At 39.4% G+C, this 226,027-nt stretch overlaps 6 protein-coding genes across 9 annotated transcripts; 1 reads left to right on the top strand and 5 right to left on the bottom strand.

The window, feature by feature from the left end:
* Positions 1 to 693: 693 nt before the first annotated feature.
* Positions 694 to 4,742, bottom strand: rasl11a (RAS-like, family 11, member A). Of its 2 annotated transcripts, none has more exons than XM_036596354.1 (4): positions 4,154 to 4,742; positions 3,685 to 3,741; positions 2,704 to 2,837; positions 694 to 1,528 (listed from the first exon to the last, which is right to left on the bottom strand). In XM_036596354.1, the coding sequence occupies exons 1-4, from the start codon at positions 4,299 to 4,301 to the stop codon at positions 1,058 to 1,060; spliced, it is 810 nt and encodes a 269-aa protein (XP_036452247.1). In that variant the 5' UTR covers positions 4,302 to 4,742; the 3' UTR covers positions 694 to 1,057. The 2 variants fall into 2 exon arrangements, with proteins under 2 accessions (XP_036452247.1, XP_036452248.1); XM_036596355.1 differs by lacking the exon at positions 2,704 to 2,837 and adding an exon at positions 2,904 to 2,986.
* Positions 4,743 to 5,510: 768 nt separating this feature from the next.
* Positions 5,511 to 19,414, top strand: usp12b (ubiquitin specific peptidase 12b). Its single transcript, XM_036596353.1, has 9 exons — positions 5,511 to 5,689; positions 7,244 to 7,324; positions 7,719 to 7,932; positions 8,399 to 8,670; positions 10,133 to 10,209; positions 11,534 to 11,617; positions 11,811 to 12,008; positions 12,238 to 12,316; positions 15,601 to 19,414. The coding sequence occupies exons 1-9, from the start codon at positions 5,642 to 5,644 to the stop codon at positions 15,700 to 15,702; spliced, it is 1,155 nt and encodes a 384-aa protein (XP_036452246.1). The 5' UTR covers positions 5,511 to 5,641; the 3' UTR covers positions 15,703 to 19,414.
* A 2,114-nt stretch (positions 19,415 to 21,528) lies between these two features.
* arhgap36 (Rho GTPase activating protein 36) lies at positions 21,529 to 87,597 on the bottom strand. Of its 3 annotated transcripts, XM_036597168.1 has the most exons (13): positions 87,099 to 87,597; positions 54,888 to 55,044; positions 45,371 to 45,439; positions 37,537 to 37,802; positions 31,738 to 31,939; positions 30,466 to 30,521; positions 29,412 to 29,562; positions 28,596 to 28,744; positions 27,541 to 27,717; positions 26,363 to 26,451; positions 25,910 to 26,106; positions 24,879 to 25,177; positions 21,529 to 21,650 (listed from the first exon to the last, which is right to left on the bottom strand). In XM_036597168.1, the coding sequence occupies exons 1-13, from the start codon at positions 87,189 to 87,191 to the stop codon at positions 21,579 to 21,581; spliced, it is 1,977 nt and encodes a 658-aa protein (XP_036453061.1). In that variant the 5' UTR covers positions 87,192 to 87,597; the 3' UTR covers positions 21,529 to 21,578. The 3 variants fall into 3 exon arrangements, with proteins under 3 accessions (XP_036453061.1, XP_036453059.1, XP_036453060.1); XM_036597166.1 differs by lacking the exon at positions 21,529 to 21,650 and having other exon boundaries at positions 22,749 to 25,177; positions 87,099 to 87,594; XM_036597167.1 differs by lacking the exons at positions 21,529 to 21,650; positions 87,099 to 87,597 and adding an exon at positions 66,686 to 66,995 and having other exon boundaries at positions 22,749 to 25,177.
* A 2,224-nt stretch (positions 87,598 to 89,821) lies between these two features.
* Positions 89,822 to 201,699, bottom strand: nhsl2 (NHS-like 2). Its single transcript, XM_036596106.1, is given in 9 exon segments — positions 89,822 to 93,325; positions 93,471 to 93,603; positions 94,393 to 96,879; positions 97,135 to 97,263; positions 101,005 to 101,197; positions 102,388 to 102,530; positions 111,686 to 111,838; positions 201,163 to 201,265; positions 201,267 to 201,699. Coding segments are annotated over 9 exon segments (3,837 nt in total). The 5' UTR covers positions 201,441 to 201,699; the 3' UTR covers positions 89,822 to 93,003.
* A 7,305-nt stretch (positions 201,700 to 209,004) lies between these two features.
* On the bottom strand, positions 209,005 to 214,031 carry rps4x (ribosomal protein S4 X-linked). The gene is made up of 7 exons (XM_036596644.1): positions 213,961 to 214,031; positions 213,352 to 213,429; positions 213,003 to 213,183; positions 211,386 to 211,483; positions 210,371 to 210,542; positions 209,677 to 209,834; positions 209,005 to 209,168 (listed from the first exon to the last, which is right to left on the bottom strand). The coding sequence occupies exons 1-7, from the start codon at positions 213,961 to 213,963 to the stop codon at positions 209,067 to 209,069; spliced, it is 792 nt and encodes a 263-aa protein (XP_036452537.1). The 5' UTR covers positions 213,964 to 214,031; the 3' UTR covers positions 209,005 to 209,066.
* Positions 214,032 to 217,585: 3,554 nt separating this feature from the next.
* Positions 217,586 to 220,715, bottom strand: cited1 (Cbp/p300-interacting transactivator, with Glu/Asp-rich carboxy-terminal domain, 1). The gene is made up of 2 exons (XM_036597703.1): positions 220,481 to 220,715; positions 217,586 to 218,208 (listed from the first exon to the last, which is right to left on the bottom strand). Exon 2 carries the CDS (start codon positions 218,193 to 218,195, stop codon positions 217,728 to 217,730), a length of 468 nt encoding a protein of 155 aa, XP_036453596.1. The 5' UTR covers positions 218,196 to 218,208; positions 220,481 to 220,715; the 3' UTR covers positions 217,586 to 217,727.
* Positions 220,716 to 226,027: the final 5,312 nt, after the last annotated feature.

Genomic DNA, 226,027 nt, shown 5'->3' on the forward strand with positions numbered 1-226,027 from the left:
GAAAAACTGCATATCGCGATCTTAAAGAAATGTTTACAATGCATAATACACATCACGATACAGACAAAATAGGCTAAAAGTGTCACATTTAAAAACTGCTATCAAAACCTAAGAATACATTGATTTTTTGCATCATTTCACATGGTGAACTGCATTAAAAACAATTACAATTTCGTTGTAGTGAAACATGCAGGTGTTTAGTGCTCTTTAAGTCCTGAGGATATCCACAGTATGCTCAGGAAAGCATAATGTACATCACATTTACTGCGAAAATTTTGCACAATAACAATAAAATATCGCCGTATTGCCCACCCCTACATCCATGTCCTGCTCATATAACCAAAGGACACGACAAACTACTAATTTCACCTCTACTTCAAATAACTTCATCCAACATTATCACTATAATAGTGATAAACATAAACATCAGAATAACTCAATAAATTAGAAGCTGGAATCGTCAAACAAGGCATTAGGGCTGCACTTATATTTTGTGTGTTAACCATTATCATCACAATACTGGTCTTTGTGAAAGTAAACAAAGAAAAAAGAAATAAACATGCAAATTAGCCCACTAAGCAAAAAAAGTTTTTTTTTATTCTGTGCTGTGAGTATTCCAAACAATATCAGATAAGCCAGACAACTGTTTTGATGAATCAAGGCATTTGCATGATCCAACAAACAAGCAGGTCACTAAAGTTAATATGTAGTATTTCAATATTCCTTTTTTTTACCATTTTGTGCAGGCCTACATTATTCTTATTAATTATTAAAAATAGCATTATTTATAACATTATTATGAACAATGCTTTTAATCCCATTATGTGGCCATCCAAGGAAAGAGTGTCTTGGATGAAAGTTAGCAACACATTCCAAACAGTATATGTATGCCACTACTGCAATGTACTGCTATAAGTAAAATGATCCAACTTTGACCTTTTGACTCCTCAGCCAAATACTGTACAGACGATGGCAGTAATATCTGAACAGGCCTCTGAATCAGCTCCCTGATGCAGTCTATGGCTTTTCATCACCATAATCACCGTCTTCATCTTCATCAGAGCGCTGTGGCTGACTTCACTTTAGAAGACAGCACTTGCCGGAACCTTCTTTTCAGCTCCTGCATGTTAGGGCTCTTAGGTCGAGCGAGGTGTAGTCCTCCTCTCCTCTTCTCCCCGTTCCCTCCTCCCAGTGCACGACTCACCTCCTGGCATAAGTGCAGAAAAGCTGCATGCACACCCTCATGGTTCTCCCGGGCTGAAGCCTCAAAGTAAGGTCCCCCCAGTTCAGCGGCCAGCGCCTCACCCTCATGGGCCGGCACCTGCCTCGCCCGCAGCAGGTCACTCTTGTTGCCCACCAGAATTATGGGGATGTTGCCGCTGGGGTGGATGCGGCGCACATGTTGATACAGAGGCTGGATGGTTCTATAGCTGTGCAGGTCAGTGATAGAGAAGACTAGGACGTAGCCATCGGCCCAGTAGATGGAGCGGTTGATCTGCTCCTGGCAGTACAGACCCTCCGCATCATCCTGGGTCAGGCAGAATCAGAATCATAATCAGAAACTTTTTTATTCACTAAATATAAATATTACAACAGTGTTCGTGGTGAAAACGTCAACATAAATTAAAAAAATAATAAATAAATAAACAAATAAAAAAACATAGGTCAGTCCATGCCACCTCACCATTAGTTCAAAATGACTTCTTACCAAAAAACTAGAGGCCTTTTAGGTCCTATACTTTCTGAAAGATTTTAGATTAAAGATTAAATATGAACCAGTAAATAACCACAACATATATAAATGCACATAGCACAAATCATAATATTCCACTTTAAATAAACTAGTTTTGTTAAATTCTCAAAACAGGATTACTGGAATGTGTACTGTGGGGTGCAGTGGATATACAGTATTATGTACGTTTATGAAATGTGCATTAAAATGCATGCAGTTGTATGCAAAAGTTTGTGGGCCTCTGGTCAAATGACATGTTTTTTTAGGTTTAAGTTAAAACATCCTCTACAGAGAAAAAACTTAGGCACAACTATTGTGTATCTGCTAAATTTAACAGCTTGGGAAAAAAATATATAACATAAAATATACAACACAAAGTGTGGCTTGCACAGTGATTATGGTGCATTTTATATTTTATGTTTTCTTTATTCCTAATATATTAAACTCAGTAAAAAATATAAAGCATGCACCAAAGAAAGAAAGAAAGAAAGAAAACAAGAAAGAAAACGTGTATGAGAAAGATACTGATACTAAGCTGTAGTGGATAAACAAAGTGACTACAGAGGACACCCTGTTTTCCTCATTTCAGCAGATCGATTTTCAGCTTGATTTTCAGTTTAACATTGTGTTTGTGTAACAGCTCTACAACCAAACTTAGCAAGGCAAAAACACAGAACGTACGCCAAGACAAGCAAAACAAAATGAGCTAAGGGTGAAGACTTTTACTGCTGGAGCCATAAGAGGCCATGTCCAATGTCAAGAGCGACATGTCGTTCCCTAAGTCTGTTTCCTGGCCATAGATTAACTCTGGTACTGAATAATCAAGCATTATCAGCAGGGAATAACCATTAACAGGGTCTGTTTGACCAGGAAAGGTTTAATCCATGTCTGGAAAATGAGCCCCTGCAGTTAGAACCCTCTCTGTGCTACTTTACCTCCTCTCAGTTTAATGAGCTTATGACTGAACACACCCTCTTTATCTCCACTCCTGCATTCTTGGTTTGAAGTCCAAATGTTTGAACCAAGATTCTCCAAAGTCCATCAGAGGCCTGCAGATGCCCCAGTGGTAATGCGTGATTGATCTCCCCAGCACTTAGAGAACTCACTTTAGATGGAAACAGAGACAGAAAAGGAAATGGAATTAAGTGTTTGTGATGTGGGACTGAAATACCTGGAGTGATACACAGGGAGTGTCTTGCACTTGTAAGGAAACCTGCTCTCCGTCTAGACTGATCTTCCTTGAGTACAAGGCCCCTGTGGAAAGGAACAAGCAGACTCTAATGCTGGGTGGTATTGATAAAATTCAATATCACAATATTTTCCAAATATATCACAACATGATGGTAGAGATGATAGTCTATTTGCTTTAGTACAGTTAATGAACCCACGCTACTCTGCTGAAAAATGGCTTACGAATTTGACATCGATTTGCCTGGACCGTTTTGTTCTCTTAAAATGACACTGCAGGTTTGAAAATGTTAACCAAACAGAAAATACATTTCCAGAAAGACAACAAATTTAGCATTTTTATCTGTTTTTATCTATCGATAACACTAAAACTAAAAATCAGTATTGCTGTGTGACACCAATACTAGTACACCAATATATCGTCCAACACTAGCTTACTTATATGTTAGCACAGTGTATGTGAGTAATTGTGAGTGTGAGTAGGTTTGGGTGAGTTCTGATAAATCTCCTTTTCCCACCAGTTTTTTTTTATAGCATACAAGAAAGTGTTTCACTTTCTAAGTCACAGTATCATATGGGTTCAATTAACTACACATTGTTGGGTTCCTATTCGAATTTTCCGTTCCACCTTAAATGGTGCAGCGGTTACACTCTAGTACCGCCGCCAGAATGTACTTCTGCACCATTTAAGGTGGAACGGAAAATTCAAACTGGAATCCAACAGTTTCGTTTCCCATCTTTGCACCAATAAGAGTGGAAATTACCTGTGTTTGCTTCATAATCTCCAATGAATCTCTTGGTCAGGAATCTTACAATCAAGGCTGGAAATGTTAATCAAAGGCAGTTAGTTTTTATGTTCATCACCATCAAAATCAACCAGAAAAGCCACAGAGCACATGCAGCACTGCTGGATTCAGACAAGGCATCTGTATGTCGCCCCCAGGCGAACACTGCTCATACCTGCCTGCCATTCCAGACCCTCCAGCTTTCATTCCAGACCACATCTGCATTACTTTACACTTATGTTTTGTATGTGGGACGAATGACATACCTACAACACGAGCTCACCGTTCAAAGAGGTGTTTCTAACACGAAACTAAAAGAGAAACTGGATCCACAATCCACTTATGAGATCTCACTATTGCGTAATGTAAATATGAGAACTTCCACAGCCTGTGCGGATTTCTCCTAACTTTGTTTAAAATATCATAACAAAAAAAACTTCATTACTACCTGTTTTGCCGACGTTACTCGCTCCGAGAACGACTATTTTGACGTTTTTATTAGGTACACAGTCTAGAACAGGGTACTCCGGTATTGGGACTAGCAGAAAGTTGCTAGAGCCACTGCTCATTGTTCCCGGCTGGTCGATAAGGCGCATTGAGAAAAGCTGCGGAGTGAACAGCTCTTGTGTCTGTCAGTTTTCCTCCAGCACTTCGACGGCTTTTCTCTCTCTCTCCGCTGAGTTCTCTCTACGACTCGCTCATCATGCACGAGTCGTCTAGTGGATGGTTATGTCCGCTTGAAACCATGTCTTCGCAAACTCCTTTGGATCAAAAACCATGTCCCCTAAACTAACGCACTCCAGTGCCGAGGCTGGCTGTCCGCTGGTGCTCCTCGTGATGCTTTCTGTCCGTGGATTTCTCAAAAGAAACGCACACAGATGTAGAGTAAAGAGTCCGGACAACCAGGAGGACAGGTCACGCTAGGCTACGGTATGACCGGATATAGGCTGAGAGAGGAGGATACCGCCGGCTACTCTGAGCGAGAGTAAAGACAGGCAACTCAGCAGAGTCCTGCTCCGACTCCTGTTCCTGCTCCGGCTCCGGCACGCCGAGGGGCGGAGGACATGCGACCCCAAAGCACAGCCTAATGCTAGACCAAAGCATCCAGATTTTGTGGTTAAGCAAAACTTGTCAAGATGTGCTTTTAATGAGTAATGCAATGGTGAAATGTTTGAATTCTTTATTAATGCTGCGCATTGGCCCATTGAAGACTGTTTATTATTATATATAAACTATATTATTATTATTATTATTATTATTATTGTTATTATTATTATTACTTAAATTGTTTAAATTATTATTATTATTTGATTATTAGACAATGTGAGATTTTTGTGCCATTTCCCCCTTTATCAATAGTAACTTAATTAAAACAAATTCTAAAATAAACAAGTTACTGTACGATAAATGTGTACGTTCACATGGGTTAATATTTATTGAATTACACCGTGTTTTAATTCATTTTGAGTAAAAATAAATATTTTTTTCCGAAGTAGCCACGAGGGTGAGAGCGTCTTCCGAGCTGGTCCGAAAAAAGCCGAGTCTGAGAAAGTGGCCTATGAAATGCTGCGTATATTGCGTCGATACCGAAACGGAACAAGTGACACTGCATTAGGTTTTTAATCCACCCGTTTTGAGACCAATCCCGCCTCCCTGCGCTCCGATTGGCGAGTACCTTCCGGCAATCTGCACCATCATTGGCTAATACCTCACGCTCACAAGCAGCTGACCAATCGGTGAGCACAAACGACTAGCCAGTTATGGCTCAGCAAGGCGGGTCTCGTCGGAATACGGGTGGGATTAAAAATAACGCAGTGACACTCCCTCATTTGGTTTCCAGCCGCTGGACGGGCGAAAGGTTTCCCCGGAACTTCAGCCGCTTTAACGGCTGTCACCGTTTTTAAATTGGGGTTTGGTCCAATATGGCGGCAGACGGATGGAAATACTGATGACAGTCCGAAAGATCGCCTCGATTTGTACGATGGTAAGTCTGATCGGCCCGTCCTCTGCACCTCCGTTTACCCGCGGAGTGCTGCTGCTGAAGCTGAAGCGGCGCTGCTGTCCGGTCCATTGCGCTGTGGCTAGCAGGCAGACAGCTAGCAGGCAAAGGACCGTGTCATGTAGGTTAAGAGTAGCAGAAAGTTTACAAACCAGCGAGTCCGAAACTTACTAGTGACACAGGATGAGAAGTTATAAAAGAGATATAAACTATAATGTCTTTAATGTATTTTATTAGTCTTTTCGAAGGTTGAATAAAGATAACTACCACAAATGCTTAGCAAGCTAACTAGCAACTACGCTAAGCTAGCTAAGCTGTTAGCTTTGCTGTACACAGTCTGTGTCCAGGGCGGCTCCAGGACAGACTCTCCGTGGAGCTAACCCTACCTGGACTGGGCTGGTTTCACGCTCGTAGCTGTTTGTCAGATTATAGAAAGGCTATACGAGCAAATAAACCAGTTTCTTAAAGTGTCAGACGGACAGGAGTACGTAGGTTAACTTACTTGTAGCTTTTAAGAAGGCGACTCCTGGTGCTCTGTTTGTTTTGCTAGCTAACTTTGCTGAAGTGTGCAACTTCCACGCATCCAAAAGCACGAGTTATCTAACAGCCAGGAGCAGAATGTAGTCGACAGTAAGTATGTATGCCATAGGTAAGGAAGTTAAAGAGACAGCTAGCTAGCAAACATAGGCGAGGAAGTTAAAGAGTCAGCTAGCTAACAACTCTGCAAGGCTAAGTAGCTAGCTTATCCGGTGGGTGTACCAGTGCAGTCTGTGCACATAGCCATGGTTGTTTTGATGTTCTGTTTTGAATGGTCCATAGCGAGTCTGTGGCGTTTTCTTTGATGTGCCGAATCACTGTGGGTAACCTTGTGGCGTTGTTGGTGTCAAAAACAATCGTGTTTACTCCAACTGAGCCGACAGATTCTCTCTTTACATATGTTTAGATACTGACATATTTGACGGTGCAAGCTCATGCTAACAAAAGGTCATTCTGACATCTGCCATCCTTTAGACAAAGTGTTTCATCCAGCAGATGAACTTGTTCGAGTTAACCAGTTCCTTTGCTTTAACCCTTTCCTGGGTCACAGTCTCATCCACAGCCAGCCTGTACGATGTCACATGGGCCTTTTTTATTTTTGAATACAAACGTGTTGTGCTTAAGCTGCGCAGCGCTGAGTCCCCAGAATTCAGAGCTTTTACTCTATGGCCATCTAGTCAAGCCACTATTTCTGGCTTTTAGGCATACAGGAATGAGTTTTAAATAATGCTCAGTGATACATAAACCCACCGGACTAATGAAGTACTGGTTGGTGGTGTTTTATTAGCATTCTGGAAGTTAGAAGATAAGATAATCCTTTATTAGTCCCACCACAGGGGAAATTTACAGAAATGTTTGTTAACATCCTGTTAAAGCCAAGCCTCCCATCTCACTCTGCAAACAGGATGTTCCTGGTATGCTTAAAAAGACTCACTAGTGTTGGAATTCACTCAGGGCTGTCACAAAAAAGCCCAAGGTAACCTTCATAAATGTCTTTTACAGGGCGCCAATGCCTCTGCCTTGGAGAAGGAGATTGGACCGGAACAGTTCCCCGTAAATGAACACTACTTTGGGCTGGTCAATGTAAGTTAAGTCCTTTGTGCATCATTTCAGTAGCTGAGCTTTGCTAAATATACTACTGAAATATGCAAATCAGGTGTTGGTCTGTGACATCAGGCCATATGAGTCACTTCCAGAAATAATAATAAAAAAAAACAAAAAAAAAAACCTGACCTTTTTTGCCCACACCCTTAGAAGCTTATCTTGTCTGAGATAAGCATGTTTCAGAGCCACCTGCTCTAAAAATGATGACAGGTTAGAATTAGTCTTTACTTCCTGAAAGGAAATACCTCTCCATAATCAGAGCCATGACCTTGCATGTAGGTAACAGGTCTTTATCAGACACTGTAATGTATATCGCTCCTTCGTCTCCTTTATTTATCCTGTTTTCTACCTCCCGAATCTTCTCCCTTTTCAGTTCGGCAACACCTGCTATTGTAACTCAGTGCTGCAGGCCCTGTACTTTTGCCGGCCCTTCCGAGAGAAAGTGCTGGCCTATAAGGTCCAGCCACGGCGCAAAGAGAGCCTGCTGACCTGTCTGGCAGACCTCTTTAACAGCATCGCCACGCAAAAGAAGAAGGTGGGAGTCATTCCCCCTAAGAAGTTCATCTCGCGGCTGAGAAAGGAAAATGGTAAGACCAAAGTCTCAGCACAGGGAGGGACACTGAACGGGTGAAGAAGGTAGAGATAAAGAAATTGGAGAGGCCAATCACTGGCACATCACTATTTTACAGAATAGACTGTTATCACTAATATTATACTTGTTATCCAGCAATGCTGCTTAATCGGCAATCAGTATTGTGATGGGTTTAGGCCACATAATGCCCAGCACTAGTTAAACTGTTTAAACTTTTGGCTTATTATTAAGCACCTGTTATGAAACTTATAAGTTAGTATGTGAGTGAGAGAAGGTTTAAGGGGTAAAATGCTTGTTTCAAGTGATTTTGGTAAGTACACCATCGATTCAGCCATGATATACTTGAAGTTGATGTAGTGGAGGGGTGGGGTGGGGCAAAGTAGATTTAAAACTGGTAATGGACTTAAAGCTTATCGGCTCCATTAGTCTACATCTCCTCTATTTCCTCTTTCCTCTATTAGAGCTGTTTGACAACTACATGCAGCAAGACGCACATGAGTTTCTCAACTACCTGCTCAACACAATCGCGGACCTGCTGCAGGAGGAGAAGAGCCAGGAGCGGCAGCAGAATGGCAAGCTGGTGCAGAACGGAGGAGGAGGAGGGGGGGGAGGAGGAGGCAGCGGGAGCAGCACGGGGGAGGCGGAATCAGACGAGAAGACTCAGCAGACCTGGGTGCACGAGATTTTCCAGGGCACGCTGACCAATGAGACACGCTGCCTCAACTGTGAAGCGGTGAGCTGGAGAGATGGAACATACTGGGGAAGGGAATCATGTGTTTCTAATGAGACATGTAGATAGTGGAAAATCAGGCAAATGGGTGTGGAAGAAATCAGGCGGAAGCTGTCCTCATTGCTAAGCAAGTTTCAGCTTTGACTCATTTAGAATGGACTAGCTCTTTGGTTTTGATGTGTAGTGGTCGGCAGCATGATGATACTGATGATTGTTATTGTGATAAATAGCAGTGTTTCCCACACATAGACTGTGCTTGGGTGTGCCCCCTATAGAATACTGACAATAGCAAGTATTTTTTGTTCCATTTTAACAATTTCCAAAGGCCATTTTGTCTCATTTTAATACATTGTAAAATATTTTATATTGTTACATATAAACAAGGGCAAATGTCATGTAAAATGAGACACTATATCAGCTTCTTGTGTGTCTTATTTGAAAACCTGAGTAAGTAAAAAGAATACTGAGAAGAGTATGGATATCTGTATATATTACAGTACCTGCTCAACGCACCCCATCCAACATAATGCTCCCCTCAAGTTTCTTTCAGACCTGTGGGAAACAGTGAAAAATATTTTTCTCTGAGAATATTGTAGATAATCATCAGTACTTAAACGACACAACGACATTTTGCATGTTTCATTAAACAGAGAACATAATTAGATTTGTTTAAGTTTGAGCATATAAAATGTTGAGTAACTTCATATTGGTAGTTTTTGATAGCAGTGTTTTGTAATTGTGGCGCTACTAAAGTACTGTGTCAAAATGTTTGATACGTATTGTGTGTCAGTAAAATGTCTAAGTGTCATGAAATTATTTTTTTTGTATTGCCCAACCCTGTTCTGATAACAGTAGATACAGACTTATCACAATACGTCAGACAGCGCACCTCAGTTACCCTTTGCCTCCTGAAGCATTTCAAGGGCAGCAATAATCAGTTGGTTAGAATATATTTATTCATTTAGGAAGGATTGTGTACTGTATTTGCACAAAGTATTAGAATATGTTTTAATAGTTAATGCTTAAAACAATGTGTAGTTTCATAAGTGAGGATATTAGTTACTCTGTTGCTTGGGGCTACATCTAATCAGTTTGCGTACACTCCTGTAGAAAGGTATTGTGCTGCAAGCATTTTTGCACTGTTACTGTTATTCATGATTTTAGAGTGAGTTATCAACTGTATGTTTATGAAAACATAGATGCATGAAATACATTTTTGTTACCTGGAGCAAGATAAGGTTTTGGCATGAGATGTGGAACATTTTCAGTGGGGTTAAGGTCTGCTGCATTCTACAGTCTACATTAAATGCAGTAAATGTTGTAGGCATGCAATATTTTTTCATAGGAGTGTATGTTATTATCATACACCAAAGTGTAAGCACATATGGACAGAAATGTTTAAGTAGAGTTTTATCTTTGAAAGGTGCAATATGATGATGGCAATTACTCTATCCTTCACTCCCAGGTGAGCAGTAAAGATGAGGACTTTTTAGACCTCTCAGTGGATGTGGAGCAGAACACCTCCATTACGCACTGTCTCAGGTAAAATCATATGCCTGGCGTGCAAAGACAAACCTCTTGTCACACACTGTTTCCTATCTGAGATATACTACCATTCAAAAGTTTTCAACAATAAATTTGCTTTTTTCAGAAGTACTAGAAAACTGAGAATAAAAATGTATAAATTTGAGATGTTTTCAGAATGATGAACGGAGACAGACATGATCCTTAAATGACTGAAAAACCTTCAAGAATGTTGTAATAAAATTAATAACCAAAATTTATTATATTTCAAAAACAGAGATCAAATCTCGAGGCAGAAAACTCAACAAATTTAGTGAAAATAATAATTATAAAATATATAATTTTATTCACTTCTTCTTCACAGAATTTTGACGTGTTAATAAAACATCCAAAAATAATCTTTTGTAAATAGTTTGTGATGTTTAAATCCACAAAGCACCTGCATACTGCCATGCTGCTATAACACATGCAGAATGTGTCTTGGCTTTGTCATGTTAAAATAAGCATTGTTGTCTCTGAAAAAGATGTCATCTAGAAGGCAGCATATTGCTCTAAAACCTGTGTTTATTTTCTGGGTTAATGGTGCCTTTGCAGATGATCAAGTTACCCACTAGTAAACCTGTATACCATAACACACCTTAGCTTTTTTGTAACTTTATACTGGCAACATTCTGGATGGTCCAGTTTTTTCTTTGGTCTGGAGAACACGGCGTCCGTTATTTTCATAAACATAAAATCTGAAAAGTTGACTTGCTTGTCAGACCACTAAACATGTTTCCACTGTGAATCAGTCCACTTTAGATGAGCTCAAGCTAGTGTGTGGCGTTCTAAGCATTGTGGGCGTATGGCTTTTGCTTTGCACATTTTTAACTTGCATTTGTGAAGGCACTGAAGAATGGTGTTTATTAACAATAGCTTGTCAAAGTTTTCTCAATCCCATGAATTGATGTCCATCACAGAAGCATTTGCTTGTTTTTAATGCATTGCCATCAGAGGTCATTCAGTTGTGGAATCTTTTGATGATATTCTGCACTGTAGAGGGTGAAATACCCAAAATTCTTGAAATCACTAATTGAGGAATATTGTTCTTGGCTATTGAATTTTTTGCCAGAGCCTTTTTTGGTAAAGTGGCAAGTCTCGATCCATCCTTGCTAAAGGACTAAGCCTTTCCTGAATTAATTCCCAAGCATGATGGCGTCACCTGTTTAAGATGTTTTTGTTGTTGTTTTTTTTTTTTTAAATACATTTTACAACATTCCTTGTCTTAAATTACCTCTGTTCACCCTGCCGTTGGTGTTATGTGTATGACTGTATGTTTTTGTCTTTCTCTCTCTGTGTACAGGGGCTTCAGTAACACAGAGACCTTATGTAGTGAATACAAGTACTACTGTGAGCAGTGTCGGAGTAAGCAGGAGGCACAGAAAAGGTACGCCAGTCCTTTTCTATCTGTAGACAGCAAAGTCCGACACAGATGAAGTCTTCTTAACTCTGCAGTTCCTTGACAGCTGTTTCCAGGGCAACCATTTAAATCTCATTTGGTTTACAGGTGTTGTGCCTCATGCTTCACCACTAATCAAATAACCAATTTGGTGGTCCTGTCGCGTTGTCTTTCTCTTTAGGATGCGGGTGAAGAAATTACCTATGATCCTCGCCCTGCACCTAAAGCGCTTTAAGTACATGGACCAGCTGCATCGCTACACCAAGCTGTCCTACCGCGTGGTCTTCCCTCTGGAGCTGAGGCTCTTTAACACCTCTGGAGATGCCACCAACCCTGACCGCATGTATGACCTTGTGGCTGTGGTAGTGCACTGTGGGAGGTAGGGATCCAAGCACCACATCCACCAGGACATTCATCATTTTCTCTTACACTGATGAATGTTATTCCTAAAATGAAATAGTTTTATTAATTTCATTGTTTATTGTTTTGCCTGCAGAAAGAGTAAATAATGGTTTAGTGGTTTATGTGAATGCTGATTCTTACATATTTACATATATGTTGATCTGACTGCATGGCTGAAATCTGTTTATGTCCACTTTCCCTTCCAGTGGTCCTAATCGTGGCCATTACATCACTATAGTGAAGAGTCACGGCTTCTGGCTACTGTTTGATGATGACATTGTAGAGGTAACACAGAATGCCTGTACTTTCTCTCTTTCACTCTGTTTCTGTTTTCTCTAATTATACTTTTCTCAGAATTGAGAAGAGGAAGTGGAAGTTTAGCATACATTGGAAAAAATGGACATGATGTTGCCTGTTCGGCACATTTAGCCAGTGAATTGTGTAAACTTTATTCAGTTGCAGAAATTCTGCCACTACCACTTTCGGTGTAACAGCGAGCAGAGCCAAAGGGAATGCACTTGTGTAACTGTTCCTAGAAGGCAGTCAGATTTGAACAGTGGAATAATTTTAGTATCATATGGTAAGGAATGTCTGTTTTTTTGTTTTGCACTGATCTAGGCTCCTCTCTTATTGACCTAAATACTTTGAATCACTGTGAATAATGTGGAATTCAGGAATGAAGGATTTTTGAAACGTTATATAATGTCTTTTAGTTATATAATGTCTTTTAGCAGGATGGAAAAAATGTGTACTGAGATAGAAGTGCGCATCTTGTGAACCGTGAAGGTCAATGGTACCCGTTTCATGGTTTGATGTCTTTTGTTGGTGCTGTCCTTTCAATTGCCAAAATGGACGTGATGATGGTAAAACCTGGTAGATAGTTGATAAAGTTGTGAAAACAAGTGGAGCTGGGCCTGAATTGTGGATTTGAACAACAAAACTTTTAGTGTTGTAAAAAGATTAAGATGGCAGAAGCTTGCTTTTGTGTCATCTGCCATAAGAAACTGATATGTGGAGCGGTGGAAAGTCTTGTTCTTTTGTCCATCATTAATTATTCAGGATTATTGCCAAGCATTGTTCTTGTTCTTGTTTAATTTCTGCTCTTACGGCACCATCACCTCCCTAAATTGTCACAAAATTTGTGACACAGCTCTTAAATAGCTCTTAAAAGTAGTCTTGAAGGTATCTAATTACAATTATTAAGACCACAGTTGTGATTGTGTTTTGTTTGTGATTACTTCCTATTAAATAAGGTCTATTTTTGGCCAAGAAGACCAGCATAAACACTTTTGCTGGCTTCAGGCTCGAACGCTAATCTCAGGAAGCCAGATAGCCACTTTGCTGTGGTTGCGTTGTCATGTATGCATCATGTCTGTGTTTATTTGCTTCTGATCGATCTAACACATTTATAGGCAGTTCACAAGCTCTGTGCAAAAGAAAAAGAAATCTGTGGCTAAAATTTGCAGGCTATAATAAGAATTGCAGCTCCTGCGATTTGAAAATTGCACTGTTTTAAACTGCGGTTACTATACTAAAACAATTCATCTTTCAGCCCTTCTCAAAACCCTAATATTTTCAAGATGGTGACCCCTAGGCTCTGCTTTTCTTTTCCAATCATGAATATTTTTCTTGCTCTAACCCTGGATATTGTAGAAACAGCATCTCTTCACTGGGTTGTTGTGACCACTGTGCACATTAATTGTTTAGTCTCGCATTTTAGAAAACCCACTGGCCTAACAGCAAGACAGAACAAACAACAGATTGGGTCAGGATTTCCTACGGCAAACAATGCTTAATGTACCAAGTTGTTTTGTCTTGGAAAGAATGTAATGGCTAACTCGCATGTTGAGACTAATGGGCAACTATAAGAACCCAAATGGTTTAGTGTAAAGCCAAATTATACTTCTGTGTCTGCAAATCTGCAAAAATTTGTAGGGTGTCTTAAAACATACTTGCACATAATATGAACATGTGCACTAGTGGGCAGCGTTTAAACCAGAAAGAACAGAAACAAAAAATGTTTTGTAATATTTTGAAGATGGGTTGTATAAATGTTAGTGTTGTTTGATCGGTATTTCCAACCGATTTTCAAACTGCTCCATTTTAATGTTGCACTAGTTCTGGTTCAGGTTGAGTATTGTTTGGATCTCTACCCACCCCCAGTGCTACCAGATAGCAAATCAGCGTTTGCTTGATAGAAGTATAAATCAGCCTTATGTTCTAACATAAGCTGTTTTAAAACATTTAGAAAAGCTCAGGAACAGTCTGCTGTGATTTTGAGGTGCAAAAATATTGTGTGGTGGGGGGTAAGAAGCATTTGGCTGTTAAACAAAATTTTAACATCTGTTGAGAAAGTCTATTGAGATTTTAATGGAGTAGTGAGGTTCCTTTAAGTCCTGGCTTCTGCTACGCCAGGATATGCATTAGGGAAAAGCACAGATTAGATTTTCCACTGCGGAGCATCTTCCCAGCAGCACATCTGGTCAGGAAAAGAGAGGGAGAGTTGGCTGGGAATGAAGTTTCCACAGTGTAAGTGTTCATACCGCTAGTCTACTGGGATTCCTGCAGGTCCTCTTGATTTCATTTAGGCCTAGCCTCATAGTGGCAGACATCTGAGCATGGATGTCACTCAGCCTGACTGTTCTTTTACTCATCTAACCTGCCGCAAACATGCTTCACTCCCTTTCAGGCCTACTAATGATGTGTTTGAACAGTTCTTGTGAACTCTTAAGTTCAAGAATTTCTGAGTTTACCACATACACATGGTGAAATTGTGGTCACTTGTAACTTTAACTGGCAAGTACATTTGTCATGCCATGTGAATGTAGTAAACCAAACTGGCAGACAATATACCAATGGTAAATACAGCACCAAACTTTAATTTATATATGACTATGTTTTTAAATAATTGTAATTATACCTGTCATGATCATGGAATTTTTGCTGGTGATAAATTGCCAAATAATGGAATACCTGCACTTAACAATTGAATTGTCTTTTTGTTAATTATATCCATAATAATAATATTAAAGCCTAAAATGACCTGATTGGCTGTCTTGCTTTCTAGCTGTCAGTGCTTAGTAGTTTCCAATTGACGTCAGACACAGCTCAAATAAATAAACATTTCTCACTGCTGCCCTCTAAACGTGTTATAGCAATGATCAAAAGTTAGAACTTTTGTCACTTTGGGCTCATGATGTGTCTCAATGTTTTTTGCTTTCTTTTATTTACATTTATTTGCCTCAACCCAACTGATGAAAGTGCACCCAATTCACATTCTGTTTGTTGCGATGTAAACATATTTATAAACAAAAATTGTAATCAGATTATTATGTATTAACAGTGACAGGCCCAATTGTAACATTACTCATATGAGTTGACCAGGCAGTCCATGTCTGGAAGAAAGCCATTAAAAAACAATGTCATTGGTCTTGTGAACTCTTCCTCCTACTTGCCAGTTTAAGTCAGAAATGTTTAAATTTCGGACTCAGATTCTCACGTACAAGCAGATTTTTTTTATTCGAGTAACATGATCAAATGGAAAATTAAACCTCTCTCTTTCTTTGCAGAAAATAGATGCCCAGGCAATAGAGGAGTTCTATGGGCTGACATCTGACATTTCCAAAAACTCAGAGTCAGGGTACATCCTCTTCTACCAGTCCAGAGACTAAGCCAACGGGAGTGAGAGAATGTGGCTTTGTGAAAGTCAGGGTTAGGGAGAAGGCGGGCTTGAGCTACTTAGGCATGCTCTGCCCCCCCACTTCAGACCCTCTCAGTCGAGTCCCCGAGTCATCCAGGTCCATCAGCGAGGCTTTGCACCGGAGCATCAAGCAGACAGGAGCAGTTGATGCCAGAGCGACCTGGACACGGCACAACCATCTCCAAACAGAAGCAATGGCAGTCTGGAGGCTATTCATCGCCACACTCCCCTGCTTTGTGTTGTTGAGTTCCATGCACACATCCTCCATCAGTCACAGCCGAGGAGACGCAGAGAACCTTGGACGACATAAAGATGGACAACACAGTCACTTATTTTAACAAGTTGACCTGCTTGAGAAAGGTGGTGAAGGGAGGTCTGATGTTATGGGATTCATTTTTTGCTGCATGACACTTTGAATTAAGTTCTGTCATGGCAGATTGACCTACTGTAAAAGGTGAGATTTTTGGCACAGCATCATGTTTGATGAAGAGATTCCACACCTGTACATGTCTGGTGATCAGTGTAAAACGAATTCTGTTTGCTTAGCAATCAGCCAGCTATTTATGATTGCCTGATGTCTCTAGAATAGGTCCTTTAGTTATCATATTAAATGTGGCAATAATACAGTGCATTTCTGCTCCATCTCAGCAAATGGGTTTGGCTGGTTTTAATTACAGTGATGTGGACGAGGGTTTTTTTTTTTGTTTGTTTTCTTTGAGTAGGCACAAGTGATCATTCACAGAAATGTTCTTTTGGAAGGAAGCCTGTGGGTTGGCAGTGAGTGAAGTGACATCTGCTTTGTGAAGCAGAGAGGATTTTGGGTACTGGTGTGGTGCCTGTGCGGCAGTTTAGTTGTAAATGAGGCTGAGTTGGCTTTTTGGGATTCTGGTTGAGTATTAAAATGAATGTAAAGCAGTCTGACTATTGGAAGGGCGCAGTGTGCAGGTGCAGTGCTTTGATTGCGTCATGGAGTGCACACTTCAGGGAGCGCACACTATGGCCTGTAGTGTGCACTCTGTAGATTGTAAAGAGAAATTCAGATATAGCAATGCCAGTCATAACATAAAAGACGTCCGTTTTGCAGCATTTATGCACACGGTATTGGATATAGTGGCATTGCTAAATTATTGATGCTATTGCTAATTGAATTTAGCGTTTTTTTTTCAGTTAATAGAAGGTTCGTTTTACAACAAAACTTCATTTATGGTTTTGAATGTGTAGCGACTCATGTTTTCTCCTTGTCTTTATATTCAGTGTCTGTTTGTTTTTAACTTGATGCAGTAGGAGAATGGAAGGAGAAGAAGTGAAGCACAGCATTGCGGACCGTTTGCTTTCGCGTGGTCAGGAACCTGTTCACAAATATCAAGTTGTTCTGAACTTTCAGCTCAACTGCACAACAGAGGATTGACTTACTTTATGGGTCATTAGAACAGCTCAGTGATTCCCTCAAACTGGCCATGTTCAAATTTCACAAACTCATTGTAGCACAAAGAACATCATCATGTGAACTATTTTTCTAAAATCATCACAGCCATTCATGCCCACCTTGAATTGCAATTATCATAGGTAGAAATCAGTGTAGCGTAGATTCATTTGGGAAACATGACATAATTGGTATTCCTTTTTGTTTTCTTGGAGCGAGTCCGAGTCAGTGATCCGTTGGCTGCAGCATCACTGGTGAACATGCCCACTCTCTGGTAGAGTGAGGGCATTCGCACTCTGCTGCCTCACTGCTGCTAAAGAAACTCCACAGGAACATAAATGGTCTTGAGTTCTTGAAGTCTTGAGGTCTTGAATTCTTCCACAAAATTAAGAAAGGCACAAATGCCTTAATGACAGCCTGATGTCATAATTGTACATAAAGTTTCAGTGTACTTTATTGGTCCCTGGATGCTTATCCAGACCTCTTCTCTCTGCATTAAAATGAGCTCATCTTGTGTTTCCACCTGAATGTAGCCACCAGGAGGACTTAAATGAATGCGTTTGTTTCTCATTGTGCAGTTCGTCATGTAAATTGCACGTTGGTTTTATTTGACTCCTTTCTTCTTGAATACACACGTGAGGATTCTAAACTGACTTTGCTGCATTAAACTTCACAAGTTCTGTAAAACAACTTGTGCATGGTATTACAACTGTTATGAAGCTGGTGTAAATGTTATAAATGGGTAGCAGCCGTTGCAGATATAATGATTGTGTTAAATGGGAATTCCACCAGTTTTTCTAAATATGTGCATAACTCAATTGTTAAGATGTAAACAAAGTGAATTCAGAGTGGTTTGATGTAAAATGGTGTATTGTAGAGAAACTTACAGACTCAGATTTCAGTACAGTTTGTGGTGATACGAACCAGGGAAGTGTACAATGCAAATATAGCCAGTGAACCTAGATGTCTTTTGATTTTTATACTTAATGTTGATATTGGTAAAATGGTGGGAAATCCAACAAAGAAGTGACTATTTTGCTTTAGAGCTCCCTGCATTTACCTCTCTGCTATGAATAAATACATTTTTTTGATAGTTTTGAGAGGTCAAAACCTCTCAAAACTATCATAAAATAATGTCCCAGGCACCAAGTAGCAAATTGTATAGCGTATACTGCGACGTAGCTTTTAGAGGTATTAAACTCTTCAGATGTCTGGTTCCTGTCATCACCACTGTGAACAATTCTGACTCGCTAAGTTTCTCTAGAACGAATTATTTCACATCAAACCACTCCGAATGACTTTGTTCACATCTTACTGATTAAATTCTGCATACATTTTCAAAAATCAGTGTGAATCCCCTTTAAGACAACCTAGTTCTGATGTGTACCAGCATAAGGAATGTGCAGGTACAACAAAACATATGGTGTGATGCCATGTTTATAACACTTTATACTTCTTTTATAACAGTCTGAAATGGAACGGTCATTATCAACATGCGTTAAAACTGCTAGTGTGCATTAACTGGACATTTTATGTTTTAGATTTGACTAGTAAGCAGACGAAGGAAAGGAGGGAGAGGGTGCTGAAAGTCTTTGTTTTTTCATTCTACTTCATAATTTATGTAAAATTCTAACTTATTTTTTCATAGATGTTCATTGTTTTATATATATATATATATTTGCTAATTGATCATTCATTTGGGCATGCCACTGGTGTGGTGGGATTTTATTTGGGCAAATTGTGGCTACAGAATTGTATGATTTGGTAATGGGGTTTGGTTTTTGATTGGTATAATAAGAAAGATGTGCACAGTTGGAGCCAAGTAGGCTAAGAGAATGCTGTAGCACTCAGCCTATTCAGATATGCAGTAGGCTACATCACAAGGGTCATTTCTAGTCATTGACACACATTTATGCACTGATCATAATAATTACAGAATTAAATTTAGCATTAGCAAGCTAGCTTGCTACTGCAAACGTTAAGTGCAATGCTGCCTCAAGTTATCTCATGCTAACATTCAGAGTACCACAGTGTGCAAAGCTATGTGATTTTTGTGATCTCCTCACTCCCCACAACCACTGCCTGTTGCGCACAGTGGCAACATTTGATTCAATACTGGTTTAAAAAAAGTGCACTTTTTGACAAACAATGTACAGATTGTAAAAAAGAGGGCTTGGGATGAAGTGTATGGAAAGAATGAAAGATGGGACTGGTCCAACCTGTCTCCAATAAAAAGAAAAACAAAAAAAAAAGACATCAACTGCTTTGTGGTCTGTGTGTTTCTTTGTCAGGAGGACGGCCCTCGAGAACAGCAACAGTGAGGTCCACTTATGATTAGTTCTTCTGAAAGGTCCATTAGTGATCTTCATTGCTTTGGCTACGTTGCACACAATGGCTCAATATTAAGTATCCTTAAAGGGGTAGTTCCCTGATTTTACATATCAAAATGCACCTCCTTTTCACCAGGAGAATGTTTCTGACAAATTATGGCACCAAGAATCTAAAGATCCCATGGTAATAATGGCAGGCATTTGATTTCTTGTGTAGTTTCCAATCAGACACGGCACAAAAGGTTGCATTGCTTTCGTGAATAGTGCATAGTTATCAGCGACAAACTCAAAACAAACTTGCACATCTCCTTTTCAAGTTCATGCTCACAGGGAAACACAGAAAATTATTATTTTTTCATTAAAACACAGAAAAGTTTCGGTAATGACAAGCCCTAAGCTTACACACTGATTTTCAGACTTTGGGACACATTTACTTCAAAACTGGGATCTAACTGTGCACGATGTGGCCATGAGGGACAGAGATGGAGCCTAAAATGCAGGTGTAGCTAAAATAAGACTCCACCTACAGACTATGTTTTTGTAGTGACATGAAAATGTGGGACAGCTGGAGTGATGGCTTCAGTAAAAACTCCAGCAGCACTGCTGTGTCTGATCCACTCACACAAGCACAGACTAACACACCACCACTACGTCAGCATCACTGCAGTGCTGAGAATGATCCACCACCCAAATAATACCTGGTCTGTGGTGGTCCTGTGGGGGTCCTGACCATTAAAGAACAGGGTAAAAGGGGGCTAACAAAGTATGCAGAGAAACAGATGGTCTACAGTCTGTAACTGTAGAACTACAAAGTGCACCTATATAGTAAGTGGAGCTGATATAATGGACGAATGTAAAAACAAGAAGACCTAGTGAGTAACTGGCTGCATTGCACTGAGTTTCTCAGACCACAGTGGGTCAATCTGAACAATTTCTGCACAATTCATTTTCAGAGATCCTATATATTTGGAGTCTATTGGTAAAAACAGCAGTAAATCATCCCTTTAATACAGACAAAATGCATCACGTTTCACAGTAATGTTTTTATTCAAAGCTCATGGTGTTGTATAGATATGGACAAAGTGCTCAGAGGGTTATGCAGTATGAATAGCTTCTCATATATACAATTTTCACAAAGGTTCAGCAGTCCTCGTCTCCTGTGGCTGTGACAGTTTACCTGCTAAATCAAGTGGTGCATATTCCAATTAGTCTTCTTTCCTCAGAGTTAAAAGAAGGATGCCTTCAACGTCTGGATTCTAACATAGCCTCTTAGATGCTGATAGTATGACTTCTTCTGATTTTTCTAAACTTCTGCATAATTTTATTGTTAGCATGTAAACAAATCATTCAGTGGTTTGATGTGAAATATTGCATTACTGACTTAGATTGGTGGTCAATATAGACATTTTATTTGCTTTTCAAAATGATGGGTGAATCTACACGTGTCTTCTGAGTATTTATATGTAACGTTGATAATGGTAAAGTAGTAAAAAGTGGTAGTAGTAAAAAAGTAGTAAAAATGCTATGAATGAATTTAGAAAAAAGCTCTAGGCCAAAACTTCATCATAAAACTATTATAAAACAGCTTTTCAGGCATTAGGTAGTGTATTTGTGAACATTTTGTGTAGTAACTTTTTGTGCTGCATGTATGCTTTTGAGGCATTAAACTCTTCAGACGTCTGGTTCCTATCACCACCACTGTGAACAATTCTGAGTCTGTAAGTTTCTCTAGAAGAGAGCATTTCACACCAAACCACTCTGAATGATTTTTTTCATCTCAAATATTTAATTAGGTAGAACTTCTGAAAAATCGGTGGCATTCCCCTTTAAAGGAATGCTAGACTAGCTTGGAGCCACCTTCATATTAGTGGAGATGGGTCAGTGTAGGTTTCAGAGAAATATTGCTCCCTTGTGGTTCATCACTGCATCACATCTTCAGCATTCTGCTTTGAGACAGTGCTGCTCCGGTTTTCCACAAAAGAGCTCTCCCAAAGTACAAAAAAAACAAAAAAAAACACCAAAAAAAAACACTGTAGATGGTAGAAAAATGTCCTTGTGCTTTCCAAAAACGTTCACCTTACCGTTCCTTCCTATTCAACTTTTCTCTAACTGAGAGTGGTCGATGAAGAAGTTTTGGAGAGATGGACTTCTTCTGATCATGGTTATCTGTAAGAAAATAGTCATAGCAGAGTTTAAGCAAGAGCAAGAGCCTCTTTTCCAAGATCTGAATCAAATAAACACTCACTGCTAGACAAAACATTGAGATTATACTTTTATTTGGAAGTGTAGATACTGGTGCCCATGTCTCTGAAGGGTATGAAATATTGAAGACCAAGCTTCAAGCAGCTGCCTCGGCCAGAAGACCGGAGTCTTTGAAATGTTGATGAAACTAAAATTGCATTTAAATACAGGTGTCTAATTACATCCACAGGGACGACTGGTAAAGTCAGGAGAAAAAAGGAAATGGCTACTGCAAAGCAGGCTTGGGCTCGATCCCGTTTTGGCTCCTCCAATTATGATGAGCTAATAAACGTACATTCCAAATTCACTCATATATTATTATGCATGTTCAATATGTAAATTATTTTCTTGATGTGGATGAATTCATTAATCAACTGCCTTTGAAATGGAATTCTCCACAGCTTTACTATTTAAATGATTTCTCAAGGCCTTATCACACTGAGTTTCACCATCATTTCTAGCCCCTTGTGTCAGGAGGATTCAGAGGAATATAACATCGCTGTCATATTTTAGCACAGCAGTTGAGCTTTATAATGTGTTGGCATTTCATGAAAAATGAACCTATAAAAATGATCCAAAATTTCTGGCTGCATTACTTTTCTTTCTTCTGTAAAGTTGCCAGTTTGGAGATACAAGGTTTAACTATCATAGTGATGATAAGTTCACTCCTAAAAAAGGTTCTTCAAGGGTTCTTTAGTAAGGAAAATGGTTCTATATACAACCGTATACACGTAAATGGTTCTTTGCATCATGAAAGGGTTCTTCAGCTTGATGGAGAATGTGCTGTACATAGTGCTACATAGAACCTTTTTGAAAAGGGTTCTATATAGCACCCAAAATGGTTCTTCTATTGTTACAAGCTAGACATATTTACAGTAAAACAAACTTTTTGAGTGCTATATAGAACCCGTTTTAAAAAGATTTTATAGAGAACCATCTACAACACATTGTCCATCAATCTGAGGAACCCTTTCATGATGCAAAGAACCCTTTAATCATATAAAGAGTTCTTTGGGTGTTCATTGCTCTATATAGAACCATTTTGTTTACTTAAGAACCCTTGAAGAACCATCTTTTTTAACAGTGTAGGGCTGTTCTATTAAGCAACAAACACTAAACAGTAGGGATGCACAATGATTTTGGAATCATATTGGTATCAGCAGGTAATTGCTTAAAAAATATCATCAGACAGGTGTTTAGATTTGACTGATATTTCAAAACAATGTTCAGTGATGTATTTATTGCACTTTAGAAGAGCAGAGGGTTTAGGTGATGGTGGGCTATGGTGATCAAATAATTGCATTTGATTCATTTTACTGCATTTGCAACCCTCTAATTTTAGTGCACAATTTCTATTTATTTGCTGAGTTTAACATATTAGTAAAATATAACATTTAAAATCTGCCGTAACTTTTACATTTGACACATTTTGTTTGTTTATTTTTCAGTTAAATGAATAAATACAGCAAATAAACAGTAATTATGCACTGAGGTGTGCAGAAGTGAGTTCTCTGTATAGGATTAACTTATTTCACTTGAAAAATCAACAAAACGTGTCATTTGATCAGGGGAGCTTAAACTTCTTGTATACAACTCTAAATGTTTATGTATCGCCATCAGCAGATATTTACATGAAAAATATCAGCCAACAATTCCCATATCAGTGCATCCCGACTGAACTGTACAAACGTTGTAGAACAGAGGTTCACAATCTGAGTCACGTTTTGATTGTGTTTTCCCAAATCTAACACACTTTACTCATCAGCTAATTTTAAGCCACTAATTAAAAAGGTTATGCAATTAAGGCAACCTGGAGCAGGGAAGATACAGGCAAAACATGCAGGAACAGGAGTTTCCTGGACTGGAAATTGGGAACCACAATTCTAGATCATTGCAGCAAGTGGTGAGGATGGGAACCTGTAGGTAGTCTACAGCATAAAGGGCTAGTGAGAAACACCTCTTTATGAACAATTTTAGGCTCCTTAGAGAAACCAGCTCTAAGGGAGTCATTTCAAAACAATCTTTTATTTTTTCAGTTTTGTGATAAAAAAAGAAAAATCCCACAGAAGGGAAGGCATGTTTGAAGCCATGTATATAAAAGCTGCTCTCTGTGTGAGTACAGTAACTGCTTATGACATATTTACACTAAACAGCATCTTCATGGTGGCCAAGATTTATGGCCCATGTATATCAAATACCTCAGAGAGAAATTTCCATTTTAAAAGAATATCCTCATATGAAAGGGGAATCCCACAGATTTTCCCACATTTCTGCATAATTCAATTGTTGAGATATGAACAAAGATAGTGGTGTGATGTGAAATGGTTCACTGTAGAGAACCCAAATGGAAACCTGATCATGATGCCTACAACCGAAATATAGCCATTTTTTTTACTATTCACAATGACCAGTGAACATGCGCATGTCTTTTGAGTTTTTATATGCAATGTTGATAATAGTAAAATAGTGGTAAATCGGAAAAGGTTTTCTTTGGGGACTGATTTTCTTGTAAAGCCTTATATGTTCCACTGCACAAGAATGGATTTTAAAAATATGTTTTAAGTTAAAACTTTCTCAAAACTTTTGTAAAAACAATGTCTCAGACATCTAATTCATAACCACTTCATGCAATAAGTTTCTGTGAGGGAGATTTTAGGAGCGTTGAATTTCTTCAGACGTCTGGTTCCTATCACCATCACTGTGAACAACTCTGAGTTTCTCTAGAACAGAGCATTTCACACCAAATCAACTTTGTTTACATCTTAATGATGAGTTATGCATAAATATTGAAAAGTTAGTAAAATTCCCCTTTAACACTTAACACTGATTATGGTTGTTACGTATCACTTGGCTCCTCTGGGTTTACCATTCGTCCAATGGACAATACAGTCATTCTCTGCTGGTGTTTGTAATGTAGCCACATATGATCATGCACTGTATGGCACTTCAGAACAAAAGGAGTAGGAGGGTTAACTAACATCTCAAGAAAGCACACAATATCCACAACACAGTATTTTGTTGTGAGGTGTGGGTTTGTTAAAGAGAGAGTATTACAGTCTCTATGAAGCAGGTGAATAATTCTACAGTCCACACTTGCTATGCAAACTACTCTAGCTGGTCTAGAGGTCATACTATGGTCTCAGAGCCTGACACCTTGCCAGTGAAAAAGTCCCAGAAGTTGCTTGGCTGCTTGCTGTCTTCTGAGGTGGTGGAGGAGGCGTTGGAGCCCTGCCGCACCCACACACTCCGCTCTTTAGGGCTCTGGGGCTGGGAGCCACTGTCACGCTGGCCCTCTCCTGGACAAGGTTGCCCCATGAAGCCACCTTCCCGCTCCTGCTCCTCTCGTTCATCGACCAGGAGGTGGCTGGAAGGCTGAGTGAGGCTCATTAGGTTGTGATGGGAGTGGAACTGCCGCATCTGGGCTATAGACTTTGTTGGAGTCTCTGAAGAACCTAAACAACCACACACACAAGTGCATAATAACTATAGAGACATCTTGGAGAAAAATAACACAATACAAGCCAACCAGGTCAATGCTAGTGCATGGATGTGATGTCGCAACCATTTAAGACATCTACATTTGACCACCCATTCAGCCTACAACAGTTTATTTTGGCAATTAGAAGGGATTGTATGACTGGAAGAGGGAAGAGAATTCTGAGAACTCTGTTTTGGGTGGTTGTACTCTAGGATAGAAGGCTGGACCCTCGTACTTGATGATTAGAAATAGGACTGAGGAACAGGGAGGAGATGAGCATGTGGTGGGGTATGAAAACTTTGTCTCAGGAAATGGAAAATAGGAAATAGCAGGTGTTTCAGACATGGTCCTCTTTACAAACTTTATTTCATAACTACCTATTACTGCAAATAGTATCCAGAAGAGTTACTGGAATGGAAGATGTTGGGAAAACAATGTAAAGGGCAGCTGTGTTTAAATGATGTAGAAAAGTAAAAATCAGAAAAAATGGAGATGCATGTTTTGAACAGAAATGCAATACTGCATAGCTTTCCAAAAGGCACTGTTTATTTCACTCCAAGTGCTAAAGACAGGTTGGAAAATAGTCACGTAAAAAATGTGTTATGACTGTTTTTAGGAAATAAAACCACACAAATGTTATAGGTGGAAAGAAAATAAAATACAAGAATGTGGCCTCTTGAACTCCAGAAACAGCAGTAAGACTCACGTTTTCTGTTGGTGTTGAGGCGCAGCACGTTAAAGAAAACCTCACTGCTCAGACTGCCTCTACTGGCCGAGTCCCCAAACAGAGGGGAGATGGGCTCTACTGGGGACAGGTCATCACTGGACTGACCCACTGAGTCTAGAGATGTCTGAGTGTCCCTGCGGGCCCCAACATCCGGCTCCACCGTCACACTACTGCCACTGTCACAGGCCACAGAAGGAAAGGTTCATTAATATTATACTGATAAAATCTGCCACTGTCCAGAGATAATCTGTGAATACATGCTTTTAACATACACACACACACACACACACACACACACACACACATTATCTAAGCCGCTTATCCTTCTGGGTCGCGGGGGGAGCTGGAGCCTATCCCAGCGGTCATTGGGCAGAAGGCAGGAAACCACGCTTTTAACAGCAAAAAATAAACTGAAAGACTCCTTTAACTGACCTGAGTTTCCTGCGCAGTAGGTAGTCTATGACATCTGGGTCAGTCTGAATTAGACTCATAAGCACCTCCTGCTGGAGCTCTGCAGACACCTGCATATGAGCAGACACATGGAGTTATAAAGAATAGGAATGCTGATCCTTGATGAATTTATTTTTCTCATAATATCATAATACCACAAACGGAATCTATTTTCACCAACAACAAAATATACCATGAATTTTTCTTGGTGTAATATAAATTAAAATCAAGTATATATGTAAAAAACGCAGAGTTGCACAACATGGACAAATTAGCCTACTAGTACTAAAATTATATTGCCACATAGTAGGACTGCAAAATCTCATATGATATAATAAAATACACTGGTGAGTCAATAAAGTGGTATAAAAAGTAAAGTAGCCATTAATCAATTTCATCTACACAATCAAATTCACATCTGGTAGTAGTGTAATAGTTTAGCAACCTGAAAAAATGCTTGATTTGTGGTTAACTACCCAAAACTTTTAGCAGTATCACCTATAATACCAATGATAAGAATAAAACAAGATGACAGTAATACTAATGTGTGAACATGGCAACAAGTACAAAAGTGGATGTTTTGCATGTATAAATATTTTTTTTGTTCCATTTAACAACATTTCACACTGTGCTTTTGTTTTATACTATTGTCAAATGATTTGTAAATGATTTGTAAATGAGGTACTGGTAGGCTGGTGCTTAATTTCATGCGCTGAAGCTAGTTTAACATTTGCGTTCAAATATCTGCTCGTTTCCACATCATATTAAAGTTTCATTAAAGGCAGTCAAATTTGCACTCTTTTTTCAGCAACTTGGATGAATAAGGGATATTGTGATTGGCTAGAGGGCTCATTTGCATACTGCATCCTGTACACGTAGAGGTAGTGCAAAAGGCAACATTGTGATAAGAATTAAGAAAAAATGTATTATGTCACCCCAAAATAAACAATTTAAATTTAAAAATAACATACAAAAGTACAACATGTACGATGCACAGTTCGCCCTCCAGCTCCAAGTAATCCAATCTGGTTGAGTTTAACCAGAAAAACAAACATTAAAATGCCATTGGTGTCTCTTGGGAAAGATTTCTGTGAGTGCAGGCTTGAACACATTATCTATCCTGTCCTTTCCTTCTCCCTCCCTCTCCAGCCCTCTCTCACCGTGAAGAGGCGCTTGTAGTGCTGGATGAGCAGTAGGGTGACGGAGATGATGGCAGCGCTGTCCTCTATGCCCATGGCCTGTGGGCTCAGGTCCTTATCTGCTCCTCTCTCCTTCTGCAGAAGATTTGGCCCAAAGATCACAGCCAAGTTCGCTGCCGTCATCTTATTACCTGGTACCTGAACAGGCCACAGGCAAAGGGAATACATAGAGATGGAGGCAAAAAGGAGAGTTACTACACAACTGTAACACAGCATAGACAAATAACACAGTGTGAAAAAATTAATTGAAACAAAAAGCAAACAAAAATACACCTTTGTGCAAAGGTTTGGGCATCCCTGGACAAATTGCACAGAGAAAGCACTTTTGCACATTTTACTGCACAATTACTGTTTACTGTTTGACTAAATTTAACATATTAGAAAACAAAGTAAAACGTGTGGCCTGTGCAAAAGTTACGGCTCATTTTATATTATACTTTTCCAGCTTGTTAAACTCAGCAAATACCTAGGAATTGCACACTAAAATTTGCAGAAAAAGGCCACGTGAACATTTCTCATTTCTCTTCTGAGTTTTATATGCAAAGTTCTAATGTTGATTTGGTTACTTCTTTGCTTTACAACTGTGCTAAAGTACCTCCTTCTCATAAATGTATTTAAAAATAGGTTTCTGGCTAAAAGCTTATCTCAGTACTATTGTAAAAACAATGTTTCAGGAATCAGGCACTGATAACCAATATATGATAACTTTCTGTGAGGGAGTATTTTGAGGCGTTTAATGGTTCAGGCATCTGGTTCCTACCATGACCACTGTGACCAATTCTGGTGAGTTTCTCTAGAACAGATCAATTCAAGTTAAACCAATCTGAATGACTTTGTTGATATCGTAACCATTTAGTTATGCAGAAATTTTGGTGGAATTCCCCTTTAATAATAAATACGGGTTGTTGTGGACGTGTATTGGCAGAGGCAAATGTAGTAAACTGGCCGAGTTTTAAAGAGCAGGTTGAGCATGAGGCAGTGCCAGAGTGAGGAGAGTGTAGGTCAGGGTGAGTTACCTCCTGCTGGTCAGGGCCACTGGAGTCGTGAGCGTGCTCCTGGACTGTGTGCAGTAAACTCAGCAGTCTGAACAGTGTGTCGCAGTTACATGGAGGCAACAGATACAACAACTGCTGCAGATACGTCAGCTGATCAGCTCCCCGCAAATCTGTAACACACACACACACGGTGGGTTTATACCTAAGATTGACACACTACCCTTCAAGTATTGAATCACTGTTCTCAAAAATATAAAACCAATTTGTTAGCAGATACATCTTTTAAATGATTCTAATATGCTAGTCCTGTGCTACATCACTGATTTCAAATAATCAGTAAGAAGCGATAAAAACATTCAGAGATCCAGACCAATGAACAGAGCTGTAGGTGATTCTAAAATGATAGAGAAAGCATAAATTTACATTAAATATTAACATCTAGAATGCCTCATATTTGAAAAATGATGCACAAATGTCAATGCAGAGAGATAATTACATTAATTTAAATTAATATTTGAATTTTATTTATTTTTCTTCTTGTTGTTTCCCAAAACTTAATGCTAAAATGCTTTGCATAGGCAACATTTTATGTTTTTTTTTTTGCTAATGCTAAATTCAGCAAATCAACAGTAATTGTGCATTAAAATGTGCAGAAGTGTGTTCTCTGTAGAGTAAAATCAATAAATCATGTAATTTGACCAGGGGGTCCAAATTGTATATTATATAAGCCAATAATATATATATATATATATATATATATATATATAAGCATTGTTTTGCATCTGAATGTGCTTGAACGTGGCTGTGTGTGTATCTGTAATATGTGTGTGTTTGTACGGTTAGCATGCAGGAAGGCGCAGTAGAGTTCTCGGGGAAGCAGGGGATCAGGCATGTCCCTCAGGAACTCCTTCAGCAGAGCCGCCACGTCATGAACACTGTGCTCCTCGTCCAGCAAAACATCTGTCCCACTGTTAAAGTCCTCACGCAGCTGACCCACACACGACAGATGTGACATATATTTAAACAAACAGACACATTCACACATATGAACACATCAACAATCTTTCATCACAGGTGCAGGTAGACACTGACATACAGTACTGTAAAAACAGGAGAGACAACCCTGTATTTCAAAAAGCTGTTCCTGAGGAAAGGAAATAGACAAAAAAGAAGAAAATCTGCAACTCAAATAAAGAAGCTGCTGTAGAACAATGGACTGACCACCCCAAAGTCCAGACCTAAACATCACTGAGTGTGTGTTGGGATTATTTGGATTGTAAGAAGAAGAAGAACATACAACCAACTTCTATGACTGAACTTTGGAGGTCTGGAAAAATAACCCTGCAGTTTTCTTAAAAAATCTGAAAGCAGGTGTCCTGAAAAGAATGGAGGCTGGAAATTTGACTTGAATTTGAATTTAATTTCTGAGGCTTCTGCGTAATTTTCTGAAAATGTATGCTTTCTGCTTTTTCCTGACACTGAAAATGAATAACTTGTACTGTTTTGACTGGAAATTAAATAAATGAAGGGGGGGTTTGCAAAGTGCTGTACTCACATACAATTAGTACTCTACTTCTGAACAAACACCCCATCTCTTATGAGCACATGTGGTCAAGCAAGGGTCAGTTTCCCACACACATACACATCAGTGCCATTCAGTGACAACAGGAAACTGCACACAAGCACTAAGGTCAACATCTTAGGAAATGCACTTAGCAAACTAAAAGGTTTTAACCAAACTAAATACAAACAGTACCAACACAAACCCAGATATCTGTGTCAAGGGGACAGAGAGTACTGGAGATGTCAGAGACAAAAAAACAGATCTGTTACAGAAAACAAGTGCTTTAGCATGAGCTGACAAGAGAGGGCAGTGTAAGATCACACTCACTTGGCGCACTCTCTTTTTGGAGCTACCCACTCGGAAAATCCCCACCGTCTGCAGCCCTGGAGAACGAAGGCAAAGAGGAAGAAATGCGTTTTCAGAATCTGCTGATGCTCGCCTCAGGTTTCGTTTTGTCCTCACTCAGGCTTTAAGTACAGAGTCATTACATTACTGCTCACATTACATACTGCACACTCATACTACAGCACCTCTACTGATATACAGACTTCTGTAACTTGCATTCAGAGGGATTTGAGCCCTGAGCTTGTGCACTGCAACAATGTCTCTATTAAACCTTTTCATGTAACATTGTAATATACTATATGGACCATATTAAGTAGACCTTAGATATTAACAAGGATTGTGCTATGATCTATTTAAACCCAAGGCATTATTAAGATTTTTTTAAAGATTTTTTTAAAGATCTTTTTGATTTCTTTTAAATTTAGAATTATTCTAATGATAAATAATAATAATAATAATAATAATAGTAATAATAACAATAATAATAATAACAACAACAACAACAATAATAATAATAATAATAATAATAATAATAATTATTATTATTATTATATTGTAAGATTTATTATAGATTTATTATATATTAATATATTTATTATATAATGATTTTATAAAATGCTATCCCACATTTTCATGTCTGAAACACAGAGTTTTAGTTCATGGCGGAGACTTATTTTAGCCACACCCCTGCATTTTAGAACAGGAAGTGAGACTGCATCCCTGTTCCTCAGAGCCACATGGTAAACAGTTAGATTTCATTTTTTTAAAATAAATGTGTCCCAAAGTCTGAAAATCAGTGTGTAATATCAAGACTTGTCACTACTGAAACATGTTTTTCACTTCAAAGTGGTGTTCACTTGTCATGTACTGGCTAGCATTTTTGAGTTACGCTCAAAATGAGCTAAAATTGTCACGACAGAAAAGTCACTTTTTTCATTTGTTTGGAAGTTTCTGCAGTGTTATAATTGTTTTGTTTGCAACAAAATGGAATTTTCAATCCTTTATGTTAATAAAATGAACATAATTAAATTATAGGGTCATTTAAAGCATCAAATAGAATTAAGTCTAAAGTCCAAGTAAGTTAAAAGTGTTTTGAACTCTTTGAACCAGTTCAGCAGGATGATCCATACAGAACTTGTGGTTACATAAAACATGTCCTCATTTTTCCAGTTCTAAAACTTTTAAATCACTGAAATTTAATCACATGAATTTAAAAGCTTCTCCTTGTCTGTGCGAGTTTGCAGCAGAGCTGACCGTAGGTGAGGATGTGTTGGCAGCAGCGCTCCATGACTCGGGGCACCTGTCTGTAGATGGGGTTCAGACTCAATTTGCCCTGCGTCCGGCCTGTCGATGTCTTCTTGATGTCCAGCTCATTAGGATGAGAGAGCTGCAGAGCCTCCAGCAGCCTGGACTGACTCTCCACCAAGTCAGAGATAGAGTCCACTGACATGCCACCCTAGAGAGAGAGAGAGAGAGAGTGTGTGTGAGAGAGAGAGAGAGAGAGAGAGAGAGAGAGATTTGCATTTTCATGGTGAGGATCATCGTAGAGTTTTGAGCCCTGGATTGTTCCACTGCAGAAAATAATATCTTGACAAGTGAAATCTAGATAATATTGAAATAATATTATTTTGAGAAATAATGTTTCACACAAGCTAAAGTTGTCTGCCAATGGAAATTTCCTAATGAAAATATATAAAAAATTATACAAAATGGTTGAATAATATTTTATTGTTTTATTGTTGTAGTGCTCAAGACCGATTTCAGTACTGAGTCCGGTCTTTAGACTGTAAAATGAACGGTCTTGATCTTGTCCCTGTTTCGGGGTAAGGCAGACTCTGAAACTGTTCTGGAGATCAGCTGAGTATGATACCTCCATCTGAGGCAATTACAAATTGAACCTTTTTTCTATCATCATTAAATATAAAAAAGTAAGCACAATAAAACAGTCCTTTCTCTCTACATGTTTGAATAAAATCTGCTCGTTGTCAACTGAGGATCTACTTGATCCTTTCCATGATAGCGTAACTGAGTATTATTTGTTTATTGATGTTCGTTGGTTCCAAAATCGAAACATCTTCTGATAGAAAATCAGAATTACTATGTTTTCATTTAATAATAAAAATAGATGTATGCTGTTTGGTTTATGTTCATTTGACTTTAGGTGGTGATACTGAATAAGTTTTAGAGAAGAAGGGACAGAAAATAACCTCACCACCATTTACTTCCAAAAGTTACAGTGCAAAGTTGGAAAAAGACTATAATACAATAATAATGAATAATATATTTAGGCTATATATTATTTACTGTTATATGTTACAAAATATAATATATAATACTATTTATTAATATATATCATGTATGATGAATGATAATACAAATTGATTTTGACTCGAACTCTCCTCTATTAATCATGACTACAACACTAGATCCTTCTGTCTTTCTCATGCTCAACTTAAAGTGTCTACAGAGCTAATTCATTTCTGCTTGTGGTTGCGAGACCCTCATTTTGTCCAGTGAGAGCCAGTAATTCCTTCTAGTTTAGCACTACGAATCACAGATTTGACCCCATAAGTGGCCGGCTGAGTGAAAGGCAATGGAAAATACATCAGCATGCAATTACAGTAAATCCTTTTATAGTCACACAAATGTTCATACGCCAGAATGTAAACACGTTTTCATTAGAGCTCTTCAGCTGTCGTCAGCCATCCAGTGAGTCAGTATTTCTACGGTCTGTCCTTTCTCTTCTCTCTTGTTCACAGGCCTAGGTTTGGACAGAGTGATTTCGCTGGCAGGATGGGCGTTTATGGATACCTCCTCGCTGGGCAGCAGCCACCCAGGGAGAAGTAGTCTCCAGTCATGCTGAGCTGGGGCAACACAGTAACCTGAGCTGTTTGATCCACACAGGACCCACCGCTGCCACCCTCTAGTCTGGTCAGCACTCTTTCCTATACTTTTATCACACTGATTAGGTGTCTAGAAAAACTGATACTGAAAAGTCAAGTGGACAGAAGTAATTTACATCTATACCATATCCTTAACTGTAAGACTTTCTCATTTTTATTACACAAATTCTTGAAGTTGCAGTACTATGCAAATATCAGAGACCACCACTTGTTTAATGTCCAGTCAAAACAGCCAAAAACAGCCTGAACAGCTAAATATAATATTATTTTTTAGTATTTATTTTGTCCATCCTTGTATTACAGCTTCCATTTCTAACAGGAAACTTTCGCTCAGTTCTTCAAAAACTGCAGAAAAAGGATTTTATACCTCCAAAGTTCAGTCTTAGAAGTTGGTTACATTTCCTCACAATCAAAGTAATCCCAAACGCATTCAGTGAGGTCTGGACTCTGGGGTGGTTAGTCTATTGTTCCGACAGCACCAGCAGCTTCTTTGTTTGGTTTGCAAATGTTCTTATTTTTTGTCTATTTTCTTGTTTCAGTAAGGGCTTCTTGACAGCTACACATCTTTTCAGAGTCACAGTGTTGAGTTGTCTTCTCACATTGGAAGGATGGACAGAAACACCTGTGGATTTTTTCAGATCTGAAGCTTGATTTTCTCGTCTCGCTCAAAGATGAAAGCTTCAAGCGCTGCTTATCTGTTGACAGTTTTGGTGATCTACCAGGTCTTGCATGCTTGTCCTATTTTCTCTGTATCTTTTAATCATGTTTTTGAACTCCAGTTTTGGAAGCGACTGTTTCCCTGTGACTGTCCCCTTTCTTAAGCATTGGGGTAGTTTATTATCTAATCAGAAAGATCTACCAAAACAAATAACTTGTATTTAATGGCAATTTTTGACTGGAAATTAAAGAAATGAAAAGTGGTCTTTGACTTTTGCACAGTACTGTAGATGTTCTGATTTATTAATGAAAGGTATGCAAATTCATCTTAACATTAACTTACTAAAACAAGCCCAAAGTGGAGTGTAGCATGTTCTGTTTTTGCATTTTCTTCAAGTATGAAGGTCATTAACATGGCTTTAAGAGTAAGAGCCCATGTGCGTTGGTTGTCACATGTGACTAGTTCCACCACATAGACAGGAACATACACACTGCCAGGAATGCTTCCGTCTGGTTTGTCTGACTGGGGTCCTTCCTCAACTGTAGAGCCCAGAAGACATCAGTACCTTCACTGTAAAAACTGAGCACACCAGGATTGCACCAGCCCTATGCTATGTGGACTGCTCAGTGGAATCCCCCAATGAATTTCACTGAGCAAGTGGGATGTTTTATGTTTGCATAAAGACTGATATTTATTTTTCTTATGTTATCATCCTAAAAAAATAATAGGGCAAACCTAATCCTGGACCAAATAACATGGTGACTGTAGTTTTTGTTCTTTTGTGTTGGTTTCATGTGGCCTGAGGCACTAGAGAGAATGTGGAAGGTTAAATCTCGGTTAACTAAGCGGAATAGTCGTACCACAGATTCCAGGAAAGACAACATCAATTTCCAGAACAGTGTAATGCTAGGAACAGCAAATATTCTGTGCCACACAAATTATCAAGATCCTACAGGGAAAGAAACATGGTCCTAACAGGAAAAAAGGGTGAGACGATTATTTATAAGTAATAAGGAATCAAACAAAGGAAAATTTGCACAATTTTTCCGTACATTCTAAAAAATTTATTTAAAAAATTAAAGTTGTTCTTGTCTTGGTTGAGTTTGAACATACAGTTGTAGGAAAGAACCACAATACATAAAGTGGAGGTTATTAAAACTTCAAGAAGGTTCTACACTCAAATCCATTCATAAAATGATTCTTTAAAGAGCCACCTTATTTAGGGAACCAAAGGTGGTTCTTCTACAGCAAATTTTAGAGTTTCTACTGCTCCCAACTAACCTGATGCAAGAAAATGGAGTAAAGAAATAACTGAAGTTCGAGAGAAGGACACCTGAATTCCTCCTCCTTCCTATCAAAATCCTAAAAATTTCCATCTCTACATTCTGTTTCTGTCACTCATCCTCCCTATTCTTATGTATTACCTTTGTTCATCAAGGAGCATCCAGCCCTAGCTTAAAGCAGAAGCTGTCCAGATCTCCAGCCTATGTTGAAGACATGGTCTGAACTCACAAATGACTTGAGGTGAATGAGGTGAGTTAGAGCAGGATAAACTCTAGAACCAGCGTTACTGCAGGACCAGGACAGAGAAAAACTGTTCTACCGCATTGCTCCAAAGAACCTTTTTTGGACCTTTATCTCACGTTACAAACACAATAACATCGGTATTATCTTACCCAACTCTCTGTCTAACTCGTTTATATGTAATAATATGAATATTATATATTATGTTCCTGTTCCTGAGTGTAACTGAGTGTCATTCTGCTTTAAATATATTTCTGCAGTTATTGTTTGTACCTACAGGCGGGCTGGATCAGCTTTCTGCTTTGCTGCATGGGAAGGAGAAGCTCTCTACCATTTTAAATAATCAAGTCTAGACTTAATAAAACAAACACAGATAAGAGAAAACCCTGGTCCTACGCTACCAGCTTAACCCCTGTGTCTTAAACAGTGCTACACACAACATTACCACCCACAACAGCCTTTCCAAAAACAAACGCACATGCACACGCACACATCAACAAGTTTACACACAAGCTTATGTCCACAGTCAAAAACTCATCTCAAACAAATACAAACGCTGTCACTCACACACTAAACTTGCATGCACCCCTGTAAAATTCTTGTCAGCTAGATTCTACCCTCCTACATCTCTGTGTATTCTGAAAGCTTTGTGTTTAGATCTTCAACATTCCAGGGAATGAAAGGGATTATGGCTTAAAACCTTCACCTTTCACAGCAGAACTGTCTGTGCTAGTGTCAAAGAGCTCTGTTACTTAGCTGTAATCTCTTTCTCTGTATGTTGTAAGCTTTTTGGTTTAGTCCAGTGTTCTGTGCTTTTCCTGTCACAGTCCACCTGAATAAACTCATCAGCTGATATCAATGTGCTCAAACAACAGGCACACAAAACCTGTGCAGTTGCTGTGGTCCTTTAAGACAGTAACTGAGAAACCAGTCAACACACTTACAGCACATATCATTCTGGAGTACGGACTGTGGAACATATTTTTAGGGATGTGGCCAGGCATCAGCACCTATGAGTTAAGCGTCTCCATTTACATTCAACTCAACGGCTACAATAATAAATATACTGCGCAAAAGTTTTAGGCAGCCAAGAAAAACATATTGATCTCAGCTGTATGTCTGTTTTTGCTTGTAAAAAAAAACACATAATGTTAGAATAAATAAATAAATACAGAAAATCATAACAAAGTTACTGATATCATGTTTATATGAATATAGTTAGAACAACACATTTTGGATCCTGACTTCTCTGTGCACTCAGTCGCCACATGGATTTGTTAAATTCCATCACTTGATTTAATTTTGTGAAGACCTGATCAGCTAAAGCAGGTATCACGTGTTAACTATAAATCATGGGTATCCTCAAGAAGAGATTTAGAAATGGTTATGCTAACACACTGACAGATATTAAATCAGTATGCACCGTTATTTGCTTATGCATACAAATAAATATGTTTCCTGTACAGATTTGATAATATTGTATAACGTTTAAGTGGAAAATAAGGAGGAATGCTGGGAAGCTTCACCCCCTCACTACAATATTCAGAGACAGGCTGCTCAAGACTGAACAAAGTACTGAGCACTTTCCTAATATGCTTTGCAAATAACATCTAATAACTGTTCAATAACATCTGAACTGTTTTTCCTAGAATGCACCATTTGGGGGATTTTATTCAATGATTTGCTAGCGAAAATTCTTTAGCCTACATTAACCCCTTAAACCCTAAAGGTCTGTATATGAGCCCACACTTTAATTCTTCACTCTCATATCTACATGCCATACATATTAGTTTCATAGCCGTTACTGAATAATGAGTCTTAAGACTAATATCTGAATAATAAGTCTGCAATTTAAATGATTAATAAAAAACAGTTTGTATTTTGCATCAGACCAAGCAAATCATATCGCTGTCGAGTTGCTGTAGCTCTCCAAGCAGCGAAGAGCAGAACAGTGGTCTAGGCTCTTACCCGTCTGTGACTGCGCGAGCTGTTGTCCAGGAATGTCGGGGAGAGGGGCTTGTTGTGGAGCTCCAGTACTGATGAGGATGAGGCTCCAGGAGCCATGGCTGTGCTGCCATTCTGCTGACATTTCTCTGCCCTGAAGCGCATAACACTGGCTTCCAGCTCCAGACAGTCCCTGCGGCTCTCCTTCAGAGCGTCCTGCCGCTGCTTATAGGCGCGGTCGTTGGCGATCACCTGGGACAGAGGGATCCCAAATGCCTTGGGGGCTGTTTCTATAGACAGGAAAGAAGAGAGACAATTATGTCATAGTGTAGCAGACACATTTAATCTTTTAATAACATTGGATTATGCTCTGATCCAGCTTTATTATGCTTTGTTATCTACATATTATTGATGTTACAATGTTTTATTATCAACATTACTGTATCAGAGAAGTTCCCTTTACGGGTAATCAACTGCATCACAGCATCTGAGTGATGCTTTAATTGCAGTGTTGTAAAACAATTTATTTATATTCTGTGCTTGGCAACTCCAGTAAGTTAATTTGGGATCATCTCAGTGTTGTAGTCTGAGAAGGATCAAATGCTACTGTGAGGTTTCAGTCTAAATCAGGCTCTCCTCCCAGAAGGGAACATTTGACACACATCAGGAACCAACACAAACAAATTTTGGGACAGAAAAAACAGCTACTGGCAGCGCTGAACTATGTAAATATATAAATAATTGCTCTCTCGCAATGAATCATGAATTTATGGTCCCCGTACATGGTGCACATATTTGCACTCATATTTATAGCAGTCTTGGTGAGTGTGGTCTCACTGACTGATATGAACAAGTGCATTTATCTTTCAGGCTCATTCTGCAGGAAGGGAGTATATGAAACGAGTCAGTCAAACACAAGTCATTTACACGCCAACATGACATTCACAGCAGCATTTTTACCAGCTCATCCCAAAATGCTGTTCACATACAATAATTCACCATATACAGTACTGTGACAAAGTCAGAGACCCCCTTTCTTTTATTTTATTTCAGCTTCAGAAAAAAGCAGAAAACATATATTTACAGAAAATTACACAAAAGCCTCCAACACTGAATATAATATTAAATCAATCAGTATTTAATTTGTCCACTCTTTTGTGCACTACACTGCCCTTTTGAGCACTATACTGCCCTTTTGTGCACTATACTGCCCTTCCATCCTTGCTTTCTTAAAACCAACCAGTTACAGCTGTGTCCTCCCAACAAAAGCTGCCTTCACCTTCAAACAGACACTAACATTCACACAAGCAACTAAACAAGCTCACCTCAGCTGCCTTGCACATTTCTTTCTCATGTGCATCTACAATGGCTACAGGAAATATTTCTTAGGAGATTAAATAGAAGATAATCCACTTGCATAAAGAAGAGAAAAGTCAAAGGGAAATTAGTCACACGTTTTCCAGAACTGGACTTTTCTAAACCATTAAAACCTGATCTGTTATCCCACCAAAGATTAAAAGACCTGTTAGCCCACCAAAGCTGTCTCCGTTAGATAAAAAGTACTCCAAGCTTTCATCTTTGAGAGAGGAGGAAAACAATATTTGATCAGTCAAAGCTCAACTCTTGCTTCAGATCTGAAATTCACAGGTGTTTCTGTCCGTCCTTCAAGTGTGAGAAAACTCAACACTATGGGTCTGAAAGGATGTGTAGCTGTCAAGAAGCTGTTGAGAAAATTGAGAAAAGGAAACAGACACAAAAGACAAAAACTTGCACTAGAATACTGAAACTGGATATTTGAGATGTGGAGTAAGGTTTTCTGTACTGACGTCTCTAAATCTGAGGTCTATGTAAAGGGGACAGAAAACAGTATTTACTCTGCAGAATCAACAAAAGACTCTCAAACCATGTCTACAGCAATTAGTCAAGCATGGTGGAGGACCACTGTGAGTTTTGGTTTGCACCTGCATGAATAACATACATCATGCAAAAAAAACTGATAAAGAAGAAATTCATTCTAGACCAAGATAACAACCCCAAGCAGACTGTTGAGAAGATCAGGATGTACTTATCAAACAAAGGTGCTGCTGGTGTTTTCAGAACAAAGGACTGACCACCTCAGAGTCCAGACTTCAACATTATTAATGTGTTTGGATCATGAGAAGAGAAAATGCAACCAAGACCGAAATTTGGAGGTGTTTACACAAAACATGGAAAAACATTCCTAAAGATTTCTTTGAAAAGCCAAAAGCAGTACTTAATGGCCGTTAGTATGGAAATGAAATAAACAAACAGGCTTTGTATTTTTTTCATGTGGAAAATGTGGCACACATCTAAACCAAGTAGATGCAACTACTTTTACTTTACTTTTTTAGTTTTACATTACTTTTCAGTGCAAGATCCCATTCATAATACAGTCATATGCAAAAGTGTGGGCACTCTGGTAATGTTTTGTTGATTTTCTATGTGAAAATAAGTTAACACATCCTCTACTGAGGACACACTTCTGTACATTTAAATGTATAGATACTGTTTACTGGGAAAACAAAACAAAACAAAATGTGGCCTGTGCAAACAATATGGAATATTTTATACTTTATGTTTGTTTCCAATATGTTAAACTCAGCAAATAAACTGTGCACTAAAATTTAAGTAGAGAATGTGTTAACTTATTTTCACTGACTGAAAATCAACAAAACATGGTAATTGACCATAAGTGTGAACACTTTTGTATACACCTGTATTCATATACAGCTCATGTATACTGAGGTGTGTCCTGTTTTTAACTTTTTAATGCCACATAAACTGCATTAGGTCCCGAGCCACAGCAACGCTGATATCCAACTCCTGTATCCCACGTGACGCTACGGAGACTCATCTCTTCTGCACTCATTTCCTCGGCCAAACAGGAAAGTGTTTCATCTTTCTCAGTGTATGGAACAAGAGATACCACTAGTCTTTACACAACCGCTTTGGTCCACCCAATACCCACAATGACCTTACTAAGTTCAGCAAAGGACATGCTGCATGCGCTTTCTGTTTTCTTACTAACCCTTTAACATCTGCCTCAAACCGGCTTACAGCATGGCTGCATCTGCCTCACACAGTGCATTCTTAACAAAACACTGTTTTGGGTTACCATCAAAGGCCTAGTTCAGCTAATCAACACTTCATTTAGTAATCAGGTGTGCTGGTGTTGGAATTAAATAAATCTAATGGAATGTAGCATCTATCTCAGAAGACATCAACCACTTCAAAAAGAAACTTACTTTTCAATGTAATAATGTTACTTTGGATTACTTCAAATTTTATATACTCTTTTTACAAAACCAAAACTACCTAGATAGTTTTAAAGGGCCCATATCCTACTTTTTTCTTTTATCCCTGGTACCTACTTATGACATCTGAGTGTGGGTTTATGTACCAAAAGCCAGTCATAATTCATTTTTTATGTGACCATTATCTAACATCTCTTTACCCTTTAGAACTAAACAGGCTATTTTTGTTACACTCCTTATAATTTCAAAATGAATAGCTGGAGCTAAACTGCTGCAGGCTGAACAGATAAATTATGTAAATGGACTGGTTTTCATCACATTACAAAGGAAATTAATTCAAAATGGGCTGATTTGGCAGCTTAAACACCATATATGGACTGTTTGGACTAGGGATGTTTGTTATAGTTTCAAAACCTTTTGGCTTTTGAACCCTCCTCACATTATTACATAGGGAGGGAGGCAGGTTCAAAACCTAATTGTATTACTTGGCCCAACTCAGATGTTCCAAACCTAGCAGCCCTGTCAAGACAACATGCGGCACCTTTAGCACTAGGCTCATGGAAACTGCCATCGTAAGTGCAGCAGTCCTGCGTCAGTGTTTAACTGTGTTTGTTCTTCTCTAGGTAAGCCTCTTAAAGTTCAGAGTAATTCGGAGTAAACTTCGCTTTAATCCTACACTCTCAGACATTTTTGTAACAGAAAACTGGCCAACACTATTTGAGACATGATTGACATCTCATATATTTAGCACCAGTGTATTACATTTTAAATGATTATAGACTTTTGTGTGCCTTGTCCTTATGTGTCTTCATTACTGAAACAGTGGTCTAAATTTCTTAGTACAGTGGTCACAGACACTCCTCCTGGAGACCTACTTTCCTGCAGAGTTAGCTCCAACCAACACCCCCCCCCCTTACCTAACACTATTGCACCTGATCAAGCCAATGAAGGACTTCTGTAGAAGTAAATTAGCTGATGTAGGTGTTGTAGATTGTTGTTGGAACTAGATTCAACAGGAAAGTAGATCTCCAGGACCAGGGTTGGTGACCAATGGCTTAGTATATTGCAGACTGCAGTATATTGCAGATTGCAGACTTAAATAAAGAAAGAAATAAGGCTGTAATTTTGATATGAAATTAAAAAAACAAAAACCTGAAAATGCAAAATAGTGAATTAAATTAAAACCTGTATTGCCAATTCGACCCTCTGTCTTTTCTGGGGGTCTCTTATTTACTATCTTTCATGAAATCCATGGTGAATATTACAATCATTTTCAATATCAGCTGTGGAACATCAGCTTGATGTCTGATGCAAATGACCAAGGTAATTTTTCTTGCTAATGTCTTGCCCCTCAACAACAAACTGGTGTGTTTTCACCAGTTATCACCTACTACAACACACATCTATGCTCAATAAAATGTTGAAAATCAAATAGGATCAAATCAAGTCTTTGTTTCTAGGGCTGAAGGATTAATCGCAATTTGAAAGTGCACTTTTCAACTCAAATCAGCTGCAATTTTTAATTATAGTATATTTATTATTTACAAAGTTTTCAAAAATGTGGTGGCAATGTTGTGGTAAGTTTCAGGTGGGGAAATTTAACCTCTATAAATTGTAAATTTGTAAATTGTAATTTGCCAGTATTTAGACTAGTGGTTCCCAACTAAGTCTTCAGGGCCCCCCATTTTTCCTTCATCTCTATGTGTTGATCTCGGGGGGGCTGTGAGGACCGGGCTGGGAACCACTGAGTTAGAACAATCAGAGGCAACGCCCATGTGCTGTGTACATGACTACACAACATAATGACTAAATTGTCAGTCTGGCACAGTATATTCAAAAAGCAGATATTCTGCTCTTCTTGGCCAAAAAAGAAATTACATTTGCAATTTAATGCAATTTCAAACAATCAAAATACAGGTTGCAAATATTGCAATTAGACATTTGCCCCCAAAATTGTTCCACCCTACTGGTATCATATCAAATCACATCAAACCTAAAAAATATGTGTACTCTTACATTCCTGAAAATATAACAAAATTGAATTCACTCAATGGAATTTACTCCCTGAATGAGTTTCTCCTGGAGGCGTCAGCTTTGCCTCATGGGGAGGTGACTGTAAATAAACCAAGCTCACATTTTAAGGATTCTGCCATTGAAAGATCAGCAGGGCTAAACTAGGGCAGGATTAAACAGTACCTGTGGCTGGCATGCCTCCTACAGCACGCCTACAGCACAGATCCTCTACTCCCTCCTTCCCTCCCTCCCTCTCTATATCTCTTTTCTCTCTGTCCATCTAAAGTAGTCTCGTGGGGTTAAAGGCTCTCCGGCAGGTCATGCTAGTCTGGCTCACTGGCTGTGGGCCTACCAATAATCTGGAAGGATAGGGGGATTAAGTCTTCTTTAGACGCATTCTGTCTTTCTTCCTCCATCCAAGAGTCCTTCTATCCCTCCATCCGGCTCTCCCCCACCCATCCTCCTCCAGTGTTGGGATCCAAGGCTGGTAGCACGTGCAGGGCCCAGCTGCCAGACTCAGGTGGCAGGTTACAGGCGACTGGAGCGAAGCCAGAGACCTGCACTGGCACTGATCTAACTGTTTTAAGGCAGGTGTAGGATCAGTTACAGTCTATTATGCTTTGAAAAGTTAAAAAACTCTGCTGCTAATATCAGCATTAGTAAAATTGGCAAAAATAGCCCTGTAGTTAAACCATGGATGAGTAATTTAATCATTACGACAAACATTTACACAGAAAGAGTATTACATTGAATTTGCTTGATTCAAATGTGCACATAATTTCCAAAAATGCCAAAAATATCACTACATAAATTTGCCTTTCGGTTTACTTACTTTTGGCAATAACTGCATTGATGTAATATATGTTACATCAATATATAAATGGAAATAATGTACACATTTGAACCAAGTACATTCAGTGCATGACTCTATATAGTTCAGATTTACAGATGTACATACAGTATGATCATACTAATTAATATGGCAGAACTGCAATGAGATATGAATGCAAACAGACCTAGTTTTTAAGTAGAGCTTGCATTGTTGTCATTTTGGAGAATGAAAAGACCAATCTGGAAGCAGCTAAAAACATGGATAACATAATTGGCTCAGCACATATCAGTTATGCAGGAGGGACACCAAGGCTGTGAAAGGACCCCATCTAAAGCAAGCCTAAAGATAGTCTAAGGAGAAACTCTTGACACTTCATTACGAGGTTATCATTGTACTCATCTAATTTTAGACAAGCTAAATTACTAATAAAAAAAACTCAGACATCTTTAATACAGTGGTAAGGCTGAATGATGATCAAATGTGCAAGAGATCCAGCTCTTACAGAGAAACTGAGATCTTCTGTGGATCTAATAACTTTGAGTTATTTGCACCTCATAAACTGGACAAATAATGGAACCAAAATTGCAGACAACAAAGCTGATGGAAACTCACAGTATACAGATGAGATGGACACATCCAAAACACACGGCTGCACAGACTGCAGCCGGTAAACCCAGAGTGGCACAGAAAGCCATGCCAAAACTCAATGTTCTGCTGGCCACTAAGACTGGCTAAGTAGCACGTCTTAAAGGCCTATTGGAGATTTCCCAGGAGCTGGACACACCTATAGCAACAGACTCAGCAACTGGGGTCAGAAGAGCTTGAGCAGGAACATCCTTTTACCACTCACTATATTAGAGTGAGAGAGAGAGAGAATGAGACAGAGAGAGAGAGAGAGAGAGAGTGAACAGAGAAAGAGAAGGAAAGTAAGACAGAGAGCGAGAGAGACAAAAAACAGAGAGAGAAAGGAAGAGAGAGAGCAGACAGAGAAAGATAGAGAATGAGAGAGGGAGAGAGATAAACAGACAGGGAGATAGAGAAGGAGACAGGGATAGAGGTAGAAAGAGAGAACGGAGAGAGAGCAGGAAAAAAGAGAGAATAGAGAGAGGGAGATAGTGAGACATTGAGAGAGAGGCACAAAGAGAGTGAAAGAGAGGGAGAGGGAGGGAGAGTGTGAGAAATAGAGAGAGACAGGGAGAGCGAACAGAGAGAAAGAGAAAGAGAACAGAGAACAAGAGGAGAGAGAGAGAGAGAAAGGGAGAAGCAGTGCCTTTGGCGAAAAGAGAATGGAATTTTACAGCCGGACTGGCAGTTTTGACGAAGATTACTCCACATCTGGATCAAATTTAAAGCCCATTCTATCAATCATTCTATCATTTGTTTGTGATTTTGAAGAGACCAGGGAGATTGTATGGGAGTGACCAGATGAAGATTGAATCTGTAGTGTGCTGGCAGGTTTTCAAAAGTGTTTGAGAGACCTAAAGCTCTGGTTCAGCTCACCAGAGGTGCACTTCAAAGCAATGTAATCATGCAGTCTGATAAGAGAGTGGATGTGGGTGTGAAAACACAAAAAACTGACAGATTAAGTCAAAATCATTTCAACAGACGCAAGCCTGATGAGGCAGAATAAAAGAGTCTTAACCTTCGCATCCACACGCACAAAAAAGAACAGCATGTCTGTGAATTTGAGATCAGAGACGTCTGTCATGGAAAGAAAAATGCAGGAATCTCTCCTTACCTCGCTCCTTCTTCTCCTTGGAAAATGAATCAAACTTTCTTCTGAGCGATTTCCTCCTCTTGCGAGTCTCTGGACAGAGAATAGAGAAGAGGGCTTTTGTAGATGGTATCACAAAAAGAGAAGAAAGTATGTCTTGATGAGACCACCAGAATACACAGCTAAGCCAATACACTGATCAGATGGAAGATTTGCATATAATTTAGTAAAGCACTCAATATAATGATCAAAACAGGAGTAACTGAGAAGCAGCACCTGAAACAGTTCAGATGCTGAGATTTGTCTGACATATTGAAAAGCAACCTTTATTATTAGAATTTGCATATTAAAAAGAGCTCATATAAATGCATGCTAATGTTATGTAACATACTAAATAAACCCTTTAGAATTACAGGGAAGATTTCTAGTTTTATGAAATGTAATCAATGCATCTCACTCTAAGTATATGCAAACGTTGCAAACATTTAAACACCCCTGGTCAAATTACACATTTTAATGATTTTCTAAGCAATAATAAGTGAACACATCCTCTACAGAGAACAAACTTAAACATGACATTTTCTATTTACATTCACATTTATGGCATTTGGCAGACACTCCTATCCAGAGCGACAATTTGATCATTGCACACCTACACAGGTAGGTGAAGGCAGCATTAGGAGCCCTGCAAAAGGACTCTTATTGGTATAGAATAGGGTGCTTGCCCAGGTGGAGAACTGAACCCCAGTCTGCAGTGTAGAAGCAGAGCAGAGCTATTACCCACTACACCATTCTTACCACATTTTATTTGCTGAGTTGGAAAAAAAAACAAACATAAAATATCACAATTAAAGGGAAAATTAAAGGAATATATTCAGCAAATAAACAGCATTTACCCATTAAAATGTGAATGTGCAGAGGTGTGTTCTCTGTAGCAGATGTGTTAACTTATTTTCACTTAGAACTTCTTTCACTTGAAAATCAAAAAAATATGTTAGTTTACTGGGTTGCCCAAACCTTTGCTTACAACTGTGATCTTTTGCAAAATAAATGATTGACACACTTCTCAGACACTCAGAATTGTCTCTAAACACTATTTCCTCCACAAGTGAAGGAAAACTACAACCAAACCCCTCACAACAAACCTGTAGTGAGAACAGTGGTGGCAGTAAATTAGTCAGAATTATTAGCCTAAGAACTCAGCAGGCATTACTGAGGAAGATTTCATTCAGACAAATGTTGTCCTGATTATCTGGAGGGTGCTGCTATTTCTGTTTCACTCCTAAAGCTGAGAAAGTTCTGGATTAGTCTATACAGAAACCACACTCACACAGCTCACTGTCAAATTACTAACAGGCAGACTTACACTGGCTCTAAGGTAAGCTAAACTTTATCTAAATGACTGTACCTGCTAACACTCATTTTATATGATGTCTTGTAAATATCGTTATAAAAAAATGTTAAGTTTAGTTAGCTGACTAAGTTAGCTTTATTTAAGTTAGTTCACAGTTAGCTTAAATTAAACAGGGCCATACAGTGCTAGCAATCGCACTTTTTGTGTTTTAACATTTTGTGTAAAGAAATTTGAATGCGCTCATAGTATGTAATCATTTCTACTGTTGTATTAAAGTTTGCTAAAAGACCTTGTGTAAAAAACAAGTCCACAGTTGCTCCAACTAGCTCCAGTGTTAGTACTAGCTTTAGCTTATCTGAAGGAGCAGCTTTCTTAGCTTAAACCTCCTCTTTGCTGGACAAAAAGACCTGCCACTTTAATGTCCAGTCGCTAAAATAAATTCCCTAATTTGATTAATGTAAACATGGTGGCTAGAATCCTTTTTGGCCTACATTCATATTTTGTCAGTTCTCAAACATGTACAGTGGGTTCCAAAAGTCTGAGACCATGTTGAAAATTTGGCATTTTTTCATTTAAACTTGGAAATAAATAAAATATATTTGTTAGATAAAAAAAAAATAAAACAAAGAAAAGATCTGAGAAATTATATAAGAAGAAAGATTCTGCACTTTTTCTAGATCACTACTGCAATTTAAGCAAATGTTGACATGTGTCATGTTAAGGCCTTTGCACAAAAAGGTAGTTTTTTTTGTGTTATCTCTTCTATTGAAGCTCATGTTCAGATGACTGTCAGGTGGATCAGATCTGCTCATCAGGGGCTTTTGTACAAACTTATGGAGTCCATGCCAGCTCAAGTGCATGCTGTTTAAAGCAAAAGAGGGACATACCAAATACCAAATTCTGAAGTTCATAAATAACGAATAAAATACCAAAAAATCTTCTTTTCACTCAAATTGTTATGCTGCTATTGTAATTTGTGAATTGCATTCATTTAGAAAAGAATGCAAAATACAAGCATTTTCAGTGATGAGAAAGTTCTGGATTCGTATCAGACTTTTGGAGCCCACCGTATGTCTGTACTGAAAACCTGATATGATATGAAAATCTATGAGTTTTTCCTTTAAAAACACATTTAAGCTGGATACCAATATAAGCTGAAATAAAATGCCCACTAAATATTTGATCATCTGATGAGGACTGTGTTTTAAAATGAGATGAGATATCTGTGAATATGGGGTCCTGCCAAAGCAAGCAGTCTGAAGAACTATTAAAGACTTCATGTTTTTAGGATTAGCTAGAGGAACATGCCCAGAACTATGCTTAGCACGACACTAACATAATAAAAACACTTCCTGGCTAGCTGTAATGGTCACTATTAGCCCTGAACGTTGCATGGGAAAGAACAGTCCTTCCTCAACTGGAGAGCACTAAAAATAAGTCACAAAACACAAAGCTCTTTGTTCACATGTTGTCGGGAGCTGGATTTTCTCCTCTGCACAGCCCACGCGAGGACAGTAAGCTAGCAACATGACATCAGGCTTTGTTTATTAACTTGTCCTGCAGTCTTAAACTCATCAGAGCCTGGCCTGATGACAGCTGTGAATGTTTGCATCATTCATGCAGTGTATGGTACAAGGTACTTTCATGTTATTTTTAAGATTGGTTCACTTAAAATTAAGGTGGAAAACAGGGTTGTTTGGAGCAACGCCATAAAAGAACCTCTTTTGGTTCCCTAAAAACATTTCAATTGATGTTTATTTTGATGGTCTGTTGTTCTGTAGATGCTCAGCTTATCTTTAACTAACATTCAACTAAGTATCCATTAAATGCAACTGAACTTTGAGTTAACTTTAAAGGTAAAGATTATACTCAATATAACTCTGAGCCTAAACCTGACTTTAACACAAGACCTGAAACTAATCTTACATTGAATTCTACCAGTGTTGATGACAAACTGAGTTTTCCCTGATAGTTTCACAATTTAGGCATCCGTAGATCTATAGTGAACTCTCAAAATAAAGTGTGATTTTTTTTAACTCAACTTCTCGAGTGCAAAGAACATGGTTTGTCTGTGGCATCCATTTTTTGCATTTTATTTCTTTAATTTTAAGACAAAATGGCCATTAAGTCTGTTAAGTAAGGACATTATTCTTTTCAGGTGATATTTTTGAGGAGATCAGATATATGACAATCCTTTCGCACAAGGAAAAGGAAAGTCAAAGGAAAACAAGTAAATAAAAATCCAAATCCAAAGAGTTTTTAGAATTGGAGTGTCTTTTAAAAAAATTGAAAGATATAAAGAGTATGGGACTTCTAACAACCATAAATAACCTTTTAGACCACAAAAACTGTCACCGTCAGAAAAACAATACTTAAAGCTTTCATCTTTGAGAGAGAGGAGAAAGTCAAGCTCCTCTCTTGCTTCAGATCTGAAAATAGACAACAAAACAAGAAAATTTGCAAACCAAGCTAAGAAGCTGCTGGTGTTCTCAGAACAATGGACTGACCACCCCAGACCTCAACATTACTGAATGTATCTGAGATTACGTGGATTGTGAGAAGCAGAAAATGCCAACAACTTCTAAGACTGAACTTTGGAAGTGTGGAAAAATTTCCCTGCAGATTTCTTTGAAAAAACTGAAAGTCTCCTGAAAAGAATGGAAGCTGTAATAAAAGGAAAGAGTGGACTAAATTCTTAAGAATGTGATATTACATTTAGTTGTTGAAGCTTCTGTGTAATTTTCTGTTAAATATATGTTTTCTGCTTTTTTATTATTGCTATAAAATTAATAACTTCTACGTCATGACTGTTATGACTTGAAATGGTTTTGGTCTCTGACTTTGAAGAGTCCTGTATACAGTATTATTACTGAAATACTGTATGTTTACTCATGTTTTCTCATCTTGCCTTCCAGATTTCATATGGCCATTTTCACACACACTGAAAGGCCATTCTAATCCCTGCAGACCAGCCAAAATAACTGTTGTTGGTTTTTACTGATATGAGTTCAAATATTGGATGAGACTGTGCTCCCGAGAGTGGAGTCCAGGCACTATGAGAGAGCTACTCTAGTGATGTGCCCGGAGAGATAAAGAGAGAGAGAGAGCAAGAGAAAGAGAGAGAGAGCGAGAGAGAGAGAGAGAGAGAGAGAGACAGTGAAAAAGAGAGAGAGGCTGTGACACCACACTAGGGCTTCAGGCACCATGTGAAGAAGCTTTGGGTGGGGTCATGTTCCCATGACTACAGGAAATGAGAATTTATTTCCACAGCCACTGGCCCTTCCCCCTCCCCACACGCCAAGGCATCATGAGCTAATCTCCCACCGACACCCTGGAAATGGGGGCAGCAAGAGAGAAAAAGTTCACTCCGAAGTAAATTAAGGAGAAAAAACAAAGTATGGAAGCAATTTTGACAAGCAGCAGTGAGAGAGACAAAAACAAAGTCATAAAAGGTATTCAAACAGAATCTGCATGCGCACCAGTCTTATGTAGGTGGACAATGGAAAGCAAACAAAAGCCACAATAAATCCCTAGAGTGTAATTTCAAAATAACTCATCCAACACTGCCAGGAAAAAAAGAAAGAAAAAAAGAAACATATCAGTTATGACAGGCTTTCAAATGACCAAAACTCCCTGGTGAACACTCCAGTAACGTTAATTTAAGTCCCGACAGTGACACTGGGCCAGATTTCCACGCAAAACATGTTCAGCACATGTCAGCACCGAATCCACAGAGGTGGCTGTTGGGACTGTGGTGGAGAGTCCGATGAATTTCTCCTTAGGGAAGAGAGTGTTCCGTAAATATTCCCACAAAGTCCACTGACCTCTTTCCTTAGGGGTCAGTTGAAGTGCTGGATTAAAGCTGATCGGCTAAAGCTTGGATTCACTAATCAGAGTTTTAGTTGACTTTCCACATCTTTGTCTTGTGAAACAGCTCAGAATTGCTTGGATTAGAGCTTCCAATGTAAAATGCATGATACTCTGCGAAAGAAAATCTAACACGTCCTCTAACTCCATTACTAAACACTCATGCTTTATAAACAAGAGCCTGGATACAAAGTGAATGGAGGCCACACAGGCATACAGAACTGTGGGAAATACGAGGAACAGCTCCACACTGTTGCTCACATATGAAAGCCTTGCCTCTATTTTTTTAGTTTGGCTGTTTTACTTTGTATGAATGTTTCATGATGAATGGAGTAGTAAGAACTGTCCGAAATGACTTATAGTACAATCTTATTACATTAACTTACAGTATGTTAAAATATGATATTGATGGGTATCTGATACTAATCCGATACCAACACCAAATACTGGATTAGACTATTTCTTTTTTTCCCTCATTTGATTTCCAATTCAACATTTCCTGCTGATATTGGACTGACATATATACCTATTGTTGCTGATATGTCATGTCTAATTTTAATGCACTGCAAGTTAACCCTGCATTGGACTGTAAGTTATTCCTATTACAATCCTGTAACAAATCTAGACTGAATTAGCAGATGCTTACATTGTGTGATGTGATGTTGTTCTCAGAGTACAGTGGGGCTTGAAACTTTGTGAACCCTTTAGAATTTTCTATATTTCAGCATAAATTTGACCTAAAACTTCATCAGATTTTCACACAAGACCTAATAGTAATTAAAAAGAACAAAATTGAATAAATGTGACAAAAATATTAGACTTGGTCATTCATTTATTGAGGAAAATGATTCAATATTACATATCTGTGAGTGGCAAAAGCATGTGAACCTTTGCTTTCAGTATCTGGTGTGACCCCCTTGTGCAGCAATAACTGCAACTTAACATTTCCGGTAACTGTTGATTAGTCCTGCATGTTGGCTTGGTGGAATTTTAGCCCATTCCTCCGAACAAAACAGCTCCAACTCTGCTATATTGGTGGGTTTCCTCCCATAACCTGCTTGCTTCAGGTCCTTCCACAACCTACTATAGGATTAAGGTGAGGACTTTGACTTGGCCATTCCAAAACATTAAATTTATTCTTCTTTAACCATTCTTTGGTAGAACGACTTGTGTGCTTAGGGTCGTTGTCTTGGTGCATGACCCATGTTCACTTGAGTTCACACAACAATGCTTCTCATTCAAACCAAAAAGATCTATTTTGGTCTCATCCATCCACAAAACATTGTTCCAGTATCTTGTCCAACCTTCTGGCTTGTCCATATGATCTTTAGCAAACTGCAGATGAGCAGCAATGTTCTTTTTGGAGAGCAGTGGCTTTCTCCTTGTAACCCTGCCATGCACACCATTGTTGTTCTGTGTTCTCCTGATGGTGAACTCATGAACATTAACAGTAGCCACTGTGAGACAGGTCTTTAATTGTTTAGAAGTTACCCTGGGTTCCTTTGTGACCTTGTGGACTATTACACACCTTGGTCTTGGTGTGATCTTTGTTGGTCGACCACTCCTGGGGAGCATAACAATGGTCTTGAATTTCTTCCATTTGTACACAATCTGTCTGACTGTGGATTGGTGGAGTACAATATGAAAAATTCTAAAGGGTTCACAAACTTTCAAGTACCACTGTAGAATTGGCGTGCCTATCGCAGCTCTTCGAGAGTTTGCCAGCACTTGGTTCTTCATGTTTGCCATCCTGTTTTTTCTTTGTAATGAGCTCTTAACAAGTTTTTCAGTGAACTGTCACTACCAAGCAAACATTGTTTGTACATCAGCATTTAAGGCTGAGCAGAAAGTGCAAATATGAAGCAAATTTGGAATGTCGCTAATTCCGTGTCCAACTCAACAGTACTAGAACATGGCAGCAGAGTTCGCTAACCAAATTCCACCATGTTTTCTTAGGCGAACAGATGAGGAGATAGAGAGTTATATGGTGTATAAGGAGTGTCTTATAAAATAACGGACAGGAGGTCAGAGTAAACACAGACAAGTCTTCACTCCACCCTGCAGTTTTCCAAATGGGATTTCTCAGGCACATAATACACTTCTGCTGATGCCATCGCTAAAACAATTATTATTTTTTTATCATGTTCTGCATATTTCCAGGTTATTTATACTATAAATAACATAAATAAATTGAATAATGCACCTGGAAGTGAAGTGCTTCTTTAAAAATAGCTCTTTTTAAAGTTAAGCAGTTTTTAAATGAAGAAGTAGTGGATCAGTATCAGCCGATACTCAAGGTTTCGATATCGGTATCAATATCAGAAAAGTGATATCGTGCTACCTCTAGTTAAAATTAAGAATGCTTTTTACAACATTATAGGTGAACCTTATAACGTTTTGGAGATTGCAACAGCAACAGTATACGTGTCCTTCTCAGTAGAGAAGGCTGAATAACATTTCCAAGGCTAAATGTGAGATGACATAAACAAACATGTAATGTGCTGGAGATAACCACTTCCCTGACATGATGTTTTAATAGCACAGTCTGTGAGGTTCCACATTCCAGCTATGCTGTACACTTACATAACAACATTTTTATGCACGCTTCTTTTGCTTTTTCCGTCTCTTTCTCTCTTCATCTCCCTCCCTCTCTCTCATATACACACACACTCTTTTTCCCCTCCAACACAGAATCCACTAGATTTACTGTCCCCTTGGAATTTGATGAATCCATAGTAGACAGGTCTTATGTGGGTTTACTGTGCTTTCAACAAGTTCCAGTCAGTTATTATCATCTTGGTAAACTTCCAGCAATTACTGCGCAGCATTTGAGTTTCAGTCCATGATGCTTATCTCGTTTCACGCGACAAAGAATCATCACAAGCTTAAATCTCTGGACAGAAATTTAGCTCCACAAATCTGGGCTGCATGCCAGCATTGTTTCCTTTGAAAATAAAGTACAAATGTTGCTCATGTGCACTGCCACAGAGATGTATGTGACATGCAGAATACTATATTGTAAACTAAATTTGATCTTTTTTTGAAAGAAAAAAGGAAAAAAACACTATATGCAATCTGTATCAAAGTACAACACTTGTATTTTCAAAATGCATTTTCATCCCAAATGGCCTCATCACAAAAATGCAAATTAAAAAGGCATTCTCAGTTTGCGCTATTATTGCCTCTTCTTGGAGAACATTTTGCAGCAGCACTGCCAGTAATTCACCCAGGCATGTCTGTGAGGAAATGGAAAGTAAGGTGGAATGTGATGGTCGACACTTTTCAGTCTAATGTTTTGCAAAAAAAGTACTTTTGTTAACAAAAGTGTTTAAAAGACTTTACATGGCCAGTAATGTTCCTCATTGCTCTTTTGCCACACTTTGTGCTAGCAAGCTTTCAGCTAATAAACAAAGCTCTGATCCTCTATATGAAGCTCTTGCCAGCTGTTCCATCTTTCTGGTCTATTTTACAACTGTCAGATCTTTTTCAGCTGATTACTGATCTCATGCTTTCCTGGAAGTGAACAGTATCGTTCAAAAGTAAGAAACCATTTGTCATATTAATCTTTGCTGCTATTTTATTCAATAATACCTTAAATGGTGAAGACTGAAATACTATAAGCTAGACACCAAAAGACAGTTAATCTAACATTTCTACTGAAAATTTCATGTTTTTTTGAGTACAGCAAGAAGTTAAAAGATAAACAACACACTGTAATTATTTATTTGTAGTAATTTCTTGATAAGCTGTGTGCCTCACGATTTGATCACCACTTTTCAAATACAAGGCCTTCTGCATATTAATTTTATTATATCTTCATTTTGGATGCTGAGCAACTTTCTCAGTAATTGTGATTTGGTTATGTTCCTAAAATTGTTCCTATATTGCAGCCACCAAGAGGGTGATTAAAATAATATAGATTTTTTAAAATATATAAATGTGAATTCCATGTGACTTATACACAAAATTCAGTAATCAAAAACACAGTTATGAACTGAAATCTGGGGGAAGACCACGCCTGAAAGCCCTCCCTCCTCCTTCCAATCTAACACCAAATAAATTCCCATCTCTACCTTCGGTTCCCTGTGACGAAGTTTTTGCTATTCCCAGCACCACCCCATCTTCTCCGTGTTCCTCAATCCTATGACAGTCCTAACACAGTTATAAAGGGGGTTCGGCCCTCTAGCTCCAATCAGAAACGACCCAGAACTCCAGCCCAGTTCAGTCCCTCCTCACTGAATACTACCACCACTGAAGGCACGGTCAGAACTTGCAACTTTCTGCCCAGCTCTGAGCTTTATTGTCGTAGTACATACATACCTCTGGGGATGCTGATTTTGAAGTCCAGGTCACGCTCCTCCAGGTGATAGAGAGCCACTTCCTGCAGACGCACTCGCTCCAGCTCCGACAGGTTCTGAATGGCCACCGGCTGCAGCTTCACACTCTGACCCAACATGGTGGCCCACGTGTGGTCACCCTGAGTGAGAGAGATATTCAAGTTAATGAGAATTTACTTTAATGATAAATGCTCTAGAAAGGAAAGCTGAGGTACCATGGAAAAACATTAACGGTAATTTCTGGCAAACCACTTTATTTCCTCTGATGTCATTTCAAACCAACCATCAAATGATAGGAGAAATAGCGTCACAGGCAGGAGGTACTGCGCACACTGGAGAAGGCTAAAATTCCAGCCAGTTTACTTTAAATGAAGGTAAAAATTCACGTCCGAAATGGTAATACTGTTCAGTCCAGACAGTTTCACATTCCCTAACAGAGTGTTCCTCTCCTTAGGAGAGAACGATATATCCATACAGCCAAGAAAGGGCTTTGTTTTGGCCAGTGAGTTCCACGGCCTGCAGCAAGACCGCAAAACATCTACAAACATCCCCAAACTGACAAGAGAATATTAATCCTCCCACATTCACTATTGAAATTAGCTACTGCATAGCTACTTTTAGTAATGACAGAACAGCCTTAAATAAACATACAGCTAGAGTGGACATGCTGTGACCACACACAGTCCCTCTGGCTGTATACATCCTGTGTAGTCATGCGAAGGCTATGCTAAGTGCTTTTATACAGCTCTGGGTATGTGGGACTCTTAGAGAAAACAAAAGAGCAGTCAGCAGCTGCCGTTTACATCAGTGCTTCTGTAACGTTCCCATGAATTTTAGCCTATGTAAACTACTTTGGAAGAAAGGATTATGGTTTGCATTTACTAATATTTGAGGTGAGACACTATTTTTTAAAACAGTAGATGTAATAATGAATCTTTGCCAGCTGATTGCTGACATTCGTGTAAGTATTTATTATATTGAAACCATTTGATATGCAAATTAGACATGTGCATGTGTCTAAAAAACTTTGGATGACGTTACAGTTAAACTGATGACACTAGTGAAATGATTTTAGTGCGCAGTTTACTGGAATTTCATTGTTTTATTGTTTAATCAAGAAAACACTGTGCACAATTTTGTACTACACATTAACATAAATCCAGATATGGGCAATTAAAAAGGCATTCTGTAATATGCTTTAAAATAGGGTTAAGAATGAACATGTAAAATTTGATGAATGCAGGTGTTTTAGACTCTAGCTTTTTGTTCTGAAAGTAGAGAAAAAGTAGATTTTAAGAAGAATGACTTCAGTAAAGGGCCTCAGAAGTGCATTTCCCAGTGATACCATAGAAAACATGCACCATTTGTGTGAATGTTGCTGTTAGCTAAAATGAAATATACAACTCTGCATAGATCTATACTGAACAAAAATATAAAACACCAATTCTTTTTACTGAAAAGATTTTACTGAAACCCCACAAAAACAGGGTGGGTCATGAAACAGAATACCCATGTTAGTATTTGGTCTGCTCACCATTTGCCTGTAGCAACGTGACATTTCTAGGATTCCTGGACTTGAAAAAAAAAAATGCTGCAAAATGGAAGCAAAACCAAGTGTTGCCTTATATTTTGTTCAGTATAACTGTCTAGTTAGATTCTACAGGCAACAAGCATTTCAGTGATGTATGCTAAGCCTTATTTTAAGCTGCTAAATTCTTGAAAGTGGAAGAGAATTGCCTAAATATGCTGAAATAAATGTTTTTCTGTTGAGATTTTACATTTTTATAATTACAGTTTTTACGAGAAGACGTAAATGCAATTTATCCAAAAATCTGTAAAACAACTGACAGGACCAAAATTGACATTTCTGCCCGTAGTGCTTTGCCTTAATGCTATAAAAATATTTGTGACAAAAAAAATGTGATATCACACATATTGACATATTGGAGTAGTTTTCTCAGTTTCATTAAAAACATGCCATAATATTCCTAAAAGAGAAACTCCCAAAAGTAGAGAAAGCCCCCTTTTTTCTTCTAACAAAATGACTTGTTTATGTGCAATGTGCTTTCTCCAGGTGCTGCAGTCTTGTTTGGCAGTTGAAATTCTTGCCATATCTTTTTTTCTTCTGTATCAAAAAATGTACTGTGTCATGGTACAAAAAGCAGACTACATGTCGTATCATGAAATTTGCACCCCTATAAGTGTAATATAACATCACAGTACCAGTAAAAGCACAGCTCAACACTCAAAGCACATACGGGAAACTGAAAAAGAAGCTTTAAATGTTTACATCACCTACTCAACCTGTGTTACTGGTTGTAAACATGGCCTGATTCTCAGGGTCGTCATTTCTAATGAGACAGAGCGCAATGAAAAAAAGGTGCCACTAGCTCGGCACAGTACATATGAATCATCTCAGCTAGATTAACCTGATCCAGCCCTGGGCCCTGCCCCCAGCCCTCAGGCCCCTGCCCCGGTGGTCCACTTTGATGCTGGATAGAAAGGGGGGCAACAGGCTATGGATAGAGGCACAAAGTACAAAGGGAAAGAGTGCAGAATCAAATCTGTGGGGACCAAAGCAATGACAAACACAGCACTGACCCTGAGGTGAGCATCCTGCACATCCCTCACTCTGTATGAGCTTCTTTCTACTGAGCCACATTTCACAGTCTGCTCTGGGCTATGCATTATAATGACAAAATGATCAAGCAAGGCTATGTTGCCTATTTCACTGTCTCTTTTTTTTATTATGTCTCCTGAAATTTTATTATTTTCCCAGTGTTGTTTTTGGTTCCCAACTGAGAGGCAGATTAGCTGTTGTTTTCATTTGTGAATCATGAAATCCTTGTTGCCCATAAAGGAATGCTGGGTAATGGAAAACTAACAGTTCCTCCGTCTGCACAGCGTATTACCATAGCTCCTCAGTGGGTATTGCTATAACTCTGCAGGAGATTAATAAGATAATGAAATAACAGTAACTCTGTCAGCAAACTCTGGTACTTTGCTAACTCTAAACATTGCACAGTATCATTTATAATAAAGTTTTATTTGGAATGCTCTATTAAACGTCTCACTGCCTAAAATAGACTCAGCTCACCTGATCCGTATAAAAGGCTGAATTAGTAACATGCAGAATAAACGTGCAACACATTTGGACAATTAGCAGTGTAAGTTAATAATAGTAATTCGGAAAACTGGTACTTTGTTACCTCTTAAAATTGCGCAGTATAATTTAAAGGTTTCACTTGGAAGAGTTGATTAAATATCTAATTTTCTAAAATTGACTCCGATAACCTCACTTGACCCTTTTAAAAGACTGGATTAGTAATGTTTTGCAAAACCGTCCAGCAAATTCCACTAAAACTGTTTTGGTTAAGGACGGTACATCTGATTAGATTGGCGTCTGCTGGGAGTCACACAACAAGCAGAACCATAAATGACCACAGCACTACTTTATCCATGTTAGGCCTTTTTCTCTCATCCACTGATGCTTACGTAAGCCTGACTGAGATAAATAGGATGTCCACTGCTGAGTACTGCCCACTCTATTTTGAAGCGTGGCGCGTCCGTTTCCTGGTGCCCACTCTGGGGTCACCTTCCGCTACAGTCATTGTCACACCACCTGCTGGGCAGCATGGGGTACAGGTCAAAGGTCAAATACTGTGTCCTTGCTGTGATCTGGAATAAGTGAATATGATCTGACCTACGGGTTTGCAACGTGATGATGAGTTTTGTAGGCAGTAACTAGCTACATGTACTCAAGTAAACTATTCATGGATTGGTGCTTTACTGAGTATAACACTTACTTCAATTCAAGCATGTTTGTGATGAAAGAAATCTAGTTTTTAGTCAATTACATTATAGTTATTAACAACTAGTCACTAACTCTTTTTCATGTTTCATTTCATTATATGTTGATTTGTGATTGGTCACACCTCTGACTTCTGAGGTTTATTGCTTTACTTTAGACCAAAGTTGCATAAAAACAGAAAAATAATGTCTAAATTGAGTTCCTATGCTGATAGAAGATGGATAACCTAAGAAGTTCTACTGCAGTTTGTCGATGTCAGAACAAATCCTTGTATCCTTGAAGAGAAGGAAAACATTCTTAAATTTGAACGAAAGTTAATGTGACAAGATTTTATTCTAAACAAATTGGACTATTTCTACTGGTCTGTTCATTAAGAAAGTGTCACACAGACTGGTATTTTTCAAATTATGCCAGTTTTGCCCTGCTACTTTTGTACTTCTACTCAAGTTGTATTGTTTATACTTTTACCTTTACATGAGCCATTATTTCACAAAAGCAAGAATACTTTTAAGGGTTTAGCTCTCTCTTTACCTCTGGTGATAAACTATATTATAATATGCTTTTTTGAGTATATCCTGGGTATCATCAGTACTTCTAGAACTCAGAGGAACTGCATGCACCATAAAAAAGACAGATTTAGACCAATTATAGAGAACCAGTAAACAACAACAGCAACAACAACAACAACAACCAGTAACTGCATAAACTGTGTCATAACAAGTAGCTGATTGCTACTTATGGCATTATCTTATTTTATTGTTTCCATCATTATTTATATTTCCTCCTGATCTTTCTTAAATAGTTCAGTTGTGCAAATGTTGAATTTTAAAAAAGCACTGTAATTTTTCATAACCTAATTTGGTCACTAAAGTTTTGCTGGCACACTTTGCCCATTCCAACTTGTTTGCAAACCTCAGAAAAACTGAACATTATATATCATATATCCTGAAAATTTATCATGAGAAACAAGTATCACAATGCTATAGATCCAGATAGAATGGACAATCTTCACCACAAAAATGTACACTATTCAGAAGTTAATACTGTATTCCAAGTTGTTAATCAATACTTATTAAAGTATTATTATTAAAGATAACCTATTAAAGATGAGTTGCATTATCCTTAAGGGAATGAATTACTGTTCACCATTAATAATAGCAGAAGAATCATATGGGAACGGGCCCTTCAGTTTATGTAACAGCTTGTTTCAGGCTTTCGTAGGCTTTCGCTGAGATACTGGCTGCAAGCTATGTGATAATTGTATGCCAGCCACACAGAGTAATGTGATGTATCTTGGCTGAGTAATCAAGGCTGCAATTAGCAAAATTGGCCCTTGTTAGAGTGGTGAGAAAAAAAACAGTCTCCACGCTGGTACAGTGCCTCTAAATCACTGCCAATCTACACAAATCCCTCTCTCTCTCTTGCGCACGCGCGCGCTCTCTCCCTCGCTCTCAATGTCAGGAAAAGGAGAAACCTAATACAAAACATATGAAGGATTGAATTACTCAAAAAGACCATTGAAAATTAGCATAATGACACACATCTGGTGTGTATTATTCTTCATATGTACAAAATTCTGAAGATGAAGAATGACAGTTTGGGGTTTTCTTTAAAATTAAACCCATGCAAAAACATATTTCCCATTAATATTAATATACATCTCTGGATGCGCAAAGTATTAAATCCTTAGGTACTGGTTAACCACTCGATTAACAACATGAAATGTTTCATTCTTCATGCCCCGATTTCAACTCGGTCCAAACAAACTCCAGGTCTTCATGAAAAATTCCACTTATTGTTGTGAACGTCAGCCGAGCCGAGCATGTATCCACCTCGTGCTATCACTTAGCACCCTCCACACACTGACAGCCAGCAGGGTGCTTTGAGAGGAACTAGATACAGCAAGCTGGGCCGCACGCTGACCGTGTGTTTCCAAAGAAAGCAGAACAATAGCACATAGCACACACACTCAGTAAAACTAATAGCCTAGAGCAGCTTATTACATGTTCCTTAGGATATCAGATTGCTCATAAGAACCCATTTGTCTGTCATGAACGAAGAGGTGAGTAAGTGATTCTAGGGCTCAAGAAGAAAAGCACACTGCTTTGAGCTTAAGGGTCATGAACCCTTCGTGGTTAAACTGCTTAAGCTCTGTAATGCTGCTACCACAACAGACCTACACCTACTGTAGGGTGAAGCGGTACACTGTTTCTACAGTCTCTGTTCTTCAGAGGTTCACTCTAATAATCAAAGCTCAACTTGCCATCAACAAAAAGACAAACATCCCTTCTGAAAAAATAATGCACTTTGGATTAATGTTATGTGATATCATTTAATATATATACATTATCAATATTTTAATTTCACCCAACGTTGGGATTTACACATCAAGTTGCCTTGTATATATTGTACGTTCTTGACACAGCAGCAAGTTACAATCTAGACAATGTAGACAATGAAGAAAAATGTACAGTTCAAACAGTCTAAGATGAGAGCTGTTTGAAAATTGTTTTTATCCTGCCCTAACACATAAAAACATTACATAGAGCTACAGTTCACGACCAATCAGCACCACCTCTCCAGTCATTAGAACTCATCATGCCTCTTGAACTGTTTTTACACTTTGACCAAAGCTAATGATGTTTTAGTTATGACTTGATTAGTAGGTACACAGTAAAATTTACAGGGTTTAAAGGGTGAGTTTCAAAATTTTGCACAGTTAAAACAGTAAGATGTAATCAAAATCATGGTTTCACATGAAATATTCCATTCTGGAGAATACCGAGTTAGATTTGTTTACAGTGGTGGTGACAGGAACCAGGTGTCTGAAGAGTTTAACACCTCTGAAAATTGCCACACATAACAATATTACAAGAAATGGTTAGAAACACAGTGGCTTATGCCTGAGACATTGTTTCATGCTAGTTTAAGAAAAGGTTTTGGCCTTATATATATAGTTTAAAATACATCCATGGCAGAGTGTTACATGCAGGGTACTGTAAGGCAATATAGTACCTATTATCATCATCATCACATGTAAAACTCAGAAGGCACATGCAGGTTCACTGGTTGTTTTGGATAATAATTAAAATGGCTATACATGTGTTGTAGACACATTGCAATCCCTGGTTCATATCACCACCACTGTAAAGAAATCGGTAAGTGTCTATACAATGAACCATTTCATATCAAATTACTCTTTATAACTTTGTTTACATTTCAACAATTATGTTAAAGAGGCCATATCCTATTTTTCTTGCATTGTATTGTTTTCTTGCACTGTATTGTTTTGTGTGGTTCTTATAATGTTATTTTGGTTTGATGTACCAAAAACAGTCAGGGTTCATTTTTGCATGAGCATTTTTCAACCTCGCTTAGAATTTAACAGTGGGCCATTAATACAAACATTTCAAACAGTCAGTAGAATTCCCCTCTAATTAACAGGGGAAAACGTTGTGGGCAGTGTGAGGCCTAATGAGTGCTAAAGGAGTTCATTCAGTACTTTGTAATTCAGTAAAAATCTCTATAAACAGTTTCCTACATTGTGTGCTTTTGCGATTGTTGTCTTGCCAAGTGCTGCTTCTGCACTGACTATATTTGTCCTGCTTCAGTGCCTTTTGAAACCTGGCATACACCTCCTTATGAGGTCTTTTGATATAAATACTTTTCTTTCGAGAAAAGCTGATAGCTAACAGATGCCTAGCAAAAATGAATCTCACGAGTTCGCGTAACATTTTGACAAGCTGAGTAAAGAAATCCCAGCAAAGTCACACTAATCTCAGACAAATACAGTACAGTTCAGCCACAATCAGAATCATCTGCACTCATCCCATTGTTTTACATTCAAGCGATTATCTGGAACAAATGTGTGTGAGTGTGCATGGTTAACAAAAGCCAGAAAGGCAAAATGAAATCAATTCTAGCCCTGCAAAACAATCTAAATAGTGACACTGAACTGCATAGCACATATTCAGCATTATGTTCAGTGATGTCTGCACAGACAAGGTGGGTATCAACAAAGCAGGAAGGATTCTCACTCAGTCCGACAAATTCAATAAATATGCACGTTTGTGTCTGCTGCGCTAGTCCAGTATTCATAAGGCGTCTCAGCTGGTTCATTGTAGATTAGTGAGCCTCTTCTCTGTAGAGGACGTGTTAACTTATTTCCACTTAGAAAATCAATAAAACATGTCATTTAACCAGGGTGCACAAAATAACAATAACACTTCCAATCTCTCTTTATAATCCTGTTTATTTGAATTTCATTGCCTGACAAGAGGTGTAACTCTCCGACCTCATAACCATTAGGATTTGATTCAGTTCATTGCAAAATTTTATTAAGATTCCACACAATTCATATTAAAAATAAAAGACAGTATAAATACGAAGACAAAACCTTTGAAAATAGCATTGAAATATTATCTGAGGAGTTTATTTTAGTATTCATTTTTTAATAAACTTATTTATTATTCATGCAGGCCCCCCCCCCTTATTATTATTATTTTTTTGCTCCTTTGTTTGTTGTCTTGGTTTTTTATTGTCTTGTACAATATTTCAATAATTTAAGTCACTGTCTGTTATTAGTATAAAAATGTAAAAAAGCAATAAAATACACCTTGCTTTCAAATATTATCTGGGGAGAAAAAAGGAGCACATATTGATTTTCTTTTCAGTTCTAATTGATTACAGTGTTTTCACTGTCTACACAGTTGAATCTTGCAATTTACTTTCCATCCTGAGGTCCACTTATAACATTTATGGGGGGTTATGAACAAGTCAGTTTCCAAAAAAGTTGGGACACTGTGTAAGATGTAAATGAAAACAGAATGGAATGATGTGCAAATTATTTAAACCCTATACGCCACTGAAAATAGCACAAAGACGATTGGGTATAAAAAGTGCATCCCCAAGAGGCTGAGTCTTTTAGAAGTAAAGATCGGGAGGGGTTAACCACTCTGTGAAAGACTGTGTAGCTAACCCTAGTGCAACAATTCAAGAATAACATTTCTTAATGTAAAATAACAAAGAACTTAAGGACCTAAGAATCTTCTACGGTACAGATTATCATTAAAAGATTCAGAGAATCTGGAGAAATCTCTGTATGCAACAAACAAAGCCAAAAAACAATATTGGCTGGCCATGATCTTCAGGCCGTCAGGTGGCACTACATTAAACACAGACACAATTCTGTAGTGGAAACATTGCATTAGTTCAGGAACACCTCTGAAAACCATTATCTGTGAACACAGTTCTTCGCTGCATCCACAAAGTTAAAACTCTTCCATGCAAAGAAGATCCAAATATCCAAATATAAGTAGGATGCAGAAACACTGCCACCTTCTCTGGGCCCAAGCTCATTTAAGATGGACTGAGGTGAAGAGTAAAAGTGTTCTGTGGTCTGACGATTCAAAATTTGAAATTCTTTTTTGGAAATGATAGACATCATGACCTCAGGGCTAAAGAGGAGAGGGAGCTTCCAGCTTGTTATCAGCACACAGTTCAAAAGCCAGCATCCGTTACAGAATGGGGATGCATTAGTGCACATGACATGGGTGACTTGCGCATCTGTTGATGATGAATGATATATACAGGTTTTAGAGCAACAAAGGCTGCCATCCAGACAATGGGCCTCATTCATCAAAATCTTCCTAAGTTTTTTGACAAAGGAGATCCCATTTAGCAGCTGAAATCCTATACCAAGCAAGAATGGCAAAACATTTCTCTTTAAAGCTACAGCAATTGGTCTCCTCAGTTCCCAAACACTTACAGAGTGTTGTTAAAAAACGAGGTGATGCAACACAGTGGTAAATATGTCCCCCATCCCAACTTTTTTGAAATGTGTTGCTGGCATCACATTCAAAATGGGCATATATTTTTCAAAAAACAACACAATTTTTCAATTTCAATATGTTGTCTTTGTACTATTTTCAATTAGTTCAAATGATTTGCACATCATTGCATTCTGATTTTATTTACATTTTGCACAACTTTTTTGAAAACAGGGTTGTACCATACATCACAATTCTTTGTAGACAAGCAATTCCAACCTGGCTGTTATTTGTTACTGTGCCTTTAAGACTCATATATGACCTCTTTTGAGACTGGATGCCCTGTATTTAGTCTCATTCAAAAAGCAGTCTGGGCTGAAACGCTCCTTATTTAGCATAAATGGGCAGAGCTAAACTGCTGTAGGCTGAATAGGCAGATATATGTAAATGTGTTGCTGTTCGTGACATCACAAAAACAGTGAATTCAAAATGTGCCATTTTTTCATCTTTCAGTACATATTGAAACATTAACAGTGTTTACGTATGACATCAACTGTTATATTTAAAAAAAGCCAAGAAAAGAATAGGTTCTCTATGATATATGCCCTTTAATGTTTCACTCACACAATTGCTAAGCCTGCATGAACTTCTCAACTACAAGAATTTCAATTACTACATCTCCTGGATGAACTGGCCAAGCTCAGACAGGATCAGCGTTAAAAGAGGTGGCAAGGCACAAGGGCTCAATTGAGTTCTTTCACTGAATTGGGCTGCCAGCACCTCCCAGATCCACCAGCCCTGTTTGGTATTCATTATAGTGATTAAACTATCAAAGGATGTCCAAAGATATTCCTAGAGCTTAAGGAGCAACAAACTAGTGCCTGTTTTGTGTGTAATGTGGTTAAGACATCCAATCAGTGAAGGCATTCAAGACATTTGAATGTGAATTAGGCAAATCTGCTGAGATCTAAAAGAGAAAAGAAATGTAATGACACTTTTAAGACTGCTTGCAGGTGGCAGAAGCACAGCTCTTCTTTAAGAAAGGAGTGTTAACAGAAATGCCACTGTTATGGCCACATCACTTGGTTAAGAGAGTTACAGTGAACAAAGCTGCACTCTTTTACGTGCTAAATGACCCATTTTAATCTGTCAGAAAAAACACAAAGAAACATAAAGGGCCCATTTCATGGAAAACCAAATTTCAGAAATTTCCTTCCTTTAAAATAAGAGTTTGAACTAGTATGTTCTGTTAAAGTTTTAAAATGTGGCTTTTACACCACAGTCACTACAGTCTACACATGGAAACTAAGCTGGAACAACAGCCTGTTCTGAATTGAATGGTTTTTGTGATGAAATGAAAACACCACATACATACATACATCTGCATATTCAGCATACATCAGTTTAGCTCCACCCATATAAGGAGTATTTTAGCCTGGGCTGCTTTCTGAATGAGGCACAATACATAGTAGCCAATCAGAACAAAGCTCATTTACATAGATCAGTCTTAAAGGAACAATAACAAAAACAGCTTGTTTAAGTCTAAGAGATAAAAAGAGGTTCAAAAATAGTAAGGTAAAAATGATTTATGGCTTGGTACATAAACCACACAAATTTTATAAGTGGACTTCATGGTAAAAAAAGAAAATGCAAGAAAAATATAAGATATGTAAACTCTAGACAAATTGTAGAATGAGAATGAGCTACACATAGATATAAATAAAGTCTTAAGTGTTAAAGATAAAAAAAAATTCTGAGAAATGCCAGACATTGTCTGACACACATGCATCTCATTATCACTATCATGGTTATCATGTGTGAGGTCAAAATAAGACATTTAAGTAGTCAGATTCGCACATACACACACACATTGAAAAAACGTAATATATTGAATTTACCTGATTCAATTTTGTATACTTCACCTTCACACTGTTTTAGTAGGTACACATATTAAGTAAATTCAATGCAATACTTTTTAGCAAAACCCCCCCGTACCCCCCCCAACCATACACTTAAACAGGAACATAACAAATGTATCTCGACATCACACAAGTTCACAAAGCAACAGGAAATGACACAGTAACTGATGTAAATTCAAATAAAACATGACTCACACACACACACTCACATCACAGTGACACAGACACATTCAACCATGCACATAAACTAACACACATATCCACACCCCAGCTTTAACTCTACCTGCGGTTCAGCAGCGAGACGGTGTGTGTGAGAGGCACTCAGACTGAAACACACAGAGAAAACACTCCAGCAGATTCTTCTTCAGGCACTGCTTACTGCCCAGACAGGTAACACCAGTCCAAATGGGGCGTGAGGGACCACAATCCACAAAGGAGACAGAGACAGCGAGCAAGGGATAAAGGGAGAGAGAGACACAGAGAGAGAGAGGTCTGCTCTCTCCATCTGCTGCCTTCTCAAGTAAATCAGCGCGGGGCCACAGGGCAGCCAAGAGCAAAACTCAAAGTAAACACTCGGAGAGCGTGCTGGAGGGAAGAGGGGAGGAGAGAGGAGGAGGAGAGAGGAGGAGGGGTGAAAGAAGCAGAGGAAAGAGGAGGGGCAGTGCAGCTCAAACAAGAGCTTCTCAAGTAAGCTGCTTCATTTGTGGCCTCAAGGTGGCAGAAGTCAACAAACCTGTGGTGTAGTCTGATCTGAAGCAGAGGATATTCTGTGAATATGACCTGATGAGAACCACAGAGAGCAAGACCAGCCTAGCTAGCACACAGCAATGTGACACTAAGAACCTAAACACTCCCTAGTAGTGTTCCATTGAATGTGTTATCTTACTTCAAATTTTTGTAAAAATGTGCTTAACTATTTTTCTGCATGCTAACTAGGTCTCTATCACAGAATGCCACCATGCAGGGAGGCCGAGGGCCAGCCAGGCCCCCCGCTAACCAATCTTCATGTCCCACTAAATCTACTATGCTTTATACATACACTGTATGAACAAAAGTATTGGGACACACCTCTTAATATTGAATTCAGGTGTTTCATTCAGCCCCATTGCCAGAAGTATAAAATCAAGCACCTAGCCATGCAGTCTGCCCTTACAAATATTTGTGAAAGAATGGGTCATTCTAAAAAGCTCACTGAATTTAAGAGTGGTACTATGATAGGATGCCACTGTTGCAACAAGTCAGCTCGCGAAATCTTTTCCCTCCTAGATATTCCATGATCAACTGTGAATGGCATTATTAAAAAGCGTTTAGGAACCACAGCAACTCAGCCACAAAGTGTCAGACCACATAAAGTTACAGAGCTGGGTCGCTGAGAGCTGATTTGCATTATGCATAAAAGTCTCCAAAGCTCTGCTGCCTCATTAACTGCAGAGTCCCAAACCTCCTCGGGCATTTACATCAGCATAAAAAGTGTGTGCCAGGAGCTTCATGGAATGGGTTGCCATATCTGAGCAGCTGCATGCAAGTCTTACATCACCAAGCACAATGCCAAGTGTTGGATGGACTTGTGTGAAGCACGCTGCCACTGGACTCTCAAGCAGTGGAAACGTATTCTGTGGAGTGGCGGATCACGCTTCTCTATCTGGCAGTCTGATGGACGAGTCTGGGTGTGGCGAATGCCAGGAAAACTTTACTTGCCTGACTGCATTGTGCCAAGTGTAAAGTTTGGTGGAGGAGGGATAATGCTATGGGGTTGTTTTTTAGGGGTTGGTCTAGGCCCCTTAGTTCCACTGAAGAGAAAAACTTAATGCTTCAGCAGACCAAGACATTTTGGACAATTGTATGTTCCATCGATAACCTAATACTGAGATTGTGAGGCAGGCCCTCTTGTCCACCATTGGTGCCTGACCTCACAAATGCTTTTCTGGATGAATGGGCAAAAATTTCCCACAGACACACTTCAAATTTTGTAGAAAACTTCCCAGAAAAGCAGAATCTGTTATAGCTGCAAAGGGGGGACCAACTCCATATTAATGCCTATGGATTTAGAATGGGATGTCATAAAAGCTCCTGTAGGTGTAATGTGTAGGTGTCCCAATACTTCTGTCCATATAGTGTACCTTTATATGGCAAAAACAAAGTAAAAGTAAATGTGCACACTGCTGCTGCTAGCTACGTGCGCCAGGTATAAAAGAATACATCAAAGGGTTTGCATGCATCACTTTGTATTGGCTGTATTTTAAGAGACATGCTGTAGGCCTATGTTGTGGGCAGACAACTTTCCTAAATAGGCAGAACTCTGGTGATTTGCTGTTCTTGTGTCTCTTCTGTTGATATTTCTCTGAATGTGTGACTCTTTGGACAGATGTACTGTGCATTTATCAGCCCATATTTTTATCATCCCATACGTGTGGGGACTCTACCTTGGCCCTCCTCTCCGTTGTTTTTGGATGCCCCACTCATGATAAGGTTCTGGCGCCAGGCCTGAGCACTTCCTCCAAGACACATAAACACAAAGACCATCACATCTTCTCAAACTGCCACTAACACAATGAGAGAGGGAGGATCACCCTTCCCATCCAGAGAGAGAGAGGCCAATCAAGCTCTCTTGGAGTCCCAGCTATAACCGGGGTAGTTGCAGTATTACCGAGTACTGATCTCTAGATGATGGGGCCAATGCTTACACGACTGCACCCGAATTTACTAATAAATTTCTATCAATATTTATTACGGAGCAAAGTTAGTTAGAAGCTACAAGGCTAGTTACGATAACAGTTTTTAGCAGTTAATATGAAGCATAACTCAACACAGGCCAAATTTCACATACAAAAGTAGTAATATGTCAAAATATGCAAATCTCTCAGGTATCACTGGGCATTTGTACATACTCTATTAAAAGTGGTTTCATAGTATAACATACTATAACTTTGAAAGTAAATAAGAGTATGTTGAAAGCAAAGCCATTTATAGAACCCAATCCAGGGAAAACAATAAGAAGCATTTCATGTTAACAATGCAATATAATGTTACCCAGAGAGAGTGAAGAAGAAGTGCTGCTAGAGAATTCCGGTGCAGGTTTCCTGTTCAGATATGAATGGAAATACGCTGTCAGCGTGCACACGCGCCCATACACACACACACACACACACACACACACACACATTAGAGACAGCAAACAAAAATGCCTTCCACACTTAACTTTTCCAGTGACATTTAATACTGCTACCATCACAAGACCAGGACTCCTCTGGGCTTTTGTTACAATGCACCACTCAGCCTTGGAGCAAACCACAGGATGCCCACTGCAGTGTGTGTGTGTGTGTGTAGGGGTTCCTGTCATTCAAGGCTTTTTTTGTCCCTGTCTGGCCTATATGATAATAATGCTCTCATAATGGCATTGTTGTACATGTTGACACCCAGCAAACTGTGTAAGGTATCAAAGACATTAACTATGCAAAATAACATGGTGCAGGCATGTACACAAATAGACTCCAAGAGCCCTTGCCCTTCTGCCCACAGACTGTACAAGTCCCCACTTGGTCAATGTGTATAATAATTGTATTTTAAATTGCCTCTGCCATTGTCTAAAATCCATTGCGGTGAGGCACAAATGGCTCGGCTTCGTCCTGTGATGAGAACTATCTGGCATAGGCTTGGCTACATAAGTGGCACAGGGTGGCTACTGCCACCCTTGAAATAAGCCTTGCCACCTCAACTCTGACCTCACAATAAATAATAATTCATTTTTTTGCAATAAAGTAATTATACAAATATTTTGGTTTAGGCATCTTCTCAAAGCAGATCTGACTAATATTTTTATGCATAGTGAGTGTGTGTCCAGATTAGATTGCTGTTGCTCTGATTGGCTCATGGACATGCAGTTAGTCAAGTTAAACACAGACTGACATGATTCATTATCTAAATGTTTGTGTCTGGACATAGGCAAGTAGTGCACAGCCGGGCAGGAGTTTATATAGTTTTTAGATTTTCATATCTATTTAAAAAATATATTTTTCATTGTCATAGAAAAGAGCATGGTCTATTTAACATTATAGCCCAGCTAACTCATAAAACATCCTTCATCTGTGTGAATAATGGCATTAGGTTATATGAGTATAATGATAACATAGTGACTGTTGTCATTCTTGCTCTCAGAGTGAACCAGCTGTTCATTATTAGTTACAGTATTAAGAACTATAGGGTCAATATGAGGCCTAAACAGTAATATTTAGAAATGTGTTGTGCAAAGCTATGAGCGAGAAAAGACATTTGTTGTCGTTTTTCTTGATGTTGTTGTTCATTAGTTTCAGATGTGTATGTACTGACTGCGTTTTATTGTGTTGGGCTTGGGTTTAGTAAGCATGGGTCGTGTGGCTCAGAGAGGAATTATATGGCTAGAAGTGACCCCACCATTCCAGCTGTTTTTCAGTGGCCATTTCTGCTTGTTCAAATAAAACAGATTTTTCAACAAATTCTCTTCGCAGAAATTATGGCACTCCCTGATTCTTCTCCATATCTCCATAATATCATTATGTAGCTATTCATTTTGCACCAAAATACAAATAAGCTTCTCTGCAAATGCAATTTTGTGCTACAGATATTGAGCTGGTGCCAGCCACCCCTTAGTGTGCTATTGCCCCTCTTGTGCCACCCCAAGTCTAAAACCCTGGGCTGTGTCTGACACCACGTACTACTATACTATGCGTGAGGAATGTGATGGTAATGGTTGTGTACTATTTTGACATACCGTTCAGTATGGAAGTATGCAGTTTTGGACACAGGCCTGGACTGCTACAGGGCTGGCCTGGGGTCACGCGCTTCATCACTCTTTGGCGCCCTGCTGGTGCAGAACCAGCTGGAGATTTTGCCTCGAGCTGCTTTAATACTGAATACGGAGAATTCACCGCTGCGCCTTCAGACAGGTTATTTTCAGCGGTATCCGCAGCGCAGACGCAGCTTTTCGCTGCGCCGAGCCAAAGACGTTCAAACGTTTTCAACTTTTATTATTCAAACGGAGCGCATCGCCCTCGGTTAGCCTCAGTGAGCTAATCGACTAGCCAGGCAAACTTTGCAAAGAAAAACTTTTTTTAACTAATGTTTTAGAATAATGTACACAACTTGTGTGAGTAATTAGTTTGTCTGGCTATTAACTATAAACTTGCAGTAGAGCTGTGCTGTGGTTCTGTTGCGTTTTTGTTCTTGTTAACCTTCAAAAGGCTAACGAGCCAGACAGGTTAGCGGAGGAAATGGATGAAATTGAATCAGACATGTAGAGCAAGGTGGAGTAGTCTGTATCTCTAAAAGGTAATGTAATGGTTTTGAAATGTTACGCAGTTCACGTTTTGTCCACCATTATTTTGTGGTTCGAAGATGGAAATGCGTCAGGCCGCAATGACTTCTGGGCAGGTTGTGCTGCTGAAGTCGGCAAAGGTGTTCGATTCCTCTCTGCTCTCAGAGGGCTCATCTAACACCCTTCACTTCAGCTAATACAGTCATGGAACAGCCCTTAAGGTGGCGCTGGGGATTCGCCCGAGGGGCATGTCGAGGCCGAATGGACGAGGCCTTGTTTACACCTGTAATGAACCTGAGAAATTCTGTGTGAGCCAATCTGTTTTAAAGACCGTTGTAGCGGGAGTGCTATTAGCGTGTATGCTAGCGGCAAAATAACGTTTTTAGTATTGTCGCCGGTGCCTGACAACACTGTAGTATTTACCTTTCAGCAGAAAACAAGCAACTTCAGCGTCACTCTAAAGTCCTGTGTCCTTTATGAAGGCTTTCCAACAGGAAAACGCGACGCCGAGGTTTAGTCTGCTTTGCTGACTCCGGTCTCCTAATTTTCTCCCTTTTTTGCGTTTATTTAGGCGGCCTAACTTCACTTGCTGGCGAATCCCCGTCGTATCTGCTTGTAAAGAGTAGTGATGATCCTCCATGGTCTTTTTCACCATTCAGTTTTCAGCAACAGGCAGCTCACCTGTCAGGTACAGCACTGAATAACCCGTGTGGAAGTGACTAGCTTAGCCTTAGCAGCTTTAACCAATTAGCACACAATTTTTTCCTCTAAGGCGAGTTTGCCCGCTGTCATGATCTAAACATGGCACTGTCTGTGCGGATCTGCTCATCATTATGATAAAATAGTTCATACAAGCCTGCGAAGAGATTTGAGTCTGTGTCTCAGGTGAGTCTACATTGTGAAAGAGACTTAAATACAAAGACAAATCACCTTGACCTTTTACTTTTTTTTTTGCTGTATGGTGGTGATTAGGGTTCAGTGCCCTGCTCTAGTTGAATTACAAGTTTTGGGCTGGTTTGGGAAAGACTGAAACATTATTCCTCTGAAACATCCATCTGGATAAAAGTCAACGTCACATGCTTTTAATAAAATTAAATGTTGTTGACATTCAGGTTGCCATTTTTTCCTCTTGAGCCCCGCCGCCAAATCGTCTGTGCACATGCGTGACATGATGCTGCAGTGTATTAGACAGAATGAAGATGATTCTGGGATGACAGTATCTACAGGAGTCTGTAGGAATTGGAATTGCTAAGATTTAATTGATACCAGTGCTATTACTCTGCTTGTTGGCCTGATTTTTTTTAATGATTATTGATTCTTAATCAGTTTTCTTTGTGGAAAAAAGTAGGCCTACACAGGTTTTCAGCATCAGCGCCACTGTTTTATTATTGCTGACACTTGTTAAAGTACATTACAATGTTGCTTTTCTTAAAGGATATAAAGGAAAACAAATATAAAACTGACTGATAAAATATTGGTACAGCATTTGTTTTTATTTATATTTTCTTAAAAGAAAAAAAGAAAAAATCTGCCAAGCCTGCCTGCATGGTGTTAATGTTATCATAACATAGGATATTTACCCTCAGTACTGGCATGCTCGGTTGGGAAGCAGTGGCATTTGTGCGTAGAATGTCAAATACATGGCATTCCTGGAATTTTAGCCCATGTTGAGTCAGAAGATTTCAACATGGATTTCAACTATTGCTGGTGCTTCCACCCTTACTTGAAATGATTTCACAGAATTACAAGTAGCACTGTTGTCATGTCCTCTTCATGAAATGAAGACACGCTTTGGACCGCTTCTTCCTCTCCACAAGTTTTCAGCAGTTTAGACACTGAATTTGACATCATGATGCATGAGCTGTCATGAAAAACATGCCCGCATTGATATAAGGAACTGATAACTTTGGCCGCATATGATTCTGATGCATTGGACTGTTTGGAACCGAGTCCTGATTCCTATCCCTAGTTGTATGTAGACAGTTTATAGAATATATACGTTTTAACACACCATCAGACACAAACACATACACGTGGGCCAGGAAGCATCACCCTTACAGGAAACTGTCCAGCCCAGTGTTCAATGAGAAGTGTGGGGTGTGAGGTATGCAGTGTGATATTTTTCAATCTGAAGGCTCATTTATCTCTGTCAGGGAGCTGAGCCTCAGACACAAGAAGGATCCTCTCCGACATCCACCATTCATCTATCCATCCGCAGGGAGGACCTTCTCAAAACATCCCGGCTGCCAGAAGAGCCTGCATCATTGCAGAAAGTGCTGACGTCTACACTTGACTACTTTCACTGACAGAATGTGGACCCAGTGCAATCTGTGAGTAATCTTTTTTCAGTAAAGTCAGTTACTCACAATTAACTCCCCAGTTTATCCCAAATCAAACTAAACCTGTTTCAAGCAGCGAAAGCCCTTTGAAATCTTTATCATACATTTCCTGCAAGGTTGTAATGAATATACTTTAGGGGCAGCCCTAAATAACAAGTGGCATCCTACTAGGGAACAAGATCGTTCATAACAAAAACATAAAAGATGACATCTGTCCTGGTGGATACGATCTGTAAATAATCTTTATGTCAGTTGAAGTGCCCACATCTTGAGTTTTTCTTGTATTTTGTTTTTCCCCTCAGGACGGCTTAATATTTTTGTATGAAAAATGGTCAGAATTCATTTTTGCATGACCATTTTCCAACCTCTCTTTGTCTCTTAACTTTAATTAGGCTGTTTTTGTAAATGTGCCTTTAAGACTGCTATATGGAAATGATCTCTGTTCTGACTGGCCCCTCCATTTAAAAAGCAGTCTAGATTGAAACACTCCTTATAACCTCAGCATAAAAGGGCAAGGTGAAACTGCTAAAGGCTGAATAGGTGGATTATTTAAATGCAGTAGTGGCACCTCACCTCCAAAAGTAGTGGTTCGAAAAATAAATAAATATAAAAATTGGGGTGACTTGGCTAAAGCATGATGGTGGAGCAGCAACAAGAGTGTCAGTCTCTCTTTTTTTTTTTTGTCTGACTGACAAAAGACAAGACTGTCTATAGTTATCATTAACTGACTAAAATTTATCTTAAGCACTATACATAGCCTAGGACATAGCTATAGTGTAGGAAATGTCACAACAAACCTTTTCATAAACAGTACTGGTGGTGTTTTGACCGTGCAGGGTTCACTGGGCTTTGCTCAGATAGCTACCTTTGCCAACTATCTTTAAAAACATGAAATCCTAGCTTAGCAGAGTACCAATAAGAAATATTGCAAGTAAAATGCAATAATTACACTGACTAAGCTCATGCAACCCGAAGTCATTTGGATTTCATTTTTTGGAATGTGTCCTGCCCTCAAGCTGAAGTGGAGACTTTAGTTGGTTCTGCCGCTGAGTTTGACTGCCCGTGCATGCCTGTAGGTCGGTGGTCCATGCAGTGAGGTAGAATGGAGTTTGAACTGATCTCAATCATTGACTTTCACCCTCGGAAGATGTTCATCAAGTTTTGGCTGCGTTCTCTTTGAATACTTTTTCTGCTCGCTCGCAATCAGATTGCAAGCAGATTCATCTGCTTGTGGAAGGAGTGTGAAGCACAACTGACATTACAAAATGTTCATCCGCACATTATATGCAATTACTCATTTCCACCAGAGACTAGACAGTGTAGCTCTAAAAACTGGTGCCTTAAGTGTTTACATTAAACTGCCTGATTTATGCAATATAAGACCAACGTATGTTCACCACTTTAAGCCATTTCAAAGTGGCATCCTACTTGGTAACAAGACCATTCATAACAAAAAACATTAACAGTGATGACCTGATGACTGTCCCAGTGGATAAAGACATTTCCATGAATGTGTGACTGTTCGTATCCGATCATAAAAAGAAGAAGTGTTACTCAGCTTCATGTGTTTGACCTTTGATTCAACATCCAGTTCCCCTTATCCTGTTTTGGCCATAAAGGAGGAGTATGAGGTAAATGTGTATTCTGTGTGGTCAAAATATATGGACAGATGACAGCATTGAGGCATAACATGCAGGTTTAAAACTGTTGTTTGTACAAGAATGGCAGTACACACGTTAGGACTGAGATAAAATCCTTTAATGGACAGTTAGTTTGACCGTCATGAGCTTTTGGTTCTGACACATGTAATGTACATGCTGGACTAAGCACATCAGTTAGAGATGTATCTGCTAATGTTTTGAGAATCAGTCAGATGTTCAAGGCCAGGTTGAATGATAACATGAAGCATAACAACTGTGTGAAAAGTGATGCATTAATTTTACTCGATTTGAATGTTCACATCAAAGCAGAAAACAAATATTAATCAGAAAATTACGCATACGCCTCAACAACTTAATATATTTTTTTCAATATTTATTGTGTCAGTGCTTTACCTTCACTATGGCTTCTGTTCTTTTCAGGAGATTTCCTTTCAGTTTTCCAAAGAAACTCACAGCAATAGTTCAATCTTAAAAGTTGCTTACATTTTCTGCTTCTCACAATTCAAGTAATCCCAAACACATTCTGTGATGTTGAGATCTGGACTCTGGGGTGGTCAGTCCATTGTTTTGAGAACGTCAGCAGCTTCTTTGTTTGATTTGAAAGTTTTCTTCTTTTTTGGCTATTTTCTTTTCTCAGTAACAGCTTCTTCACGGCTACACATCCTTCACAGCTTACAGTGGAAGGATGGACAGAAACACGTGGATTTTTTCAGTGGAGCTTGATTTTCTCCTCTCTCAAAGATAAAAGCCTTAAGTACTGTTTCGCAGGGGGCAGTTTTGGTGGTCTACCTGATCTTGCATGATTGTTAGGAGTCCCATTTTCTCTGTATCTTTTGATTTAAATCTGGTCTTGGAAACTCGGTCTTGGGTTTTTTTTTCACTTTATTTTACTGTCACATAGACATGTAGGTCTTTTATGTATTTCATGGAACAGCCCTTCATGGTATTCTCTCACTGTGAATCCATTAAAGCTGGAGTACATTAGAGATCGGAGTCTAATGCAGGGTCTTTCAGTCTCTTTTATCAGATCACATCATTCTTAAGCAAGGCCAGTAAGAGCAAGAAGAGCGCCATAGGGAGCTGGGTTCAAACCTGGACTGTCATAACTTTTAAACAGTTAGACATAGACTAATGGCATGTTCCAGAAAGGGAGAGAATCTTTATGCCTGTGGATTCTGGGCCACACATCTTTGCGTCAGTAGAAGCTTTTGATGGCTTGGATGGAGGCACAGGGCCTGGATTAGATTAGTGGGAGTAAATCTACGTCGGCTCCCACTGAGCCGTCGGACTGCTGCTGTTACACAGGATAAACCCCCTATAGGCATACCTTTTTCTAATCTTAACCACAGCACAAACACACCACAAACAAAGCCTTCAGCTGGACACAAGTCTTCCCTGAAAAGCCATAGACTGTACTGCCCTCTTCAGGCTAATATGGGCAAGTGACCAAGGAACCAGTTTGTGTACTGATTACCCATGTAAGCTGCCTTTGAAGAGCTGGTTTCTCTGTAGTGCATTTTTGACCAGGAATACTATAGAAAGCAATATAATGTTACAGCCAGCTCCATAGTTATATGCACCCTTGGTAAAGATGGCTAAAAAAAATCATGAAAAAATGTCTGTATGGTTAATTAGCTACGTTACACTGAAGTAGAACAACACAAAAGTGAAATCAGTTTAGTCTTACAAAACAGAAACCTTTATCATTTGTTTTAACAAAACCATGTGTCATAGTTATTGATACCCCTTTATTTAGTACTTTGTGCAACCTATCTTTGCCTACATAACAGCAGTGAGTCTTCTCCAATAATGCTTAATGATATCAAGAATACGGAGCAAGGAACCAAATAGAGGTAGAACTCAGCTCAGTCAATCTGGAATGCAAGCAAGCTGTCCAGTTTTTTTGTTAAATGAACATCTGCGCCGTGACTCAAAACACAGGGCCACCTCAGCACACCCCTTGAACAGTCAGTCCTATGGCATTAGCTCGTGTTGGCAACAATACAAGAGTAGACTTATGTTGGAATAAGCAGGACATGTAACTGAGAAAAACTGACAAAAATCACTCATACGGGTCATGACCTGTGCAATAAGACTTTTATATATAGTGTTTAATGTTTAATATTTTAGGATAGTGTATAATATTTCTACATTTTACTAAAGTACTGTTTTTTTAGTAACCTGTCATAAACCACTGTAATTTGCCAAATTTACTGTAAGATTCCTGTAGAAATTTCTGTAGTACTGTTTTAGATGTTTTATAAGGGTAGAAAGGTGAATAAATGTCCAAAGGATAAAAATAAACAAACATGGACAAAACTGTGTTGATGCTGTATATTTTAATCATTGAAAATGACATATACTTATGTATAACTTTTTTTAGTAAAGGATACACTGAGAATTTGTGAATTAATCAGATGCGGATGTGTTGACTGTAATTGAGTATAATCTCAATTGCATCAAATTACTTGGCACAGCCTTCTGTGGTCAAACTGAGAGGACATGGCTGTGGGAAAAATCGCTCTGGTTTTGGAGATTAGCTCCAGTGCAGGGTGGGCAATCCTCCATCTGGAGAGCCAAACTCCTAAAGGATTTAGCCTTAACACTAATAATCTAACACATCAGTGTCTGATATTCAGAGGACGGTAATTTAATGAGCTGAGGTAGGTCAGTTTCAGTAGGCCTGGCTTAGACGCCTGCATTCTGCTTGGCACTGCAAGGAGAGCAGTCCTCCTGTTCTAACTTATTGTATTTTACCAATCCATAAACCTAGTCCTGTTCCATTCAAAATGTTTTGTTGTCAGGCATTAGGCTTAATCCCTGTCTGGGAAGCTGACCCTATAAGAATATATGAAGCCATGAGGATTAAATTCAGTAAAATGAACTGACAGTGAACCAGGCAGTTACAATAAAGAGTCCTATTAAAAAAAAGAAAAGAAAAAAAAGCAATGACATACTGAGGACTTTCTAAGCCATAAAAACTGACTTGTATGATTCTGGTCACCATTTATCTCATTCATCATTTTCCAATTCATTCATTATGATACGCACCATCATTTCTGAAACAGATTTTGACTTCCAGTTTGGTTTTCACAATAACTCGATTATTGTGTGGATTGATCTCCACAGTAAGCAGTTCACAGAAGAAAAGGCCATTTTTTTGAAAAATACCATCTGTATATAGTTTGTTATCGCAATACATTAAGCAAAAAGATGTTCCAGTCTCAGATGAAGGTGTCTAGATTCACCTGCACAGGTAAATTGGCTGTCATATAGTTGTAAGGAACACAGATTGCATGAAAGGAGTTCCTTCCTTTTTTCCCCACTAAATCAACCCATTATGTCTTTTTTCCTGTTGAGTTATATCATCACTATGTTCTTCCGACGATCCCCAGAGACCATAGAGAGGAAATGCCATTTACAAAAACATGCACTAGGATGCCATGCTTCTCTAAACAGGACATTCCGCACCCACGTCCGTGGCCTTTTTCTCCCTTTCCGCTCAGCTACATGCCTCAGGCATCCAGTAGGCATCCCAGTTCTAACACCATTCACTGCACCTTTAAAGTCAGACACATCTAAACTGCATATGCTCAAAGGTACGTCGTCACCTGTACCTGCTGTTGGTCTGGACAATTTTCTGTTTTTTGTGTGGCCGTGTATAGATGCACAGATAAATGTCGTGTTGTGGTGGATGCCGTCGCAAGAATTTAATGACTAAGAATGTTTCATCAACGGACTGATTTTATGTAGCTGACAGGAAGGTCAAGGCCTTTACCACATTATCTTGCTGTAATGCTGTAAATGCAAAAGTGTGGATTATGTGGGATATTGGCTGTGCTGTTAAATATAATTATGTAATTACATAATTAATTAGTAAGAGTGTAACCACTTCAACATGGTGTAGAAAAAATCTAAAAATGATGACACACTCTCAGCTTCTTCTGAGAGTTAATGAAAATTTAGATGGTAAATGCTTAGTATGTTAATGTTAGACCCAGGGTACATTCTGCATATTTTATTTTTGGTTGATATTTTAGTTTTAGGGGTTGAAAATCTAGTATATAAGTAGAGATTTATACTTAAATCAACACATAACACAAAATATCAAAAAGAAAAATCAAAATATCAAAATTGTATCACAGTTATGTTTGTTTTGGATTGTGCATTTTTGCTTTCTGCAAAATAATAACATTTTTTAAAACATAGTAACACGGTCATCCCCAAACCTGCGGCTTCATTTACAGTCATGTGAAGAAGTACACCCCATGAAAAGTTAAAACTTTTGTAAAAGCATTTAGACATACAGATATGTGGTTCTAAAGGTGTTACTTTAAACTAATATTTTTGTTACGTTTCATGTAATTGAAATAAACAGAAATGCAATTTCCTTATGTGGAAAAAGTAAGTACACCACTACATCACTAAATCAAATGTGTCGAAACCTCAGATATCTTCTCTACTTTGCCCTTTGTCGTTGGGGTATGGGCTATCATTACGCCTAGACCAAAAGATCTCTCTGAGGCTTTCAGAAAGAAGGTTGTAGATGCCTGTGAGTCTGGGAAGGGGTTTAAAAATCATTCCGTTCTCCAGAAGACCATCTGCAAGTGAAGAAGATTTAAAGCCAGGCCCGGCCAAATTTGATCTTTGCTGTTTAAAAAGAACATCAGATCAAGACTAAAGTTTGCTAATGATTATCTAGGCAAGGACCAGGACTTCTGGAAGAATGTGCTATGGACAAATGAGTTAAAGATAGAGTTGCCTGGCCCCAGTACCTGAATTCTCTTTCATACCAGAGAGTGCTTAAAGAGAATATGAGGTTCCCCAATCAAAAATTTGAAGCTCAGGAAGTGGACTTTCCGACAGGATAATCATCCCAGACATACAACAACAAACAACAAGGGATGGTTCAAAAGAATGAAATTGAGGGTTGTGGAATGGCCTAGTCAAAGCCCAGATCTGAATCCCGTTGAAATGCTGTGGGGGGGGGGCTGTACGTGTGGTGAGAAACGTTGCACAGTTGAAAGAATTATGCATGCAAAAATTTCTCCCAGTAGAAGTCAGAAACCAGTAGACAGTTATAGAAAATGCTTACAGAAGTTATTTTTGCCAAAAGGGACAGTACCAATCGCTGAAGCCAGGGGTGTACTTACTTTTTCAACTGAAAAAGTGACATGCCAATTAATTGTTTTTTTAATACACGATTGCAAAGTCAAATTTCCTTTTTTTCCCTATTGGATGACTATTAGTACTAGCATTTGCATACTGTTTAACTGAAGATTAAATACTGAAATGTCCACATATGTGTTAAAAAAAGAAAGAAACATTTCATGGCATCTTATTCACATGACTGCATAAAATGTACTTGACTTTAATTCTTAATTTGTTCTTGACATAAATAATCATCAATTTGCGTACGATTGATTCGTAAAACGGGCTAGCTCATAGATCGTGTACCCTAATGTCTGTAGCATACTTTGCCGTTCTTGTATCAGGTGGGAAATCTGCATTCATCTATACACATTTTCTTGTCAAATTCACTTTCTATAGATCAATACTGTCACACTGAATTTTCACATGCTTATTTTAAGATCAAATCTGTGCGTATGAATGTTTAATAAATGAGGCCAGATGTCTTGGATCACCACTGTTGTGTATGTTCTAGTGTTTTTCTGCTCTAGACACCCAGTTCATCTCAGGAGAGTCTTCTTAATCAGTTCTTTGGTGGGATCAGGTGTGTTGGAAGCAAGAGAACCTCTAAAATCTAAATTAAAACTAAATGTACAGTGTTTCTCCAGAACCAGGATTAAAAATCACTGCAGTAAAATATCTCTACCAGAGTACACCAATGTAATATCGCTTGAAAGTTGCAGTGAGTGAGAAATGATGAAAAATGAAGAATATGCAATTCAAGGTCTGGACTGGACTGTTCACATAATGTCCTCAAAGGTTCCACCTATTTGAGATAATGCATTAAAATGTGGAGAATGCATGCATTTCATACTTGACCTTTCATAGGTCTCCTAACAACACTAAAAATGTCTGTATCACATTCTTGTTTTGATTCACTCTTTTCCCTCTGAGACTATCTGTGTGTACATCATCTGCCGAGGCTAATTTACTTACTGTTCTTAGATACTGAACATTGTTTCGTCCCCTAAGGGCTGTGACTTTGGTCTGGTACAAAATTTCTCCTCCTTCCAAGTCCTGTAAAACTTCCACAAAGCACCTCACTGTCTTGACATTTTTGTGTTTTGGAATAGTTCTGGACTTGCTGAGAACATTCAGCTCAGCCATGCACCAGTACTAGCATCTGCATCCAAATAACTGAATCCTCCCATAAGCCACATAGCCATTTTAGACACACTGCCTTTTAAACCCTCCCTGGCATCCTTGAGTTCATGCAGAGGATTCAACTCTTGGAGCTACTCTTAAGCTACTCTCTCCTAATTCCCAAAATCATGGAAAAGGTTTAAGCTGCTTCTCTTACTAAGGCTGTATGGCAACAGACTGAGGGTCTGATGACTCACATTCCTCAGGGTGGCCTTTTAATATAAGAGTGGACCTGAGAGGAAAACACAAATCCCCTCTTAGCTCCAATTAAAATCATAGTTAAGGCTGTGTCCTCCACTACACTGTAGATTGAAGAACTTTAATGCTCTTTTAAAACTTCAAATGGCTTTGACTTGGTTGTCAGCCTGAAGGGCAGAGAGGAGATGCCAAGGAAGTGGCCAGAATATCAAAACTCCTGCAACTTTAAAGGAATACTCCGGCTCTGTCGCATGTAGAATATGGTTGAATACCACAGGCAATAATTTGATCCCTTTTTTGCCTGCATGTAGTAAATGAACAGAAACACACTCACTAAAGGTCCTACCCATAGACTTCTGTTATAGGTGTGCTGGGAGTCAATGAGCTGTTTTACCAAGTATAGTGAAATTATTGTCTGTGCTACTTGACCATACAATCCAGATGCAGCAGATAGAGACTAGATGGAGGAATGCTGGAGCATTCCTTTTATTTATCCCTTCATTTATCTTATGATAAAATGGCCCAATCATTGGTTTGCGTAATGTGATGCTTGTATATGGCAGAGTTTAGACAGAAAGTGGTGGCACTTGTAGCTTGAGTACTGAGAAGGATCAGTTAGATTAAACCAAGCTTATGCAAGACATATGACACCTGCAGAAAGCCCCACATTTGGTATTGAAAGAGGTACCGGTATTCTAGTAAATTCATGTAGCTATATTTACACTGAGTCGACAGTTTATTAGGTTTATCTATAGTCATTGGTCATTGTATAAGGTATACCTATCCAATATTAGTAGGTTTACAATTACAGACTGTAGCCTTTTCTGCACAATTAGTTCAGCATGTAAAAAGTTACTTAAACATAAGGATACATGATGATATCGGAATCTTTGGTATCAGTTAATTGCTTAAAAATTATCAGCCTCAAACAGATGCTTGGATTTGATGGATATTTCAAACTGATATTTGATGAGGTGCTGACTCTTCAAGAGCACAACGTTTAGGCTGCACTGGGATACTGTGCTAAAATGTCTGCATATTATTCATTGTACTACACTTGTAACCAGGCCTGTGCACAGATAGACCACAGGGGAGCTTGAGCCAGTGCATGAGCAAGTGCCATCTTGGTGGGTCTGTGTAATAACTGTATTTTATATTGCCACCGCCATTCTTCAAGATGTGTTTCAGCGAGATGAGGCTCAGCTTTTCCCTGGGAATAGAGCTTGTGGGTCGGCTTGGGTTCTATTAGATTCATTGCTCTTGGGCACCCCCTCTGGTGTAACACCAGCTGCCTGTGGTTCTCCTCTGTAACATCAGCCTCAATGCTGGAACTCCCACAGATAATCTGCTGAGAATCTCTTTAAGAAAGTGACACATTCCATAATGTGTTTATTTTAAACAACAACCAGGCTTTAATGTCAGCAATAAGGGGTGTTAATAATTTCTCACACCGAGTTTTGATTAAAAAAACAAAGACTCACTCATTCTAGACACTGTTGATTTCTTAAATAGCAGTATAAAAATGTACTGTGTAGTCATTAAACAGTGTAGTGAGCAACGCCATGCCTTTGCGCCCTGGTGACTGGTTCAGATACAAATGTTAGGCTGCCTTTGGAAAAACTCTTTATATACATTTGGTTTTATATGAAACATGATTACATTGTCTCTCTTGATGCGAGTGATTGCAATATGCAGTAAATTGAATTTAAGTTTAATTCATGTTCATTTTGCCCCTTTTCCCCCTTAATAGATGTAGTTTTTTTCTACCTTTTATGAATCAGCCTCAGCAGATGTGTACATGAAAAAACAACATTGGCCCAAACTCCTAAATCATTGCATCCTAGAAAAAAATATAATTCAGAAATTGGCATTAAAATCAAGGTGTATTGATACTGTTATTAAACATTAACAATAGCTAGGTTGATGAGGCACAGTAGTGTTGCTCAAGTTTTTACATGCCATGTACTGTGTAATATCTTTATTATTAAGTGCTGTAGAGTCGATTTTCTAGAGTGTTTCTCCTGAATGTCCTGTCTTCTTTTTGGGTATTTAGGCTTCTTAATCGCTTGTTCGTGATATCTCTGCTGTTATCTCTGTGATCATCCACCACAGGCATAGCCCTATATTGCTGCTGCCCAAAATAGGTGGTCAGTTTAGTCTGGCAGATCTGCTGAGACATTTCTGCCATTGGAGAGCCTGAAAGGAGTTAAAGCTCCAGGTAGTACAGCTCTGTACTTTGCTGATGAATGCAAGCCTCCTCATCCCAATAAGGCACCATACCATGAGAAGGACTGAATAATACCGCATCTAGTATACAACATTATTTCAAATTAAATTAAGAGAAAAATGTCCAGTATGCTAAAAAATGATCATATTGTAGATCTCTACTCAATATAAAGTCACAGCGGAGCCAGTAAGGAATCCTAATCCATGTTCAATACACATTCAGACTTTGGATCCTGCTGGAGTGTATGTGTTGGCCTACATCAGTGGACTCCTGCAGGGAAGCTCTCTTGGTCTCCTGCCAGTGAATACAGAAACTGCATAGGTTTCACACACAGATCCTTTCCCTCAAAACTCTTCTTCACCAGAGTACCCCAACACCACATTTTTGGAAAGTTTTCCAATGTTGTTTTATCATCAGCAAATATTTTATGATTTTGTCTGTGCACAGATTTATGCCCAAGACCCTTGAGTAATGTCTGATTTTCACCAGCGCGGTTTTCCAGTTATAATTCTGGGAGGGCTCACCATGACACTGCCATAAAACACTCAGCGGGGATAGAAAGAGGAGCACGGCATATTTTCACCCCCATCGCTACACTTTAGATTAGTCATGTAGTAAATTTAAGACAATCACTATTGCTGAGTTAGACATTGAATATACAGTATTCTCAGACTGTGTACAGTTCAAAACAAGCATCGCTCATAGGGCATTTCAAGCCAAAGCTTTAAAGTATACACATTACTTTCTTTTCGTTCACTACATAAACTGGTTCAGTTCTGCTCTTGTAGGATGGGACAGCAAAATTAGTGTGGTGGACTAAAATAGTGCTGACATTTTACCTGCCTATGCAAAAGGATGCGCTGCTGCTGCTAATGAATGCTTAGCATCTAGCTGATGGCAGAGAAAAATAAGAGGACGCACTCACTCCTCCCCCTGTGACATATGGTCTTCATTATATTGCGCTTCATCCAAAACATTGAGCAATATCCACCGAACCAGAAGGTTGAATCAAATAACTTTTCACTCTGCAGTCACAGTGACCGAAAAGAAATATTGGTAAATTATGTATTCATAATTCTACACTTTACATGTTATATTTGATTTCATTAGAGTCCAAGAGAGCTGATTCAAAACATTAGGATGGATGTACTGAGGGTATTGAGGCAGTGCAGAATAGGCTACAAGTGTTTAAACGTCCCACATCATGGAAAACTAAATTTTCCTTGCTTTCTTTCGTGTGGTATGTAAACCTTGTTAAAATTTCAAAACATACCAGTCCATAGCTACCAAAACAGAAATTTTTCAATTCATTATTTTTTTTTACAGCCATTTTGCTCTGCCCATTCACTCTGAAGTTATAAAGGAGTGTTTCAACCTGGACTTCTTTTTGAATGAGGCACATGACAAGGCAGCCAGTCAGAAAAAAGGTAATTTACATATATCAGGCTTAAAGTTACAGTAACAAAAACTGTCTGTTTAATTAATAGATAATGACAGGTTGAAAAATTACCTGCAACTGTGCAATAAAAAAGTAGATACAAAATAGAGGATATAATTTAATGTTGAAGAACTTCAAATTAGCTTCAAAATCTAACAAAACAATCCCAGAACCTCATTCTGAACACTTTTTCTACTCAGGTGTGACTCTTTTTAGTCAGTAATTGTCAGTAGTCAGTAATTGTGGACTGTCATTGTTGCATTCTACATTGCAGACATCAATAACTGTCAAGCCATTTACATTGCCATTATCTGTAATCAAGTCTGGTGCCAAAGTTCAGTCCCAGGAGCAGCACATTTTATAGCATGCTTGTGAATAACTCAGATGGAGACAAAATGTTGCCTCTAATCACTGATCTAAGAACTGATTCCACTAACCTAGTGTGACCTTAAGTGTTTGAGTATTGGTCATGACTCTGGCCCAGGGACAGCAGCACTACAGCTACTGCACAGTTAGACATGTGCTACTGTTATAAAATGAGACATGCTATGGCGACTGTGTCACAGTTTCCAAACCAGTGCAAAATGTACATACTAATGATAAATGGCGGTACAAATTAATTATCGCTGTCAGGTTGCTCAAGAAATGCATGAACCCACTTTTTTAGGTCTATAATTAGCTAATTATGCAGATACATCACTTATGGGCAGCAGTATATGGTCACTGTCAAATCAAATCATCTTAACTCCATTTCTTTTTATTTTATTTTATTTTTTTTTTATATTTTATAGAGTGTCTTGTGTCATGAAATGGTCCAAAATGATCCAAAATTGCTTGGAATAAAATATCTTGGAATTACAGTTTAAAATATTTTTTGGCTTTTCTATAAAATTACCACTTTGCAGAATTTTGGAGTTTTTCTATGACAGTAATCATATCCTGTATAAGCATATCAGAGATCAAGATTAATCATATAATGATTAAATATTTAATTATATTAATTCATTAGAATACAGAGCACCATTTGAGCACAGCGTTCCTGCCTAAAAGTATTCCTAAGTCATAAAAAACATCTACTAAACCATCAAACCAACCAGGAAACCCAAAACATCTGCGGTGGATATGCCTGACAGGTTCAGTTAGTGGTGAACACTCACAGAATGCCAGTAGCCCACTGTATGGAACATATATGCTTATCATCATGACTTACCACATAATAAAACTGCATGTCCTGACGCACAGGGTCCTCGGGCTGCATGGCTGTACATGAGGCTCTATGCGGTGCCACATAGAACCGAACCATCACAGTACAGCAGCAAAAGTAAAACGACCTGCATAAAGCGTTTCAACCACAAAAGAAGATCCACAGACGAAGACCGTGGAGCCAGTCAGAAGTCCATGGGCCTGCTGTAGGGGCTGCTGAAGAGTAGAAGAGCTACAGAACATCTGTGGAGCTGTGTCTCTGAAAAATGATAGCAGTCTGCTTTCCTGTGCAGGGTGCTCTGTGCATGTGTCTGTGTGTGTGTGCTCCAGTTGATAAAATACTAGCCTCTAAGACACAACAGAAACTCCACTGCACTGTGCCTGAAACAGGAAATACTCAGCTGGCAACACAGTGCTAAACTTGCTGGAGCTCGTCTCTCTGTAACAAAACTCCTCACCACTTGGACCGACCCCGTGATCATCCCTCCATTCCCTCCTCCACTTCTACACCATCATACAGCAATATTTAAAGACAAGTAGAAAACTCTGGCTCAAAGCCATTTCCTTCCTTTCCTCACCTTATCTCTGCAATAATGCAAAGGGAGCAGGTGAAATATTCTTTGGAAAATTACTCATTAACAAAATATGCTGGTGTCATATAGGTTCAAAGATAGTAACACAAGGATTGCATACGGCACCCTATTTACAGCCATGCATATTTAACAGGTTCCTGCAATTAGAAATGCAGAGATGGTTTGGTAAACGTGCCATGTAAATAAACAAGCATATGTCGAGCTGGACTGTGTGCTGTGTTCTCCATCATATTGGAGATTGATTGATTTAGGGTTCGAATGCAGTAAGATCGCTGACTCTTTTCTGCACTGTGGCTGTAGAAGGTCCAGACTACACTGTTGAGACCAGAGAGTCTTCAGATTGTTTGTCATCAGAAAAGGGGATGCTGTGATGTAGATGCAACCTACACAGGTGCAGTCCTATCTTCTATAGGCCCAGTAACATATTGCAGCAGTCATAACAAAACCTCATACCTGCAATGGTAGGTTTATACCACTGGGAGGGTTATGGGAGAAGGAAAAAGCTTAAATGTAACAGGTGGTAATGTAAAGTCATTTTGGATCATTTCTATTGGGCAGTTTGTCATGTAGTGTTCAAACATGGTAAAGATTAGTAGGTATTCTCAACTGGTGTAAATGGACTTAGGAGGTTTAGAAATGACACCAGTGACGTGCAGAGATGCAGTGAGTGCATCAGCAAGGCTGATATAATCACTGATATCTGACTTGCCATTTCCTCATTTTCAGCTTAAAGATGATTTCCACTGATTGTTCACACTTTTTGCATAATTAAATCGCTGAGATGTAAAAGAAGTAATTGATGTGAAATTCACCATTCTGAAGTAACTTACCAATTTCTTTACAATGGTGGTGATAGAAACCAGGAGTCATGATGTCGACAAGGCAGATATACTGCAACGCAGTGTCTACAATGCAAATAACCAGTGAATCTGCACGTCTCCAGAGTTTTTATGTGTAATGTTCACAATGGTAAAATAGTGGTACCCTGCATGTACCTTTGCACCTTAAATAGCTTTAGAAAAAAAAATGATGCCAAAACCTTCTCAAAACTATCGTAAATGCTCAGGCATCAGGCAACATATAACATATATAACCATTTTGTGTAATTCATTTAACAACTTTCTGTGAGGCAGCTATAAGGAACACTCCAGGTGTCTGGTTCCTATCACTTGGATTCTGACTTGACAAGTTTCTCTAAAACAGAACATTTTACATCAAACCACTCTGAATTACTTTGCTTACGCCTTAAAGGTTTATGGTTTCATTTTACATATTTTCTGAAAAATCGGTGGAAATCCCCTTTCAAAACAGGTGAAAAGACAATGGCATCCACAAGGGGGCAACATAGTTTAAAAGTTTCTGTCTAGGAGCGATTACATAAGTTTGTTATGAAATTAATAATGGACTGTTTTGAGCCCTCCATCTCATATTTGAGGGAAGGAAATGCAACTTTCCGAATAAGACTGAAATCATGCAGTTCTGCACTCTTGAGAGCTCAAACTACTGGGGAAATAAATAAATAAATAAATGACCACATTCAAATCAGCAGCTTTTCTGGTCGAAACCTAATTTTGCATAATGAATAAAACATAGCAGACAGTTATGTGAATAATCAGTTGTCAGTTTGTAATCGCAGCTGCTTGCGTTCTTCACTTCTGCTGTCAGCATAAACTCTTCCTTGCAGGAAATCATCTTAGATAACGTGATTAACATGATAAGGCTGGAGAGTTGTTTTTGGTAACACTTTATATTGAGAGTCCACTGTAAATGCTCACTAACATTCCTGCTGAAAAAAGCAGCACAGACCAGCATGATTTCCTTGCTGGTCTAGGCTGGTTTATACTGGTTTATGCTGGTCTGGTGCTGATTTAGCACCAGCATCCAAAACACAACATATGTTGGTTTAACTTTAACTTCAACACAATACCTAAATGTAATCATAACTTTAACTTCAGCACAATACCTAAACCTAATCCTAACTAACTTCAACACAATACCTAAACTGAATCCTAATCCTAACACTGTTGAGTTCCACCATTTAGTTTAACAATTAACAAGTAAAGCATCTGTAGAAAATCTGTAGGGAACAACAAAAATAAAGTGTTTTTTCTTTAAAAACACAAATACTTCAAGAGAATGGTTATGCAAGAAAAATAATTTATTTTAATGTAACTTTTTTAGCACATAGGCAAGACATAGCTGCTTGTAGAGCTCACAGCTACATATCCTTACTGCTGGAGAGTGAATTTCATAATATGCAGAATTTTATATACGTCTTTCCAATGATAAAATAACAAAAATAGAATTTCCAGTATTATCTTGCTTTCCCACTTAACTGTCTTCTAGGCCCAAGGGGAAGGGGCAATTTCATATATAGATATATATTTATATATTTCTTTTAAAGCTTTTTTTCTTTCTGTTCTGGCATTCTGTCATTGAGAGAGACAGAGAACTCTGTGCTGATCTGTCATACTATAATCTTGTCATAGACATTTCATATTTAACTCTGTGTTAAAATTTGAGCTTAATTGTACGTTATATATGGACAGAGTCCTGTCATAGCTTCTTGAATTAGGGCCTGGTTGAAAGTTATTTTTCTGCAGCAACCAGAGAGAAAACTGGTTTGGTCTTGGCCTACATTAGGGTGAGCTTGCAAAAAGTGTTATAAGATGACAGAGTGAATATCACTTTGATCTCTCTCTCTCTCTCTTCAATATTTATGCTGATATTGACTGCAATGCTTTCTGGCTGTTTACTGTGCTCTCACTTTGTGTTTTTGTTTTTTGCGCAGCAGAGATTCATCTCTCCTTTTTGTAGCTCCTGTAGGTGCCATGAGGAGAGAGCGATAGAGGGTGGGATAGTGGGAGAAAGGGGGAGAACCATTAAAGCAGTCCTAAGTTTTCCTGTAGTCTTTTTCACATAGAGAATAGCTTCACATACAGTAAGACATTTTCACTGTAGTCTGTTTTATATTGGACAATCCAATATTTTTGCCTGTAGGCCACTGTATTAGCTTCCGCATTGCCTTAGATGTATCTTAAAACTTTGAATAACAGAGATTTTTATACCTAAATATTACTACTTTCTCTCTCTGACTCTCTCCCCTCTCTCCCTCTCCCCCTTCCTCTGGAAACTGTGAGAGTTTTGTTGACCAAGGAGGAGTACAGCACAGAGTACACAAGAGTAATGATGGTTATAGTAGTAATCATAAAAAGAGTAAAAGAAACTCTGCATACTCCTACGGAAGTGCAATACCAAGGCATTTTAAAAACACAGAGGCTTCACGCCAGATTACAAGGCAAACAAACACTGGTTGTCTTTTTTTCATTCACTAAATAGTTAAAACAAGCATCACTCACTATTATAATGTAATACTTTCTGTATTTTCTTGTTATATTTTTAGATGCTGTCAGAATACCTGAAAGACTGATATAAGAAAAAAAAGAATATTTGATTTTAGTCCTCAGTGTTCAGGAAAGTCAGAACAGGTTTTTCGCTGGGCGCACTTCCACTCCTGGACTGCAGAGGGTGCTCTGGCTCAATAGCACCAGGTGTCTTGATTCTGATTGCGAACCAGAGATGTGCAGTCACATACGGGGGCATGGGGGGGGGCAAGCAGTCTTGGAATGCGGCAATGGCTGCTCAGGGTCTTCCTTTGTATCTCCAAGCATCTGACACTGAAACCAGATCAGGTCAGATCATCACAGGTAGCCTGTACAGTCCTCAAGCAGTGTCCCCTGCAAGTGTCTGTCTGTAGGCCTACATGTTTCTTCTCAACAGTCTGCACGGCTAAAACCTCTTGTAGTGGCTTGGGCAGTGACCACACACAATAATAATAATAATAACAAAATAATAAAATCAGAACAGAAAACTGAAGAGCATTGCTCCTTCTTCCTGACATTCACAGGCCTTCACTGCTAACTTGCCAGTACTGGCACTGAAGCAGCACATGCAGCCTCGATGCATAGTCTGAAATGGCCATAATGTGAGTGACAAATGCATTGTGGGCATAGACAGTGTCTAAAAAACACTGCAGCTGCAACTTCAAATTTGGGTTTGTGGTGGTAAGAGCAGCCTGCAGCACCACTAGCCTGGGCAAAAAAGATATAGAGAAATAAAGTTGAGCTCTTCTTTACCATTCAGAGGCCTTGGCAACTCTCCTCCCTGATTCTTTGAGTGTTATACAGTGCAGACTCTTCATAAAGAGCTTATACACATGGATCGGTAGCCAAAACGGGTTTCCTGAGTATCAAGAAACCCCTGAGAGATTTGCCGTACTGGATCAAACAAACATCCCAGCAGAGGGATCTACAACCTTCTGGCTGTGTGCCCACTCTTTTCCTATTTCTTCACCTTCTGATGTTCTGTCATTTGGCATTGTCTTCATAATCCGCTGTGTGGTTTTTCCATTGTGTGTATGTGGTACACAGACACAACTACATTGTGTACCACTATTGGCAGTGCGGGAAGAACTATAGGACTCAGTACAAGTGAAGGGTATTGCATGGTGGTGGTCCATGTTGTAACTTTGATCACTCTGTGCTGTGAATGCTCTCACAATAGGCAGTTTCAAAGGTAAAGTCACAAAAAATGGACAGTTTTGTGTCTTTTGCCTCTTATATCAAATAATTCTGAATTTACACTTCAGTATATATTGTATACGTAGCTTTGTACAGGTTAAATAAAACCCATAAGACTTTTATATGGCCTTTCATATCTCTTCTGGGGAAAAACATAGCCAGACAACAAATACAGCTTTTTAATCTGTAAACTACATCTTGTAATGAAAAAGTGCTTTGTTTTAAGGGGTACCAGGCCTTACTTGCAACCTTTATGGAATGTTTCTGTTTGGGCACTCATGCTTGCTGTGTGAGCACATTCACTTCAAACTGCATCCTAATTACAAAAGACTTTATCTTGCTAATACCTGCCTTAGTCCTGCATGTTAAAAATGAGCTCTGCAGATTTTGGCCACACACATAAGCTGGTGTTCCTTATTTTTGTGTAGAGTATCAAAATGTTACTATTTCCATAAGAGAGTTCATGTAACACATTCTCAGTGGCAGAATACAAAGCCAACCTAACTATTTTAGAATGTCCCAACGCTGGGCTCCTTTCCTTTGACATGGACAGTGCTCCACAGCAGCATGACATCAAGACGAAAAAGTGAGATCCCGGTGTTCCCGCAGCAACAATTCAAAGCCACCTCAGTTCAGATGGTGCGAGGTCCTGGGAAATGAAACCATTTAGATGTGCAGTGGAGCATTAACAGAAAACCAGCCATAATAGGATCCTGCATGTGGTTCTCTACAAGATGCATCACTGGTCTGGTGGAGCCATTTTAGCCGGGTCAGTTCCAGCACTGTCTGGATCCAACTGTGAAAACTCAGTGACACGGCGAGCCAGAGGGTTCGTGCTCTTCAGCAGTTCCATGGCAGAGACCCGGGTTCCACTGCTCGACTTGCTGCCCTTCTTCTGAAGAAGGGCCATGAAGTTCTCGTTCCGTGAGCTTGACCTTGGAGTGCTGCCTAGGGTGAGTGTTCGAATGTCACTGCCGCTGCTCTTCACAGGTGACACAAGGCTCTGCCGACTGCCAAATGAGTCCACTGGTTCTTTACGGCCTAGGACCTTCCGCTTAGATCTAGGTAAGAAAATTTTCGACATCTTTGAACTTTTTATTCATCACAGTGCACAGAGAATTAATGGCTTTGTATTTCCTACATGCAGCATATGCTGCAGTATTGCAGTTTGTTAGTCATAGTATGTCAAAAACTGTAAAGATAAACCTGTGTATGATGGTGAAAAGGTCCTCAGTTGTATGAGTGGTAGGAGTGTGGACAAACACATCGTCATCTGTCTCTTCAGTGATGTGTAGTTCTGTCTTGTGACTGGCACAGCGATTCTCCTCCAGTGGAGTTTCTGAGGACACATTTTTCGACATATTTACATGAATAAATTTCATAGTGTACATAGAGTGAAAATACTGAAAATTATTGATGCCACTCATTTTTTTTAATTAACATATTTTTCTCATGACACTTTGAAACATCAGTAGGAGTGCGAGCTGTAGCTGCTTACGTGCTGTTGCCATCACTCTGCAACTGTAGATTTCTTTTCCAATACAGCTTATAAATGTCAGGTTTCTTTGATAGATGCAATGGTGAATTTATTTATTACCAAAGTACATCAAGTCTGTATCATTTACAAGTAAACATACTGCTGATGCTAGCAATAACAGTAATCTGGCAGACCATGTTGGACATGCTAATGGGAGATCTATGGATAGATCAGCAATCAGCAAACAAACAAAAGCAATACCACAGTGTTAAGCTACAGTTCTCCTTAAGAGCCTCCATCGTAACAAAATCCATTAGCTGTATGAATAAGAACAAGAGAGAAAAGTCTACAATTGTGGAATAGTTAGGAACACTGACTTTATTTATGGTATATATGCACATTGGTTGGAACATGCAGCCAACTGTATTCACCCTATTTTCGTGTTCAACTTGGGTTCAAGTGATGTTTCTTTAGGGTAAAAATTAAGAAAATAAGAAATGTGATTAATCACGGTTAACTGCGCAAAATAATTCCAATAAAAATTCCAAATCCCCACTGCAGAATGTATCTGTGCACTGATAAGCTGTTCTTTGACCAAGTACACTCTAGAAAAAATTAAATAGAATGAGAAGAGAAGAATTGATGACATACCTGTCGCTACATCTGCAGTGAGAGCCGCTACATCAACATCTTGAACAGGTCCAGTAACCTCTGTTGCATCATGGTTTTCTTGATTTCCAAGAGTCTCTATGTCTCCTTGATTTTCCTGATGTATGATGCTCTCTGGGCTCCCATGGACCTCCTGGTCACTGGGGGCTTCCTGGTCCTCCTCTTTATTAGATGTCTCCTCAGGTTCAGATGGTGGTGGGCCTATGGGTGACTGAGACCCACTGTCAGGTAGGAGAGTCTGTTTCTCTGAAGTGCCATTGGATTGGACAGAAGGGGAAGGTAACAGAAGGACGTTTGGTTTTTTGGGCACTGGTGGAGGCACCTTGGGTTTCTTCTTGTCCAGTTCAGCTAGGCAGGAGATGGTAATTCGACTGGGAAGGGTCTTGCTTTTGTCTTCTTTCTCTGGGCTACTAAGAATGTTAAAATCTTCCTCAATTGGGATCCCATGTTCTAGATCAAGTTCAGGGAGAGGAGGTGGATAGATGGGCAGTTGATCTTGAGGAGTCACCGCAGATGGACTGACTGATGATTGAGGTGGCCTCTTGGGTTTGGGCTTCCTTACTACCATGTAGATGTTACCTACAGGCATGGGTCGGTCCACCGGAGAAGCCGGTGGAGATTCCTGGGCATGAGGGGAAGATGAGGGAGACTTCAGCATCAAGTTTATGGGTCGTTTTGGCAGTGGTGGTTTTACTGCAACTGGTGGCTTGGGTGGTTTAGAACTAGAGGGGGTAATTGGAGGACTAAGATCACGTCCTTGTTCCTCCTCTATTATATCTGAGGAGCCATCAGGACTGTCCTCAAGTTCTGAGCGACTCACTGAACGAAGCCTGATGTTCCGCAAATCTGTTGTAGTAACCATGGGTTGTGATGACTGACTAGGACTCAGTTTCCCTGGTTTGCTAGTTGTAGATGTGTCCGAGTGCCTCCGGCAAGCTTTAGGTTTGGGTTTGACAGAGGACAAGTCTATTTGGGAATTTACAGGTAGTTCAAAGGACAGGCGAGACCGAGATTTGTCTTTTGGGGAAGTGGCTGGAAGTGAGGACTTCCTCTCTGGGATCTTTGGACGCATCTTGCACCCTGTTGGGGTAGGTCCAGTTATGAGGGAGCTTGTAATAGTTGGGGTTGGAGTTTCAGACTGACTAGAGTAGCCACTAGATGGGGACATGAGACATGGAGGCTTGAATGGAGAGACCTTGGTCTCAGCTTCAATGGAGAGTTGAGAAGGGGAAGTGGCTCGAGAGGTTGATGGTGAATTCAAGGACTCAGAGCTTCCACGCACCTTAATGCACTCTATTACTGTAGTACCTGTGGCTGTGCTGGAGCCTGATAATGATCTGTAAGGGTCATTGTTGGACTTCCACTCATTGAGTTGCCAATGAGGAGGGAAGCCCAGTTCTGCTTCTCTGTCAGGGGGCTGAGACGTATCAGAGGCTGTCTCCAAACTGCTATGAGTCTCCTCCTCTGGTTTGGATGCCATTAGGAACTCAGGCTGGAATGAATCCTGGAGATTGTGATCTCGAGGAATGAAGAGGCTCTTGGGCCTACCGTCCCTAAAGTGCCCTTCACCATGGTGAGAACGCATCCCACCAGACTCTGACAAGTTCTTCATTAAGGACACACTACGTACTGGAGGTGGTGGCTTCTTTTTCGGTTTCTTCAGTGAGATGCTGCGTGATCGTGACCTTAGTCGACCCTCTGGAAAAAAGTCTGACCCTGTTGCTACAGAGACATTGTCAGTGCTGGTGCTGTCCTCAGAGCTGTTGCTCGGGTAGAGCAGGGCATAGCTCTCACCTTCCCGACCCATAGGCACTGTATCACCTGGACAGCACATGTTGTCTGCTGAACAGAGGGAACCAGAATCTGTTGGTGTAGAAAGGGAGCGTTCACGGAATTTGAAAGCATTGGCACGTGCTGACCTCTTGTCTCTCTCATTCTTGTTGCTGGCACCTGGACTAGCTGCTGCACCCTCAGTTTCATTCCTCTTTCCAGTAATTGCACTGCCATGTGCGACTGCATATGCCCTGTGTCCAGAAGGTTCTGAGATGGAGGTGAAGGAGCTGGAGTGTGATCCAGAGCTCATGGACAGACCAGAGCTGGTCTGGGAGGGACACATAAGGGCACCTCCACCACTGCCTGGTGCTAACATTCCAGGTTTCGACAAATGCTGCTTGACAACAGGATTTGGAGCCAGAGCATAGTTGTAGGAGTCGTTCCAGGAGGGAGAGAAGGTGGAGCCCTTTGGGCCATTCCAAGAAGGGTTGGGGCACATAAGAGTGGCGTGATCCATCATGCCTGTGGGGGTCTTGGGGGATGGGGGTACGCTATGCTCTAGATCACTCTGGGTTTTCCGCAAGGGTATGTGGTGTTCGCCTGTGTTATCTGTGGTGGGCTCCAAAGATCTGGGCTGGGAGGAGTCTGGAGAACAGGCACCTTGTATCAAATCAACAGCAAGAATCTTGCCATCACCTGAGGGGGGAAATAAAAACAGATTGAACTTGAAGAACAAACCTGGACATATTTACTATAATTCTAAGAGGAGCATGCAGTTTTTATATACTTAAGAAAGGGGCAAACCCCATACTTTGTTCCATTGATACCAAAAGAAAGGATTCATAGTAACAAGGAAAGACACATCATGGCCCAATGACCTGTCTTTTCCTTGTTACTTCCTCCTGCTCTCGGTCCCTATAAGAACTTGTTTTCTAACTTCCTGTTCGTCACCTTGGCAGTGCAGCGTGACATCAGGGCCTGCGATCACACTCCTCGGGCGGCGGACGGTCTTTGGGTTGACCGCCGTCTCAGTTCTAAAGGGGGCCTGGAGTTCGCTGGCGTGCTTATCAAAGCTCTGGCCTGAGGCAAGACATGAGATACCACTACTCAGTCTGAGTGACAGACTTCTGTCGAAAAATATCTTAGTGTGTAATATAAAATATTAACAATCTAAGAAATTGTTTCTAAGACACAGACTATGCCTTGTCCTGGAATGAATTGTGAGGTTAGAGATGAATGAACACTGAAAATTCCTAAGGTAAAGCTCTCTACTGATTTTAGTGTACCACTAGGCTTAATCTATGTCTGGAAATCCAGATCTAAATATCATATAAATGTTTTTAGTTTTTAGTCTGTTTTTAGTATAACAGCTAGCTTACATGATGTTCATATTCCTGGCATGTTATTTCTAGAAACTACACCGGAAACATATCTGGTGCATGTGCAACATATCAGCATGGTGCACAGAAATCCACTTATGTAATATGTCTACTAAAAAGAAATGGCCAGCATGAAATGGAGGAATACTGGTGACTTGGTGATGCCTGGTTGATCCCAGGAAATGAAAAGACTAGACAGTGCATTTGGGCTTAGTTATCGGTTCTGAGTAAAATACTGTATAAGACATAACTAAGGTGCAAATTGTACACATTCATTTTCTCTGGTCTCATAATTAACCTGCTCCTGTCTGATGGACTTCAGGTTGAAGGTCTACACAGGCATTAAATTAAAGCCCAACCATGATCTGTACCGCCAAACTCGAAACCTGACCAGGCCTGACAGGTACTTTTAAATTTAAAACTCGAACCTGATCTGAACATACTCATATGCACTAACAGAGAAGTATTAGCTCAGACATGGCTTTACAGTACTGTTACTAACCACTTGACTTGTTTTTGGAACAAAGGTTTCAAAACATTTTGACGCGCATGTTCTCTGCCTATCATGTACAGGTTTCAGCACTCTCCATTCTGAATTATTTGTGCCCACACTATTTCTTTTAACAAAGCGCTAACATTAACAGCTGGAAATGAAATCTTTAAACTGAGAATGTTTGCGTTTTTTGTCAGTATCAGTTGGGAATGCATGAGAGAGAGAGAGAGCGCGTTAGACTTTTTTTTGTTCAATCTTTTACTTTTTAGGACACATTCTCAGCAGCAGCTGGGTGACATTAGAGTTTAAATAGAGTTTTGACGCCTCTATAAATCCAACAAACTTGTATTCTGTGCTTGGACATATGTATGTATTACCAGGAGTGAAATCTAGCATAATTAGCATTTAGTTAATGTATGCTTGTACGTGAGTTCAGTTATCTTTGCTGTCACTTTTAACTTTATTGATTTCAAGATTATGATAAATCCTAATCCAAATGTCTTGTGCATTACAGATTATAGCTGTCTTTATTTATGATATTACTGTGAAAAAAAAAAACAAAGAAAGAATAAGTACATTGAACTGTGGGTAGCTAAACTGCAAAAAGTGGTATTTTGTCTAAAACTCTGCTCAGTCGCTGGTTAACCAGGGCACTGCTGATGCCAGTCACCAGTAGGCCACCAACTTTGCCGTTTGTAGGCCAACAGTGGCTTACTATCCTCTTGCAGTCTGGGGCAATTAATAAATTTTGCACAAATGTTTCGAATGTCTTAAATTGTCTGAAACCCGATCTGTAGTCAACAGTGACTTAAATGGTGCGATAAATAACCTAACACTTGTTTATGGCCAGTAGCTGTTGGAGTATGGATGTATCTGTGGTAAGGGTTGTCACTAAATTGCCGATATGCCAATCCTCTTGCTGTCGTAGCTCAAAATGCTCCTGCAAGCATGTCCCTGAGTCGTTTGGTATTTTACACAGTTCCTCTTTAGTGAGCTTTCTTTTTATTTTGTCCATGGTAAACAGTTAGTAAGACTGATTTATTGTACAAATACTAGACTGCACTAGAGAGTGTACAAGACAGAAAATGCATGAGTCTGCAAAATCTGTTTAGATGTATTCCCTCTAATAAAAACAACTGTAGTGCGTTAAAAAAATCACTCATTAGAGAAACCCTGATGTTGCATATGAAAAATTGTCTTGAACCCGGCCCGCAACGTGTTGTCGGGCCTTGTCAGGGCTTAGGCCGGGTAGCAGACCTCTACTTCAGGTACATTCCCAACCACCAAAGGGTTGCAGAAAAGGTCAGTAATAGGCGCTGCATTTGGATAGGCTTGACACTACACAAAATATGAACACAAAGCTAGATTTATTGCAATTTCTTCTACAATTATTGAATGATAGTAAAGTTCTGCAATGGTTTAAAGATTTGAATAGACTGAACTAGATCTTGTTTCATTTTTGTTAATGCACAGGTGGTACTGCTGTGAGACATGCTTTAGCATGTTCACTAGCTTCACAATAATGTATTGAATTGAAAATAATGTGCTAATTAAGCCTTGCTCTTGCTAAATTCATTACCCAAATGCACTCTTTCAGCTCTTACAGAAAATGCTTCTCAGAAAACGCCCAAGGAAACCTCATTACCTCCCAACATGTGTGCTTGCTTCATTCATGAAAATGCCAAGAAATGAGAAGGTGAAAACAAAGGCTCTCCCTCCTTCTCTCTTGCATTTAACCACCCTCTTCGTCACTGTCTGTCTGTCCGACCCCCCCTCCTCACTCTATGCAGCTTTTTCCATCTCTCCTCACCAAGCTAAGGAGGAAGAGCTGGGCGTTGCCATGGCAACAGCTACCTGTTCATTATCTTTGGCGAGCGGGGAGCAGACTGGCACCTCTTTGGGAATTAGACCTCAGGCTGCCTGAGCATGCCGTTAACTGTGTTTACAGACCTGACCTACTCCACTGCACTCAACCTAGAGAAGGGGAAGGGAAACAGCACACGCAAGCAGGGTAGAACAGGGCTCTGAGAACTCAGAGAGGGGTAAGGACAAGGGGAGCAGGGTGGGAAGGGAGAGAGAGCTCGATAGACACAGCTCAGAGAGAGGAAGACTGTAGATCAGAATGAGCATGCTAGAGCTGTGACCACAGAGGAGGTGATGTTGACTAAAACAGAGAGGTGGGAGGTACACGGGGATAAAAACTGTCGCAGTGCCCGTATGAGTGGAAATCTGGAGGAGATTTGGCATGTGGGGCAAGTTATGCCACCCAGGCTGGTCAATTCAAGATTTAACATGAAAACACAGATGCGAAATGAGACAAGGGAACAATGTGCGGAAAAGCTGTTCCGATGTAGGAAATCCTAAAATGTCTGACCCTGGCTGGACTTCAGATTAAACACAGAGCAGAAAAGACTATAAAAAGACAGTGATTTTGAATCAAAACTTCCTTTCATTCAACATCAAATTTAATAAATGTTGGAAAGTTAATGGATAGCTGGTTTAATAACGACTCTTAATTAACCACCAGCACAGGAAAGGTTCAGTTATCTACACCACAAGCATGCAACCAAAGGAAATTTCTGGGACAGTACATATTCTGGGACAATACAGTGACATAGAGAATCAACAACAATAACAATGTGACAGCTTTAGTCAGTTATTAATGTGTATCCTTATTGCTTTACGCACAAAGTTCAAACACATTCTTGTGTCTTGTGAGGACATCGGCATCAGCAATGCATTATCAACACTGAATTTTTACCCAAGAATGTTTGATCACTGGCACTAAGCACCTTTGAAACTGTCTATAAACAGTAACACCATAACTGTAGCCCAAGCAAACTGAGGCTGAGAGAAAAACTGCAACAGCCAGAACAGTGGTATTCCAGTCCTGTGATCAAACATGACTGTACAGCGGAGAGTAGGAGCAGGATGTGTTTGGCATGTTACCTGTAACATCAATAGGAACGAGGTGTGCAGGAGTGTGTCGACCGGCAAGGTGCCAGCGAGGTTTCTCAGCGACAGGAGGCCCGACTGAAGAGTTCCAGCCAAGGAGAGCACGATCTGAGCCGCAGGCAGCCGGGTCCTGAGCCCGGACCCCTACTGATGTCGCCTCATCCTCACACACCTGCTTATTTGCAGGCTAGGGTAAGAGAGACAGGAAAATGTGGTTTTAACTAGTGAGTTTATTCATGAGTAATCTGAGTTCAAGTTTAAATCATTGGTTAGTTATACATTTTTGTTTTTATTATAACGCACAGTATGTGACAGTTGGATGTCACTAAAATGTATCAGGGATATGCATTAATTTCTAAGATGTTTATAAACCTTCAAAGTGCCAGATAAACCTAATGCTTATTGCCCCAAATATGTCAGACTAGAAAAGCTTTTTTTTTGGAAATCACATAAATATGTTTGAATCATGCATTTATAAACTTAAAGAAATCAGTACAGATGCACAACCCATGTACTGAACCATGCACACACTGAATATAAAGATGCCAAAAAAGCATCATTTGGCGTAATGCCACTTTTGGTTACCTAAAGAACTTTTTTAGTCAACTGTTCTTGAAAGATCCATTTTTTGTAAATAAGATTTGCAAGAGTGAGGAACCTTTTTAAGGCTTAAAGAATTGCCAAATAAAGTTTATCACTTCATTTCATACACACATATTGGCGGTTTATTAAGGTCTTGTTCTTTGTTATATAAAGCCCAAATCAGATACTTATAAATGATTTATTTACTATACTGTGTTTTCATTATGCATTATTACAACTACTGATGCAATTATCAATTTTCATATAACAAACCTCACTTATGTTCAAATACAGGTCATAACGAGGAAAGCTTAATGCATAGTGAGTAAAACTTTACTGAGCAAAGAACAATGTTGTAATAAACCCCCGATTTGCGTTCTATAAAATCAGGTAACAACTAAAGGTTCTATACCAACTGAAGGTTCTTACTAGAACCAAACAACCCAGCCAAAAACCTCCAGGAACCTTTATTTTTAAATGAAATTTACGTCATCACATTTATAATCAACACATTGAAGAATCAATCCATCTAAAGCAATCATAATTTTAATGTTACCTAAGCAATTCTGGACCATTTCTATTGCTCCATTCATGAAGGAAAGCTAACATAATGTAACTAGGAGCTGAAGTTTTTAAATGGAGTACAAAAAACAAATAAAGAGTGGAAAAATGTTATGAAGTTTTGATTTGACTGCTGTGTTATGCTTACTGCACAAACTTACAGCATTTTCTTTGTAACACAGTATACTGTTTTAAAAGTGTAAAGAAAGTGCAAAAAAGTGAGCTGATAATTACCAGGAAGACGAACTCAGGCTTCTTGTTGTTGAGCGAGGAAGGCGACAGGCAGAGTGTAGTGGAGGTGTCCTCTGAGCTCTGAGAGGAGGGGTGCCGGAACGTCTGTCCTGTTACTCTGTTATCATACAGCTGCTCCTCAAAGTCTGCGCACAAACAACAAGCAAGACTCGCTAGCATTAGCACATATGGAGTCTTCCAAAAAGAAGCAGCCAGACCTGCAGAAACTTTGTAAAGCTAGCAAAGCAATAGACATATACCATCTCTCTCTCTCTCTCTCTCGCTCTCTCTTTCTCTCTCTATCTCTTTCTCTCTCTCTCTCTCTCTCTCTCTCTCTTTCTTCATGCTCTCATGCTCTCTTTTCCAGGCAAATACCCTCAGGTTCTTGTAAACAGTACGATTACCATTTCACTCATTCCAAAACATCCCATTAGAGTCCTCCACCCCAGCCCTGTGGCCATTCAAATCCCCCAAAACACTCCTGCATCCCTCCAGCCACACCATGTGCGCAAACACACACGCTCAAATCCAGCGTTTCCCGCCCTCCTGCTCTCTCCTCGTCTTAAGGCGCTTTTGTGTGTGAGTGTGTGTGTGTTTGGGGGGGTTGCAGTGAACTTGATTCCTCTGAGCAGAACAGGGATGCCGCAATGTCAGAGTTGGGTTGCCTAGCAATGGCGGCTGCTCCAAAACAATGGAATGCCTCTTGAGTCAACAATAGCCCCCAACCCAAAGACCCCCAGGCTAGCCCCACGGTGCAGGGCTGTCCCCACACGCTGCATTAGCACTTCAGCCCAAGTCTCTGTTTCATGGGCTGCAGTGCTAAGGTAGTGTGGTGGGGTAGGGGGTGTTGGTGGTCGTGGGGGAGTCTGGCCTTCTATTTCAAAGCAGAAGCTGCCCAGAACTTCAGCCCTCAGTTCGCAGAGTTCACTTCTACAATGACACAATTTCTATAAACAATTTCACATACCGGAGAGTTAACCTGCAGACTTAATGACCAGTTAAACTTATTCAGAAACTACTATAAATTACACAGTACCTACTATGATACTAGTCTGTAATTTATGTCATTATGAGACTGAAGTAATAAAGAATGGGCATACAAAAGGACTCTTGTAGTTTAGAGACTTACCAGCATCAGTAGCTACATCTACATGCACGTCAGTGGTTCCATGTTAGTCTAAGACTGCTAGTCTAACCAAGTTGTGATCATATGAACAGCATGGTTCAGTTATAATGGTCTGACCCAGGCCAATAACAGCCAGACTGAAAGGAAGGAGAAAAAAGGAATGCAGATACTTTTAAATGGCAGGAAACTCATATGTGGATAAACTCAGGTACTTCGTGAAGCGGGCAGTCATTGTTAGAAAGGCAGACTATGCTGGAATGCATATGGAAATATAAATAGAGATAGGGTTGGGATGTAATGGAATAGAAGTATTTAGAATACATCTTCAGAACACAGAAATTAAGTATCTGTATTCAGTCCAAGTTTTTTTGTATTTTGTATGGCAGCATTCAGAGTACAGTTACTTTTTTACATTTTTAGGAGAACACTTTTAGAATATGTACCCACTAAAAAAAACAAAACACATTAAGCTTTCTTTTATAGTCCCTTAGGGCAAGGCAAATTTATTGATAGGGCACCTTTCATACACTGCGGTCATTTAAAGTGCTTTATACACTGTTCTAAATGTATTCAGTACTAGGTATTAACCAGGAAAGTGAGGCACAAACTCCAAAGTACCAGATATTTTGGATAGCATGAAGGCTATCATGTTTAACTGAATTACACTGAAATGCACAACAGGTATTAGGTATTAACTGGGTATGTGGTACAAACTTCATTGTACTGTGCAACTATTTGGGGTACAAAGTACCAGGTAGTTATATGACATAGGGATACTGTACACAAGCAAAGTACAAAGTCTTACATAGTATGTACCTGTTGATCAACTATAAACAAAAGTGAATCTGGGAATTTCTTTAAAAGAAAGCAATAATTCTTACTATGGTTTTACTGGGTCCTTACCATTTACATCAGAAAACTATCTTTGTATTTTGTGCCATTATTTTATGGCATATAACTTACTTGGTACTTGGGGGTGCTTATGATTAATTTACTTGCTTACATGTGTGACTTTACATTGAAATTGGTGCTTCATCAAGACATATTCTAAAAGAATTCTAAATGTATTCTGAATAGGTTCATTTTTGTCAATTGTAATAGAAAACATTCAGTAAAACTTTTTTTTACTTTTAAAACAATTATGTAATTATCTTTGTATTCTATTTTATATGAATTTAATTATGCCACACATTTCCTATCAATCAAATAGAACAGAGTTAGCACACAGCCAGACTTTACCTCAATGAATGGAGAATGGAGCTGCAATGAATGTCAACATCCTCTTAGTTGATTTTTAGGTGTATATGAGTGCTTTTTAGAGACAAACTAATCAGAAGTGCTATTAATTGTTTACATCTGAACATAATGACTCAGATTAGCACTCTTACTTTTGGATATAGGTGTTCCATACAGCATACTTGACCAAATGATCCAGTCTCTGTCCAACTGACCCTTCCTCACCAGCAGAGTAACACCACCACAGTGGCAGTGGTAATAAGTGTCTGTATGCATGATAGCCTTTACTTTACACCCAACAACTGTCTAGACCAAACTGCTCCATCATCCAGCCCTCGGGCTCTGCATTCCATCTCAAACCCCTCTAATCCCCCTTTAATGAACACAAGCACCCTAATCACTCCAAACCTACTCTTCCATTACAACTAAAATCTCTGGGCTTAGTTTACACCAATTAAGAGTGTTCCGTGAGGTTGCTCAAGACAGACGGCAAAACTCAGACTATAGTTGTGGACATACAGTTTAAAACTGCCCAACTCAAAAGCTACAGGGCACATTAGATATGCAGCAGGATCACACTTTTTCTGTCTTGATACTGCTTCTGATATCTGAACTTGCGGTATGGGCCAATACGGAGCACTTATCTGACATCAGTGCTGTCATTCTTCTTCAATCTGAACTATAATCATGGAAAATCTTTTTCCCCTTACTTCCTTGAAATAAAAGAGTTTGATGTAGTATGTAAGCACAAGTTTCAAAACATACCATTCACTCCCCAGTCCATGCAGTCCAGACTAAGCTGCAAAAAAATAATTGACTGTTTTGAGGTGACAAAAAAAAAAAATACATTTACATATATCTGTACATTCAGCCTACAGCAGTGTAGCCCCACCCATTTACACTGAAGTTACAGGGAGTGTTTCAGCCTGCACTGCTTTCAGAATGAGGCACAAAACAGGGCAGCCAATTAGAAAAGAGGTCATTTACATATATAAGTTATAAAAGCACAGTGAGAAAAACAGCTCTTTCAATTCTAAGTGATGAAGAGAGATTGTATTGTATTGTATTAATTGTATGAATTTAATAAAGTAAAATGCATTGTAACTGGTTTTGTACACAGACCCACACAAGCATCATAAGCGGACCACTGCAAAACCCTCACTGTGTGGACTTGCTTGGGACCAGCCTTGTCTGCGTCAGCAAATACACATCATTTTTTAACCACAGAAGTGAGAAAAATGCAGGAAATAAGAAATAAATGAATGAATGGCAAAGCAAGTTACTGGATGATGTGCTGTACAGTTTTCTAGCAAGCTTGAATAAGAAAGTATCAGTATCGGTGCTGATACCAATCCAGTATATTGGATCAGTGCTTCACTAGAACATATACTCTAAAAAAGGGAAAACACATGATTCAGACAGACAGCATGAACTCACCAGAAGTCAGTACAGACAGGCTTCTTTATGAAAGTGAAGAGTCGGCTTTGAAGACCTTGCAGACCACTTCAAAGGAGAGGTTGTGAAAGAGAATTTAACAGTGGATAAACCAAAGTGTGTATGTGTGTGTGTTTTAGCTTGTGCACATGTGTGTATGTGAGGGTATTTCAGACACACCCTCGCCTCTGTTCCTGACCTGGCTCAGGCCACTCAGCGGACGAACGCTGCTAGGACACAAACATCTCCGTTCTGATCAGCCAATCAGATGGCTCGTGCAGACACGCAGCCAGCCACTCATGCGTGCGAGTCCCACAGGAGCCATGAATAACCTCAAAGCATCTCCCCTAACAAGATGCACCCCCGAAAGCAAGCCATTTATTAAATATGGGTCAGTCCTTTTCTTGTGTATCCACAGAAGGAACAGGACTGGAGGAGAGAAACAATGCCTCTTTTCTTGTCCATGGCCATTTTGTTTGTGCCCATTTTTGTTTTTCTTTTGCCTCCTTTATCTCTGGCCCTTGTTCATGATTGAACATTCACAATTGATCAGCATTAGGGAAGGGGGTGAACTGACCAGTGGGGAGAAGGACAAATTAGAACAAGCTGGTCAGGCATGCTTCGGTTTATTCAGACAAGAAGATTTATGTGTCCGTGGGAAATTACAGTAACCCTGCCAGAGGTTAAAGGAATACTCCAGTCTTACTAATCCCTATTTACTGCATATGTAGCATAAATTACCATAGACAACATTTATGAGTAATACTATTTGAGAAACACAGTATAGGGGGCCTTTATAATGCCACTGTAAAGTGCTTATTAAGGCTTAACAATACAGTAGTTGGTAATTAGGTGGCTACCTAAATATTATTATTTATTGATTATTAATTACTAAGTATTATTAAGCATTAACTACGGTGAATTTAGGTATTATTAAGCATTAACTAGGGTGAATTAAGTAGTTTTATTTGTGAATTATACATCATAATGTTTTGCACAACATTTTAGGTGTCCATTATTATGCCCTTATTGAGTGTTATCAAGCCAATAACTGGTAATTAACTGTCCATTATAACTTTATTAAGGACTAACTAGAGTGAATTATTTTCCAGAGCACTTGCATTGCTCTTATTAGGAAGTTTGAGTCAATATCAAGACAAGGAATTAGCAAGACTAAGTCAAGGCCAAGGAAAAATATATGTTTGAAATTTCTTTGAAGTCCGGTTCATATGCATTATACAAAATAGATATCATTATAATAAATTAATAAATTATATTAGCCCATCAACCTGACTCAGTTGAACTGTCCGTTTTGAGGTTTGGAAGCAATGATGTATGATGGATAATTGATGATGGATTATTGCCAGTGATGTTTAATTACCATCTACTCACTTGATAAGACATAATCATACTATTATAAGTGTTCTGGAAAATGCTTAATTCATCCTACTTACTGCTTAATAGTAATGTAGTAATAAACAGCTAGTTACTTATCAATTACTGGTTTTGTTAAGGCTTCGTAATTGCATTATAAGGCCATTATAATGTCTCAGTAAAACTAAAGTTTGATGTTTCCTTGTACTTAGTAAAATAACAAAAAATTACAGACACAACACACGTATAACAAAAATAGAGATGATGCAATATCACTTTTTCTTTTGTGATATCAATACTGATACTGATATTATATTTTTTCTTTAAAAACTATGGGGTTATTCTCAAAAACATCATTAAAAACTGGGACCCAAGTTGAGAAAATAAAAAAAAAGATTAAAAATAATTAATAATTAAAAATAAACCTGAATGATTCCATTCATTGTAAACTGATTTGTAGTAACATTATCCAATTTAAGTGACTAAATTCTTATTACCGCAACACAATAAGGTTTGAAAATAAATCTGTAATTTTTTTTTGTTCCCAAATTTTCTTTTCCTAATCTGTATACTATTGTCAGACAAGTATTTTAAAGCTAGTTATGACTATATATATATATATATATATATATATATATATATATATGCCACACATAATTTTGTTGTTACACTTCCTGAGAGTTTACAAGGAAAAAATGATGAAAGAGATTCAACAGTTAAAACGAATACAAACTCAAGCAAAAATTTGTATGAATTATATAAAAATGTTTAATCTGCATGATGATATTATTCATAAGAATTAAAATGCTTTAAAATGAGCTGTTTTTTTAGAAACACTTCACTTAAGATGAGCATCTCAAAAAGGCTAATACTCAAACTAGTCAATCACTCTACTACCCCACAGGAAGAAACACACAGCTAACAACATTACCCCCCCCAAATTTAGTGAGTGCTGTATGAGGCTAGATTTGTTACAGGACTGGATCTGGTTCATTCTTTTTCTTCCCTCTAATATCCGCTCCAGCATTTTCTATTGATATTGGCCCAATACAAGTACCTGGCAGGTATCGGGCCAAAAGAAAGGAACCTGCCAACTGACTTTAGCAACTGCTATTGGCTTCTATTTTAAGTATGTTTTAAGTCAATGAGTTTCTGATCTTTTCTAAATACAAGTAAATGAATGCATGTGCTAATCAGCCACATGCTTCAGGAGCAGCAGATAGAGATTAGGTTGAAAAATGCTGGAGAATTTCTTTAATGCATCTCTGGATGCAAAACCTGTCCTCACTGCCGCCCCTCCCACAATTTATTAACAACACTAGCCACCATTAGTGAACATTGTATACACATTACAGCATGAAAGCAAGCAACCATACACACACTTGCACCCACACATACACATTTTGATTGTTTCACCATCACAAACATTACTTTTAAAACCACCCAAGAGAAAGGATAGGATAGGATCTCTAGGGTCACACCTGAAACGTGGGCAGTTAAGTTTGAAATTTAAAGACACTTTGATCTCTCATTGGATCAGCTTCATAAAAGCAAAAGCAAATAATTTTCTTCCCATGAGCATTATGTGCGCCACTAATGGTCTACAAACAAAGGGGTACAGTTGGAGGATATAATGCAGTACAAACATGCACCATAAAATAGGATCAAACAGTCTGTTAGGTAGCCAGTTCCTTCCTACTGTTAAACAAACAATAGATGATGTAAGTCACTTTAAAACATACCAAAAGCCGGAGAAATATAATTCTTCAATCACAATGTGTTACCCCACTGAACCCTGTGATCATTATTTAGTTATTAACCTTTTAATGCTGAGGCAAACAAGCAGCTATTATTGCCATTTAATCTACTCTCCTCCTTTAATAACTTGCAGATGAATAGAAATATACCTCACAATTCATTTGCCTTTTACTGTTACTTTGATAAAACAAATCAATAATGAGCCCTTAGTGATTTAGCTTTCATTACAAATGTGTTCACACAACCGCTCAGAAACTCACATTCAACAAAAGCAGCATTGTGCTTTATATAATAAGCTTCAATTCTGTTACGTATCACTATGGCCAACATTGACATGCACGCATCCCAATTACTCTTTTAAATGAGTTAAGTCTCTGAATGTATTGCTGTCAGTACTTTAGCAAAGATAGGGTTAATCTTAAGTCTTATTCAGTAACTGTTATAAATTACTCAGTAATTTCTGTGAAACGACAATCTAAGTTATGTAGTAATGAGAGTGAGGAATCAAAGTGTGCGTCCAAATATGGATCCTTAATGTTTAAGGGCTTAAGACAGTTTTGAAAGTTTGCTGAAATCCAACTTTGTTTCTGTTCTCTGAAAGAGGCAGCTTGCTGAAAAAATCATTTTTGTGGTTGGAAGAAAGAACCTCAAACAAAATTCTCAGTGGGTAAGAAGCTGGGTAACACACGCTGTTGTATTAGTAAAGCTGAAATAAAGGACACCCCTGCACCCCTTCACTGCACAAACCAGTGTTCATATCAATAAAACTGTTCAACTAAAAGGCATATAATAATAAGAGGAGCTTTCTTTTCCATTATACATGGCACATCATATATTTCTGCATATACAGTAATGTGCAAAAGCCTTCATTTATTTAATTTCCAGTCAAAATGGCCATTAAGTACAAGTTGTTAATATTTCAGGAGATATTTCTGAGGAGATTAGATAAAAGATAATTCATGTGCATAAGGAAGAGGAAAGTCAAAGGAAAGTAAGTGAAAAAAAAACAGTTTCCAAAACTGAACCTAAAAAAATATTAAAAGAGACAGAGAAGAGGGGACTCCCAACCATGCAAGACCTGGAAGACCACCAAAGCTATCACTATCAGATAAACAGTACTTAAAGCTTTCATCTTTTTGAGAAAGAGGGGAAATCAAGCTCCACTTTTGTTTCAGATCTGAAAAAAATCCACAGGTGTTTCTGTTCATCCTTCCACTTTGAGAAGACAGCTCAGCACTATAAGTGTGAAAGCATGTGCAGCTGACAAGAAGACCTTACTGAGAGAAGATGACAAAAATCAAAACAAAAAAGTGGCTACTGTTCTCAAAACAATGGACTGTCCCCAACATCACTGAATGTGTTTAGAATTATTTGGTTTTAAAGAAACAGAAAATGCAACCAACTTCTAAAACTGAACTTTGGAGGTGTGGAAAAATAGATTTCTTTGAAAAACTAAAAGCAAGTCTCCTGAAAAGGACGGAAGCTGTAATGAAGGCAGGGTTTGGACACACCGAATACTGAAAAAAATCTGTATTGTATTATACTTGAAGCTTCTGTGTAATTTTCTGTACTTGAAGACTGTTTTGGTGGGAAATCAAATAAATGAATGGTGGTCTCTGACTTTTGCACAGTACTGTATGAATCAGAATAGAATTGTTTGTATGCTTATCATGCTCAGAACCGCACACAGAGACACACACACATACTGACCACCCACTCCTCGCTTAAGCAACAGCTGCCCTCTGCATATGATACAAGAGACGGCAAGTACTGTAACGAAGACTCAAACACATACTCACAGAGCACGACTAACATCTGCTCATCCTTCACAATTATGCATTAATGTGTGGAGAGGAAAGAATGGACTGAAAGAGAGAAGAGGAAAGGAGGGAAGCAGGGAGGGAGCGTGTGCACACACACACACACTCACGCACTGAGAAGCGTCAGGAGGTATCTGCATTGATGTATTCATTCAGTGAAGTGTAAGAGGGAAATGAACAGAGAAGAGAGCACGAATTCCCGAACCAATCAAAATAAATCTGATTGATCACAGAGAACGGTAAGAGTGTGAGTCAGAGAGAGAGAGAGAGAGAGAGAGGAAGAGGAAGAGAGAGGATGGAGAGAAGCAGAATGGAGGGAAAACAGAGATTACACAGTGAAAGAGCAATACAAGCACTGTCTGACACAGACAGGGATATTTATAATGTACTCATACTAGCAAAGACGCACCACCCCTAAGCCTGGAGAAGCAAAATAAAAACATGCGTGCTAATCTGAACAGACGATAGAGCTGAAGGATGGAGCTTACTGTCAACAAACGAACCCTCTTGAACCCTCCACACATGCACACACCCTGCGGCTGGACTCTCCTACCTTGTAGCAGGCTCTGGAGGTTGAGCTGAGCCTCCTGGTGCAGCTCCTGCACGCACTCCGGCCTACTCCACGAGCCGAACACATTCACATGCTGTTGCCATGACGATTGGAAGTGGGCCGTTCGCTTGCTCTCCGAGTCCAAGTTGGTGGTGGCTGGCAGAGAGAGAGAGAGAGAGAGAGAGAGAGAGGGAGAAAAGGGGAGGGAGGGACACAGCAAAAGAGGGAGAAAGATGATGAGAGAGGGAGGGCGGACGAGGGAGGAGAGAGAGAAAGATACATAAATAAAAATTTATGACATTTGCATAGCTAATATCAGCAGACGAGGGGCAGGATAATGCTGGATTTTGGCAGAGAGGTAGCAGGATCCGACACGGGCAGCTTCACAATCAAAGGGCTGCATTACTGTAATCAAAATAATTCATTTGTCATGATCGTGATGTGTTTATCTGCAGGGCTGAATAAAAAGATGCAGTTCATTACATTTGAAATTCCAGCATGTTTTCACAGAAATTCTGGCTTCTGGATTCTTGCTTTGCTGTTGGGTAGCGTATCATGACAGGTTCAAAGCCAGACCACTTTTAGTCTTTTGGCCGTTTTTACTTCACTCTCTTGAAATGAAGGTTCCTAAATGATTGCTGGCTTGATTGTGTTTCTTGGAAAAACCCTCTTCACTTTTGCACATGAACATGGTTCATCTTAGATGTTTTTTCCAAGGCATCGCACCAAAGAACGCTTTTTGGCACCTTTGGTTTCAAAAGTCTTAAGCTTGCCTTCATACTGGACGGTTACACAACTGGAATAGTTGAATATGAGAGTGGGTACTGATGAAGATGAGTACTGTGGTGCTATGTTATGTGGAAGACAACTTTAATAGTTAAACCACAAGTGCTCACGTAAACAATAATCATAAAAGTGTAGACGGTAGTGTACTGTTTCACTAACCATGCTATGTCGGCTACAGTTGTGTGAAAGAATAACTGTAAATATCAAATTTACATAATTTTCCCTTTACTCCAAATCAGCCAAGACATGTTTGGTGTCTGAAATTTGCTTATTTAGTTTTTCAGCATTGAAGCTATGAGGCTAATGTTGCTAACAAGTAGCTGAAGCTTATAACTAGGGATATCTGGTCTATATCTGGGGACATTTTTCTGAGCATATCATGAATATCATCAGTATTCAAAGATTTTAAGGGATTAATTGTATGTAAAGCAGCACAGTAAGTAAAAAATATTGAATAAAATCATTGTATTCATAGTTTTTGATATTTGATCTCTAAGTATGGCACTATCAGTTCTTTTTGTCTGTTCCAAATTACCAAACTTAGTTAAAAAACTAAATATCGTAATGTATTTTGTGAATTGTGAAAATGTCTTAAGGTATCATGATATTTTGTTTTTGCCATATTGCCAACCCCTACGTAACACCATCAATTAGCATTGTGCAAACATGCCTAAATCATCACACACTTGTCTCAAAGTCTGTCAAGTTAGATAATCTTGTGTTGCCTTGCTTATGTGGTTTGTGACACTATGACCTGTGTGTCAAACAAAAGGCCTGCGGGCCTGATGTGATACTATCCGGCTGGCAAAAATATTTAATTTTCTATTAATATTAGCCCATTTCACAATCCACTGCACTACAGTCCCCAGCATGCACTGCAGCATAATGTGCGCTCCGACTCTCCTACCCCAACAACAATCTACGGGACAGCTTTTACACCTCAATTCTACACAATTCTATGCAATTCCACACCAGTCATATCACCAAATCTATTTCAGTTCAGCCAATATAAACACGTAACGTTAGCTCAGCAGCTCGGGAATTGAGCCCAAGTCTTAATGAATAGAAACATAATGAACCTGGGGATATTTAAATTTTGAATATTTCAAGTGTCCATGTAATATTTCAGGGTCTACTACAAGTGTCTGTATTTTACTGTTGACGTTTTTGCATATTTTGAATGAACAATGGACAGTTTGGGTTACAGCACAACATTAAAAATGAAATAAAAGTGTTTTTTTCTCTGGCCCACAGATTTGTTGAGATTTTTTAATATGGCCCTTTTACTGGTTGAGTTTGACACCTCTGATCTATGATATAGTGTTATCTATAAAAATGGATAAAAGCACATCAAAGCTAAAAACATTCAAGGCAATCATCTTGAAGTCCCCATTACTTTTACTCCATTATGTTTGCTGCTCTGAAAGATGCAGATTTCAGACACCAGATACAATAAATGTCCAGAGGTATCTAGAGACAACTTCTAATTAGAGAATTCAACTACTTTAAGGTGCACCCACTGCTGAGAGTAGGTTCTGTTGCAAGCACACAGTTTATATAATCTGGATGAAAAAGCAATGACTAATAGAATGGGATGCTCTGCACATAAGTCCACTATGCCCAATGTTAAGCATCAGCTAGATGTGTATAAAGATGCCCTAAACACTGGGCTGTGGAGCTCTGTGTTCTCTGGAGTAATGAAGCTCCAACCAATACCTTTGGCATGAGTTGGAGTAGTGTTCCAGAGCTAATTATCCAACATTAGTACTTGACCTCACTAATAATTTTGTGGCTAAATGCAATCAAATTCTCACAGCAATGTTCCAGCCTTTACAGAAGAATAAAAGCTGTTATTGCAGCAAAGGAGGACAAAGTCTCCATTATAATATTGCTGATTCCAGCATTAGCTGAGCTGGTGTCTACAAACCTTTGGATATATTTGATTTGATACAAGTTTGACAGCATATTAGTAAAAAGTGTGATGTCTTCTATTTACATTAAGGCAAGATTCCCTTATCAATAAACACTCACTTTATAAGAGAAAGACGGAAGAGCGAGAGGGGAAGAGAGAGAAGGCAAAGAGAGAAAGAAAGAAAGGAAGGAAGTTGCTCACTTAGCCCCCAAGAGGTTAGCTGTGTACACTTAATTACAAGTTCAGCACTACTTCTCCAAAGAGAAATTAATAATGCTATTCCCCTCCTTACGTAACTCTGCCTGAATTAGAGGTACAGAGATTGGAAGGATTAGATGGAAAGGCGACCTGTGGGCATGAGTGCAGACACACACAGAGAAACAGCAATGATGGGAACAGCCAAGTTCAGATGGTATGCTGTAGTCTATCTAACAGATACAGTAATCCAATATATCAGGAGATACAACCTCGACAGATAACAGTCCGCTGGAGGTGCCTTGACACTGTAAATACTGAAAAGTGCATCAGGTCATCTATGGAAAATCAACAAGCCAGACAAACGTATATATCTTCTTTGAGATGAAACTGGGGCCTCTTTCACCAAACAGCCAGCTAACTTAAGTTAAAAAGTCAAATATATCCAATAGGATAAGAGGTCAGGGATAGTTATAACAAGAGTCCTTAGATTTGGCTTAGGTTAGCTGAGAAATTCTGCTTTGTGAAACACCATCTTGGTCTTCGACCACAAACACTCAAAGTATCCCAATATAATAGCTCGCCCGTAGGCGAAACCATCCAATCCCTTTTCTCTCAGACAGATGATTCTACTGCACAGGGTCAGGTCACACAGAAGACAAGGACTATGCTCAGCCATGAGATCTTAATCTGTACGGTACTAATGCAGTCCAATTCTACAAGAACATTGAAAGAGAATTCAAAGAGAACTTCTGAGGATGTAAATGAATTATGCAATATCACCATCATATCTTCATCAGTATAATATTGATTTTGCATTTGAGACATAAACATTGAGTCAGACCTTCCTTTTGAGCCCGTGAATGTGACGTTAATACATAAAGCCTTATGGCATAATCCAAAACCCCCCATGAAATCCAAGCTGACACCTCTGACTTTTAAATGATTATTTCAGGCTTTACTGGGAGCCTCACAGCAGTGCACGGATGCCATATTTTAGGATTTTTTTTATCCTGACTCAGTAATGCTTCTTTCAATTTAGCAAAACTCTTACGTGCAACTTACATGCATCTTTGCAAAACAACAGAATTAAAAAGTATTCATAAATGTACAGTGTATTTAACAACTACAAAAGCTAAACTACAATATATTAAGTCTAATGCCACATGGAATAGGGGAGTTTCTCAGTCTATTTGTTCTTGTATGTAAAAGTGGCAGCTGATTGTGATTCCTCAGAAATTGCTCCGATTTTTCCCACTTATGCTGGTTAGGCTGGATGGTTAGGCTGATGCATGTCCTTGTTCAGACTTACACTGGCCTGCTGCCCAGGTATTCATAGATGTGAACCTCTAGAGATAACAGATCTTACATTCATAGCCTTTAAACTGTACACTTTAATTAGAACCTGTGTAGTACATCTCTAACATTTCAATAATTATCAATTTATCTAGTTTAGGTTGCTTTTACTGTGATATATTCCTCTGGTAACTATATTGATAACTTCAAAGAATCAGAAATTTACTTTTTTACTGTTTTTGACAGTTGAACAGCTTAACAGTCTCTCTTACACAATTAAATACATATTTAAACACAGACCAAGCATGCAACACAAACATTTCACATAAATCAGTGGCTTCTATGTCTGTGTTGTCCCTACACCACCAGCAGTCTGTTCTGATGATTTTTGGTTAAAAAGTCTAAAAAAAAACAAAAAAAAACAGAAAGTGAGCAACAAATCATTTTTCACCTTCTCAATATGAACGTCTCCACTAAGGTGATCATCCAAGTGGAAGCCTAAGTATTTTATGCTCATTATAACAGGAACAACTTGTCCACCAAGAATTAAAGGAGGTAGGTAGAGAGGGTATTTTTGAAAAGCATACCCAAACGTCTACATTTCATGGGTAAAGATTTTAAAGGGCAGTGTTTTCTCACATTTGAAATCTGCACGTTTTAATGCTATATTTGGAGATGGGATGTTGCTTTGTTTTGGTAATTTCCGCTGTTGTTGCGATGGAAACAGACCTCCACTGAAAACCAGGCTTTGGTCTTAGTGGGCTTTTCCATTTTTATAAATAAGCAATAAATAAAGCACATTTTAAATAAGAAGGAACTGCAGCTGAGATTTTTACTGTTCAAGACGGAGCTGAGAGAGTGAGAGACATAAGCGCACACACACGCATACATGCATACACACACACACACACACAAAATTAAGTTTTGCTTTCTTCATATTTTTTACATGTTCTTTTTCGTTTTTTCCCTTTTCATCCTTTCAGTTTATTTCAAGTCTCAGTATGATCTAATCCCTAAATGCTAAGACCCTAGGTGGAAGAGACACAACCTCGCAAGTCAAGCCCCCCCCCACACACACACATGTACAGTCACATACATGTTCCGCTTAATTAGCTAAATATATTCACTCTCATTAGCAGCTGATTAACTAGCATGAACTGAGCGGGGGCTCCAGGACATTAAATAAGGCCCAGTGGCTCTGCACCAAAGCCCCTCTCAATGTGACTCTAATCACTGTGAAGGAGAGGCCATTCGAAGGGCTTTTGGCCAAATCCGCAAACTCTGAGGAGGCTGCTACTGCCGCTGCAGCCAGCCACAGATGAGGTTGCAGAGTTTAAAATGATAGTTCAAAAAACAAATTCACACAGTGTTCCCCTTAGCCCAAATACAGGCAATCAGCCAAAACACGTTTGGTATCTTAAGTTTTATTCTTTAGGTTTGCACGGGTGCAATGAGGCTAATGTAGCAAACAAACAAACTCACTTTGTGCAGACTGCATTCCTGAGTCATCACACAGTTACTTCACTATGTGATTTTTGACTGTATGAAATACTGTTGTCTATAATAATGGACAAAGCAACAGCAATAGCAAGACATAGCTGTCTTAAGATATCATTTTACATCGAGACAAACAAGTAATAGATATAAATATACATTTATACACCGATCAGGCATAACATTATGACCACCTCCTTGTTTCTACACTCATTGTCCATTTTATCAGCTCCACTTACTATATAGGTGCACTTTATAGTTCTACAATTACAGACTGTAGTCCATCTGTTTCTCTGCATACTTTGTTAGCCCCCTTTTACCCTGTTCTTCAGTGGTCAGGACCCCCATGGACCCTCACAGAGCAGGTACTATTTGGATGGTGGATTATTCTCAGTACTGCAGTAATACTGATGTGGTGGTGTGTGTTGCACTGGTCTGAGTGGATCAGACACAGCAGAGCTACTGGAGTTTTTAAACACCTCAGTGTCACTGCTGGACTGAGTACAGTCCACCAACCAAAAATATCCAGCCAACAGCGTCCTGTGGGCAGCGTTCTGTGACCACTGAGGAAGGACTAGAGGACGGCAAACACAAACTGTGCAGCAGCAGATGAGCTATCGTCTCTGACTTTACATCTACAAGGTGGACTGACAAGGTAGGAGTGTCTAATAGAGTGGACAGTGAGTGGACACAGTGTTTAAAAACTCCAGCAACACTGCTGTGTCTGATCCACTCGTACCAGCACAACACACACTAACACACCACCACCATGTCAGTGTGACTGCAGTGCTAAGAATGATCCACCACCTAAATAGTACCTGCTCTGTGAGGGTCCATGGAGGTCCTGACCACTGAAGAACAGGAGGCTAAAAAAGTATGCAGAGAAACAGATGGACTACAGTCTGTAATTATAGAACCACAAAGTGCACCTATGTAGTAAGTGGATCCATATATCAGTTAATGTAACATGATTTTATTCCAAGCAATTTAACATTTCCTCACTTTACAATAAATACAAATACATAAATAAATGCATTGTGACTTTATATCTGTCTGTGTGTTAACCGTTTTCAAAGCTCTCCTCGAGGAAGAGAAGTATTTACAGTTACCATCCAATACCTGCTTCAGCAAATCAGTCCTCCCTTAAACTAAACCATGTGTGCTGATGGAATTGACCAAAATCCATGTAATGACTGGAGTTCACAAAGAAGTCTGAAACTAAACCTGTGCTCTTTTAATTATATTCTTCTAACCAACAAAAACTTTATGAAAACAAGAAATTATTGTTACTTTTTTTACTGTATGTGTATGAGCCTCGTTTCACTGCCCACATTCAGTCTAAGGGAAAACTGTGTGCATTTTATTTTTGGTTGAACCATCACTTTACTTTTTAGCATTTCCATCATGATTGTTAAAGGTTTGATGGAAAGGGAGCCCTGGATCAGCACACAAGAAAACTTTCAACCAAGAAGACTCTTAGACAGAATATCACAACAAATACAAACTATGTAAATCTCACCCTGTCAAGTTCCCTTCAGAATGGAGAGAAATACCTTCACTCCTTTGAAAACCAGCAGGAGCATGAAGAGAAAAAGTGAACTTGAGGCAGGCACATCAACAGCATTATTTCAGGACTACAAAAACAGCAGAACTTCTGTGGGCGGCTGCTGTTGACAACAGGTATGGGTAGAGACGAAGAAGTTCTCTCTTTATTTATTTCTTTTGTTTCATTTGTTTGTTCTTTGGACACGTATCCCTTCAAGCCCAACTGGTGTGAAGTTTTACCGAACACAAGGGTTGACTAGTGCAACAAAGAAGTTGGCTAAACAGTAGCTACCCTGCGGAACAATCGAGTGTGTGTTCAAAAGGCCAAATTTCACGTTGTTTGTTTAATATTTTGTGTGGTTGCCAGCCAGGGCTGTGTCCAGAGGGTAAATCTAACCTGTGTCTCAGCCCATAGCGCATGCAGTAAGCTCAGTCTGGAGAAAACGTCACAAACACACATGTGGAAAGGAATGTGCAGCTGGCGGGCCACAAGAGATGTTCCCTAATGAAAGACACACACACAGCAGGACTGCAAGAAATGGACAAAGTAGTAGTATTGCATTTATACTGCTACATATATTCTTTACAATACTAAAATGCTTTAGTGAATCAATATTGTGACATAGCTAAAGATGGGCCTGCATTGTTTTAACCAAAATAATTGACATTACATGAATACTTTAATCATCATACCCACAACACTCATCTGGAACAGTGACAGGTCAGTGTGATCACAGCACCCAGTAAAATACACTGTGATTGTGTGGCTGAAGGGCTCATTTGCATATTTCAGTCTTTTACAATATCAGCAATTTCCCAATAACAATAAAAGGGTCCGTAACCTACAGTCTTCCTGATATTTTTTTTATTTCATAATGTTTGAGTGAGTTTATGTAGCAAAAACAACTGTAGTTCATCTGTACATGACCAATTTCCATGCTCTCTTTACCCCTTAGAATTAAACAGGCTGTTTTTGTTATTGTGCCTTTAAAGACATTATAATAAAACATTTATAGATAAAAGACCTCTGTTCAGATTGGCTGCCCTCTACTGTGCCTCGTTTAAAAAGCAGACAATGGTGAAATACTGTAATAAGTGAATGGGTGTGGCTAAACAGCTGTAGACTGAATAGATGGATGTATTTAGTATGTTGGTTTTGTGCGACATCACAAAACACAGTTTATTTAAGGGCCGTTTGCAAATTATTTTCCATATATGGACTGATAAACTTTAGATATTGAATCAAACTTTTTATTAAAGAAATAAGGAAAATTTGTTTTTCTGTGATAACAAACAATATATAGTGCAGCCCTAATACAAAGATGCACGCAGGGTAAAGCCAAAAGGTAACATGGCAAGGGAGTATTGGGAGAACAGGGAATTGGGACGCTTTAAGAATAATACAGCTTCCTGTGCTTTTTTAGTGTTGTTTCAGGTGAGGTCGCTCTGTGACAGGCCTTTGTGTGAAGCCTTCACTGTTACCCAAGATGACTTTTCACTTCGCACTTTACACAGTGCATGTATCATCCATAGAAACTTCTAGAAGATAGCTTAAGAAGATCCCACACAGCATGAGCAAAAATATGCTTGAGAGGGTAGAGTGCTGTCTGTCAAGCTTTCTCATGTAGAGACTTCAGCTTGCTGGCATTCACACACACACACACGCTCACGCAGACACACATGCTGAGGCATCAAAGTGTGCTTTTGAGCCGTGATCGCAAGGAGAGAACTGCCAAAAGCAATTACTTTCAGAAGGTAATTGTAGTGACAAGAATTCCAATTCAGACTCCCCCACATGGTCCCCAACATTCTCCCACTACTCTTCACTCTCTCTTTCCTCTCTCTCTCTCTACTTCTCTCTCTCTCTACCGCTCTCGCTCTTTCCTTCCACTGATGTGTGAGATTGAAGCCTTTCCACTCAGTGAAGCAAAGGCAGCACCTGATGGGTTTTTACGTGGTGCAGATATAGAGGCCAGCGGCACTGATCGGATGGTGATAAGAGCTTTTTACACCGAGGTGGTCAGGAAGATCTCACGATTGCAAATGTGCATAAATGTGCACTGACAGCTTTGTACAAAATTAGAATTCTTGAGAATTCATGCTTTGTACAGTTTTATATTAACTGTCTAGAGACTGAGTTAACTGATATTCATTAAATGTCAACTAACTAAAACTTGAAATCACAATATCATATTTGATATTTTGCTGTGAACATGCATACTCACTTCGTACAGTGGTGATGCAGATAGGGTTGCCACCTGTACAGGATTTTCCTGGATCATCCAGGTTTTTGGTTGCCTGTCCAGGAAAATTCCATTCCACAAAGTGTCCAAGAATCCAAGTATTTTCATGTGTTAGTATTTCTTCTGAAGTTCATAGTGCTTCTTATTATTCAGTCAAACCATTTATATTCAATAAATGGGTTCTATTAGTTCAGATTACCCTCAACGTAGGGACAAGTATTTTGGAAAGGTATACTGCTCATAGAGACAAAATTGTAATATCACGATTCTTCAAAAGGTTTTAACAAAACATAATATTAATTTATTAATAAAATATTTCTTGATAAATTTGATAAGTAAACGTATAGACTAGAAGATACAAAGTAATGCTACATTTAAAAAAAAAATTTAATCAAGAACCAATAATGTTGTGATTTATATTTAACATTTCACATCCTACAAAACATGACAACTTTCTGTCTTTGGAATCAGACATGCAGTTGTGTTTTCAAGTACTAAAGATATCAATAATATGCTTTGCGGTGGGCTATTGTAATTTTTTTTCACTTGCTAGCTTGCTAATATCACTGGGCTAATGCAGAAAGAAGTCAAATAGCTAACATTACTGCTAAGCTTAATATCTTACTGAAGTCATTTAACTTTGCTGTCTGCAAATCATACTTACAATGGAAAGCATTGACTACTTGAACATCAGACATGATTCCTCACACAAGAAGGACAACAGGCTCAAAGGTAGCTACCAAGCTAGCTGGATACCTTATCAAAATTTGACTCCTTTTCTCTGGCTAAGAGCTCATAATTTGTCTCTTGTGTCCATTTTGTACAGGATATAGATGGAACTGCCTGCTGCTTTGGATATAGTGGATATAGTAATTTGTACATTAATAAATATACGTAATTTTCTGTTGTCAATTAATATGCTTCTGTATAGGCACCACAGTGCACTCCTGTGCCTCAACTGAATTATGTCTTTGATCAAGAAAAATGTTATCTTGTTCTGTGACCAGTCAAGGTACCAAGCATAGATTTGTTGTATTAGGTTATATGTCAGTGGCTATACGTCAAACGATGGGGATGAAAGATTCAATGCTGTATTGCATTGCTTGACCAAGTGCTATTTTTAAGCCAGCATGCGCCTGGCATTCTTTCTTTAGGCAACTCTCTAAAAGCAGAGATTTTGGAGAGTGGGGAAACTCTGATGTAAGTGTGAAGCCAACACTGACAGTGTCCAGATTCACACCCTACATGGACACACATTCGTGGAAACAAGGCATATTTTTCCACTTTGTTACGTCTTCTTCTCCATGGTTACTGTATCTACAGCAGCAAGGACCCATGAGACATGATAATTTGATCAGAGAGGAGGAGACAGACAGAAACAGAGAGAGAGAGAAAGGGAGCTAGAGAGAGAACTAGTTTGAAATAAATTTCTTTATATAGTCTCATAAGAATTTGTATGATAAATATGATGTGTTTAACGTAAATTTCAATCAAAACTAAATACTGCCGCGTCTTCCACAGGCTGCAATGCCGTGAGGAGTTTAGGGGGTGTTGCCACACAAAGTGGCTCTAGGGGGGCGCCATGCTCCCGGTTAAAAAGGTTGCTGTTGTTGCGGAGGTTGTTGTTGTTGTTGTTAAAGTAATTGTGTTTATCGGAGTAATTGTGTCCGAGGAGAGAAGGTTTTAAAATGTAATTAGTGGTTAGAAGTGTCTGCCCTCTTTGTATGTTGTGTCCTCCAGCTGTGTTTAGTGTTGGGGTAGCACTGGGCTGGGCATTTCTTGCTGTCTGTTAAAGTGTCTGTTCAAAATAAAAGAGCATTTCTCTGTATGCACAATGTTTTCTGTGTCTTCATATACGCCACAATAAAAACATATTTGGTTCAAAAACCAAATACTATTGACCACTGGCAAAACTCTGAGAAAGTCCCTTCTCCCTTAGTTACTGCTGCTATGCCCGTCAGATTTTCAGTTCAGGCAGGTGTGTAGCTAGAACTTTTTGAATGGGGTGGGCAGGTATAACCCAAAGATTTTACTGGGGTGGCACCCTGCTAGAAAAAAATAAATAAAACACCTTAACTGTTACTCCTTACTGTTTTAACTCTCTGCTTAACTAAATCTGTCCATTACTTACACATGAATGTAATGTATTTTAGTCATTCATGAGAAAATAATGTAGTTGAATCAAGGTTAATTAAATGCAGCACTTTTTTTTCAGAGCACAACGTTAATATTGATTAAGTTAAGTCAAGTTGTCATTCCTCAATATAACTTACATACACTGGAATGAAATGGAATGAAATCTTCAGGCTCCAAAGTGCAACACACACCAGCAGCACATACAACAGGACTACATAGAGTGCAGATACACAACAATGTGAAAAGAGACAGGCCATAGAAGTTAATAATTTAGGCTGTTATATGAGTCTAATGATTGGAAAGCTACCCAGACAGCACTGTAAAAGGTAACCTACAACACATTCATGCATTCAACTCTACATAGAAATTAGTTGGCATGATAAACGATTACAGCCGACTAATTTTTGATAGTTTACTCATCTTACCATAGGTGTAGCCTACTTTATAATGTAGCTCACAGAGCAGCATTGCTAAGGGTACCCGCTGCGCATGCAGTCCCTGGCTTACTCGGCTTCCTAGCCTATTAGCAGTCCTATTTAATCTGACTGATTTATTAAGCTAACTGTTAATAGCCAAGTAAAGAAAAGCTAACTAGTTAGCTAACTGGTGACATTTTTTTAAAATTATTGTTAGACATCATATTAAAATGATTTTAAGCAAATACAGTAACCTCAATTAGGTTCAGTTTACCTTAGAGCCTGTTAATAGCTTTGACACTAAGCTGTGAGGCTGGCGTTCTGCATACTTTATTCTAAAATTGGTTCAGGAATGAAGTAAGAACACCACCACCCTCCAGATGATCAGGATAGTGTCTTTGAATTACATATTACTCAGTAGCACCTTTTTTTACATTTTAAGTCTGATATTTCTAACTAATTTACTGCAGTGATTGGGAGTCGATTTCAAAAGAGTCGACTCCAACACATCTGGCAGTGGGGGTGAACTCTTGAGCTGAAATGTCTGGTCTCGACTCCTCAACTCTGTTGATTCTGTGTTTTTTCACAGTAACTGGCTCAAGGGACATTTTGATGGAGGCATGTATAATGCAGGAAAGAGTTTCAGTAGCACAAGTTTTTTAATTACCAGAAGGTTTAATTACCTTTATGATATGCCAACACTCCTCACCAGCTGCTGTAAGCACAAACTCTGGTCATAAAAACATTTTTGATACATCTGCCTCTAAACTGCATAGCTGTGCACACTAACTCAACCTACGGAAAACCAAACTCTTCATTTCCTGCATAATTTGGGTTGCAATGAGGAAGGATTATACTTGTACAAGGAAAGAAAAATGACAGTATTTTTTTCACAGAATGTTGTGGAAAAGGGGGAAAAGCAGAATAAAATAACATTCAACTGCTCTGGAATAAACTTTTTTCTTTAAATGTAATTAACTGGTTAATAATGGTTCACTTTCAAAGAATCAAGACTAATGAATTTTTCCGTACATCATTCAAAGTTTCCTCCTGTCCTGTAGTCTGATCGAGCTCGAGCTCCCTTCAGCAGCCTCATTATGTGAAACAGGCTAACTGACAATGAGATGTGTTCAAACATTTGTCAGTTGTAATCAAGATACCTGATAATCTATGAGTTTTCATCATATCACTATAATTTGTAGCTACTCACAAACAAAATCTGGTGCTGTTTTGGTTCAAATTGAATGGTGTCAAGGAGTCAACTCCATTGACTCCAGCAGCAGCAGTCAAGATCCAGTGTCTAACTGTAAGCACTGTTCTCTCTGCAGGTTTGTTGCAATAAAGAAGAGCTAGACATATACAAGAAAAGAAAATAAAAAAAAATTTTTGTCAGTGATTTTCCTTCGTTTGATGTAAACAAGAAACATTTAGAGACAACTGTGAACTGTGGCTGAGAGCAGTGTCAATAAATTTTGCAAATGGTCAATACCTGCTATATAAGGCTATCACAGACAAACGCAGCTTCTGTTCCAACAGGACAGTAATATTTGCTACTAACAGATGGCATACCGAGTGTGTGTGAGGCAGTAATGTGTTTGCATGCTCCTCAGCGCTCCTAACTCCCAGCAGTGCTGACTAGAGTCACTCCTGCTTCCTCCAACACAACAACCCCTCCCGGGTCACTTCCCTCCGTGTGTGTGTACGCGTATGTGAGTGTGGCATAACACTGAGTGACAGAAACACACAGATTGTGCGTGAAAGTGTGTCTGTGTGTCAGTATGTCTCTCACACCCACACACATGCACAAAACATACTGTGTATGCATGAAGGAAGTGTCTGGAGGCCACAGGGAGGAAGTTGAGGTGATGGCCTTTTAGGGGTTAAACACTACCCACCCTGTTCTACTCCTCCTCATCACACACGTCCCCATCACCCCTTTCTGTTGTCTCCTCCACCCATCCTGCTCCCTGTGCAGATTCCAGCCTTCATAACATCGGCCTACTAGTGATTCAGTTCAATTGAGTTCAGCAAAATGATTCACTTGAACTATTTCAATGAATCGAACATCTGACTCTTTGGTTCACAATTCAAGTCAATAGCTAGCTGATTTGATATGTACAGGCAGAAAGCTGTGGGACTTGCCTATTTAGAGGGTGATCTACTATTAACTAGCAAGCGTGGTGCTGCTAGCAAAAAACAAGCTAAACTAAAACGATTTTGTTGATGTCATGATCATTTTGATCTGTGAAAGCATACAGTTGAGGGTGACTACAGCCACTTATCTCTGTCACTCATGGCCTGCCTTTCTTCTAATCTGATTGGTCACAGAAAACTCTCTTGTGATGTAGGCTACTTGAGTATTTTGAATTGAATGTTTTTCAACACTAGGCCTGGAGTATAAAAAAACAGCTTGCAAAACATTAAAACAGTCAAAAAAACTGCCCTGGTCAGCACAAAAATCTGTACCCTCCCAATAATCTCTATACATAACAATATTCGGTACAGCAAAATTACAACTGGGGACTAAAGTCACTATGTCTACTCAATAATGGACTCAGTAAGGTTGTTATACAGTGACATTTATGTTATAATTGCACAATGTTACATTTTGAAATACCATCAGTAAAATTGTCTCAAAGGTCATCAACCAATAACACGATACTGTGCAGTGCTTACTTGAACGTGTGAATTAATTTGACCGGTTTATCAGAAAGAACTGGTTCAAAAAATTACTCCTCCATGAGCCAAACATAAGCATGACATAAACAAGGCACGATAAAAGAGATTAGCAGCGCAATCTCCACTATACCCGTCCTTACTATTGGATTACTGTCTACAAACTCCGGTATGTGTTTTGCCCAGGTAATAAAGCATTTATAACCCTGATAGCGAAGGCTTTAATAACCTTTTTTAATCTATTTTTTAAGGCCTCGCAGAAATGTTTAACCTGCTGTATTGACTTTACATCTAATAAGGCAAAACAAGCAGATCTTTTTATAAAACCACTCATTAACGTGGCTAAAACCTACCACATTTCCACTGAGATGCTAAAATGAACCAGTCTTTTAATCCCAGCCTACACGACTAAGCAAGCAAATGGGCCCCACGTGCCTTGTGAACAGTGCTAGGTGTTAAAAGAGCCTTTTAAGAGCTTTTCCTCGTATTACAGCAGTGTTTAGCGATGAGTCAGGAGCGCTGGGAGACGTCTCGCTGTTGAAAGCTCGGTGATGCTGCTGCGGGATCAGAACACACAAAGGAGAAGTGGAGTAGCATGTCTCTAACAGGTCCTCTTCTCTAGGGACACTTTCTCTAATGGGAGATGACAAAAAGCAATGCTCTCTGAAACACCTGTCATGTACTTGAATTTACTTAAAGGCTAACGCCTGGATGCGAATGTGTGTGTGTCTAAAACAATTACACAGATAAAATCACTTGAAAAAATAACGCCACAAGCTACTGTCAGTAAAAAAGAACGCAGGCCTCACATTACAGCCCAGAATAAACAGACTGTGTTTACTACACTTCAGTGAGCATAACTTTATAATCAGAAAGTTACTGTATTAAAGGTTCACTGCTCGGACACAGTGCGCAGAGATGGTCTCAGTCTGTACATTTTTTTCCATGCTAATTTTGGCTCCTGGCACTATCTGATGTGGTAGAGCGAATTAGCGACTAATTCAAGCGAAGAAAAGGCCTAAATCTGACAAAATGCAACTTAAAGAACATTTGGCAGCACAAACGCCCGCACAGACGTACACTTTAAACGTCGGCCACAAAGCCACAATCAGGCACAGACTTGCCAGACCGTGAGTTGGCGGAGAAGTAGGAAGGGAAGCGCAATCCTTCAAAGGAAAACAGTGACCTCATGCTACAAATGAAGAGAACAATCGTCTGATTTCCCTTCTTATGCATGCTTGGTACTGGCTCATTTATTAGTACCCATATTAGGGCACATTGCTGCTCCATTCTGTTACTTATTTCAATGGCAGCCATCCCGGAAATATATTTGTGATCCAGGAGTCTAAAGAATGTTTGTAAACACCAGAAACAGAAATCCTCACATGGCATTAAAAAAAACCTGTTGCTATCAAACTTTTCGTGCATCAAAGGAGAAAACGGCAGGGGTGTCCAATCTTACCTACAAAGAGCCAATGTGACTGCAGGTTTTCATTCCAAACAAGCAGAAGCACCCTTGATTCCACTTGTTCAATCAGTTGGTCTCAGTCTTTAAGCAATTGATCGCAGGTGCATCTGCTTTGTTGGAATGAAAACCTGCAACCACTCCTGGATAAGACTGGACACCCCTGTACTGTGGTGCAAGCAAGATTCTCTGTGAGGAGCACAGTTAGGTGTAAAATGTCAGTCACAAGCAAGCACTTGTCTATTCATTGGCCATACAATGGTTTCTTACTGGCCTTCTACACAAGATTCATTGGCTCAGAGCTACAGAATCATCTCATCTAGTATGACTTACGTTATGGTCAGTATAGTCATTCCTTTAGTTTCTAAAGCATCTACTAAAAAGTTCCACTTTGGATCTTTTAGTTAGAAAGTCGCAGCCAGTGTGTTTCATGTCCATATGTAAAACTCCATATGTAAAAGGTGGAGGTCTTCAACTGTAGGCCCTGAATCCAGTTTCTGGTGCTAGATTTTGTAATCGCTTAATCCTTAAAAAAAAGTGGGTACATAAATCGTTCTTTGCTGGGTTAAATGGTTCTTCCTTATGATGGAAAATGTGACCTTTATGGAAAAGACCTTTTAAAAATAGTTATATATAGCACCAACAAGGGTTCCACTATTGTTAAACATCATAGAACCTTTTTTGGTACAATGTAGAAACCTTTTTTGCCACATAGTTACACTAATAATTAACTTCAATTAGCTCAATTAACTTCTAATAATTCAGGGCTGGAAACTGGATTCAAGACCCAGAACGACAAACCTCCACTATGGTATCAGTAAAGGTCATCAATAACAATGACAGAAGCTGGAATATCTACTGATAAATACAAAAGACATTAAAAGTTTGTAAAAAAGACACTGTTGGACTTCTGTGAATTGCTAACCTATAACTAGCTAGCTGGTGATTTAAGTAGCAGTTGTCTGCTCATGATCAAACAGATTCAACTCCACTCCATTTGAGGAAAGCTCAGTTTTCCCAGATTAAGGTTTACTGTGAATCTCATGGAAACGATCACTGTGTCTAAAAGCAGAAAGCAGAAGATCTAAGCAAAAGAAAAACATATATGTGAAATTCAGGGCTGTGCCAATGCGATGGAAAAAAATCACATGGAAAAGGTTGTATTTGATACAAAAATCAGTCAGAGAACTAGGCCATGAGTCCACTTGGCAGTTCAGAGTGTTGTGACTGGCTCTACTTTCCTCCTCTCACTGCTGTTGACACAAAGCTTCTAGAACAATCCCTCAGGAAGGCACCATCATGATGTCATCTTTTGCAGACTACCTGCCAGGGTCTGGTTTGCTTTGGCTCTGCTTCATATAGTATTTAACCTGACTCGCTGACTCACAGATTCCTTAAAGACTACATTATTCACAGGTTCTTTAAACTTTAAAAAGGTTCTTCACACTTGCACATCTCATATATAAAAATGGCATTTTGTAGAACCATCTATTGGAAGGTTCTTTAGTGAACCAAACATGGTTTCTCTATGGCACCACTCCAAAGAACCCTTGTTTTTAAGATTTTTATTTTTTTCAAGAATGTGTGCTGCATCTGTAGACTGAGTTGTCACTTTATTAATGCCTTAAATGTCCAGGGCCCACCGTTGGGCCCCAATGTTGTATTACACACTTCTATAACATAAGTACAAAGTGACAGAGGAATCAACCAATCACATCTAGATTTCCAATACATGGGAGTGATTTCGGGAAGTCTTAGACACATGACTGACTGTGAATATGAGTGGTGTCCCGACAAGTGAGTTTCAGTCAATTATTAGAAATGGAAAACAGCAGAAGCTCTGTGCCAGACACTTTACAGAAGAAATCACTGTAAATGGTCATTGAGTGTCAGGACAAGGTGGATTTAGTTAACCCCTTAAAATCCCAGGCTTATTGCATATTAAAGCTTATTATTCAGTAACTACAGGGACTTCAATGCAAACTGGTTGAGCTATTTTTCTTTGGTCATTGGTTAATCAGAAACGTTAGGCCTTCGGTCCAGCTCCTAAAGTCCTGATCAATGGGAGAGCTTGGCTGTATCTACCTAGATACCACAGAGGTAAACAGTCTTGACTGGAGAATCTAACTCTTTTGTTCCCAACCAAAGCTTAACAAAGAATTATGAGTATTACAACAACATTTGCAAAGTTTAAAACAACAAAGAATTCATGAGGCCTTTTCTGAAAGCTTAGAAGGCTATAAGCGTTCCCTACTGGAATAAATACACCAAGCAGTCGGATTATTAGGTGCATCTAATATTCATTTTCCCTGTATAAACTCTCTATATCCATAATCCCTGCATAAACAAGCACTATGAGGTGTTTGTGTGTGTGTGTATGTGTGTGTATGCTCTACATGCATTACATGAAGCGCATTGTGGATACTGGACAACCTGTGTCAACACACACTCAATGACTAATGCAGTATAAAATGCTCACCCAACCGAGAGAACCAAATTTAGACCTGCTAACACACTCACACGCAACAAGAAGATTATAGAGGAGAAAACTGTGAAAAGGGGTTTAAACAGATGCTTTATCACCATAGGTGATAAAAAAGAGAGTTCACAGCTCATAACCAAAGAGCAACACTGAGAAATAAATCTTCAAAAGTTTCTTTGATACACAAAAGTTCAAACTTAAAGATTCAAAGCTATGAGGAAAACTTATAAAATGGATTATGACCAAAGTAAAAACACATCCACAATAATATTACTTTCTGATGTGATCATGCACACACACACACCCACACACACACACACACACACAAACACACAATGCAAACACACAGAGTGGGAAGAGAGAGCAATTCCTTTAGATAACTTCCAGGGCTCATTGTTTTTACATCAACCCTCACAGGAAACAACACTTCATGCACTTCCTGTCATGCAGCGCACACTGTGTGATGACTGTGTGGATGAATGAGTGAAGCTGGAGGGGTGGATGTCAGGGGAACTGAGCGTTTTTAGCCCCTGTAGCCCAGAGGCAATCTCTTGTTGGTGGGCAAACAGAACTAAGGACAAGCTCTTTAATCCATAGCTAAGTTCCAAAAGCTAGCTTAGGTCATCGAAGGCTGTTACAATCAGAAAGATCCTTCGAAACAGTTGGGAAACACAGCCTCCATTCCGACAATTTTCAAGGACATTATCCTTTACGGCCTTCTGTTAGCCATAATCCTTTGCACATGCGCCTGACCAGAACCAGAGTTCAAAAGAAATGCCAACAGATCACACCACCACATCTGCAGAATTCATATTCACATGCAAGTTGCTCATTTAAGCAGCGTTCCAAAAACTGATGTTGAAATCCGTTCAGTGTGATCATTCTAAAACGCGTAATTATTATCAAAAATCAATCTGTGTTTGTTAGAAGGGCTCGCTATGCTGAGCCCAGTGGATAAGCAATACTAACAGTGTAAGTGCTATGTAAACTAAACTACACATTGTTTAAAAAGATGTATGAAGGGTATAGTAAAATATACAGTACAGTATTTCTTCTGTTGTGTATCTGTTTAGGGTGCAAATTCAAACTCAAAGATTCAAAGCTAAGAGGCAATGCAGGGTATAAATTTGAGTTGAACAGTTCTTGTAGGATAGCATTTAATTACAAACAAACAGCTTCACTTCCCAGCGTTTATTGCCATAAACATTTTCTTTATTACGTTCTGCATGCAGACTGGCGATGTTCCACTAACGTGACAAGGTGGCCTTGCTATGGCCTTGTTTTTTTACACTATATGAAATTGTTAGCTACTGTTTACATTGTGGGAACATGTTTTTCCCTTTTCCTGTAAGTTACCATTTGAGAGATACAGTGTTTTGTTATAACAGCAACAATACAGGACCTTGGATGATCTGAGACCAGTTTTGATGTTCCTTTCATGTGATCAAGTTTAGTATTTGGTTTGGATAAGTTTTCCTGGATAAGCCCAGGGCACTGCTGTGAAGGGCTGTTCGGATTCCAGTAGGAAGAACTGGTACAGGACGGGGTGTCCAAACTTTCTTGTTGTGCCAAACTGTATGCCTGTGGTGGGCCAAGGGCCAAAAAGACAAGACAGTAAATGAAGAAGCTGAAGGTGAGTGCCTTATTGAGCACAAAGGCTAGCCAGCAACTCATTTTTCCAAGTTGCTGGTATATGAGGAGAAATTTAGAGCACATATGTGATCATAATTTCTGCAAATGTAGTGTTCTTTAAATACTATGAGCACTATGAGTCAGTTCCCTTGTGGTACACTGCCTTGCCTTTACATGCAGTGCAGTGATGTTCTTCAGACAAGTGATGTCTAAGGCTATTGCAAAATAGGAAACAATCATTAGAAATATATTAATTAGTACAACACATATAGTATAGCAGTATGTGGTTTTGGATGCAGCCTGTATCTCCTTTTATCTGTGCACTACTTTTATGGCCCAAACTGAAGGCCTAGCTCTAATAGTCACAGTTTGCCATTGGTTTCCAGCAAGACACTATGGGCTTTGGGGTGAGAGGACAGCTAATGGAAAACAGAAATGGAAAGAGAAGATCAGGGAGAATATGGAAAGAAATGCTCTAATCAAAAACCTCAAGAAGGCAAGGATGAAAAATACTGAGGTGTTTGTGTGTGTGTGTGTGTGTGTGTGTGTGTGTGTGTGTTTGTGTACACTAAATATATATCTGTGGGCAGTTAGCTCACTTGGTACACATCTGTCAATGATTGGATCAATAAATGACTGATAAAGATCCTGCTTTGGCAGCAGCCTCAAAACCTCATGACTGTTCCATTCACAACCACAAACACACACATATGCATACACGCTTATATTTATTTATCCTTTCACTCATCCTTAGCAGTACTTATTTTGGAACAGGCAGCACCAAGAAACTTATCACTGCCATCAAACATACACACACAGGCTTTAACCCTCAGTAGGACACTGCAGCTCTCTCCTCTCTGTCATAAAGGCTGTCATGCTGCCAGCGAGGCAGTCAGAACTCCACAGCTTCATTTAGAAACTCGTTTGCATAAAAATTCTATGAGGCTTAATTTTCTCTCCCATTCATTTTACACACATAATTATCCTGCATGCTCTGGAAAATGTGTGCGTGTGGTGCATGTGTGCGGGAGTGTGAGGTGCAAGGGTGATTTGTGTGAGAAAGTGAGAGCATGTGTGTTTGTGTGTGTATGTGTGTGTGTGTGAGAGAAAGCGAGAGACAGAGCACAAGAGCAAGAGAAAGAGAAAGGATGGAACAGAAACAGAGAAAGTGTGTTAGAGAGTAAGACAGTACAAGAGTAGGGGTGAGCGATATGATGATGCCATTGTTACTAGCAATGGGTGATATGACGATATGTCATTGTTACTAGAGGTGGGAGGTTTGACAATAGGTCATAATTACTAGAGGAGGGTGATATGAAGATATGTCATTGTTACTGTGGGTGGGTGATATGAAGATATGTCATTGTTACTGTGGATGGGAGATATGATATGTCATTGTTACTATGAATGGGAGATATGATATGTCATTGTTAATAGAGGAGGGTGACATGAAAATGTCATTGTTACTATGAATGGGTAGTATGAAGATATGTCATTGTTACTAGACATTTTCATGATACACAATATATATTTAAATATTTAGTTTTTCTGAGGTTTGATGAGTTAGAACACATAAAAAACAACCAGTTGTGCCAGATTTAAAAAAAAATTATGAAAAGGTTATGTATGAATAAGATGATTTTTATACAGTGACTCACATACTGGACTGCAGTAAGTCCAGTTAAACAGGACCAATTATGTTCTCTTTTTAATGAAATATGCAACAGATCGGAAAAGAATATTGTGACACAATGTGACATAATTTGTCACGACAGTGAGGAATATCATACTGGCATAGGGAGGGAGAGTGAGTGTTTTCTGTTTTCTGTGAGAAACTAAGTGTGCATGTGTGTGTGTGTGTGTGTGAGTGTTTTTGAGATAAGTGTAGGGGAGTGCAGTCTCTGTGGATTGTCATCATTATTATTTTGTGTTCATGGATGGCGCCACTGTGCTGGAATTCCGTGGTGAAACGAGAACCAAACACAGAGTGAAAACTGGAGTGGGAAACAGGCACCAGCCCAACACTAAATGTGTGCGTGTCAGTGTGTCAAGACTCTACATAACCTCAGGTCACTTTCACGCAGTTGTGTTAGTATTCCATGACTTCAGGTGAAGCCTGCCCTGTAACTCTAATACTCTCTTTCTCTCTCTCACACACACACACAAACACACACACACACACACACACACACACACACACACACACACAGTCACAAAATACACCCTCTGTATTCAGAGAGAGCAGCCATATAATGTATCAACCAAAAATGAGATGCTTTAGACAAGTCAGCATTACGATGCTCAACATTTGCCCACATTACCCACAGTTTTAATGTTTGCTGGAGTAAGCATTCATACAAAGACTTCATAGATCAAATAACAATCTAAATATGGAAAACACCACCTCAAACTGAGCATTGGGTTTAATAGGGAAAGTTGGTGCAGAATGATCTTAAACCACACGTTAGCAAACATGGTAGGACTTAACTTTTACTGCAAAGTCACATTTGCATCTATTTAGTCCCATAAGCTCATGAACGAGTCCAGACTTTCCTACCTCACTCTTATAACTATGTCCCTTACCTTAGTTTCATATAAGTTACTGAATAAAAAGTCTTAAGAGGACCAACTGAATAATAAACCTAGTGTTTAAGGAGGACACCAGTGACCAGTGCACATTCTCAAACAGGGCAGTAGAGCTAACTGATACTGTCTATACCAGTGCTGGTGTCAACAGTACTGATTATTAGTGTCAACATGTTGACGGATAATGAGCAGATAATACGGATGATGGATAATATCCATGGTAACATTCTATCCCTTTAAACAGCAGTGTACCAGTCGTAATGTAAGGTTTTCTTTGGTGTCATTTTAAGAGACAGAAAGAAACCAAGGTATGTCAACTTTGTAAGACATTCTTTTAGTGCAAATTATCAGTACTTAGAAAGCATATAATATCATCCAGTACTGCAATATACTTGGGAACATATCAAGATAGTGAATTCGGTCAATACTGCCCAGCATTAAGTGGAAGAAAAGGATGCCAGACAACCTCCAGAACACAAGAAACCCTGCTGTCTAGCAAACTGATCAGCTACAATCGAGTTTAACCTCTATAACTCTCCAACTTCAGCCTGAACTTGTCTGTCATCGTTTTTGTACTATTAGTAGTCGCTCAGCAGACTTGAGGATTGCTCAGAAGAACCATCTGAAGTACTGCAAGCAGAAGAATATGTGTGAGGAGCGAAGGCAGAATGTATTTTCGGAGGTGGAAGATGTGATCCTACCTGCTCTGCTCCTGAAGACATCTAGCTTCTCCATGACAGTATCCGCAGGGAGGGAGAGAGAGAGAGTTAGAGAGAAAGAGAAACTGGAGACTACTCTAGCAACATAAAACTGCTACTGTTTGTTGAGAACAAAAAACTGAAGCAGTCAAGGAGGGAAAGGAGAGAGTGAGAGGGAGAGAGAGAGAGTGAGAGGGACGGAGACATTAGAGGCAGACAGACCAAGTGTCTGCAGAACACGCTATCTGGACAAAAAGGAAACTATGAGGTAGAGAGGGAGGGAAAGAGAGGGAGAGAGAGAGAGAGAGACAGGGGAGGAGGGGGTCTAGATTTGCTTCCTTCGCTGTGTGAGAGTGAAAGGCAGGATATGTGAGCTGTGTGTGTTTTGACCAGCCTCCCTCTCTACTCCGGTTCCATTGTCAGCACAGCACTGCTCTTTCCTTCACAAACTCACTAGTGCCTTCCTATCCGACTGTAGGTAACACCTAGCCAGTCAATGAGGCCTGTGAGTCGGCCAGAAACCTACACAGTCCCTCACAATGGTCCAAAGAGCTATCAGAATTCAAGCAAAGCAAGACCAGTTAGCTGGATAACTTGAGTTCAGAGTTGTCCCATACAAATCCATTACCTCACCTATTCTTAGCTCTAGTTAGGGTTGGGTGAAATGGCAAAACTATAACATCACGATACAAGATATGCATTACAATATTTTGTTTTTCTGAGGCTTGATCAGTTGGAACAGACAATAATTTTTCACACAGTGCATTCTATCCAATTTAACAGGCTTAATTATGCTGTATTTATAATGAAACATGCAGTTGGTCAGTGTACTTTAAAACTGATGATATCCAAAATATGCTTTTAAAAATTTTTGTGGCGTAGATTATCATGATAATCATGATAAAATGGCAATAGCTACTCAGAAATATTTATTTACTTTGAAATATTAATACTGCAATATGCAAATTAGCCCTCTAACCTATCTTAAAGTTTTTTACCATGTTCTGTAAGCATCCTGACCCATCACAGATCTGGATGAGTGTTTCTGTGGGCGTTTTGAAGGTGTAATATAATCCTATCCAGACCTAACCTTAACAAGCTTTAATACAGCATGAATATAGTCTCTTCATCAGCTGCTACCTTTAATAAGCCAGCAGCCAAAATGCCAGTGTGACTCAGCAAGTTTGGCAGATGCCACTGTAGACCAAAATGGTAAACTGTTGGCCATAAATATAACCAGTAAAAGCGTATAAAGCTCAGTCCATCACGGCACACGACAATGGCAACACAGAAACACAAACATGTGCACACACGGTCACAGCTGTGCAGCTAAGAACCTGTTTAAGACACAGACCAAGGCTCCACAGGACAAGACTAACTACCTGAACTGAGCACACACAGTTATACTTAGATTTTTGGTAACCTGGCATTTTACCCAATAAATATCTAGTGCTGCATGATATGGGCATAGAATGCGATGTTCAGTAAAGCTCTTTGTGACAGTAACCATTATTGCCTCATATATTTTACACACAATTCTGAGACTGAGAATAATCATGATTGAGAACATCATGTTCACAGCATTTTTACAGTACTTACGTTTTTGAGCTGTGCACTTGTGTTTGCTTTGTGATCAGCTCTGTAACAGAGAGGTTAAGTCACTTTCTTTCTAAGATATGGTTTGATGTGAAATGGTTCATTGGAAGAGAAACTTACCAGCTCAGATTTCTTTACAGTGGTGGTGATAGGAACGAGGGGTCATGATGTCTACAATGCAATTGTAGCCATATCATTTACTACCCGAAACACCAATCAACCTACACTTGTCGTCTAAGCTTTTATATGTAACGGATTTTAAAAAAAATGCTTTAGGCCAAAAGCTGATCTCAAAACCATCAGGAAACAGCATCTCAGGCATCAGGCAGTGTATTTGTATCCTTTTCATGTAACCTTCTGTGAGGGAGCTTTTAAAGGCTTTTAAACTTTTCAAACGTCAGGTTCCTATCACTACCACTGTGAATACTTCTGACTCAGTAAGTTGGTCTAGAATGGAGCATTTTGCGTCAAACCACTCAGAATGACTGTTTTGCTTATCTTAACCAAACAATTTTAAAAATCAGTGTAATTCCCCTTTAACAATGTATTAATCGTGCATACTTGTATTGTGATAATGATAAACATATAATTAATCATGCAGCCCTACCCCAAACCATCCAAGTTAAAATCAATGCCTTTGTTTTCCACATTTATCTTGTGTGAACACGTAATTTCATGATGTGCAGTGAACCTCACAAAGATCTGTTTAATCTACACTGAGGTGTTTAATTTCAAAACATAAGCAGTCAGCAGATTTTGCAAACAGTATGATTTTGCCAATGATATGTGCAGTTTGTGTATTTAGGTTTACAAAATGGAGTTAGTTTCAGCCAGGAAAATGTGGCCAAGCTAGGCGTGCAGATTTGGCAAGTCCTTGTAATAGCTGACCGACATTCGTTGGCAAGTTATCTTTAACAGGCAAGCCCAGAATCAAGAACCTGACCCATCAAAATATCAATCATATCGTTCTGAAATCTGATTGGCTGAGCCACGCAGCCATCGAAGCCATTGTTAAATACTTTATATACGCACACATATAACCACACACATCAACTGAATTCTGTGGAGCCCCTAAGGTGACATGGTGATTACTGTTTAATACAGTGTTGCCACAACTTAATATATTGAGGCCACAAGCTAATATATCACGGCCACAAGTTAAGTTTCTCATGGCCACGTGGCCTCAATATATAATTTGTGGCAACCATATAAAAAATTAATCATCATGTCACTTTATGGGCTCCAAATAATTCTGTACAAATATACCAAAATATGAATGGCCTCGCTCTCTCTTGGTAGGTAGGATGCCCCCACCCCCCACAATAATGTTGGACAGCTGAAGGCAGTTCAAAAAGATGAGGCGTCTCACTTCACAGGACTTGGAAGAAGCCTGTGCTAGCTTTCACCCTCCATGCGCTGGTAGTATCATGTGATGGAGGGAGTCCTAACTAGTGGGTGGAACTGGATACATCTACATTGGGAAGAAAATTAGGGAAAAAAAAGCGTTTAATTTATAAAACATGAAACATAATACTAATAGCTAGGGCCAAGCGTAAACATATACACTCATTAAAACATCCTGAGACCTTATTAAACATACCCTGTGTAAAAACCTGATTTTGTTTAAACTGAGGGGCTGACAACTATAACATGATCGTGATAATCATGACCAAAAACTAAAAAGTTGATAAAATGACTGTACACAATGAATATACAATGAAGGGCTACAGAAATTTCTAAAAAAAGTTGCATATTTACTAGGGGTGCAGGAAAAAATCGATTCTTAGATGCATCGCGGTGCGGACGTGAACGATTCTGAATCGATTCACAAATGTCAAAAATCAATTTCTAAATATTTAATTTATACCGTAATGTTGACGGAACGCAAAAGGCGGAACTTGGAAGTAGGTAAGTGCAGCGCCCAGACAGTCTGTGGCGGCACATAACAAAAACACCACTGGATGAGCGAGAAATCCAACCGGCTCCCTCTGCATTAAAGCCAGGTTAGGTCAGGAGTCACAACCCAAATATTAACATTTTGTCCTTTCAACAAAAATCAAACCACCTTGGGAGCCGCAACATTTAATGTCCGTTATGCCTCAGTATGTGATAATGTCCTAGTACAGACTAAACAATATAAACGAAAAACGCAGATTTACTTTGCTCTGCTTTAAGCTTTAGCTATAGCCGCTTTCCTCCCATCTCCGCCAGAAAACTTTTCCTCAGAAGTAGATCAGTTAAATGTCTCTCAACGACTGTCTTACAAGGCTGAAGTCGCTTCTTATTCTCCAGCTTCTTGTTCGAATTTACCCGTTCAACCTTAAATTCTGACTGAAGCAGCGAATGTAAATGCAGCACCATTTAAGGTGGAACGGGAGAATTCGAAAAGAGAAACGACTTCATCTTCGCCACTTTTTAGTGTGTGACAGTCTCTCGTTGCAGATTTAACGTACCAGGAAACCAACTGCGCTGCTTATAAATGTGAATAACGCATCGCTGCTATGTGACCTGCAGTCTGCACGCCGGTTCTCAGTCGTTGTGAAACAGGGCTTTCGCGCAATGTTGCACACGTCCCGTCTCAGGGATACTTTACTGACACAGCGATTCCCCCGTCTCTACAACGAGACCAAAACCGAAGTAATAAAATCACTAAAGCAAATGGGTAGAATAGCTGTAACATGTGCTGCATGGACATCCATCACCACTGGATCTTATTTCACCATAACTGCGCATTTTATCGCAGATGAGTAGCAGCAGCTTCTCGTGCTCCAAACAAGAGCACTGAATGAGAGCCTTCCAGTTCACTTGCCACATCACTTCCATTTGTTTTATTAAAAAAGATATTGGAAGTAAATTCATTATGGATCATTACAAATACTTTGCTTTAAAAGTACCAAGTCACTTTAAATAACAATAACACCGAGTCACTTAGTCACTTTAAAATGTATATTGTCTCCACATTCTGTATATATTCTGTGTATATTTTGTGTATATTTAATATATTTCAGTTGGTTTTTCTTGTATTTTTATTTTCACTTATTTACTTTCTGTAGAGTGATTAGCTGAGCCTCACCACAAGCATTTCCATGCATAAATGTCCTGACATGTTGTGCAAGTGATAAAATAAACTTGAAACTTGAACTCGAAACTTGAGCTCACACAGTGAGAAAATATAAATGCTATATAGAAAAAAAAGATGCATCGAGATGCATCGATAATCGTTTTATAATTGCATCGCAGCCCTCTGAATCGTAATCGAATCGAATCATGAGGTGCCTAGAAATTCCCACCCCTAATATTTACCATGCATTACAGGCCCTAGTTAAAATGAAGATAAATGACATGATCGGGAATAGCTTTGGCTCAATGTAGCTCAGTAGCTTTTTAAAAGCGTCGTCGTCCACCACATAAAGCTCTATAATTTTGTTCTGAACTGCTTCATTTTTTAGTAGGCCTGCGTAGCGGAACCACCAACTTATAGCGCCCTCATGCATACAGTTAAAGACTGTTCCTCAATTTGAATGATAAACTCACCTAGTCAAACAGGACTTTGGTTGTTTATTGGAAATGAAAGAAAATTAGATTAATTTTTAACCAGTAGTATCGGTCGAATTTATTCACTAGTTAGGGGTCAACTGGTTAACCATTAATATCCCTGGTGGATGCAATGTGACAGTGCTGTAGGCGTACATAGATGAACATGACAAACACAATTTTAGCAGAATTGCTCAGTCACTAAAACTAATGTTGCTAACAGTGAAAGTAAATGGCCACCAAACAGCAAGATGCAAATAACATCATCCTAATTGATGACTACTACCTTCTATTAATTTGTTAGCCATGTTAGCATGTTTTGTCAATCTATTCCTTTAAGGTGGTAGTTTTACCTACGCAGGATGGTATTTTAAGTGACTGTCCAGCATCTTTTAAATGACATTTGACCATCTATGAGCTAAAGAGACAGTGATAACAGTAGTGAGGTCAAGAGAAGAGCAGTGAACACACACAGCGACAAGCATAAACAGGCTTTCGATTGACCGGCACTACCACCTGTCCGTTGCCATGACAACAGCTACCCAGTCGCACACAGCAACACAGAGCTCTCTCGCTCTGCAGAGGTAGGGCTCATCTCTGGCACAATGACGTCATGTGTGAGAGAAAAATATGAATGGAAAGGCGATGTGTGCATGAAGAGGAAAGTGTGTGTGTGTGTGCAGAGCAGTCCACCGCTGTGTCCCCCAAACAAATCACACATGCTCTACTCACACTCAGACCTGCTCTAACAATTTCTTTGTGACTTTCTATATTGGTACCTATGGTAGTGGCCATTAAAGGGCCCATAGCCTACATTTTCTTGCATTTTATTTTTTCTCTCATTTAGGTCCACTAATGAATGTGTGTTTTTATGTATCAAAACTGTGTGATTTTATGTATCCAAAACAGTCAGAATTATTTTTTGCATGAACATTTTCCAACCTCTGTTTATCCCTTTAGAAATAAACAGGCTGTTTTTGTTATGTTGCCTTTGAGACTAATAGATATAAAAGACCTCTGTTCTGATTAAATGGTTCTATTGTGTCTCATTTAAAAAGCAGTCCAGGCTGTGAAACTCTCCTTATAACTTCAGCATGAACTGGGCAGGATTACACCGCTGTAGGCAGAGTATGTGGATATATGTAAATGTGTTGCCGTTCTCCATACACAGACTGTAAGGACTAAGAAATTAACCTCACATTCTAAAACTTCAACCATGTTTACATTCTACATCAAACTCTTTTATTTAAAACAAGTGAGGAAAAATCAGTTTTCTATGATATGGGCCCAGACCACTGATGCTTATGGAATGAGCCATCAAAAATGTGTAATAGAAAATATAATGTGCCTGAGCTCTACACTCTAGCAGTAAGCACACAGCACAACTGGCACAACACAACACAAAACAAGAGTGGACTGTAGAGTCCCTGTGGTCTAACATAGGCTGCATTGAGACACTGAAGGTGCAGAAACGCAGTAATGTCTGACAGAGACAAAAGCCATTCCTAAGGGATGCATACACAGCACATACAGACACAGAGCTACCTATTCATGTGAATAGAGGTGACCCGCTGTGCCAGTGTGGACGTCTGGCTGAACAGTCTGCGTAATGTTTTTATCAGAGCATGCATGTATACATCTGTGTGCGTGTCTGCATAGTATATAAATAATGTTCTCCCAATATGTGTGCTTTCAATCCATATATATATATTTCAGCTTTTCTTCTCTTCTCTCCTACTCCCTGTTTCCCCTTTCCCTCCATTTCTCCTTGATTTCTCTCTCTCTCTCTCTCATGCCTTTTAGGGAGTGGAGGGGTTTAACATTAAAGGAATGCTACACAATAGTTCAACCTAATCTCTATCTGCTGTATCTGTAGTGTACATTAATTACCACGGACAGTCATTTCTGTACGTCCTCGAAATCATTTTTTTCTAGACATGTGTTTAATACATCAATACGTCAAAGCTTATAATAAGTCAATGGGCAGTTGCTAAAACAGCTGCCCGTTGGATTCTATTAATAGTGCATTTGAGCTGACATGTTTTCTGCTCTTTGCTAAGTACAGTGAAATGTGTCAAAATGATCATCTGTGGTAATCGACTGCATGCCTCAGAAGCAGAGGATATAGATTAGGCAGAAAAATGCTGGAGTTCTCCTTTAATTATAACACTCTGTAGTAATCCTGGTCATTGAGGCAAAGCACAGCTGAACAAGCTCAGCGCTATGCAGCCACGCGCAACCTGGCACTGACACTAACCTCTGATATCATCTCTCACGCACACACACACACATACACACGCACGTGCACACAGCTCGTACACACAGTGACACACACAGACACTCTCTCTCTTCTATGTCTCACACAGACATACAGCCTGCAGCTATTGCCACTAATGATAAAGCAAGTAGACATGCTAATGAGCGTGAAACTAAATAAAGCAGATGAATGGTGCTATAATGTGCCATGCCCAGGCAATGTGTGCATCAATGTTTAAGAACAAGACAACTATGAGTCAACATGTCTTTGTAGGCGCACAGAAATATCTCACTGGCAGAACGAATGTGAACAAAAATTCATCATAGGCTCTGTCAGTGCAAGACAGGTGCATGTGTGCATGTGCGCTGTACCTGTTGCCCCCTTGGTTTTGTGCCTCCCTTTGGCCCGGCGTTGGGAATTGCCCATAGCTCCGTGTTTCCTGTCCCAAAACATCACCTCATCCCAAGCTTGCAGCCAAGCGAACTGACAATGAGTGACAGCCGACGTGTGTGTGAATGCGTGAGAGAGCGCCGCTCCGTGTGTGCACGCTTGGAGCGGAGAAGCCGGGGAGTGTGTTTGTTTGCGTGAACGTGAGTGCGGGCGTGCGAGCCTGCGTGTGTGAGAAAGAGAGGGAGAGAGAGGGAGAGAGAGGGCGCGAGAGAGCATGCGTTTACTTCTTCTCTTTTAGGCTACAGCCAGTGAGAGACGGAGCTGTATGTTCATTTCATTGAGAGCCAGGGAGGGTTCAATGTATGGAACGGATCTATATGAGAGAGAGAGAGAGAGAGAGAGAGAGAGAGAGAGAGGGGGGGAGAGAGAGAGGGAGGGAGAGGGAGAGAGAGAGAGAGAGAGAGAGAGAGAGAGAGAGAGAGAGAGGTGGGGAAGGAGGAGAGGTGAGCAGAATACAGAGAAGGGTAGAGATATGGAGAGAGAAGGAGAGAGAAAAAGAGGAGGGGGCTGGTTTATCACTACTGAGTGCTTCTCTAGAAGAGGAGGAGCTGCTGCAGCTGGAGAGAGAAAGATACACAGAGAGAGATGAAGAGAAGGAGGGGAGAGAGAGAGAGAGGGAGAGAGAAAGGGGATTGGTATGTCAGAAGGAAAGATAGGATGGGTAGAGGAGATGCGGCAAACAGACAGAAAGAGAGAGAAAAAGGGAAGGAGCGATGAGAGAGAAAGAGAATGAGGAAGGAGAGAGGAAAACAGATAGTGAGGGAAAGGAGAGATGAAAGAAGGAGAGAATAGGAGATTGAGTGGAGAGGGAGAGAGAGAGAGATGGAGAAGGAAGGAGAGACAGAGAATGTAAAATAAAGGCAAAGCAGCAAGAGAGCTGGAGCGGAATACTGCCATTGGAGAAGGAAGCTGGCGGGAACAGAGTGAAAGAGGAAGAGGGCAGCAGAGAGAGCAAGAGAAACAGAAGGAGAGAGAGAAATAGTGAAGGAAAGTGAAAGATAAACAGAAGAATAAAGGGAGGAGGAGATATAAACGAGAGAGAGAGAGAGAGAGAAGGAGAGAGATGTATACAAAGAGAAAGACAAAGAAGGAGAGAGAAAGAGAGAAACAGAAGGAAAGAGAGAGAGAGAAAGAGAGAGAGATGGTGACTAAAGGTGAAGAAAGGACAGGGAGAAGGTAAAGAAGAGAGAGGGAGAGACAGAGAAGGGAGGGGCTCACAGAGACGATGGCAGTGACGGTGTTCTGCTATCACTCACTGCGCGCACACACGCACACACACACACACACACACACACACACACACTCACACACACACACACACACACACACAGAAACACGCAGCAGAGAACAGAGGGAAAGAAGGTCTGATAAATAACGAGGGATTATAAAAGAGTGTGAAAGCCTGTTATGGGGCTGGGCTAATGGTTAGAGAGGCTGTCCAGACTCTCCCACCACACACACACACACACACACACACACACACACACACTCTGCGGTGGAGAGGGCAGGTCCCTCCTTTTACTGCAGACTGAAGCTTAGCATTCTGAACCACAACACCACTCTGCATTATCAATTCATCACACACACACACATCTGTCTGGTAAACATCATGTGCCCCCACACGGGCAAGGTTACACACACATCCTCTTACACAGAGCCATAAACTACATGTACACATATACACATGGACACATAGCACACACAAAAGTGATACTGACGTGTACCTTCAAAGCAGCGCGTCTGTGAAACACAGCAAAGCCTTCAGACATGCTGACACTTTCAGGGTGTTTTCAGAGCTAAATTACATGCAGATTTGAGAAAATTAGTCTCTTCAATGATTTAGTACTCATATGCACATTGCTCACACAGTCATGCATCTTACACGCTGCTCTTCACAGTTTGCACACAGCAGCAAACAGTGTGCACAGCACACTTTACTGACCACAGCCTGCGTGAAAATGTCCATCAACCCCCAACACACATACATACACTCATGTATGCATGTGTGTATATATATTCTCAATATGCTAGCTTTTCTGAGGATATTGTGGATATCTTTAATACCTAACTAGAACACTGACCAACTACGTGATTCATTACAAAGAGAGCATAATTGGTCCTGTTTAACTAGATTGAGTGCAGCACAGATTGTAAAACATACTGACATCACTTTGACCAATGCGCACACATACACAGGCGCATGATATATAGTCACTGTCAGAACTAAACCTTACATCTCAAAACAGTAACTTTACAGTAGAAGGAAAAACTTGAATATTAATGTAAAGTAATTTTATCACAAGTAATGGAATAAACATGCAATCATACAATACAAAGCCAAGCAGCAACACATAATACTGTAACATCATTTTCATAATGTGTAAAAAATAAAAATTAAAAAACATAAAACTGTTAAAAATGCGATAATACATGTGCTATGAGCTGATGAGTCTCATGCATGCACATGTCAGAGTTTTCTGGAGACAGTGTAACAATGTTCCATTAGAAACAGCAGAGAGAGCGGAAGGAAGGGGTAGAGGACACAGCACAGGACACACAGCAACACTACACACATATCAGGGGCAGCGAAATAGCTCACACACATGCATACTAGACATTTCAACAAACGCAGTGAGAAGACAGCATGCTTATCTTCTCAGATTCAGCCTGCCACATATATTCACTGCTTGGCTAAAAGTATGTGGATACCCCTCCTAGTTATTGAGGTCAGGTGTTTCAGCCACACCCATCTCTAACATATGTATGAAATTATGCACATAGCCAAGCAATCTCCATTGACAAACATGGGCAGTAGAAAGGGTTGTACTAAAGAGCTTAGTGGCTTTAAACAGGGCACTGTCACAAGATTCCATCTTTCCACAAGTCAGTCTGTAAAAGTTCTGTCCTGCTTTATCTGCCCTGGTCAACTGAATGTGTATTATTTTGAAATGGAAGTGTCTGTGAGTAACAACAGCTCAGCCATGAAGTGGTAGACCACACAAACTCACAGAGCAGGGCTACCGAGTGCATGCAAAAATCACCTATCCTGTATTGCACAAACTGCCTCTGGAAACAACATCAGCACAAGAACTGTATGGGTTTCCATAGCCGAGCAGCAGCACACAAGCCTAAGATCAATTTGTGCAATGCCAAGTGTCGACTTGAGTGGTATAAAGCACGCTACCACTGGACTCTGGAGCAATGGAAACATTCTCCAAAATGATGAATCACGCTTCACTATCTGCATAGTGCATACTGCCAACAGTAAAGTTTGGTGGATGAGGGATAATAGGCTGGGACTGTTTCTCAGGGTTTGGGCTTGGCCCCTCTGTTCCAGTGAAGCATAGCATTAATGTTACAGCATACCAAGACATTTCAGACAAATTTGTACCTCCAACTTTGTGCCAACAGTTTGGAAAGCTGGTTCCTGTTTCAGCACCACTGTGTCCCTGCGCACAAAGCAAGGCCTATAAAGATGTGGTTTGATGACTTTGGTGAGGAGGAACATCAATTTGTTGGTCCTGATACTGCAGGATAGCCCTGTTTTTCACCCTGTTTTTTTTAATGGCAGCAGAACACTCCAATCTTTCAGTCATGTGATCAGTTTCTCAGTGTTGCCAGCAGAGTGTTGTCAGTATAATGGCAAGGCTGAGAGACACATGAATAATTGCTGGCAAAGCCAATCTTCAGCTGCTATCTGGACACAGACAGGGCCTTATGGAGGAACAGCAAGGCAATGAGGAAAAACAGGACAAATGGTCACGTCAGTGCTTGTATATGTGTGTGTATATCCTTCTTGTAACACACACACACAGAAGAGTGATTAGTATGAGCCTCTCTTGAGCTCCAGCAGTAACAGCTGTCTGTCGTTGGGGCGCAGTACAGTCTACAAGGGAGCTATCTTTCACTTTCTCCTTCTTTCTCTCTCTCTCTCACACACACACACATACTCAGTAACACATGGTGTGTAGCAGCTGGCCTCACAGCTGCAGTGATCCTATTGTTTCCAATCAAGAGATATAGAGTGTGGGAGAGAAGAGAAAGATCCAAGAGAGTCTCTCTTTTCTCCTCTTTTTCCCACCAGATCACAATACACTGGTGGAACAACCACTGGAACAACCAAGAGCAAAACTACTGCAACTACGTAAAACTAATTCAAACTAGCAATGATTACAATTAACTGATTCAACTCAATTACTCAATCAATTACAATTTCCCATCTTGTTAAATCAATTTGTGTTGCAGTAAGAAACAGAGCCTGATGAACACATACATTCAGGCTGTTTTCAAATCTAGTCCAGTTTGGGTTTTTATGTGTTTCTTTCATTTGGTTTGGTTAGTTTTACATTGCACCCTACATTTTTTTTACAATGTATTACAGCTGTTTAACATATTGGAAAAAATAAAACAAAAATATAGAATGTGTCATAACTTTTGCACAGGCCAAAAGTTTTGTGTTTTTTCCAATCAATGAAATTCTTATTAAATTCATCAAATAAACAGTAATTGTGCATCATAATGTGCAGAAGTGTGTTCTCTGTATAGGTTGTGTTAAATAATTGTCAAACACAAAATCCACAAATCATGTATTTTGACCAGGGGAACTAAAGTTTTGCATACAACAGTTTTCTCTGAGCGGTCAGAATATCAGGGATATGCTCTGTTACTTTGAAGTTTATGTCCATTAGTGCCAAAAAAGAGCCTTTATAATTTTCACTAGCCTGTCGCTGTATAAAATCCAGATTGCTCCTTCACATAATATTCTTCATGTATTATCCTACCCTTTATGCTGCATGAATATAGAGATGTTTAAGGCCTACGAGTATCACAATCAAAGCAATAAAAATAAACCTTACTTGAGCTCTGCTTCTTTATGGTCAATTGGTTTGCCAAGTTGAATTTAACCCTGGCCAATGCTGATGCCTGGCTAAAAACGTTCTGCAGTGCCATAATCAAATGCATTGCTTCACCATCATTTTATTGCTCGTCAGCCATTATTTAGCAGCAGCTCATACAGCAAGAAAGTCTGTCAAGAGTAAAATAACAGCTTTTTAAATAGCTATTTTATTTGCAAATAACAAAGAGTTAATTACTGTAATTTTTTTTTACATTTAAATTTTTTAACAAGAAGTTGGACCTGTTTCTCCCAGAATGCATCATTCTTTACAGTAATCTGCTGTAATTAAAGAATACAGTAGATCACTGCTGTGTTTCCACTGTGAATTTACATCAGCTCTTTACTGTATAGCACAACTTCAGACATATAATAAACTTTCTCTTTGTACAACTCCAGATCATTCTACCTCTACACCCAAACCTCTGGGGAACTGACATAACACCTCCAGCAAGCCTATTCATTTAGCTTTAGCACTTTCCACAGCCTGAATTAAGGTGCAAAACGCTGAGCTGAATGCTGGCTCTGTGACTGCATTACCTGGGCAGATCTGCTTCTCTACACACTACCGTGCTGAAACAGCAGCCAAACCACAGCAGATCAATCAGGATTACTGTCAGAACCTCTAACCCACTCACTCAAATGGGCTTCTTTATAGCCTGGCCCGTCAAACACAGATGTCCTTACAGCATACGCCACACTGCCATTAAAATGTGTGTGTGTTTTTCTAAGCACTTAGACAGCAATGACAACAACTTTTCAGTTAGATGTGAGATACCGTGAAAGGCTGAGATGGAAATGAAGAGACGTGGATAGATATTAGGACTGCATAATATATTGTTAGTTAATCTAAATGTTGTATTTTGAGCATCCTGGCCAATCACAAATGTTTCTGTGAGAGTCTTAATCAATCAGTGCATACACCTGCAGGCTGATCTTTAACTACATAGTTAACTACATCAGCAGTGTGTTTTCAGTAGAATATAATTTGTATTGCAATTGCAGTGTGGTGTTTTGGCCATATTGTGCACCCCTGATACTAATCAGTCAAGCCTGTTCAAAATTTAGAAAAAGTAAACTGTAAGGACCCAGATTCAGTTTTGTTTTGTTGGTAACAGACAGGTATGTACTACATAAGGCTCATGTCTTCAAATGTCTTTGTATCACCTTTTTACCCCATATAACTACCTGCTACTTAGAGACTTTTACAGTTCCTGATTAAATGTGTCATGTTGGTATTTACTACTGTGTTACTCCAAATAAATATACAATTATGAGACATTTTACTGTCTTTTACCTGAGCTATTCCTAGAACCAACTGGGCATTTCAGTGTAATCTAGTTAAACTGTCTTGGAACTACCAATGGAGTTACCCTAAGCAATTACCTAGAGCGTTGGAGTTTGCACCTGACAATTACTCAGTTTATACATAGAAACTTAAGAGACTGTAAAAGACAGTGTTACCCAGAAAAGTATAAATAAAAAAATATGATCATAAACAAAAAAGCATCTGTTTTCAGTACCTTAGTGTATTTCCTGTTCAGATATACAATATGTCCATAATGCTGCTTCATCTCCATCCAGCAACAACCTGATCAGTCCATGTCTTCGGCTCATCATAAAGTGAACTTGCAGCAGACAGTGACACAGTGTGTGGTTTGTGTGGGTGGGTGTGTGGACATTTGATCAGGCAGGGTGGAGGGAAGATGTGGAGCAGCAGACATCTGGCATGCGGATTGGGATTAAGGCTAATTAGCCTTGGATTGATAATTCTGCTCCAGGATAGACTGTATGGAGCAGCAGGACACCAAGCGATTACGGCCCGTATCTATCTCTCAGCCAGCTGGATTACACAGCACACACCCCCCCACATCCAATGCTACTCCACCTCTGATTCCCCTCCTCTCGTCACACTCATCTTTAACACCATTCTCTCTCTCCGTAATCCCGCTTTATGCATCCATTTACTTACTTATTTCCTTTTCAGCTCCACTTTATTATGCATACAGTCTACTTCTCTCGCTCCCTTTCTTTCTCTTTCTAGTTTTATAGTCAGCTGTGCAGCAGTGGATTAGGGGATTGTAATTCCAGCTAAACCGCGCAGTTTATTGGAGACGGAATAACAGCAGAAGATTGCTAGCGAAGCAGGAGAGCTTTAAAGGGTCATTTGGCCTGGTGCTAGTATCTGACCATGAGACGATGAAGATACAGCAAGAGTGGAGCCAAATATCATCAAAAGAATCGCTTTAAAAATTACACTAGGTCAGACACCAACAAAGAAACGCTGGGCTGGTGTGTGCCTAATCTTTGTCTCTAAGAATGTTCTTCCTCTTAGAAGAACCTCCTGTTCTAGAATGTTCTCAGTTCACACTGTGTTGTTATTAATGTTATCCTCATTAACACTGTTCTAGAATGTTACCCTCCCTTCACACTATTCTGGAATATTCTCCTCTGTACACACTGTTTTAGAATATTCTCTGCAGTTATAGTAGCCACGTTTACATGCAGAGTGATAATCTGTTAATAATGCAACCAATCAGAGCTCAATCGAAATAGAATATATCCATGTATACACCTCAATCGGAATAGACTACTGTCATCAGCATCAGCATATACTGTATACTGCATGTTGCTCTTCAACAGTCGTTTACAGAACAGTACCCAATACACAACTGCCAACATCAGGGACTGAGCCAATCACACTGATCTCAAGACCCGCCCCATTTTCCTCATCCCTTCAATCACTGCTTAGCAACTGTTGCTAGCCTGAAAAGCCAACGCTGAGTGTATCAATCAGCCGAGTTACTGTTTTATCCACGTTATGCAGAAAGATAACTTTTAAATAGACAAAGTAAGCAAACCCACCTCAGGACCAGAAGAGAAAGCTGGTGTGACTTCAGCATTGCACTGAGTGCAGCAATATTTGGTCAAATTTCTTTCATTTAGCTGTTTTTAATGCATAGAAAAAAGCAATTTAAGAGTTTTTCAAACTGGCACACCGACTGAAACATGCAATGCTTGTTGTCATGGTAATGTCTGCACTAAGTTGCATCTACATATGCGCTTCATTTCGGATCTGAGTACTTGTAGTGTGATGGAGTGTGTAAATGGAGTTTGTCATCAGATTGTTGAGTAGAATGTGCATATAAGAACCTGTTTTATTCTATAATCCGAATTCAGTCAGATTGACGAAAATCTTTGCATGTAAACATAGCCAGTATTTCAGAATGTTCTCTCCATTCAAACGGTTATAGAATGTTCTGCCTTTTAACACTGTTCTCCTCCCTTAAACAATGTTCTTGAATGCTCTCCCCATTCATGCAATTCTAGAATAGACTGTCTAGAATGTTCCCAACACTGACACTGTTCTAGCATGTTCTCATGGTTAACAGTTTCAGCATGTTGTCCTCATTACCACTGTTTTAGAACGTTCTCTTTATTAACATAGTTCTAAAATTTTCTTCCCAGTCACACTATTCTACAGTGGTCTCCCTCGTTTATATTGGTTTATTTGGCTTGTCAGTTCTTGTTCTGGAACAGTATAGAGCAAACCGCCAACATTAAAATGCTGATGTTTGTTGAGGAATGTCAGGTCACTGCACCATGACCTTAAATGATTTAGCAATGGGAATAGCAAGAGATCAGATTAAGCAAATGGAAAAACAGATGTTTCAGTGGAGTGAGTTAGCTGAGAGTTAGATTCCTTGATCAATGAATTGATGGACAGATTGATTACTGAATATGTTCGAGTAGTAGAATACTGAACCATGACCCATTGTGAATTGGCTACGAGTAGGAGTTTCATATGAGACTGAAGGCTGCACAGTACAAACTACTGGCATTCTGATCATATTGCTACATATTGCGATAGGCATATGCCTTGCAGTGTATTAAGCCAGATAGTCTGGAAATTAAGAGATTTCTCAAAAGGATCAAGAATCTGCAGTGTCCAACGATATCTCTTCATCTGATCACCGCTTCATGTGTCCTGTGGCTTGTGAGCTGAGATGGGTTGTAGATTGAACCTACAGAACTTTTCTCTTTCAGTGGTATTCAAAGAGGTGCCTCAGAGGTGTTTACATAAGTGAAACTATGGATCTTCCCTTCTTCTTTTGCACAGTTACATACGCCATAGGCCAGCAATGACTGCTGTCTGTGTGCTGTGTGTCCCTTATGCTATCATATCTGTGTTTATGTCACAGAGAGAAAGAGACAAGGAGAATACAGCCAGCACACAAATTCATCCACCTATTCCATCATTCCAGAATTCACAATTTTATACTGTTGTCATGTTATTCTTCATTAGTGTTCGCTCACTACAGTACTAGGGTGACCACACACCCCCATTTTTGGGGAATGGTCCTGTGACCTGTCTACGGCTGGAGCTGTCCCCAGAGAAGTCCCCGTTTTTAAGTGTGAATTAAAAACACATCGAAAAGTCCTAAGAAAGGCCTGAAAGCAGAGCAGGCGGGTAGACATCTCACATTGTACTTGTTTTGGAGAATGACTTCTGCTATCTACTAACCACTTCTCAACTTGCTCAACTAGTTTTAGAGAATACTGCTGTGTAAAACCAGAAGCTAGCAAGTGTCTAGTGAGTCCACATCATCACCACAAACTTCTTTTCAAGACACGGGACTTGAATCGTATCACCAGGTGACAGGTAGGCTGCCTGATTTGTGCAGGCATGCAATCTACCTAAATGCAGGCTACCATGCGATCTGCAAACAGTGCATCAATTTTTAAACTGTGTCACTTTTTCAGTCATGCATATATGACTTCTGGCATCTGCTGATAGCAGCTGTTTCAGTCTAACCAGAACTGGTGTTAGCCCAGCAGTGTGTTTAGGGTCTGGCTTTTGGGCTATCACCACGGATCTTTTTTCTGTAGCCACGGGTTTTTTTTCACTGCCAAAACATTTAATATGAATATAAATTAAGGGCTCATACAACCACTAAATCTTTTGTGGTAAACATATCCCTGCCTAAGCTGCTAGACTTTGTGACTTTTGAGACCCTTTTATTGAGCGACTTCATTTTTAAAAAGCGAAGAGCGACAAATCTCACACAGGGCAAACATATAAATCTTTCATTATTGTAATTTATTCCCAGGCATGCTGACTATTTTTTTACTGAGTAGCCCATAGTTTACCATAGCTTCACTCACCATGGTAGACTGTAACTGTCACCTCTTTTTTATTCCACAGATAAAAACACTGAATACTTTGTATACTGGATACAAACTGGAAATGTCTCCTCATTTTAGAAATCTGATCACCTCATACAGTACCCAGCATGCGTTATGCACATACACCATAAAAACATTGGCTGACATCACAGGGATTCCCAATCCTGATAGCTAGCCTAGCTACTGATTTATAGGTGGAGAAATACAACCAAGCTAGAATTAGTGTAACTCTTATCTCGGTTGTTAAACTAAATCGTTATAAAAACAGTGATGCTGTCTTTACTTAGCCCAAAATGGATGCCATAAACAAGAGATGAGGATCCAATCTGAGGTACAATACAAGAAAAATCCTCCTTCAAGTAGTTTTTCAAAAGCTCCTTCCACCTTCAAGATACTTCATCAGAGGGCATGTCATCCTAGACTATAAATACGATGGTTAAATTTGATTCCATATCATTTTTGGCATCTATTGGTCCAATCTTCATAAAATATTTCGAAGCTGGCATTTTCAAATTGTGTAAATAATAAAAAGGGGTGAAAAGAGTTATGAAATTTTGATATAACAGCAACAATATTGTGTCTATTGTATCTTATTATTCACTGATGTTCCTGAAACATTTTCACTGCTCACTGAACAATAATGATGTAGGAGGCAAAAGTTTGTTTACTTGTTTACACTCTAATACTTGCTTCAATTATATCTTCAGGGCAGAGGCTTTGTAAGGCTCTTTTCATTAAATTGTTTCTTTGTTTTTCATAAACAGCATTTAGAATGTTTATTAGATTTCATTTAATTAGTGCTGAGCTTCTTTAAGAATGTCTAATGAAATGTGAAGTTACTTAATGTTCTCATCGTGAGGGTCCAAAAGGGTCATGTTGCTACAGCCTCGTAACTCTCTCTGTCGCTATGGTAATAATTAGGTCTCCATTTTGAAACTGGAATCCTGACCAGGTCACTGGTCTGGTATGATGTACACACACAAGCACACATACTTTCCCACACTGTTCCTCACACACTCTATAAAGGTCTTAGTAATGTACACTTCACACAGTGTGTAACGTGTGAGGTAGTTTTGGGGCGTGTGTGCTAGAGGAGAGCTAGAAGTCATTATTTTGCCAGGAAAGTCACATGGTCATTGATGGATGCCCTACTGAAACAGGATATTCTACTTTTTATGGACCTTACTAGCTATGTGACCTTGTGATCCATACATTAACACTGGGCCATATGCCACGAGACTAGCATTACTGCATTGTGGAATTTGAAGGACCTCTCATACTACACTAGCTTTCTACACTGAGAAGAGTGATGTACTGATTTAAATGTGTATAACTGTCAACAATAAGCAAGACAAAGTTGTGCTGTAATGTGGTTCATGTTATATAGCTTATTAATGTAAACATAAATCAAATGAATGAAAAATGAATCATTTGACTCAAAACTTCAGTACATTTTTCAGTTAGGTCTTCAGGGTCACTTGATCAATTTAGCAATTTGAAAAGTTGAATGTAAACAAAACTGAATATTAAATTAATTAAAAAATATAATGTATACATAATTTCCTGTTTTAGATTTTGATTTATATTTCTTTTTTCAAGCCCAAAGCAACAAAAATCAGAAGTTGGCAAGTCCAATCTTTACAGGGGAGGGGGGGGGATCTGATGATTCTGAGCACGTTGAAAGAGCATTCAAAGAGAACTCAGTCAAAACTTGGTAAAGGGCAAGTCTTCCCTCTTTTTTAAAATTATTTCGGACTTGACAGGGTGACTTGCAGTAGAACACACACACACACACACCATATATTAGATTTTTTTTTCTCCTGACTCAGTAATGTTGCTTCTGTCAATTTTAACTAAAAATTTTACCTAGTGCAGCTTTAAATGGAACACTTTTTGAAATAAATAGCTGCCAGTCACACGTTGTCCATTGCCCTTTACCTCTCAAACTGACCTGAGACCAGTTTTTTGCAGTTTGTCACGTGACGCTTAAAGGTAAGAAATAACCAGAGAAGCTTTTATTTGACCACAACAAAGGGTTAATTGTCCTAGATTAAATCAAAGAACAGAAAAAATTAAGCAGGGTTCTTTGGAGTGAGGCCATGTAACATTGCTTTCCAACTCCTGGAGTACCTCCTGCCCTGCACATTTTAGTGTTTCCCCTGTTCCCAACACATCTGATCCAACTAATTAGCTCATTAAGAAGCTCTTTAGGACTTGAAGTGTGTGTGTTCTGAGCTTGGAAAACACTGAAATGTGCAGGGCAGTGGGTACTGCAAGACCAGGATTGGGAACCTATGCCACTGAAGAACCACTATTGGTTCTCTAAAGACACTTTCAGTGAGATGTTTCAAATGATTTTTTTAAAGCATTATCATTTAAAATGCAACCAGAATTGGTTATTCAACAGGCGTTTTTCCATTGTATGTATGGTATGATGACAAATCTGTGCTCACTCATTTTGTTGACGTTTGCAATGCCAAATGAACCAGACCGGCCCTTAGTGTCTGTGTTGAATCTGGTTATCCTTCGTGATGGGATATACCAGAAATGGTGCAGACCAGTGACTGGTCAAATGCAGTTACAGCAGAATCATCATGTGTCATCACTCCACATTACCATTTCTACATACACTAATAAGCAGAATCACAGCCTGTGACCCTACACATAAAAACAAATGCTGAGTAAAAGAAAAATAAGAACATGAAGATCCTCAATTGTTGCCAATGTGTATTTACTGTTAACACCTGCATGGCATGAAAGTCATGTGACCACCACACAACCTCCAGAGAACCTGCTTTGACAGATAACACTGTGCAAAGGGAGACAGACATAGCTACTCAACCAGGATACAGGTTCTGGGTTCAGATTTTCTACAGTGCCCGGTAGAAAAATGCTCCAAAGAACCTTTTTTGGCACCTTAAAAGTGGAGAAGAATGAAGCTCGAACTGTGCTCCCTGTCTCTGAGACAACAGCTCATGCTCCGGGGTTTCCAGCTGGCAGAACTGTTTAAGATGCACCAGGATGTCCTGCTTCTACATGCAGGAGAGACATGCAGTAATGTATTCAGAAAACAGAGAGAGGGTGAGAGAGGTAGAGAAAGAAGGGGCAGTGATATCATCAACAGGTTCTATTATTCTACTAGCAGCAGTCTGTGAGTCAGACTGACATTTCTGTCGCCTCTGGCTTTCACACCACTGTAGATGTCAGTCATCCTGCTGCCATATATCACATCATCCACCAGCCAACTGATTCATAATACTGATTCATAAAAAAGTATCTAGCTACATTCATGCTTCTGCATCAGTTACCCTGTGATTTGTAACTAAAGTTAGACTAGGTACCAGACGAGGGGTGTAACGAAATACAAATGTCATGATATGATATGTTCTGTAGTTTTTACAGCACAACGTGAAACTAGAGATGGCACAATACCAGGTTTTTTACCTGATATCAATATTGAAACCTTGAAAGTATCAGCTGATAATGATCTGATTATGAGTCAATTCCACGCAATAATCTCGATTCTAAAACAGAAGGACATCTGGCAGAAATAAAAAGTACAATATTAACTAGAAAAAGGCATTTCCTGAAGAAAATTCAGACTGATTTTGCAGCTTAAACTGATGGTAGACGGTTGCTAGGGTGTTGCCAAAGGGTTACTATGGTATTTTAGGTGCTAGGGGGTTGCTAGGTGGTTGCAAGGGTGTTGCTAAGTGGTTGCTAAGCAATCCCAGGTGGTTGCTATGGTTCTCCACATGGTTAACAGGGTGTTGCTAATGGACTTGTATCAACACGACATAAGGAGCACAAACTTTTGGACCCTATTAATATCTATGGGAAAATAAATTCATCATTTAACAATGATTTCACGAAAACCATATATTCAATCAAAACGCTGTATACAAGCACACCATTCCTGATCAGACTGAACATCCTGAAGTTGGAACGATGTTGATATCTTTAAAACCACAGACAAAAATCCAGCAGAAAAATAATAACAATAAGAAGAATATACCATCAGATAATGCAATGCGCAATCACTAATTACATATTTGACCTTAGCAAGGAAATTTGGAGAGCTAATGCTAGCTAAACTAACTTAGCTGACTACCAGGGACTGGCTATGTTTTGCCTGATTCTCCTGTCAACTCCTTCACATGGGTAGATGTTTTAGCACTGGCAATGTTACTTGATTTTTCATTACAAATTTGTACTTTCTCTCAAGCTGTTTACACCTTTATACGTCACATACAGTAAAATGAAACTGGACTGATGAAGGATGTATTTTTTTAGGCAGGCTGTCTAGACGGTAACAGCACAATATCTCAGCAGAACAACCTTGAATGTCTATGTGGAATCAAGTCCAAAGCTTTGGAGTTGACTCTCAATTTACGAATGCCTGGACTTAAGGCAAGGAAAGTTTATTTATAAAGCACGTTTCACACACTGCGGTCATTCAGTGCTTTATAAATGAGAAAATACGAAGATAATTCAAATTGAAACTGAAAAATATGTAGGAAAACAGAAATTAAAAACATGATTAAAACATGATTATAAATAACAGATTAGAGTTAACAGTGTTTTAAACTGAGCTAAAAGCTGTTCAATTTGGAACGTTTTCAACCCAGATTTAAAAGTGTCCAGTGTTGGGGCTCTTCTAATGCTCTCTGTCAATTGGTTCCATTCAAGAGCAGCATCGTAGATAAATGCTGCTTCTCTATGTTTAGTCTGTACCTTTGGCAGGACTAACTGACCTGAGAGTTCTGCTTGACTTATGTTGTTGCATATATGCAGATACTGTTAATAAATACGCTGGTCCTACACCATTCATCCATTTATAGATCAGTAACAGTTCCTAAAAGTCTAGTCTTTAACATACTCGCAGCCAGTGTAAGGATTTAAAATAGGGGTGATGTGTTTCCTTCATTAACTCCTAGTGAGAACTCTGACTGCTGCATTTTGAATCAGCTGAAGCTATCTGATTGTCTTTTTTCAGTAGTCCAGTTAGGAGGCCATTACAGTAATCAATCCTGATAGAATTAAAGGCGTAGATGCGTTTCTCCAGGTCTGGTTTAGACAGAAAATCTTGAATCTTGTTGATATCAAGGATTCAAGCAACCAATTCTTTTAGGAATCCAATAACTTTCTTGGTACAAACAAAGAAATTTTTTTTCTGCAAACTGAAATAATGGTTTACTGTGTAAACAGCTGTATTCAATTAATTGCATGTACTGTCTTTCAATCCCTGTATAATAATAGAAACAAGAAACAATACTAATATACCTAATATAACAACATCTAATATAACGACATATACCACACTTTACCAAACATTTTTTCAGAAATGACTGCACAGTCAGGTAAGTGCACATTGAGTCTTTCAAAACAAACAAACAAAAAATACTTCAAAAGACACACTGCATTCGATTGAAGAGTTGACCGTAAGAAAGTCTAGCTGCTGACACTCACCTAAGGCCGAATTCACCTGGTGAGGCTGAGCAAGGCTGTAAGAAGAGAGGAAAGAAGAGGAAAGAGAAGGAGAGAGAAAGAGAGACTAGTGCTCAGCAGAGCTTGTCCTGCCCTTGCTATGGTATGGTGGGAGTGGGGTGCAGAGAGGGGAGAATGGATTTGGGGTGCTAAGAGGGAAAAAAGGAAAGAGTGGTGGGCTGAAGGGGTGGGGGGAGTGGACAAAAAGAGAGGGAAGGGGGAAAGAAGAGAGAAAAGACCCTCCCTCCATCTTTTTTCCTTTTTTTTTCAAACAGACTTTTAAATCCCTGTGGGACTGAGCTGGACAGAGAGAGAGAGAGAGAGAGAGAGAGAGAGAGAGAGAGAGAAAGAAAAGTGATAATTACAGAGAAAGAGAAACTTATTCATTCTTTAGTTGTCCTCTCACCATCTCTCTCTCTCTCTCTTTCCCACTCTCTCACTTCTTAAGATCATTCCATCCTTGGTAGCCATTTCCTGACAATACTGAGGGGAGATTACAGAGTGTGTGTGTGTTTGTGTGTTGGTGGGGGGTTTAGAGAAGCCTCTCAATCACTACAAAGACATTACTGAAGAGAGAGAAAAACTACAAAAAAGCCCCAAAACAAACTGCAATTGAACACTAGTTTGCCACTGCAAGGGCATTTGAGATTTATTTTGCATTCTTCATGCACTGAAAACTCCACTGTGACACAACTTCCAAATGATTTGTTTGCAAAAAAGCCTGAATGATTTATGCACGTCTGGCTTCCACCCATGCCCATTTTCATTGCTGTAATGGATGAGGGCGCTTCTTTGTTGCTATAAGACTCAAATAATATTATCTCAGTGTTTCACTCTGCAGAGGAAGACTTGAAAAAAAATGACGACAAATCAAAACAGTGGGAGAAAAGAAAAGCAAGATGCATTTAAGCAGAAACAGATGAGCGAGGGAGAGATGGAGGGATAATGGGAGAGAAGCAGGGTTTATAGATGGACCGTCCTACTGTGGTCATGAAAAAAATGGGATGAGCCAATCAGAAGTAGCCGTCACGGTACAAAGACATTAGCTTCAGCTACCAAGTCAAGCTCCTCGACATGAACCTCATCCCCCCAACACACACACACACACATAGACCTCAACCACTAAGCTTCTTCCAGACTCAATACCCAAATCACATGTGGAGTAAGTTTGTACGTATTGACTTTTAGGGGGGGAGAGAGAGGGTGGGAGTGGGGGTGGGGTAGTTGTATAGAGAATATAAGTGTGGGGATTTCTTCTGACAGAGCATACTATATGGTATACTGACTTTGTGTGTGGGGTGGGGACTATAACACTGAAAGAATTTCTATAGTTTCCATAATTTAGTTTCTATTGGATTCCTATCAGTGCTATAGTTTCTATATGATTTCTATAGGAATTACTGAAGTTTCTATATGATCCCTACATTAATTCCTGTAGTTTCTATAGGATTCCTCTATTAATTACTGTAGTTCCTATAGGAATCCTCTATTAATTACTGTAGTTTCTTTCAGATTTCTAATTTACCTGATATCAATATTGAAAGGATTACTAATTTATTGATGATTTCTACAGGGAATACAGTGGTTTCTATAGGATTTCTACAGGAATCACTGTGGTTTCTACAGGATTCCTATAGGACAATCAGTGTTACCTCACAACAGCAAAGAACTTACCTCCAGGTGGATAAGGCAGTTAGCGATGCAGTTGTACAACAGAATTGTTTACCAACATATTTAGCCAACATATTGAAAAAATACAAAGTTATTTTTTAATCCAACCTTCCCAGGTCGAAAAATTCCATGACTTTGTGTAGTTATATTTTATCATATAATCATGATCATATGCCAGTCACACATGTCATGGGTTTAATAAAGAAGCATTCACTTTGTAAAGGTAGTTTCCCACTGCACATTTAAAAACAAGAACAGCTGGAACTGTTATAATAACCATGATTATTAATTTAATTCAAAACGGTTCTACACAGCACCAGAAAGGTTCTTCTGTTGTTACAACATCAAGCTTGTAACAACAGAAGAAGCTTTGTTGGTGCTATAGGGAAACCTTTTCAAAAAGGTTCCATATAGAACCATATACAACACATTTTCCAACAATCTGGAGAACCATGTTACGATGCAAAGAACGCTTTAAGCATGCAAATTGTTTTTTTGAGTGTTCATAGTTCTATACAGCACTGTTGTCTTTACTAAAAAACCTTTGAGAAAACATCTTTTTAAAAGTATAGTTTCTAGAGGACTCCTCTAGGAATTACTGTGGTTTCCATAGGGTTCCTATAGGCCTTGAGGCAGTAAAGGATCCCTAGGGGGATTACTGTGGTTTCTAAAGGATTCCTACAGGAATTAATGGAGTTTCTATATATGATTGTTATAGGGATTACTTTAGCTTCTATGGAATTCCTATAGGAATCACTGTAGTTTATATATGATTCCTCTAGGAATTACTGCAGTTTCTATAAGATCATAATGTAAATGACTGTAATTTCTATGGTATTCCTACTATAGTTTCCATGGGATTCCCAAATTAACAAATAGTACATGGCGTTGAAGAGTATATTATAAAGCACATTACATGGTATAGAGGAGTGTTACAGAGTGCATTACCATAGAAGAATATTACAGAGTGCACTGCATGCTATAGAAGAATATTATAGTGTGCATTACATGGTAAAAAAGAGTGTATTATAGAGTGCATTACATGATACAGACAAGCATTACAGTGTGCAGTACTATACAAAAGTATTCAAACACCCTTACAATAAGTTATTCTTTGCAGCCAAAAGTAATAAATCATAATATATTGCAATACTTATCACAAATCACATATCACAAATCTTGAAACACTGCAAAAGAATCGTATCTGAACTTAAGCGTCCTGATAATGTCATACTGTGGGGCCGTGGAGGACAATATTCTATTGTAGCAATTCCAAGCCCTAGCTGTTACTACAGCAAAAGGAGGACAAACTCCCTTGATTTCAGAAGAAACACTGGAGAAGCAAATGTCCACAAACTTTTGGATTTGTTTTCTTATTGCACTGCTACCACTCTTTTTTGGGAAGTGTGTGTGTGTGAGAGAGAGAGAGACTGAGAGGGAAAGTAGGGTAGGGAGGTAAAATAAAGCTGGAAGAAAAACAAAGGCGCTCTCTGACTGAGAAAGGTTTCAGCAGATATGTGAGAAACATTGAGGGTGGGCATATGGAACCTGACTCTGTGGGCAGAAAGAGTCAGGGTGGTGGTATGGCGTGCACTTCTCCACCGCAATTCCACCTGGCCCTTCACTCAGCCTCTCAGCATTTGAGCAGGCAGGAAAAGGGGGGAAATCTGAGAGTGGGGTGAAAGAGGAAAGGAGGGAGGGATGAATAAAGCCACTGAAAGAATGCCCTCTACTCAGCCTTCTGAGAGGATTAGCACTGGTCAGGAGGTTATAGCCAAATCTGCTCTCTTTTTGATGCCACTGTCTCTCTCGTTCCCTCACATTGTCCCCTCTTCTTTCTTATTTCACCAATCTTTCTGTCTGCCCACTAGAGATGGAAAACTCTAGGCACCTCATGGGTTGATTCGATTTTGATTCAGGGCTCAAAGCTGACATTGTAAAATGATTCTCAATGAATATTTATCATTAATTAAAACTGTTAGCTTAGTTGAAAGTGAATGCAGCTTACACACTTGTTAAGACCATAGGCTTTTTTCCATCTAATAGGTATATCCCCTTAAATGGCCAGGATCCGCTGGAGGTTCCAGGCATTCATTCCTCGCACCTATAACTTAAGAATACCTCAACCAGTTTGTATTGTTTTCCATGTAATTACTAAACAATAAGCCTTAGAGTGTAATACGGCTGGGATTTTAAGGGATTAACCCCATTAAATTCCATAAACACGCTTCCTAACTTGTATAATGTATTTTTTCACTGTTATAACTTGATAGCAAATGAATAGTTTTGTATTTTTTTTACATGTAATAGCTGAAAAATAAGCCATTGGATGTGACATTACCAAAAAACCCCCTGAACCCCAAGCTCGGTATTAAGTTATTACTCATACTTTCAGTAACTACTGTAAAAGATTCAGTAAGTGCTATGGAACTAACATAAATTGATCTTTTTGTTCTTTGCATCTTAAACTGTATACAGTATGGCCAATTGTGTTCAACAGAAATATTGCACACTAATGAAATATTTTATTAAAAAAGAAACCTTAACAGAGCAAGGCAATACATTAAGTGTCCAAACATGAAGTAAAGCGTGGTATAGTCCAAGAATTTCATAAGCTTGTAAAACGTTTTTATTATGTAACGGCAAACATAAATAGCAGTGGTTAATGTAGAGACTTCTACTTTTTACACTATTCATTAGCACTTTAATAAGGTTTCCCAATGTTATGTCCGTGTCATATGTATGTTGCAGTTTCACAGTTCAGAAAATTCTTAATCCTAATACCTCACTCTGAATAATACTAGACATCCCTGTTAGCAATTTGCCCAGGTAGCTGTTAAACAAAGCAGCGTTCTTACAGAGGGTCATATTTACTATAGTTTCAAGCCTTTTATTTCACATGCATGAAAACTGTGACAAATTTGTCACTGCAAACGTGTGCTTTAGTGAGATTATTAGTGAGATTACATTTTTGTGAATCGATTCAAAATCTTTGAAGAGCGAATCGCAGTGCATCTAAGACTTATTTTACCACCACCTGCCCCCTACTTCTTTCACCCCATCTTTGAGTGTACTCAAAACAAATGGCCCCCACTGCATCTTCATATGAGTTGAGAATTATATCATTGAAAAAAACCTTTTCATTCAGATATGAAGTGATCCGTGATTAATGTACGTGATTGGATGGAATCAAGTAAGCAAGCACAATAGCAAATATCCCTATACAAATTTCTAAGATACTGTGGTAGATGAAAGTCAAGATTCAGTATTAAGATTAGTATGAAAAGCACTGGAGTCATTTCACAGTAACACCTTCCAGAGAGAGACATGTTACTCAGAGTTGTGCTGGATCTGCAGAAATCTATTCTCTATTAATGAGCTGTCACTCATGTAGAGTGTGTCTGAGAGAAGGGGTACTGGGAGAGAGAGTGATGGAGAAAGAGAGAGCAGCCCTGTTCACTGCAGGGTGATCCAGCCCACTGCTTGCAATTTCTATTTTGAGTTGATTCATAATAGAGCAATAAGAGCTGTGTGCCGCTGCACATAAAGGTAGCAGCACAGCACTGTTCGCTGATGTCTTGATGAAGCTCTGTGCGGTTCTATGGAGCTCCATGTAACTGTGCATTTCTATGCAACTTCATAGCGCTAAATGGAGCTGTGTGCGGTTATTTGGAGCTGTATGGAGCTTTGAGCAGTTCTATGAAATGCTATGGAAGTCTGTGCAGTTCTGTAGAGCTTTGTGCAGCTCTGTGGAGCTCTATGGAGCTTTGAAGCGTTACAGAGTTCTGTGCAACTCAGTGGAGCTCTGTGCAGCTCTGTGCAGTTCTGTGGAGCTCTGGGCTGCTCTGTGGAGCTCTATGACATTCTATGGAAGTCTGTGCACTTGTATGGGACACTACTGAAGCTCTGTGAAGTTCTATGGAGCGATGTGCGGTTCTAGGGGGCTCGATGAAGCTGTGTAAAGTTCTGTGGAGTTCTGTGTCCTTCTTTGGAGCTCTGTGAAAAGCTATATGGAGTTCTAGAAACAGCAGGGCTGTTATGAGGTGGTCCACTGGAACTCGTGAGTGACCGTGCAAAAGTACACATATTTAAAGATTTTAACAACAACATTTAACTATGACCCCTCTTTTTGCTGTCTAAAATCTACAGAGAGCTGACCCCGCCTGCTCTCTGCATGTGAGAGAGAGAGGGAGAGACAGAGTAAGAGAGAGAGAGAGAAAGATTATAGTCCCCTCTCTCTCTCTGTTCTTTCGTCTATCCTGCCTCTAGGGAGCTGGAGAGATAAAAAAATAAAAAAACAGTTTTACATAAATGCAGTCCAAGACTCCGGCTCACCCCGTAGTAAATATTATCGGCACTGAAGAGACCCGCGTGTGCGCTTACTTACAGGCACGTGCTTTTGTACACACATACATGTGCACACACACACATACACACACATTTATGGAGCTAAGAATGAGGATCGCCTCTTGCTCCATAAAAACTGTCAGGCTCAGCAGAGTGGTGAAGGCCAATGGCACAGACATTAGAAAGCTAATAAATGTAATAAACACACACAAAATGTAACGTATGCAATTCTCCTTCACTCTGAAACCCTGCAAAGGCCCTCACTCTTTACTGTAAACAGCAGGGAGGACTCCAGTCTAAGACAGGCAGTTATAAAAGCTTAGAGGCCTTCAGGCTTGCACTCACTTTCCCCTGAGTGTGTAAACTGTTTGGTTAGACAGACGAGCCTACAAGGTTTGTTATGCTTTTGCACTGAGATGAGCACTTCATTAAACGTCCCACAGTGAAACAACTGAAAACTGCAAGGGATAACACAGCCTTTCTGCAAAATATAACACTCTATTCCCCAGGCCTCAACAAATAATGCTCTTCTGCTCCCTAGTGGTCATTAAAAGAACTGCAAGCAGTAACTGCATGATAGCAAATGCTTATATTTACTTCTTTTGTGCTTTAAAATAAAGAAAATGGGGATAGAAGGAGACTGATTAATTGCTTTCAGCTGAAGCAAGTACTCTTATTATATGCACACTGAATGGATTGGTCTCCAGTTGTGTATTAGAACTCGGGCCCAATAATGTCTATTTATAGGCAAAAGACAAACAGAGACAAACGGTGCTGCGGCAACCAGCTGCAGAGAGATAATACCAACCCACAATGAGCCAAAACACATTTCAGTATATTTTAATGCACCCATTCTTCATTCTAATCTGGAATTTTCTTTGCTAATTTGAAAAAGGTCCTCTGACAAGAAATCAAGAATACTTTTTACATGTAGAAGCGTTAACCCCTGAAACTGCAGGCTTAAATTCTGAACACTTGTTAGTCACTATTAGACTATAGAATATTTATGCCTATCAGGACTGCTATTTTTTAATAGAACAAACAAGATCTTACTGATGAATCGGCTATGATTGGTTCACAGTTTGCATGATGACAATGCATATTTTCGGTTCTCCTACTTTTCTCGATTACATAAGAAACAGCTTAATGGACAAACATATTTATTTGTATTTAAGCACTTCCAATTTTTAAAAATAAAGTCTTTTTAAAGGCTTCTTTTTCTAGCAAAGTATTTTAGAATACTTGACAAGCTAAGCAGAGTTGGTTATTTGTCGGTTCCATTTTAATTCTTTGGCCTTTTCTAAAGCTCTCAAAATTACCTGTAGATTGATCTATTGCTAATATAATCAATAGTGACAGGCCTAAAGGTATTCAGTAAATACTAAGAAACTAATCTGTTCAATTCTTCACTCTCATTACTAGGCTATGTACCCACATATGGGCCTTACAGTTTAATGAGTCGAATAAATAAACAAAAACAACCAAACTATTTATAGCAAATAAAAATAAAGCATAATACAAGTGATTCTCCATTTAGAAAATTCAGGAAAAATTAAGCGTCACTTCTGTGAGTCACACTGAAACCTCTAAGCTTCATGTCCTTTGAGCATGTGTGCAGGTTAAACAACAGCAACAGAAAAGGAAACAAGAAATTTAATGTGGCATAAAGAATGTCTGATGTGACTGATAGATAAGGTGCTCATTCAGGGGAAATGTAAACACATAGTCTCTACAACAGCTTGTTATTTACCTGTCAGTCAACAGTGTAGGTGTAAAAGCCTCCGGTCCCCCCACTGCCACCTCACAGACATAGGATGATTGACAGATGCAATGAGCTGTGCCGTCCAATCAAATACACGTCCCCCAACTTACCACCTACCATTCAGAATAAATACAGAGCATATGCCATATTACTACACATTGTGTTTTGATGCTACACTCTTAAAAATAAAAGTGTCCAAAAGCATTCTTTGGTTCTGTGGAACAATGATATCGAAGAACCACTTCTGCTTCCATAAAGAACCTTTCAATGGATGGTTCTTTCAAGAAACTTTTAAGTAAAGAACCTTCAAGTTTAAAGAAAAATTTTAAATATACAAGGAAGGACTTTATATGCAAGTTCTTCAAAATTACATTATTTACGTAAGTGGTACATACATGCTTCTTGAGGAGTCTAAAATAGTTCTTCTATGGCATCGCTCACTGAACTTTTTGTAGCACCCTATGGAGGGGGGGGGCATATGGCAAAAATGTAATATTATGATACTAAATATTTTGTTTTTCTGAGTTTTGGTAAGTTGGAACAGACAGAAAAATATCAGCAGTTATACATCTTAAAAATGTGATTTAAAGCCTTAAATAAAATGATTTTTATCCATTTCACAATGTGCACTGCCCAAAATCCAGTTAAACATGGCTGATTATCCTCTGCTTGTATTAAAACATGCTGTTGGTCAGTTTTTTAAGTATGGACTATATTTACAATATGCTCAGAAAAACATACCGTGGCATTATTTCTTTTGGTAAATGTAAGATAATGTCATATTGCCCACCCCTATATTACGCACACTATAATGGCATGAAAATGGAATCACTGCGACCACACATGCTGTATCTAATGGCTACATTTGTGCTGCTTTCTTCAGGAGTATGGTACACAGAATCTGCAGTATGACATGGAGTCAAAAGAATTCTCTCTCTCTCTCTCTCTCTCTCTCGCTCATACACACCTGCACTCACCTGTCCAAGCTGAAGACAAAATGCATCCGACAGCTCACACACTCGGGCCTGATTGCGCACACACACATACACACACACAGAGCAAAGGAGGAAGGACGCAGGAGGTTAGAGGACAGAGAGAGAGAGCAAGAGAGAGAGAGAGAGAGAAAAGAGGAGGAGTCTGGGTGTCAGGCACAAGATGCGTTCCATTGCCTCCACACACACACATACACAAACAAATTCTCTCACACACACACACACATGCACACACACACACACACACACTCGAGGCTGTGTGTAGACTCCCAGCTGCTCTCTCTTTCACAGCAGCACATAAAGCTCGCTCTATCTCCACTCACAACTCCCTTTAAACTCAATTAGCCTGTCAACTGCTCTCTCATATCCGCCTCACTGCCGCTCTCGCTCCACTTTTCTCTCTATCACTCTCTATTTCTCTCCTTGTCTCTCTTTCTCCCTTTCTCTTTACTTCTCTAACTCTTCTTTACCTTTCTCCCTGCCTCACTCCCTCTCTATCCCTTTCTCTCTCTTCACCTTTCTTTTTTTCCTCCTTTCTTGCCATTTCCCTTTCCCTCCCCCTTCTCTCTCCATCGCTTTTTTCTCTCCATCCCTCTCTCTCTCCCCTCGCCCACCTTCATCTCAATTCTTCCCTCTCTCCACCTCTCTTACTCTCCACCTTCCTCTACAACTCTCTCCTCTCCACATACTGCTCCATTTCTCCTTGTCATTCAATCTCTCCTTTTTTCTCTCTACTTGCACCTCTCTCTATTTCTCTTTCTCTATTTATCTGTTCACTCTCTCTCTCTCCCTCTGTTTCTCTCTTTCCCTCTCTCTGTCTTTCTCCCTTTCTAATTGCCTCTCTTTCGTTCTTCTATCTCTGCTCTCTGCAGCTGAGGTAACCCAATAAAATCATAACTCATGCAATCGTTTAACCTTTTCCTAGCCCTTGAGGGGTGCACTCTTTTTTTCTTTTTCTGCCAAACCAACTCTCCGCAACATTCAGTATTTTTCTAAAGCCGCCGCCCCCTCATGTGCTGCATAAACCATCACGACTATGTAAAGTGCAGTGCAGGCTAAGAGAGAAGGCCCAGAGGCCATCTTGAAGCACGCTGGGAATGGACTGTGTATTCAGGCAGCGGCTGACTGACATTCGAGGCCCATTCAGTGCTCAGGAGCATGTGAGTGCAATTACGCCATGTTTGTGTTTGTTGGTCTTGGGCCGGTCCCGAGTAGGTCTACGACTGGCCCACATACTATGAACATAAGCTGGGAAAGGGGGAGGGAAAGAGGGTGAGAGAAACAAGAGAAAAGAAGAGAGGAGAAGAGCAGGACATAAACAGATTGAAACAGAAGGATAAGAAGAGCAAGGCAGAGAGAAAACAAGTATATGGCTTGACATGTGAGATTCGCTTGTACGGCTCTACCTGCTGGATAACATTTTTCAAATTTAAGACTTACAATACTGTGTTTTTTTCACTTCCTTTATTTGCTGTTTCTCTGGTTACACAAGCTACGCGGCTGATTCTCTAGAATGAAGCACAACATGCAGCATTCCACAGAGTTCCTCTGCAGTGTTTCATTAAAAACACACAATGCTGCAGCCTTTCTGTCTTAAAAATGACACATCAAATAAAACAACCCAGCTATTTAAGCCTGCTGGTGGAATAACTAAAAATAATAATAATAATAATAATAATAATAATAGTAATAATAATAATAATAGTTTGCATTTAAAAAGCTTCAAATATACACTACCGATAACGTATACAACGTGGATTCAAATATTATAAACTACTTGAAAAAATGTTTTGAATAATGTTTTATTCAAGATTTCAGCAATTCTGTGATTAAGAAGTTCACAATAAATTTAAAAATAAATAAATAAATAAATAAGTTCCTTGAGATTTGATCTCCACTTTTGAAATATGACAATTTTTAGGGATGCACAATGATGTTGGAATCACATTGGTATCAGCTAATATTTGCTTTAAAAAATATATTTATTGACTGATATTTTATTACATATTTATACATAAATAAATATTTTATATATCATGATGTATTTATTGTAGTTCAAAGGAGCAGAATGTTTAGATGACGCTGTCTTACTGCACTAAAATATCTTAATTTTATTCATTTTACAGAAATTGTAATCCTACAGGAATAAGTGTTACATTTCTGTGTAATGCTAATGTTGCCGGATCTAGTCCAATTTCTACATTTTACAAAAGTTTATGTATCTTTGTCAGCAATTGTGTACATGAAAAATATCAGATATCCACATCAGCCAACATACTTTTTCATTTTATTGTAATTTACATTTAAGGTATTTGGCAAACTTACAATTTAATCATTTTACACAGGTCGGCGAAGGTAGTATTAGGAGTCTTGCCCAACGATTCTCATTGATATAGTGTAGGGTGCTTACCCAGGTGGGGGACTGAACCCCAGTCTACAGCACAGAAGGCAGCAGTGTTACCCACTACAATATACCAACCACATTTAACCACATTAATTTAAACATTCTCAGTCAATCAAAATCTTTTAAACTACTTTATGTATTAATCTGCAACCAAATTGATATCATTATTGTGATAACAGTGATTCAAACTTTTGAACAGTAATGACAAACTTCAGAATATAAAAAGAACATTAAAGAAGATAGACAACAGAAACCTAGACAAAACAATACAAACATTAATAGGACACATGCAGCAATAGTAACTGAATGATGGAGTCGTGAACCCAAAAAAGGAGGAAAAGAGAGATTTGTAGAGTAGATCACTCATTCCTGTGTAAAAGTTAAGCAGTTATACGCACACACACGTGTGTAAGTGTGCACACAATACATTGCTTGCTCCTATTCTGTTCTCCACTTCACCCTGACCCACCCAGCTAATGGAGAGCCTGCTGAGTGATGCCGTAAAGAGCTCTGTGTGTGTGTGTGTGTGTGTGTGTGTGTGTGTGTGTGTGTGTGTGCGTGTGTTAGCATCTTTCTCTCACTGACTTGCCTCAGGCCATCCCACAATGCCTCTCTCTACCATACACCCACTCACATAACCCTCTGTCACCACTATTAAATCTGCTACAGATCGAGATATAGAGAGAGAGAGAGAGAGAGAAGAGAGAGAGAGAGAGAGAGAGAATAAAGTAAGCAAGACAAAAAGAAATGGCAAAAATGCATCACTGAAGTAACAAAAAAATCAATTAAAAGAAGCAGTGATAATAAAGTCAAATATACATATAGGACCAGATTCCCAGACCCAGATTAAACTAAGGACAAAATTAAAAAGAATTTCCAATGGTGTTTCATTTAGTCCAAGACTAGGCTGTGCAACCGATGGACTGAAAGGGCCTGTATCTTACATTTTTCTTGAACTGCATTTTCCACTGAGGTTCACTTCTATTGTTTGCATAGGTTTATATACCAAAAACAGCCATAATTAGATTTTCCAATATCATTTTCTAACCTCTGTTCATCCCTTACAGGTTGTTTTTGTTACTGTATCTTTTAGACTGATACACTGTCCAAAATTATGTGGACACCCATCCTAATTGCTGTGTTTAGGTGTTTCAGTCACACCTATTGCTAACAGGTGCATAAAATCAAACACATAGTCAAGCAATCTCCACAAACAAACACTGGCAGTAGAATGGGTCGTACTGAAGAGCTCAGTGACCTTAAACGTGGCTCTGTCTCAGGATGCCACCTTTGCTACAAGTTGGTTCATGAAACTTGTGCTCTGCTAAATCTGCCCCAGTCAACAGTAAGTGCTATTATTGTGAAACTGAAGCCTCTGGGAGCAACAACAGTTCAGCCACAAAGCAGTAGAACATGCAAACTCACAGAGCAGGGTCTCTGAGTGCTGAAGCATGTACAGCATAAAAAGGCCTATCCTCTGTTGCATCACTCATGTTAGTTCCAAACTGCTTCTGGAAGCAACATCTGCAGCAGAAATCTGTGTCAGAAGCCCCATGAAATGGGTTTCCATGGTTTAGCAACTGCACACAAGCATAAGATTATTGTGCGCAATGACAATCATTGGATGGAGTAGAGTAAAGCACGTCACCACTGGACTCTGGAGCAGTGGAAACGTTCTCTAGAGTAATGAATCATCCTTCACTATCTGGCAGTCTGATGGACAAATCCGAGTTTGGAGAAGAACACTACCTACAGGAACACATAGCACCAACAGTAAAGTTACTGGAGGAGGGACTACGGCCTGGGGCTTTTTTCGGGGTTTGGGCTCGGTCACTTAGTTCCAGTGAAGAGTAATGTTAATGCTACTGCATAAGAGACAATTATATGTTTCCAACTTTGTGAGAACAGTTGGGGAAGACCCTTTCCCTTTTTCAGAATGACTGTGCCCCTGCACACCAAGCGAGATCCATAAAAACGTGCTCTGAGTTTGGTGTGGAGGAACTCTAGTGGCCTGCAAAGAGCCCTGACCTCAAGCCCACTGAACATCTCTGGTATGAACTGGAACGTTGATTGCAAGCCATGTCTTCTCATCTAACATCAGTGCCTGACCTCACAGATGCTCTTTTGACAAAATGGGCACAAATTTATATCCACAAAAATGTTATATCCACAAAAGTGGGGGCAACCCCATATTAATGCCCAGAGTTTTGCTCATATTGATGTGAGATCAGGTGTCCACATACTTTTGGCCATAGTGTGTATGAAAATAATGTCTGTTCTAATTGACTGCCTTGTACCTAACCTCATTTAAAACGCAGTCCAGAATAAAACACTCCTTATAACTTCAGTGTGAATGGGCAGAGCTAAACAGCTTCAGGCTGAATTGGTGATCATATGTAAATGGATGGGTTTTCATGATATCAGAAAAACAACAAATTGAAAATGGGCTGTTGCAGGACCATATGGGATAAAGAGTGATTGGTATGTTTTGAAACCTTTTGAAACTATGAAATATCATTTTGAGGGGTAGCAGTATGGTTGTCAAAAAAGCACATAACTTTTATTACTGATATTTTCCATTAAATCTCCCACACTAGTCATACTGCATTGTCATTACAAGTTGAAATATAAGGCAACAGTGTAAGAGGAAATGCACCGCTGTGCCAAAAAAGGAGTCTCTAAGCAAGGCCCAGCAGAGCTAACTGCTAACTTCATTATCTTTTATTAGTAACAACATATGTGATTTTTATCTATTTACAATTCAAAGTGTCCACATATGTTCCCTGTTAAAAATATTGTTTGAATACAGTAACTTGGCATACTTTGTTTACCTAGTTTTATATATGAAATCTGCAACTTTTATGTAGTGCTAGTATTGTATGTAGACTATAGCTTCTCAGTGTTGATCCCCTCCATTTGTCATCACTCACTTTGCACCACTGAAGAAAAATGATTAAGAGTGAGAGAAAAGCTTTAATCTATTGTCTGAGGTTGCAAGCAGAATTAGAAGCAGCTTCATTATACAGTAAGTCATATGTGTCTGTGTGGGTATGCTTTGGAGTGTGTGTTACTCCAGGAGTGTAATGCATGCTTTATCCTAGAAACAGATCAATCCAGCAGTCTGAGAACAGTGACTCTAATCTCCACCCTACTGCTTCAGAAACCTGTACTGCAAGTGCCATCTACTGTACCCTAATCAACACAGAACAACTTAACATTAATACCATGCCTTGCTTCTTAAAGCTAGAATGAATAATACAGCCTTTCATGAATTGTACTGAACTGTGTCCAACAGAAATAATCTGACTTCAGTCACGCTTTTTTTCTCATGGCCCAATAACTTATTTACAAATGCTCGCTATCTGGAGCTACTCAAATAAGCATCAGCCATGCTTAGGGTCAGTATTAGCACCAGGATTAGGGTTAGGTTTTGAACTGAATTTAAAAGATATTTAAGACAAAGCGAACATCTACAAAGCATGAGGGTTTTGTAGATGTTCACCTTTTAAGACAAAGCGTTGTCCTGAATTCTCCACTGTCTGGAAAAACAAGCTGGGAAAAGAAATTTAAAAAGCTGTAGGCAGAAGTAGCACTGCGCACTATGACTAATGCTTAGGCAGCAGTGGTGGTGTGGGCAAACTTGCTTTTATGCAGTATGTCAGTTCTCACCCACCAAGCTTTGGCTAAATGCTAACATCAATGACATAATGATATAAACATCGGTGATGCACTTGTGTTGCCCTACTACCCACCACCGGGGGTTTAAATCTCTGACAGTGATTCTTTAGGAAACATTTCAATGCATCATAAAATCTCAAACTTCGCCATGATTCAATTTAGTTATTTTGAAATGATGCCTTATTTTGAAAGGATACTAACATGCTGCCCGCCCTTATAAGTAGGCAGTTAACAGCAAACTGGATATTTCATTGTTTTTAATGAAGCAGAGACGGAAAATCTTGCCACCTCCAACAAAAAAATAAAAGAGTGCAGAGCATCCGGCCTTTTTCCACCTTAAAAAATGTATCAGTCTAAGAACAGTCTACACTGCTAATGATTCATTTTCACCAATGATGCTGTCACCATGCCAACATTTGCATGGCTTCATGTCACCATCGCCTGTCACCATTATTCGTCTGATCGAGCCTAGCAAGCACTGCATCCAAAACCACATAGTACCACACTAAACATATGTCAAAACAGTACACCACCGACAGTAGTGCATTCATTAATACTAGGTAGTTTTGGACGCAGCCAGAGACTCCTGAAGAAGTTAATTAGTTGGAGCAGGGTGTGGCAGGTTGTGGTTGGATGAAACGCTGCAGGAAGGCAGATCTCCAGAACCAGGGTTAGTGACCACTGATTTACACAGCAATGAAATACAGACAATAAAAACAAAACTCCTAGCTTTCTCTTGGATTTTTACATTTAAAAATAGCCTGAGAAAATGATTTTGGCCAATTTTTGCTGATTTTTGAGCATCTACTTTATTGAAAAATATCATAATTCTAAAAATCCAAATTGAATGCAGTCAAATAGCCACCTTAAGATCTTCAGATGAATTTTTTACATCCCTACCAATCACTATCACTTTTTTCAATATGGCAACATGTTTAGATGTTCATCTGCAGCAACCAAAGATCATAAGTTCTGCACAACTAAAGACCGTCTAAATTAGCATAGCTGCTAATTAGAGTATGAGGGAGGGTCCTGTTGTGAATCTTGAATCTCATATCCTAAATGGAGGAGGAAGCTATGACATGAAGTCTGCTCTTGGCAGGCTGCTGGCCTGTTACCACACAGTTACACAAGCAGGCAGGGCTGTGGCCTCTCTGTAGCACTGGGAGGTGTGTGTGGTCAGCGGAGAGACTCCTAATGTGAGCCTGCAGCATCCAAGATCCGAGCGTGTGCCAGGACAAGCAGCCAGCGCCAGAACACACACACTACAAAGGGCGAGCGGAATGCGAGGCATGACGTTCAGGCACAAAAACACAGGTTACACGCACACAGAGAAAAGGAGTGGATGAGCAGTGCTGAAAGATGAATACGTGTCAAGGGTCTCGATGAGAAAACACATCTCAAAACACCAGCGCAGACAAACAGCCATCCAAACATCCATCCAAACATCCACATATGTGTTGAGGCAGAAGTATTCCAGCTCAAACCTCACTAGCTACAGAAGAATAAACTATGGTAAAGTGTGCATCCCACTGGCATTATAAGCTAGCACAACAGTGTGGCCAGTCTAAATCCCCTGGAACAGTTAGAAGTGCTCTGGAAGACAGAGTTTTCCACAGACTCTTTCTACTGGCAGATGGCCACTTACTGTAAAAGTCAATTAGATCTGATCTGAGACCTGCTTCTTCTAGCTTTGGTGTGTTAAAATGACAGAATTAAAAGGTCCTAGACCAGAGGTAGAACCAGAGGTGGCCTGTAAACGTAACCAAACACTCCATCCCTCCCCATGTTTCCACCCATAAGCCTCTGGGTGTATGTAAATAATGCTAATGCACAGGAAAACAGATAGGCTTGTTAAAGAAGAGAAAGCAGTATCGAAGAGCTGTAGGCCTGAGCTTGTATGTATCAAAGTTCTCAAACCGTTGGTTTTTTGCCTCCTGTACACTAACATATCACAATTTTTGTTGGAGCTTTATACAGTTCTGATCCTCGATCAGTAACTCTAAAATGCTTTGAAGACTACATACGGGCCCAGTTCCACAGCCAGCACTTTGGCTGCTCTCGAGGGCTCATTTAGTGCTTTGTGAAGTTCAATAATAGCTTGGAACCTGGAGTGAATTTCAGGCAAATGGAACAATGAGTATCCTTGGAGCACATGCAGGGTTGGAAAACGAGGTGTGAAAAAAGAAAAACTGAGATTGTCACTGCTTTGGAACAATCAACTGACTGAGATAACTATCATTTTAGTGAGAATGGAGCTGTGGAAAGCTTTGGGAAGAGAACAGGAACAAGGGTGGGTAGTAACCAGTTCAATTTACTCAGTTACAAGTACTGAAGTAAAATGTTGATAAATTTGATGGATAAATTTTTAAAATTTTAAAAAAGTACTCTTCATAATGCTCAATTATATTTTCAAAGAAAGGAACTCACTCTGTTTGATTTTAATCATTATTTATCATTATTTAATCATTAATCATTATGTGGTAGTTCCAATTTTTTTCTGCATAATTCAATGATTAATATGGAAACAAAGTCAATCAGAGTGGTTTGATGTGTAATTGGGCAATGTAGAGAAGATTACTGAGTTAGAACTGCTCTCCGGAGTGGTGATAGGAAGCAGACATTAGGATTCAAAGACATGCTCAGATACTGACAGTTTTAAGGTTTTTACCTTAGACATACTTTTAAAATACATGCAAGGTGGATCTGTACATGCAGGGCATTATGTAAAAATAACAGTACGTATTTTTTAGATTCAGCACTATTTTACCATTATCATCATTACATATAAAAACTCAGAAGACATGTTTAGGTTCACTGATCATGGATAGTAAGATAAAATGGCTATATCTGTGCTGCAGACATTGCAAACTCTATCACCAGCACTGTAAAGAAAATCTGAGTCAGTATACTTCTACAATGCATCATTTAACATCAAACCACTCTGACAGACTCAATGATTGCATTATGGATATGTCCTAAAAAAAGGTATACTGCATTACTTTGAATTTGGTCACACTTCTGGAGCTTTAGCATTTTATTTCAGACCAACAGTGCATATAAAACAGTGCCTATAAAATGATTTCTACTGACGTCGTTTTTTTAGTAAGTACATTTATTTTTGCTTAGGTCATTATTTCACAGAAGTAACAATACTTTTACTTGACTTTGGGTTTAGGCTACTACCTTACTTCTGAACAGGAGGGAAGAAAAGGAGAGAAGGAGGGAGAGAACTGTTGTATTGGAACTGTTTGCTCCTCAGTAGTCACATGACTATGGATTAATAAGGGAAGGGAGAGTGGAAAACATCTGCTGAGCATTATGGGCCGTCGGGGGACGCCCTCATGCCTCTCGCCCCGGTGACTGACACACACACACACACGCTCAACACTCAACACAGTACTCGTTTCCTCTCTTGAGGAACAAGACTGGATCATCAGCACCATTTCTTCACTTCTCCTCATCCCCCTCTCACTGTACCCCTCCATATTTCACACTCACTGACATGCAGGAGAGCTCAAGTCAAACACAGAACCAGAGTGAGCTGGCCATGGCGAAAAAACAAGAGGTTTTCATAACATGATGATGTAACCCCAACCACTTTCATCAAATTCATTTAACCCAGCAATCTGATCGATCCAAACTCAGAAAGAGGGCCAGTCAACAATGTTTACTTGGAGAGTGAAAAGGTGACATCACACCACATGGGGAAAGAAAAACTAGAAAAGTGCTTCAGAGCGCTCATTACAGCTGTGAGATCATCAAAAAATCTAATTAGTGCAAGAGCAAAATGTACAGTATTAATATCCTGGCAATTCACATCTTTCTCTGACAAATAACACACTCTCTTTCTCTCTCTCTCTCTATTTCTCTCTCTGCTGATCTCACACACAGCTGGTCTTGTAGATTAAAACAAGCTGAAGGCTGCACTAGGCCAGTAAAGAAATGTTTCTAGTTCAGTGACCTTGTAACATTAGATTTGGGTTGGGCAGTATAACGGTAATATGTATCCTGTGGAATTTGAAAATTATTACAGTATTTCAAATCTGTAACCATGTCAAATTTCTGTTCCACATGTAACTCAAATACACTTCAATTCAATTACAGTTCAATTTCAAATTCATGTAAATAAACAAAAGATAAAAGCATTAAAAACAATAACTGCTAAATGTTACAGAGTGCTAACTGAGACACTGCTGGTTGTGGTGCCAGCGCTAGCATGGCTAGCAAGCTAACAGCTCCATGAACCACAGGAGAGATGTTATTCTGGCTAGCTGATGTTTTAACACTTTGAAATAAGTGGACACTGCCAAACCATACATACCTACTATTTTCTTTCCTAGGATGGAGCAAAAATCAGGCGAGTATGGGCAGTACTGATGTGATGTGGTTATATAGTTTGATGAACAGCTAAAGCTATTAGTTAACTAGTTAACTGTGACTGACAGCGACAGTTTGTTGACTGAAAAAAAAAAGGTTCCTTCATTTTCCTTCATTTTTGCTGTGATTTTCTATTGCCTTGTGCTTTTGAGGTCCCCAAATTGACAGGGTTAAAGTTCACCTAGATTAGTTTTGTGCTGGATGTGCTACTGGAAATGACCGCTACTTAAGACCACGGCTTTATTCATTGACTTCTAAAACACACTGCAGCATTTTAGATATGGCACCACATCACAAGAGTACAAAATGACAAATGACTGCAATTAACTTAGTTCAATTCATTTCACAACATGAAATCACACATGATTTCTGCAGTAGGTCATTTCCTGACCTTGCCACAGAATTCCTCAGAGCAGGTGATTACTCAGCAGCGTTAGTCGACATTCTGAAAGTCATTCCAGACTGATTTCCTGCCGTGGATGCCAACCGAGAGTGAATGAAGGCCAGCATTCCATCTCTGGAGGCTGGTTCAGAAACTACAGGGCACAACCTGCCCTTTCTCAGCGATTTATGACCAACGTGCAAATCCCAATTCTGAACCATAACTATTATTAGAGACCCTCTACAGCTGACCTCACATCAACATGATTATGGCAATTTCTACCAATGTGAAGACAAAAGCTACTGGCTACAGGCCAGAGGTGCTGCTATCCCAGCATGCTCATGGCATGACTCCTGTCCCCGGTAGCGAGCAACTGGCGCTGAGACGGCAGAACAAAACCTGCCTTTACCCCCTCAGCAGCCAGTGCTAAAAATAACAGCAAACAGGCAAACAAACACAGGGTGAGTGGTCAGGTGAATCTGCCAACTATGAGCTAATGACACCATGCAGGAGGGCAAGAATCTATGAATATGGCCAGAATATTACCTCAGCATCATACGTATGTTTGAGTAAGGCAGACTCTCTACAGGTCTTACGAGCTGAACTATTTGTGAAGGCTGCACAATATGAACAAAATATCAATAAAATTTGTTTTGAGTGGAATATGTCGGGCAACGTATTAAACACCTTGAGGTTGAAGACGAATCCCTTGATTTATCAGAACACCTGAGAACATCTAATGCTCACAGGTCTGGGAGTCGATTCCAAAAAGAACAGATTCCCAGCATTCAGGAATTGAGAGTAGACTCCAAAGCTTTGGACTCAGTTCTACACCAAGACGTTTAAGTTTGCCTGCACTTGTGTGCACAGAGGAAGAGGTACTCTGCTGTCACTACTGTCTGAAAAATACTTCCTTCCAAAACATGTATCAATAGTTCAGCTATACTGTACTTTAAACAAAGTAGAATGCAAAGCAAAACATAAAACATGCAACAAAAAGTTGGCTTACAATCAAACAACACTGCCAGTGCCAAAAGATCTGCCCAGAGAATTAGATACAATTTAACCAGCCACCATTAGTTAATTTAGCTAACATTAGCTCCAGATATGCGTACTGTGGTCAAATATAATAAACAATATACTTTTAATTTTTACTGGACGTTCTTTTCTACGTATTGGTTTTTTGGAATCAAGATTGTGTGGAACCAACTTTTGGAATCGACTCCATCATTTCCCATCACTTGGAATCGGAATGGCGGTCAACTCCATAATTTCAAGAATCAAACAGCCCTACTCACAGCACACAGTAAAAACATTGTGATTGGCTAGAGGGCTCACTTATATATTATAGCCTCTTCCAATGTCAATACTGCACAGGCCAATATTGCAAATTAGCAAACGATATATTTTGCAGTCTTTACTCATGTACAAGCAGTATTTTGAGAAAACATCTTAACAATTGACAAAGCTGCACAGATTTCCCAAAATCACCTAAAATCTTGGTTTGATTGCCTATTAGCAGATGCTGTACTTCTGTGCAGGCTCAGATTTCTCTATGAAATATTGTGACTTTCATCATTATATTGTTGGTATGACTGCACAACCACCATTTTAATAATTTTATTTTAACTTTGTGAACATTTTATGACAAATGGACAAATAATAATGGTTCAGAATTACTTTACTGGGAATAAAATCACATTACATTAATAAAAATTATAGTTAAAACACTGTTTTCCTTCTCTTATAAAGTTACCAATTCAGAGATATGAGCTAAACCATTTGTTATAACAGCGATGATATGACAGACTAGTCTCAGAAAAGCTTCCATCAACACCTCTGTGTGCACAGGTGGCTGTGGCTAGCCACAACATCCACAAATCAAGTTCAAAGGTTAAGGTTCAAAGTATAAACCCTGTGCCCAACGTTTCAGTCTTTGGTTTGGCACTTCAGCTCTGCGTTAACTGAAACAACAGTGCGCTAACCGGACACCAACGCTTTCTTTTAATCTGTTCCAGCAACGGAAACAGAGAGAGCATCAAAGATGAGCTCAGCCTTAACATTCAGGACTGGTCCCTTGGACCACTATCAGACAACTCCCAGAAACAAGTTTCATGAAATATGGATCAAGTGAAACACTAGCCGTCTCACCGAGGGAGCTGAAAACATCCTGTTCTCAAACAGCATTCATTCACCAATCTAACTGAAACAAGGCTTCTCTACAGTTTGAAAACATTACACTCATATTCAAACATCATTTTACCTCCATTTTGTCTCAGATACACTCACACAGAACAATGGTGTTAAGAAAATAAGAGAAGCCTGCATTTGAATTTGGAAAAAAAAAAAAGATTCAGAATGATAAAAGATGAATACCTGCACAGCCTTTTCAGTCGAACATTAGATAAACGAAAAGCAGAGGAATGCAGTATTCTCTACTCAAAGAAGCATGCCCTTTCACTTCTGGCCATGTCATGTGATGGTAAGAACAGAGCGAGTCCATGCTCATAGCCCACAAGGCACGGCTGAATGCTCTCTCTCATTCTTCCATACTGTCTCCCTTTCTTTTTTTCCAAAAAAGAAGTGCAGATGTTGAGTCAGACTGTAGGCATGCAGACAATGTGTGATCCAGTGGTAGAGAACATACACAGCTGATTAATACAGCAGGAATGAAGCTCAAGAGGGACAAACACATCAGCTAAGCTGACCATGCAGGTGACTGGCCATGTCCTTACGGTAGGCTGGACACTAGGGTGGATATCAAGATACCTAAAGACAATTTCATGAAACACTACTATATATAACACAGCATTTTTTGTTTGAAACTTTTAAACACATACATTGTATCAAAAATGCTATTAACTTCGTTCTGCAGGCCCCCTGGTAAGCATTACGCCAGAGCAATGGAAATCAACTCAGATATTTTTTAAATAGCATAATCAAATAAAAAAAATCAAATGAGGGGTAAAAGGGAAGGAGTGAGAACCCCCTGCTGTGAAAACAATTCACACCTCTCCACAAAGACGGCTGTGCCCAAGATAAAATAGCACAACTGCAGCCTTTTTCATCTAAAAAAAATCTCGTACAACTGCCCCAATTAAAAAATAGCCCTTAAATACAATAAAAACACTTGCTGACTTGCTCACTCACCTACAGAGATGAGAATCCAGTTTCCTTCTTTTTTTTGTAATTTACACACATTTCCATCATAAAAGTATATCTCATCAACATTACTGAGTAAAAAATGAACAGTTCAAATGAGGGACCTCTAAAACAGGAGGTGCATTTTGTGGCTATTGTGGAAAGGGGTTAAAAGTTCAGTTCAGAATATCACAAACCGCTCATCACTACATTCAATTTAGCAGCTCCAATTATGCTCTGCTGGATTCACAGCATCATCACGATGTGAGCTTGTGAGTTCCAAAAATAAGGTGAAACCTCATATAGCGCTGCCACGTGGGAGCCTCTTCTAAGCACTTTTTAATAAGAAACGCAGTTAGTAAGCATTGTGTCAATGACGATACCCACAATATGCTAAAGAAAACTTACGGTGATGTAATTTATTTCATTAGGATATAATACTGTCATAACATGGTGGGTGATATGATGATACTGTATGGTCATATCGCCCACGCATATTGGACGCTAACGAAGGCCTACTCAGAAACTCAGCAGGGAAGGTGCTGTAGAGGTTAAGTCCATTTCAACAAATTCACTGTAGAGCTGTGATTTAGCTCAGTCATACTGCAAAGTGAGCAGTACACTCATTTCCTACAAAATACATAAACATGTACCTACATTAACATCATGACATCATTAATATCTTACATATTTACTTTACACTGTGCATGTATAGTCTGATCCATATATGTAGGTGTCAGTATGTGTGTGTGTGTCTGTGTGTTTGTGTCTAAGCGTATACTTTATCATAAATATTAGGAAAAAATACAAATAACATTAAAACAGAAATTAAGGATTTTATGTACAGCACTGTGAAAAAGTCAGACATCACCCTTCATTTACTTGATTTCCAGTCCAAACGGTTGCATAAGTATTCATTTTTCAAGAACAGAAAACATACAACTAAATATGATATCACATTTTTCAGTATTTAGTGTGTCCACTCTTTGTCTTCATTACAGCTTCCGTTCTTTATAACAGACTTGCTTTAAATTTCAAAGAAATCTACCTGGATATTTTTCCACACCTCCAAAGTTCAGCTTTAGAAACTGGTTGTCTTTTCTGCTTCTCACGATCCGAGTAACCCTTAACACGTTCAATCTGGACTCAGTCCGGACTCTGGAGTAGCCAGTCCATTGTGTGCTGGTGTTCTGAAACAACCAGCAGCTTCTTTGTTTGATTTTCAAGTTTTCTTCTTTTTTATCTATTCCTTTGTCTCAGTAAGGGCTTCTTGACAGATACACATCCTTTCAGACTCATAGCCTTGAGTTGTCTTGTCACAGTGGAAGCATGGACAGAAACACCTGTGGATTTTTTGGATCTGAAGCAAAAGTGGAGCTTGTTTTTCTCAGAAAAATGCTTTAAGAAAAAAGTGGAGCTTGTTCTTCTCAGACAAATGCTTTAAGAAATATGACATATCTGATAGTGACAGCTTTCCTGGTCTACCAGGTTTTGCACGCTTCAGTTTCTTCACACATCAGTTGCTTTTTTTCCTTCTGACTTTACTTTGACATTTCCCTTCCTTATGCAAGTGAATTATCTTATATCTAATATCCTCAGAAATACCTCATGAAAATGAATCATCTGTACTAAATGGGCTGTTTGACTGGAAGTTAAATAAATGAGTCTGACATTTGCATAATACTGTATGTTAATGTTGACAACACTTACGCATACCTAGAATCAACTGTCCATATGTTTAGCAGTCAAGCTATGACTCGCTCACACCAACACGCCATAAGACTTTTACACAGACTTATGATTTCCCTTATATTAATAAATCACAGTGACTGATGTCAAATGTCTCTTTCATAAAAAATTCTTGTATACAGTCATACACATGTGCTAAGGTATATTACCTCTGAAGAAGGGCATGGTGAAGGAAGCCTCAGAACTCTTCGTCTCCACCTGTCTCCCCTGTCCTGGAGACCTCCTCCGCTTCCACCGCATCGCCTCACGTCCGAAAACACACGCACACACACACACTCACAGCCTGTCCACACACAGACACACACACATGCTCACATACAAGCTAACACTTGCTGTTGATTCGCTGCTGGATGAGTATCAGGTAGAGCAGTCAATCCTATAGTTGCACAGCAATCTAATAGTTAGTTTACAGTCAATCCGAGAGAGGGGATACTGCTGCATGCATCTCTCTCCATCCCTCTCTCTCTCTTTTTCTCTCCTCATCAGCTCCGCTCCTCTCCATACACACCGCAGTGAATTCTGCAGCGTCAGCGCCACACCACAGCTCTCTCTCACACACATACAATCACATACTTCCAAAGGGCACGACTCTGCTCCATGCTATAACACATACACCAATCAGCTCATACATTCTCACTGCATATGCAATCCAGCATAATGCTGCCTCTCAAAAAGCTGTTTATTTGATTATGGCTTCTGCTAGCGCAAGCAGCATGATTTAACATGCTAAAAGCTTAAAACAGCTTGCTTATACAAATGTACATACTTTGGGTGTTTGCCAAGGGCATCCAGGATCAGTCTAAAAAGCTGGTGCTCTCTTAAACTCTCTTTATTGCTGTGAAGTTAAGTGTATGAAAGCAATCAGTTGCTCTGAGGTAGCTCCGCATATGCAATTGATTACATGAGTGCATTACAATCCTCCAAACTTGCACAATTAAATCATCTCTGGTAGAATAACAAGGATAATGCTGCCAACTGCCCATTTAACAGATTGGACCCAAGGCTTTTTATTCAGTTATTAGTCTTAAAACTTATTATTTGTATACTTATTACTCTGAAAGGGCTGTTTTTTTCTTAATTTGACAATTAAATGCTTGTTTTATGTCATTCTGCCAAACTGAAAATGATTTTATACTTTTGGAAGATGATCTCATTTAAAGAAACAAGCAAATCGAATTATAATGGAACGCTTTTACTAGATAAAATTATTTAAAAAAAGTAAAAACAATATATATAGAAATAGCTTGGATATCCTTATAATAATACTACATTATGAGATGCAAAGACTAGATTTAGGATGTCACTTTTTACAGTCCAAATTCAGAAATGGGTAAAATTTCACTCTCCCCTCCAAACGCTTGCAATATTAGCTAGGCAATTTTAAAAATACCCCAAAACAACACTACTGCATAAAATCTGAAAGGTTTCCCTAGGCCTTGTTAAAGTTTCTATGCTATGACCAGATAATCAATGATTAGGGCTGTGGTTTAGGGTAATGTGCTATCAAAAATTTTCAAACAAGTACAGATAGTTGAAAAAGTACTTTAGTACAGTAAGAAAGTCCACCACTGCCATTTAAGAGATGTGAGGTTTTGTTGGGACAGTGACAATATGCATGAGTGCAAATTTGGTCTGACACGTGTGTCAGATCAAATTTGATTCTGGGGGCTACATGAGATAACTAAATCTTATGTACAGCAATTCAAATGTAAACAAAATACACCCACAATATACTTGACATTTGTTCTATCTGTATTTTGCTAGAAATAATTCAGAAAAATCCTCAGTAATTATCAACATGATGATAATTAAGAAGAAACAGAAAAACTATCAATAACTGTTATGTCAAAAACAATCATTATACAGTAAAGAATTGTCCCAGGGCAGCTTAGTGCTTGTTTCTTTTTGCCATTACTGACTATAACTAAACAAAAATACAAGCTATTTTGGGTTTATTAGAGTTTGGATTGTGACTGACAGGTATATAAAAACTGATATCAGTTCTTATGACAGCTCTTATGCCTTTCAGTTATGTACTTTTCTTTTCACAACGATCCCACAACCTCAAATATTTTCTTGGATAGTTTGTAAACACTGAGTGGACATGCCGCCTCAACCCCTACAGAATTTGCACTAGTGATGATATGCACGTTCTGTTGTTATGAAAATGAGGAACTGAACCTGGTACCCACACAGAGGCCCTTAGTTTTTAGGAGTTTAAACAGAATAACGTTTCAGTGTGGGCCTTCTGTCTTCTCCCCCTACTGCCTGCTTCTGTGTTGTGGTCCCAAACACTCTGGGGAGTGGAAATTAGTGGTTGAGGGGAGCTGTTTTACAGGCAACATGTTTACAGGGCACCCACAGTGAGAGGCTGTGGGCTGTGGTTCTGTCGCTGGAGATACGGAATCAAAACGACAAAACAATGAGGAATTAAAGACCGAAGGCTGTGCAGTGCTACTGTCGCGCAACATGTCTCTGAAGTATTGACCAACAAGACCAGCAGGAAATGCGGCACTGTGTGCGTGTTTATATGAGTGCCAGTAGAGAAGGGCGGGGCTGGGGACCTGGGGTATGCTGGAGCGCAAGGGTGCCTTCACACATACGGTCCACATCATGCGAGCAGAATTAAAACTCAGTGTGAGTCTTAGAGCCGGCACTGTGTGTTCTCTTAGTGCCCACTCACACCTCACTTCCTGTGCTGAGCAATAGCAACCTGCCAGCATCGCACAGCACTGTGACTGCAGTTATTTCCAATTAGATAGCGCCGGACCGATATGACAACTTTGTCACTGATTCCGATGCTGATTTAAAAAATTTTTGATAACCGGTAACATTAATTTATCACAGTAAAAAAAGACTGAAATAGTTTTGTTTATGTCAATAAGGGTGTAAATGACACACAAATCTTAAATATTGTTGTTTTGTTTTTTGTGTACACAATAAAATATACAATTTTGATATAGAAACAATAAGAGCTAATATTCATTTGTTTTTTTGGCCCAAATGCTAAAACATCACGCTTTTCCCTTACAGGAATATTATGGACTGATTTTTTAAAACATCTATTTTAATAAAAGAGTGGAAAAATATTCCAGCTTACAATTGTATGCTAAATTATAGGTTCGTAATTGTTGAAGTGAAGAGAAGCAATAACAATCTCTGCAATAAACTATATTTAAAAACATTTTTCTGCTAATGTTAATGCATAGTTACTTTATATTTGATTAACTTATAAAGTCTTTGGCAAAGGACAGCAAGCAAGCAGAAGGTTTAGCTGATAGTGGAGTGGTGGTGCACCATTCTACTGTACAGATTGCTTGCACAAGCATGATCTGCATGGAAGAGTCATCAGAAGGAAACCTGCAACTTGATCAAAAATGTAAATGTCTCAAGTATTCAAAATAACATCTAGATGAGCTAGAGGCATTTTGGAAACAAGTGCTGCGGACTGAAGAAGTAAAAATGGAACTCTCTGGTCACCAAAGTGATGTTCAAAAAAAGGAGCTGCAGTTGATAAAAAGAACACCTTGCCAACTGCTAATCATGGGAGTGGATCTATTATATTTTGGGGTTGTGTGGTAACCAGTGACACAGGAAACACTGCATTTGCAGATGTGAGAATAGATTACACTAATTATCAGCAAATTCTAGAAGGAAATGTCAGTCAAGAAATTGTAGCTGAAAAGAGACTAGCTTCACAGTCCACTCACCTGGACATAACAGAAAATCTATGGGTACGTCTTAAACATGCTTTACATGCATGATGGAGTAGAATATTGCAGAACATGAAGCAAGGAAGAGTGGGTGACAATTCCTAAAACAAGAATAGAAAGACTCCCATTTGGCAATAAAAAGCTGTGTGTTTAATGTTTTAATAGCATAAATCCTATCTGCATATGATATTATGTATCTTACCTAACTGTCAACTGTCAACTCAAACAGCAGAAAGTGACAAAGTCCTAAATAATATGAACGTAAAACACGGCACTTATTCAGAAAATGATTTAATAGCATCCCTATTAGTCCATATAAGTGCCCACTAGTATGTTTGGCTGTTGTTCAAAATAGCATCACATTTAAGAATGTGGTTTTCTTATAGAACATTCAAAGAGACATTACTGGTGATTTACCAGAAAGTTTTCAGCTGATACTGATAATTTGTGAAATATTATTAGTTGATTTTACCGGTCAAATGATGTCAGTCAGGCCCTACAATTAAACACAGCCTATTATCTAAAGCTTGAGCCTGTGTGAATTCAGAAAGCATAGTTCCCAAAGAGAGAGTTTATTAGAAATTGAAATAAGTGATTTAATCCAGGTGTATGAAACCAGACCCATATGTATTTCTTTAAAGGCCAAGTATAAGATGACACTTAAAAAAAGCATTTTTAATGTACAGAAACCAAAGGCAGGCAAGTAGGTTCAGAGCTACTGAAAAATCAGATTGCCCATGCTCCTTTCGATTCTTCATCTTTTCTTTGCTTTTCTGCCACTTCAGACCCTTCCCTCTTCTTCCTCCTCCACTCCACTGGGTCCCCAACCATCTGGAAATCATTCCCCATCTATTACGACACCAGCAGCCTCGGCCTGTTTGTTGATCTTGACAAGGAGCCATTCTCCAATTAAAGATACATTCCTTTCCCTGTTAATGGTATATTGATAAAACACACCCAGCTGGAGTCCTAGATCTAGACAAACTAGAATCACTCTGCTCAGACAGTGCATCATAGCACAACCACCTTCACGGACACACTAACTTTAATGCTGTGTGGTCTGACTGACTGAATGGTCAGTCTGAGCTACTAAAGCAACAAAGTCCTGTTTTCCCAGAGAAAATCTGAGTTCAAAGGGTATGGAGAGGAGGTATGAGAGGAGGAGGGGTTCATCATAGGGGGGATGCTCATGGGATCACTATTTGAAAAGACAAGCCAGATTTCAAAAACTAGGGCTGTTAGTATGTCTGTTGTTTCCATAGTAACAGTGGCTACATATCAGCATTTGAAACTGTCATGGGATTCTCAAAATCAGGTGACCACTACTCTATACTGTTTCACACCAGTTAAGTTTAGGGACAGAGAGTGGTCATGTTGTATCTGCACTGATGCCATTGTCTTACTCCTTGTATAGATGGCCCCTAACTGATACCAGGTATGTGTCCTATGCCGAAACTGACAGAACCTTTTTTTTAAAGCAGCATGCAACAAAGACAATAACACTGTTTAACTGCTATTTATGTGAAGCTCATACTTTCCAGGCTAAATTAATGCTGATGGGTATGGCTAAGACATACATGGACTAGATGTGGCCCGAGTCTGGCAGGGCCTGACAAAAGATCAGGTTTTGGGCTGGGATTGGGCCAGTTTTTCATATGCAGCATTGGAGTCAGGAGTGTTTTTTAAACTTATTTTTATTTGAAGGATTGTGCCTTCTTTAAAAACATGTTTTCTGTTCTTTATCATGAGCATTTTTTTCTGTGCTGACCAATCAGATTAAAGGTAAGTTGACAGTAAGTTAACTTGACAGTAATGGAGTAGGGATTAGTGGTTGCAGCCCTTCACGGGTCTAAATCATGACATAAATAAAAAGCAGCTTTTTTTAAAGTTTACCTTGTTCTTGTCATCGGCACCAGGTTTGCAGGTTAATACAAGTATTTTTGCCTATATGCACTGATAGCTTGCTAGAAACAGCTGGGGTTTTATCAGTGCAGTGCTTTAGATTTCAGGTACATATTATGTTATATATAATTAAGGAGCAAGAAGATTTAGCTATTGCTAGGTGTTGCTTAGCAACAGTAAGAAGCACAGCCCAATTCAGCCTTCAAAAAATGTTGCAGTGTGAACCCCCAAGGAAAAAAACAGCAAGGTGTGCCTTGCTATTTCCTGCCCTGAGAAAAAATGCAGTGTGAACCCCCCTCGTATCTGGAAGTATTCACTTCACATACTCACAAAACACATTGGCCAAAATAAAATCAAATCGGCTGACTGCTGATCAGGTGTTAGGAGTGAATATCAGTCGATTCTGATCTTGGCTGATTCAGATTGTGCACCCTTGCATACTACATACCTACATCCGAACTACAGTCGATGCTTAGTCTGGCCAGTGGAGGCATGTCTGTGGTTCATACAAATGCTCGGTGCCCATCATAAAATCTAAATAGAAATTGCCCCGGACCCCCCTACAAAAATCGGATACTGTTATTGTATTCCTTTTGCCCGCCCCCATTAAACTATGGCGTTGTTTACATACCCTATTTAGGAAAAGCAACATTGTTGTTGTTGCCCACCCAAAGATGGCATCCTAGTAGCACCTCTGCTAGCCAGGTTAAAATGAGAGGAGAACAAAAGAGAATTTAACATTCCTTGTACTGCTGGACTGAGCTGATGTCACATTGGCACTCAGTGAATCAGCTTTGGTTTTCACACAGCAAGTCTCATCACCCAGCCAGACAGATTACTGACCATCTGAAGTAGTCCCACTGCTTCTGTGTTTATACTGCCACATTTCACAGGCGCATCTCACATTGTCTACGGGTCAGTCACTGGCAATAGCTTCAACACTCAGCTATCAAGTATGTTCTGAGATTGATGTTAAAACCGTGGAAGTCATGCAGCCTGTTCTGCAAAGCATGCACCTCTACAGCTTTTTGGGCTTTCTGTAGTAGCCAAAAGATATATCCTTAGAGGCTGACACCCAGCTATTACTGGGCCCAAAGTAGTATTAGTAGTACATGGAACCATTTAGATAGTCAAGTGTCACAATAAACACCATTCACACCAAATGCCCTAGTTACTATGCTATGAAAGTTTGGGAAATAATGGGGCCAAAATAATCTATCTATGCTTCTTGTACAAATGCGTTCTTTTGTAGAAACTGTTTCCAAGTTGGACAGGCTTCACAGAATATTGGAAATTTCACTCAACCTTAATTATAAACTTCAGTGTATTTTGTTTAGCGTCACCATATAATGATGAGTTTCCAGTTTAAAATGCTACACCACTGAGCTAGAGGATACTGATACGGCTAACTAGGCACTGGAAAATGACGATGAATTTGCCACAAATTTGAAATGAATATTTATAAATTGAGGTATTTTGACAACAACTTAGTTGGGCACTACAATTTCCCCTACGTTTGAATGTGATTTTTGCCAATGTTCAGTAAAGCTTGTCCAACCTCACAAGAGTTGCAACAAAAGAACACATTTGTGGCTGGAACATAGATAAGTCCACTGGCTTTATTGCCATGGTGACAAGGATGTCAAATCTGTGTACAGTGATTTATCATGTGACAGCTCAGTCTATGGAATGCTTCCATTAAGGAGGAACTACCCACATAAATTCAAGAAATCACTGATACGACAAAACCAACCTTCAAAAGTATGTCTGTTTCAACAAATGCATGCCTCTACAAAAACAAGAATCAGCTGTGACACACTGTAGGTACGTGAACTCTGCTGTGGAGTGTGTGTGTCAGGGTCTAAAGGAAGTGGAGCTCCGTACTCTGTGACGATAGGAATCTGAGAGGAGCGGATAGAGTAAACACAGAGCAGGATCAGCAGTGTGAGAGAGTCTGTCTTTTCCAAAGCCCTGTCAAAATATGGTGAAGGAAAGGAAAGGAACAGTATTTGGTAAAGTAATGGAAAAGCTGATACAGGTCCTACCATTAAAAATGGAAAGTACCAACAACATTTCCGGCCACCTGATCGTGTTCTGTGAAGTGTCCTGCACTTTCGACATGTGCATGGCTAACGGATGATGATACACACACATAAAAATGACAGCAATCTCAGTACCACAAACCACACCAAAAGAGACAGCAATCTCAGAACTACACTGACTTTGTGGACACCTTGCCTTCTAATGAAATTTCCAAAGTAAAGTTTGATTTCAATATAACCTTTATTAACCATAATGTAACCATAATTTAAGTACCTGCTGTTAACATAAAAAGCTGTTTGCTAAAACTATGGGTATATATTATAACACTCAGCATCACGGGCATCAAAGTGTCTTCCTTGGCATGAAGAGTAGGTTTTGCCTAAATTATAATTTGACAGTTCTCAATCTCAGTTCATAAATACATGTAAATCAAAGAGGGTAGAAAACACATTTACTGAGACAGGTCACAGGTCTTACAAAAAACATCTAACTGCTGCTAACACCTTTAGAGGGCAGCAGTGAGTAATGTTCATTTATTTGAGTTTGAGCTGTGTCTGTCATCAGCGCCAGTTGGGAGCTACTAGGTACTGACTTGGAACTAATTATCCAATCTGGCCATCTTAGGCTTGTATAGCATAAAGCCTTAATAGCATTACATACATACAATAGCATACAAAGAACAAAAAAGACAATTAACCTCTTTCTGCAGGCCTCCTAGTGGCCATTTAGGTAATGCAATATAAATCAACTTATTTTAAAAGTTTTCATTATACAACAAAATATTTTTTCCCCTGTAAAACTGTTAACGGATTAACTAGGGAGCAATAAGGGGTGAAAGGGAAGCAGTAAGCACGCCCTCCTCAGGCCCGGATCATCCCATGTGTTTTATGTTTCCTGAGCCACTAAGCTAAAAAAATCTAAACAGCTGTTTTGACTTGCGGTGGTAAGTTAACTAAATTCAAATTTTGGACTACCATTTCCGAAGTTAAACATAAAAAGTCACCACTCAAGTTTAAAAGACAGCTGTATCGTCCTTTGTCGGCAGTGATATGCGAACTGTCTACTTTGGCAGAAAGTCATCAGAGGGAAGATGGGAAAAAACATGTAATGGCAGTATGCTTTAGCCTAGGATGCTGGAAGGTTTGGGCTTTAAGGTCTGCGGCTTTCTTCCATTTTTATTATGTGCATTTCAGCTGAACATTTTAGATTTTAATTTGTCACCTTCATAAGGGTAAATGTTTTGCTTGTGAAGAGCGGATGCACGCTTTATAGGAAAGTTTTGCATTTGTTATTGCGCTTATGATATTGTAAAAAAAAGTAGCCAGTAGGGACCCACCAAACATTTGAGCCCAGAAGCCGATAACTTGATGACCTGGACCTGCCCCTGCTGTGAAAACACTTAATACCTCACCAAAAAGACGGCCGGCACACGGACAGCACAACTGCAGATTTCTTGATATCAAAAATGGAGCACAACTGCCACAATAAAAAAACAGCATTAAACACTATCACTTTTATGGATGTTGACTTCCTTGTTTACCAACACAAATGAAAATCCAGGTTGCTTCCGGTTTTGTAAATCGTACATGTTTCAATCACAATATATTCCATCAATGTTTTTGAATAAAAAGGGACAAACAGAGAGAAACTGCATTTTATGGGTACTGAGAAAAGGAGTTAAACTGGTAATTGCCATTGTTTATATGGCAATTAAATGTCAGCTAGAATTTCACGATCGGGACTGGCCTGCTGACACACATTAAGAGGATAAAATGGGTGTTGCACTATTCTCTGCATTCAACTTTTATCAGTTGTTCCTTCAGTTTTGCAGTTTTTTCAAGAACTAAACAGCTTCATGTGTTAAAGTACTATAAACTGACAAAGAAAACATACTAATGTACCTCAAAAAACATTTAGAAAAAAAACAGGTGGGCTTAAAGTTTTGACTGGCAATGTAAATGGTGAGCATTTCAGAAGAACGAATGCTCAGCAAAATTCAACACTGGTGTGTCTAAGTTCCCCCAATAATGATACAGAGACACTTACACCGATATTATGTTAACTCTGCCTGTTTGTTTTCCAGCTTTCAGTCCTGGAATGCGGAAGCAATCATCACTGACATACTAACACCTAAATTCCATTTCTTCTAGCATTTATTTCCTTTTACACGTTTTAAAAATGCAGTTTTTTACTGTGTGAGCGATTCTTAATTAATGGGCCAATCACATTACATTTTCTTTACATTAAAGTTAAGAATGTTTTTCCTTATTCTAAAGTTACCATCTCATAGATATGAGATTTTGTTCGGACACAGTCCATATGGACCTCTGTTACAATGTTGTGTCAGAGTGGGAGTGAATACAGTGCAGCAGAGAGCCACATGGTGTGTGTCATCAGCCCCAGAGCCAAACACTCTGCAGCCAAGAGAATCTGCACCACTGGCCAGAGCCCGACAGGACACAAGAACAGGAAAGACAAACGCTGTACTGCACATGTTCAACATAAAACACAGACACTAACTTGTTTTTATACCGTGGTAGGACGTGAGGGCATATGTATTATATGTGTCTTAACCCTAATCTTAACCTCAGCAACCAAAATAGTTTTAGCATTTCAGTTTTAAACAATGAAACATGGTGCTTTTGTGAAAAAAAGCACTCTGGTTTTCCTACACAGTCAGAACACTTTTGTCCTGAAAATCAATGAAAACAAATACGCCTACACACACACACTCACACTCCACTCTGAAAAAACCATCATGACTGAGTTTATACAAGCACACAAACACAGATTTTCTTCCGCTTTAAGGACAGGGTCTTAATGTAGCCTGCAGACTGACACACGTTTTGTTATGAAGCTTTTCCCTGAGGCAAGATGACTTCATAACGAACACTAACGCAGTTACTGCTTTAGTCAACATAACAGCCCAGCCATGTAAATCCCACAACACACCACCAGGCATGACTTTCCCACGAGAGAGAGAGAGCGAGAGAGAGAGAGAGAGAGAGAGAGAGAGAGAGAGAGAGAGAGAGAGTGAGAGAGAGAGAGAAATAGACAGCGAAAAAGAGAAATACAGAGAGAGAGTTAGCAAGAAAGTGAAAGAAAAACGAGCGAGCAAGGCAGAGAGTATGTGAGAGAGACAGAGAGAGGGAAGGAGAGAGAAAGAAAGGAGAAAGTGAGAGAGAAGAAAAGGAGATAGGAAGAGATAGAAAATGAGCAAGAAAGAGAGATTATGAGACAGACAGAGAGAGAGAGAAGAGTCAAAGACAGAAAAAGAGAAATACAAAGAGAGAGTAAGCAAGAAAGTGAGAAAGTGAGAGAGAAGTAAAGGAGATAGGAAGAGAAAGTGAGTGAGAAACAGAGAGAAGAGAGCAAGAAAGAGTGAGAGTATGAGACAGAGAGAGAGAGAGAGAGAGAGAAGAGTGAAAGATGCAGACAGAAAAAAGAGAAATACAAAGAGAGAATATGCAAGAAAGTGAGAGAAAAGTGAGCGAGCAAAGAAGAGAGTATGAGAGACACAAACAGAGAGAGGGAGAGAAAGAGAAAGAAAGTGACAAAGTGAGAGAGAGAGAGAGAGAAGAAAAGGAGATAGAAAGAGAGAAAGTGAGCGAGAAAGAGAAGAGAGCAAGAAAAAGCGAGAGTATGAGACAGTGAGAGAGAAAGACAAAGAAAGTGAGAAAGAAAGCAAGAGGAATATTAGACAGAAAGAGAGAGAACAAAAGGGGAAAGACAGAAAGAAAGTGAGCAAGAAAGAGAGGAGAGCAAGACAGCAAGAGTATGTGAGAAAGAGAGCGAGAGTGAGTGAAGGAGAGAGAGACAGGGAAGAGAAGGAGAGAGAGCGCTTGGAAGTGGAGCTTTGGACCTGTTGCGCAACTGTTGCTTTTCATTTCAGTTGACAAATTGATTCCTTTTGTGCTCGCTGTTGCATCTTTGGAATGGAGGTAAGGGCAGAGAATAGTCCAGAATAAAGGCGTGAGAGGGGGGTTAATGTAGAACTACATTAACTTCTGGTTGAGACATTCCTCCGCACATGATGCCTCGGTTAAGTCTTTAAGACAAAAAGGTTGATGTGGCTTTCTTTTGGCACGTAACACAGCTGGAATGTTGCCACGGAAACCAGAGGCTGAGCCAAGAGAGCAACAGAGGAGAAAAATAACATGATTTGAATTACAGAAAAAAAAAAAAAAAAAAAGAAAAAAAAGTTTTGCAGCGCACAAGAGGGGACTCGGGCGCACAGCCAGGGCAGGAAGTTGTTAATAGTTTCTTCTGCATTTCACCTGAATTTATCTTTCCCGCTAGAACGATTTCCCTCACTCTATTCAGGCACGGCCCACTTTCTCTCTCTCTCTCTCTCGCTCTCTTTCTCTATCACTCCCACTATCTCTCCTACTCACTCTTGCTCCCTCTCACCCCCTAACCTTCTGGTTCACTCTTTCTGCCTCTCTTTCTCACTTCACTCAGCCTTTTCTTTTTCTCGTTCTCTCCTTCTCATTACGACTGCACTTAATCTTTCTGACTACAAAAAGACACATAAAAAAAAAAAGAACACTAGTTCTCCTCAGCCAGAAGAAAGCTATAGCAGCATGTCTGTCTTCAGGGCAGGCTCCTGTCACAATTAATCTTCAGACCCATTACTCCATACATTATTAATCTCAAGGCTAGACTCTCTATAAGCATGAATGAGCTATACATAAAGACCCTTGAGTGTTTGAGTGAAACTCTCAACAAGAAAAAATAAATACATACGTCTCAAGCTCCACATACACTGTTTGACTGAATTTCACAGTACAGAAATAGTAGAGCCTTGGACTTCAGACCACACAAGGGCATGGAAAACATTCAAGCATGTCGATCACTGTGATATGCTTTAAGTAAGTGATGAGAACAGACAGAAAGAAAAGGACAGGTTCATGCTGGACTGCGTGGGAAAGTTAAAGGGCCTGTGCTTCCTTCTTTTCCCTTGCAATTTTACTTTTTACCTTGAGCTCCACTTATGATGCTCCTGTGGGTTTATGTACCAAAAACAGTAATAATTCATTTTTACCTGACCATTTTCAAACCTCTCTTTATCGTTCTAGAATTAAGTTGGCTGTTTTTGTTTCTCTGTGATAAGTAACTACAACAGAGCTGATTGGTTGTCCTGTATTGTCCCTCATTCAAAATCACACTGAGCAGAAACAGTCCATCCAGTGTGAACAGGCGGGACTAAACTGTTGTGGGCTTAATAGGCCAAATCATGCCATCACAAAAACAATTTATTCAAAATAGGCTTTTTTAAAAATTTTTAATTGGCATATATAAACTATATGGGAAGTAAACGATATGTTTTGAAACTAGGACTTGATTTCTACTGACTTTCAACACATGGCAGTGAGTTAGTGATCAGTCTAACTAGCCTCACTGAAACACAGCAAGCACTGCCCTCATCCACTATTAACTGATCCTGGATTAGTCACTTAGTCTCTCAGCTGCTTATAATGCAGGCTCAGTACCATTATTCCACAGTGATTTTTTGTGGTGATATCTGGTTGGTTGTCCAAATAAGGAATTGCTAATGTCTAGCAATATACGTAGTTGAGTTCATTATAAAGGTGGGCAAAATGACAATGTTTTATTGTTATCATGTTAAATTCCAGCACAGTATGCTTTTCTGAGTATACTGTGGATATCGTAGTATCGTAGTAATTGTAGTCTGTTCTTTCTAATGTATGTGGGATTCATCCTGCTGACTCAATAACAGAGAGTCTGCGCCTTTGTTAAGGTTACTGATTCCCAAAAGATGCATATTTGATGTAGGGCTGAGCAATATGCCAAAAATGCTTTTCTGAGCATATCATGGATATCGTCAATACTTAAAAACACTGACCAACTGCATGTCTGATTACAAAGAGAGTACGACTAGGCCTGTTTCCTTGGATTTAGTGCAGCACCGTATGTGAAATGTTGAATATATATCAGTCTATTCATAGTCTTTGATAGTATTTTTTAATGTAGCACTACTTTACCTTTTCCAGTTTATCAGAAAAAATATATTGTGACATACTGAGTATCGTGAAAACATCCTGAAGTATTGCAAAACTACATTTTTGCCATATCGCCTACCTCTAATTGATGTGTTTCCCAGTGTGTTTGGGCCATGCTACAACCATATCGTTTTAGCTGATGACCAGAGGCAATATAAATAATGATAACTAACAATTTCATTGTCCTTTTTTGCCATTACACGCAACTAATAAAGTACAATCCTGAGGTGGCCAAACAGGCTGATTTGCTATCTTGCTTTCTAACTGTTGTCACTTAGCAGCTCCAAACAGATGACGGACACAACTTAAGCTCAAATAAACAAACATTACTCACTACTGCCCTAAAGGTGTTTTAACACCAGTAAGATGTTTTCTTTGTTTTTCTTAAGACCAATAACGTGTCTCAATAAATGTGTTTTCTGTGTTTTATTTGCTTTTTCTTACATGTATTTTGACCATACAGATCCCAACTCTGTTTGCAGTGAGCTTAATTAATTGGGATCAGACACTTATGTAATAATTGTGAAAGGCCTAGTTGGGTTATAACAAAAAGCTGTGCACTGGGGATCCATTCACCAAATACCCCTGATTGCCCTTGATTGAATCCTGGCCCTGCCCCTTGTTCCTAAGAAAAAAGGACTCAACAGTGGAGGACCAAAGCAAGGAACTGCCAAGCTGGAAATGAAGGTGGAGATAGTAATTCCACCTATTTTTCATCTTAGATGCGAGTTAGGGACAGGGCCACTTGGTATCCCCGCTATTTTTCTTTCTTTTTTGAAGTAGGCTACCTTTGAATTAAAGCAGGATGTTAAGGTGAACTACATGTAGATGTTCTGCTTTTATAGCTGGAAAATGCTGCCACTGAATGGTACTGCATTTCAGCCAATCAAGTGCAGTGTGTTAGTTGAAGCCAATAAAGCTTTTTCAGTATATTTAAGTCAGTTCCTCCTAACTGTCTACGTCAATTTGATGTAGCAATATTGCTCACTGCATTACACTATCCTATGACACTAAACACGTTCAACACTAAAAACATAAACTAGTTTGTTATGCTTCCCTCGCTGGTCCCTACACATGAATGGCTTTACACTGCTTTCAAGTGGTCTTGGTTTTATCTGAAAAACCAAGTTTTCCACCAGCAGGCACCACATAAACGGCCTTCGAAGTCACTGAAATTTTAGATGTATCACAAATTGATTTAGCTGTGACGTAAATGATATTTTCATCATGGGAAAACATAGCAGTAAGAAGTTAAACAACAGAAAGCAGTCAAATAAACTGTACAAATATAATAAACAGTAAAAGTAAAGTGAATTTTAAACAAGCATAGTTAAACTCCATTTTATTTCAGATTCATATGAGTTCAAAACACCAGTAAAATAGGCCAAAACTGAGAGATACCAGCTAGCTTATAAACTACAACACCCACTTCACAACCCCAGCGTTCTGTTCGCCTCTCAAATAAACCACACTACTGCCCCACTCGCAATTTAAAGCAGCATTAGCCATGCCCAACTTCCAGTGTGGATGGAGGGATACTTGGAATACCTGAGCCAGGATCTGCTGCCTCTAAGCTGCTGCTTCACCTCCTGTCCTCATCAGACAGTCCCCAGAGGGATCTGGACTACCACACTGTGGAGGAAGAGGCAGCCCTGCCAAAGAATTTGCGGCCTATCGGCATCTGTTTCCGGCATCTTGAACTTGTCAGAGCATGGCAATTACGGAACAATTAGCCTAAATAAATACAGTTTGGTCGTGTTTCAGTCAACTTTATAGGCCTAATCTCCTATTTCTACTGTGAGCTATAAGACAGGATTGATAAGGACAGAAAAAGACACACTGAAGTTGGACTGTGCCATCAGTTGTGGTCAACTGTGATGGATTAAGGGCAAAGTTGACAAGTAGTTTCCTCCACTAAGACAAAGGAAGTGGACAAGGGAAATATTCTGCTCTTCTTCAGCTTAGCAACACTGAGTAGCGTAGGAGGTGTGAGAGGGAGTGCATGCCAAAACTCTGGAGCAGAAAATGAAAAAGACGAAGGGGAAATAGTGTGGTTTATGATCGTTAATTTGACAGATGAATGTGATGGAGATGAATACGCTGTAAGGAGTGTCCAGAGTAGTTTGTTTGGTGTTAATTAAGGACTGACAAGAGGTCTATTCAGCCTGAAATCTGGAGTGCTGTCAAATGACTCCACTGGCCACACAGATTTCTCTTGTTTATGCGAGTGAATCTCTTGCTTGTACTGGACTCTATAGCTGTTCTATGGTTAAAATCTTTTGTGGACACATAATATAGGCCTGTGGCATTTCTCTCTCTCTGCACTGTGGCTTAATTATTTTGGAAAACCTAATAGTGACCGTTGGCAGCCGCCCAGCAGATTGATGCAAACAGACAGCGCTTGATTTTCATTAACATCATTCTGGGACTTGGCGCATACGTCTATTATGGCAGTTCTCATTTCTCCAAACCACACAATTAGAAACGTGCACAATAAGTAGCTTACGAAAAATGCCAAGAGAGTGAGTGAGATTACTGCATTCATTTAAAAAGAGAAAAAAAATCTTCTGCCTACATGTTTACAGTAGAAGCACCATGGTTGTATTCCATGTTTACGTCTTCCCCAAACAGTGAAAAAAAATGACAGCAGTGTAAAATGGGGTGAATTCAGGTGGACATCACGTTAATAAGTAATAAGATAATGTGGGGCAAATAGTTTGGGTGGGCGATACGGCAAAAATGGAACATTCACGATCTGCATCGTAATATTTCATTTTTTTCTGAGGTTTGATAGAACAGATAAAAAAGAAATAGCACTGCCAAATTAAAAAACAATGGTAGCAGAAATAAATAGAGTGATGTTTATTTAACAATTCGCATACTGCACTGAAGTCCATTCAAACAGGCCTAATTATGCTCACTTTGTAATGAAACATGCAGTTGTTTAGTTTAAAGGGGAGCTCCAGGGATAAAAAAAAAAAATCTTCGCATAATTCAATCACTGAGATGTAAACAAATTCATCCAGACTGATCTGATGTAAAACGGTTCACTGTAGAGAAGCATACTGATTCAAAGTTCTTTACAATGGTGGTAATAGGAACCAGGGGTCTCAATGTCTACAGTGCAGTTATAGCTATTTTATTTACTATTATCTACTATTATTTACAAACCTATATGTGAGATTTTATTTTGTACCTCTCTGCCATGAATATATATAGGTTTTTTAAAAAAAACATTTTAGTCTTAAAACTATCCTAAAACAATCTCTTAGGCATCGGGCAACATATTCATCACAGATCTGTAATCATTTTGTGCAAAGTAGCTTTTGGTGGCATCCAGAGGCCAGACATCTGGTTCCTATCACCACCACAGCGAACAATTCTGGCTGGGTTAGTTTCTCTAGAATGTATAATTTCACATCAAACCATTTGGAATACCATTCTTTACATTTTAACAACATAATTGCACAGAAAAAACAGCTGAATTCACCTCTACGTATGATGATATCCACAATAAGATAAGAAAAACACTGTAATGTGAGGTAATTTCTCACTACAGTGATAAACATGGTCACCTTGCCCACCTCTACACGTCACAGACCCTGCCCATCTAGAAAGATCACACTAGCAAGCACAAGCTGAAACTGGATTAAACAAGAGTTTTGTACAGTGACCCCTATTACTCGAATCCCCCCATTTAAACTTCTTTCATGTATTGTGCAAGAAGAAAACTGATAATGCAATAGACTCATATCTGCTACACACCTAAAAATTGGTTCAAGGGTTCTTTACTAAAGGCAATGGTTCTATTTAGAGCCAGGATTTCTATATAGAAGCATTTCATGCTTAAATTGTTCTTTGCATGGGGAAATGGTTCTTCAGATTGATGTGTTGTATTTTGAAAAACCAAAAAGGGTTATGCTACTGTAAGAACCCTTTTTGGTTCTATACAGAATCATTTTCAAAAAGGTTCTCCATCAATCTGAAGAACCACTTCACTATGCAAAGAAACATTTGAGCATGAAATGCTTCTATATAGAACTCATGTTTCTAAACAGAACCATTCCCCTTACCAAAGAACCCCTGAAGAACCATCTTTTTTAACTGTGCACTAATATAATAAAAAGCCATTTCCAGGAATGCTGAACCGTCCTAAAGCCATCCAGTAGCCCACTCCTTCCCATCTATTGGAGCACAGAGCAGCAACAGCTGAGATATTTCGCCCAGATAAGACAACACCGGCCTTGAACTTGACTTAAAGTAATAAGTGACCAATGAAGAAATCAGACTGGTCACTTAGACTGGAAGTAAACGCGCGGGTCTTACTTTTCAGCGGCGGCTTGCTGGCGAGCACTGAGATGTGCCTTTGCAGACTGATAACTTTACTCTCCAGCGTCCCGGAGCGATGACAAATGGAGGCGAGTTCGCCCTTCGAGCTCCTCCAAGATGCTGACCGAAAGCCTGGACAAATCCGCAAGCTGCCTGAGCACGGAGCACAGGGTGAAGCCGCACACGTCCACCAAGTCCGAGAAGATAGCGCCCCGAGCCTTCGGCGCACTTTTGCACACATCTTTGGGCGCTATGGCGCGCTTGCAAAACGGCATCTCCTTTCCTTCTCTCTCGGTCTCCTTCTCTCTCCGTCTCTCCCTCTCTCTGCAGTTCCGATAAGTCTAGCTGGTGCGTGTTTTTCCTTGCGATGAACTCCGCTGTTGGAGAAGCTGAGAGGCGCGACTAGAGTGGAGGCAGTTGTAGTGCAATGCAGCCGAGTGTCCACTGGGCGGAGCTGCGCTGCATTACAGTACAGCAGAATCAGTCCTCCAGCATCGAAACCTGCCAGAGAGCTTTCAAATGCTCCATGCACTATAGCCCACTGCAGCGTTTTAGCCACAGAGCTCGGTTTAGCTATTCAGCGTTCACCCAACTGAACCGCCGACTTTTACGCACGCATGCGCACTTTCTCCGTGCAGCGACCGTCTGTGGAGCCTAAAACAAGTAAAAGTGCTGTTACACCAATGACATAATGCCTTAAGCAGACGTAAAGGTAGCTTAAAGGGAAATTCCGCCTATTTGTAACATTTTCTGCATAACTACATTGTTAATATTTACAAAGTAGTTCAGAGTGGTTTGATTTGATCTTCGCTGTTTCTAGAAAACTAGAGTCAGAATTCGTCACAGTGGTGGTGATAGGAACCAGACGTCCAAAGCAAAACTACCTCACAGAAAATGATTATGTTAAAATGGTTACAAACAAGTAACAATCACCGCCACTGTAAAATGAGTTTCATTCAAGGTTAATTTTCCATAAGATTCTCTACAATTCACATTTTTACACCAAACCACTCAGAATGACTTTAATCTCAATGACTGAATTATGCAAAAAAAGTTTGAAAATGGTGGGATGCCACTTAAACCAATCAACCAAAAAACAACCTTGAGGGGAAAAAATACCATGCCCAACTAATATTCAAGTATCTTTGCTTCCTACAGAACTACAGTGGTACATCTTACATCCAGCATCTATCTATTAGCATAGAAACTAAAGTTTGTTAGGTGCTTTTCTTTTTTTATGAAACAAAAAGAAGAAAAGTATAACATATAGGTAACTCTAAACTGGTACCACAAGGGCACTTTCTGTTTTTAGGGCAGGTGTACTGTTTATGCTGTCCTTGGCCTTAAAAATCACCAGTCTTTTGTGAAGCTTTTCCACTTCAGATAGAAAAGTATAGAACATTTTCTTTCAGATGAACAAAACCAGTTATATTAAAATGATACAGGTTCCCAGAACTGCAGTCTCAACTGACATCTCAATAATTCAGACTGAAGGTCAGAGGACTGTGAGCACACAGTTTGGCCTACAGCTCATGTCCAAGTTTGCGAGCGATGAGTTTTAACAGCTGCACTTGGAGACTGTAAAGCAAAAAATCCAACATTGGAAAAACGCAGCCAGGTTCAGCAATGAAAAAAAAACACCCTCCTTCCTCCACATGTTCGCCCCTCCCAAAGCCCACATCTGGTGCATGTGTGAACCCCCACCCTAAAGCAGAACTTGGCTCACCTAGATGTTTTGTTCATCCAGTGTCCCAGAAACAGCATAGTGAGGAAGAGGAGCAGGTATAGAAGCTACACGTCATCTATTGTCCACTAATCTTATCAACTATGCATCCATGGCTTTACGTAAGTCTGTCAAAAGCAGTGAAATTGATTGGAAACATCTGGAGGCCCTGCCTGGCTGCTGGGGAACCATGACTGTCTGCATTGTTCCAGGTCCCCCAGCCCCACCCCGCTTACCCACAGCTCAAACGTATGAGCAGAAATACTCCTGGAGGACCTTTCCTTCCTTCAGATCAGCCTTCCTCCTCCTCTTCCTCCTCCCCTCTCCGTTCATTGAAACTTTTTCTTCTCATCTGGTTTTCCAACCTTTTTTCTTCTTCACTCGCTTTCTGTTTCTGTGCTCGCGCCTATCTGCCAAATGTGATTCTGAAGCCAAAGAGCTCTTGTGTAATCAGATCAAAGTGATGTTTTTTTTTTTCTTTTTCTTTTGCACAGGGAGGGATGTAAAGCGAGGCAGAAGCAGTGCCGGAGTCTGGCAAGCTTCATGTTTCACTTTCAAAGGGCCCTAGTGCACAAAACACAGGTCTGTATCACAGCTCCCCATACGTTCATGAAGGACAAAACACGCCAGACCTGCTGCAAAAAAGCACTTCAGAAACATTTGCTCTCATATTAGATGCACTTATATCAGTAAATAATGCTTACACGTTTGGGACACTATCCATAAATCGAGATACTGTAATTAGCAAAATGCACAAAGCAGCCTGAGGTAACATAAAATCTTTCTAAAGCCCATCAGGAAGAACCAAAAGATGACATGGATGATGTATATTAAACTCAAGGACACAAGGCCCTGGATGTGTGCGTGTGTGTTTTACTCTGGCCCCACGCCCCAGCAGTGTGTGTTGGACAGAGCTGAGCTAAGCCATGCTGTGGCGCTGTGGACCAGCAGGCCAAAGGCTGCAGGAGAGACAGGCTGAAACCCAGCAGGACCCATATGGCCTTCTGGAGAAGAGCCGCTGCAAAGTAGAACACAAACACACTCACATGCAGGTATACATTCCTCCTTGGATATAGCTATTCTAGGTCAGTTACTTTGGTCTAGAGTCTAGTCGTGGCCCAATGCTGCGTATCAACTCGTAACTCAGAATTTCCCACCTCTGACTAGGGAAAAATCAAAGAAAATGCCCCTCAACTGTGAATTCCTGCTTGGAACGTCAGAATGCTGTTCTAAATGCAATACTTAGTGTATGTAGTCAAATGGCTGCTTACACCATCAATAGAAGTAATTTATAATTAGATATCATGTTAAAACGACTTTTAACAAATAGTTACCTAGATTAAGTTTGGCCCACGGGCTGTATGACACTCTGCTATAGATCAGTCAACATACTCACCAGACATCCCCGTTTTGGTGGCCTGTCCCTAGCTGGAGCTGTCCCCAGAAATGTCCCCATTTTTAACTGTGAAATACAAAACACACTGGACAGTCCTAAGAAAGACATGGCAGCAGAGCAGATGGGCAGACATCTTGGACTGTGCTTGTTTTGGCCAACAGAAGGTGCTGGCTGCTGATATCTACTAACCACTTCTACCACTTGCTCACCTAGTTTTAGAGAATACTGCTAGTACAGCAAGTGTCAAGTGAGTCGACAACATCACCACAATCATCTTTTGAAGACACAAGGTAACCCAGAGATTAAAAGCTTACGGGATTTTAATTGTACTACCAGGTGACAAGTAGTCTGTCTGATTTGTGTAGGCATACAATCTACTTGAATGTAGACTATTATGCGAGCTAAAAACAGTGCATTATTTTTCAACTGCGTCACTTTTCCAGCCTTCCATATATAACATATGGCATATGTTGATAGCAGCCATCTGTCTCTCTGGGACTGGAGTTAGCCCAGCGATATGTTTAGGGTCTCTTTTTACAGCCAAATATTTCATATGAATATCATACAACCACTGAATTTTTGTGATAAATGTATCCCCGACTCATTCCTGCCTAAGCCACTAGACTAAGTGACTTTTGAGACCCTTTTTACTTAGCGATATTTTAATGATATACTTACCACTGAACTGGAAATGCCCCCGTTTTCATTTCAGGAATATGGTCACCTTATTACAACACTGACCATAAAGTTAACTGTTTTAAGAAAGGAAATAGACCATGCTATTTAGTTTACCACTCTTTTCACTATCATTCACTGGCATTCACTAGCTTGTTGCTAACAATACTTGCTTTCATGGAGGCTTCCATGTTTTTTCCCTACTTTTTAGGTCGAAAATTACATAATTCGGGCTCTGACCTCCGTGTCGAATCAAACACAGCATTACGGTGTGATTCGCCATTAAAATCTACCTTAGCCCAGTCACTAACAACAAACTAGCGGTAATACAATTGCGTGTCCACACGTACTGCGAGGCTACTAGCCCATTTGTCATGTTGGTGTTCAAAGTGGTGCTCACTAGCGCCCTCTATGCACACTTACTGCAGCTTTGCACGACTGCAAAACACCAGAGGACACCCATGTACTTAATAAATAGGGGTAAACAGAGCTAAAAGGCTAAGAACTAAAAGTTATAATAGTTTCTAATCACTTGAATCAATCTAATCACTTTTGTCCAGAACTTCAATTTAGAAAATAGAAGGATGTATTTCAGTAAAAAGGCAAAGAAACCTACCTGTATGTTTCCTTCTTTCTACAGCAAACAGGTTTTGGGCAGCAGGATGCATTACAGCTAGTGAGTGCTGATTTCATGTTCACGCTCACTGACGTCATGAACGTACATGAGGCGCCTTTCAAATTCTATAACTGGAGTTTAAAAGCTCTTAAAAATACAACAGCGGTGTTAAAATGTTTTATGCTCTTCTGTGCTCAGAAAATTAGTTGTTGTGTTCTTTTACATTCAGAAATGTTTAAGCATTTATAAACTATGTTTTTGCTCAAATGCTTAACCCTTTCATTTTGGACTCGTCCAGGAGCGCCCTCTAGTGTTTAAGAAACCCGGAAGACGTTACAGAGTGGCAATAATTCTTCTCATTACAAGTTCTCCGGACTCAACAGCGGCCCGCTACCCAGAATTCAGTGAGGTACAGGTGATGGCCAATCAGAGTGGTTTTGTTTACAGCTGTCTGGCCAGCGTGACAGAGAGGAAGATATCCAGATATCAAATAAAATGTCTTTGCTTATTAATTTAACTTGAGCTGCATTATATGCTTGCCTTCTGGCCAATGACCGCTGGGATAGGCTCCAGTCTCCCCACCAATTTTATTTGGTTTTATTAAAGTTTTATTTATTTATTTATTTTAAATTGAGCGGTCTTGCACCATGTGATTTTAAACAGGAGTTTAAAAATCTTCGCTTAAAGCTTTAATCTGAGATTAAAATTGTAGCCATGACGGATTCGGCAATAAATAAACGGCAGCCCATTATGCTTGTTATATAAATCCAGCCACCGTAGATTAACTCAGATAAAATTAACAGGTACGACCGGTACGCTGGGAGCAGCACATGCAGAGCCTGCACTGTGTGCACGTGTTAAACCGTAGGTCTCCCGCAGAGCTGCGTGACGTTGACGCCCCTGAAGTGAGGACTTCGGGACCGGGCTTTACAGTATTAGGGTGGGTTACACCAACAATTAATTTAAACTTTTAGAGTTTGGAGCTAATCAAGGACTTGGTAATATAGGTTTTATTTTAAGTTGAGCTGTGCTGCACCACGTAATTTTAAACAGGGGTTTAAAAATCTTCGCTTAAAGCTTTAATCTGAGATTAAAACTGTAGCTACGACGGATTCGGCAATGAATAAACGGCAGCAACATTACTCTCCACACTAATCACTGTCTGTTTTCCATTTTAAGTGAAAACTAGCAGTGCTGCATCAGAAACAGCCCTTACAGGCAAAGAGCGAATCAAGGCGTTTACACAGTCCGTTATTAGTGCAAGAGGCTCGGCGTCGTCAGGGGGCGCTGTTTATTCGAGACTGATAAGACTGCTTAAATATATACAAAACCTGTTGGTAATTTGAATAACGTTTTTTAATTCAAACGCTCTGGATGTTATTCTGTGTGTTGCCGTTTTACATTAAAAGCTTACTTAAATCTGAAGTCTAACACAGACTGTTATGAGAGCATTCTTTTAGCCTGTTAGCTAACCTAGCTTTAGCTGTCTGCCAAGCTAGTCATGCTTACTTTAGATAAACAAAACTGCCTTCCTACCGGGAGTATATTCAACCTGTCTTCGGCTGTTAACTTCACTTACACGCCGTTTGTAACTGCAAAACATACCTCCATCAGTGAGATCCCGCTGCTGTGTTTATTTTCCTCTATCTCAGTGACGCATACAAAGGCGACATAAGCGCTAATAGCGCCCTCTTGTGGGGAGAATCGTTAGAATCGTTAACCGTGAGTAAGTGAACCACATTTAAGTCCTTAAGTTTTCTGTATATCGGGCTTAGTTTAACTTCTGAACAGATTTTCTGTTCTGCAGAGAACACCTATTTTTTTAAACACATTTTGTAAATTCAAACCGTTTAATCTCCGAATGAAGTTTAAATCTGAGTGTAAAGTATCGTGATTAAATTTAATCTAGATTTACTGTAAAAGAAATCCAGGATTAAAATGATGGTTTAAATGTGATCCTGATTATTTTCAAGATAGGTTTAAAGTTTGGTGTAACATGATTAATAGTCAAATCTTGTTTTTAGGGTGCAACCCACCTTAAAAACTTAAGTGACTCTGGGCTATCTGAACTTTATTAATTCAATTAAATTGTTATATTTTTCTGTAACGCTAATCCAGGTGGACTTTTTTTTTTCAAATATTGTAAATTTGCTGACCATATGCTGATGCAGACGAAGTACATCTTCAAGTCTCTAATGGCTCGTTATAAAACTTACCATATTTGATCCAGATGCCCATAAACCACATTATCTCTCACATACTTGGCTCTAGACACACCTTTGACGGTTTCAACATCACCTTTGCCAAACTGTGATCCTGATGCAGGCACAAGTGAGAGTGGAGTTACATTTGGTCAAGCATTTGGATGAGACTGGTTGCCAGAGGCACCCTAATGCTCAGAGAAAGTCCTCACCATCAATAGCAGAGCTGCAAAGTCACCCAATCTCATTAAAGGACTCTAGTCAAAATGGGGAAAAAAATGCACCCATTGCTACATCTGTTGGAAACATGCCCACCCTCCTCTTATAGCCATCTCTAAATTGATTTTTCCTGGTTTCAAAACTGGTGATGATGCATCCTGAGATAGAGGTTTAGAAATCTAGAAAGACTAGAAGTGCTTTAGGGTGGATACTTGGGGCTTGGAGTTTTGAAATTTAATCTCGCAAGATGGCCAAATTATTCTTTTAACAAAAAAAAGCCCGACGACCATTTAAGGTTAGTACCATCATCATTGAAAGCTAGCACCATAGATGTATTTACAGGCCAGTGGCTTGCACTCAGGGTTTTGAACACCTTAGGGATTCTCTGAGTTACAGACTTCACAGAGTAATATATTTGCACAATGCTTGTTGGATTTTTCAGTGAGAGAAAACAACCGGGGGGTGGGGGGTGGGTCGCAACACCGCACTACAGATTACTACATAAAACATTAAATGCTAGTTTTGATCCAGAATGCCTCTTTAACAGAGGATTCTTCCTCAATGTCAATGTTGCTCCACTAAACAGACCTAGTGGATTAACATTAAGATGGTTTAAAGCCCCTCACTGTCTTCCATTTTACAATCACTTAAAACCCTTATGAAATAAAACACTAGCTCACATACTAAAGCAATAAAATTGTCCAAATGGCTATAGTATCCTTAACTGAAGTCTTCATGCAGTTTACATATGCAGCAAGTAAGATAGAAATGCTCAACTGTACTTGTTTTCTTTTTGTACAATCTACCTGCAGTGACAGCATAGCCTGGGCCCTACAGCACTGCATCACACTCTGGTTTTAAGGTGTAGAGTTCTGCAATTACAATATGACTTCAACTAAATATCCCATTACCTGAATCTTCAGACTTACATGTCTAAATTATTAGAACAATCAGGTAGCTTTTAACCATCACCTTCCACGTGTCTAAATAAATAAATAAACTAACAACATTTATTGTTGTAAATTATTCTTTTATTTGAAACCCAAGTGTGTAAGCATGTTCTGAGTGGACTTAGTTGCCACTCTGCTTGGCAGCCAGTCTCTTGTCTCTCTCCTCGGCAATGGTCAGGCGAACACCCTTTCCACGAGGGATGGATACCCATGGCTTGTTGCCCTGATTAAGAGAACAACCAAATATGAATAAAAGACCTCACAAATTATATAAACTTAGAGAAAAAAAATAAATAAAAAAAATTCATCAGCATTTGGAGAGCAAAAGCTTTTTCTTAACTGGGCTTTGGACATGAGATACATAACACTGCCTGCATTAATTTAACTTGCTCATTCAATTAAATGAGCATGCTCATTAAAACAGTGCTCCACTCAATTCTGAAATGAACCCACCTCTCGGATACATATCCACAGTTGCTCTAAATAAAGACTGAATATTCTTAAATAATGAAACAATAAACAGTAACCCTTGCACTAAATTGTGCATGCTAAAATTCTGAGTCTTTTCATTTCACTATTACAGAGGTGCCCCAATTAAATTCTCAGACTGCTTGGCTGCAAGTGTGGGTCTGTGATTAAAAATATATACAGAAAAAAAATAAAATTGATGTTGCATGACCAAACCATCAGGCAATTTCAGTAAGAACCGTCGTTCTTGCTGTCTTGCTCACCTTGCCAATGACAAAGATGTTGGAGAGCCTGGTGGCGAAGCTGTTGCCAGTGCTATCCTTTACGTGCACCACGTCAAAGGAGCCAGGGTGCTTCTCTCTGTTGGTGATGACACCAATACGCCCCAAGTTAGCACCACCTGTTACCATGCACAGGTTACCTGCGTACACACATGGAAAGACAGATATTAAATCAACACTAGCACATTTTCAAAACTTTCTATTTGCTCTCTAATAGGTCAAATTAGCATTAAATTCACAAATGAAAATGAAGTGCTATACTGAAAGAAAGACGACTGGCTATTTAGCACAATGAGTCACGAAACATAAAACACTATGGTATAACTGCAGCAGCAGCATTCAAATACAGCATATGTGCACTTACACAGCTCACATTTAAGTTAGCCAAAATCAGAATAAACTGGCCTACTGCATGTTTGGAGCAAAAATCATGCATGAATAATGCTAACATGCTACCATGAAAGCTGGTGTTTAGAGTGAGTTTTACTGAATTTACAGAAACCCAGCACAAACACCCATTTTGTTTGGGTTGTGAAATTAGCATCTGGTGTGACTTGTACGTGCACAACATTAGTCTCTTTTTTTAATCAAACTGCTGCAAATTAGGACCAAACCAGAAGTGTTGCATTTATATTTTTGTTCAGTGTAGATTCAGGACAACATTAGCACTACTGACCTGTGTCAAACTTGATGAAGTCTGTGACTTTGCCAGTCTCCAGGTCAATGCGGACAGTGTCGTTGGCCTTGATGAGGGGGTCAGGGTAGCGGATGGTGCGGGCATCATGGGTGACCAGGTGAGGGATTCCCTTAGTGCCAATGAGGATTTTCCTCACCTTGCACAACTTGTACTATTGACAAGAGCAGGCAAATAGAATGAGACATTTCAAGCAATGTTTGATCTTCAATTTCAAATACTGCCTTGAACACTCATTTTACATGTTGCATTACTGCAAAATAAAATTTATTTTTGCTTAAAATACTACAATAATGAAAACAACCATGGCTCCATAATTGTTTCATAGCAAGCTGCATTAAAATGCCCTGATTTGGCTCTGAACAGCAGTGAGCAGAAACTTATGAAACTGTCTTAAAAACGCAAACTTTTTGGGAACTGGTCAGGATGAAGATTAACCTGCTCAAAACATTTTTATACTAGAGTACGCACCAAGCTCAGCCACATAACACCCAGTGCAGCCTGAATAATTTATTTCTCTATTCTCATTAATAAACACAACAGAGCCTACTGGCTAGCTAACAAGCAATCCAGAGACAAACTTACTTGGACTGCAGTCAGAGTTAAAACTGATACTGTCACCTGGAACTGCAAGAGTCTTGCTAGTTTTGCAAAATCGCACAAGAATGTGCATTTGAGTCCACTGTGTAGAAGTGGTCACTATACGCTACTGGTCAGAAGCTAGTATTTGGCTTGATAAACGTTCTCTCCACAGAAGTGCCTGCATTTATAAAAGTGGTAAGCCTGTCAACTATTCTAATAGTTTCTGAATACTTTGTTGAAATACATCTATTAATCAATAATTGTTGCAGGCCTCTGACACATCAATATATTCTTTCATTTACTTTCACATATTTGCAAAAACATTATATAATCTCAGGGAAATGTGCCAGGCTCTTCACCAACATAAACTATGCTTGCAGTCTGACGCTCAGGTGTGCCAAAAGAAGCAGCTCACCTTGGCCTCTTCATTGGTGATACGGTGGACAGTGAAACGGCCCTTGGCGTCGTAGATCAGCCGGAAGTTCTCTCCAGTCTTCTCAATGCTGATCACATCTGCAACAGAATAAGACAACACTACATCAAAAACTCAAACTCTGCTTCTAGTCCCCCTCTAGATCCTGGCCTTATGGTCCAACTTTCCTGTAGGTCTTTCATAAGACTTGGCTATGCACCCTGCAGCATCATCAGGTCTTGACAATGAATCACAGCAGATTTAATATCCTCTTGGCAATACTTCCCAAACTCACACTGCGTGAATGAAAATGCCTCTGAGAACACACTGACCAAGTGTGCCATGCTCAGCACAGCCATCTGTTAAACTGTGCAGTCAGATTACACACAATTTTTCCAACACTGACCACCAGAACTGAGCAAACATATAGTTTTAGTATCTACAATTACAAGAACTCAAGCAGTAAATTCAACGCAATTATACACATCCTGCACCAAAGTAAAACACTCCTACTGTTAAAATCATGGACACTCCGTAACAGCACCAAATGCCGGTCAGTTGACTGACGGATTCTAGATGCTTGTTGTGAGTATTCTGCCAGCAGTCTGTATCCCTATGAACAGTTTTAATAGATGCTAGCAGGAAAACACTGAATTGTACATTAGATATTCCACATCCAAAATTCTTCGGCAGGTAAGAAAATTCCGTACCACATATCTATCCAAATCCCTAAATAGCACTTTCAAGACTAGAACATCACACATACCACAACTATGTGGAATATGGCAATATAACATTTCGTTCGTATCCTAAGACTGGAAATACTACCACGCCACAAACTATCCCAACTGGTTCCCTTTCGGTAATAAGAATATTGTGATATTTTTTCCTAGTTGCCAACAGGAACACTCAAGTTTGTGTGCACCAACAGAAAGCAGCAGAGAGCAGATACTTACTCTATGGTAACTGTTCATCAGTTTTTTGGACTGCACTGTTAGGCATAGCTATACAAAACTCCAAATAATGCTCCTATATAGCCACACAAAACTACAAATCAGTTTGCCTAATCCTCTGTCACGATGATGCACCCTTTTTTTCCCCCCAAAGTTTGTCCATCGGGTCCAGTGGTACAAATTCAACTCACCCAGGTTCCCTCAACACATCACTGTTGGGAAAAAAAATGTCTCAAAAACCATTCTTAAAGGAAATTAACGAAACAAGATTTTATCCCAAGTGACTTTTGTGATGGTCCATTCATAACATTGACAAAGGGCACAGAATAAGGGCATTTACAATTAACCTGGGGGAAGAAAAGAAAAAAAAAGAATGCCAAAAATGGAGTTTCAGAGTTTTGCCCCAACAGTCATACAGAATGCCACTTTCTGCATAGAAAAACAACTGAGTCTCTGAACCCACTTCTGAAATGAGATGTGCTGATCATTTCACATCCCCTATAGCTTCCCTTGTTAACCTGAAGAAAATTTCTTTGGCTTCACAACTATCAACGCACACTGCACTACGTACAAACATCAAACAATAACTTTGCTCATTATAAAGATGCACTTTGGAGGAGCTTTGCTCACATCGACCAACAGGTCCCGTTTTTAAGCCACAACTTACCCATGAACCCAGCAGGGTAGGTGATGTCAGTGCGGACCTTGCCATCAACCTTGATTAACCTCTGCATGCAGATCTTCTTGACTTCATCTCCAGTCAGGGCATACCTGAGCCGGTTCCTCAGAAAGATGATGAGGGGCAGGCACTCCCTCAGCTTGTGGGGACCGGTGGAGGGGCGAGGAGCCTGGGGACAGAAAAAAAAAAACGTTCACCACACCAAACTGTCAGACCTCTACTCTCACACATTTCTAGCTTTTAAATGACAAACTCTCCCAAACTAAGATTGAGCGAGTAATACAGGCACAGTGCACAGCCATGTGGCTCAGTAGAAGGAAAAAAATGAAGTACTCACAAACACCCCGGTCAGCTTGTCAAGCATCCAGTGCTTGGGCGCTGCGACGCGCTTCAGATGCTTCTTCGGTCCTCTGGCCTGAACGACAGAGAAGACACAGGGCACTGAAATTTCCGTGTTACTTTCACCCAGAATACAAATTTATTGTCCACGAGAGCTGTTAACATGTAAGGCAGTCCGCAGACCTACGCAACGCCAAACCCGACTAACAATCTTGGTGGCTGGCAGGCTAACCCAGTAGCATTGTACATACAAACCCGCAGCACAACCGGCCAACATTCACAAAACACAAACTATGAATATCTGAGAGACTTATTTTATCAACTAGTCCTGATAAGTCCTCAAAAGGCCAACCGACTGAACAACCAGAGGTAATGTGGCACTAGCGGAGCAGCAGCTAGCTAGTTAGCGGCAGTGCACGGACACCGAGCAGGTTTAAATAAACGTTTTTAACAGCCAAAGGAAAGACAACTGACGACAATATATGGACTCTTAAACATATAAGATGTGTAAATACAATATGTTGGCACTTCAGTTGACCAGTAACGTGTAGAAAGGCTGATGATTGTGGATAACTTTGTAGAGAAGCTGAGAAAGAAATCTGCTCACCATGTTGGAGTCTGCGGGAAAGGGCCAGCGACTTCCTGTGAAAGGAAGATAAGCTGAAACAGCGCCGCTGAAGAGGCCGCGTGAGGCTCAGCGTGTTCACTGAGTGAGCTTCTGCCCTCTAGCGTCTGGGCTCCTCATCACAGTCAAACCCAACTCACCTTTAACGCACTACACCTTTCAAACCCGCCTCTGATAAGTCCTAAAGGGCCAATAATCCACATTCTGTTCATTTTTTGTTTTTTCCATGAGGTGCACATACGTTTGTATGGGTTTATGTACAAAAAAACAATAACCCATTTCTTCTTACACGACCGTCTTTCAGCCTCTCTTTACGTCTTGGAATTAAACAAGCTGTGCCTTTAAAGGAGCAATCAGGCCCAAAACTAAGATGCATGATGGTACTGGGGGAGGTTTCGTAGTCTTTAAATGGGAAAGCCTCTCTGAAGAATATTGTGACACCGCTTCAGGAGGCGAGCATGGTTCAATTTTTCATTTCGGCCAGCGTGTCCCTTTAAGACTGATATATAAATTATCTTTGGTCTTTCTTGTATTGTGCCTCGTTCAAAAATCAGTAAGAGACGAAACATTATTATTATTATTAGAACTTATTTCAGGGCGAACAGGTGGAGCCAACCTGCTGTAGACTGAACAGAGAAATAGGCAAGTATATGTAAATTCATTGGATTTTCTGACATCGTAAAACACGATGGCCTCATTTACCAGCCGTTCTTAAGAAGAAATTTCTTCTTAAAACCCACTTACACAGTTTTCACGAAGATTCTCACATTCACCAATGTTTTCCTATGTGGGATTTGTTCTTAGCTAAGACACACTCAAGAGCACAAAGGTGTGAACAGTTCTGCGGTTTAAGAACACGTCATGAATCGGACATCAGCTTTTTCTCAGGATTTTTCTCAAGAACAAATTTTAGAAAAAACAGGAAGATATTGGTGAATGAGGCCCACTGAACTCAAAATGGGCTTATTTTCCATAAATGGATGTATAAAAAGTGAAGATAATGTAGTCTTCCGTAAAATGGGCCCTTAATGTTATCAGTTTCTGGAAAGCATGTGTGACTTTTAAAATCTGTGGTTTTGAAACAATGTTGTGATTTTACTATGGTAACTTAAAGAAATGTGTTTTGAAGCTTGGCTTTGATTTCAGGTTCTTTGTCTACTAAGACCCAAAGTTTGTGTTTATGTTTATGTGCTATGCCACATTTTGTTATTAATGTTAAAGAAAACGTAAATGATGTCATCCAAAAATATGATCTATTGCTAATTAGAAACTTATTTTGTACTATTTATGATGGTGAAAAGCATCTCTTGGTTGGTTAGGTTTTAATTTTCATTGCACCACCAGCCTTTCTTTTCCTCATGAGTGACAATATCTGTCAGGAAATACCAGACCAGGGCACAGAGTGGCTCTGTTTATGGTAGAAGATAAAGCCGGTCAATCATCCATCTGTTCTTCTGCCAAAGGGTGGACACAGTGACCCACACTGGGAGGCTCCTGTACGCCTGCCCACAGTTTCCTTTAAGCTATATCTGTTTTAGTTCTCTAGGGTTAATGTGAAGCTTCATATACTAATTAGGTACCTGTACCTTGTACCTAATAGAACACTTTATCAGGTACACCCACTGTAGGCCCTCAGTGGACTTTTTATATACAATAAATCAAAATTATAATTAATACAAGCCTTAACTTGAGAAATAAGCATGCGTACACATCAGTTGTTATTCTTTTAAAAACTCCAAAATCGTTACAAATTTGGAGAAGAAATTCTTCAATTATATACCTACGAAGTGCACCAATATGGTAGATGTACCTGATACAATGACCAGTGAATGTGGATACAAGGTAGGTGAACCTAATGAGGTGTATATGCAGTATGTTGTGTGTAATTATGCAGCTTGGTCTTTGTACATTGCAATAAATGTCAGAGTTCTGAAGTTGTTCATCCTGTTAATGTGTGGACTCTCTATTTACAAACATAGTCTGTCTGTAAACATAGGTTGGAGTGTTAATTGCTTGGCTAGTTTTCCACAGCATACTGGAATAGAACATAAACACACAGCAAACTGTCATTTTGTACTGAGGCTTGAAGTAGAGTTGCAGTCTTCACTGATATCCACTAGATGGCATGATATTGCTTATCTTCAAGCTCTGCACAGACTGAACACTTCAGTGGTTAATCAAATAGGTCCTTAAAGTTCTTCCAGCAAAGTTCTTTCCTCACAGTTTCCTCCCAAATCTTCTTCTTTCAAGTTGTACCACAATAATCTATAAACCAGGTATCAGAAACCACAATAAAGATGGACAGAAGAAATCAAAAGATTGATTTCGGTTCTTTATTTACTCATATTCAGAAAACATAGCCAATACACTCATTTAAATATAACTGTAATTTCATCTTTTGTAGAAAAATACACAAGATGGAAAGAAAGTGCTAAACAAAAAAACAAAAAACAAAAATAAAAATAAAATCACCTTTATGATTCATTCAAAAATCGTTAAACCAAAAAGACAATCATCTCATTTTTTTCCATTAACACAAGTTTGCATTAGCCTATTCTAAGTTAGAGAAATTTTAGGAACAGGTAAGTGGAGTCTCTAAGAGTCTGCTTTGATCTTTTCTAATATTTTTTTATTTATATACAGCACAAAAAAAAAGAAAAAAAAAGATTAAACATGTACAAATATAGTGCTTTTTAATAGGATTCTCATTCTAAGCTACCTTGTTTAGTTTACATAATCTGCAGAGAGAATTTTCTGCTATTCACAACCTTTCTAGACTGAAAATTAGGCTATGTGGCCGTGCAGGCAACCTCTGTAGTAAACGGACACGTCTATCATTAATATATTTAACCATGGAAAGCTGCCTGCCAGATCAGGTTCCACTGGGGTAAACGAGGCTTGCGATGACATGCGTTTTGGAAAAGAGTAGCCCATCCGAGCGCACGCCGGTTTCAGGATCACCTTCCATTAGGAAACGAAACCCCATCCGGCCACTCAATTGGACAGAGAGTACACCTGACAGACGGCAAAAAGGCAGCAGACGAAACCGGTCCTTGGAGACCACGTCCTCAGCACATCTTTCAGAAGTCATGTAGTGTTTTCTCATACACCTTTCACTATACAGTTCACACTCAGATGGTGAAGACAACCACCCATGTCAAAGGAAAGAAGGGTCACATATCCACAGAAATTATTTGGCCAATTTCTGTAATGGGCTTGAGTTGCTGGGGTTCCAATGAGGAAGTAAAGAAGAGGGAAGAAAAAAATAAAAATAAAAAAATAATATCACTTTAGTAACACCATAAGACACTTGTGGTATGGCTCATGCTGAAGGCCTGGTCCATGTTTGAAGCTTACAACTTAATTCCACGTCTGGTGACTGCTGAGAAATTCCTGCACCTCTTTGAAAGGAGTCCCTGGAGAGGGGAGAAGAAGAACGCAAATTTGAATAACGAAGGTCTATGCTCTGCCATGTTTTTGATTCAAGAGAGCCTCCTTGCCAGAATTTTCTGCTGCCACCTAGCTTTAAGTTCTATATCCTTTTGGTAGGCAAATGTCTTTAGAGTACAGTCTTTTTAGTAGTCTTGACTGTGAAACTGTGGTCATCTGGACCTTTGCAGCTTAGACTTTCTATAGGGAGTCTAAATTTCACATGGAAAAACAAAAATCCATCTATACAAGCCATCCAATAGCGCCTCTAGCGCAAAAGGGAGACAATGGAAAAGTGAAGCAGTGGTTGCCTCAGGGAGTCAGCACCCAGCAGGTACGTCTGATATAAAGTCAAATTCGTTCTGGCCCAGCCACAGCTCTGGAAGCTCATTAGCTCTGTCCAAACCCAGCTCCACCACAAGAGACATCAGAACCTCCTCATCCACTGGATCCGAATCTATGATCCCTGGACCCTGAGCCATCGAAGTGGCCGTGATCTGTGCTGGACTCAGAGAAGCAGGTCCAAACCCTCTGTTCGGTCCACTGGGAACTCCAGAAGAGCCTGCCAGGCTCTGGTAGTGGCTGTTCAACTTCTGCAGCTGCATGGAGGCTATGAGGTGCTGACTGGACTGCAGGCAAAAGGGTTGGGGTTTGCCCAGGCTGGGGGAGGTAGCATGCATGTTTGGAGGGGGGAACTGTGGGCTGGTTTTGCCAGAGCTGGGATAGTGCAGGAGGCTCAGAGAGTCACGATCCTTCATGTTGGAGCTGGACAGCAGCAGTGAGCTCATCACCTGGTAACACCTGAAGAGTAGGAGAGATGTCGGAAATAAGAAATGGGCCAGGCAGTCTAACCATGGGATGCAAACTAATCCAAGTCCAGTAAAGGCTTTGAGGTGAGAATCCCTGTTTACACAGACATTCAGTTCACTAGACTGACCACAACATGCAATATTTGCTAACAATCTAAAACTAAAAGTTCTCACTTGAGTTACATTATTACAAATGATCAAGTTTCATACCTAAATTATAAAGCCCTATGCCAAGCCCTTGTAATTACTAAGCCACACCTGCACGTTCTTAATGGCAAATCATTACTTCTAGGCAGTGTTGCCCAACTGCAGCCTTGAAGGGCCAGAGTCCACCACAGTTGGTGATTTTCCTGCTCCAACACACCTGATCCAACTCATCAGTTAAGGGAACGCACCAAACTGTGCTGGACCAAAGTTGGGAAACCCTGTTCAAACATCTGAAGGGAGAATATTGACTCATTTGACCACGTCTTGAATTAGGTTGGAATGAAGCACCAATCAGGGTCACTTCAAATGTTTTGATTATTGAGGTACCACCTAAAATATATATATCAAATACATTTACCATTCCACACACCATGTTAGTAGACCTGGGGTAGTTGTAGAAACTCCTGATTGGGGGTTTAAATATTTGGCCCTTTGGCAATGATGGCACTAATCAATTTATAGTACTGTAGAACAGAAATGCTTGAAAAAGGGCAACAATCATGAGCCCATGGATGTGCAATAAAAGCCCTGTCCTGTGACCCTGTCTTCCCCCAGTACACACACATTCACATGGAGTGAGAGTCATGAGGCTGTCCTTTGAGGCACTTAATCACTTAATCATATGTGCTGCCCCTTTCCCCTCAGTTCCTCTCCAAGCGCGTGTGCAGGGAAAAGGCGTAATTGCAAAAGGCTGGCATGCAGCTGCAGCAGGCCTCCAGCAAGGAGAAACACACAAGCTCATCTCATCAGCTCTCTCTGACATTGACAGCTGTGGGGCATTCAGCTCAGGAGCTTTGTGTTGGGCCATTGTGTGCATTATTCATTGCCTGGAAGCAGTCACATACAACATGCTTAGTTAGGCCTACAACGTAATTAGAGTCATTGTCTATGTTCGCAAAAAAGGGGAATTTTTTGGATTGTAGGTGGCCTTGTGTTCTCAAGCCTGCAACTTAAAACCTTACATTACATAACAGCCTAAACTTATTTTAATGGATATTACAATGATTCATTATTGTGCTTTAAAAAAATATTTAAACAATTTATACATGTATTAAAATCATATTACCCCAATAAGATCAGTATCTGAAAATACCCCAATAACATCTGCATCTGTTTTAAAGTCCCTTTGGTCTGTTGTGCGTTCTCTGAGGTTGCCTGGCATAAATCTGAAGAAATTTGGCTCAAACAAGAGTAAAAAAAAGTGTTATCACTTAATTTATTATTGAATTTAGTCACATGGGACTAGATTTTTTAACCAAAGGATAGAAAATCCCAATATGATCATGAATAAAAATAAATAAAATAAAAGTGACTGTCCATTTGAGGTAGGACTGTAAAACTTACCACCACATCAGAACTAATTCTGTGGCATTTTTTGCATCACACTAAATTTAGTTGTAAGACGTTCACAAAACAATGTATAATTATCTTCATGGCACAGCAGTTCTTCTGTACAAACTGTCATCTGTTTTAGTAGTTTTTGGGCCTTCTTCCCAAAGGAATCAACACATACTGCCAGCAATGCCACAAATAAGACATTGTTTTAAGAACTACTCTACCACAGCCAGCTCTCTCGGCTATCAATAGCCAAGACGTTGGGGATTCGCCAAAATCGTTAGTGGTGTCAGTTACACAACTAATTATGTTACAAACTAGCTAAAACATCAATTTGTGACCTTTAACTAATGGCCATTAATTCAGATTAGATGTAGGTCTATAACAGAAAAGATATGGAGCAGTTTGTGACTCATCCAGACAATATACCCTTTCAGGAATAGCCTGTTTTGAAGGGAAAGTCCTTGAGGAAACGCATGAAGCTCTTCGTGTAGTCGTATCATTCACAAAATTAACAATTTCGTATTGAGATATTTATTATATTCATTTCAACAACAATTTTAAGAAACCTCTCAAATTCCAACATCTTAAACCTCTGATTTAAGACGATCATCTGCTAAGCAATAGTGCACGTCCCAGTGAACGACACAGATATAAAAGTTAAGGAATGAATGAATAGCAGGGCTTATTCACTAACAGGCTCACAGCTTCTGAGAGCTTACCTTAACAGAGAAAGTCGTGCTCTTCTGAATCCAATATAATGCAGATTCAAGACAAGCTGAAAGCTAAACTCCACAAAACTAAACAACTGTGTCCAGAAAAAAAAAAAAACTTAGGATAAAGAAATCTCGAAGAGCTGCAGATTTACATTAACGAGCTGGTGTGAAAGGTGTGGAGCGCGATCTGAGCAGGTTCAGCTTCAGAGACTCTCCCCCAGCCCGTCACAGCACAGCTCCCTCTCTGAACTGATACTGAATCAAAGGCATTAGCCTAAATACACACACTCCACTCTTTCAAGACGGAGCTGTGTGTGTTTAGAGTGGAGGCGTCTCGAAAACGTGGAGCGGACTTTTTAGAGGAACTGGATTGTCACACGTTGAGAAAGCGCGGGTTTTCTCCATATTTGTCATTTAAAAATTAAAAATATTGAGAATATTTGACACACTGTGTCATTTTCAGCATTAATCCACCACATGTGCAGCTGCAAGCATTTTAGTGGGGTTTTGTCCCCTGAATTGCAATTACTATGTGACCTTGAGTGTGACAGAGCCGCTAAAAATGCTTATTTATTATCACATTGATTAATTCTTGATGTGGCTACAACGTGACTGTACTGACCCAGAGTGCACATGCACACACAGTTCCATATCACAAAACTAAAGTTTTGTTTTGTTTGTTTTTTTTTGTCGTTGTTTTTTTTTGTTTGTTTGTTTTTTTTGCAGTCTTTGCTCTGCTTTGTTGAGGAAATGTCTTCTTTTTTAATGTCTTGTTTTGTTTTCTAAATTGAAAGTTGGCATCATCTATTCATTGAAAGAGAACATAAAACATAATAAACTAGATGGTTCTTCAAGCGTTCTTTAGTAAAGGAAATGGTTCTGTTTAGAACCACGAGTCCTATATAGAACCATCTGCATGTTTAAATGGCTCTTCACATGGTGAAATGGTTTATCAGATTGATGCAGAATGTGTATAGGGTTCTATACAGAATCTTTTTGAAAATGGTTCTATATATGAACCTTTTCTTGGTGCTATATAGAACCACATACAACACATTCTCCATCAATCTGAAGAACCTTTTCACCATGCAAAGGACCATTTAAGAATGCAAATGGTTCTATACAGAACTCACGGTTCTTACTATATTCCCTTTGGTAAAGAACCCTTGAAGAACCATCTTTTTAAGAGTGTACATAAAGATAAAGTAGTAATTTAATAGTAATTTCCAAAAAACTGTAGCAGAATTGTTCACAACCCATCTGAACAGTTTAATGCCTCTAAAAGCTCCCTCACAGAAAGTTCCTACAGGAATGAAAACTCAAAAAAGAGATCTCCTCAATATCTCAGTGATTTCTCTCAGACAATGAGGTCACATGGAAAGAAAAACGAGACTGTTGCTGAAGTCTCCTGCTGCTCTGATGTTTCTCCTGAGCAAAAGAGCCCAGTAATCTCACACATCTCCTCTTCAGTTTCAGCAGAGATCTCTATAAAGTTACATATTGTGCTCAGATCTGCCAAGATAATAACACTCATCTGGGCCAGTAGTACTTTAGGAGAAACACCATAAAGTCTCCCGAGCCATTAAAGTGAAACATTTAAGCAATAAAATTTTACTCTGGGATATTGCATGAAGTGGGATTGAATACACTGCTTGATACCAGAGACGTTGTTTTACAATACTTTTGAGATGAAGTTTTGGCCTAAAACATATTTTTAAAATCTATTCATGATGGAGATGTACATGCAGGGTGTTTTAAGGTAAAAGTTTCCAAAGAAAACTTTATTATTTTGACTAATTTACCATTAACACATAAAGCTCAGAAGTTACATGTAAGTTTACTGGTGATTTGGAATAGAAAACAAAATGACTACATTGTTGTAGACATTGTAACCCCTTCCTAACACCACCGCTGTGAAGAGTCAATCATTTTCCTACAATAATAATAAAGAGATCTCTTTTTTCAAAACACTCTCAATGGTTCTGAATTAACTATTAAATTTTGAAAAATTTGTAGAATTTCAATCATGAGAGCGTAGAAACATTTTATGTATCAAGAAAGTCTATTGAACTGTTGATTTACAGTTTGGAATCATATCAGTAAAGCCTAAAATTTACATCCCTGATTATTCAGACATCTCCACCAGAGAGCATTAATCTACAAAATTATGAACTGAGACCTGAACCAGTGTCGAGTGCCCCCGGTACTGTAGGAAACGATGACTGTAGCTGCTATACATGAGATTCATCTGTGTTGTGTCCAAGAGTAAAAGCCAGTACACTCAAAGTCCGGTCCAACCTGGATCCCATCCGCGTTTTCTTTGTGCCCGCTGTGAAAACGAGCTAAGTGGACGGATGCGGGTTATTTTCTAAACCCACCCGTATTCAGACAAGCCCCGTCTCCTGTGCTACGGTTGGCTAGTTGTTCATGCTCACCATCATTCGGCGGATTATTTACAGGATAAATATGACCTTCTGTCCAATCGTAGCGTAGGTGCGGGAGACCGACTAGCCTATCCTGGTGCAGGGGGCGTGGTTTACCGGAATACGGGTGAGAAAACATTAACGTGACATTCTTGGCCCCAGTAACAACACTAAACACTCACCATTCACACAAATAAAGTAGCACTGAGTAAATCAAATCCACTTTACTCTTTATTTATATTTATTTCCTCGCATTCTGCATTTGTAGCCTATAGATTGTATCAAATAGGCCACAGAAGGGTAATTATAGCAAAATCAGGATCAAACTAATGAGGGTAGATGTACAGATTCCAAACACAGCTCTGACTGACAGGTGAAAAACGAGGATGTACTAAATAAAATCCACCCAGTTTTGACTGAAAGTCCGCCAAAAACCCTTATTTGTTGTCATGTAAAGCCTGCTGGTTTACGTTTAGGTCATTTATCTCCGTATTGTCAGTGAAAGGCTGGCTGTTGGTGCTCCCGCCTCTGTTAACAGGCTGCATCTGTTGCCCAGTCATTCATCAGCACACTTCGCATGTAGATCAGGCAAGACCGGCGGCTGGAAGAGCAGGGATTTCCTTCAGCTCTCTGGGGAACGACATGCAAATGAGGGAAACGGTTTCTGATTTACCGTTTGGATGTAAAGGAAAAAACTAACTAGGAGTGCATTACTGCTGTGTACACCATGCTGGGAGAAAATCCCTGAATAACAATGAAAGCAGCCACGTCCTCCTTGCCTGGGCCTGACTGACGGAGGCAGGGTGTATAACTATATGGTGGACAGTGTGGAGGGCTGGTGCAGGTCAAACAGGGCGCCGCTTCAGAGAGGCCAGATGAACGCTTTGCATAAAATACGTTGAGAAGTCAACAGAGGAACATGACGAGCAGGTGCGCACGATTTTGTGTGTGTGCGCGCGCGCGTTTAAAACCAAAGGCAAACAATGCAAACTCAGTCTTGGTCATGTCAATGGGAAGTTCCCTCTTTTCATTTTACGGCAGCATATAAACAACACACACTCCTCTGCACTCTAAAAGCAACAATGAAGTATTTATTTTAAATAAATGTTGACATCTTGTCAAAAGCCTAAATTGTAAGAATACTATGTATCAGCCATGTTTACAGCTGTGCAGAAAGTCAGACCACCCTTTCATTTATTTAATTTCCACACAAAATGGTCATAAGTACATGTTTTTCACTTCTCAGGTGTCAAAAAGCAGGAAATATATTTAACACAAAAAGCCTCCAGCGCTAAGTTTAATGTCAAGTCTATCAGTATTTAATTTGTTCTCTCTTTTGTGCACTCTACTGCCACTTAGACCCTTCCATCCTTCCAGTCTTAAAAACAACCAGTGTCCTCTCAACAAAAGCTGCTCCCTAAGAGTCTCTGACATTATGTTCCCCTTCAAACAGAACCTAACATTCACACAAGGTGATATTTCTGAGGAGAATAGATAGATTATCCACTTGCATAAGGAAGGAGAAAGCTGGAGGAAAATAGGCAGAATAATTTAAGTAAAAAATAAATAAATAAAATTGTTAAAAGAATCAGAGAAAATGGGACTCCTAACAAACGTGCAGGACCTGGTAGACCACCACAACTGCCCTCTATCAGATAACCAGTAGGTAACGACCGTTAGCCTTCATCTTTGAGTGAGAGGAGAAAATCAAGCTCCACACTTTCTTCCCAACTGAGAAAATGTCACTGTCTGTGTTACTGATAAAAGAAAATAGACAAAATTTCTTCTGAAACACCAAATCTGGACATCTGAGATGTGGAGTAAAGTTTTATGGACTGATGAGTTGGGATTACTTGGATGGTGAGAAGCAGAACATGTACCCAGTTTCCAAGTTGAACTTGGAGGAGTGGAAAAATATCCCTGCAGATTTGTATGAAAAACTGAAACTATATTTTTTTTGAAGCTGCAATAAAGGAAAGTGTGGACACACAAGTACTGAAAAATGTTATGTTATATTTAGTATACAGTATATTATACTATATGCTACAATATAGTATATAGTATATTTAGTTGTTGAGGCTACTGTGTAATGTTCTGTTAAATATGTTTTCTACTTTTTTCCTGATACTGAAAAATGAATAACCTGGACAAAGAAAGAAAAAAAATGGACTAATTGTTAATTGACTAACAATTGTAAGGTGTGATGTGCAGTGTCTGGTGGAGTGTATGGTAAAACTGAACATCTAAACCTCTAAAAAAGTGAATCTGGCAATGGTAGAACTGTGCAGACTCAAAGAACAATTTGAATGCATAAATACTACTTTGCATGGTTACATGGTTCTTGAAAGAACCTCTTAAAATTTTCTACATAGCACTAAATGGATTTTGTTATTGTTACATCATAGAACGTATTTTTAACTATATAAAACCATAAAAGTGTAAAGTTAGTTTCTAAGACCCAGAAAAAGCCTACATTTAAGTCCACACTAAAGGGGATTTTTATGCTGAAACACAATAGGCATTTCAATTTAGTCCAAGACTAGGTTAATGCATGTCCATTAAGCCGGCCCTTAGTGTTTTGCAGTAGACAACCATAAAAGGTGTGCTGGTCAAAGATGACCTGTTTTCTTCAGGACTGAATGAATAAAGTTATCTAATTTCTTTCAATCCTGAGTCGTGAATATGAATGTGGAAATACAGAATAGAAGCCATGCAGTGTGGGTTTTTAATCAGTGTGGCTTCGTAAACTTGGTCATGTCTTTCGTCTTTAATTCACACGTTTTACGGTCTTCCCTTGGCAGCATTGATCCGTTTATGGGATTGAAATGGTGTAAGCCCCATCTCTCAACGCTAATAAAGCACTTAATGAATCACACTTGCAGTGGCACTGAGAGAAACCACAGGCACTGAGAGGACTATAAAGATCACAGCACTGCTGCTCCACATATGGCAAAAAACCTCTGGACTGTTCAGGGGACAGCAAAGGGAACAAGAGAGAACCACACGGGTTGGCTTTTGGATTTTATTAACAAAGCAATATTTACACTGAAATGTCAAAGTTCACACAGAAAATTAATAGAGGCCAGAAAGCAATAATAAAAAGACATACAGAACTGTTTCTTCCACCAGG

Source organism: Colossoma macropomum, unplaced genomic scaffold (assembly GCF_904425465.1).
Source record: "Colossoma macropomum unplaced genomic scaffold, Colossoma_macropomum, whole genome shotgun sequence".
Taxonomy (NCBI): domain Eukaryota; kingdom Metazoa; phylum Chordata; class Actinopteri; order Characiformes; family Serrasalmidae; genus Colossoma; species Colossoma macropomum.

Bases quoted from the DNA above. Each gene is read 5' to 3' on its own strand.
- rasl11a (XM_036596354.1), bottom strand. From the start codon at position 4,301: ATGCGCCTTATCGACCAGCCGGGAACAATGAGCAGTGGCTCTAGCAAC. The intron at 2,838-3,684 runs GTAATTTCCACT...TTCCATCTAAAG, and splicing joins AGATTATGAAGCAAACACAG to TGAGTTCTCTAAGTGCTGGG. The intron at 1,529-2,703 runs GTGTGTTCAGTC...TGCCTGACCCAG, and splicing joins CAGGAGTGGAGATAAAGAGG to GATGATGCGGAGGGTCTGTA.
- usp12b (XM_036596353.1), top strand. From the start codon at position 5,642: ATGGAAATACTGATGACAGTCCGAAAGATCGCCTCGATTTGTACGATG. The intron at 5,690-7,243 runs GTAAGTCTGATC...TGTCTTTTACAG, and splicing joins TCGCCTCGATTTGTACGATG to GGCGCCAATGCCTCTGCCTT. The intron at 7,933-8,398 runs GTAAGACCAAAG...TTCCTCTATTAG, and splicing joins GCGGCTGAGAAAGGAAAATG to AGCTGTTTGACAACTACATG.
- arhgap36 (XM_036597168.1), bottom strand. From the start codon at position 87,191: ATGGTTCGGTTCTATGTGGCACCGCATAGAGCCTCATGTACAGCCATG. The intron at 26,452-27,540 runs GTGAGAGAGGGC...GCTCATATGCAG, and splicing joins ACTACAAGCGCCTCTTCACG to GTGTCTGCAGAGCTCCAGCA. The intron at 21,651-24,878 runs GTGTCAGGCTCT...ATTTTCTTACAG, and splicing joins GGGACTTTTTCACTGGCAAG to ATAACCATGATCAGAAGAAG.
- rps4x (XM_036596644.1), bottom strand. The intron at 211,484-213,002 runs GTAAGTTGTGGC...ATTCTGTTGCAG, and splicing joins CTACCCTGCTGGGTTCATGG to ATGTGATCAGCATTGAGAAG. The intron at 210,543-211,385 runs GTGAGCTGCTTC...TCTTGTCAATAG, and splicing joins TCACCAATGAAGAGGCCAAG to TACAAGTTGTGCAAGGTGAG.
- cited1 (XM_036597703.1), bottom strand. From the start codon at position 218,195: ATGAGCTCACTGCTGCTGTCCAGCTCCAACATGAAGGATCGTGACTCT.